Source organism: Lissotriton vulgaris, chromosome 3_1 (assembly GCF_964263255.1).
Source record: "Lissotriton vulgaris chromosome 3_1, aLisVul1.2, whole genome shotgun sequence".
Classification (NCBI taxonomy): Eukaryota; Metazoa; Chordata; class Amphibia; order Caudata; family Salamandridae; genus Lissotriton; species Lissotriton vulgaris.
Window position 1 is genome coordinate 713,061,028 of NC_141689.1, and position 288,358 is coordinate 713,349,385.

The following is a 288,358-nucleotide window of genomic DNA, read 5'->3' on the forward strand; positions in this document are numbered from 1 at the left end:
GATGTTGGTCTTTAGGATAGACTCCCCCTTGCAGGCGAGCTGGAAAGGGGCACTAATTTACCGCCCCCCAGGACCTCTATTGAACTTCTCCCTACAGCTGGTTGAATCTTTAGCTCATCACATGAATGTAGGTAATAACTTCTTATTACTAGGAGATTTCAATGTCCATAGTGAATGCCACTCCAATCCAGATGTTCAGACTCTTCTGGCTGATCTATCTCTCTTAGGTTTATTGCAGCTCAATGAGGGACCGACTCATATAGCTTGCCATACATTGGACATCCTATTCTCTAACTCTTCTAAGATCAAGTGCAACCCCCCCAACAACTCACTTGGTCAGATCATTCAGTTATTGAATTCGATATCCAGGACCTTACAAATCCCAAAATTCCTAACCCAGCTGTATCTTATTTACGTAGACAGTGGCAGAAAGTGTCTGCGGAAAACTTCCAAAATGTGTTTACGAAGCCCCAATATTCTACGTCTGACCACATTGAGGAAGCACTGTCTAAATTCAATTTGGCGGTTATAACAGCTATTGACCATATTGCACTGCTAAAATCCTCTTTGAGTCAACCTAATCTTCAGCAAGCCGCCTGGTTCACGCCCCTTTTACGAAGTCAGAAACAACTATACAGGAAACTGGAAAGAACATGGCGCTCCTCACATAACGAGGTGGATAGGGATAAGTATTATGTCTCTCTGACCAGCTATCATAAAAACATGAAGGCAGCTATTAAAACGTACATAATGTCCCAGTGAATTCAGGCTGGTAATTCCTCAAAAACTCAAATTCTTCATTCTTTCACCAATCCTAAGGCATGCGAAAGCTTGGAGACCCCCTCCCAAAAACTGTGTGATGACATTGCTCTATATTTTGCTCAAAAGATAGAACTCATCTACGGTAAAATCGCAGCAGCTGATAATACGCTGCAGATTTCTGTGGCCCGGACCATCTGGAAACGGCTAATCTGCAACTGTTAGAGTCTTTTCCCACCATTACCTTAGTCAAGGTTGGAATTTTGATTCACAGGAAAAAATCGGGATCTCCCACTGCTCATATCCCAGCCAAAATCATTCCATCTCTGGATAATCAGCTCTCTCCCGTGGTACAATCTCTTATTAATCTCTCTCTTTCAGAGGGCTGTGTACCACGGGAATGGAAGGCTGCCCAGATCAGACCCATCCGCAAGAAATCTAATATTCAGTGGACTGACATCTCTAGCCTCCGTCCCATCTCACTTCTTCCATTCTGGAGAAAAATAATGGAGAAACATGTTAATGCCCATCTTTCCAACTATTTTGAACTGACTGGATGTTTAGATCATTCCCAGTTCAGTTTTAGGCCCAAATACAGCACCGAATCTGCATTACTTACAGTAACAGATAACATCAGAATGACCCTAGATAAGGGCCATTCTATGGTTCTGGTGATGTTGGACCTATCCGGGGTGCTCAACACAGTTTCCCATGGTGTTTTGATCAGAAGATTGGAGCAAGTTGGGTTAAAAGATTCTGCCCTACCATGGATGAAGAGTTTCTTGTGGGATCGCTCTCAGACTGTCAATCTGGGCTCAGATCAGTCGGCTCTGGTGGTATTGACCAAGGGAGTACCCCAGGGCTCATGTTTGAACTCAACACTATTTAACATCTATATTGCTCCCTTGACCAACCTCATGAGGACGTATGGGTTCATCCCCATATCATATGCCGACGATACCCAGCTTCTATTCCCATTTAACACATTTTCATCTACGGTGCAATTGGCCTTCTCTAATGGGATGAGGGCCATATCGCACTGGATGCGGAATAACTTCCTCCAGTGTAATGTAGGAAAGACTGAGATCATGCTCTTTGGAGAGGCCCCCGTTTTGTGGACTCCGGATTGGTGGCCAATTGACCTGGGCCCCCATCCCTCTCCTAAGCTCACAGTCAAAGACCTGGGAATCCGCTTAGACCATGCCCTCAGCCTGAAAGAACAGGTTGCCCAAACAGCTGGTTCCTGCTTTCATGTAATCGGTCTGTTCCGTCGAGTCTTCCCCTTGCTTCCGGATTCTGCCTGCAAAACTTTAGTCCAGGCGATGGTATTAAGTCGCCTGGACTACTGCAATGGTCTGCTGATTTCGGCTAATAATGCCTATCTCAGCAGATTGCAGGTGATGCAGAACACGGTGGCAAGGCTGGTCCTTAATGTTCCACCTCGGACCCCTTCCCTTCCTCTCCTGTGAAACTGCAGTGGCTCCCCATCCGTCAACAGATTAAATTCAAAACATGCTGCATTATTCATAAGGCTCTGGTTCATCTGGGCCCTTCCTATCTTTCCGAGAAATTTTTACCCTATGTCCCTCCCAGAACCCTTCTTTCAGGTGCTAAACACCTTCTGGTGGTACCTCGAGTGAGAGGGGCCAGATTAGGAGGGAAAGCTCTTTCTTATCTCGGTCGACGCCTCTGGAATGAGCTTCCCCTCCACTTAAGTGTTCCGAACATTTGCAGGTCAGGAAGATGCTTAAGACCTTCCTGTTCTGTCCCTGCTGATCCTGCTGGAATATGTTGCCTCTCCTCACAGTTCTGCTCTAAGCGCAGAGATACCACTTTGGGGGTCGATTCTAGCGCTATACAAATAAATACAAATACACCACTGAAGAATTGGTGTAGGCCAACACCCATAAACTCCAGGACCTGCTGAGACATGTCCTTTGCGAAGCACGTAAACGAGAGGCATGGCCGAGTACTGGACAGGGCACTTATTGGAACTGGTGGTTCGTTGTTGAGTTCTGAGTGTGTGCCCTCCATACCGCCTCCTTGAGAAGCGTTTGACAGCTCAGCCTTACTGCCCAGTGTTAAGTGCTGAAAAGTTGTACTTGTTCTAGTTTGCAGAGATATAGTAGGGCAGACCCTAAGACACCAGAGCCAAAATACGCTAACCACTGCAGTTGGGGCCTAGTAGCTCATGCCTGTCCTGTGCCCCTTGCCCCAAATGAGGTTATGTCACCAGTGCGTTTTTTCCATCTGCGAAATTTTCAAGGCCAATATGCAAACGCGTTTCTGTGTGTGTTAAATATTATTATAGTACAATTGGCAAATATGCATTTGTATATTGGACTCATACTATTTTTCTAAAAACAACTCCACTGTTCCTCTGATTCAGTATAGTTTGCCATTGCTTGTCACTTAGGGACTGTTTATGACTGTGGCAGTCTTGGGACTGCGGTACCGTTTGTGGTGGTCTGATCGCTGAATCCTCGGCGGTCTGGCCGCCCGATTATGATGCATGCGGTCGTACCGCCTCCAGACAGCTGCCACCCCAAAGATAGGCGCTCCTGCAGTGGTGGCGGTGTGGACAGCGGCAGTCAGTGGCGACGGTGGCAGCATGGGTACCACTGTGGGAATTATGAGCTGCCTTTCTTCGGAGCATTTTAATTGTGGGGCCTCTGCCATGAAAAGGTCAGCGGAAAGGCAGGTAAAGGGCCACAAATAGGGGCCCAGGGCGATTTAGCCCATGGGAATTGTGGCCCGGAGCACACATTGTGCCCCCTTATGACTGCAGTGTCAGTGCTGGCTTGGTGGCATTCTTTCGACCACCACCAAGGTAGGCTGGCGGTGTGCCCAATGAACTCGTAATCGGGCCCTAAGACACTTTATGTACAAAAAATAGAAAAAAGTTATTGTATAAATGCAGCTGAAATGTATTGCTTATTTTCATCTGTAATTTTCTGACAAAAATGTATTTTTAACCATTTACATTGGAAAACGTCATCTTTTTCTATGTGCTAACATTAATGTTTTCTAAAAGATTTAACAAGAGCCTAAGATATGGGCCTCCCAGTTGAGGTTCTACGATTTCTGATTTCGTCCCGTATCTAGCCGCCATTTTGTGTTGCCCTCACTCAGGCAGCACGGCGAATGATGTGTTTTTGCGTTTCCAGCTGCTACGTGTCCTTTCAGTTAAAAAGTAACTCCATTGCCCTTGTCCACGAAACCCGATGTCAGGGTCTGGCTGAGTTCGTTAATCCATGTCTGGCTCGATTGATCCCTGTCTCGGCCGACTATTTGCCCTCTACTATTCTTTCCTTATACTATCTTATCCGACTGGCCTTCGCTATTCTTTCCTTGTATACTCCTATTACACAACTATCCTTTGAGGCACACAAATACATCCTGCCACCTGCAAGAAGGGATTGTTGACGCCATCACTGATTAATTTTTTGGGAGGGGTAGCACACGGGGTATGAGAGAGGGGCGTATTTGAGACACCTGATAGCTTGTTTTCCAACTTTTCTCATTGGTTCGTTTTGTATGTGTAAGGAGTGAGATGCTGTAAATATGTTGCTATAAAAGACTGTGCGCCACGGATTGAAGTGGCAGTCTCCTTAGAATCCACCTCGTGTGTAACTTTTGGGACAACTGTGCTCAGCTGCAGCTAATAAACCTGGCTTCCACGTCTTGTGTCTCTGTTTTATACAAGGCAGGTGAACTCGGGGATTAAGGCGTGTCCTGCACCGCCAGGCCCATAAGGCCCGGTTCTCCAACTGGCGCCCAAAGCGGGGCAGTTTCAGTGGTAGCGGTTCAGCCCGAGGGTCGTGAGAAGCCCCGCAAGAAAATTCCGGAGGATTCACGAGCCACGTCAAGGGACCCCTGTATGTCGAAGCGGACCGAAGGTCTTTTGCAGCGCGGCTACTCCTTTCCGACGGCTGCTGATGACTGCTGCCCTGACTACCGCCCTGCCTTGGACCCTTTGGTGATGATTGGTATCGCGAGACGTTAGACGGACCTCTGTTGTCGCGAGAAGACCATTTAGTTAAGTATTCGTGGGTAGCGCCCACTTCTTTGTTTTGTTTTTGACTTTTGTTATTCGACTGTTGCAATAGCCGAAGCCGAGGGGTGAGTACATTTGTACTGTGTTCTTTGCTTTCACTCCTTGAAGTTAGTAAACGGATCAGTGTGCTTAAAATGCCTGGTCTGACTGGATTTAGGAAGCTTTGTTGCTTTTGCTGTACCAGGGATTCCCGGCTCGAGGATTCATGTCCGATTCCTCCGGTTGGAACTCCCACTTATGAGCTCTATTCCAAGCATGGTGTTGGCCCCATTGCCTTAATGAGGTATGGATCCAATATACGAAGAAAGATGGTGTTTTACGGTGGCCACAAAATGGTAGCTTTGAGCCTGACATATTAGATCATTTGGAAGCAATTCAGTTTAAGAGAAAAGCCCGGCCGGCAATGTTTGACTCTTTCCGCCTTTGGCGTAAGGAAGCCAAACAGAGAGAAATTAAACAAGCGAAAAGGGATAAGAAAATGAAAGATATAACGGTCATACAGGCTGCCCAGCAGTTCAAAGACGATGAGACTGATCGAGCGATTGAGGACTCAGATACACAGCATCGGATAGCAATTGATAGGTGCTATCCTGTGTTGCCTACTTCTCCACAGCGCAAAGATCTTGATGAAGATCCCTTAATGTCCCATTTGTTGAAATTACCTCCGCCTTATGCGCCAGGTGCTAATGCACCCGTATTATTGCCACCTGTGCAGCAACCTATTGTTCAGCCAGGAGCTCCGGCTCCTCCGCAATTGCCTCTTCCTGTATTGCCGCCTGCACCTCCTTTACCACCCACTTCTGTACCTGAGTCTCCTTCCCCTTCAGTTTCTCTTGTAACGGCTAGTCCTTCTCTTCCTTTGCTTAATACTGCATCTCCGTTTTACTCTCTACTTCTTCTCCGATTCGTACTCGGTTAGTTGATACTGTCTCTGGTCTTTTATCCCCCCTCTTTGAGTCGTTTAGGACTCCTGCTTTTTCTCGAAGGCATTCCCGTAGTCAAATTCCAGATTCTGAGGAATGAGTTGTATTTGACTCTCTCGCTCATAAATGGATGATGAATGGTCCACTGTATAGTGTACCCGATATACTGAGTACCTTTCTCCAGTGGAATGCGCCTTCGCAGAGATACGTTTTTAATGCCATGTGTTACGCACTTGTTAATGGATGGGAGGATATGGAGTTGGATTTAACTCCTCAGGGTCTATTGGATATACAGGATAGGTTTGATAAAGGACTCATTGTGGGTCCTGAAGTTGAGGGTGCTATAAAGACACTTGTTACTTTTAGGTCCTTATATTCTTCCCAGACTATTCCTGAACCTGATCCTGCAGTTAGACAGAGAACGAAGAATTATCCTATGAGGGAAGTTCCTCCAGTGTGGAGAGAAGCGGTTCCACCAGGAAACAATGTTCCAGGTGTCCCTGCTCATTTCCAGCGTATATGGGTACATGTCCCTTGGAAACGAGCTGAAGTTTTGGCACTTAAGCAGTCTTTGCCGGACCCTCGTAAAAACCCAGCGGGATATTATAAAGAGCTGTCCCAAACTGTTGAAGCGTGTATTATGAATTTGGCCGATATCGACATGCTAATGGGGAATGTGGTTCCACAAGCGTTGTGGGCTCGGATTCGTAGAGAGGACCATGATCAAGCTTTAGGAGGAAATTGGGCCGCTATAGTTGCCGCAGATGCACGGCAAGTGGGTGGTGCTAAGCCAGATGATTTGATTACGCAGTTGCCTGGTAGAATCATAGTTTTAATGAAGATGATGATGCCTGCCTTACGCGTTAACTGGGATAAGTTAGCTGCGTGTAAACAGAAGAAAGATGAGAGTGTCTCTGATTTCTTTACTCGGTTTGAGGAGACATTTATTGATCATAGTGGTCAGGATTTGAGTACTGAAGGTGGACAGCGATTATTTGTGGATAAATTTGTATTTAATTTGCTTCCTGAATTGTCCCATAAGTTGAAAGATTCTGAAAGCTCTTGGGCTGTTTCTTCGTCTGCCCAAATATTAGCCACTGCTCAGTATTATGAGAATAGGGACAAGGAAGAGAAAGATAAGATGGAGAAGAAGACTAAGGAATTAAAAACAAAAGTTCTTCTTCAACAGGCTTATCCCCCTCTCTCTGGCCAGCGTCAGTTTCAACAACCTCCTCAGCTTCAGAGGTTGTTACAGAAACATGAGTCTTTTGTTCCACGACATTTGCGTGGTCCTAATCAGTGTGCCTATTGTAAAGAGGAAGGACATTTTAAGAATAGCTGTCCGGTTTTATTGCATCGTAATGGTGGATTTCAAGGGCCGCGAGGCCGTGGTGGTTTTCAATCAGTACCTAGGGATAGAGGGCGAGGTGCGTTGCCTCAAGGGCAGCGTTCCTTTCCCCCTCAGAATTCTTCGAATTATTTTGATCAGCAGAATACTCAGTCTGCGCAATATTACAGTGACGATTACTGTGTTGAAGGTGAGGTTTATGATTTTCATTCTAGTTAGGACAGACATGGACAAAGTAAGGGAGTCGTATCAGTTCCAGTGGATAAGAATGGGCCTTATGTTGAGGTAGTCGCTTTGGGTGTTGCAGAGCCATTTCTTTTGGATACTGGTGCAATGAGAAGTTCTATGATCCATTCAAAACTCCCTGGGGCACCTTTGTCTGGCTTAACGAACGTTTCTGTAGGATTTTCTGGCGCCCCAGTTGCTAACCCGATTTCTTGTCCTTTGCCTCTTTCGATTGGTCCTTAGGATTTGGAAGCTCCACTTATTTTAACGACTGGTTGTGGAGAAAACTTGTTGGGTTTGGATCTGTTGAAACGTCTCTATGCAACCTTGTATTGTTCCCCCTCTGATGTGCGTCTTACTTTGGGTGAGAAATTGGTTTCTCCTACATACCTATCAAAAGATAGCTTTCCACCTGAGTTGCAATCTCTTCCTGCTACACTTTGGGCTACAGGTCCGAAGGATGTTGGTTTATTGCAGATTCCTGATAAATGGAATAGCAGTGGGTCAGATAGGGTAGAACTATCTAAAACCTGTGTGATCAAATCAAGGATACAATCACGAAATAAATCCACAAGGAGTAATTTGTGGTGAAAAATAGTTTTTCCCATCAGATACCCGTCCTGTACCGCCCTACATCATTTGGGAACCTTCACCCGAAGGAAGTGGTAAACATCCACTGTAGATTAGGTAGACTGTAGCCTAATCTGGTGAGAGGAAACTAAGATGTAGTGGCTGATTGAATGGCATCAGGAAGTGATCTGATTAGCAGTGCAAAACTTAAATGATAATGGTGCAAAGTGCAAAGTAAGTGAATAAGATTGGGTTGTGGAAAGGGAAGGGAACAATTTTAATAGAATCCTATCCACACCCAAGGCTAAAAACAGAGCAAGGTAGTGTTTAACAAATGACTACTCAGATGGAATGTAGGTCGACATGTTTCTGCAGTTAATGTAGAGTCTAATGATCTCTTCCTGCTTCATCAGGACCTTGACATAATGCTACTGCTTAGTGTACAAAAAGGTGAGAGAAATAAAATAAAATCATATCACATGGTGTGCGTCCATGTAGATAATGCAGGTGGTCAAGTATTTACATTAGACAAACAAACAGAAAAGACACACAGTTAATGGCCATAGTCCACAAGAACAACAATTTATGTAGAAAGAATTTTTCATTTGCCAATGGTTTTTAGGTCAAAAGGTTTTTAGTCAATAAACAATCCTGTGTTTGTCATTATATTTAAATCAAGGACAACGGATATAATTATATCCACTCACCCAATTTGTGGGGAATATACTCTCCACCTCACCTGGCTGCAGCTCAGGTATAATTGGAGCACCGCTCTATAAGGGGAGAAGCAGAAGAAAAGTAAAGGAAGGACTAGCAAGCTGTTTTTAGTAACTTTATTTTGGAAGAAGAAATATGTGCCCAATGATATTGTATTAGACACAGTACATTCTACTTTGTCATATGTAGGCTAGCTTTTTAGCTGATTGAGTACTAGTTGTATGTATGTGTTACAAGGCAGCCTATACTGATCGCCGAGCATTCACAAACGCGAGCCCGATAGTGGTTAATGTCAGGCGTTTTTACTGTTGTAAATGGTATTGCATTGAATATATGCGTTTGTATATAGAATAATCAGACAGTTATAGTGAGGACTGCCATCTTTAGCTGATCTGTTAGCCATGTATGATGTTTATCATCGAGTGCCTCGCGTCAACTACACCTCAAGATCTATGCTTCGAAAAAAGAAGATCCGCCGCAGGCCATGTAGAAACATTAAGGAGGCGCTGTTAGAAGCATAGAGTATTACTGCACGTTCCCTGGCCGGCTTACCTGTCCGTCGGTACTCCTGACATCCGTCTGGGCTGTCTTCGTGGGAGGTACTTAGACGGACAGGGAGCCGCCATAAGAACGCTGCCATTACGTGCCCCAGGGTCACCTGATCACGTAAAAAACGTCTCAAGACGTCAGGGTCTGATGAGGTATGTAGTTCGTCTGGATTGTGTCAAACGCGATGTAAAATTAAAATAAAATTACAAAGCAAAGAACTACCGCCACACTGGCACAGAGCTTATATGCACATGTAATTCGTACCGTTTAGGAGCATGACGAGAAGATTCTACCGCATCGTGCCTTCAACTGACGTAATCACGTCATGAAGATGCCAGGGTATGATGGGGGATGTAGTACGGCTGCGTTTCGTATTGCAATATAAGAGACTATCGTCTTGGAAACACCAGACGTGTAATGTAAATTTGAAGCCACTTAATTAGTCTATTTTCTTAGCTAACAGTCATATGTAAACGACTCAATATTACTAGTAGTCGTTTTTTAATGCCTAGAGAATGCTGCCAATTTAATGGGAGCTCTATTGAATTCACCCAAGATAAGGAACAGTATTCACACTGTAGTGCAGAGTGTGATTTGAGGAAGATGCCCATGATATTGTTTCAATAGTCTGAAGAGGTGTAAATGACCCAAGTGTAGGATAGAATGTTGAAACAATTTTTGGAAAAATATTTGCATTTTTTTTTTTTTTGATGTAGGGCGGTACAGGACGGGTATCTGATGGGAAAAACTATTTTTCACCACAAATTACTCCTTGTGGATTTCGTGATTGTATCCTTGATTTGATCACACAGGTTTTAGATAGTTCTACCCTATCTGACCCATTGCTATTCCATTTATCAGGTTGCTATACGTTCGGGATGATAGCAATGCATGGTCATTAAATATTCCCGCTTGACCCTTCCTATGTATATATTATTGCAGATTCCTCCTTATGTGGTTACCATTAAGCCTGATGCTAAGTTGCCACGTATTCCGCAGTACAAGATTTCTAAAGATGGTGAACGAGCTTTGATGGCTATTATCTATGATCTTGTTCAGAAGGGTGTGGTTGAAGAAACGAGAGGTAATGTTTGTAACAGTCCTGTTCTCCCCGTTCTTAAACACAGCGATCCTTCTCAGCCTCCTGTGTATCGCTTTGTGATTGATCTTCGGGAGGTCAACAAGATTGTTGTCCCCCAGTTTCCTGTGGTCCCGGATATCACTGCTTTGCTTACTATGATACCCGCCTCAGGGGCATGGTTTTCTGTTATCGATCTAAAAAATGCTTTCCTTTGTATTCCTATTGCTCAGGAAAGTAGGGATATTTTTGGCTTCTCTCTTTGAGGCCGAAGCTTCCAGTTCAAGTGTGCTCCTCAGGGTTATTGCGAAAGTCCCTCCATTTACAGTCAGGCTTCGAAATCTCAGCTTGATGCTTTAATTTTACCTCCAGGTGCCACTTTGATTCAATACGTTGACGATTTGCTGATTGCTGCTGATTCGGAGGATGTCTGTAAGGATGTGACTGTTCTTTGTTGCGTCATTTGTCTGACTTGCATCATAAGGTGTCCCCCTCTAAGTTGCAATATTGCCGCTAAGAGGTTACCTATTTAGGTCATCTCTTGTCGAAGGAGGGAAGACGGTTGACCCCAGAACGAATTCAAGCGATTGTACAAATGTCTGAGCCATCCACACAAAGGGAGGTACGTGCCTTTTTGGGCTTTACTTCTTATTGTAGACAATGGATTCCAAATTTTTCTTTGCTGGCTGAACCTTTGTTGGCACTTACGTTGAAAGATACACCACAACCTCTCCCTTGGGCTGACGAATGCCAAAAGAGTTTTTTCTGATTTACTTACTGCTTTGTGTTCTGCACCTGTGTTAGGTACTCCAGATTACAGTAAGCCTTTCACACTTTACGTGCATGAAAGAGAAGGTTGCGCGTTGTCAGTTTTAACACAACAATTTGGAGACAAACAACGGCCATGTGCCTATTTTTGGGCTACGTTGGATCCAGTAGCCAAGGCGTTGCCTCGTTGTCTCAGAGCTACAGCGGCAGCAGCAATTTCCATTCGCCAATCAGCTGGATTGGTATTGGATAACACTCTTGTTGTTATGGTACCACATGCAGTAGATACTCTTTTGAATAGGACAAAAACACAACACCTCACAAGTGCTCGCTTGTCTGCATATGAGCTGACGCTCTTGGCTAGCCATATACACATCATGCGGTGTAATACTTTGAATCCAGCAACATTGTTGCCCATCCCGGATGAGAAAGGCATTCAAGAACAGCATGATTGTTTTCTCCGAACAGAGGAGAAAACGAAAGGCAGAATAGATCTAAAAGACACACCACTTGTGGATCTGGATGGGATCCCATGGGTGGATGGGTCTTGCTTCAAGCTTCCAAATGGCGAGACGACTGCAGCGTATGCTGTTACTACCTTGCATACGGTATTAGAGACAGCACGCATTGCACAGAATTCAGCCCAAGCAGCTGAATTAATTGTCTTGACGAGAGCATGTGTGTTGGCAAAGGGAAAGAGAGTGAACGTTTACACTGATAGCCAATATGCTTTCGGTGTGGCTCATAGTTTTGGTCGCCTGTGGAAGGTAAGAGGATTCTTTACTTCCCATGGGACTAAAATACAGCATGGTCAGTTGGTGACTGACCTTCTCGAATCACTTGCTTTGCCTACACAAATAGCAATAATCAAGTGTAGTGCTCATAAAAAGATTACTGATGATGTGGGTCGCGGGAATGCTTTTGCAGATGAAGTAGCAAAAGAGACAGCGAGAGATGCTACAATTCGCATGTGTGTTGCGGGCCCTGCAAGATGGGTCATAGAAGGAGGAATGTGTGAGGACACAATAGAAAGTGTGAGAATGATTCAAGAGGAGGCTACTGAGAAAGAACTGAGTAAGTGGAGAGAAAGTACGGGAATGTTGGACGTGACTGGGTGTGGAACGGAATTGTCAGAACATCAACGATGGCTGTTACCAGACGCCTATGTACTACCTGTAGTTACTATGGCGCATGGTCCAGCCCACATCAGTGCAAAAGGCATATGTAAGAGTTTGGCTCCAGTGTGGCAGAATGAAGGAATTCCTAAATGTGCAGAAAATGTGGTGAAGCATTGCATTGTTTGTTTAATGCATAATCCAGGAAAGAGAACCCCAACTCCAGCAGGTCATTTTGCTCCTCCTACGTATCCTTTTGAGGTATTACAAATCGATTATATTCATATGGATCGTTGTAATAACCTCAAGTATGTTCTGGTGGTGGTCTGTGCCTTTTCCAGATGGATAGAGGCCTACCCCTTAAAGGACAATACTGCTTTGTCTACTGCCAAAGTTCTTTTGAAGGAGTTTTTCCCAAGTTTTGGTTTGCCGCGCATTGTCTGGTCTGACAATGGGAGTGAATTCTTAGGCCAAATTATGCAGAAAGTGTGTACAGGTCTCGGTATTAAACAGAAATTCCATGCGGCAAACCACCCTCAGTCAGCAGGATTGGTAGAGTGCTATAATGGCACTCTCAAGCTCAAATTGGCAAAGATTCAGGCGAGCACAGATCTCGCTTAGCCTGATGCCCTACCATTAGCACTTCTGTCCACGAGAACTACTGTGCATTCTCGTTTAGGTCTGAGTCCGTATGAGGTCGTTTTTGGGCGCCCAGCTAATGTCTGGGGAGTCCCTCGACCTAAGTTCAAGTTCAAGTTCAAGTTCAGGGATTTGTATAGCGCACTACTCACCCAGAGGGTCTCAAGGCGCTTGGGGCAGGGGGTGCATTATTTATCGAAAAGCCAGGTTTTAAGTTCCTTTCTGAAGGAAATGTGGTTCTGCGTAAGGCTGAGGTGAGTGCGGAGAGAATTCCAGGTCTTGGCCGCCAAGTAGGAGAAGGATCTTCCTCCCATGGTGGATCTGTGGATGCACGGAACTGCGGCGAGGGCTTGATTGGAGGATCTTAGTTGGCGGGTGGGTGTGTAGAAGGACAGTCGTGTGTTAAGGCATTCGGGTCCTAGTTTGTAAAGGGCCTTGTGTGCGAGGGTGAGGAGACGGAACGTTATTCTCTTGTTGACGGGAAGCCAGTGGAGGTCTTTCAGGTGACCGGTAATGTGAGCTTGGCAAGGGATGTCCAATATGAGTCTGGCTGATGCGTTGGAGTTTTTTCTGTAATTTGGCTGTGGTTCCGGCGTAGAGGGTGTTTCCATAGTACAGTCGGCTAGTGACCAGTGCGCGAGTGACAGTCTTTCTTGTTTCGGTGGGGATCCAGCGAAAGATTTTCTTGAGCATACGAAGTACATTGAAGCAAGAGGATGAGACGGCGTTGACTTGTCTGGTCATCGAGAGGGAGGAATCTAGGATGAAGCCTAGGTTACGTGCGTGGTCTGTGGGTATAGGTGCCGTCCCCAGGGCCGATGGCCACCATGAGTCGTCCCAGGCAGAAGGGGATGATCCTAGGATGAGGACTTCCGTTTTGTCTGAGTTAAGTTTTAGGCGGCTGTTTTTCATCCATTCGGCTACTTCTTTCATGCCTTCGTGAAGATTGGTTTTGGCGGTGTTAGGGTCTTTTGTGAGGGAAAGGATCAGCTGGTGTCGTCAGCATAAGAGATGATGTTAAGGTTGTGTTGTTGTGCGATGGATGCGAGGGGACTCATGTAAATGTTGAAGAGGGTGGGACTGAGTGATGATCCTTGTGGTACTCCGCAGATGACTTCGGTGGCCTCTGATTTGAATGTGGGGAGTCGGACTCTCTGGGTTCTCCCGGCGAGGAATGAGATGATCCAGTCCAAGGCTTTTCCTTGTATGCCGATGTTGCTGAGGCATTGTATGAGGGTGCTATGGCAGACTGTGTCGAAGGCGGCGGAGAGGTCGAGTAGGATGAGGGCAGCTGTTTCTCCGTTGTCCAGAAGCATTCGGATGTCGTCTGTCGCTGCAATGAGGGCGGTTTCGGTGCTGTGTTTGGCTCGGAAGCCGGACTGTGAGGTGTCGAGTGAGTTGTTGGATTCAAGGAAGGCGGCGAGCTGGCTGTTGACGGCTTTCTCAATGACTTTGGCAGGGAATGGGAGGAGGGAGATGGGGCGGTATTTCTTAAGTTCAGAGGGGTCTGCTGTGGGTTTCTTCAGGAGGGCGCTGAGTTCGGCGTGTTTCCAGCTTTCTGGGAAGGTAGCGGAGTTGAAGGAGCAGTTGATGACATCACGGAGATGGGGTGCGATGATGGAGTCTGCTTTGTTGAAGATGTGGTGGGGACAGGGGTCGTTTGGCGAACCTGAATGGATGGAGTTCATTAGGCGGATGGTGTCTTCAGTGTTGATTGGGTTCCAGGCGCTAAGGTTATTAGAGGGCGGTTTGGGTTCGGAGGTGGGTGGAGTGGACTGTTCATTGGAAATGTTCTCAAAGCTGTTATGTATGTCGGCTATTTTGTTGTAGAAGAAAGAGGATAACGAATCACAGAGGTCTTGGGAGGGAGTTATGTCGTTTGAGGCTGCGGTGGGGTTGGTAAATTCTTTGACGATGTTGAATAGTTCCTTGCTGTTATGGGCGTTGTTGTCGAGTCGATCCTTGAATGCTTATTTCTTGGTGGATCGGATCAATTGGTGGTGTTTGCGGGTGGCTGTCTTGAAGGTGGTCAGGTTGTCAGTGGTTGGGTTTTTTCTCCATGTTTTCTCGAGAGTACGGCATAGTTTCTTGGATTTCTTAAGGTCATCGTTGAACCTTTCTTAAGGTCATCGTTGAGCCTTTTTGCTACCCTGTTTGGTTCGGTGGTTTTTCAAGGGTGCTAATTCGTCAACGTGAGTGATCCATTGTTTGAGTTTGGTGGCAGCTTGGTTTGGGTCCGATGAGAGGGCGGAAGGGTTTTGTTTGAGCGATGTGAGGAGTTGGTCGGTGGTGATTTTGTTCCAGTTCTTCGCGGAAAAGGTTGTGGGGGGTTGTGGGTCGAGGTAGTTTTGTAGCTGAAGTGAACACAGCTGTGGTCCGTCCAATGGAGAGCTGTGGTGTGATCGAAGGAGATGTGCTTGCTGGAGGTGAAGATTGGGTCGAGCGTATGTCCGGCTACATGAGTGGGGGTGTCAACAAGTTGTTTGAGTCCGAGATTGGCCAGGTTGTCCAGAAGGGTGGTGGTGTTGCTGTTGTTTTTCTTTTCCAGGTGGAAGTTGAGGTCTCCCAGTAGAATGTAGTTCTCGGAGGTGAGGGCGTGTGGGCTGATGAAGTCAGTGATGTCTTCGCTGAATTGTTGACGGGTTCCTGGTGGTCTGTAGATGAGGGTGCCTCTAAGTGTGGTCCTGGGTTCGGTGTGGATATGGAAGTGGAGGTGTTCGGCGGTTGCAAGTTTATCGTCGAAACTGGTCGTGATTCTGATGGTGTTCTTATGGACGATGGCGATGCCTCCTCCTGTTTGGTTGGTGCGGTCTTTTCGGAGTATTCTGACATTCCATACCCAATCCTGATTGACTATTTGCATGACCTCACCACTAAATTACGTGTTCTTCATCAACAGGTTCAGAACGCTTTGCCGTAGGCCTCCGCAGACCCAGGTCACTCCATCCAACCTGGCGACTGGGTCTGCGTGAAAAACTTTCAGCAGAAAAAGAATTTGGAACCTCGTTGGGGCCCACCGCGACAAGTGTTGTTGATGACACGTACGGCAGTGAAAGTCGTTGGAAAGAAAAGCTGGATCCATGGCGTACACTGTAAGAGGGTACCTTTGCCTTTGCCTTTGCCTTTTGACCAATGGATGCGTAAGGGCATAGGTGATAGCGAAAGTGAAAGAGTACCTAGATTTGTACCGTTTAGTAGTGCACACCTGGAACAAACGAACTTTGAGAAAGAAGACGACGACGTGTTACAGGAGGCCGTGCCATCACATCTGCGTTTGAACACAGCGAATCCAGAAGCTTTGTTTAAGGACCAGACAATCCCTAATAAGACTCAATATAATTTACGTCCAAGAGTGATTAAAGACAATTGAACTTTTCTTTTTCCGATTTTTCTGATTATGCTTTTAGAAAAACATTAATGTTTTTTCTTCCACTATCCATCAAGTTGCAGGGCTACGGTAGGAGTCTTAAGCTGTAACCTGAGTAGTGACATAGGTCTGCAGGACTTGCAGTGTCATAGGACGGCTAACAACCACAGCTAAGTGATCTAGGAAGATTGCAGTGAGCAACGCTTTAGAGTATGGGTGTTAAAGTGGAAATTAATGATCAGACTGTAAACATGAAAAGTAGATTTAAGAAATCTATGGTTAGTTCATGTGGCATAACCTTATGTACTCTGATATGTTTATGTACTTTATTAGCATGTGGAAGTTGGGCTGTTTATGCTATACAGCCATCACCTGTCCCAACCTCTGTCTCTTTATCTCTCCTTACTACTGCCTCTCCACATCGGTTTTATACACTTTCAGAACACGAACAGATTAGGAGAACTGAATATTTCAATAATTTGTTTATTCAGTTATTGCATCAACACCAACTGGTGATGAATACTACTAATTGTTGGGTTTGTGGGCTCATGCCTCATAATACAGAGAGAGGTATGCCGTATTTAGTCTTTCCATTCTCCTATGAAGGTTCCGCTTGGGCTTATTTGGCTATGTTCTCTAACATTTATCAGAATCAGCTACGGTATCCTTCTGGTAGTCCATATGGTGGTGGAGCAGACTTAAGTCACAGTTCCTTGGTTAAGGGAATAGTGACTATGGCTAAAATTGCTCAGATTAGTAAGATTTCCATAGATGAGAAAAGAGCATATGATGGATAGAATATAACACGATATGTTACTAGCCTCACAGAAAAGGCTAAGCGAAGGAGCTCTCCTCCAATTTGGACTGCACCTCATCCAGTTAATTTACAAATTAATGGCCAGAATGTTAAAAATCCACAGGAAAAGAGTGTCTGCTCTCATACTTATGTCTATACACCTCAGATTCCCTCACCACTAGCGCCATCACAAGGCACATATTGTATCTGTTACGACAGAGCCAATACATGGCTTCCTACATATTTCTCAGGAACCTGTTATGTGGCTTTTCTTCTTCCCCCAACGTATACTGCTTCTTCAGGTCATTTCAGGAAAAGACATGGCAGGGGAGTTATTAATCAGAAAGACACAGCAGGACAGGAGGGAGGTGACTTTATTAAAGGGTTGCTTCCTTTCTGGGCCCCAATAGCAGAGACATCAGGCAATTAGTTTGTGTTGTTGAGGCTACCATAAATGAAACTTCTGGAGCCTTGAGTAATTTGACAGCCGAACTTCAGGCGGATCGTCTTATGACGTTGCAAAATCGGATAGTTTTAGATATTATCCTTGCAGATCCTGGAGGAGTCTGTAAATTGATCGGGTCTAGTTGCTGTGTTTACATTCCTGATAATGCCCCTACAGTACACCAAGCTATCTCTAAGCTACATATCATCTTCGAGTCTATAAATCAGGACACGGGAGATTGGTCTGTGATGGGATGGTTTTGGGGACTACTGTCCACATGGGGATGGAAGATACTAACTCTCCTTGGAATGGTTTTGGCCATCATTTTCTCTTGTTGTCTCTGTGTACAGTGTGGACCTGCAATATGTGGTCTTTGTGCCACTATGTGTGTCCCGAAGCCCGTGTCACAGAAAACAAAGAATATTAGAATGATGCTACAGCAACAGCTCGATGACCTCATGGCCATTGACATCAACTCAGATTAACTTGAGTCCCTGGTGTTTTGCCTGAGTAATGGCAAAAGGAGGGTCTGAGGTTCTACGATTTCTGATTTCATCCCGTATCTAGCCGCCATTTTGTGTCCTGCCGCCATTTTGTGTTGCGACGGTGGCAGCATGGGCACCACTGTGGGAATTATGAGCTGCCTTTCTTCGGAGCATTTTAATTGTGGGGCCTCTGCCATGAAAAGGTCCGCGGAAAGGCAGGTAAAGGGCCACAAATAGGGGCCCAGGGCGATTTAGCCCATGGGAATTGTGGCCCGGAGCACACATTGTGCCCCCTTATGACTGCAGTGTCAGTGTGGCTTGGTGGCATTCTTTCGACCACCACCAAGGTAGGCTGGTGGTGTGCCCAATGAACTCGTAATCGGGCCCTAAGACACTTTATGTACAAAAAATAGAAAAAAGTTATTGTATAAATGCAGCTGAAATGTATTGCTTATTTTCATCTGTAATTTTCTGACAAAAATGTATTTTTAACCATTTACATTGGACAACGTCATCTTTTTCTATGTGCTAACATTAATATTTTCTAAAAGATTTAACAAGAGCCTAAGATATGGGCCTCCCAGTTGAGGTTCTACGATTTCTGATTTCATCCCGTATCTAGCCGCCATTTTGTGTTGCCCTCACTCAGGCAGCACGGCGAACGATGTGTTTTTGCGTTTCCAGCTGCTACGTGTCCTTTCAGTTAAAAAGTAACTTCATTGCCCTAGTTCACGAAACCCGATGTCAGGGTCTGGCTGAGTTTGTTAATCCATGTCTGGCTCGATTGATCCCTGTCTCGGCCGACTATTTGCCCTCTCCTATTCTTTCCTTATACTATCTTATCCGACTGGCCTTCGCTATTCTTTCCTTGTATACTCCTATTACACAACTATCCTTTGAGGCACACAAATATGTCCTGTCACCTGCAAGAAGGGATTGTTGACGCCATCACTGATTATTTTGTTGGGAGGGGTAGCACACGGGGTCTGAGAGAGGGGCGTATTTGAGACACCTGATAGCTTGTTTTCCAACTTTTCTCATTGGTTCGTTTTGTATGTGTAAGGAGTGAGATGCTGTAAATATGTTGCTATAAAAGACTGTGCGCCACGGATTGAAGTGGCAGTCTCCTTAGAATCCACCTCGTGTATAACTTCTGGGACAACTGTGCTCAGCTGCAGCTAATAAACCTGGCTTCCACACTCAACGGAGTGTCTCGTGTCTCTGTTTTATACAAGGCAGGTGAACTCGGGGATTAAGGCGTGCCCTGCGCCGCCAGGCCCATAAGGCCCGGTTCTCCACAGTGTTGATATACGAGTAACAGTCTCATAATAGACCGATTGTGCTTTAAAAGGTCAATAAGAGAGTAGCACAAAATATTCATTGAGTCAGTCCTTGTTCCTATATTCAAAAAAGGGGATAGAAATGATCCTGCCTGCTATCGGCCGATTTCTCTTCTAGACGGCCTTATGAAGATTTCAGGCAGGTTTCATTCTATCCCGAATTCAGGAATGGCTTGATGAGAAAGACATTCTTTCTCCACTCCTATATGGCTTTAGACGTGGGCGGGGTACCATAGAGCAGGGTTTGAATTTAGCCCTCATAACTGCTAAATATACGCACGCTAGAGCTAATAACTTGTACATTACATACGTAGATCTTAGCTCCGCTTTCGACTGCGTAAGGCACGACCTTTTATGACAAACACTTGGGGACATAGGGCTGGACATAAACATCTTAAATTTCATCAAACAACTTTACTTTGGTTCGGGGGCCCGTGTTAGATATGGAAAGAAGGGGGAATGTACAGATTTCTTTCGGATCCACAGAGGTGTTAGACAGGGTTGTATTTTGGCACCCCTGTTGTTTAATCTGTACATTAACGGTGTGGCCGCTAAATTGGTGCAGAGTTATAACGATTACCCTGTTATTAAGGGAAGACCCATACCGATATTGCTCTATGCTGACGATGCGGCTATCTTTCACAGACCAAGAGGGGACTTCAAAGGCCGTTGATACCTTTGCACTTTTTATGACTGAACGGGGCCTCAACATAAACATATCAAAAACCTTCACAATGTCCTGTGGTATAAAGAAAGTGAGAGCTCCTTGTAGCATCTTCTTAGAAAATAAACCACTGGAAGTAACAGATACTTTCTGTTACTTAGGAGTTCTCTTTGATCGTCGCAGCACCTGGAAACCAGCAGTGAAGGCCAGAGCCCTTTTGTTTAATAAAGCCATTGGAACTCTTTTAAAATTTTCCAAAAAAATAGGCTCAAGACCTCCTAGGGAGCTCCTTCAGGTATATAGAGCAAAATGTGTCTCGATAGGTACATACGGTGCTGGCCTGTGGGGATGGTTATCGGCTGAAGTAATTCAATGTACAGAAAAAAAAATGTTACGCTACCTTTTAGCATTACAGCCGAGCACGTCTACTTACGTACTTCACAAGGAACTGGCAGTAATGTATATCACTGACATCATAAGGGTGGCACCAATATTACTCTGGCATAACATCTGGACCAATCCGGCCACCTCCCTTAATAGAATGATAATAGAGGACTGTCTACAAAGTCAGGGAGTAAAAAACGTAAAGTGGTTCTCCTATATTAAGAGCTTTGTAAACGACATCGGCCACCCAGAATATTTCCAAAATCCCTCATCATTGGACCTGGTGTCGAGGTCAACCTTAAAAAAGCTCCTGATGGAGCACTTGGAAATTAAGAGATGGGGTAATGAGAGGTTAAAAATAACAGTAAAAAATCATGATGCTGTCATCCTCCATAACACTATCCAGCTCTATCTCTTAATAGTTCAGCCTCTTTATGACCGTAGACTACTAACTTATTTTAGGTTGGAAACATTTTTTAGGATAATTATGCTCCCAATATGTAAGGAATGGTCCAAGGAGAAAGTAATCTGCCCATGTGACATGTCTTCCTTCCAGTCTAACATTCATTTTACCCTTTATTTTACCTTTTACGCACATCCAAGGGGACAAATTTTAAGGCCCTTATTGCGTACTTGGGGAGTGCGAAAGTCCAGTGAGGCTTATAATAAATTGCGTTGTTTGGCCGATCACCATACAATTGTCACAGTAACGGCTTTTTTGAAAGTAGTACTAAGATTACGACGCTCTATTGTATTAGATTAACTGGCCTCCAAACCCAAAATTTTGATGTATTTTTGTGTAGTTTGATAGGTGGTTTCGCTATTTTAATTTAGATAATAAATATTTTAATGACTCACTATGTATTTTATGACTTTGTTTGCAATCATGATGAAATTCAAATAGATGTATTTTATTGTATGCTTTTATGAACTGTTTTTACAATTCGAATAAATCTTTTTCTGAACTTGAACTTGAACATTGAGAATAAACAATCAAATAAAAGTGTTCTTATCAATTCAGTAACTGAAAAATGTATGAAAAATATGTGGCCTGATACACAAAGGGAATTGAAAATTATGTAAGAGACCCCTGCTCATCAGTGCAGAATTACAACTGTTCCCTACTCAAATAACTCAGCAGTAGTTTCTCTGAAAAGCTTTGCAAGGTGCAGCTTTCCAGACATAATAAGTTGTGATTTATTTTAAACTGCTGCTAGTTCCACAAAGTGGCATTGTGCCAGGGTTTAAACACATTGGGGAAAGGCAGCTGTGCTGTGCAACTTCACATTTTTTACTTTCTATTTGTTTAATAAAATGTAATGTTATTTTTAATATCAGTTATTTTTCCATTACTTTTAAAAATCTAAATAGGTTATTACATGTTCTTTATTACATCATAAATATGTATTATTTTTATATATATTTAATAATAATTTATGTTTCTTTATTTTTGTAAACTATTTAAAAAAATTATTTAACATTATTTCTTATATGGTTTTATTTTAAGTTCCTGTTTCTATTATTTTCTATGGGAGGGTGTTTGTTGCAAATAGGTTCAGTCTATTTAATACACTAGGATTGTTTTGCTTTTTGATCACCAGGTTTTATTGTCTGTGAGTCCAACTACTTAAAACTTACTCACAGTAATTGCATGGTAATTGGACTGCGCATGTTTTGTGCAAATGTCTGCCTTTTAAAAGAAAGCGGCTGCAACACAACTCAGGTAAGGGGCATTGAGCTGTTTGCGCACACGTCTGCCGGCTGCACGTGAGAGACTACAGTTGTGTGCAGTCTAGTTGCTGCTCACGGGTAACCTGCGTGTGGCAGTTTTAATCTACAAATTCGACCTGTCAAAATACCTCTTCTGATATGCCTAAACCTTCTTTTTAAATATTAATAGGTAACCTATTGATATGATTTATTAAAGGCAGATGACATGATATTTAAAAGTAGGGCATGTAGAAATTAAGTTGAACATGTTCTTACAGTGAAATATTACCCTAAATTAATGTTTACTGTAGCAGGGCTGGCTGCTGCTATAGGGAATCTTTTGGCTACATTGTTACATTTATTAAATGCTCAATTCAAATTGGTAGCAGCAGGAGTAATATTTCAAGGGCTCATTTTAATCCTAATTTAAAATCCAATGTAATGGTCAGATTGGATTTTAAATACTATTTAGAAATGCCACTATTAGGAAGTTAGTAAACACAAAAAATGCCTATACCATTTATGATTTCAAATTGTCCGCTTTCAGGTCAAACACAAATTATTTTGGTTTGCACCTGTATTTTATTTATACCTTTTGATTTCAAGTTTTTTATATATATATATATCTCTATCGCATTTGCGTGTGAAAAGGAAAAAACATACAATCAATACAATATTTACAACAATATACAACAGTATTTACAAACGCTTATCTACATTCCACCTATTTACTGTGACATACTCCACATCATACATCCTTGATAAAGAACTTAATAGAAACAAAAATGGGTACTTATATCTTTATATTTTAACTGAAGGAATTTATGTCCAAATTAAAGACAAAGTCAGGAAGAAAGGAGCAGAACCACCAAAGGGTGACAAATTTCTTTGGCATTGGACATAAAAGTGTCATCCTCAGAACCTGATGGGAGGGCAAGACCCTGGACCTGGATGGCAACTGCGGCAGCACCATGGACTGATGGAGGGTAAGCCACTTGATGGACTAAAGATTTTGTCTGTGCTGACTCCAGGACTAGATGGATCTCATTAGGGCTAGTGATGCTGCCCATCTTACAACCCCCGAGGACCTAGCTGAGGGAAGACCAAGAGCCAGGAGAGGAGAAGGCTTGGAAGCAAAACCAGCTCCCTACAAGGTGCACCACTCTTTAGGCCTTCTAAAATGCTTCTGCTGACTAGAGCTCACCAACACGAGTAAAATGAGCCCAAGATCTTTAATTCTTTTATTCAGGGAGGGGTGTGCATGGAACCTCTTCCCAGACTTACACTGTGCCAATGGGATCCCATTTCCCAGGGCCTGATACAAGAAGATGTCTGGTGCAGTGATGTCAGGACCAGTACTCCATTTGCAGAGCTCAGAACAATCAAGCAAGATGTCAGACTGTTGGAGAGCTGTGGCGCTTTTACTGTACCTTGTGGCAGTTCCAGCCCTTCTGGCGACGCAGGAACATGTCTCCACTCCCATGCCAGTGTTTGAGGGGCAGAGGGTCGAGGCAGCAGTACCATGCCTGTGCACCAATCATGCAGGGGAAAAGAAAGAACATTGCTCTGCTACTCCCACCTGCAGGAACAAGAGCACAGGCAAGTGGAAGCTGGAGCACCAAGGAGGTAGTGCAGAACTGGCTCCCTGTGCTGCCTCTAAAAAAAATGCAAAGGCAAGGGGGCCCGAGGTGGGACCGGGGCACCCAAAAACCATAGAAAACATGGAACGTGATGCTGCTTTACTCACTACAGAAGGAACAAAAACCTGCTTATAAAATACATTTGTTCTTAGCCAGCAGCATCCCATAATGACCTGCGAGGGTATGTTTACATGTTTTCATTCTGTTTGTAGTACCCTAGTATAGGCAGGGGTACCACCAACGATGTAAAGGAGTGTTGTGGGGGGTGGACTGCAGGAGTTGCAGGAACCTCCGGGCATATTTTCTTTAAAATTACCCATAATTCTCCTGTATCATTGAATCCATAGCCCCAGGAGAGCTTTTCATTGCTTTCAAACCACACAGAACTGGAACGTTGTTCTACAACTTGCGAGTGAAGGGTCCTCTAGAGATTGATCCTAGATGGCATCGCCAGGACACCTGATGAGTAGCTGTTGCGCTTTAATAATCCCACGATAGAGGGATAGCTGCATTTTATGTGGCCTCAATGTGTAAGAGAAAGGCTCAGACACATTTTGTTTTGATCTAAAGGCTTTATTTAAAGTCCATTGTTGATAATGATTTTTGGAAAACCTTGAAATGCTTTTAATAACAACAATGATTCGATTTAAAAATGGCTGCAGATTCAAGTTATATTCCAGTGATTTTTCTTCCTATATTGTGAGACCCCTAGAAAAAGGTATTAGGCTTGCATTATACAGTGATGTGGTGGCCACTTGACAAATCCAATAAGGTTGCCTTATATATTGATGTAGTGACCCCTTAACAAAGCCAATAGCCCTATTTTATTCAACATGACGCCTTATAGTGTTATGTTCTATCTGGTATAGGTGGGAGGGGTATTGTGATTTTGTGGGCCATGACCCACTAGGGATCAATTGTGATTAGAGAATGTCACTGTGGAAATGTACTGCACATAGAATGTTGGTGAGGGACTTGATGATGTAAAAAGGAATGGGAAGTGATGAGACTTCTGGGAGAAGCGGTTGATGAGATGGCTTTTGCTGGAGGTGACTGTCATGTAAAGATATGCTTACAAATAAAGAATCTCTTTGAAGAAACCACTCTACGCCTGGTTACTTCAGATTTTGGCGACAAGCGGTTCTGCACAGGGGCAGACACTTGGGAGTAACCTCCACCCCTAGAAAAGGGCAGTTATGTGGGGACAACAGCGCTAAAGAAAGGTAGCAGCCTTGAACTGTGAGTTTTATGTACGATTGTAGACTAAATGATTTGTTGTTCTCAAGAGACATCGTGAAGAATAATGATTTTCGAACAGGTGTGACAGTTATGTTCCTGTGAAATGGTTCGGGAAATGTGAGACTTTCGTATTGAATTAAACATCGAGTGTGGAGTACTGTGAGAGGAGTGAAAAAAGATACAAATACTTAAAATTTGAATTTCTATTGGGAGACCAGCGAAGCGGCTTAAGTGCAATTCCACGTGCTACTTTTCAAGCTGCTGCTCGAGCGCCCGTGAGCATGTTACATCATGCACTACTTTCAAGCTGCTGCTGGGGCGCCCGTGAGCATATTACATTCATTCACTACTTTCAAGCTGCTGCTCAAGCGCCCGTGAGCATGTTACATTCATGCACTACTTTCAAGCTGCTGCTCGGGCGCCCGTGAGCATGTTACATTCATGCGCTACTTTTCAAGCTGCTGCTCGAGCGCCCGTGAGCATGTTTCATTCATGCACTACTTTCAAGCTGCTGCTCGGGCGCCCGTGAGCATGTTACATTCATGCGCTACTTTCCAGTTGTTGCTCGGGCGCCCGTGAGCATGTTACATTCATGCGCTACTTTTCAAGCTGCTGCTCGAGCGCCCGTGAGCATGTTACATTCATGCACTACTTTCAAGCTGCTGCTCGGGCGCCCGTGAGCATGTTACATTCCTGCGCTACTTTTCAAGCTGCTGCTCGAGGCCCGTGAGCATGTTACATTCATTCACTACTTTCAAGCTGCTGCTCGGGCGCCCGTGATCATGTTACATTCATGCACTACTTTCAAGCTGCTGCTCGGGGGCCCGTGAGCATGTTACATTCATGCACTACTTTCAAGCTGCTGCTCGGGCGCCCCTGAGCATTTTCCATTACCTTACTTATAAGATTGAGCGAGTTGCTGTTATTGTGTTCGATTCGCGGCTCCAATGCATAGGTAAGCATGTCCCCCCCGCTGCTTCGCAGTCCCTGGGCGATCCAAATCAAGGAAATGGTCGGCCTTAACCACCGCAGGGTGGCAGTATCCAACAGTGATTGAAGGAAAGACTGTGAACATGAATTTCGGTTGTTCATTGTAGTTATTTTAAATTGTTTTTTTGAGTAGTTATTTTAATTTATTATTTCAATTTGTCATGGTGGCTTGTTATTTTAGCATATTGTGTTAGTTTATTACTTCACTTTTCTTGCAGGAATGGCGGGGCAAAGTATGGCGACACTGCCCAGCTTTTTGGCAGTGCCTGGGGAGCTCATGATTCTGTGGAAAAGGTGGAAGAACATGTTTTTACATATATGTTGGCTATAGGTGGGGATAAATATGGTCCATTAAGAAGACAAGCCATATTGCTACATCATTTAGGAACCAAAGGGAGAGGAATGTATGATGATCTTCCGGACATTTCATTAGAGATGGTTAATTGTCAGCCCATGAATGTCTATGACATGTCATTGCAAATTCTGGAGAAACATTTTACACCCAAAGTAAGCGTTGTTTTTGAAAGACATACGTTTTTTGCAGAGCACACATTCATTATGAGGATATAATGTCATATGTTTCTGCATTGAGGGGTTTAAGAGTGACATGTGAATTTCGTGAATTAACTGAATCCTTGATTTGTGGTCAGATCTTTAGATGTACTAACAATAGGAAGTGAAGGCAAGACTACTATCCATTGATCCTACGTTGGACGAAACTATACAAATTGCGAGAGGCATGGAGCATACTGCTGTGTGGATGAAGGAGATGGATATGAGCAAACTTAGTGTAAGGAACTCTGAGAAAGAAGACCCTGCAGTCGCAATTCAGGAAATAAGTGTGAAGAAATCTGTCAAGATCGTGGAAAACAGAGCAAGCAAAATTGAAGAGTAAAGAATGATATTATGTTACAGGTGTGATCTGAATATTGTTTTGGATACTAATGCAAAGGAGCCTGTCTTGGTTATGGAAACTGGAAGAATGTGAGGCACCAATGCAACATGTGCATGATGTTGACACAGAGTGGGGAAGGAGATTGGTACAGAAATTTCCACATGTGCTTACAGATGAGTTGGATGTGTTAAAAAAATTCACCGATCGTATAACTCTGAAGAAAAATGCTGTTCCTTTAGTACATAAAGTGAGACACATACCGTTTATGATGAGGAGGCCACTCCAGCACAAATTAGACAAGCTACTGAAAGGAAATATCATTGAGCCAATTGAGTCTTCAGAATGGCTTGATCCCATTGTGGCTGTCCCTAAGGAAGGCAACAAAATGTGTCTGTACAATGATTTGAGAGATTTGAACAAAAATATATGGGTGGATCGCCAGCCATTGCCCAATATTGCAGAGATGTTGAGTGTGATTGGTGGGGGCAAGGTGTTCAGTGTGTTGAACATATCTACATCTGGAGTCTCGTCCTATAACATCTTTCGTTACTCCTTTGGGAGCCTTCCGATATTGCCGGGGACCATTTGGTTTGGCTTTAGCCTCGGCAGATTTTTAGGGGATCATGCACAACATCTTTCAGGGAATGCAGAGTGTACTATGTTTCCAAGATGACATCATGAATTGTGGGCAAATCGATGGAGGAACATGATGAGGTTTTGAATGAGATGTTATGTAAAATTGAAGATCATGGTTTAGATATAAAAAAGAGAAATGTCAGTTAAGGAGGGAGCAGGTGAACAATTTGGGACATGAGATTTCTGCAAAACGTATAAGGCGTAAAAGGAACATTATGAAGGCAGCCAAGGATGCACCACACCCTTGTGATAAGGAACAATTACAATTGTTTCCTGGACTTGCAGAATACTGCTCCAAGTGTGTGTCCAATTTTGCTGATATGGTGGATCCAATGAGAGTATTGTTGAAGAAAGGTGTGTTGTTTGAGTGGGGAATGCAATGTGAGGTGGCATTTAATAATGTCAAAAAGTCACTGGCACGTGCAACGACATTAGGCCACTTTGATGTCAATAAAAGAACCATGGTAACAACGGATGTGAGTAACATGGGTCTTGGTGCGGTGTTGATCCAAAGAGTGGATGATAATCAAAGGATAGTTGGACTTGTGTAACAAAGATTGAAAGGCGCATAACAGTCATACTTTGCCATCGAAAAGGAGGCATTAGCCTGCGGTTGGGGAATGAACCACTTTAGGTATTACTTGTGGGGAGTACCTTTTCTGCTTGAGACAGATCACAGCTACTGTTGCATGTTTTCAAAGGTGGAAGAGGCCTTGATGGTAGTGTGACACCTCTCATCTCTAGGTGGTTGATGTCGGTAATGGACTTCAATTTTGTGGTTGAATTTGTCAGCTAGAAGAAAAATGTGGTTGCCAATTGTTTGCCACATATACCTGTCAAGGAGGAAGATGAGGTTGCATTTCTACATGAGGTTGAACCAGTGACAGTTCCTATTGAGGGGGACTTGCTTTGAAACAAGAGGAGTGGAAGCATGCATTGGAGAGGGGGGAGTACAAAGAATTGAGAAAACTCATAAACAATGGCTGGCAACCCACTAGTGTTCTGAGTGAAAGTTTGGGACAGTATTTAAGAGTGAAGGATGAATTGAGTATTCAGGCAGTTAAGATTTTGAGGAGCAGTCGAAATGTTCCACCTAAAGTATTGAAAGGAAGTCTGGTGAAGATTGTTTATGAGGGGCATTTGGGTAGGAGTATAACGGAGAGGAGTTTGAGGCAATACTTTTGGTGGAAGCTGTTGTGACTGTTACGCTTAGAGTAACATTGATAAGAGCAGGGTTGTTACACAACCACCTATTGGGTGCATGAAGGTGCCCGCTCGGCCATGGGAGAAGCTAGCTATGGCTTTCTTGGGTCCTGTAGAGAAATTGGGCTCAAGGAATCGATTGTTGATGGTTCTGGTGGATTACCATAGGAAATGGTTTGTGGTGAGGTCCGTGGAGCATATTACTACCACAAGGGTGATTGAGATTTTGAAGGAAGTAATTTGGAGGAAGGGATTCCGAAAGTGTTGGTTACGGACAATGGGGTGCAATTGGCTTCGAGTATTGTGGAGGAATTTCTGGAATATTTTGATATTGGTCATGACAGGGTGGCGTTGCTCAGATGGCAGGCAAATGGACTAGTGGAGAGGGTCAATCGCATCATAATGGATTCAGCTGTCCTTGGTGAATGGTCTGTTGAGAAAGGAGGAGTTTAACAGAATGATGTGGGCTCACAGAGTGACCCCTAATTCCATAACTGGAGTGTCTCCCTTTGTTGCCCTTAAATGTAGGGAACTATCGGCGAAGGAATCTCCCATTTGGTTGCAGAGGAAAGATCAGATTTGGGTGGACAGTAAATGCAGGGCAAAGAGGGTGATGGAATTCTAGAACCAAAATATGTTGAGTTATGACTTGAGGATAGGTGTGAAAACTGTGGGGATTGCTTGTGGTGACTGGGTGGTTGCGAAGACAATTTGTCATGTGAGGAAAGGGGAAAGCAAATTTTCCCAGCCACTGAGGATTATTGACATAAATAGATCCGTCGTCATACTGGAAGATGGTAAAGAGTGGAGGGTGGGAAATTTGTACAAAGTGAAAAATCCTGATATCAGCAAATGATTTATGGATGTTGAATTGACTAATTTTATTGAAATGGTATATTTATTGTTTTCTTGATTCTTATAATGATTGAATTGTATATTATTGACATTGTATATTTATTGCTTTCTTATATTGGTTTGGACAATTGCCAATTAGATTGTTTAATGGAAAGGTGGGATATGTGAAAGTGTACTGCACATAGAATGTTGGTGTGGGACTTGATGATGTAAAAAAGGAATGGGAAGTGATGAGAGCTCTGGGAGGGGCTGTTGAGGAGACAGCTTTTGCTGGAGGTTAGTGGCATGTAAAGATATGCTTACAAATAAAGGATCTTGAGAAGAAACCACTCAACACATGGTTACTACAGACACCAAAGGTATTTCCATCCTCCTAATGTATATATTTACATAGTGTGTGGGTGTAATAAGTGTACTTTTCCTTTTTCAAAAGAGAAAGAACTGACTAGACAATCATTTATTGTGTGTTGTTATTGTGTGCCAGCGAATTGGATTGTTAGCCCACTCCACCTCCGCTAAGTAGTTCCCTCGACTGCTCTGCTTTGCTACCCTGAGAGTGACAAGTGTTACAACAGGGTACTTGGCGTCCAGTTAGGAGACAATTGTGGACCTATTACTTGCGCAGGGCTCACATCTTGCACAACTAATAACACAATTTCTTACAGTGTTCCAGTACCAGTGGTTTGTCATGTGTATTGCTGGACTTACTACAAAAGTATAAATTACTACAAAAGTGTAATTTAATACTGAAGTTGAACACCGAAAAGTAGGAAACTTAGTCAAAGGTGTAAGCTTCCTCAAAAGTGTAAAGTACTTTTGTGAATCAGGCCCATGGAGTGTACTGTGTGTCGCAAAAAAGTTAATTAACATTCTTATCAGCTAAATTGTTACCTAACGTAAGGTTCAGTTCCAGCAAGGAACTAGGAGATGTTTTGTGCAAGAAAATATTTTGCCAGAAACTCTGCAGCAAGAACGCATGCTAGCAGTGTTTGAGTTATGAGTTTGCCAGGTTAATGTGATAAGCAATGTTGCAATTGAAGAGATGTAGGAAAACGTGGAAGGTTTAGTTTTGACTTTGCAAAATGAAGATGAAGAATGTGGAGAAGTGTGGCTCAATGGTTAGAGCGGCAGACCCTGATGCAGAGGTCTAGCCCGGGACCAGGTTTCAATTCCTGACTCGACAGGTCTTGGGCTCAATTTCCTCGGACCGGATAATTCTCGCCTTGGTGCCTATTCTAATCATGGGTCCCACTCTGCAACTCTGGGCAATAGCTTGCTTAATCTCCACAATGGCCCAAACAACGCTAGGATGCCTGGCTTCACCTTGGGGGTGCCCAGGTGTGGGCACTTCACAGGGAAAAGCCAGTAAGGGTTCCACAGTGGTATGCGTACAAGCGCCGAGATACCCTAATGGGTCGATCTGTGCGCTATACAAGTACTACTACATTTACAATGTGGTGATCCGTATGGAGAAAGCCATCCCAGTGGAGTGTCTATTTGGTAATGACGTTGAAGCTTCTGCTTGGCCAAGTAATCCATGGAAATAACAAAGGAGACAATCCATGGTTACAATCTAGCATGGCATATATAATTATAGGATAAGGTACATCTTGGTATTCCATACTCCACTTTGCAAAAATCATCTATTTTGAGCCAATAAAAGTGGTATATACCTTTCCCAGAGGCCAGAATATATTATATTCTTCAGAAGGTCATAATTAAATCAAAAATGAATCTCACAACTTTCTGGAAAAGCTTCTCTGAGCATTGCACTCACAGTAATTTAAGCGAGCGTACCTACTTTCAAAGACGACAACCTTGATGTCTGCTATTAATATTGCAGAGAAATTACAAAGTGAAGATGGTATCTTTTAAGTGTCTCTGGGGTGCTTAAAGATTAAATTGATGCTCTAGGAAATGGGTTCTGCCTATTTAATTACCTAGGATTTTTAGCTTTTTGACTACCCTGTTTTTGGACTTTAACTTTAATCGAGTCTCACTAACTGAGAGTCACTCATAGTAAATTCAGTGAAAATGGGCTGAGAGTGCTAATCACCTGTGACCACCAACAAAGATAAAGCTTGGGTAAAAGGTTCTGCACTGGTTACACGTGAGCACACACTTGTGAGCATATGTGCTGGCTTCTTGTGTAAGACTACAGTCTTGCACAGTCCGGAATGTGCACAGAGATAGCCTGTCGCCGACTGGACCCTTCAAGATTGGTGCTGACCTGGGATATGCCTTAAAGGTGAGTGGACATTCATAGTATATGTCTGTAGTGCTTACTGAAAGTCAATGGTGCTTAACTGAATTACACATTACAGGTGAAACTTGCACCAAAGTACAGTTTCACCTCACTTAGGCATACAGGCTACTGTGAAGTATCAATATTAGGGTAAGAAATTCAGCCACTGTAGTGTAGTTCCTATTTTCCCAATAGGCCCTGCGCATTGGAAAAACATAAACAGTAGTATCGACATAGAAGTGCGGATCTTCCAGGCCTCTACTGACCATGCTAAATTTAATTGGGTTTGTTACCAACTAGCTCAGAGGTCACTGGAAACTTTCTTGACTGAATAGGAAGTGATCAGCTTCCCTGGTACAGACAAGAAGGGATTCAGTTTTCCAACAACCATGCAACATGACAACTTTGCTCCTCAGATAAGAGTCAATCTCTAGGGTCGTGTGAAACAATAGACAGGTTTTTTACTCAGTCAGTTGTTGTGCAGATTACTTTCACAATATGTAGAGAATAGAGAGACGGGCGTTTTCAATAAAGGGTAACATTTATTGAACAGTCTTTCTTCTCATACAAGAGAAATGAATTGCCACAATTGCAAGACTTGTTATTATAAAAAGTACGTACAGTTAAATGAGTATTGCGAAATAATACTGTAAAAGCATTGATATGGTTTCTTAGCCATACAATGGTTTCAAATGAATAAAACATATATACATTCATATATACATTTAGCTAACGTACTCAACTAGTGCTTCTAACTACGCCTACCCCAGTGTACCTGACCTAAGCCTAATACTTGGGAGGGGAGTAAGTAAGTAGCTTTAGTTAAGTTGGTTTTGCCAAGGTTTGCTTCAAGAATTCTCTCTAAGGGTTTAGTCAACACCATACCTCTGGGATAGAATGCTGGAGGTCTGGTATCTCCTTCAGGGAACTCGATATCCCAGTCACTCGCAAGAGTAGGCTGGAAACGCCGGAGCTGGATTTCTCGGCAGGAGAAAAGACAGCGTCTCTCTCAGCGCGTCGAGGAAGAGGAGGGGCAGCATCCACGGGCAGCTTGCATCTGCTGGGCTCTTGCAGGGGGACGGCTGTTCAGCTCCTAAGTTCACCACACCATCGTTCGCTCGTTAGCAGCGATAGCAGTAGCGATAGCAGTAGCGATAGCAGCGATGGTATCATCAGCATAACAGCAGCACCATTTGCTTAAGGCAACGTTGGTAATATTTATACCTGAAAGGTGCCTGGTTTGACGTAGGTTTTTGGACATAAGACGTCAATAAAGATGTCACTAGGAAGTGATCGTCTATCAGTGCTCATTAGAGTTCTATTACTAATCAAAACATAGCAAGCGGGGCTTTCCCAGGTTGCTGAGTTTTGATCTTGTTGAAGAACTCAGAGTGTTAATCTAGGAATCTTAGATAGTAACTTCTGCTATGTCATTGCACTAATGAGCTGCAAAGGAAGTTGCAGAGGAAGCGATTCTGAAATGTGGCTCTGTTCGTGTGAGGCCAGAGACGAGTTTCTGAATGTTGCATTTGATCGGTTATGCCAATATAGGGGAACAAATGGATTTATAGCCCTATAGGGGCATAAGGTCACAGTATCGATCAGGGTCCTAGATTAGAACGCGACATCCACTCCACGAATTCATGTCCATCAAATTACTAAAACTAGAGCAATAAGATGCATGTGTAACATTGCCCACCCCAAAATACATATATGCATTTGAAATAGGCATATTTGAAATACGTGAAAATATAGGTACTGTAAGTTTTTGAAGCATAGAAAGCATTCAAATTATAGCATATGCAATTAACGAACGATTTTGCAAAAATAATTACACATGAAATATCTCTGAATACAGAAAAGAAGGGCGAGATAATTTCATCACATATAAATGCATTGCAGTAAAATGTGCTAGACAGGCTCTCAAAGAATTGGTCTACAAAATCAGGTGACAGTTCGACCAAATTCGATAGTGCTGTAACTTGGCAGGTGTGAGAATGATTGCTGTCATCAAAGTCTGGATCAGCAATGCTCACAGGAGGTCGTACCTGGGTGATGTTGCTTTTGTCACTCGCTCCACTGTTACCACCTAGTCGTAGTACAGGAGTCTCAACGAATGCCGTCATCAGGATTGGTAGCCGCTGGGGACAACACAATGCGTGAGCCGTTATCGGACTGAGCAAAGTATCGATATCCATTGGTACTGCTGATGGAAGTGCAAGACAGATGTCCAACACGCACTCATCTCCGCATAGCATACATCGAAGTACAGGTAAGATGCAGGATTGCCATATCGGTCTGAATGAAAGGATCCAGGTCATGTTTAGATCTCTCAGCCTGGCCAATCCAAGGACTCTAGTTATTCTATCCCGGTAGCGGATTGCTAGGATCGTTTCTTCCATTCCCGTAGGAGTCATGTCTGAGCTGTGGCTTGCCATATCGAAGCAGGAGGGTCAAAAATAAAATGCCTGCTACAAGTCCCAAAAATAGGGGTATGCCGCCAAAGACTGAATGGACAAAATTAGGAATGATTCCCAGAATTGCTTTGAATGGTGTTAGCAGTCCCGTAAAAATGGTCTTAAATATGCCTGGGATGCCTGTGGCACTAGACATGTTAAGGAGTTGGCTAAGCATTTCTACGAAATGCACGGGGCAATTTGTTGATAAAAGGTCATGAACCTCCGTAGCTGTCCTTGCAACTAGGAGATCATACGTCTCTTTTGATGACGTGATGGGCACTGTTGTCTGCAAAAGCACAGATTTCATTCTGCTTAAAGTATCAATTCGTATAGAAGAGAAATTCAGACGAGGCCAGATGGGAGTCTCTATGTCTCCAGGGCCGCTCGGAAACAATGCTTGCATACAGCATTTGACCATGGAAGTTACGCCTATGAGATACGCTTTCCCTGGCAAAAGGCCACAACATCTGTGATCCGTTCTTAGAATGTAACCCCCATTCGCGAGTTGCATAAAGAAAGGCTCTATCTGCGCTGCAGGTGTGACAAGCTGGTGGCATGAATGGTTGTTAGAATTACCTTCACGGGCTCCGTGCAAATTAATACCCTGGCACAAAAGTATACCGCTTAGTGAACGTTTACAGTTTTCACCACTAAGAAATACATTTTTGTCGCTGTCACTATAGCATGAATGTGTGTATGGTAATTTGCATGTTGACTTAACGTATCCTTTACCAAATCGTTCATACTGGCCAGTAGGTATGTATTCAAGGCACTTTTTAAATTGGAAAGTTGTTATCGGAATTGTGATAATCCCGTGTATTATCCATTCAATGACAGGACTTTATGACATTGTCAAAGGTAATCTCTGAAGTTTTTCGATGTTCAGGATTGTATAGTCTGCTCCTTTCAGTGCCAAGCTGATTTGTTTATCAGTAAGATTAAAAATGGAAAACAATGACGTTGTGTTGATTAAACGCCAAGGCACATAGCCTGAATGAAGATTTTGCAGCGTCCAGCCTAATTGTACAATAGAACGTAATTGCGACTGGCCATGCTGTAACATTAGCATAGGCATATATCAAAGGCAGAGGATACAATATTGTCCAACGAATATATTCTGGAGAACAGAGTCATTTACCCATTGTCCACTACAGAAAGTGATTTTTCCAAATTAATACGATCAATTTCTCGTATTTTTTCTGCTGTTTCAATTTGTGTGACTTTCCAAACCTTGTTGTATGCAGCATAGATGCTGGCCGCTATGAAGCATTTCTGACGCTGTTTGCGTGGTCCCATAATAAAATCGCGCAAATCAGCACCATCTTTAAGTAAAGATAAGTGTTGCTTAATTTCAGCCAGTGTGGATGATCCTAGCCATTCAAGGCAGAGTTTCCCTACACTGTATGTTGTTACTATCCCTGGATGTTGTCTCTGGGAGTATCTAGGGGCTTGTCTAGTCATTTTTAACCCTTGTGTTTTATTCAGGAATCTATCTTGACAGTTGTTTGTGTCAGTAGGCCAGATTAACCACTTTTTCCAATCAGGATGTGTTCTGTTAAAATGTAAAATTTTTGTTACGTCTATCTCAATATCTGTTGTTGCATTCTCAGGTATTGGCTTTGGAATAGACGGTTTGTTTAGTTCTTTGATTTTAGCTAGGCCAAGACAGGATGTTTGATGAATTGTGTCATTTAAAAACATAATTTGTTCTGGTATCATGCAGGTTCTGAATAATTCTTCTAGGCCTTGTACCTGCCAATCTTTCGTACCCCAGATGGTTTTTGTTTCAATGTTATTTTTCCAATAATCAAAACCAAATGTCATCATTTTTTCATAAAATGCTTCTGAATATATCAATTTAGTGTTTGTCAGCATCGTTTTCATTCCTGTTTTATCTAACAGTTTGTAATAAAACGTTTCTGCATCACTGGTGTTAAACCCTGAGAAGTACTTGAATTTCTCAAAGAATGTTTTAGAACTGCTTTTAGGTGGTGTAGCACAATGTTCCCATTGATTATACTTAAAAACATTTCTAGGCTGTGCAGATTTATGCAAGTAATGGTCACCATAATGTGTGAAACAGAACATCTGTTCATAACTAGACGAACCTTGTAAATAATCATGATCTGTGAATCTAGCTGACATTACTAAATCAGACATCATATTATTAATACTGTCAAAGTCCCAATCATCAGAGAATGTACTAGGTTTTACAAAGTCACTTAAGGAAACCTTGAGTTGATGAGGATACTTCAGGATCTCGACCGGACCATAGATCTCATAGTCAGTTTTCTCCCATACTACCCCACCGGGTATTGGAATGGCTGTGACATTTACTGTTGACAGTTCTCTTTTCTTCACGTGGGATGATCTGTGTGGTTTGAGGACTAAGTTGATGTTCTGACTTGCTGTGTCCATTGTATTGTATTTTCCTTCAATTAATTTTCCCAAACAAAGTACCATGATGAGCCAAAGCAGGAGGAAAAATATACCTAAACCAAACCAGAACTCTAACCATGGAGAAATAAGGTAAATTTCCTTCAGTTGATGAAAGAGTTCCGTTGCTTTTTCTTTAAAAGTCTTTTTTGTTTCTGGCATTACTTCGGGGTTACTTTGATCCTCGGAAAAGTTACCGAAGTCGATGAAATAGCCAGAGGCAGTTCTGTCAATTGTTGGGATTGTTCTTTCAATTTGTCTTTCGGTAGCACATTCAGATGCCACATCATTGTAGACTGGTGTTTCTTGACGAACTGCTTCAATCTGTGTTTCAAGAGGCACGAGTTCCATGGCATTATTGCATAGTCCCTCTCTATGCACTGCAGGCTGATCGAATGTGATTAGTCTTTCAGTTTGAACCTCTTGGATTGTTGCAAGTTTGGGTATTCTGTTGTTTCTTGGGAGTCCACTGGGCCTACTGTTGATTATAGGCCACATGCTTGTGGTTTTACCAGGTCGATTGATACAACTCTGTTCTCCTTTTTACCAGCAAGGGGCGGTAGTACTACTGATCTTGTTCCATTGATAGCTAAGACAAGTACTGCTTTTCTGTAAGAAGGCCCAAATTCCTTCTTCACCGCTATTTTTTCTCTGACTAGATCCCCAATCTTTGGAATCCAGACAGGCCTTGTTGGGGCTGTTGCTGGTGGTGCCTCGTCAGTGGTAGCTGGCTGTTGCTTTAACTTTATGTTGCTTAAGGATTTTCTTGTTTCATTCAAGTCCTGTAAAACAGCCAAATGATCTTTGATGTCAAAGTCTGTTTCCTTATCTTGTACCACTGATACCTGACTATCTAGGTCCTGAACTCGCATTCTAGTTCCGAACAATAGTTCGTATGGGCTGAAACCTTTTAGAGAATTTCTTGGCAAATTATTAAGACTGATTTGGACATTTATTAAATGTTTGACCCACCCAGCACCCGAACCTAATACCTTCGCTGTTATAGATTGCTTTATGTCCCGGTTTTTTCTTTCTACCACACTGTTCCCTTTGGGGTGTGACGGACAAGAATACTGCAACCCAACTCCCATGCTGGCCATGGCCTCCTTATAAGCTCGAGAGCTGAAATTGCGTATGTGCCGATAAAGACTCGCAGATCTTTTATAACCGGTCTGGCGTCAGCCGAGCGCTGGAGGCCACATTTTTTAAGTGTATTTAGCCTTAATGATGTACAATGGGACGCGTTTCTCTTTTTTGATAGCGCGGATAGATTGCCTAATGCTTTCTATTAGGGATTCTGACACTACACTGGCCGGTTCTTCACTGCGATCTCTGTTGCAGTCTTCACAGTTTTTTGCAAACTCATGAATACCTTCACTCATTTCCGGCCACCAGTACTCTGATTCTAATTCTCTCAGAGAGTCCCTGATTGTTTGGTGTCTCAGACCCAACCCCATATGTGCTTCCTGTGTGAGGAAGCCCCTCCGGTCCCTGTTTGGAATTACCCTATCCCCCACTCCAGGGATTCGAGCAAAAGGAACGGAGTTTGCATCGATTACGTATGCATAATTGAGTGGATAGTTCAAGGGTAGTGCTGCCCAGTCGCCTTTTACGGTCATTTTTACTGCCAGCATGGTTTCCCCGTCTATGTATTTTTCTGCACGCTTTGTGGCTACGGAAGTCGGTTTAGTTACTTCCGCTGTGGCTGTATTAGCCAATGAATTCCCTGCAACGTGAACGCCATCACGTTGAAGACTCTGTGCGTGTATCACGTGAGTCTTTTGTAGTTCTTTCTGAAAAAGAGCTACCTGTTTCCAGAGCAATTTATGCTTTATTGTGGCACCTGTGTCATCTTTGTAATCGTTTTCAATCCAGCTTTGCAACTTATTATTGTAAGAGTTGACGCAAAAATGAGAATCGCACACGATTAGTGTCGGGAATTCACGTTCTGCATTTTCAAGCACCATCTTTAAAGATCTGATTTCAGCTCTCTGAGCCGAACAGTTTCTTACTGATTCAGTTTTTATTATTTTCGGTCTGAATTTACCGCACAGCCAACGACCTTTAACAATCGCACAGGCTGCATCGTAGGATTTGCTCTCTACGTTGAAATGCTGTACAAATCTATCCGTATAGATTATACAGGCGTACTGTGGGAGAGGCAGAAGTTCGATTGGCAGAGGATATTCTTCTTCATATTCTAAATCATTCAGTTCTTCGAATTGCGGGGCGAAGTAGTATTTCACATCTTCCACTCCTAGAGAATCTACATACTGTATCCATTTCGGATCCAGTGACACTGTAGGCAGGTTTACTGGGCTGAATAGCGCCTCGAAGGCGGATTCCGCTGTGAGGATATTAACCCCTTCCATGCTGGTGACGAACCCCAGCCGTCATGCACTACAGTGCTCGTGTGCTGATGACGGCTGGGGTTCGTCATGACCCGCCCGTGTTCTGCCGGCGGCCGCACACGGGGAAAATCGCGGCCGCACGGAAGGGGTTAATCCTTTTACCATGTGCTAATTCTCGTTCATTTGCTAATGCAATTTGCACTGCTTTCACAGTATTTTCTGTGGGACTGAATGTCTTTTCTGCTTGTGTGTACAAGTGAGATTTAATTGAAATTGGTACTTTTTCTCCCTCATTAGAGGTCAGGTACGTGAATCCGCATCTTCCTGGGATGACTCGGATTACAAGATTGCGTGTGTTGTCACGTGTATCTAATTTTGTTTTTGCTAACATGTCTGTTTGCAGTGATCTCAACATTTCTGTGTGTTTTTGAGTCCAAGTGATTTGTTTAAAATCAGGTTTAATTAGTTCGTAGAGAGGTTTACCCCTCTCTGCATAATTTAGAATATAAGTTCTACCGAAATTCAGAAAGCCTAGAATCGATTGTAAATTCTTCAGCGTTTTTGGAGCTTGGAGTACAGCGCACTTCTCTAAGAAGTTGTCCGCTAGGCTTTTACCTTCACTTGATAATTCGTATCCTAAAAATAATACTGTCAGATGGGCAATTTAGGACTTTTCAAAGTTGAATTTGTAACCCTCTGCTGCGAACCCAAGTATAATGGTGTTCACTCTTTTCAAGTGAGTCTCCAAGTCGTCATCTGTGAGATAGATATCATCTACGTAAGATAATGCCTCATCATCATATATTTGTAGTAACTCTGTTACTCTAGTTGAGAATAGTCCTGGGCTGTTCTTGAACCCCTGTGGGAGCCTACAGAAATTTTTCTGAGACCCCATTACTGAGAAAGCGGTCAAGTATCTGCTTTCTGGTGCAATGTTTTGACAAAAGAAACCATTAGATATGTCTAATGTCGTTTTATATTTTTTCATAACTATGTTGTTCATTAATGCAGCACTATGCGAATTTTGTACTGCAAATGTTTTGCAACATGCATTAAGGTGTCTGTAGTCCAAAACTAGACAATATGAATTGTCTGGCTTGGAGACAGTAAACAAAGGATTGTTCATTTGGGAGGTGCATGTTTCAATCACCCCCTGGTATTCGAGTTGATCTAAAATCTCCCTGACTTGTTTTTTAGCTTCTTGCTTAATGGGATACTGCCTTTGTGCAGTTGGTTCACTATTTAATTGGATTTTGTGGGGAGGAGAGTCCTCATCCCATCCTACATGATTTTTATATAATGCCGGTGCCTGGGCTACTGCCCATTTCCTTGCATAAGTATATTTTTGTGAATCGGAATATGATTCGAGAAGGCAGGCATAATCATTTCTTCGCCACGAGGGCACTCCCTGACAAACTCTGGGGGCCAATCTTTTTCAGCTAACAGAATATCATAGTCTTTTGAGAGTTTATCCCAAAATAGACCCCTTATTTTCCTAGTCTTATCACCCTCTATACGCAATGTTATTTCGTATATCTTATGGGGCTCGCTAAGTCTGGTGTCGGCAGTTTCAACCTGAATGTATTCATTCGTTTCCACTGTCTCCAGATGACTCATCAAGATCTTGCGGGCTATACTGATTTCTGCTGCACTGTCTAGCATTGTCTGTGCCCACTCCCCGTTTTTCAACTGTGTCCTCAGTATTCTCGGCATGGTTGATTACTCTAATACTGGCTACCTTCTTCTTTGGAAATTGAGATTTTTTACTCTGAGCAGGTTCCTTGTCTTTGGACTTGGTGTGCTCTCCTGGGTCTGACCGTCCTCTTCTTTCCGATTTCTGCGAAAAAGATCGAGAGGGACGTGTATCAATACTTTGATATCTATCAGATTTTTTCAAATTATCCCTATTTCTAAGGTTATATCTTTTCTCAGAGGGCTCCCTCTGGGGAGACTGGTGTTCTCGAGTCGGAGTTCTTTCCCTCCGTCGAGGAGACCTTCCTCTGGACTGGAAAACTTTTTCCTTGGGAGTGGATTGTTTATTTCCATCCCAGCTCTTTTTAGGAGTGTTTGAATTATTTTTAATAAATTATTTTTCAGGATTTTCGAGCAGTTGGGGCTTTACTGGTTTTCCACCCAAGCTGTCTCTGCCTAATTGTTCATAGCATTTTTCTATGATTCTGGCAAGCTCAATTGGTTGATCTGTTATATCTGTTTCCTTCAACTTCTGGCGGATCGCCACAGATGCTGCTTCGCCTTTTATGTTGGCTAATAATATAGCCGAGACCTGCTTGAAGTCTTTCAGGAATTTCATACCAAGAGTTAAAGCAGGTTCTGGACCGTATTCATTTTGAATCTGTTTTAGCACTTCTGGTATTACCGCCATTGACGGAACACCATGTGTTTTCGTGTAAATGGAAGCAAAGACTGTACCCCAAGTGTCACAGTCCTCCACGTGTGGTGCGACCCCCATAGGAAGGCAGATGGTCAAGATTCTGTGTTTCTCAATAGGGGTAGTATTCGGAAATACTGCCTCTATTTGAGTGGTTTTCTGCGCTAACCAGAAAGGAATTTGTTCCCGTTTTACGGGTGTTTTACCAAGACATGACTGTATGTTCTGTGGTGTAATTTTATTAGTGTTCCCCTGGTGAGGGGTCAGCTGTGGTACATTAACAGCTGGTTGGACTGTTGCAGTCCGCATTACATATTGGACTAATTGCCTATGTATTTCTATAAGTGTTTTTAGCTGTACTAACAGCTCATCTTTTGACATTTTTGCAATGTTCGGATGTGGTGTATAGCTGGCCAGAACCGGCCACGTTGCTCCTGGTCTACCTAGTGGACCGAGCCTGGTAATATGATCAATGTGTTTTAGGGCGCCTTTAAACCAAAGTAAGTGTTCTTGGTATTTTAATGGGATTTCAGTCTCCTCGAAAGGAGCGTACTCTTCCGGTGGAACTCCTACTACATAGTAGTGGAACTCGTGTGTTGCAGCGTTTGCCGCTGGAAATTTTATCCATGAATAGAATACCTCTGTCTGCCGATATTCATGTGCCTCTATCACGAAGACGGCTGTGCCACCTTGTGTGGTCAGTCCATTTTCTATAAGTTTTAACGTTATAGATTTTCTTAAATGTGCCGGGATGATTATTGCACCCGGTTCAGTAGTCCCGTCGGGACCCCGCTGAGTCGCATCTGCTGCTGCATCAGTTCCGTTGTTTTCTACTGACATTTTATAAATGCAGGTTTTGCAGAGCAGGTCTCCAAGGAGACAAAGATTAGGTGCACAATATTTTGGAACACTGTATCCTTCAACGTTGAATAAACCAGAGCTTTACATAGGAATCTCTTCCTACTGAGTTCGGACGGATTTTAACCTTTCACCCACTCCAGACGTCTATTGGAGTCTTTACGGGAGAAAGTGGTCTGTGTGGAATATGCACGACTGAGTTACTCCAACGTCTTGCGTTAGTTTATCGCCTTACCAAACGTTTGGGCGCCATGTAGTGTAGTTCCTATTTTCCCAATAGGCCCTGCGCATTGGAATAACATAAACAGTAGTATCGACGTAGAAGTGCGGATCTTCCAGGCCTCTACTGACCATGCTAAACTTAATTGGCTTTGTTACCAACTAGCTCAGAGGTCACTGGAAACTTTCTTGACTGAATAGGAAGTGATCAGCCTCCCTGGTACAGACAAGAAGGGATTCAGTTTTCCAACAACCGTGCAACATGACAACTTTGCTCCACAGATAAGAGTCAATCCCTAGGGTCGTGTGAAACAATAGACAGTTATTTTACTCAGTCAGTTGTTGTGCAGATTACTTTCACAATATGTAGTGAATAGAGAGACGGGCGTTTTCAATAAAGGGTAACATTTATTGAACAGTCTTTCTTCTCATACAAGAGAAATGAATTGCCACAATTGCAAGACTTGTTATTATAAAAAGTACGTACAGTAAAATGAGTATTGCGAAATAATACTGTAAAAGCATTGATATGGTTTCTTAGCCATACAATGGTTTAAAATGAATAAAACATATATACATTCATATATACATTTAGCTAACGTACTCAACTGGTGCTTCTAACTACGCCTACCCCAGTGTACCTGACCTAAGCCTAATACTTGGGAGGGGAGTAAGTAAGTAGCTTTAGTTAAGTTGGTTTTGCCAAGGTTTGCTTCAAGAATTCTCTCTAAGGGTGTAGTCAACACCATACCTCTGGGATAGAATGCTGGAGGTCTGGTATCTCCTTCAGGGAACTCGATATCCCAGTCACTCGCAAGAGTAGGCTGGAAACGCCGGAGCTGGATTTCTCGGCAGGAGAAAAGACAGCGTCTCTCTCAGCGCGTCGAGGAAGAGGAGGGGCAGCGTCCACGGGCAGCTTGCATCTGCTGGGCTCTTGCAGGGGGACGGCTGTTCAGCTCCTAAGTTCACCACACCATCGTTCGCTCGTTAGCAGCGATAGCAGTAGCGATAGCAGCGATGGTATCATCAGCATAACAGCAGCAGCATTTGCTTAAGGCAACGTTGGTAATATTTATACCTGAAAGGTGCCTGGTTTGACGTACGTTTTTGGACATAAGACGTCAATAAAGATGTCACTAGGAAGTGATCGTCTATCAGTGCTCATTAGAGTTCTATTACTAATCAAAACATAGCAAGCGGGGCTTTACCAGGTTGCTGAGTTTTTATCTTGTTGAAGAACTCAGAGTGTTAATCTAGGAATCTTAGATAGTAACTTCTGCTATGTCATTGCACTAATGAGCTGCAAAGGAAGTTGCAGAGGAAGCGATTCTGAAATGTGGCTCTGTTCATGTGAGGCCAGAGACGAGTTTTTGAATATTGCATTTGATCGGTTATGCCAATATAGGGGAACAAATGGATTTATAGCCGTATAGGGGCATAAGGTCACAGTATCGATCAGGATCCTAGATTAGAATGCAACACCACAGTTACTTTAGTAACAACTACCCTCATTATGGCACTCTGAGAATTGTCATATATCCCTAGCTCTGCCATCATACAATTACAGGACTTTGTTCCCACTCAACAGAAGTAAGTTACTGTGCGGACATCTGGAGAATCAAAGGCTTCCTCATACAATAGAGCCATTAACAGTGCTTAGTCCAGTTCCTACTGCAGCTGGCTTGGACAATCCCACTGAAACAAAGGAGGAATGCCCGCCGGAGTTCAACATAGGAGGGGCTCCCATTTGAAGATTCTGTGGGTAGGAATCAGGCAACTGTGTCAGTTGGGGACAGAGCTGAGGCTCACAGGGATGGTCTTTCCATAGACCAATTAAAATCACAATTTTAAAATGTCTTAGGATTCTGTCCAGGATGGTCGCGGCAGGGTAGAATGATGATGTGGCAGCCAAAGACTGGGCAGAGGTGTAAAAAGTATCCATCTTCACTTACAAATCACTGAATAGGGAGGCAGAGTCAGGAGTAACTGCACTGACTGCTACCTTATGAAGTTCCTGTACAGTACTGCCCACCCCAGCCTTTTTGCTGCTTGCAAGATCTTCCCGGCTTACCAGGATCAATGGTGGAACTGGCCTGGTCCCTAAGGGTGCAGGAGGGGCCCTTCCTGAACCATGGACCAACTGTGCCTGTTGTGCTAACCAAGTATGTGAATGCCAGGAGGCGGAGTTGGTGCTGGCCCCATGGTCTGAGGTCCGGCTACAGCATTGGCCACTTCTGCCCACATCGGAGGCTGGTCATTTGTGTGGCAAGGGCTGCAGAGGCGGACCACTCGCTATAGGCTCGGGGACCACATTAAGGAACTTGCGCAGTGGCCGTCATCTTGGATCATCCCCCCTGAGGAGGTCACCATGCCCTGTGGCCTTTAGACCCAGGTGCCCCTCCACAGCATGAGATTGCTGCTGCATGCTGTGGGGTGTTGAAAGCACCATGGAGGAGGGCTATGGCCTGCATCCTTTAATGCGCTGATGCCTAGTCACCTGAACCGTCAACAAAAGCCTTCCTTACATATGACTCTAAGGAAATAGTGCAAAACCTTGCTGCTTGTCAAAGTTTCAGTCATTAAACTGTTCCCTGTCTTAGATCGTGTTGTGTAAACTTTGTTTCCCTGGGCTTATTGCACTACATATACCAGAATGCCACAAGAAAGGACCAACTTATTGAGCTGGCCTCAAATGAGCTATATTGCAGAGCAGGACCCCAGAAAGCACAGTGCACTTGAGGAGCCCCTGACTCCATTTCACTGTGCCCCTTCTCCCCCCCAGGTACCTGTGCTTTTGAAGCTGTTTCTGCGTACTGGGGGATGGTTCACCTGAAATTGTGGGTATGACTGCCTGGCATCCCTGAGGTTCCACTAAGAGGGACGTGTGTCAGCATGCATCTACCATCTTCCCGCTCCATTGTGGTAGCTGAGGTCTTCCCATACCACGCAAATTAAAATTATGTTTTGTCCTCATATATGACATAAGCAGGAGACACAATTTAAACTCCTTTGACCAACCTTCTTCAATCAAATTTTGAATAGAGTTTAAGTGTTAACCACCATTATCCTCATCAACTGTTGAAGTTTGTCTTAATCCTCTGAATTTTAAAAGAAATCATTTTATTTATGCTATAAATCCACCAGGAAACACCCCCACCCTATTATAAATGGCATTGAATAGAGTTTAAGAAACAGGGGTCCCACATTTTGTCCCTTTTTGCTGACCCGGTTAAGCAATCTAGCCTACCAATGTGTCTAGTGAAGGCCACTCAGTCCAAACAAAATGGTAAGATATTAGAGATACATTTTATACAGATTTCTTTTTGTGCAACAATTATTAGTATGAAAATCAGCTGAGTTTGGAGTTTTCCTATATTTAGAGAGACTGCATTGCTAATTGGAACACAAAAATTATCAATGGAAGGCTTACCTCAAAGCTTACACCCAGGATTCCAGTCAGCACCTTATCCACTTCCTGCCAGTAAGACTGGATGGCTGAACACTGCCATATAAGATGGACATCATCCGTATTCTCCACCCATCTTTGAGAGCTTCTTGGGAGACCAGTACGCCCTGTATAATGTGAATAAATGATTCCTCCTAAGTGGTGCAGACTTCACGGTTGACCAAAGTATAGACATAGATACTTGCCATAAGTGCAGGATTTAAGAGCCTAGCAGGTCCAGCTTCTATATCTTCTCTGGTAGACCTGGCGAGCCATCTTCTCCCTGTACCAGAGACCAATACCACTTAGATACCTCTACTCTAATTCCTTTGAAGTTCTTCCTCAATTTCTGTTCCATCTCTAAATTGAGTTGAGTGTGACACCAACTTGCAAATTGGCAATATTAGAATCTGGACAATCTGTATTTTTTCATAAAGAGTCCTACGATTCCAGGGATCCTCTCTCTGTTAACTGACCCCATCGCACTATACTAGCTGATAGCAATAGAGCGACTAAGCCGTCTTGCAAACATGGGGGGTCCCTGTAGATTTCCATATCAGGGCCTTGCTACTATAGTATGGGATTCTCAAGATTCTTTTACCTGAATCCGTACTTTACATGTTGCAGTTAAGATCTTGAATGTAATCTTTTTAAAGTACTTAAGATGCCCAAATTTAAATATAAAATGCTTGCCTTCGTCTGGGAGATTTTTTCTGAGCACCTTAAGGCAATGTGGTGTATCCTGATTGTCTTCCATTAATAGCCATCTCGTATTTTTCAGGAAAAAGCTCAGGGGTTTAGTTGAAAATCTGGGAAAGCTATTCCTCCATTGACTTTTTTTCCTCCATTAATAGCTTCTAAACTCTCGATGTAACTTCTTAAATCATTCTGTTTTAAAATGCAAAGGAAGGGTGTTCAAAATAAAAGCAAATTTGGGGTGGACCATCATCCTAACGATGTTTGTTCTCCCTATAATGGAAAGCATGAGAATGGCCCACAGAAGCAAAAGTCTTTACATTTCTACAATGAGTCTATTGAAATTTATATATGCCATTTTCTCCAGATCTTTAATCACACAAATCCCCAAATATCTAATTTATGTAGTTTCTAAAGGATTATCAGTTGGTACATTCAATGTCTTGCTCTCTGTTTTATCTTCACTGCCTAAGTAGCCTGAGAGTTTCCCAAACGTATCCACTTGTTCCATTATTACAGGGAGTGAGAATCTAGAATCACTTGTATAGGTTATCAAATCGTATGCATATAAGGCTTCTTTTTTAACCTAGCCCAAATAATGAAAAGGTAAAAGTTTTCGTCTCTTATTTTCCTAGCCAATGGTTCTATATATAGATTAAATAACCAGGGTGATAGCGGACAGCCTTGCTGAGTACCTCTACTTATGTGAAAAGATGCAGTAAGTGAGCCATTGACCAAAATCCTTGCTGTAGGGGCCTTATATATAGCTTTTATTGCTCTGAGAAAATTTCCCCCTAATCCATTTTGTACAAGTACTCCATATAGATAAGGCCAGCCAACTCTATCAAACACTTTAGCGGCGTCTACAATTATGATGGATAAAGGGTTTCCAGTCACTCATTTGAACTACTCAAATCTTGAGTTAAATCAAGAAGCTTCTATCTTTCATGATTTTCATGAATAATATCCCCTAAAACCATATCCAATCTTTTAGCAAGTGTTTGTGTAAATATTTTCTAATACGTGTTAAGCAACGATATTACCTGGCGTCAAGGTCAGCGTCCTGACTGGATCCCGCCACCTAACCAGCTGTGTGGGGGCATCAAGCTCTCCATTCTGCGCCGACTGTCCCAACTGTTCTGTAAAAACTAAACATTTCATTATTGACATCCCCCCACACTCTCTTCATCATAGTCCCATAGCAATGGGCCTTCCTCCGCGTACTCCAGCCCGCACGAAAGCGCTCACTCCCCATCATTGAGTTTTGGCAAAGGGCCGCCCACCATGTACTCCAGCCTGCTCAATCCTGCACTCTCGTCATCATAGTCCTATAGCAATGGGCCGTCCTCCACGGACTCCAGCCCACACTAAACTGCTCACTCCCTATCATTGTGGATTGGCAAAGTGCCGCCCCCCGTGGACTCCAGCCCACTCAATCTCACACTCTCGTCATCATAGTCCCATAGCAATCGTCCGTCCTCCGAGGACTCCAGCCCGCACTAAAACGCGCGCTCCCCATCATTGCAGATTGGCAAAGGGTCGCCCCGTGGACTCCGGCCCGCTCAATCCCACACTCTTGTCATTATAGTCCCACCGCAATGGGCCGTCCTCCACGGACTCCAGCCACTCGGTCCCTGCAAGCATGTCACAGGTCCCCTAAAGCAATGTTCCCTTGCTGCTGCCCGGCGCGCCTGTCATGCGCATCCCGCTTTGTCATCCATGAATCCTGTGCATGCGCCCCCAGTCGCCGCATCGAACCCCCGGGGTTGTGACATCGGAGATACCTCCTGCGGGTCCCTTGTTGGAGCCCGGCAGCCCGCATGAGGCATATCCTGCCCATCCTCTCGGTGGAGTGGAGCTGAATGTAACTCTCCGAGCACCTCACCTGCCGCCCCTGTCATAGAAAAGTGGAGTCCAACATGCCAGGGTTAGTCCTTACTTCTGACCCTAACACCCCTGGACACCACTGACACAGTTCATTTGCTGCCCACCCCCAGTCGCGGATGAGTGTCCCCGCTGCCACACCCCGTCTCTCTGACCAGCCCCCATCACCTAGTCAGTCCTATCCTCCCTCCCCTTTGCCCCTCGCACCCCCCTCCTCACTATCACTCCACGCCACAGAGCACCACCGGGGCCCCCTCCAGCCAGTTCCCCCACTCCAGTGGAGGCATAGGTCCCCACAGAGGCCCACCCCCTCACCGAACTGTCACGGTGCCTCTTCTAGCCTGATGTTCCCTCTGCCCCCCAGAACCCCTCCCGTGAACCCCCCCCGAAATCCCACCCTCTACCGCTGAGTTGGCCCCCAGCCGCCCCACCTCCCCCCTGTCCGACTCCCCCTTCCTCCCCCCCGGGGAAGCAGGCTTCCCATTGGTCGGTCGCCCCCCCAAAGCCCTATTGTGAAGAACATCCCCGTAATTCACTGCTACCTTTCTATAATTCTATAGGAGAACTTTGTGCAGTACATGGGAATAGGAAAATGTTCTTGCAGGGCAGCCTAGAGTTGTGGGAGTTGGATTGCAGGGCAGTCGAGAGGTGTATGAAAAGCGTGGAGAGTTGTAATAAAAGTGTACATGGTGAAAATAAGGCACATGTATTTTAAAAGTATGGCAAACAAGGTCTTGCAAGGCTACCATGGGATACATACGCATGCTGTGTCATAAAAGGAGGTTTAACATGTGCAATGAATGCAGGAGTCATCTTGGCATGCACGGGGTGATTTCACTCTAGCACTAGCTAATGTTGCACTGCAGATATACAACTTTTATTTATTTAATCTAAAAGCTGGAATACCATTGCCATGAAAAAAAGCATAACTTTGCATTTACATTCTGCCGCCGATTGTACAGGCAAAAATGTAACCTTTCCCATTGCCCAATAAGTTTAAATGGCAATAACAGCTACTGTAACATGGATGGACACAATTGTACCAGTTTTGAAGAAGAAACTGGTGATAACTATAATGAAAGCCAATATACAATGCTACTGTCCCATTTTCTAAAGAGTCTTGCTCAACTGGAGTGCAGTAACATCACTCATTTGTTATACAGTATTTAATAAAAGCCATGTAAATGTAAAAAGCTATTTCACATTTGAATAGTCTCAAAGTGGTGGGTAAGAGGTGCACTAGCAAGGACGTTGCTATCTGCTGTCCTTGTAGCTTGGCCAATAGGCTGGGCAGCTGGAGAACTGGATGTTTCCAAAATCTTCCACAAAACCTTCGGGTGTTTATTTGTAGATATCAGGAATTACATGTGGTATCGCATTCAGAATGTTTTGATGATCTGTGTGAAGCATACTGTTTCCAAATATTTATAAGTTCAAGCATTTGAAAAGATTCAGGAGGCGTGTAGTGCCTTGTTTTTTCTGTTTGTACCTGTAAGTAAAGGTAAAAGAGTCTAGTAATAATTCATATTGAGTTACTACCTTTTGCCAGCATTTTATAGGCCACGAGGCATCCTTTTGTAGGACACAGGTAAATTTTTGGCATATCTTTCTTTTATGCTTTTTTATGGGTTCTATAATGTTAAAAGACAATGGGCTGGATGTACTAAGCCATTTTGTGGTCGCAAACTATGATTCATAAAATGATAGGGATTGTGACTCCAAAATATGTTTCTGGTATTTAGGAAAAGTATTTTGTGATTGGTAAAGGGTTGGCAAATCGCAAAATGGGTTTAAAAATAGATACCGAAATCTCAAATTGGAAGGGGTGTGTTTAGGGCATTGCTTCAAATGTATGATTCGATAAAAAATGTTTAATGGTTTGTGACCTAAAATTATTGAAAAGTTACTGACTCTTCAAAGAAGGTGGTAACTCATTTGCAAAAAGGAACGGGTCCTTCCTCTTTGTGAATGTTAAAAAACGTTTTCTGGGGAACAGGCACTGGTCCACAGTAGCACTGACAACTCTTAGATATACATTTTTAAAAGGAGTACATTTTTATTTTTGAATTCAGAACATATTTCCTTCGAGAAAAATGCTGCATTAAAAAAAAAGTTTACTTTATTCAAAAGCAATCACAGACAAGCCACCATCCCTGTTGTGGCTTCCAATTGAAATGAGTTTTAATTGGCAACATACCTCATTAATATTCATGGGGTAGGACAGATTGCAAGCAACCCATTTCAAATGGAAATTATGCAAACGGAAATACTAGTACATAGGTTGGTTCAGCAAAATCTGAATTGGCTTGCAAAAGGTCAGTGCATAATTTACGACTGCTATTTTGTGATTCAATTCTTGGTATATCTGGCCCTAAAAGCCTAATTTAGACTTTGATGAATAGTCCACCAAATGTCTGGGGCATCAAAGGTTTGGACAGATGCCTTTAGCCTGTCAGCTTTCCTGTCAAAATGGTGGGGAATTTTAACCAAAAGTGTTTTCACTGACATGACTTGTGCAATTTCAGTAAAGCTGTGTCAACTAGGTGGTTGTTTATGGAAAACAACCCCACTATTTAGCATGCTGAGATTTGTCTCCCAACACCTCGTTGACATTTTTCTTCTTTTCAACTCTTGCACTGCCTCGCTATCTCGCCCTGCATGGCAGCCCCAGGCAGGAAAAAGCAGTGAGTATAGCATCTGAGGAACTGCCCCATATCGGATGTCCATACATAGGGCAGGCCCTTCAAAGTCTTCTCACCAGCAAATTAGTTATGTTCTAAGTTTTTCCAACAGGAAAGATGGCCAAGATTCCAACATTGAAGAAACCCAGGTTTCAGACCTCTAAATGAGAAATCCCTGAGATAAGAGGTAGAGAAATCCACAGGTGTTAGTTTCTCAGTACCTCCCATCTTGAAATGTGTACCTCCCATCTTTAAATTTGTTCCTTAGTCAGCAAGTCATTATTAAGAACCGTAGAGGTCACAGTATCAGCCTCCCTAATATGACAGTAACCAAAATGGATGTCAATTGCCTCAACTTGGGAAGACAGTGTTACTTTGAAGTATTAATCATGAGTATCACATATAGGAATTGTGTTTTGAATGCGACTGAATTTCACAATGCATTTTAATAGGCATACTTGAAATGTGGTGAAGTCTGAAGGACCAGGAACTGAATCGCTGAAAGACCTGTCTTTGCTCCAAGCACAACTCTTTATTCTCTCTGCAGAGGAAATCCTGCTCCATTCAAGGGGATCTGGGTTTTGGTGGAGAAGCAGTAGACATCAACATTGTTGGATAACCAGGAGCCAGTGGCCATCAAATGCAACAGTAATAGGGGTGTATGGTGAACTCGGCTCCGCCAGTGGAGTTTGCGGGGTTTTGCCACTCTGCGCTCCACTTGGAATGCAGAGTTTGGCAAAAAGAACTCCACCAACTGCCATCGGAGTGGAGCTTCCTGGTGCGGCTTTGCCCATTACAAATGCATTACAGATTATACAGTCAAATTCATTGTTGTGTGTTTGGGCAGCATAGGAGTGGCTGCTCTTGCACTAAGCTCTGCCTACTTCAAGTCCTGTCCTTCTAATCTCCCTCCGTGGTGCTCATGTCATGTGATGGGCCATTTTAGAGTCCTCTTATCCCCTCTCAGACTCTCTCCACCCTCCTCACACAGTAGACAGGTCTTCCCCCCGTCATTGGCAGAGGAGCTGAAGCTAGAGGGGCACCAATCGAAAACGTGAGCAGCCTTGTCGTCCTCCCCTTACACTGGCTCTCTATAGAAAAAAAACTGCGCCTTCTAATCGCTCTCTTCCCAGTGATGGTGGAGGACAGTGAGTCAGCGGCTGGTCAGCAGAGCCTGGAGATGGACGACCAGGACACCTGCAGAATCGACTGGGACAATGAAGGGGATACAGAGTATGGCAAGGGGTAGGGAAAGTGCAGCGGCTCCGATGCCAGGCGCACTGGGCTGCGTAGAATATTTATTGGTGTGAACAGCAGTGAATTTTACAGGTAGGAAATGGGGGAAGGATACTGCCCTATTTCACGGGGGGTGTGGGAAATGTGAATTAGTTTCTCCATGAAGAAACATTTTCCCTGTGGAAATAGAAAAACATTCATATTGAAAATGAAATGTGCATTGGGTTATAGTTACAGATGGAGAATTCCACTTGTGTAACTTTACAGATGTAAGTAGTACTACAGTGGGAAACAGTGGGGCACTTTGCTCGCGCAACCACTGCCCCTCCCGCAAAATGGCCAGGTCAGCAACACTGGGCACAAGACCAGATCGCAGTGCAAAAAGCAGAACATGGGGTGGTGGTGCTTGGTACAATTACCACCCAGCATGCAATGTTTTTCATTGTGTGATGTGCCCATGAACACCCATTGCAGAGGCGATGTGGGCCTGTAAGCGGGTTGTGCAGTTCCTCGCTGTTGAAGAAGCGGGATCTAAACCCAGCGGTGCCAGGGGCACGCCCAAAGTCTTCGGATTCTCCTGTCTTGGCAAACAGAGACACGGGATACTTCTTGGTGACGTCAAAGATCAAATTTATTGGCTGCAGCCAGTAACAGAGGTCCTAGAAGCACAACACGGTGTAAGTTCTCAGGAGACTGCTCAATTTTACAAAGCAGGTCGTCCCTTTTTATGCCAAAAATTGTGCTTCAGGCAAACATTCCTTATTTACAGTTGACCAATCCCATGTATACATGATCAAAGCATTGCATGATGACAAACCCACATTTCAGTTTGTCCAGCCCATAATAAATCATCAAACAAACCCAAGATAAACATTCCTTTTTAGACAAGTTGGACAAAACCCATAATAAAAAGGCCCGCAGCCCACATCATAAATAGACCATAAAGATGGAAACAGAAACAGATAGGAGTAGGATAAGACATGTTTGTGTGCAGTAAAACTTTAGAATGTCCTGTGCTCTGATTCTTAATCTTGATCAGCTAAAGGGCAAGAACTGGTTTGGCAGGGTCAGCTTCAGGCAGCAGGGTCAGTTCACTCAGGTCAAACAGGAGTCAGCACAAACTCGAGCTAAGGTGCATGTGTCCTAGAGACTTGTTCAGCCATAGTCATAGGCCTATGTGAGGGCAATCCACAAAATGGCTGCCATGCACAAAATGGAACCCAAGGGTTTCAGAACGAAAACGTCAAATACACAGTGAATCCATCGGTGTAACATGACGAAAACACTCATGCTTGCTGAGCTCACTGTTTACGGTTCGCTGTTACCAAAATCGTAACGGAACCATAACCTTTATGACCCAGGTTCAGAATTCACTGAACCTCAGACCCTCCTTTTGCCCTTACATAGGCAATAACCTAAACTCACGTCAATCTGAATCCAGGTCTATATTCATCAGATCATCAAGATGTTGCTGTAGCATCATCCTAGTACTTAGTAACTCTCTCTGGACAGGTCTCCTCGAACACGAAGTAGCACAAAGGCCACATATAGCAGGAGCACACTGTACGCAAAGACAGAACAGGAAAAGAATCGCTAGAACCATCCCAATGATCATCAGAATCTTCCATCCCCAAGTGGATAACAATTCCCAAAATCATCCCATCAACGACCAATCTCCTTCGTCCATATGCAAAGACTCGGAGATCTTATGTAGCTTGGAAATGGCTTGGTAAACTGTCGGAGCATTGTCTGGAATGAAAACACAGCAGCTCGATTGAATCAATTTACATACCCCTCCTCTATCTGCAAGTATGACATCTAATGCAACTCTGTTCTGAAGAGTCATAAGGCGATTCGACTGGAGCTCAGCAGTCAAGTTACTAAGGGCACCGGCAGTTTCAACTATGGTGGACTCAACCACTCTCGTCAATTGTTCCTGCTGTTAACCATAGGTCCCCAAAATGGCAGAAAACCCTTCAGAAAATCTCACAATTCTTGTCCTGCAGTATCTTCCTTACTGAAGACACCTCTAACAACTCTCGTCTTGTGGTAATCTGCCGCAGCTGTATACGTAGGAGGCAACAGGAACGAGACAAAACATGTACCCGAGAAATCAGGGGGCAACCATGTATACGCTCTATCGTAACAGACAAAATAGGTACCCTTAGCTGCTAGAAACGATGCGGAAGTCTGGGACGCAAAAACATACGTCTCAGTGCAAACACTCTTCCCTAACTGAGCTCTCGGATTCTTGCCATTATTTTGCAGACAGTAATGACCCTGATGGGGTACAATCCAAATCGGAGAGGATCTTTTCGCTCGCTGGTTCTCACTCAGACTAACTCCATATCCAGTAACGTTCCATCCAATATATGCTAGCGTCTCATCTCTCGGGATAGTCTCATAAGAATCTATTCCTCTAATCATATCTACTATTCCCATAACTAGAGCACTATTCTTTGGACTATCCTTCACAGAACGTAGGGGGTAGACTTCACAAGCATAGATGAACATCGTTCTGTATGCCCACACAAAACCATTGTAACTAAAAGGCAGAACCAGTGAAGGAATACCTTTATCGGTAGTATGGGGCATAAGGCAACACACCCAACAAGTAGTCGTGTTCACTACTAGCTGGTGTTGGTGCAGAAGCTAAACAAAGGAGTTATTAACGAATTCCAATCTCCTAATGGACTCATGTTCAGGCAGAGGGTGAAAAGAATGCGAAGAAACAGTAGGAGGAGGCATAGGTTGTGCAGTGGGTGCAAACGTCACTTTGAAAGAGAATATAATATATCCCATCAGAAACATCATTAAGCTAAGTACCATAAAAAGACATAATATTAAAATACTCTTTCTGCTCATTACTTTACACATTTTGCTCTTAAAGATCATTCTTTCAACAGGTCTCTCCATCTCGAAAAACTCCATCCTCTAATCGTGCTGTTTGCGGCGGTAGGGTGTTCCGTGCTAAGGAATGTGTCTGTCAGTCCAGGGAACGCCCTTAGACCAACCAGAACCATCGGCCTAACGTCTTCGGCTTGCACTCCAAAGTCTTTGCACCGCGACCTTACAGCAGAACCCGGATGGCGGTACGAAAAACAAAAATCAAAATAGTTCCTCGGAGGAGAGCTTAACCTTAAAGTCAGAAAAGAAAAAATTTAATTTTTTATTAGTCCAGCGACTCTTGGTCGCAAATTATAACGCTCATTGCCAGGCAATGTCTGTTCTCGAAACAAAAGCTTAGGTTCAGAAGTATCCAAACGATTCAACGGAGGCACAGCTTCTTGCAGAAGATCGTCGCTTTCTCGTTCAGAGTTCGTTCCAATCAAACGTGCATCGCTAAAAGGCAGAAGACGAGGCACGGTTTCAGTCTCAGAGTCAGGAAGTCCGTTCTGGACCCACCGGTCATACGGCAGAGGTAAAGGGGCCCTCTTACAATGTACGCCGTGGATCCAGTTCTTTTTACCACGTACTCGCACTGCTGAACGTGTGGACAAAAGCACCAAGTAGGGTCCGTTCCAGTGGGGCTGATCGTTCTTGGTCCGCTGGAAATTTCTCACAAAGACCCAAGATCCAGGTTCGATAGCATGTCCTGGATCTTCAGATGCTTGTGGCAGTGTATCATGAACCTGTTGGTGCAAAACACGCAATTTAGCCGTCAATTCGTAAAGGTAATCAAGCAATACAGGGTGCTCTATCTCGCTAAATTTTGTCGGCCGCGGCACTCCCCAAATATTTGCCGGGTGACCAATCACCACTTCATACGGACTAAGTCCCATTCGTGAATGTATAGTCATCCTCGTTGACAGAAGTGCTAGTGGCAAAGCATCTGGCCATTGTAGGCCAGAGCTCGCCTGAATCTGGGCCAGTTTTAACTTAAGGGTGCCATTATAGCACTCAACTAGGCCAGCTGATTGGGGATGATTTGCAGCATGGAATTTTTGGCGGATTCCTAAACCATCACACACTCTCTTCATCACTTGACCCACAAATTCACTCCCATTGTCACTCCAGACCATTCTCGGCAATCCATACCTAGGGAAGAATTCCTTGACAAGGGCTTTAGCTGTAGATAAGGCAGTGTTATCTTTCAGGGGGTATGCTTCTACCCATCGCGAAAAGTCCCAAACAACAACGAGCACATACTTTAAGTTGTTGCACCTCTCCATGTGGATGAAATATAGCTGCAGAGCCTCAAACAGATACGTCGGAGGTGCAAAATGACCAGCTGGAGTTGGAGTTCCCTTACCAGGATTGTACATCAAACAAACCATACAGTTCTTGACAAAATTCTCTGCACACTTAGGAATTCCAGCATTTTGCCATACTGGAGCCAACAACTTACAAATCCCTTTCACACTGATATGAGCCATTCCATGCGCCATCGTAACCACTGGAAGCACATACGCATCGGGTAACAGCCATCGTTGATGCTCTGACAACTCAACCCAACAACCATTCGAATCCAATTTACCCTTACTTTCTCTCCATTCATTCAACTCTTACTCTGTAGCTTCATCTTGAATAGACTTCACGCTCTCTATCATATCTTCACACATACTTCTATCTGGAATCCATCTCGCCGGACCCGCAACATACATTCGACTCATCACATCTCTCGCCGTTTCTTTCGCAACTTCATCTGCAAACGCATTACCACGACCAACGTCATCAGTAACTTTCTTATGTGCACTGCATTTCACAATCGCAACCTGCAACGGCAAAGTATGTGACTCAAGGAGTTCATTCACCAACTGACCATGCTGAATCTTAGTCCCATGCAAAGTCAGGAACTTACGCTCTTTCCACAATCGTCCAAAACTATGAGCCACACCAAACGCATACTGGCTATCGGTATACACAGTCACTCGTTTCCCTTTTGATAACACACACGCTCTTGTCAATGCAATCAACTCTGCTGCTTGAGCTGAATTATGTGGGATACGTGCAGCTTCAACAATCGTATGCAAAGTCGTAACAGCATATGCCGCAGTCGTATCACCATTCGGAACCTTGAAGCACGAACCATCCACCCATAAAGTACCATCACATTCTGCAAGAGGAGTATCCCTAAGGTCTATCCTCCCTTTCGTTTCTTCCTTCTGTCCTAAGGAAGCAATCATGCTGTTCACAAACATGTCTCAACTGAAATCAGCAACAACGTAGCTGGATTCAACGTGTTGCATCTCTTTATATGCACATGACTCGCTAAAAGTGTCAATTCGTAACCTGACAACCGAGCACTAGTTAAGTGCTGTGTCTTGGCTCGATTCAATAAGGTATCCACTGCATGTGGAACCATCACAATCAACGTATTGTCCATCACCAAACCAGCAGACTGTCGAATAGAGACAGCCGCTGCTGCTGTAGCTCTCAAACAACTCGGCAACGCTCTAGCTACCGGATCCAAAGTCGATGAAAAATACGCACATGGACGTTGCTTATCGCCAAACTGTTGAGTCAAAACTGACAATGCACATCCCTCTCTCTCGTGGACATAGAGTGTAAAAGGCTTACTGTAGTCGGGAGTACCCAACACAGGAGCCGAACCCAGCGCATCACGCTATTCAGAAAAACTTTTCTGACATTCGTCAGTGCAAGGAATAGGATTTGGAGTATCCTTAACAGTAAGAGCTATCAAAGGTTTCGCAAGAAGCGAAAAATTCGGAATCCACTGTCTACAGTACGACGTAATTCCCAAGAAAGCACGCACCTCTCTCTGTGTAGTTGGCACACTCATGTTCGCAATGGCTTGAATTCTTTCTGGGGTCAAACTTCTTCCCTCCTTCGATAAGAGGTGGCCTAAGTAGGTTACTTCTTGTTGACAATATTGCAACTTCGAAAGAGACACCTTATGATGGAAATCAGACAAATGATGCAACAACGACAAAGTAGCCTCTTTACAAATCCCTTCATTGTCAGCAGCAACTAACAAATCGTCGACATACTGAATAAGGGCAGCACCATCAGGTAAAACAATCGTATCAAGTTGTATTTTCAAAGCCTGACTATAGATGGATGGACTCTCACAATAGCCTTGAGGAGCGCTCTTGAACCGGAAACTTCGGCCTCCTAAAGAGAAGCCAAAAATATCCCTACTCTCCTCGGCAATCGGGATGCTGAAGAAAGCATTCTTCAAGTCAATCACCGAAAACCAGGTAGCAGAAGCTGGAATCAGAGTCAATAAAGCAGTGATGTCTGGCACAACTGGAAATTGCGGAACTACAATCTTATTCACCTCGCGAAGATCGATCACAAACCTGTACACAGGCGGCTGAGAAGAATCAGTACGTTTCAAAACAGGCAAAACCGGACTATTGCACACATTACCTCTCGTTTCCTCAATCACACCTTTCTCAATCAGATCATAGATGATCGCCAAAAGTGCTCTTTCACCATCACTGGAAATCCGATATTGGGGAATACGTGGCAATCTAGCATTCGCTTTCAGCGTCACAACATATGGCGGAATCTCCAAAAGACCCACATCATTAGGACCTGTAGAGAATCAGGGAGAGAAGACAATTCAGCTGGAAGTTGATCTTTAGACAAATACATCGGAGAGATCACTCTCTTACCCAATGTAAGCTGTACTCCTGAAGGAGAACAATATAGCGTCGCATACAATCTTTTCAACAAGTCCAATCCCAACAAGTTCTCACCACAACCCGTCGTCAGAATGAGGGGTGCTTCAAATTCACAAGGTCCAACAGAAAGAGACAAAGGACTAGAAATCGGATTACTAACTGGGGCGCCAGAAAAACCTACTGAAACATTCGTTAAGCCAGACAAAGGTGCGCCAGGGAGTTTAGAGTGCATGATAGAACTCTTCGCAGCACCAGTATCCAACAGAAAAGGCTCCGACACACCTGATGTAATCACTTCAACATAAGGTCCACTCTGATTTACTGGAACTGAAACCACTCCCTCTCTTTGTCTATGGTTGTCCTAGCAATCATTACCATCCATATTCTCACCTTCGACATAGTAGTCGTCAGCATAGTACTGAGTCGTCCTACCAGACGCACCATTCTGCTGATCAAAACAATTCATCGAATTCTGTGGAGGCAAGGAACGCGCATTCTGGGGGAACACACCACGTCCCCTACCTCTAGGAGCTTGCTGAACACCTCAACCTCTCACACCAGAAACACCATTCGTGCGCTGTAACTGAACCGGACAAGTATTCTTGAAATGACCCTCTTCTTCGCAATACGCACATTGATTAGGGCCTACAGGAAAACGCTGTTGAGAAGACTCGAACCTTTGCGAGTTTCTCTGATATTGCTGAGGTCTCTGATAATCACGCTGATTATTACGGGGCGGATACACTTGCTGCAAAAGAACTTTCGTCTTTAATTCTTTAGTCTTCTTGTCGGCTCTATCTTTCTCGTCCTTATCTCTATTCTCGTAGTACTGGGCAGTAGCTAATATCTGCACTGACGAAGAAACAGCCCAAGAACTCTCAGAATCCTTCAACTTAGTGCACAACTCTGGAAGCAGATTATGCACAAACTTATCAATGAACAACCGTTGACCACCTTCCGTACTCATGTCCTGACCACTATGGTCGATAAACGTCTCTTCAAACCTAGTGAAGAAGTCAGACACACTTTCGTCTTTCTTCTGCTTACATGCAGACAATTTGTCCCAGTTAACACACACAGCAGGCATTAAAGTCTTCATATAATTATAATCCTACCAGGGAGTTCTGCAACTAAAGGCTCAGGTTTAGCACCACCAACTTGTCTGCCATCTGAGGCACCAATATTAGCCCACGTATCACCTAACTCTTGCGCATGATCTGTATGACGAATCAGTCCCCATAAAGGCTGTGGGACTACATTTCCAAACAACATGTCTATATCAGCTAAATTCATATTACATGAGTCTGCAGTCTGTAATAATTCCTTATAGTACCCTGCAGGATTTTTACCTGGATCAGGCAAAGTCTGCTTAAGAGCCAAAACTTCCGCTCGCTTCCATGGAACATGTACCCAGACACGCTGAAAATGAGCCGGCGCAGCTACAATACCAGCCTGAGCATTGGCCTGAACGGCCTCTTTCCACACCGGAGGAACCTCTCTCATAGGATATTGTCGCACTTTTCTCCTAACAGAAGGATCAGGCTCAAACAATGACTGAGAAGGAGACTCACTCCTAAACGACAACAATGTCGCAACTGCTCTTTCACGTCAACACCCACTATAGTTCCCTTTGCAAACTCGGACTGAACACGAAACAACTCAGGCGGAGCTTGTCCCAAATCACCATCTTCCCATTCTTCACGAAGGAAAGAACACATTGTCCCAAAAACATATCTCTGCGTCGGTGCTTTCCATTGACGGAAGACATCCATAACAGACTCAAAATTATACCTTAATGGATAAGTAACCCATGTACGCGCTAAACGATCCAATACTGACCGCTCATCAGTACCAGGCAATTGGCTACGCAATTGCTTATGCTCTTCAACAGGGGTCATACCCAAAGACCCAAAAAGAAGAGAAAAGAGACCAGTAACAGTATCGGTCATTCTCTGTCGAACAGAAAGGGGAGGTGACGAAAGAACAGGAGGAAAAACAGGATGAGACACAGTATGCATAGGAGTAGTAGTAGAAGGAGTAGACAATACAGGCGTAGGAGTTGCAGACGAAGCAGGTAGAAAAATCGGTGGCCCTGGAGAAGGCTGCACCAAAAGAGTAGGAGCCAACTGAAGAGGAGCTGGCGGTGGTACAATAACAGGAGGCACAGCAACCGGAGGTTGCGCAACTAAAGGTTGCAGAGGTGCTGTAGCACTCTGCACATAAGGGGGTGGCGAACTCAACAGATGAGACATCAAAGGATCTTTTTCAAGGTCCTTCGCTGCATGCTGCTGAGGAGGCAAATCTGGATAACATTTATCAATCACCAGTTTACGTTGCCTTTGCAACTGCTCACTTGCTTGTTCTTCTTCGTTATCTCTAAACTGTTTAGCAGCTTGTACCATTGACATACCCCTCTCTCTTTTCGCTCTCTTCGCTAACTTTATTTTTTTCTGTTTGGCTTCCTTTCGCCATAGGCGGAAAGAGTCAAACATTGCCGGCCGGGCTTTCTTCTTGAAAAGTTTAACTTCTAAATTATCTAAAATCTCCGCATCATAACTACCATATTGGGGCCATTTCAGGACACCGTCCTTCCTAGTATACCTAATCAATACTTCATTATACGTGATAGGGCCCACGCCATGTTTTAAATAGAGCTCATAGGTCGGAGTTCCAACCGGAGGCACCAGACACGAGTCCTCTAATCGGGAATCCCTATTACAACAAAAACAAAATATCTTTCCAAGTCTGTTAAGACCAGGCATCTTCGCTCACTAGTCTAGCTTCAAACTTCAAGGGAATATCGAACACGATAGTCTCGTGAATACATGAGTCCCTCGTCTTTGGAGCTTGCAAGTCCCAAATCAAAGATCCCAAGGGATACCCAAAAACTAAGGACTGGGAGACGCTCCACTCATACTTAACTGAAGTATCGATGACGTTGCCAGAAGACCCGTCTATCGTCTCGCTCTACAAATCATCAAAGGGCTCCAAGACAGGACAGTCAGGGCAGCAGTCCTTCGTAGCCGTTGGAAAGCGGGGAACCTCGCAGCAAAGACATTCGGACCACAACGACATACAGGGGTCGATAAAGTGGTAGGCCTTCCTCCAGAATTTTCACACGAAGCTCCTCACGATCTTCAGGCTTGGACCGGTACCGCTGAAGTCGCCCTACGTTGGGCGCCAACTGAAGAACCGGGATTTAAACCCAGCGGTGCCAGGGGCACGCCCAAAGTCTTCGGATTTTCCTGTCTTGGCAAACAGAGACAGGGATACTTCTTGGTGACGTCAAAGATCAAATTTATTGGCTGCAGCCAGTAACAGAGGTCCTAGAAGTACAACACGGTGTAAGTTCTCGGGAGACTGCTCAATTTTACAAAGCAGGTTGTCCCTTTTTATGCCAAAAATTGTGCTTCAGGCAAAAATTCCTTATTTACAGTTGACCAATCCCATGTATACATGATCAAAGCATTGCATGATGACAAACCCACATTTCAGTTTGTCCAGCCCATAATTAATCATCAAACAAACCCAAGATAAACATTCTTCTTTAGACAAGCTGGACAAAACCCATAATAAAAAGGCCTGCAGCCCACATCATAAATAGACCATAAAGATGGAAACAGAAACAGATAGGAGTAGGATAAGGCATGTTTGTGTGCAGTAAAACTTTACAATGTCCTGTGCTCTGATCCTTAATCTTGATCAGCTAAAGGGCAAGAACTGGTTTGGCAAGGTCAGCTTCAGGCAGCAGGGTCAGTTCACTCAGATCAAACAGGAGTCAGCACAAACTCAAGCTAAGGTGCATGTGTCCTAGAGACTTGTTCAGCCACAGTCATAGGCCTATGTGAGGGCAATCCACAAAATGGCTGCCATGCACAAAATGGAACCCAAGGGTTTCAGAACGAAAACGTCAAATACACAGTGAATCCATTGGTGTAACATGACGAAAACACTCATGCTTGCAGAGCTCACTGTTTACGGTTCGCTGTTACCAAAATCGTAACGGAACCATAACCTTTATGACCCAGGTTCAGAATTCACAGAACCTCACTGTGAGGAAGGTGAAGCACGTTGCCTAGGGTGGCCCAGCAATACTCCGCCCACAGGCGGAACTCCATGGAAGTCGGCTGATTTTTTCTGTAACTTCTCAGAATTCCATGGGATGAAACTATGCTAGCTCTGCTCAGCCATACACTGTAATCAGAAAAGCTGGCCTCACCCAGAGCTATGCAACCCCAAAGATTTCTCCGTAACAATTGATTCTATAAAGTATGTAGAATTTGAAGGCATCATAACTAGTCCCACAAAGATAAATGTAATAGCCTTGTCCAATACTTGTTCTTTAATTTACACAAACCTCTTGGCTTTGTGAATATGACAAAAATAATCTCACTGTTTCATGAGTTCTCCAATAGAGCAGGCCATGTCCTTCCAATCAGTAAAACAGCTTAGTGAGCTAATGTCCTGTGCTGGACATGGCCTTTCTTAGGGGGGGGGGAGTTCCCTAAAACCTTTAGCTTTATGTCCTCCTGTATTTTGCCACCTCTCTTTTCCTGACCTTAGGACTCTGGGTACTTTCCCACTGTACTGCAGAAGGAAAGTGTGTGGGCCCTCCCTGCACATGTCAGGATAGTGTTACGTGTCGTACCTGTCAGTGCCCTGTAGTAAGGTACACCGCATACCCAGAGTGGGTGCAACACTGACTAATAGGGGGATGCCGCACTCACCTGAATAGCCTGTCAAATGTGTCTCATACTCAAATTGGACCTGTCCCACTCTTTAGCCAAACCTGAGGGGACCCTTCACTACCACAAAATCCAAGTAATTGAGTGGCTGGGCAGGTACATCTGTGAGTGTACTGCCCGGGTAGGAATGACCCCCATGTGGGTCGCCCGTACCTAGTGAGCCAGCTCCCCCCATGGTATACTTTGCTCGGTGCAGCTGAGTCTCTGGTTAAGCAGGCTGATGTGTGCTTTGTACTGATGGTTGTTAAATTCAATAAAATAAAGATGATGGGTCCTTGTTGTAATGTTCATGTAGTATATTTATTCTTGAGATTAGATAGAAGGTACAGCATTCAGGTAGGAATGTAATATGGTAAGAAACCCCACCGGGAGCAGATAACTTCCTGCTCAGTCTCCAGGTAACTGATAAATCCCTTGAACAGCAACAGGTAGAATCCTGGATGACATCACAGAGACATGACATAGACAAGCAGACACTAACACTAAGGAGGGACAAAGAGAGAGGAAGAGCAGGATATAACACACCTCCCTCCTTTAATTGAAAAAATGAATAAGATGAAACAGAAGATGGCAGAAGCAGAAAGGCAGAAAAAAGAACATATATGCACAGGAAATAAACACCCTCTTCAACGTAATGGAAAGAAGAGGTAACATCAAAGGGGCGCAAGTACAAAGGTTGTACACGCACCGTAAGCTAACAAAAGGATGTAAGCTTAAATGAAATGAAAACTGAACATCTCAATACAAATGAGCAAAGGTACAGTATGGCTCAGTACCGTAGATAGAAAATGAAATATCAACTCCTCAAATTCGAATCTTTTTGATTCCTCTAAAATAAAGCACAATAAAAATTAACCCAACTCCTCAAAGTAAATACATGAACTCCTCTAAACATAGAGCACAGTAAAAGTGGTTCATGACAATAAAACGGCAATAAAAATGAACCCAATTCCTCACAGTAAATACATGAACGCCTCTAAAAATAGAGCACAGTAAAAGTGGTTCATGACAAAACGGCTCTCCACAGAAAATGTACAACTTCTCTATCAATAGAATAAAACTGAGACCATGCAGCTCCTCACAGTAAGTAACAGAAAATCAGCAATAAAACTGAGCCCTGTGGCTCCTGACAGTAAATAGATGAACTCCTCTAACCATAGAGCACTATAAGTGGTTCATCTGAAATGACAATAAAATTGAGCCCCTATGGCTTCTAATAGCAAGCACATGAACACCTCTAACAATAGAGCACTATAAAGTGGTTCATAACAGAAATAAACATCAAAATTGAGCATCACTCTAGCTCATCATCACTAAGAATGAAAACAAACTGGAGCCCCTCAACATAGTAGAGCACATAAATGACCCCAATAAGCATAACGCCTACAAATCATCACCAAAATGAAAGCAAATGAGCACCTCAACAAAGGTTGAGCACAAACGTGGCTCCAGTAAAGTAGGCAATAATAGAATACATTATTTCAAAATGCATCACTTGCAAATCCACACCGAAAAGAACATGTAACAGCATACATACATAACCTAGAAACAGAATTTTAAGCATTGAGCATATAAATCGATATTTAGCACACCACAGTACTGAGAAGAAATGCACCCAAGGGTAAAGTACAGCGCAAACTACACATTGCATAAATTAGGAAAAATGCAAAATTGTACACAACATCTTAAACATAACAAATCAAAATAATAAAAGTAGTCACCGTTGTCATTTGAATGAAGGGAGACACAAACAGCTCTGTAGAAATCTCCATTGGAAAATTTAAAGAAAATCAAACAGTACCTTGTTGGAGAACACCCTTTTGTTTAAGGAAAATAAATAAATAAATAAATAAATCATGAAACAGCAAACACCGGTGAGCGATCTCCCACCCGGGTTGTAGATCCAAACGTAGTGAAATGGTGTGCAAATCAAGTTCTTGAAGTCAGGAATGTAGACAGACTCCCAAATGCTGTAAAGCCAAGCGCTGGCATGTGAATTCCAGATGACAGAGCACAAATATCGAAGATTGGAAGTTAAAGAAGTAACGCCGTAGTGCTGCATGACAGAGAAATTGACAAAAGTACACACCAGAAGAACACGCAGTACTGCTGCAGAGTATGCGCAGGACGTGGTTGGCAAGAAGGCAAACTGCAATGACAGTACCAACCACAACATGGCGGTACGTTTCTTGACGACAAGCTGGGTGGCTCAAGGCACGCAGAAACATGCAGGCGTCGATAGGCAGCAGAACAGGTGTCATGGCGGAACGAGGAGAGAAAGACATAACAGAAGCACTCTGCCTCCATGCGACGCTAGAAGTAAGGTGAGTGTGCCCTTGAGCTCGAGCTACATCTTTATTTTTAATTTTTGAAAAAGACAGTTGTCAAGAAATAGGCATCAGGTCTCAGCGTAGGCCACAAGGCAAGCCAAATAACAAAGTAGAATAGCCCTCTCTTCACTCAAACTGCCAGTGCACAACCTCCAAGGTACCGAAACACGGAGTTCACACAGATTGATGCAGGCAGACTTTAATTTTAGGTGCAGGTTGTAACGGTCCCAGTAAGTAGCGCTTTTGTAAACAGGAGACCTTTAAACAGCAGGTTGGCACAAGTTGTGCAGGCAATAAACTGAAGTCACAAAGTGAGCTGACAATCTTTTAAACAGCAGATTCCAGAAATAGCACAGTGTAGTGATGAGGTCCAAACGTAGGTTAGATAGTTACAGCTTTATTTCCAGGAATGACAACTTAACATCCACAGAAAGCATAGAGCAGTTGATAGCAGGGAGGCTCACAGCAGAATGAATGCCTCACACCAAGAATTCTAGAAGACATAGTACATTCTAAAAATGACATCAAATAGGAATACAACACACCTCCCACCGAAAAACAAAAAAAAAAAAAAAAAAAAAGTTCGCCTAAATAAACAGGGGGATTGGCATTGGGATCAAGTTTAATGCCAAGTAAACGTTGATGTGGCCAACTTAAGATAGCAACACCTTTGGTGGCAACATACACTTTCCCTCTGGCGAATCTATCAGCAACCTGAATATCAGCCCAAAAGAAACCCTCCATGTTTATTTTTTTTCCAGTGTAACCACCTGGAGAAATATCAGAGGTAAGAAGTTCTCTGTCGCCCCAGAGATTTTTAAAAAGATTCAAACCAATGATGGAATACCATGAACATGAATCCATCATTAAGAGAATGGGCTGGTTATCTAGTAAAATGGTGTAAGAGGGAAACTCTTTCTGTTCACAATCATCCACAGATAGAATACAATTGAAGCTTTGTAAAACTTCCTCCTCTTCCTGTGAAATGTAATTGACCCTTTGAGAAGAACGACAAACATTTGCAAAATGTCCTTTCCTTTTACATTTAACACAAACTCTATCCCAAGCTGGACACCCTCTATAATTTCCTAAATGACTAGAGCTACCACATCTATAACAATAAACATTTCTCCTGTAGGAAAACTTGTTTTCAACAACATTCTTATTTTCAGTAATTTTCTTTTCATTGTCCTTTCTGGGAGGTAGCCTATTAATCCCAGTCGTCGCCAGAAATTATGTAGTGATGAGGTCCAAACGTAGGTTAGATAGTTACAGCTTTATTTCCAGGAATGACAACTTAACATCCACAGAAAGCATAGAGCAGTTGATAGCAGGGAGGCTCACAGCAGAATGAATGCCTCACACCAAGAATTCTAGAAGACATAGTACATTCTAAAAATGACATCAAATAGGAATACAACACACAGGCACACTTCCATTTAAACAGGAGATTGCAGAAGTAGCACAGGCACACCTAGGACAGACAGCAGCAGTAACGTTACTCACGTAAAACGCTGACTCACTAGATGAAAACAGGGAGTCCTTTAAGTTTGCTCTAGTGCCAGATGATATAGTAGTAGTATTACTTCAGCAAAGGTTATTCCAATGCTCTGGGTTGAGACTGTCCGTTGGAACCAGACACCGGTGGGGCACCCAGACGCAGGAAAGTAATTTTAAACGTTTCTCTTCTTGTCTTTGGTTGCAATGATGATCTCTTTAAATTCACTGAAGTTCCTTTTCTTTTAAATGGGTCCTTTTTTACCTCGTCGCCAGTGTTAAATTCAATAAAATAAAGATGATGGGTCCTTGTTGTAATGTTCATGTAGTATATTTATTCTTGAGATTAGATAGAAGGTACAGCATTCAGGTAGGAATGTAATATGGTAAGAAACCCCACCGGGAGCAGATAACTTCCTGCTCAGTCTCCAGGTAACTGATAAATCCCTTGAACAGCAACAGGTAGAATCCTGGATGACATCACAGAGACATGACATAGACAAGCAGACACTAACACTAAGGAGGGACAAAGAGAGAGGAAGAGCAGGATATAACAATGGTGTTCATAAATATGTGTCTGGCCTGCCATTGCAGGATGGTGTGTGCTTTGCACTGATGGTGTACTTAAACACGTGTCCACCCTGCCATTGCAGGCTAATGAGCGGAATTGCACGTTCACTCAGACTGACCTGTTAAGTCACTAGCCATCCTGAGAGGAGCTTTCCCTTGCACCCGAGTACCCAGGGGGTATGTCCTAAGAGCAAAAGTGAGTGATATGTGAAAGACAGGGCAGATTCACAAGAGTGTCCCCTGCCCCAGGTAGTGCAGAATATTTCAGAAACCCATGAGGTTTGCTGTACCCATAAGCTAATTTGAGGAAATGTCTGATATTACTTCAAGCTGCAATTGTGGATTGCAGCAGAGCAATCCATGATGTTTCCTATCATTGGATTCGCAGCAACAACTCCTTGCCAGTGGTCATGGTGGCTTTGTCACGATTTGCGTAGACATGCAACTATTAGAACGTGGGCATTTCTATGCTCTAAAACTCTTTATATGCTAAAGTGCTTGGCTCCAGTCCGCACTAGAGATTGGGGGAGCACATCTGGGCTTTCCCCAGTGACAGCTATAAAGCAATGGTATTCAATTGTTACTACAGACCTCTGCCATTTGCGGGCCTGGCTGCAGAGAATGTAGGAGGAGGTTTTGACACTTGGCCTCCAGAGCCAGATTGTGGCCCCACTAAAGATTAAGATATGCATTCCATGGACTCGTGGCATTCCAAGGCCTCCTGGCAGACAGGACTGAAATTTAGGGGGGACATCTTTGGTTCAAAGGGAGAAAATTGTCAGAGGACTCTGTTGTGCATAAGGAGGATTACTGCCATTGAAAGGGAAGGCATGCCCTTCCTCAATAGTGGCTAGCCTGGGCTGACTACCTGCTGCAGTGTGGCACCCTGAAGTGTGCTCTCCAAGGGCTTATGAAGCTTGCCCCCTGTTCTTTCAGAGGACTCAGGGACATAAAAAGATCTTATAAGAGGGAACCACACTGTCTACCTGTGACACCTGAAGTGCGGTGCCCTCTCATGTCCCAACATTGTGTTGCCAGGTATTATTGCCTGGCTAGGGCCTAGATAGTGAGAGTGACTGACTGGGCTGGAGGAGCATTTCCGGCAACGATCGGAAGTAGGTCTTGAGACTGCATGACGCCCCCTGTGCTTCATAGAACTGGACTGGTGCCGGAAGGCCTGGGGACCCCATGGGCATGGCCGTCTATTGCCCTCATCCTGTGTCTGCTCCGCATCCTGTGGGTGAACTTCTCAAGTGACTGCCAAACCCCTTTTGCTGACTGCCTCCTAACTGGCCTGGCTCCCTACCCACACCTGCTTCCTGGGACCCATACTAGGAGTGATTTAAACCATGTGTTGCCTAGTGCCCGGGGAGTGGATAAGGGATTCTCTGGTTTGTGGGTGTAGGATAGTCGGGTTAAGATGGAGGGCAGCAGGAGGCTTGGGCCACGGGGTGTAACCAATCGAACAGCTGGGTATCTGTTGCACTGCATTAGGGTTCTGAGTGCATACTTGTGCGAGTGCTTCCGTACGGACTTGTCTGATCACTGTTGCACTGCGTAACATGAGGAGTGAGTGTGGGTGTACTGGAGTAACAGTGGGTCAGTGCCAATGATTGAAAACACTGGATGGCAGTTTGCCCAATACATTGATTTCTTGCCAGAAAAGCATTACATTAGACATTGGTTCTCCCCATGCGACCTCACCCCGCGGTGCTGCTAAAAAGTTTTATAAGTGGTTGTATGTACATATTTTTGATATCGCTGTGACCCGGAGTGCACCCTATAACTGTGTGGTACTGAGTTTTAAGAATTTTTAGGGTGGCCCTGGGATGGACAACGTGTTGCACCACATGCAAGTGTTGGACGGGGGGTAAATTTGGATCTTTCTCAAGTGTGCATATTATTGATGTCATTTGAACACTGCTGGGCCTAGTACTGCTATTCATAATTCCAAATGTGATTTATTCCCAGAAATACGTGATATTCATGTTGTGTTGTTTATTATGGGTGTGGAATACAATCTTTATTTACATACATCACGTGTGAAGTCTCTTTTGGGACGCTCAAGGTATTTATCGTGAGTGAGAGCTGCGCCAATGCTTTGCACATTGCTCTGTGATAAGTCTACCTTCTCAGTGCCAGGCTACCCAAGGCTGAGCGCAGGTTATACAGTGTGTGTAATCTCCTGCCCCTGTCGAGAGTGGTAGATTCTGCCTAGCTGGGGCATCGCCTTGGCCAACCAGAAAGTGCCAGTTTCAACAGCCTGCTAAAAGAGTGGCCAGATACTGTTTCAATACAGCATGGTTGTCTCCATCTTTCATCCTTCAAATGCGTGCCAATTGGTTGAGTAATAACAATACATTTTGTTCTAGTGCCTGGAAACAATTCCGTTTGTTGTGTGTGCTACATCAATATGATTTTTTTGTTATCTAATCAGATATGAAAGACCTGTGCAGTATCAGAATGCAATTCGATCACCTGACTGGTTGCCAGTATTCTCAGAATGTAAGTATGTTGTTTGAGATTTTGAAGTATGAAGCATTAGTGACAGGGCACAAGTCCCCAAAAAAGATGGAGTGGGAGGACCAACCAAGTTAGGCATTAAGCAAGTGACATCACGGCGGGTGACATCACTGCATGTGACATCATGTGTGGCATCACAGAAAGCGACAACACAGGAAGCGGCACCATGACTTTACAGGGAGAGGCATCACAAGAAGTGGCATCAGATCTCACACATATGTTTTGCAGGTCCATAATGAGTACATTTTAGAGCATAATGAGATTTAACAAATGAAAGCTGATCGCTTGTGACCTGAGTTCCATGTCTGAAAAAATTAACATCCCAATTTGAAGTTTGATGTCTGACTAATTACAGTGGACAAGCAACTAAGTTCTACAAGCTGGGCATACTAAACTCGGCACCAAGAACCAAAAAACGTTGTGCATTGCATCAAAATGCGGTGGTTGTAATGTCACATGAGACTGCACTTAAAATTAAAGAAGTCATAGTGAATGAGCAAACAGACACAAAATGTTCAATTGCTTGCAGTGTTATGAATTTTTGAGTTCAAACATGTTTCTTTCCCCCTTTGTTTTTTTAATGTAAAGTACCAACGTCTCCATAAATTGCGATGCCAACATTTTTCCACTTTTGCTGAATGCCTTATTGAGTTTTCGTCTTTTAAGGCTTCACACCATTTTCGCCTGTAGGTTTTCGGTCGATAATAAATATGTTTCGTGAGCATTTTGCTCAAGGTGTAAATACGTTAGCGTTGAGGCGTCGTCCCATTTTAGCTTGTCTTCCTAACGAGCAGCAATAACGTAATTAGCAACTAAGGGATTACTTCCCAGAGGCACCGAAATAATTGCACCGCTCCTCCCCGAAAAGAAGCGCGGTTGCACGATGATTTCCGTGTGACAGACAGTTCTTGCAGAAACTAAACGGAGAAAAAACGTATAAAGTGCCCAATCTGAGCCGCTGACTTTTATGTTTTGGTTTCTGAGATGGGGCGGGTGACGCCGCAGCCTGGGCAGGAGTGCTCGGTTTTTTGATGCAAGAGTTGGCTCGTCCGCTGCCTTAAACCGCACTTGCTGACGCGGCCAAAATGCACTCATAAACAAATCCTTCAACTATAAACATTAACACACAGCGGGGGTTTGTTACTTAAACTCTCTCCGACTGTAGTTCACTCCTGAAATGTCCTTCAAAGGGCACAGGACGTTACGAGCTGTGACCGGATACACGGTGCGCCATTGGAACAGCTGAAACCGGAAGTGGGTCGGTAAAACTGGAGCAGTTGGCCACTCCACACAAGTATTGAGCTGTTTGCAGAAAGTAGGACAGTTAGTTATACTGAACTGGGCACAAGCCGCACATCAATGAGCGTTGTGCCAGGATGGTAAGGCAAACTATATCCTGGCACAAACAAGAAATAATAGAACTAAGTAACCTGTTATTTGATGCAGCACAATACTGTGGGAAGAGGTGAGGCTGCAACTGTGTCCCTACTGAGATTTGAAACACTAGTTTGTTCTGTGCAACACAATAACAAGCAAACACTCCTTTGGTCACCTGTGTGCAATGACTAAGAACGCTGCTACCTCCTCTCAGAGGCTTCTTAGAGAACAGCCCTTCGAGGCAGTGCCCATAACCCGAGTATCCCAAGGGTCTGCAAGCAGGGTGTGACCCATTCCCTCCAGGAGGCAACTAACATGATTCAGTTGTAGGTCTAATGAGCCAGGATCCTATTTCCACAGGATGCACAGAGTTCCAGTACTCATCCAGGATTTTGATGGGAAAGTCCAGTTCCTAGCCCCAACAAGGGTTTCATGGCACTTTGTGGTGACCCAACCCATGGATATTTTTGTTGAATAAAATATGTGGTTTTATTTGTCGGTATGTAGCCACCAATTATTATTATTATAAATTTCTTTATTCGGCTTTGCACAAAGGAAAACCATAAAAGCAACATTTGAAAATACAATTAGATATTTAAACAAATGAACATGGTAAAAGAATGTAGTAAAATTCGTACAAAGACAATTTAGTATATTTTAAAACAGAGTATCAAATTATTAATCATGTCAATAAAGGTGTTTAAAAAAAAAAAAAAAAAGAGTATCAAATTATTTCATGTCATTAACTGGAGTTAGGTCCGGGATACTTTTTACAGATTTTTCCTGTGATTCATGACACATTTTAGGAAATTAAGGACAAAATAACAGACAGATTCAGATTCTAGCATTTGAAGACGTAGCATTGCAGGACGACACTGTCTGACTCCCCAGCGCCTTAGTAATGGTAATAGCCAGATTTTCCTGTGTGGATGATGGAATTTACAGAACAGTATCGTGTGTATATTGGACTGTTTAGATTCCTCATCACAGGGACAGGGAGGGGGGTTAAGTCCCATCTGTTACTCACAGGAAATGCTACCAATCTATAAAAAAGGTCCAGTCTTAATCTTGTCATTAACATTCTCTCATGGGTACTAATCTGTAGTGTTAGGTACGGCTGGATAAAATGTGTAGCCTGAATCAGATTCGCATGAAGGACCGAGGGTTTTGACGACTCAGAAGTCAATCTCAAGGACTCTAAATGTCTAAGGGGCAGTTGTTTCAGAACTCCCTTAGAAAGGTCAATGATAGTTTCAGGTTGGGAATAGTATTTCTCTATACCAAGGTCTTTGAGGAAGTTTCTGATATAGCAAAGCCACTTCACTTTTGAGGATTGATCACTGGCCATTGTGTCTACCACGATTGCCTGTGTCAGCGCATTTTTATCTAGCATCAATGGTTGGATCTTTAGCAAATCCTCTAGGTAGGGGATTCCGAGCTCCAAATGGGATGCGTAGGTTGAAGTGCATCTCGGAAAAGCTAGAAGGAATCTAAGGAAGGTGTTTTCTGCTACCTGAAGGGTGCTAACATCTACGTATCCCCAAACGCCCGCTCCATACAAGGCAATAGCCTGACACTTGGCGCTATAGATTTTTAATAGTTCCACTGGTGACCACCTCCCCAATCTCTGGGAGAAGCTCATCAGGGCCGCTATGGATCTTTTAAACAGGTGGCACCTTGCCTCTACTGCTGGCCTCCAAGTCAGGCTTTCGTCGATCATAATTCCTAGATATGGATACTGGGCAGTTACCTCGAGTTTTTGTTTATCGAGATATATGTCTTTTGCTCGTTTTTTCCCCCTGCCTGCTATCATAACAAACGTTTTTTTAACGTTCACGTGTAGGTCCAATCCACCCATGAAAACCGTATATCTATTCAGGGATTTCTGTAATTCTTGCAGAGTACGCGCCAGGATGACAGCATAGTCTGCATAGAGCAGAGCGGGAATCAGGCGCTGTTTTTCCCGTGGGAGATCCTGGCCCCCCTTTTACCCGTGGGAGATCCTGGCCCCCCGATTATGTAAAATGTATCAAAACCTTTCTGCCAAGCCTAGGAGTCCCAACAATATGGACTTTAACTTAGTAACGTTGCAGGCATGAATCCTATAAGGTGGAATCTCATAGGACAAGAAAAAGTAGGTTCTATATTTCCACCCCAGCTGAGTCAATACTACAAGGTTACTGAAGGCCTAACCTAGGGCTCGGAGGACCAGAAGGAACACCGTAAACTGGCAGTCCTCCAAGCACACCAAGCTTGCGGAACCCCTACTCTTGTTAGGTTTTGGGGAAACATTGGGTTACCATGGCTGAAGTTTCACTGACTACTCAATGATAAGCCCTCACCTACCAGTCTGTCTACTGCAGCAACGCAGTTATCTAGCTTGCGCCTAGTGAGTGCACGGCTAATGTCACTCATTTACCCTGCCTGTGTCTAACATGCATCCTACGGCAGGCCAGGGACAACGTTAAATGGCGCCCACCACACACAGGGAGAAAACGCCCTGCGTGCCGCAACCATTTATTTTTTATAAGAAAAAACGAAAACCCACATTGTGAGTTTACTTTCTATGAACCAAAAGTAGGCATAAACATAGCGCCTGCTCGGAAAACCCTCAGTGCTTTAACAAAAGCCACTGTGGCATTGGTTCTATTTAAAGCACAGAGAACCTTATCAGAAAGGCGGGAATCTCTACATCGGATGTATAGTCTGCCACGAGGGTGGATGGACGAGGTCGCATGCCTGGGTCTAAATAAGGCCCAAAGTATTACTTGTTTACAAAAGAAATATGTCATAAATCTGATTGTGATTTCTTGCCCCCACTACTATTCACAATCATTGTGCATGCAACCTGTGAAAGACGATCAATAAATGAAAGCGGGGGCTGCAGAACCCATTACATACACAACTGAACCCCTGCAAGAAGAACAAGGCAGAGAGGCATTCGATCTGTTCTATAGTGTGCCTACCGGGTGCGAGTTGCCCCCCCCCATAAAATACATGAAGAAGGTTGTTGTTGTTCACCGAGTAGTCTTTTATTAAAACTTCAAGCAGTGTCCTTAATCCTTTATTCATCTTGATTAAGGTTTAGGGTAAATCTTTAAAAATACTTGCTTATCAACACAACAGCATTAAATAATCTCAAAGTTATAGATTGTCATTATATTTACGCCCCGCTCTCGAAGGGGCCTTTTTGCTTGTCCTTCGGGCTGTGCCAGCAGGCCACAACCAAGATAGCCTGCTCTCCTTAAGTTGACCGCCCTCCGGTCAACAGAGCCGCAGGGCGGAACCGGGAGTGACAAGCTGGATGCCCCCCCAGGGAGAAAAGGAGAGGTTGAGCCGGCGCTGTGGGGGAAAGTAGAGTCAAGGAGACGCGTTGAATGCCTGGAAGGATTGTAAGCGGAAGCGTCTACTCGGTTTATCCAGGGACCACGGGTGTCGCGTGGATAAACGCAAAACAACTGAGGAATTACCAAGAAGCTCAGATTTCTGAAGTATCCGGTATCTTCTTAGGAGAGAAAAGACCCGGCACAGGAAAGTATACGACTGGACTGAATCGGGTGAGGGGCTTGGGCGTAAGGGACGCGACGCAAGGGGCACAAACACTAGAGCGCGAAGCGTCGCTTCCTGGGGAAGTCAGGCTTTTGCCGACGGCCTGGCTTCCTCGCTCATGCGCAGAGCGAAGCGGCCATCTTCTGTGGTGCACGCAAACTGGCAGGCGTGACAGATGCAGCAGGTCCGGGGATGGGCTGGCACAGGCTTAACTTAACCAGGGACTTTATGATTGATGTGCTCAGCGCAGAATCAGCTGCAGGTTCATTTTGTTGTATTAGCTCTATGAATTATCCAGGCAAATTTAAAGGTAGGTAAACCATTAGCCAGATGACAACTTACCGAGTGCAAGATAGCGGTGATGTGATCAAAGCAGTCAACTCAGACAGGCTGCTGCATGCAAGGGGGTTTTAAGAGGGGCAGACAAGTTTCAGGAATGTCAAATAGAGTTGTGTTCCTATAATCTTACCTAGACAGAATAAATCCTTTAATAACTTTGTTGAGGTCTTGTTTTGGTTTGAAAAGCTTAGATCTCCTGAATGGGCCTAGGCTGATGATTCACATTCCTTGCCAAGGTCTTCATATGTTTTGGAAGATTGAGTCTATTGTCTAGAATGAAGCCAAGAGAATATGTGCTTTACATAATTGATGGAGAGCAGTCTATTTGTGCAGTGCAGTTTTGAACAACTGTAGATGATGTGAAATAAGTAGGAGCTATAGTTCAAGGTGATGCATCCTCATACAAGACAATGTAGTCAAGTTGAAGCCAGTGAGGGATATCAACAGGGGATTAAACTTTCTAATAGCGCTCGTTGTCATTGGCATATTGGTGATAATGTATGCCAGTCTTTTACAATATCACTGTGATGGTTGGGATAAAGTCTAGAGAAAGCAGGCGCCAAGATAGAGGCTTGAGGAACACCATGTGGTACAACAACCGGGTTAGATGATCAGCTTTGAACAGTTAAATGTGGTTAGCTTGATAACATTTTAACTAGTTAGGATCAAGTGAAATAAGAAGGTATGCATCATTATTATCCAGTGTGGGGAAAGACTCATCAATGATTTGCAAGATAGCTGTCACAGTACAGCAGTGAGCTCTGAAAGCAGATGGAATTATCATGATCTTTGTGGCATGCTATAGGTTTTGTTCAATATTGAGACAGTTTGAAACACTCCTTATGATAGAAGCTTGAGACAGTCAGAAGCACTCATTACTTGTGTCTGGGGCATTTTCCTAACATTAAATCTGTTATTCAGTTCTTTTCTTACTCAGAATTAGGCAAGTATTGTTGAGCTGAGGTTTCAGGGATGCTTCAATGGTTTTGGCCTGAGTTTAAAAAACACAGATTCTTCACGTTTGTCACATTCTTCAATTTCAAACAATTTTGTACTATTTGTGTTCAGTTGAACTATCGCAAATAGTTGTTTTTAGGTCTGTTTTTGTCGGGTTCCCCACAAGTACCTGTTTCTTGTGGAGAGTTCTCGCAGAGATGACACGATCTATCGCCCCCACACCCACCCTACCCTATTCTGGATAAGGAACAAAACCAGGATAAGGATGGGAGTGAGGATGGTAGCCAATAATTTAGGATCAGGATGGTGTTGGGTAGGTAGTAGTGAACGTCCCTCTGCTTGGATAGACCTTGGGCACCAGCTAGACAGGAAGACAAGGGAACACTGGTTACCAACAATACGCTAACCCGGAAGTCACTCACAGACATTCAGTCATGTAGGGAAACAGCTTACCTCCTATTAAGTTTTAGAAACCTTTGCTACCATCAAATGAAAAAAGGAACTGAAAGTTCTAAGCGCGCCTGCGCTATATGCCAAATGAACCCAGAAGCACACCTGCGCTATAAGCAGTCATTAGTGATGCAGTACTCATGTGCTGGATGCCAAGAAACCCAGATGCGCTCCTGTGCTTTGCATAACCAACAAGTAAGCGCTCCTACGTGAAGTACAAATGATAGGCAAGCACTCCTGCGCTACAGTACAAAGAAAAGATAACAAAAAGCGCTCCAGCGCTATAACCAAAGAAGAATGTTATCAGCGCTCTTGCGCTAAGTACCAAAGAAAGAATGTCATCAACGCTCCTGCGCTAAGCACCAAAGAAAGAATACTATCAGCGCTCCTGCGCTAAGTACCAAAGAAAGAATGTCATCAGCGCTCCTGCGTTTAGCATATGATAACCCCCACCAGCGCTCATGCGCCAAATACCTTTAGCATTCTTTCCCCTAGTTCCTAAGAAAGCACGGAGTTCAGGCAAGATAGGATCCAGAAGCAACAAGCGCTCCTGCGCTGCTGGGGCGGCTGGAACGGAAAACAGGCTACTATAGAAAGCGCTCCTGCACTGTTGGAACGGGTCTCGATAGCAAGGAATCCGAAAACAGGAAACAGGCCGAAGTTAGTACACGAAGCGCCGTAACCGGGGGAAGCCGGGTCTGATAAGCGTTCTTCCCCCGAAGCGCTGATGATGCAACAGCACTTCCGGCCATAGGCTGAAACGCTAACCTGCCGAGGCCGGAAGTGAGGAAAGCTGTGTCCCACACGAGTGACGGTACACACACACTGGCAACAGGTAAGCGGGAGGAGGGAACCCAAAAACCATGACAGCACCTCCACCCAAAACAGAACCCCCACCCGCACAGCAGACCTGCACAGGGGTGGCCGGGCGAGGACTGAGGGGGTTATGGACATGGAATGCGTACACCAAACGGGAAGCGTGGTGAACATGGGACAGGGGCTCCCAGGACCTCTCCTCGGGACCATAACCCTTCCAGTCAACCAGGTAATAGAGTCGACCCCGGGTACGATGAGAACCAAGGATGGCCCTAACCTCATACTCAACGTGATCGTCTACAGGAATCGGAGCAGGAGGGGAGGACACGTCACACCCAGGGTGAACAGGACGCAGGAGGGAGACATGGAAAACGGGGTGAACTTTCTTCGGAGGAGGATGTATGAGCTTCATGGACACACGGTTGGTCACCCTCTCGATAACATAAGGTCCCACAAAGCGGGGCAATAGCTTATTGGAACCGTGCACGTTTAGATTCCAAATAGAGAGCCACACCTTGTCCCCCTTCTTATAGGCCGGTTTCGGTTTCCTACTGTTATAAGCGTGCAGTTTATAGTACTCTTTTGCCTTGGCCAACTCAAACCAAGCCTGTTGCCAGAGCGTACACTGTCTCGCGTGGTACTCCTGAACAGTGGCTAACTGGCTGAGTCGAGGTTCCTTCCACGGCATTGTTCTGGGGTGCGTACCCTGGAGGCAATAGAAGGGAGACATGCCAATGGCAGAATGCGTGTTATTGTTATAATCGTACTCCACCATCCACAATACATCCACCCATTCTTCCTCTACTGACAGAAGCAAGCATCGTAGATATTGCTCCATGGTGTGGTTCATCCTTTCTGCTTGGCCGTCAGTCTGCGGGTGAGACGCTGATGACAAACGTATGTCCAGGTTCATGGCAGCACACACCTCGTTCCAGAAACGGGACACAAACTGAGTACCCCGGTCCGTTATCACCACCGATGGAATGCCATGTAACCTCACCACGTTCTGTAGGAAAACCGCTGCCAGTTCGACCGCCGGGACAAAATGTGCCATCTTCGTGAGGTGATCCACTATAGTGAGGATAGTAGTATGACCCGATGTTGTGGCTGGTAACTCCATGACGAAATCCATGGAGATGGTGTGCCAAGGATAAGAAGGGACGGGTATCAGATGCAACAGCTCAACCGATGGCCCGGTTATGTTCTTGCCCTGGGCACACGTCGCGCATTGCTCTATGTGATCCCTGGTGTCTTTCTCCAATGTAGGCCACCAGAAGTGTCTCTGCAAAAGGTTCACCGTTTTGTGATAACCTGGGTGATTAGACAGAACATGATCATGACACATATACGGGGCCTGCTGCTGCCGGGCTGCCAGAGGAAGGTAGTATGTGTCTCCTTTATACAAGAGTCCATCTTGTGCCTTTACACCTTTGTGGGTAGCTGTCTCTGTGAATGGATCGATCTGTGTGATATCATCATGGAGAAGGGAGAGGAACTCAGAAGTCAACACAGCACCCTGGAAACATTGTTCAGGAATGATAGGCAAGAGTTCAGTGGCACAAACTGAATCATCGTGTCCTCCAGGCAAGATAGTGCATCTGCTTTGGCGTTCTCTTTTCCTGTTCGGAAGTTGATGCGGAAGTTGTATTCATTAAAGAATAAGGTCCACGCAATTGTCTAGACGTGAGGGCAAGGTCTGAGCGAAGAAACTGAAGATTCTGATGGCATGTGTATATCATCACAGAATGTTTGGCATCTTTCAGATAATGGCGCCACTCCTCGAATGCTGTCTTTATAGCCAATAACTCCCGGTCAGAGATGGTGTAGTTGCGCTCGGCAGGCAGGAGTTTCCTGGAATAGATTGCCACTGGTTGCAGAAGACCTGTCTCAGCGTCTCTTTGCGACAACACGCACGCCTCCCAGAGCGTCTTGTGAGGCATCAGCTTCTACAGTGAATGGAAGTTCTGAGTCGGGATGCCTCAGGACTGGGGATGTCGTGAATTTCTGTTTCAGTTCCTGAAAACCGTGTTCGGCCTTGTCATCCCAGCAGAAAGGCACCCCTTTGCGTAGCAAGCGAGTTATGGGGGTGACTATCCTGGAGAAGCCCGTGATAAAGCGACGGTAATAGTTGGCAAAGCCCAAAAACCTCTGTATGTGCTTCAACAAGGTGGGAGATGGCCAGCGCAGGATGCACTCAACCTTCTTGTTATCCATCTGGATACCAGCAGGAGTGATGACATGACCCAGGAACTAAACAGATTCGGTATGAAAGATGCTTTTTTCCAGTTCAACATACAATCCATTCCGTTCTAGTTGTTGAAGGACAGCACGTACATGATGAATATGATCAGTCATTGGTCTTGGAATAGATCAATATGTCGTCGATATATACTATGCAGAATATATCGATGAAGTCCCGTAATACTTTGTCAATGAAGATTTGGAACGCCGCGGGGCGTTGCAGAGTCCGAAAGGCATGACTTGGTATTTGTAGAGACCATATTTGGTTCGGAAAGCTGTTTTCCCTTCGTCACCATTTCGGACTCTGACAAGATGATACGCTCCCCGAAGTACTGGTTGAAGCCATGTAAGGCTCTTATTCGTGGCATTCTGTATAAGGATATAATGAGCCAGAAAGTGGAGGAATTTGGCCACCAGAGGATGGGGTGGTCTTCCTGGTGCCGGGAGCCTCGCTGGGACCCTATTTGCTCTCTAACACAAAGAAGGGAGTCTGTTGGTTCGGCGCGACTACTGTCTTCATCCAGTCCTCCAGATCGGACACCATGCTGTCTCCGCTCCATTCACTCTGGTTCTGCGAGTCCTGATTCCATCTCTGTTACCTTGTCTGAACGTTTATTGTGGTCTGCTTCCAGCAGGCCCAGCCCCACAAAGATTGCACCAATCCCTTGTTGCAGAGTGCTTTTGGTGTTGGCTATGGCCGCCAATGTTCAATCAAATTGCAGATGGGGGTGGCATAGTTACTGAGTTTTTGCTCCCTTCATACGCTGTCATCAACTGGTCTGAGGCACCCACCTATGCATTAAGTTGCCAGGCCTTTAACCTTCTCATAATATTCCAGGGTGGGTGAGAGATAGCAATTATGAAGCCCAAGGCAGGGCAGACAAGCGACATTGATCAGACCTCCCTGGGGGATATATGGGCACAGAGCCCTCCATCCACTAGCTTTGCACTGCAGTCGGTAATGCCCCCTAGGATGTTGAAGGAGGTCTCAGAGAATCAAGTGCTGCCACACCCGCACTGGGACTAGGAAGCATACAATGCACTCCTGTGTAAGTGGGACATCCAGTGTTTCCAGGGTACACTCCAAACGGGATCCAGTTTCACCCCCTTCAGTCGAGGTGAATGCTTATCTCCTCTTTGCCTTAAGCATGCTGGCACACTTTCCGAGCTCCTAATAACTTAGCGCCATAACTCTATGTCCCTGACGAAGGCCGTGATTGCAACTAGGAGCTGCTTCTCTGTGTGTTTGCTCCCCCATTGCCTTGGCTTACCCTCAGCACATCCGGTTAACTGGCATTCCCTATGCAGGTCACACAGAGGTCCACGCTGGTCAGTAAAGGTGTCTGGGCATGCCAGCCCTCAGCATTCCAGAAAGGGCACTCCAAATCCCCTCAGCCTTGATGGTGGTGAGCCCCCCCTTATCTTTGTTTTGTCCTTCTTTAACCTTTTTGTCGCTTTGATTCCTTATACTCTTTTATTTCCATTTCCTTTTCACTGCTCTTTATCTCACACAGGAGCAGCAGGATTGGGTAAGTCTGGGCAGGTAAGCCAGGCATCTCCACCAACAGTAGTCCCGTTGAGGGAATGGTGCCACCCTCCACCCTCATTCCCTGGTACCATTTACAGAAAAACATACACCCAGCACATGTATATAATGCACATGCACCACCCAGCATTGTCTCATCCCTATATTATACCATTTACAGGCACACATAACACGCGCACTGCACAGTACTACACACCAATCTGATGTAGGAAAAGGGAGAGTTAAACACACAGCATTGGAACTTTGAGTGAGCCTGTAGGCCTCACTTCAGTGACACAGGTAAAAAGGCCTGTTCACTCCTACTGACCACTACACGTATACTGTGACCACGAACTTGTGCTGCTTAACTCCTGGAATTTCCTTTCCCACTAGGAGAGTAGCATTTTCGGTTCCCTTCTGGGCCAAAAAGACCACAACCTGTGAGACAGGCCTGTGTCATGAAACACACACATGATCTGTGTTCGTCTATGACAAGAAACACTTGCATCAGGCATCCAGACATCATTACAGTTGGGGCACTCAGGTCTGGAGTAGATGTCCATCACCATGTGAGGGGCTTTTCTGTCCAAAGACTTCCAAATTGAGATTTGTATTTATAACAATGGTTGCAATCCTAATTCTGGTTGTAAACAGTTGATCAGTTACTGCCTCCCAAGTAGGGGTGGTAAATGATTTTCAAAGTGCAAGGGGTCACCTTTGGACTTCTTAGTCCTCGTGAAAGTTACAAAAAGTATTTCAAGGACAGCAGGTGGTGGTCCATGAGACAACTGCCAACTCCAAGTGAAACCTTTTATAAAACAAAAAAATATATATTTTTTAAAACATTCCTGTTTCCTTAAAAAAACATGGCATTTTTTTAAAAAGGTTTTCTTTATTTAAACACAATCAGAGGCATAGTGGTCTTCTGACCTCTGCAGACCTTCATATCCTTGATTGTGGCGAGTCATAGGGGGTCATAAATTGCAACCGGCCAAATTAATATTAGTTAGGCAGGTCGTTCTGCGATCCCCTGCAATCAGGCATTTTGTGAACCGGCCTACTTGTACATAGTATATCGCAAAGTAAAACTGCATTCACAAAATGTCAGTGCACAATTTGTGACCAAATTTTGCAATGTAATCTTTGTACATCATGCCCTTTGTGCCTAAAAATTACCATATTAAGGAGAATCATTTCAATTTGATCATAAAATTACATATGAGGACCGTTTATCATTTCATCTGGGCTTTAAAAATAAGGGAATTTCCCTGAAGATTTTGTCTTACTTTCCCATTTGAGCAGGGTAGTGTTCTCCTTTATGGTGTTGGAAGACTGTCCTTGTTGTATTTCATATTTGTAGATGCTAATCTCCATGTTTGTTGAAGGGGTAAAGTAAAATCTACATTTCTACTGAGAGATGTGGATCGGTATAATGCTTGTAAGCATGTGATGACAGATCTGCAAACAAATCCTTTGTTGTATTTCCGTTCCAATCACTGATGAAGGGAATTGGAGGTAAGATAATATCCAAGGCTAAGCAAAAGGTGCGTGGAACTTGAACATTATCTGCGGACTCTCGAATTTGATATCCTAAGTCCACATAGCAGACACCATCTTGCAGCAGGGTGACTAGTATATATTTCGTTCGGACACCCCTAGGGACTCTGTGTATTGCCCTCGCTCATTCAGCATTCTGGCTGCTACATCTGGATTCTTGACATTTGGGATGTATTTTCCTGGCGCCATCCTTGTAGGAATACGATAAGCCAAATCAGTAGCTGAATTTGTGTAAATACTAACCAGACATAAGTCCGAGGTGGCTTGCATATTTTTCTTTGCTGTATATAAATTCCTCTCATCTAGCTTGTAATGGTATCTCTGGCATAGTTTCCTCAGGCTGAGTGAGGAGGAGAGAACTGCTGCACACCCAGAGTAAGCTGAAGAGCCCAAAAAGCAGCCAAATCACCACCAGAAATGGCCAGCCAGCAGGGAGAACAGGAAGCATGGCACTGCAAAAGAAACGGGTCTAGCGGGAGAAGGGTCCTTGGACACATCTGTCCCTCAATCATCACCAAGTAAGTAAGCAACGTCTACTGTGCCAACTTTTCTGCCCTTAAATCTGGTGTCTACATGCATGTAACACAACTAGACACATAGATATCTGTATTGGCCATGTACAAGTAAGAAAAACACGCATGATGCATTATGGGAATTTTAGTCATTGATATAAAGAATGTAGTCAGATATTTGTAGAATAATGTTGTACGACCAAGGAGATTGTGTCACACGTAACATTTTATTGATATTCCCATTATCCAGTTACATACACTTGTGGAAGTACTTGAAATGTTGGCAGATGAGGGAGAAGACCAAGGCCAGATTGAGGAAGACTCAAGTGGAGTACCTGGGAGTGTACCTGCCATATCACATGACCAGTCCAGCACTTTGTCTCTCCCCCCCACAGCCAGCTGCAGTAGAGAGCCAGGATACAAGACAGCCACCCACTCCTAGCCACCATCTAGTCTGCAGGGTAAGACAGCTGCGCTCCACACTACATGAGCGTAAGCGCCATCGGTAAAGGCAGGCATCTAGTTCCCAAGCAACATCTGACAACAGGCAGTGTATTGTAGACCCGAGAAGGTGATGCTGCAGGTTCAGCACCTACAGCAAAAACAAATGCGGCTGATTTAACCAGAAATTGGCACTGGGCTTCAGCAGCTTGACACAACAGTTGGCAGACAATCAAGCCCACATGGACTCCAAAATGGATGCACCAACAGGTGCTGTTAGTCAATTTTGCACTGGGATGTCAGAGGGCAGGGTCAGTAAAGACACAGGGAGCAGAGTAGAGGTGTCAGGATGGATGCCATGACACGGGCCATAGGGAGGCTTGTGCAGGCTACCACTACCCTGTTGAAGGGCATGGTGCCTCTACAGGTGGAGATGGCACATTACAGTGAGGATGTCTCACGGGGCCTAGCCCAGAACACAGCAGCCATGGATGCCATCCAAAGTGCCCATGTTGCCTGCCGGTGGGTGCTGAGGCTCCAGACAGTGAGGTGTCAGGCCACAGCAGCGTATCTGCCTCTGAGGCCCGTGTGCTGCAAAGGTGTAGCAGCCACTGGACGTGGGTCAAAGAAATTAGTGCTGGGTAACAAGCCAGCCTTGTATTTTTCTGATTTTCCCTTTCAGTTGACGGTGATGTAACCGACCAACATGTGCACTCAATGTAATTATGCTTTTGTGTGACAGACAGGGTGTCTGTCAATGCTTGTTGAACCAAGCCATAAAAGGGAGCTTAGTTCGGAACAAGGATTTATTTTTTGTGGCATTTTCTGACAGTATTGTGTATATGGATATTTCTTACCGTGCACAGTAATGTCTGGCTATGTGACCCCTGCACCTTCTCCCCTAAGCTGATCTGCTTGCCTCGGTATGCTGCTGTGCAGATGGGTCAGGTTCCTCATCCTCAGAGTCCACCCTGGTCACCTCAATGGGCAACACTCTCCTTCAGGCAATGTTGTGGAGTATGGCACAGGTTGCCGTAATCTTGCAAGCAGTCTTGGGCAAATACTGCAGGGCTCCTCCACTCTTGTGCAGGCACTTAAAGCAGATTTGAGGAGCCCGAATGTCTGCTCGATCACCAACCTTGTACATCTAGGTGCTGTGTAATGGCACCTTTCATGTGCGTTGTTGGGAGCCTGGTGTGAGGATACATGGCCTCAGAGCACTGACAACTGACAAAGCAAATATATGTGCGAGACAACATACTAGGAACAATGATTCAACATTAATTTTAAAGTGTTAACATTAAGTTCCAGTACCTAGTAGATATCTTCATCAAACTCCCCTCTTTCCAGTCGTTGGTAACCCACTGTGCCTGAAAATGTAGGAGTCATGGGTGCTCCCTGGATATTGTGCCACTATATCTGAGATGATATTGTGTGCATTGCAGACAACTTGGGTGTTCAGGGAATGGGTCTTTTTGCTGTTCCTGAATAGGTTTTCCAGGTTTGATGGGGGACATATAGACTCATGGGTCCTGTCTATACACCCTATGACCCACTGCAATCTGGTTGTCCAGTAGAATTGCAATTTCGTCCTTTGCATTTCCACATCATTCTTGGGCAGGTAAGTGTGTTGGTATGTAGAGGAGTATGGGGTTTAGGAAATGACAAACAAAACACAAATGCACACTCTGCGACACACCTCTGGCCACAGCTATCACATTTTGGTAACTGCCACTGACCAATAGGTGGAGGGACCACAACATCTGGACATGGGTGGGGATTGCATTGCATTGCTGCATACTGCTTTCAAGGTTCGGCTTTAAGATTGCTATTAGCTCCAAGATAACAGTGTTACTCAGCCTGTATTGTTCACAGATCTCTTCCTCTGTATTCTCAATCATAGTCAGCCTGACTCAGAATACCCTCTCCTGTCTTTTCCTCCTCTGCTGAGCAGCCAGTATGCGCATCCTCATCATTATCATGTACAGTGCAGCCATTGTGGAAGCCCCTGATGCATTCTGGTATATATAAAAAAACAATAATGCCACAGGACAGATAGCTGAAAGCTAGGTAGAAGAGATGATAAAATTACCTCTTCCTACTTGTATATATCTAGAGAACAAATCTAACGATTTAGAAGGCATCACGGGCCAATGTTTAATTAAGACACACATGTAGATGGATTTTGAAACACAACATGTGTATTTATTATCAATTTGTTTCCTTTTTCTTCTATTTAAGAGTAATGACTCACATGAACAATATATTTACAAATCTATGTACAAACATTTATCGCAATAGACATATATATATATATATATATATATATATATATATATATAGACATATATATATATATACAAAAAAAACTATATATACAAAAAAAATACAAAAAAGATCAACGAATCCAAACTTCACTTATGTTCTTGTAGCCCTATCATTTCAGCAGGATGCTCTATCAACACAATTTTCTACTGAGCATTCCTTGAGTAAAAGATTACTCTACAGGCGAGCATTTAAGGTTCCGAATTTCAGTCCTTATTTCTTTCAAATGCTCCTGAATTTATTTATAAGATTACATTTTTATGAGTGTCTTCCATTGTGTAGTCGACGCGTTTCAGCCCATCAATTTCCGGGCCTCATCAGGACTTGGGTTTAAGAGTAAGCACTTTTGCAATAACAACCTGTGAATGTCTATCCACAATCTCGCGAATGCCACGTAACTATTAAGGAGCAAATCTTCCAAATCTCATATGATCAAATTCTTCTTCAAACGAGACATTAATTATGTGCGGGAAAAGGGAGAACAACAACGTTACTGTATAATCAGAGAAGTCTTGTGCTTTTCGTGATGTTCGACTTACTAATCGCGTTTGTATTCCGCTGCCCAGAATCAAGAGTCCGCCATCTTCACATGCATCGCATGCATAACATCAGGTGATGAGGAAGCAGCGATATATCCACATTAGTAGAAGCGGAAGATGCATTCTGGGGCTGCTTTTATACTTTGGGCCCTGTTACCACCCGACTTGAATAGGTGGTAAATTGCATATGCAAACTTGTAATTTTGCGGCCATTCGCAATTTACGGCTCTCTTGTATATGTCGTTTGCAACTCGCAATTAGGGATTTCCTAATTATGACTTGCAAATTCTGGGTGCAAAAAAGACCGACATGTAAATCAGTCACATTGTTATTCTCACTTTGGGAATGCTTGTCGTACATCGCTGTAACAACTGGATTTTTGGACCAGATGGGATCAGCTCCTGAGAGCCCCTCTAACCCAGCCGGAACGTAACCACCTCCCTCCTTAGGGCCATCTATCCAGGCACCTGGGTACCTACCTGAGGATGGGGAACTCGCAATATACAAGCTCATATCATCAGAAACACTACTAAATCTATAGGGATACTAAGAATACTCACTGATTACTAAGGACATCCATGCCCTACACCACACTCATACCTCATAGTCTCGCGACCACATGGGTCCAGACTAATCTACCCTGGGGCAGTTCTGATTATCTACCATTACACACTGATTACCCTCAGTGCTCACTCGACACGCAATCTGGCGTGCCATACACACTGAGCTGCAGCCTCAGTGCTCACTCACTTACAATCCGATCTACAATCCGGCAGATCTAAACACTGGTCTCCTTCCCAGTGCTCTCATTTACACACGATCTACAATCCGGCAGATCTAAACACTGGTCTCCTTCCCAGTGCTCTCATTTACACACGATCTACAATCCGGCAGATCTAAACACTGACCACAATTAGTGTTCTCACTAACGCCACTTACCAATGACGACCACTTTCCTATGAATACCTTTAGCTCTCTGTCTCTCTATGTTGGGAAGTCTCTCTCACTATTCACTAAGGGTTCGCTACTACAATAATATTATGGGATGGCCGAATTACTTAGTGTCAACAATTCCCTAGCTCAAGGGCTCCTCTTTCTCCCTACTTGTTCAGACTTACCGGATCAGGGGCAACATCTGTTCTGGCTGTAACATCTGACTAGAAGAAAAGGTTACCTATGCTCCGAAATAGGAGACACTCTGCTTGCAGGAGTAAAAACGCTCTCTATCATAAAAACAACAAATACACACTAGTTCACTAAGAACTGGGGTCTCTTTTTATTATAACAATGATGAAATACACATACACAGATCTGCGGGGTCTCTATAACTAACAGGAACTTTAACACACCGCTGAAAGAAAAGGATTAGGCATACAGTACAAGGTTATCTGCGGGGACAGGAACTTTTAACACACCGCTGAAAGAAAAGGATTAGACATACAATAGCCTAGGGAATAAGGACAAGATTAAGGGGTAAGTATAAAGAACGAGGTCACCTTGGGAGTATGAAGTCTTGTTCTAGCTGTCATCTGGGCTCCCCTCTCGTCTGTGTCTTGGCTCATCTCAGACTCTCTCTCTCCTGCACTCTTGGATACACATCTGCGCTGATCACTTTGCACTGGATTTCTCTCCCCAACGGACTCTCTCCACCTTCCAACTTCAATCTAATGGTTTCTGCCGCTCTGATAACTGTTCATTCCTCTAGCTTGTTCACTCTGGGTAAAGTCTCTGTGCCAATGTCCAATTAACTCCAGCTGCTCCCACAGGTTAATCCACGATATAACTTCAGTCTCTTCTAAAAGGCATTACTTCAGACTCCAGCTATTCACAACTCCTCCTGATAAGTAACTGCTTCTGACTGCTTCCTTCAGTTTCAGCTCACTGACTGTCTGTTTGTCTTCTCTCTGTTCCAAGCATTTTCTGTCTCTTCTCCTCCTGCAATTCCACTCCTCCAACTCTACCAACATTCTCTGCTCCTCCAATTCAGCTCACTCTCTCTGCTTCTCCAACTCAACTAACTGCAACTTCAGCTCAGCTCTCTCTAGCTCGAACTCTTTCTGCAACTCCAACAACTAACTGACTCCGCCTCTGCACTTCACTAATATAGAATGCTGTCGCCTCATGGAAAGTCCCAGCCAGCAGCTTCCTCCCACCGATCCCATGCACCAGGCTCCTTGCGCTAGACGCTCCCACAGTGACCAGCTGCTTGTTTCGTCTAGAGACCTGAGCCCAGAGACACTTCCTGATTAGATTCAGCTCTGGCCGGTTCTCTCCGGTTCGCTTAGGGCGAACAACAGCTGAAAACCAAAATATTACCTTTTCCCATGAAGCCTCTCAGCTCCATCAAAATGGAGTCTGTCTAGTTCTGGACCTTGTAGGCCTAAGAAGGATGAAATAACCCTTAGCTCTGTCAGAGTACCTACATAAACCATACCAATGTGTAATATAAAGTCAGGACCACAGGATCCAACCTCTACTATAAGCAAAAATGACAGGCCAAAGCCAATAGGCAATAGATGGCCTCTTCTAGGTCTGAAAGAAAGGGCTTAAAAGGGCCAACACAAGCTAGGAATACATATCCTAGATGTGAGCAAGATTAAAGTCTATATCACTGCCAACTAGGGCCAAAAAGCCTGTCTAAACAATCGCGTATGGCCATTTTTGCATTTGCAAAAGGTTTTTGAGTCAAACTGTTTGTACATGTGGCCCAATGTGCGGTATTTTATCAAATTGATCATCTGATTCTGAACGTGGTGTTGATGGTACAGCTAGTTTATTATCAGTGATTTCAGTGTTTAGCGTTTGTTAAACTGTGCATTGACCTGGTTGCTGATTATTTTTGACTGCCAACTGGGACATATTCTGGGGCATTGTCACCTGTTGCACAGTAGTGGAGGACTGTGCCCACTTCACAGAAAATGTGTGCATGAATTAACTGTTACTAGAATATAATTACTCTTCTCTACTGACAGAAATGGACCAAGATGGTTCTGGTATTTTATTTGGAAAGGGTGCGCTCCTTTTTCTAGTGGGGTCCGTGGTGATCTCACCACTGAAAAATGCTTTATTCATTGACAAATGTTGCACAGTAAAACATACTATTTAATTTGTTGTGACAGTTACGGCCCCCAATAATGTTCTTGCAGAATGAGTAATGTAGCAAATACTCCAGCTTGTGCAAAGCCTATTCCATCAGGTGGCTTGAATTCGGTTTGGAATACTATGATCCCCTATCTTAGAAATGCTTCAGAATGGAGCCCATCTTGTCTCAGAAAGTGTTGTATTTTTGAGCACAACCAGGAGGCAGGATTTATTCATTGTGTAATGACTGGACTGTCGAGTGTACATCTGGATTGATCTTAATTCTTGACTGGTTCACTGTTGCTACTTTGAATATCCTGACCTGCACAGTAAATTTCAGATCCTGACCAGTGGCAGAATTACCTTGGTCGTGTTATCCCTCCCTCTAGTGCGCCAGTGTTTGCTGGACATCCAGCAGTGAAAGCTGTCCTTGGAAGGTAGATATCGGAGTCCAAAGCTGGTAACGTTTGTTGCACTCCTCTGTGAGACTTTGTCTTCATTGGTTTTCCAATATTTTAAATCAAATGTGTACTATGTACACATAAGAAAGAAATGTAGGACCTGACATCAGTTTCTTGCAAGGCTAAGAGGAATGCACACAATTCTGCAATTTGTGTGATTTAGGGCCAGATGTAGGTGGCCCAATACTGGTCGGTAACGGCCGAAATTACCGATTTTCGGCCGTTACCGACCGGTATTGAGCCATTGGGATGTAGGAGTCCGAAATCCCTCCGATTCGGTAAATTTACTGAATCAGTAAAGTTACCGAATCGGTAAAATACCGAATCGGAAAAATTACAGAATCAGTAAAGTTACCGAATCGGTAAAATACCGAATCGGTAAATATACCAAATCGGTATATTTACCGATTCGGAAGAGTTACCGAATCGGAAAATAAGAAGTGGTAAAAATGATCATTGAGATGTAGGTAAGCACAGAAATACCGAATTAGCCTCAAAATCGGTATTTAAGAGTCGGTATTTACCATGGATTGCAATCAGGTGGTAACCAACTGAAACCCATAAAAAAGGACCCAAAATGCAATTCTACTTGCGTAAGGGCGAAATTTTATGTCATTGCAAGACGGCTACGGCTACAGCAGGAAGGAGAGAGGGAATGGCAGAGAGAGGAGCAGGTCTACAGAGAGAGGATCACCCTGTTCATGCTCACAGAGCCAGAGATCCTCCAGAGGTACAGGTTGGACTCAGACACCATTTTGGACCTCATTAGGGACCTCCAACCACTGTTGGAGCACACCACCCCAAGGGCACACGCTATCCCACCGCACGTGCAGGTGCTATGCAACCTACACCTGCTTGCGTCTGGCAGCTACCAGAGTGTGGTTGCTGCGGTAGGTGGGGTGACCCAGAGCAGCCTGTCAAGGTTTTTCCACAAATTCCTTGGCACCATGTTACAGAGGATGGACCAATACATTTCTTTTCCTGCAACCCATGCGGAACTGGTCCAAACAAAAGCAGACTTCTACCAGATGGCATGATTCCCCCATATCATTGGCTGCATTGATGGCACGCACATTCCCATTTGTCCCCCTGCTGACACCGAATACATATACCGGAATAGGAAGTCAACGCACACCATCAATGTGCAGGTGATTTGCAATGCAAAGTGCGCCATCACTGACCTTGTGGCAAAATTCCCTGGGAGTACCCACAACTCCTATATATTGCAAAACAGCGGGATCTATGCACGGCTGACTGCAGGGGAATTTGGTGAAGGATACCTCCTAGGTAAGACACAGTGTGTGACCCCCATAATACCGATTCCAGTATGAAGTACATGTATGCATGTGAGTAATGTCTTCTCTTTTCCTTCTAGGAGACAGTGCATATGCCCTCCGCTCATTCATACTCACCCCCTACCTCAACCCCTCAACACCCAGCCAAAGGAGGTATAACCGGGCCCACAAAAGTACAAGGAATGTGGTTGGACGGACCTTTGGCATCTGGAAAAGCAGATTCAGATGCTTACACAAGAGTGGAGGTGCAAGGCAGTATACCCCCATCACCTAATGTAAGATCATTGCTGCCTGTGCCATGTTGCACAACCTTGCGGTGAAGAAGGGTACTGAGGTGGAGTTGTCAGACTACGAGGATCATGACGACGACATTGCTGTGCCTGAAACACAACCTGCTGGAGTGTCAACACCAAGTGATGGCAGATACAGACGTGAGGAGATTACACACAACTATTTCTGAGTGAGTAAAGAGACACAGACAGGTTGTGAATGTGAAGAACGAAATTTAATGTTGCCACAACGTTCATGCACTGATGTGCAACAAAACAAACTAAATAAACGTGGGGACTGTATGTCCCGGGTTTCCTCACCCACACCGGCAATGTCATTTGCGGCCGCGCTTCCCAGAGCCACTGGGATGTAGCTCACTGCCTTCTGCATGACCTGCAGGCTCAGCTGAGCGCCTGGTGCTCCTGCGTGGCTCAGCCACAGTGCTTGCCAAGCTGCTGCGGCTACTGCTGTCTTCTGCCTCTGCCACGTCCAGGGCAGGATTTACAGCAGTATGTGAAATTATCATGGCCTCCAGGGCACTGGTGATCCTGGCCATGCCCCTGGTGACCTCCGCCGTGTTCTGCGTGAGGCTGTCCTGCATATTGACGCCTCTACGGCATAGCTGGGATGTTGCAGTGGCCAGCCGATTCATGGCCCTATTGTGCACACGCGCATCCCTGCGCCTTGTGTGCTCCAGGGTATCCATTTTAGCGCAGAGCTGGGTGATGGCAGTGGTCATTTGATGCATTCCTGATGCAATGTCAGTGTTTGTCTTTGCAACCTCCCTAGTACTGTCTACTAAGTCACTGATGCCCTTGCCCATGTCTCCGATTTGTTGGTTTAGGATTCGGAATTGGCGGTGGCAGGCCTGTATTGATTTCCCCTGATTTCAGTGGGGCCACGATTCTCCTCCTGGCTGGTGAGGTTGCAGGTGCTGACAGGGACCGTGATGGGGAGTTCTCTGGTGAGAACACCAATGGGGGGGATTGAGAAAGGTGTGGTGAGTGGGGAAACACGAAGGACTGTACAGTATCATCCTCATTGAAGATGGCAGTGGTGTCTTCCTCCTTCTGCGAGGCTTGTACAGTGCTTGGCCCTGCCTCCACACTCTCCTCCCTCGCTGGTGCTGTCCCTTCTGATGCAGATGGTCCACTGCCTGATGTTGCCCCTAGGTATAAAGAAGCGTATGTCAACTGAGTGCTAATGTGTCACAGTCACTACAATAAATGCTTTGCACATTTCACTTTCATTCCTCTGATTTGCTTTCAGTGCCTTGCTGATGTCTGTGCACTTACACATGGTCCTACATTTCTTGACTACATTTCCCATAATGCATTGCTCCTGTATAGTGCTAGCAGTACTGGACTGGGGTTGGCCTGTACACAAAGGCTAAAGGGAAGCTGGTTGCTATGGGGTGTCATGCTGTGCAAGCCTCTTACCTTTTCTTGTAGCTCTGGCTGAGCTGTCCACATCTCCTACTCCCACAACACTGTCAGGCTCGATGGTTGAGGCCACCAGTTCCTCCAGGTCAGTCAGGGGCACTGGGTTCCTGCCTCCACCGGTGACACCAGCCTGCTTATGGATTTCTGCCATCTTTTTTTTGGTGAGGCTCCAGATATCATAAAATCGTTTCTTCAGGTCCTCAATGCTCCTGGATGTCACACCCACTGCATTTACCTTCTCTCCTATGGCAAGCCACAGTTTTCTTTTAGCTGACTCCGGTACAGTGAGGGACTGCCTGCCAAATAGCTGTTTGTGGACTCTCACCACTTCCTCCACCAGTACCTGCAGCTCCATGCTGCTGAACTTTATTTTTCTTTTTCTCTCAGCCTTCTGGCTCTCAGTGCTGCTTGCCATTTTTCCTGTATTTCACTCCAAACAAACTCTCCCTGCTGCTCTGTCTCTCTGCTCAGCTCTGACTGCCTCTCCAGAACCTTCTAATGAGATGCAGCTGCCTGGGTAGCCACTCCCTGATAGAGTGGGGGAGGGTGGTGGCACCTGATTGGCTGTTTTCCTAGTTTCACTTTTGCTTGCTTTCCGATTCGGAATTTACCGAATCGGTATTTACCGATTCGCTATTTCCAATGCATTCCTATGGGCCTTTTGGCCCATAGGGTTGAATGTCCATTTCCGATTCGGTAATTACCGATTCGGTAAATACCGATTAAGTAAATACCGAAAGTCCGATACCGATTTTTTCCGAATCGGTATTCAATACCGATTTTTTACCTACATCTCATTTACCGATTCTTGAATACCGATTCGGTAAAATTCGGTATTTAAGAATCGGTAAATGACTTTTACCTACATCTGGCCCTTAGTCACTTAACGGCTTCACCGACATTAGCTTAATTTTAATTTTGAATCCTCAAATGTTTCCTGCACAGAGACACGTACTACTACTGATTTGTGCCTATAGCAGACCATGTTGATCCATTAGTATGAAAAAACCATGATATTTATGCAAGAGTAGCACAGATATAGACTCTGGGAGTATCTGTTGGAACTGTAAGAATTTCTACATTTTTCATGCAAGATCATATCGAAGTTGTACATCTGAGCTGGCAGATGTCATGCCCAAACAGTGGGCACTGGGACCCCGGGGTCAAGAATGTGGGGAGGATACACCGGACACCTCATCCGGTCAAGGGGCAGGGGAGGGAACATTCCAGGGGAAGGGGACCAGAGGCAGGAAGCAAGACGAGCTGTGCCACCAAGAGAAATAAACGTACCTTAGTGAAGCAATAGTCTTGTGTAATCCTTGGGGGGCCATCACGATACTACAACGGCGACAAAGGTGAAGAACACACGTGTGTGTCGCCTGCCTCGCAACTTTCAAACCAGGAGCCCACCCTGGATCGCGTCGTGTGAAAAAAAGAGGATCGCAGCGAAGCCGGGAGCCCACCCTGTTTCGCGCCACTGTGGAAAGCAACGACGCGGGATCCCACCCCGACCGCTGCAGAAACAAGATCCTTAATATCCGGTAAGCGCCGAGCGTGAGCGCAAGATTTGAAGAAGTTTTGGCGCGAGTCTCGGCGGCCATCTTGAGGAAAGGCAGAAAGAGCCAATCAGAGCGCAAGGATAACAAGCGGCCATCTTGACACCAAGCAACGCTCGGATTGGTCCCGAAGTCTCGCGAGTGTTTCAGCGGCCATTTTGAAGTCCGGTGAAAGGACCAATAGGAAAGTGGAAAGGGCCGGTGGCCATTTTTAAACCAGGCAAAGTCGAAAAATACTGAAAAAGTGCCAGGAAAAGCACCAAAAGACTGGAAAGTGCCAGGAAGAGCACCACGAGGGTGAAAAAACAAGCCCAAACAAAAAAAGAAAAGGACAAAAGAAGTAAGGGAAGTGGTCAACGAAAAAAAAAAAAGCCAATCAAAAGAAGAAGCAACACAAAGTTGGACACAAATAACGACATTAAGAAGAAAGTACAAGTGTCACCCACAACACAGAAATAAGAAATGGAAGAGCCAAGGAGCGAAAGGCAGAGCGCCCAATAACGCAGACCTCTCCATTCAACCTCTCAGAGCCACAAGTGGGGATAAGATGGGAGCGATGGATCAAGAGATTTGAGAGATATATGGAGGCCACTGATGTAATAGAGGCCAAGCAATTAGGTCTGTTCCTCAACCTAGTGGGTTATGAAGTAGATGACCTACTAGTGACCCTACCAGAAAATGAGATATCAATATACAAAGACCTAATAAAGTGTTTGACAAACACATTTGATCCGCAAAGAAAGAAAACGAGTTACTTACCTGTAACTACGGTTATCCAGTATTGGTATCTTTCATAGATTCACATGCCTGAATCATTCCCCGTCGTCGAGGCGGGAGTCCCACGGTAAATTATATACAATAGCAGGTCCTAAAAAATTTCTTGTAGTAGGTTGGAAAAGCCCAAAGGCCTAACTAGGCCTCAAAACTTAGCAGCCTATCTACATCATTATGTAAAAAGACCTGAAATAGTAGCCTTAGCCAATCAGCAGTCCTCACCCTCTAGAACCTTCCCAGCTCAGGCAGTTCTCCTCAGATTTTCCCAGCACAACTGAGAATGAGTATCCATAGAAAGAACTGCCCTACCCGGGAGGAGGGTGGGTGCATGTGAATCTATGAAAGATACCAATACTGGATAACCGTAGTTACAGGTAAGTAACTCGTTTTCTTATCCAGTATTAGGGTATCTTTCATAGATTCACATGCCTGAATCAGAATAGCAAGCAGTAACATCATGTCTGTCGATAGAGGAAGGTGGGAGACAAAGAAAACATATATCTATCCCCAGTCAACCAGGAAGGTAATAGAGTACAAACTTGTTAACATAACACATGCATCAAAACCTTCATAAACATCACTGATTGGACAGCATTATAAATACTTAAATTGTAAAAGAAGAATGAAAAATAGCATAAGCTATCCAACCTTAGTGAAGAAGATGCTGCAGCACCGCATCACCAACAGCTGTGTCATCATGAATCGCCGACTGCAGACAGTAATGTTCGGTAAAAGTGTGTACACTTTTCCAAGTAGCAGCTCGGCAAATGTTCTCCAGCGTCACTCCAGCGAAAAGGGCCGTAGACGCCAACATTGTTCTTGTGGAATGCGCTTTGACCTTCCTTGATAAAGGTCTGTTGGCCTTGTCATGACAGAAAGTAATTGTAGAAGACAACCACCTGGCAATAGTTGCTTTTGTGACAGCTTGACCCAAGGTGGCTTTGCCATATGCAACAAAAAGTTGTTTAGACTTGCGGATGCCCTTTGTCTTCTGAAGGTAAAACTTCAGGCACCTTTTCACATCCAAAGAATGCAAGACCTTCTCCGCAGGAGTTTTCGGACCCGGGAAAAAGGTTCTGAGTTTGACCGGTTGATTAATGTGGAACTGAGTTGGTACTTTAGGAATGAATTTTGGATTGGTTCTAAGCGTAACAAAGTCTTTAGAGAATTGAAGGAAAGGGTGAGTAATAGTGAAGGCCTGTATTTCACTAACTCTGCGAGCTGAAGTAAGAGCCAGCAAGATAGCCACTTTCCACGTAAGAAACTTCAGTTCCGCTTTATGAATCGGTTCAAAAGGCCTTTTTAGAAGCTGAGAAAGAACAATATTAAGATCCCACTCAGGAGGAGGAGGGCGAACTGGTGGAAAAGCTCGGAATAGCCCCTTAAGGAATTGTTTGATCAAAGAGGATGAACATAAGGATGGTTTGTTTGAACTCTTCCTGAACCTGGATATCGCTGCCAGATGCACTTTAATGGAAGAAAAGGCTAGACCAGCCTTAGCCAACGACAGTAGGTATGGAAGGATGGTTTCAGGAGGAGCCTGAAGTGGATGAACATCATTATCTCCACACCATGAGCAGAATCTCTTCCACTTAAAACAATATGTTTTGATGGTACTTTGTGCACGTGCTTGCGACAATATCTCCCTGCAGTCCGAGGAGATGTTTAGGTCCTTGAACTCTAGGAAGTCAGGAGCCAAGCGTGCAAGTGCAGCGTTTGAGGATCCGGATGATGGATTTGACCTCCCTCCCTTGTCAACATCGACACTGTCGGTTTGAGACGAAACGGAGGTTGTTGAGAGAGCAGAAGGAGCTCCTGAAACCAAAATTGCCTTGGCCAACGGGGAGCAATGAGGATGAGAGTGCAGTGTTCCCTCTTCATCTTTTGCAGCACCTTCGGAATGAGCGGAATCGGAGGATAGGCGTACGCGAACATTCCGGTCCATCTCATCAGGGGGGCATTTCCTCTTGACCCCCATTCCGGTAACCTACTGGCATAAAACAGGCATTTGCTGTTTTGCTGTGTGGCAAACAAATCCAGCGTCGGTGCCCCCCAAAGCCGAAAGATTATCTCTACTTGATGTTGTTCGAGCTCCCATTCGTGACAGCCTGTGAATGTTCTGCTGAGACGGTCCGCTAGAGAGTACCGAACCCCTTGTACATGCTCCGCTCTGAGGGATATGCCGTGGCGCAGGGCCCATTCCCACATCTCCTGAGCTTCCAGCGACAGGGTGAGAGATTTCGTTCCTCCCTGTTTGTTTATGTAGAACATGCTGGTGGTATTGTCCGTACGCACCAGCACGGACGAATTCACAATTCTTGGCAGGAAGGCTTGTAGGGAGAGAAAAATGGCCCTTAGTTCCAAACTGTTAATGTGCTTTTGTTGGTACTGACAAGACCATCTTCCCTGGATCTGAAGGTCCTGAAGGTGACCTCCCCAACCTTCCATGGATGCGTCCGTAGTCAGGGTGAACTCCGGAATGTCTTGGAGAAAGGTGAGGCCCGGCGACAAGTTGTGTGCCTTTGACCACCAAAGAAGAGCGTGTTTCATTTTGGCAGTTACTTTGATGCGGTCGTCGAATGATCCCTCGACTTGCTTCCACTGACGAAGTAGCTCTTCTTGCAACGGTCTCATTCTGAGTCTCGCCATAGGAATGAGGCTGATCGCAGACGAACACATCCCTAGTAGGGAAACGTACATCCGAACTGAAAGTGACCTTCTTGCGGATATCTGTTTTGCAAGCTTTACGAGTTTGTTTTGTCGCTCTTGTGTCAGGTATGCTTTGCACTGGCATGTGTTCAAGATTGCACCCAGAAATGTCAATTCTTGACGAGGTTGGAGCTGAGATTTCCTCGAATTGAGGGTCAGACCTAGATTCGAGAAGAGAGAAAGCGTACTCCTGACCGCTTCTATTGTTGAGTTTCTGGTTGGACCTTTCAACAGCCAGTCGTCGAGGTATGGGAAAACTTGCATTCCCTGGGACCTCAACAGTGCTGCCACTGGAGCCAGGCATTTGGTAAAGATTCTGGAGCCAATTTTAGGCCGAATGGAAGCACTTTGAACTGGAAATGGACGCCAGCCACTTGGAACCTTAGGAATTTACGGTGGTTCGAGTGAATAGGAATGTGGAAGTAGGCGTCTTGTAGATCCAGAGAAGCCATAAAGTCCCCTTCGTTGAGACAATTCAGAATGTCCTTCAACGTTACCATGCGGAAACTCTGTTTCTTTAGATACTTGTTGAGTTTGCGCAAATCCAATATTGGACGCCACTCTTCCGAATTTTTCTCCACGAGGAAGAAGCGAGAATAAAACCCCCTCCCTTTCTGAGAAGGATGGACTCGTTCTATCGCATTCTTGTGTTGCATCTGTAAGGCTTCTTTGAAGAGTAAGTGAAGACGAGGGGGTGGGGGGGACCCCTGGGCGGCGTTGTTGGTGGTTTCTGCAAAAACTCCAGAGTGTGTCCCTTGCTGACCAAATCCAGGACCCATTGATCTGAAGTTATCTTCCGCTATTGATGGTAAAAGGCGGAGATTTTGGCGCCCACGGGAAGGGAAAGGTGAGTGGCTGACATCCGGCAAAGCTCACTGGCGCTTGTTGGAATCTCGCCCTTGATTACCTGAGCGTCGTTTCCCTCCTTGCCGAGAGAAAGAACCAGAGGCAGGCTGCCTGTAAGAAGATTGGTAGTAAGGCTTGTTGTAGGTAGATTGATACTGACGATTTTGTTGGTTGGAATAATTGCCTCTGGAGGAGTAACCTCGGCCTCTTGCTCCTCTAAAGGATCCCCTCTTGTATTGCAGGGTACCCAGAGATTTAGCTGTATCAGTATCAGTTTTAATAGCCAGTAAAGCGTCATCAATGTGCTTCCCAAACAATGATTTGCCATCGAATGCCATGTCCAAGATTTTGGTTTGGACCTCAGGGCTGAAGGTGGTAGCCCTGAGCCAACCTTGACGCCGAAGCACAGCTGCTCCAGCTAATTGTCTAAAATTGGTGTTTGAAATGTCCAGGGCGCAATCAATAATCTCTGAGGCCGCCCTTTCACCCTCTTGTACAATTCTGCGCACCTCCATCTGATGATCCTCAGGGATCAACTCAAGATATTCCGTGAGCTCGGACCACATTTGTCTGTCATAACGAGCTAGGATAGCTAATGAATTCGCAGCTTTAATGGAGGCTGCTGCGTTTCCTGAAAACTTCTTTCCAATCGCATCAAGTCTTCTGCCCTCCTTGTCAGGTGGTGTTGAAATGGGAGCAGAGGGATTTTTGGATTTCTGCTGCGCAGCTTGGGATATGACAGAATCAGGTCGAGGGTGACCTATCAAACAAGCTGGAGTATCATATGGTGCTCGATACTTTTTCTCTATCCTTGGAAGGACTGCAGGAATGGAAGCTGGAGTTTTCATTATGTTGAGGCCTTCCTTCCATATATAATCAATAATAGGGATAACCCTGGTCACTCTGCGATATCCCTCTTTAAAGTCATGTAAAAAGCAGTCCGACTGCTCAACTGTGACGGCCAATTCAAACCTATTAGCAGCTCTCTGCATAATATTGTGGAAACCGCCAATATCTTCAGGTGGAGAATCTGAAGGACGGGGCGCAGGTGGAGAAGGCATAGGAATGACATAATCCTCCCAAGGATCCACAGGTGTTTTATCCGGTAACTCTTCCTCTTCCCTGCTTTCTTCATCATCATTGGAAGAAGTGTCCGTATCATTTTGAGGAACTGGAGCAGCATTTTGCTGTGGCGACAATGAAGCCCTTGGTGACGGAGGTCTTGGCACGTCAACTGGAACAGGTGACCCAGCCGGGGCAACCTGATTTGATGGAAATCTCTGGCGGTAATCCGCCAACATAGCCTGCAAATCCTGTATTAAGGAAGATGGTAAATGTGCAGTGTCCTCAGACCGAGAAGGTCTGGTATGAGGTGACTGATATGGCGTGGAATAAACGTCATGTGTATATTGATCATGGACTTCCTCCTCATCATCCTCCTGATATTTAATATTTAATTGAGAAGGGTGACGGGCAATCCCAAAAGGACCGTCATCCTCTTCCCCTTCATCTGACTCCTCTTCCATGTATGTCTCCAAAATGTGCGATGGCAAAAGTGGAGAAATATGTGAATAATCCTGCCTTTGATACGTTTTCATCTGAAAATGAGTGTATTGTATCTTTGCTGGAGGTGAACTGTGCAACAGATGAGCAGATGTGAGTGCGGAAGCCACTGTTACCGGGATCTCCGTCGACTGTCCTGTCAATGACAAAGATCTTGCCGTCGACGAGGTCGTCAATGGTGCCTTCGTCGTCGGGACGGTCGATAGCATCTTCGTCGACGAGTCCCTCGTCGTCGGGACCGTCAATGGTGTTTTCGTCGACGAGTCCCTAGTCGTCGGGACCGGCGATGGTGTCTTCGTCAACGAGTCCCTCGTCGTCGGGACCGTCGATGGTATCTTCGTCGACGAGCCCTTCGTCGACGGGTCCGTCGTCGGTATCTTCGTCGACGAGGCCGTTGATGATGTCTTCGTCGACGAGTCTTTAGTCGACGAGGTCGTCGATGATGTCTTCGTCGACGAGCCTTTAGTCGACGCGGTCGTCGATGGTGACTTCGACGACGACGAGTCCTTTGTCGACGATGTCTTTGTCGACGATGAAGTTGGCTTCGTTGTCGTCGACGGAGCAGAAGATTTAGTCGACGGAGCCATCGTCGACGGAGACGTCGACGATGGCAACTTGGATTTAGTCAGCAATGGTTTAACAGACATCAACGGTGAGGTAATAGCTGAAGTAGTAACCGTAGAAGTAGATGAGGAGGCAGAAGTCAAAGTAGTTGTAGGTACAGACACCATAGAAACAGTCTTAGCCTGGGTTGTACTCACAGTTGAAGAAGCCGATGCACTCTTAGACGGTTCTGAAGCTTTCTGAGAGGTTTTAAGTTTTTTCTTTCTCTCAGGAGAAGCACTTTCTTTGGATCTAGCTCTCTTGCTGGAGGTAGAGGCTTTGTCCTCATCATCAGTGGAAGAAGACTTCAACCACAAAAGAACCCTTGCCTCCCTATCCCTGATTGTTTTCTGAGGGAAGGTACGGCAAATTCTACAGTCCTTCACAATGTGTGAAGGATGCAGGCAATAGATACAATCAGAGTGCTGGTCATCCACATGGACTCTCTTCTTGTAGCAGGTCCCACAAGCTTTGAAAAGAGCCTTCTTTTCAGACATTTTAAGGAATAAAGAGTAGGCACTCAGGGAGACTCCCTTACACACGAAGTGTGGTGAAAATCTGAGGAGAACTGCCTGAGCTGGGAAGGTTCTAGAGGGTGAGGACAGCTGATTGGCTAAGGCTACTATTTCAGGTCTTTTTACATAATGATGTAGATAGGCTGCTAAGTTTAAGGCCTAGTTAGGCCTTTGGGCTTTTCCAGCCTACCACAAGAAATTTTTTAGGCACTGCTATTGTATATAATTTACCGTGGGACTCCCGCCTCGATGACGGGGAATGATTCAGGCATGTGAATCTATGAAAGATACCCTAATACTGGATAACATTGATGTAGAGCGCTACACTTTCACCATAGCATTCCAACACACAGACGAGTCGCTAAATGACTTTGCGACGCGACTAAGGAAGCTAGTAACTCACTGCGAGTTCGACAAATACGACAACAAACAAGCAATTTGCCTGCGCATCATTGAAGGGTGTCATGCTTATCCCCCACAATCCTCTGAATAACAGGAATTACTCTCATTGGGAGGATGGATATCTTGCTTGGGATTTTATTAGACATATGTGTGGTCTTACTCCAAGGGTGTCTGTCACCATTGAGATAGAAACCTGAAAAGTAAATCTCCACTTCTTACTTATCTTTTCTGATTGCAAGTGGGTCTTGCGCCCATTGCCCAGCACCAACCCCATTAGGAGTACGAAGTCACAAGAACTGCAGGGTTGCAGTTACAGATATATTTTTATGTGTATATGTATGTGTGTGTATATTAGCAACTGGAGGTCGCCAGTAGGTAGTTAGATAGGACCTAGTTTCCGTAGGAAAAGCATTTTTTAACTTGCCTAAAACTTTGGCATTGTTTGACCACTATGCATGAAATTTTCCCAAACAAGTGTCAAAGTAGGTTCTGTGTGTTATGGAAAGTGGGGGTGATCTGTGCAGTGGAGACTGAGAAATAGGGGCGCAAAAGAAGGGTGCGTTTGTGATGGTAATTCCCATTAGAATGCGTTGTCGAACCTACAGCCCAAAACGCTGGATGGAATTACACCAAATTTGGCAGAAAGTTAGATGTTGTTACAATAATTATGCTTTTTGTTATTTGGTGTAAATCCGTTCAGTCGTTTTTGAGACATTTAAGCCAAAATGTATAGATATCTCTATGGCCACGAATATTTTGCGATAGTTTTGTGATGAATCGCAAATGCAGGCACCAACGGGAATGCTCTTATTGGTTGGACGCAACCTAAACAGAAAGTTGTGGCCGCCATTTTATCATCCGGGAAAGGTTCCCAGAGCTGAATATTTGTGTGTCAGGTTGGAGATACTCCGACCCCATATTTGAGAAATGGGTGTGTTACTGACACAAGTTATGTGTCCCAAATAGATTTTTTAAATTGTGCACGATATTCGTGACAACGTTGCAACTGCCAGCGCAGCCCCCCACGGTATCGTCGTGGGGGCATTGACGCTATCGTGACATCACCGCAGATATAGGAGGAAATATAAAAAGAAAAATCTGTGAATTATTAACATGCATTGTTATAGAGATATTGAGATTCTGATAAATGTTTTTGTAGAGTTATTTAAATAGTGAGCTATCTAGTGTGATGGTTAGAATTTTTTATATAGTTATCATTTTTGAATGTGGTGGTGGCTATTGAATTCCTGCTTTTGCTTTCTGCTTTCGCTACATATCTACAGGGACTCCTAATCAACGGCAACCTATCTGCTCCCTCTCCGGTCAAGGTCGGAGTCCCTCAAGGATCAACCCGGTCCCCTACCCTCTTCAACTTTTTCCTTGAACCACTTGCTGAAGTACTACGCACAGCGAATATCTCCTACCATATGTATGCTGACGACACTCTACATCAAAGCCTCCTCTCTCGAAGATATTCTCTCCCTGAATGAGGCCCTGAAATCAACCGTCCATTGGCTTACCTCCAATTAACTTAAACTTAACGCCAAGAAAACAGAATTTCTCCTAATTTCCCCTCCAAAAACCAATCCCGAGATGCAGCAATGGATCAAGGCTATCACAGCCTTAGATTGCCCAGCGACCATCGTGGACTCCGCAAAATCTCTGGGAATAACCCTTGACTGCAATTTGAACATGCAAGACCACATCAACTCGATGGCCAAATCAGCTAGATTTCACCTGAGTTTCTTCTGGAAACTGAAACGCTTCCTTGACACTACCGACCTAGAAAGCGCAGACCAAGCGCTTGTAATCGCTAGACTGGAATAAGGCTGTTCCACTCTCTCAGGCTTACCTAAGATCTACCTGGCACCGCTAAAAGCCTGCCTTAATGCCGCCGCCAGACTTCTTACAAGATTAAAAGAATTTGACCATATCTCTCCACACCTGAAAGCTTTGAACTGACTTCCTTTCAAGGCCAGAATACAACTCAAACTGGCTTGCATCACACACAAAGCTTTATACTCAAACTCTCCTGCTTACCTTGAACAGAAACTTGTGGTATCCGGCAGAAGCAGAAACTCCCGTTCCGCCAGGGACCTTTTACTCCAACATGTACGGTTCCGGAAAAAAAAAAAAAGTATAACCGGGCTTTCTCTGGATCCACTCCAAGAATATCGAACAATCTCCCGTCCGCCATCAGAAGAATCCCTTCTCTGGCACGTTTAAAAAAGGAGGCCAAAACCTTCCTTATGGGTAAACTCCTCTCCTAAATGCTGCCTCCATCCAACACACAGACATTGACCAATACACAGACTTGACCAAATACGGCCTACCGCCTCCCTTCAGAATACCAAGCTACCTCTTCAAGAAATCTGGGGCCTTATCTGGAGTTACTTATATGTAAACTGTTCATACATGTCCGCTACCCTATTGTGATTCCTTGCCTAGTGTACACTGCTATGTTCCCCTGTAAAGCGCTCTGATACACTACGGGTCAAGTTAGCGCTCTATAAAACAATAAAATAAATAGACGTAGAAAAGGTTTGTGATGATGTGCAGTTTCCTTTCTTTGGTCCAGAGCAGGATTCGAAGGAAAATTAAGAGTTGTTGCAGAACAGGACACAGATATTACAGTTGATAGTTTTGAAAAAGCTATTACAAAATGTAATACAGTGTAGTCTCAAACACCAGAGCATGTTTGTATGTGTTGTCAATGCACTCACAAGAAGATTCAAAAACAGTCTGTTGACTTGTATTTAAAAAGTGAAAAAATAAATAATGATAACTGGCAAAGGTTAGCTGTGTATTTATTTATAGAGGAATGCTTGGACTTGCCCGAATGGCAAAATATGTGTAAGTAGTGTTACAATACATTAGAAGATAATAAAATAAAGACAACATAGATATTAGATACCCTGTTGAATGCCTGCTAACTTTGAAAAACAATGAAGGGCCACAAAAAAAAAAAACATTTATGATTCTTTGCAGCATTCCAAAAGGGGTATTATGGACTGCGCTCCAGCACTCACTGCAACTCCACAATCCATGCAGTATGATGCCATTCTGGAAAACTGTGGAGACAAATCTTGAAGTTGAGATTGGACCTCTGATGGGACTCTGCCCTGGTGTTCTTGCGGTTGCTATAAAATTTGAGGGTCCTTTAGCCTTGTGTTGCCTTCTTGCTTCTTTTACACTATTGATATGGTTTGTTTTTAAATGTTAAAAGCATGGATGTAGTCCCGCAAGAATATTTTTTCCCGGTGACGTCCAGACGCGGGTAGGTCCCACGCCATGGACAACCTCAAATGGAGTGCTTCCTCCCTCGCCATATTGAGAGCACCCTAGACGTCACAATTGGGGCCAATTGACCCCCCCCCCCTCCCTTCTAGGTGTTTTCCAAAAGGTTTACCTCACTTTTCCTCGTGTTTTAACTTTTTCACTCCCACACAGCACTACCACGTGAGTCCAGACTGTAGGGGATGGGACCTTCATTACAAATACTCATACCGTCCCCTTAAGAGTAGATGAGGATCCTCTAGTCCTAAAAAATGCCAAGATCCACCTGGACGATTTAGGGCATGAATTGGGAAGAGGGGACCCCTACAACCTAGTGGCTTGCTAATCGTAGGGAATGTAACGACATGAGTTGAGAAGGAGAAAATAGCAAACCAAATGATAATATTAGTGCCCTTGTTACAACCTCATTTTACATATTCATTACATTGACAATAATAATTCGCTTAGACAGCAACGTATGCAAAATATGAATATTTTATTTTTCTTATTGTTTGTTTCATCTTTTTATCTTTTTTTCATTTCAGACAACAGAGTTTTGTGTTTCTATTTTAAAAAAATGTAAATTCACTAAATTCATAGAGTAACCATTGTAGTTCATACTAGTGAAAATAAATAACATTCAATACCTATTGTGAACAAAAACACACAACAATATACAGTTAAATACAAAAAAGGTGCTATACGATATGTTCGGTCGATGGAAAATTATATGAAGGCAAAATGCGGTAGAATAGAACACAACGCGTTTCGGCCTGAGGCCTTCATCAGGTGACCGTCATTTCGTTTTTTACACACAGACAGGTGTACAACAAGTTCTTTACTTAGTTATCCTGTGGAGTAGGTTCCAGTTATTTCGTAGACCTGAGGTTCTGATGTTTTTTAAAATTGAAGAGGGTACAGCAGGAAATATATCACTGATATTCGATTCATTTGGTTTGCGATTTAGGGCATGAAACATGTCGACTATCTTCAACCCACACACATCACCCTGAGTTCAAGCAGGTATAAATTTCCCCTTTCAGCCACAATTCTTTAGTCAGTTGTTTTTACTCGTGGCATAGGAACCCAGTGAATCAAATTGTTTTTTAAGAGTCCCATAGCTATTTTTAACCACACTTTCCTCCTCCTATCGCTACTCACTAAACATACGCCCCACCACCACCTTTCAGCTTCACGTCGGCAACCAGAGAAGGCCTCCAGCAAAGAGCTCCCCTGCCTGTCCTGTTGGGCATTGCAGCGCCAGCCCAACAAGGAGATGCCCGATGATGAAGCATGACACCCTTCGGGGTGTGTGAGGGCTATTGCTCCTAATTAGAGTTACTCCCCTTTACCTTTTCTTTTCCTTACAAACACATGTATCTTCAACTGGACCCCCCCCCCCCTTCCTTTCTCCTCCTAAGGAATTGCATACTCTTGCTTTTGTCATACCAACCTGGGGCCTGTATGCTGGACCTACCAAGCCTCTGTCCCTCTTTTGGAAGATAAATAGAAGTCTGCACCTCTGAAGGGACTTTCTATTGTAGCTACTACCACTGATGTAGATGGTCCGCCAGCTTCCCTCTAATAGTTCACCAGGTGGAGACGTTTTCTATGATAGGGTTTAAGATAATGTAAGATGGACGTTGTTCCAAATGAATCCTTTGTGTTCTCTTGAGAGAGGGTCTTGTCACACACACATTGTGCATTGAACTAGTCTTGCAGCAGTTTTTAATTCTCCATGAGTTTGGGTAACAATGGATAGTTGGATGTTTCTTTGGAAGTTATGTTGTTTTCGTGAGTTCAGATGTTAGAAGTTATTTTTTTTAAACTGTTGTTTTTTAGAAATATGGTGTTACAATAAAGTTAAACCAATATATTACTAAACAGCTAGACTCAAACTTGGTGTAAAATATGTCTATATGTCTGTTTTACACTTTGTCATTTGTATTCGTGACTACTGATGTCGTAGCAAAAATCCGGTGTTGCTGTGAAGAAGGAAAATGCAATAAAAAATTAGTAGCTTACTAAATAGCTACACTGAAACGTTATGTAAAATATGTCTATATGTGTTTTACACTTTGTCAAAAAACTCGGTATTCGCAGTGTGCCCTTGGCAATTGCACTCATATAATCACACAGGCATTACCTGTGCAATCATCAAGGACGTCTCCACCACTGTGCAAATGTGCCTCCTGGCACACTACTAGTTGGGGGATGAAGTCCCCTTAGCTGTTGAGGGTCGCTGTGGGACAACTACCCCTCCTGTTACCTCCAGCAAGTCCCACACAGTGAGTTTGCTAAGAGGTCTTTGAAGCCCACGCCCCCGTTCTCCACTACTTCGCAAACAAGTCTCCTGGCATACTACTGGTTGGGAAATGAAGTTCTCTTGGATGTTAGGGGATCTGGGGACCGAGAAGCCTGCATAGTACTTTCTGTAAGTCCTACACAGCGGGATTGCTGAGAGCTGGTCATAGGCCCTGACCCCTTTCCCCACCATCCTGAAAACACCATTCCTACTTTAAAAAACATAGAAATTCCCTGAAAAATGAAAGGTTACAGGCCGTTATAATTAGGAAATATTTTTTTAAAACCTTAAAAATTCACTGAAAAAAACAAAGGTTAAAGGGGTGTTATAGTTAGGCTGACATTTCACTCATACAAAACCAGAGAAAATCAGCTGTTATAGTTAGTTGAGCTAACTATAACTTGTGCCCCCGCAATGCATCGCTTATGACCTCACATATTACATCATTGATGAAATGGTCAGTGATATCACTGATGACATCTCAAATGACATCACTGATGACAACATCCACAGAATCTCTGACGTACCCACTCACACCCGCTATAACAGTTCATACACCCACTCCAACTTTTACACTACCATTCTCAAACCCTTTCTCACATCCGTACCAGTACTTACACAGCTAGTCACTGATTCATAGCTCAACACACACATCCACTCACTCGCCCATACAGTCACTTACACATCCACTCACTTACTAATACAGCCACTGACATATCCACTCATACAGCCATGCACACACTGAATCAATCACCCTTAGAGCTAGTCACACACGTGCTCACCCATACAGTCAACCACGCAGCCACTTACTCACCCATACTTACATACACACTCACTCGCTCATACAGATACTAACACATACTCACTCACCTATATAGTCACTGCCACACGTACACAGACACACACAGCTACTCTCACATCCACTCACTCACATACCCATTACTCACCTATACGCCTTTCAGATACCCAGTTACTTACCCATATACCACTTACACATGCCCTCACTCACCAACACAGCCATACACTCACTCACCCATACAGCCCCTCATTCACACACTCACTCACCCATAGAACCAGAAGTGGTAAAATGGAGGGGGGGGGGGGGTGGAGGTATTTCAGATTCGGTAAATACCGAATCGTTAAGATTCGGTATTTACCGATTCTGTAAATGCCGAATTGGTAAAGCCCATTGATTCCTATAGGCATTGAAGCCCATAGGAATCAATGGTCATTACCGAATCGGTATTTACTGATTCGGTAAATACCTATTTTTGCAAGGGTGCAGGGGGTGTCACTTTGACACCCTCTAGCACCCCGAATTCAGGCACGTGTGCCAAGTGGCACACAGACATGCCCTAATGGCATGTCTGTCCGTCACATGGCACAGGTGTGCATGCACACAAGTGCATGCACACCTGGATTCGGTATTTTACCACCCAATTGGATTGGGTGGTAAAATACCGATTCTGTGAGGCCTGTGGGACTCAGAAGAGTCCCACCTACATCTCCAGGTTACCGAATCGGTAAAAATACCGATTCGGTAAATTTACCGATTCGGTAAAAAAGGGCCCCTGCATCTCAAATGACCATTTACCGGTCGGTAACGGCCGAAATCGGCCGTTACCGGTCGGTAAATGGACACCTACATCGGGCCCTCAGTCACTGGATGATTTAATTTGAGATGGCATCAGTGATGTCACTGATCATGTCATGAGTGCTGCAATAGATGAGGTCATAAGCAGTGCATTGCGGCTGCGCAAGTTATAGTTAATTTAGCTAACTATTACTGTTGAATTTCTCTGGTTTTGTCTGAGTGAAACGTCAACCTAACTAGAACTCCTCCTGTGGGACTGCCCCAGCTGCGCTCACAGAAGGACCACCAACCCGGTTGTGCACCTGCATGCCATATTATGACTGTAATGCGGAACAGGCGGGTGATGTTGCACGGTCTCACGGCAGTGGTATGTGAGGCTTATTGGAGAGCCTACACCACATCCCACAGCCGTGACAGCGCCTGCAGCATGTTCCTGCATGGTGAAGCATGCACCATATGGAACAGCGGTGCGCTTTTAGTAGGCACATGTGCTCCCCCGCATACACCCTGCCATTTTGGGGCCCACATAGTTGCCTTTCTGCCACCTTTTTCATGGCGGGATCACCGCCATCAAGTTGGCAGAGGAAAAGCAACTTGGAATATGCTTGGCTGTGCCGCAGCGGCACCACTAGGATATTCCTGCCCCTTACAGTTGTATCACCGCCGCAGGATCCTGGATCCCGATGGATGCAGCGGTCCTATGAAGGTCCAACCGTCACACTCAAAATACTGCAGGCAGACCTGCAGTGGTGGCGGTGGTCTGACCACCACCGCGAGTAAGCGACATAATAAGGCCCTTAGTGCCTAACAACTTATGAGTCTTTGCCAATCATGGTAGGAAACTACATAGTATATAAGGCTTTTCTTATATGTGTAATACTGCTGTGTATACCTCACTAGAGTTAGTAGCTGTGTCACTAGTACCCATCCTTTACGCTATTTAACATCAAAGCCATGGTGTTTCAAGGTAAATTAGGAAAACTTTACCCCTGTATTGGTTGCCTGGACACCGACATCTAGTCGATTAGTGCATGAAAGAAAGAAAGTGTTTGTGTATCTCCTAGTACTTCAGTGATGCAGTACATACTGTTTTAATTATCTATGTATGTTTATGACTTCTGCTAGCATCACCATTCAATGAGAGCCAACAGCAAATCAATATAAACATAAGAACTATATATGAATGAAGGATCAATCTTTGAATAACTTGTGGATAGCTGAACTTAGTCATCAGCCTTTATTTCAATCCAAGAATAAAATATTTTAGTATTATGCACAAGGTTCATTCCGACGACTAGCATATCTTTGCAACAATTAATGGGTATCTTCTAATATGCCTAAGGGCAGTAAAAAAGGTTTGGCAAACATTTTACAGTATCTCAACCACCCCTAGTTCTCTGATCTCCAGGCATTACTCACAAACAATCACAATATGTTATTAATGCTACAGGCGTATTCTTTGTATCTGTTATGCGCTTAGCAAACCCCATAAGTAGAACGAGCACCTTTCCTATCTCTGAGAAGGATCGTAAAATGACAGATGTATCTGGTTAAAACAGGTGAACTTATTGAAGGGCCCTTATGTGTCAAGTCTTGTGATTTCGGGTGCCATAATTTGAACCTCCTTCCTTGAGGTGCATACCAAGATAGAACACCTTAGCCCTAAGAGGACATATACATATTGTACCCTCTTCTGAGAAAAGGGTGACTGATAGGTGTCTCTCTTCCTCTCCCTGAGTTATCCTCCTTCAGACTAGTCAGAAGTCAGACAAACAATACGAAAGCATTGATGTAACAGCTTTACTTCTTTCCAAGCAACTTCTGTAGTAGGCGAGATAGCACTGTTGCTGTAAATATTGCACCCACCTCAGGTTGGAAAATGCATCCCGTCTTGTTTAAGTGAACCATGTTTTTCGTTTGGAACTCCATTTTGACAAACATTTGTCAGCATTACCATTCAAATAGTTTGTTTGTTTTCTAGGCCCTGGTCCAAATACACGCATCCTTTAAAAATGCTCATGTTGGCACACAATCTGGCATGGCTTACAAACACGATATAATGCAAGAGTTTCTTATCACAATTACTGCATCACTTGCTGCAAGGGTCTTGACGGTAATTGCCTCATAAAAGGGGGTTCCTAAGCAATTTGTATCTGCTTGATCCTTCAGCATTATGTCACCATAAAGGAAGGCTACATGGGATTGATTTTGGCTAATTTGCATGTTTTTGCATCTTTTGTCCTCCACAAGAAGGATTGATTAAAGGTGTAACAAGGTCCTGAAAGGCCTAGTTGTCGTGAACGAGGAGCTGCTCACAAAAAAGTGTGATATTCTTTTTATGCCCCTTATTCACATACAGGGTACAATCATTAACAAGAGTGTGGTTCTACTCTTTTGAACACCTCTGTGGCCACTAAGGACACGTGTGAAGTGCATGCTTTATCTGATGAGGATGGGAAATGAACAACCACACTTACCACTGTATTGTGCACATAAAGGGGCTTAATACATGAATACAGCCCAAAAGAATCTGCTAGCCAAAGAGGAGCTCCAGAGGGCTATTCTGATTGACTTGCGAACATGGATGTGTCTACCACTTTGGATCCGATTTGATAAGGCCCACTAACATGTTTAGCTTTCTAAAAATTATAGCAAATTTCTTTTGTGCTTTTGGTTTAAAAATTGATAATTTAATTTTAAGCTAATTTACGTTATTTATGATCAGCATGTAAGGTAATTAATCTCGCATAGCAATTATATGTTTCATTACTTAGAATGCATGAATGTTACATGCTTCATGTAAATACAAAATGTATTTTGTTCAGTTGTAACCCACTTTGATTTGTCCTTGGTTTAAAGGGGTCAAATACTTATTTTTAAAAAGCGCATTTTCTTAGGTTTGCATCCATATATCATATTTAAACGTTTTGTAAGCATCATTAAACTTCATGCCTTATCCATTTTGGGAACCGAATTCAAATCTAAGCAGGAGTCATATCTGGTGTGGAGAACATGCGGTTTGTAATCCCTCACAGCATTACATATGATTAGTGAAAGGTTTCCCTCACTTCTTGATGGGCAGTAAAAAAAATGTACCTAATAGTTTGACGATTTGCTGCTGTGATTTTGATTGATTAGCTTTATTCGATTTCAATATGAAAAATCATAAAAGCAACAGCAGTACATAAAAATACACCAATACATTAATACATTTCATTTCATTTCATAAAAAGAATTAGATGGATTTAAAAATAAATTAAATCAATAGAATAAATCGGCTAATCAATGAACAACATGAAGAATGAAAAGGTTGATAAAAAACAGGGGAGAGGTGGCCACTCAATACAAAACCACTTCTCGCCGTCCGGGAATTGTTCTATGTTGTCTGACATTACGACGGGGCACATAATGTTCTGGGGTAGAATTCACTTATACTCCAAACGGATATAGGACCATCACCTATTTGTGGCTGCCAAGATTGGAGGTATGGGACGACATATTTATTTCTAAACTTTACGAGTACCAAGTCGCCCACAGTGTTTTTTGCGAGAGGTCCTAACCAGCCCACCCTTCTGACACTTAATATAGTCCCGTCTATATTGGGGGGCAAAGGTCTATTTTTGGTGAGCCAGTAAACTACCTTATTCCTTAGGTCCTGCTGTCTCTCAAGTTTTCCCTTTGGGAGTTCAGGTATTCCTGAGAGGACGCACACAATAGGGGCAGCCTCTGGTGGCAGATGTAGGTGGTTAGTTTTGTGCGGAAAAGTGTCATGACTAGACACTATTCTTTTATGAGATGACTTCTTTTTATTCTGCCCAGGGTAGGAAGACTGTGATGTTGTGGCGGCTTTTGGGATATTTACGAGTTTCATGTGTGGAGCAGCTGATTGGTTACAGGGGATCTTACTTTGTGTGATAGAGATTGGCGTTTCTATAGGGGCTGGATGCTGTGATTGTATGGGTCCTCCCAAGGTTTTAGTAACTATCGCCTTAACTTTTATTGCTTCCTCGACACCCCTGAGCCTGTCCCCTAGGCTAGTCATTTTATCAATCCACGGGGATAGGATTGACTTCATCATGGTTTCGAGCGCCGACAGTAGGGAGGTCTGTGTAGATGCTTTCAAAGTCGCAGTACTAGGAGTATTGAGTAAAGGTGAATTACCATGTAATTTTTGTAATTTAGCCTGACTGCCCGCTTGTTTGGCCTCATCTCTCTTCCTTTTGGCAGAGAGCACCTGGTTGGGGGCTGCCGGTAGAGAGTTTGCTGTTGGTCGTATTATGTGGGGCGTTACCTGTGGAGTGTGAGTTAATAGGGAGGAACAGCTAGACCCATGATTAGGCGTAGCTATTGGGGAAATAGGAGCCATAGCATGCACTTTTTCTGAATCCAGAGGGGCATACGAGGATTTGCACATTTGATGAAGTTCATCCAGTAATGATATAGCCGGGGCTATATCAACAGTCTGTGGTGGAGAACCCAGAGTGAAAGAACTGTCCAAGACTGGGGATCGTTCTATTCTATCCAATTCACTTGCAATGGGCAGTATAACACGCTTAAAGTACAAATCCATTGTTCCCCTATGCAGGTCACCCTGAGAGGAAGGTTTTCTAAGGCCCCCTTTGCAAGACATAGCGTGGCAGCTGTTACCAATAAGAATAATTTGTACTAAGTCAATATCGACAGCCTTAGAAGGGGCCTGTTAGAAGGACCGAAAATAGTCAGTGGGTAACAGTACCTTTGGTCAATGTTCCTGGTATATTAGCACAAGAGCTAAGGGGGGTGCCCCGACTCGGCCTCCTCTGGCCGCAGATGGCCCCGCCCTTGTCCCGGGCTTCTCCCGCGAGCGACTTGCGGGGCGAGTGGAGGGCGCGAGCTATGAAGCGCCTCCGGTCGCGCAGGTGACTCCTCCCTCGTGCGCCGGTCCGGGGCTGCCGGGTATTGTAGTTCCCCGATGGGAACTACCGCCGTTCCCCTCACGGCTTTCCTGGTCAGCGCGGCCGTTTCCCTCACGGCGCTGGTGTTAGATTGAATGCCTCCCTGTGCCCCTGCCATAGGCTGTGCAGGTAAGGCTTGGTCTCCCCAGGGGCTCGCCGGGGGCGCGAGCTATGAAGCGCCTCCGGTCGCGCAGGTGACTCCTCCCTCGTGCGCCCGTCCCGGGGCTGCTGGGTATTGTAGTTCCCCCGATGGGAACTACCGCTGTTCCCCTCACGGCATTCCTGGTCAGCGCGGCCGTTTCCCTCACGGCGCTGGTGTTAGATTGAATGCCTCCCTGTGCCCCTGCCACGGGCTGTGCAGGTAAGGCTTGGTCTCCCCCGCTGTGAAAGACCTATAAACTGTAGTTCCTGTCCTCTGTTCGTGTAATTATTGTTTTAAATATTGTAGTTCCCGAACAAAAATGAGCTCAAGTAAGAAAGATAGTTTCAGAAAAGTTATAGATAAGATGAATACAACTAGCTTTTGATTGGTAATCTGTCATGAAGTAATCCAATACTATTGAACAATATTTTATTCTTCTGCGAGGTGTGTATCCTTTTCAGTGGAATATATTTGAAATTGGCATGCTAACATAGGAATTCCATCCACATTGCAGTTCTTATTTATTTTGACAAACAAGAATTAGTTTGTTAAAACACAAATATATAGTACGTGTAATAGGGCGCTAGACGGAGCAGTGCACACCGATTAAAAAAACCACTGAAACACTTGGATGATCCCTAGAACTTGCATATTTATTGAACAAATCCTACCAAAAAAGTTAAAATACATTGGGTACTTGCAGTGCATTGTTAAAGAAACACATTGTTACAATACAAAAAGCCTGCCATTTTGGCAGCACACAACGTCAACTATACATACTTGTCACATCTATTGGATACTATTTACCGCACTACTATATACAGCCCTGTTTATATATCTAACAAAATTTAAAAAAAGGAAATCCTTAAATTGAAATTGCTACAGAAAAGCTAAGAAAAGTAAGTGCAAGAACATGCAATAGTAATTAACAGTCAGAAGCTGAAACAGTTCACTGGACAAAGGATGCCCTGAAAACGAAGACCCAAAGGAAGGAGGCCTATAAAAACACAAGGTGGGCTTCCAGAGTGCGTCCAACACAACAGCATCCCGGATGTAGATAGTATTGTGGATTGGTGGTGTTCTGTCACTGAGAGCAAGAACAAAAGTGTAACAACAATCGCTTACTGCCACAGACCTTACCCAGACCTGTTTGACCTTTTGGAGTTTTTTGTGATCACAACTTTTCAATAATATCACCTGCTTCACCCCCTAAAATAAAGTGGCTCTTTTAGGACGTTTTGATAATGGACTTTCACCTATTGAAAATATAATCTCTCAGTAAAAGACAAAGTGCTCTACAAGGTGATTTAAAAAGTATAGTTTTTGATTTGTTAGGCAGGCATTCATACAGAGATGGATGTAAGCACATTACAGTCTTGTGATTGCTCCCGCTTAAATTGCTCAGTCTCAATGCTGAGGTTTGAAGGCTAGCTTCTATTTCTTATTTGCTGTTAGCATTTACTCACTCAATGATACTGGATAGGAAAGCCACACGGCAGACACAAGGAACACAATTCAGTCCTCTCTAAAGAACAACAGTCAAGAAAACAAAAGTACCAACACCTTCTTAGAAAATGAAAATAATAAAAAAAAATAAACTCCCCTTCATAGCTACCTATCCAAGGAGCCTGTTTAGAGTCCAAAATAGCACCATTCATCAGTGTCTCAATCCCGTGGCAGCATCTCAGTCACTTACCACAAGGAAGCAATGTGTTTCATACAACTACTACTTCTATACATTGAAAGTGCGCATGGTTAAAATATAGAGCAATATACGGGTAATGGGTGAAAAGAAACTACCTTGTTGGTTACATGTAAATGAGATCAGGGGGGACTCTCAGCCTCTGCGAGGATACGGTTAAGGAGAAAGACATCAGATTGGTGCCTGTGGGGAGACGGGGGTTCACCATTTGAATGTGGGCAGTAGAGTTTAACAAATGGAAGACGTTCTTGTTGTTGTGATAGAAACTAGCCTCAAGGCCCACCTGTAATGTTTGTAAACATGGATGCACATTGTGAAATTCTGGTAGCTTTGACACTTTGCAGACTGTTCAAAATGATGTGTGATGCACATGTCTCCACTGCAATTCTCTAAAGCAAGGCTCAGAGTCCCAAAGTTTCTTAAATTTGATGATTTACAAATAAACAATTCCCAGTAAAATACACCATTTCATTGTCAACACCCATAAACTAAATGTGATAACATGGAAGAGTAATGGTTAAAAAAATGTGAGGTAATTGATTTTTGCGAAACTAAAACCATGGTCATTTCCTGGTGTCAGAGATGTGGCTTCTGTATCGTTGCTCTCCTTGTGGTTAACTTCTTTGGAGATATACAGCCGTCCCTGAATGTATGGAGAAAAGAGAACATAATTTACATTATTTAAAAGATAAACTAATGAAATGCTCAGTAGGATGCTGTTTCCTGGCATGCTGAACATGAATATCTGGGCAGTCTCATGTCGCTCTTACAATAGGTCTTAAAATATTTACGGTCTTATTTAGAATTTGGCGGACGACAAAAGGAAGCAGATGCCCTTTCTGACCTATTTAGAGTGTACACGGCCTCTATCTGCCAAACTCGAAATTAGGCCTTTCGTTCTGTGACAATGGAGATAGAAGCACAAAAAACCCTAAGCATGGACATCATGTAGTCGTGGCTGCGAACTACAAAAGTGCGCATCTGTTTCCAGCACCTTCCTTTTTAGGTCGAGGATCGTTGCATTGCGTAGCAGTGGGTGGAGCCGAAGATTTTATGTTTCTTAGAGGGGGCTTGGAACCCGCCCCTCTTCTCCATTGGCTGGCTTCCTAAACGGAGGCCAGCCATTGGAGGAGAGGGGCGTCACTCGGTTCAAACCCCCGTCTTTTTGCGATTCGGGGGCGTGTTTTTTAGGTTCTTTCTATCTGTGACGTCATCCGTCACTCAAACCTAAAAACACGCCCCGAATCTCAAAATGGCCGTGTGTTTCTCCGAGGCATTTCTGCCTCGCCTCGGAGAAAGATGGTGGTGTGCATGGCGTCCCCCGAGTCGGTAATTTTTCTTCCCTAGCTGCGCTCGTCTTTTTCTAGCCTTTTTCCCTAGTTTATTACCCTGGACACTCCTTTTTTGCCCACTTCTTCCCTTTTCCTCCGTTTCTCTTTCCTGTCGTTCGCTCTCTTCCTCTTCCTGTTCTTTTCTTCCCCTCGTCCCCTTCGCCCTGCGTGTCTCTTCTCTTGCCCCTGCACCTCCCATTAGCCCCGCTCCCCCCTTCCCTCGTGAGAAATGTTTTTTCACAGTCCTGAACTTCGGAAGCCGTTGGCATCCCGGGACTGAAGGCTGCCTGTACACACACTCCGAGCGCGCATCCCACCCAGGCACGTTTATGAATTTAGACAGTTTGAAGTCTAAATAACGGTCGTTCCCCTGACTCACTGCCTGTCCTAGAGACACTTTGCTGCTTGCTGACCACATCGCCTGCCCTGATTGAGCTCCTGGCTACCCATACATCGGCTGCAACTCAGAGCGCTTCGACTAAAACATAGCGCCTGGTATCCTGGTATCGTTCGCATTTTATTTATTCCTGCTCATTGGCCCTGCATTGCGGTGATTTGATAACAGGCTGAATATTGTGTTTTGCTGATCTGTGTGTTACTGTACCTTTGCTCTCACTCCAGCTGTGCCCCTGCTTCGATTACGCTACTGTACCGCCATTTTGTTGTGCTGTTTACCTGCGGCCCGTGTCTCCTCCCCGCTCCCGCCTCCCAGCTGCCCCTCCCACGCTCCGCCCCCTCCACTCTCCATTTAAGACAGATGAACCTTCGCGCAGCGTCCACGCTCAGCGGTCGCGCCAAAGGTGCGCCAAAGGTAAGCCAGTCTACGCCTGTCCGTGCCTGGACCGCGCCCAGCGCCAGACCCCCTGTTTCCCGCCATACCCAGCCCACTAGACTCACATATGATGCCGCTACTCTCCTTGCCCTCAACCCCTGACACACACCACAATGCTACAATGCCACCCCAGGACGTACCCACGGCCCATTCGCCTGTCACACCTGGAGGTTCTCCTGCTTCAGGACCCTCACCAAATCCACTTCCTCCAAACACAGCTCCGACTCTAACCACCTGAAGTGCATCCTGCTGAACACCCGCTCGGTCCACAGACACGCCACTGAACTCTGGGACCTACTCGACACCGCGTCAGCGGACATCGCCTTCCTTACAGAAACATGGATGAACACATCATCAGCACCCGACATCGCTATAGCCATCCTGGACGCTTACAAGATCATCCGAAAAGACCGCACCAACCAAACAGGAGGAGGCATCGCCATCATCCACAGGAACTCCATCAAAATCACGACCAGCTTCGACGTTAACCTTGCAACCGCCGAACACCTCCACTTCCAGGTCCACACAGACCCTAGAACCACACTCAGAGGTACCCTCATCTACAGGCCTCCAGGAACCCGCACTCAATTCAGCGATGACATCACTGACTTCATCAGCCCACATGCCCTCACCTCCGAGAACTACATTCTATTAGGAGACCTCAACTTCCACCTTGAAAACAAACACGACTGCAACACCAACTCCCTTCTGGACAACCTGGCCAATCTCGGACTCAAACAACTTGTCGACGCCCCCACCCATGTAGCCGGGCACACGCTCGACCCTATCTTCACCTCCAGCAAGCACATTTCCTTCGACCGTACCACAGCTCTCCATTGGACGGACCACAGCTGTGTTCACTTCAGCGACAAAACCACCTTGACCCACAACCTATTCCTGGGAGAAACTGGAACAAAATCACCTCCGACCAACTCCTCACATCACTCAACCAAAACCCTCCTACCCTTTCACTGGACCCTAACCAAGCGGCCACCAAACTCAAGCAATGGATCACCCACAGCCCTGACGCATTAGCACCCCTGAAAAAGCACCAGATCAATTCAGGCAGCAAAAAGGCTCCCTGGTTCAATGATGACCTTAAAAAATCCAAGAAGCTATGCCGCACCCTAGGAGAAACATGGAGAAAAAACCCAACCACCGACAACATGGCCACCCTCAAGGCAGCCACCCGCAAACACCACCAGTTGATTAGATCCACCAAGAAATCAGCATTCAAGGATCGTCTCGACAACAACGCCCATAACAGCAAGGAACTTTTCAACATCGTCAAAGAATTCACCAACCCCGCCGCAGCATCTAACGACATCACTCCCTCCCAAGACCTCTGCGATGCGTTATCCTCCTTCTTCTACAACAAAATTGCTGACATTCACAACAGCTTCGAGAACACTCCCTGCAAACAATCATCCCCACCCCCCTCAGACCCCACACCGCCAACTAACAACCTCAGCGCCTGGAACCCAATCACCACCGAAGACACCATCCGCCTAATGAACTCAATCCACTCTGGCTCGCCAACCGACCCCTGCCCCCACCACATCTTCAACAAAGCTGACTCCGTCATCGCACCCCATCTCCGTGATGTCATCAACTGCTCGTTCAACTCTGCCACCTTCCCGGAAAGCTGGAATCATGCCGAACTCAGCGCCCTCTTGAAGAAACCCACAGCGGACCCCTCTGAACTTAAAAGCTACCGACCCATATCCCTCCTCCCCTTCCCCGCCAAAGTCATTGAGAAAGCCGTCAACAGCCAGCTCGCCGCCTTCCTCGAATCCAACAACTCCCTCGATCCCTCTCAGTCTGGATTTCGAGCCAAACACAGCACCAAAACCGCCCTCATTGCAGCGACTGACGACATCCGAACACTACTGGACAACGGAGAAACAGTGGCCCTCATTCTACTCGACCTCTCCGCCGCTTTCGACACAGTCTGCCACAGCACCCTTATACAACGCCTCAGCAACATCGGCATACAAGGAAAAGCCTTGGACTGGATCATCTCATTCCTCGCTGGGAGAACTCAAAGAGTCCGACTTCCCCCATTCAACTCAGAGGCCACTGAAGTCATCTGCGGAGTACCACAAGGATTTTCACTCAGCCCCACCCTCTTCAACGTTTACATGAGTCCACTCGCCTCCATCGCGCGTCAACACAACCTTAACATCATCTCTTACGCCGACGACACCCAGTTAATCCTTTCCCTCACCAAAGACCCTAACACCGCCAAAACTAATCTTCACGAAGGCATGAAAGAGGTAGCCGAATGGATGAAACATAGCCGCCTAAAACTCAACTCAGACAAAACAGAGGTGCTCATCCTAGGATCTTCCCCCTCTGCCTGGGACGACTCTTGGTGGCCTTCTGCTCTGGGCACAGCACCCACACCCACAGACCACGCACGCAACCTGGGCTTCATGCTAGACTCCTCTCTCTCGATGTCCAGACAAGTCAACGCAGTCTCATCCTCCTGCTTCAACGTACTTCGTATTCTCAAAAAGATCTTCCGCTGGATCCCCCTCGAAACAAGAAAGACTGTCACCCACGCACTGGTCACGAGCCGACTGGATTATGGTAACACACTATACGCCGGAATCTCAGCAAAATTACAGAAAAAACTCCAACGCATCCAAAACGCATCAGCGAGACTAATTTTGGACATCCCTCGCCAAGATCACATCACCAGACACCTAAAAGACCTCCACTGGCTTCCCGTCAACAAGAGAATTACATTCCGTCTTCTTACCCACGCACACAAGGCCCTCTACAAACTTGGACCCGAATGCCTCAACACTCGACTGTCCTTCTACACACCCACCCGCCAACTCAGATCGTCCAATCAAGCCCTCGCCGCAATCCCGCGCATCCGAAAATCCACCGTGGGTGGCAGATCCTTCTCCTTCCTGGCGGCCAAGACCTGGAACTCACTCCCCACTCACCTCCGCCTTACTCAAAACCACATCTCCTTCAGAAAAGAACTTAAAACCTGGCTATTCGACAAAAACTGAACCCCCCTTCCCCAAGCGCCTTGAGACCCCCTGGGTGAGTAGTGCGCTATATAAATTCATGAACTTGAACTTGAACTCTGTCCGGCGCTCCCAGGGCAGTGGCTTCGCCTCCTGCTGCTCGCCGCGCTGCCCGAATGCTCTCCTATTCGCTCTCCCGACTTCTTAGCAATAACGCGCTTTTCAGCTTGAGAGCGTTCAGTGTGAGCTCAAACTACCCCGAACCAGGAGTTGAAGGAATCACCCTGTGCACAAGAGCACAGGTGGGTTTACATGAGAGAATGGGGTGCGTGGGAACTTGAGCTACAACCCGCCCCGCCGCAGCGCCAGCTTGTGCATGGCCCCTTAGAGACTGCACAGGTGCGAGGTGGGTACTGAAGGACACAGGGTAAATACCCCCTCCAAAGCTCGCACTGGGGTGCAGCCCCCACGCCAGGCCAGACTGAAAGCACTTGAGGCATCGCTAGTAGTACGCAAAGTGCTATATACCCGTAAAACAAGGGCTGCATTCCTTCCCTGAACACTGGCCTCAAAGGTAGGCCTGTAGCAACCCCAGTGAAGACGTCACAGGGACCTTCTTGAGAGTTGCACGCCCCCTAGCTGCGGAACACGGCCCAGGGTGGGTAAGTGTGGAGGGTGTCATACTGCACGGTGTGGGGGGAAGGATGGGGGTAACAGTGGTCTGTGTCACTACCCTCACACACTCAATGGATCACAAGGAGTTTAGCAAAATCTGGAAAGAGAGGGGTCTCGTTCCACAGCTTCTGCACCAGTTAAAGCCTTAAAGAGGCCATACAGTCTCAAGAGGCCATTCTGTCCACATGCCCAACTCAACCCTTGTGGGGAGTCTCGTACAAGCAGTGCAGGCCTCACACACCAGCTCTGACGCTGACCCACTGCAGCATTCTTGTAGGCCACAGAGACCATATCCCCAGCACGTGTACTGACCCCTGATGCAGCTATGCATACTTCTAGCACACCTCTGACTCCGTACCAATCTAGCTCAGGTCAGCATTGTCAGAGCACCCCAAGCTCTGACAATGAACCCCAGCACAAGTACGGGCTTCAAGTGAGGTTATACTGCAGCTCTGATACTACCCCTCACCCCAACGGTATACAGGATTCAGGGAGGTTATACAACAGCTACGACACCAGCCCCTCCCCCAGCACCAGTGCAGGGCTCAGAGGTTGTACTCCAGCTCTGACATAGAGTCCCTCCAGTACCAGCGCAGGCCTCAGCGGTTGTACTCCAGCTCTGACACAAAGCGGCTCCTGCACCAGAACAGGCCTCAGAGGTTGTACTTCAGCTCTGACATGGAGCTCCTCCAGCACCAGTGCAGGCCTCAAAGGTTGTACTCCAGCACTGACATGGAGCCCCTCCAGTACCAATGCAGCTGTGCTTGCTCCCCTGCCCTCTGGCTGTGCTTGCTCCCCTGCCTCCTGGCTGTACTGGCTTCCCTGCCCCCTGGCTGTGCTTGCTTCCCTGCCCCCTGGCTATGCTTGCTTCCCTGCCCCCTGGCTGTGCTTGCTCCCCTGCCCCCTCACTGTGCTTGCTCCCCTTCCCCCTCGCTGTGCTTGCTCCCCTGTCCCCTCGCTCTGCTTGCTCCCCTGCCCCCTGGCTGTGCTGGCTCCCCTGCCCCCTGGCTGTGCTTGCTCCCCTGCACCCTGGCTGTGCTTGCTTCCCTGCACCCTGGCTGTGCTTGCTTCCCTGCACCCTGGCTGTGCTTGCTTCCCTGCAGCCTTGCTGTGCTTGCTCCCCTGCCCCCTGGCTGTGCTTTCTCCCCTGGCTGTGCTTGCTCCACTGCCCCCTCACTGTGCTTGCTTCCCTGCCCCCTCACTGTGCTTGCTTCCCTGCCCCCCCGCTGTGCTTGCTCTCCTGTGTGTGTATGTGGCTCTGGGTGTGTATGTTGCTCTGGGTGTGTGTGTGTGGCTATGGGAGTGTGTGTGTGGCTCTGTGTGTGTGTGGGGCTCTGTGTGTGTGTGTGTGTGTGTGTGTGTGTGTGTGTGGCTCTGTGTGTGTCTCTGGGGCTCTGTGTGTGTGTGTGTCTCTGTGTGTCTCTGCGTGTGTGTGTGTCTGTGTGTGTGGGTGACTCTGTATGTGTGTGTGGGTGGCTCTGTGTAGGTGTAAATGCAATAGGTCATGCATTTGCGAGCGATTAAGCTATTGCCATTGTAAATGACAATGCTATTTATTTAACGATTAGGCTATTGGCAATGTAAATGACAATGCCATTTATTTATGATTTAAAACAAAAAAAAATGTCATGAGCTCTACCTAAAATAATGCCGAAACCATTGCATCGTAAGCTTTGTTATGCAATTTCTACTGATGTCACAGAGGTCAAAGGTTAGGTCATGCAGAAATGATCGGATGTCTCTTTCCTATACCCATTCTTATCTTGAAATGACACCACTGGTTATGAACTCTCCTGGAGCCCAAATTTAAGCTGATCTCTATACCAAAACGCCGCAGGTGCAAAAGTACAGCTACCGTCTACGCAGATTATAATTGCCCTGGCTTCTGGGGTAACTGTAGACAGAATAAACATAATTAAACGTTTAGAAGCTCACTTAGGAAATAAAAGTGCACTTGATATTCCTCTGAACATTCAACACACCATTATGGCTTTTATGTTTCTATTCTATACCGGTCTGTCATAAAACCTGCATTTTCAGAGCTATTTCAGAAACGGCAGCTGGAAGCGGAAATTAATGCAAAAATGTAATCATTTTTGTAAGCATTCGCCAAACTCCACTATAGTAACTCGATCATCGCAACAACACTGCTTTAGGCAAACGGGAAAGGATGTGAGAAGGGTAGCTGGAAGCATGGACAACCTAAAGAGAGAGCTGGACACCAATCACAGAATAGAGATAGTGGGGGGTGTGAGTGACGGAAATGGGCGTCGTCGATGTGAGGGGCACGATAGGTGTTGGGGTCATCCATCGGAGCAGTTGTGTTCTTTGGAGCCCCACCCCTCAGACGCCAGGTCGAGTTTAATTTCTCAATAAACTCGTATTTGTCATCCGTGTAGGTGGAATTCCCTCAACATGGACCTAAATTGATTGGTAAAGTGACTATTACCCTTGTAGCACCAGACTCAGGTAAGGGGGGTACTATATGAGACTGGGACAGTCAGACGTCCTGAAGAAGACCAATGTGACCCACCAATTGAGGGCACGAATAGGTTGAAACATGTTGACTGTAGCAGTAAAGGAGGGGTGTTACTGGGTCCTAATATCCTACCTTACCACCACCATCCTCAACCTAGTTTTAATCCTGACCTTGGAACCTATCAATAAAGTTATACTAGGTATCCAGGAGCCAGTTTTAACCCCACTATTTTCTACTGCAAATTGTTTGTTCTATCACTGTACCCAGTCCTGGATTGTCATTTTTTGTTGTGAACACTATTGTCACTTTCAGTTTTTGTGTTGTGCACTTGTTCTTGTATTTCATGTTTCCCCTCCCTATGCTCCGCCCGGTGCGTGGCTACGCCTGGGCGTCGCAGCAGACCCGATGATGAAGCATGTCATACACATTGTTTGTGAGTGAGGGCAGTTTTCCATAATACACAAATGTGTCACTGTTTATACGCCTCTGTATATGCTTTTCTTTCCTCTCCACCCCTTTTTGTGTATATTTGACTGAAACGGGCGCCATTTACCAATTTAGGAAGTTTCACGATCAGGGTGCATTAGTTGGAGGGTTCGTAGAAATAATGGGCATGTCAATTCTCCAAAGTCATCAGACAGGTACCAGGTGCATGCCCCCATGGTCTTGTCAAACAAGAGCAGTGAGTGGGTCACCACCGCTGTCAACTTCTCCATTCCCAACAATTCTTAGAGTTTGTGTAGCCAAGTGAGCTGTTTTGAGATCTCTTCGGAACCCCTGGAGAAAGTAAGATCTGTTTGGCAGCTCCCAGTGCTAAAGTCTTAGCATGTTCTTCGACAGACTACAGGGGAAAGATCAAGGGGCTTGGGAGACCCAGTAAAACGTAGCTGGGAATCCGGGGGATGTGTCAAACATGTAATTCACTCCAGTCAGTACCTTGTTCCAAAAACAGCATATCCTGGGCCATTGCCAAAGAAGATTGGTAAGAGGGCGTGTCTGCCCGCAGTGTCGCCAGCATTCGCATTCCACTGGGCGACCCTAGCCGGGGGAAAGTACCAATGAAGTGCAAACTTCAGGAACATTTCTTTGCTGGAAGTATTACGTGTGGAGGAACGAGTGCAGTGGAGAATGTTGCTCCATTCCTTAACAGGAAAGGTGAATTCACATTCCAACTCTCACCTGTGCTGTGCAGGTATATACAGTTTCCGCAGGGCGGTGAGGAAGGTGTAAATATCTGAAAGGATGCATTTGTCAGACGAACGAGGGGAGCCATTTCTTGAAGGGAATAAGTGGTCGGCTGGCATGAGAAAGAGCCAGGGAAGTCCATAAGGGCGTCTATATCAAATAGGTCACCTATCTGTTAGCAATTATCCTCTTGCCATTCAGCAAATATGGAGCTGCAGTGTTCAGTGGGGAAATCTGGGCTCCCTATGATCGGTGTTTAGGTGGAACAAGGGGGTGGATAGTCCCTGCAAAAGCTGCACCTTGTCCCAAACTCCCACAGGGGCTCGGTGTACCGGTGAAATGTAGACCCCAGTGGTCTGGTGTGGTTTCGGTAAACGTGGAACCTTCCAGATATGAATGCCTGCCACCTCCTGGTCAGCAAAGCACCAGTGTTTTACAGAACTAGGCTGACACCACTCTACCACATAACGCAGCTGTGCCGCCTGGTAATAACACTTTAGATTAGGAACCCCTAAGCTGCCATCTGATTGAGAAAGTTATGCCTGTGGCTTAGCCATCCTCGCCTTTCTACTTTCCCAAATAGGGTCCCGAATAAGGGTTTGCAATCTATTGAGCATCCGCAGAGGAGGTTCGAGAGGCAAGGATTGCATTACGTATAGGATTTTTGGTAGGACTGTCATCTTGACTGTTACCAAGCATCCCCACCATGAGAGGCCGTAACCCTTCCATCTGGATAAGTCTAATCGTCTGTTCATCAGGAGCTCTGCATAGTTATGTCCCAATGTATGGTCTGGTGTAGGGTGTTATCTGCAGACCCAGATAGCTTATCCCTTGTGGAATCCATGTAAATGGGAACGCAGACTCAAGCTGCACTTGGTCAGCTATGGAGACGGTGATGTTGAGCAAAAAGGACTTCTGGAGATTGGTTTGGAAACCAGAGGCTGACCCAAAGGCTGCCAGCTATCCAATCTTCGCTGGCAAGGTAGTCATGAGGGCTTGATAGCATTGGTAGGAAATCGTCAGCATAGAGCACCATTTTGTGGTCCTTGCCTTCCATGGTTAAGCCTGTTATGTTTGGGTTATTGCGCATCTGTTTAGCGAATGGCTCCATATATAATAAGGGTGACAGGAGGCAACCCTGTCGGGTGCCCCTGAAAATTTGGAAGGGCTGGGATAAGATTCCATTAACTCGCACCATTCCTGTGGGGGAGGTATAAATGCACAGGAACCACTTACAAAACCATGGTCCTAAGCCGAATCGCGTCAACACCCAGCCGAGATATGGCCAGTGGACCCGATCGAAGGTCTTTTCCGCATCAATAGACAGGAGAAGAGCCAGTGTTCAAGAACGCATTGTTTTGTTCAGGTGACAAATACGTTTCGTATTATCACTGCAGCCTCTTTCGGGTATAAATTCAGTCTCATCGGGGTCCACAAGGCCCTGCATATCGAGAGCTAGTCTATGTGCTAAAATACCCAGAAAGATCTTAGCGTCTACATTTAGTAAAGAAATGGGGCAGGAGGACGAACAGTATTTAGGGTCCTTATATGGCTTGGGAATTACCGTGATCGTGGCGAGTTGCATTGTTACTGCCAGTGTGCCGGTAGTACTATAGGGCTTGTATAACCTGGCCAATAAGTGGACCAGCAATGTGCCAAAGGCTTAATAAAAATCTGCGCTATATCCATCATGCAAGATAAGGAGTATGCAGTTCCTGAGGGGAAGCCGAGGTCCACAGGAAGGGGGGGGGGGTTCTTTTTAGGAGAAAGGGCCCTCACACACCCCATGGGGTGCCATTCTTCATCATCGGACAGCTCCTCGTTGGGCCGGTGCTGCAATGCCCAACCAGCTGCACAGGTGCTCTTTGCCGGAGTTCTTTTCTTTTTGCTGATGTGAGTTGTGGTGGGGGGGTGTAGTGGTTGAATCTGAGTAGATGTGGAAAAAGGGTATGTCAATAAAAATAACCAAAGAATCCAAAATACTCTTTATTCACTGGGTTCCTTTGTTATGATTAATAAACAAATGTCAAGGCGAGAGCAGGATATAATAAACCGCTCAAGCCCTAATTAATGTGTGTGAAAAGAATGGGGGGTCAACATATTTCATGCCTATTATTGTCCAAAGGATCATGGCATTTCATCGGGACCAAAGAATCCTTATCTACTCCTGTAGGGATGGTGGATTTGTGCATGTGGATAATACCATACCGTAAATCAGTGGCCATTGCAGCGCCAGCCCAACGAGGAGCTGCCCGATGATGAAGCATGGCACCCCTTGGAGTTTGTAAGGGCTCTTGCTCCTAAAAGGAGAACTCCTTCTTCCTGGTAGACATAGACTCTCCCATAGGAACTGCATACTCCTTGTCTTGCTAGCCTAACATAGGGGCATTTATGCAGGACCTTTTTCAAGCCCCAGTTCCCCAGTTCTTTAATCTCTCTATACCTATCATGTCCAGGGGCCTTACCCATTTGTAAATGTCGTAGATGAGTAAGGTCCTAAATATAAATCATACATGTTTGAGGCTCATAGTGGAAGAGCAAAATATATTAGTTACTGTGCCCATTGAGTGGGAATGCTATTAAATGCTATATAGGTAGACCAGTTGATGCTTCTGTGCTTTAAAACACCACTACATCAAATCTACCTTATAGTCCACATTATTGGATTCTACTAAACAGGGGAACCCCGATGGAGCCGAACAGTCTAAGTTGTGGATGTGAAGTTTACTATTTAAAATAAAAAGCAAAAAATCTCACTTATATTTACACAAGCTCCATTTTACATCTAAATAGAAAAAAACATTTAAACCACAAGCTTTTCGGAACGGGAAGCGATAGATATAATAACACTTGCCCCATTTAGAATGATTTGCCTTCACTGGTCACTTTTGCGCTGTCTTTCCAATGCAGCCTGAAGGCACCACAAACATGGGGGCAATGTTGGTCATGGGGTTATGTACAACAGGATATGTACAACAGGATGAAACTGTTAGTAATGTAGGAGCAGATTTATTAATAAACGGTTTACTTTTACTTTTGTGTGATTAAGTTAGTACAAACAAATGTACTGCGCCTGTAGTCTGGTTGCACTGAAAGCTTAAGAAACTTGGGGCCCGATGTAGGTAAATCTATATTTACCACTTCATAAATACCGAATCATACCGATTCGGTATTTATGAAGTGGTAAATTAGACGGGGGGAGATGTAGGTATTTCAGATTCGGTAAATACCGAATCTGTAAGATTCGGTATTTACCGATTCTGTAAATACCGATTCGGTATCCCCCATTGATTCCTATGGGCCTTGAAGCCCATAGGAATCAATGGGCATTACCGATTCGGTATTTACCGAATCGGTAAATACCGATTCCAGCAAGGGTGCAGGGGGTGTCACTTTGACACCCTCTAGCACCCCCAATACTGGCTTGTGTGCCATGTGGCACACAGACATGCCCTAAGGGCATGTCTGTCTGTCACATGGCATAGGTGTGCATGCACACATGTGCATGCACACCTGGATTCGGTATTTTAACACCCAATTGGATTGGGTGTTAAAATACCGAATCTGAAAGGCCTGTGGGACTCAGAAGAGTCCCACCTACATCTGGAAGATACCGAATCGGTAAAAATACCGATTCGGTATTTTACAGATTCTGTATATTTACCGATTCGGTAAATATACCGAATAGGTAAATACTGGCCCCCTACATCTCAAAGTGCCAAATACCGGTCGGAAACGGCCGATTTCGGCCGTTTCCGACCGGAATTTGCCACCTACATCGGGCCCTTGGCATTTAAAAAGTTGCATTGCATGCTGTACAAGATTTCTCGCTCTTTTTGTGTTTTTCCTTTTTCCTAAAACAGATGAAAATGCAAGCTTTTCTATTGTGTTATTTATTTTCACTGCATCAATTAATTTGCTTCCAAAGAAGCCTGTCAGAGACGTCTTTATAATGTTGCAAATATTCAAGGCTGATGCAGCCTGCTGGTTCAAATGTGCTCCTCTTCATTATTTAATAGCTCATTGTTTAGTAGTGCGATGTCATTTCCCCTTCTCTGTTGGTTAAAGGAGATACTTAGGTGGGTTCCTAGAGTGAGCCTATTTCACGTAACACAATTTTTGCAACGCTGAATGGTTTGTCTCAATGTAAGCTTATTAATACAGCCTATGGTGCCACGTCACACCATGTAAAGAGTGTGGTTTTTGCTCCTCTGAACCTATAAAAAGTTTCTTAATTGGGATGTGTGTCATACCTTTCCAGGCTTTCACACTACGTTGACTCTATGACAGTCGGTTATTTGACTATATGCTTAGAGTTTTAACTTGGCTTGTGATATATTGATGCTTGTTTGAACTGACTAACCAGTTACCTTTTTGCTTTCTGTAATTCTCAATTTTAAATACACCTTCATGGTTTTGAGTTTGAATCTTCTTTTGTGTGGGTTGCCTTTATTTGCTTTGGGCTTGTCCTTTGGGACTCAGACAGCAACAGTCCATCTTCTCTGCCCTTTGAATTTATCAGTGGAAAGCGCCAACAGTGACACCAACTCTGTAAAGTTGACAAGTCAGTCTTCCACCTTTTTGTACATCCACAAGGCACTGGGTTGGTTTCTGCAATAAGGTCCACACTTTTATAGTTTGTGTGTACCTGTATTAGACTAAAATTCTGAACAAACAAAGGTATTGGAAAACTACATCTGGCAGATAAGCCCAGTTAGACTAATACATAATCAACTTGTGGAATCAACTTTTATACTTTCCTCAGAAATGTTTTCTGTGGTGCAATAATGCAATGCTGCATCAAGCTAAAATATACAAAAAAAGTGATGGATGGAATGCCTAAATTAATCCCAGCCACTGGTAATTACTCAGGGCCGCATCCCAATCCATCATTATTTTGTGCACCATGTCACCTCAATTTAGTCCCAGCTATGAGCAAATCAGTTTTGACCCTTCCGCAATTGGAACAATCCAGCCTGAACTGCCGAGCCAGGACCCCCTGAACAAGCAACCCAGAAATGGTTTCGCCATAGCTATGGGCTCATCAGCAGGGGTGCAGCTTGGTTTAAGCGACACAGTGTGCATGGGACCCACGTCTGGGCATATCCGTCCCATTTAGGGCATAAAGTCTACAAAACAAACTGCCTGGCAGTTCGGGTCGAACTGTTCCGACTGCAGCAGGGTCAATATTGATATGCATGTAGCTGAGTCCACACTGAGATGACACGGTGAGCAGAACCAGGATGGATTGGGATGCGGCCCCAGCAATTAATTACCAATGGCTGAGAATAAGCATTCCATCCATCGCTTTTTGTATGCCTCAAACTTAAAGGCAGCTGCATGGCAAATTCGGAGAGTTTTTATCATAAACATAAGTGTACAATACATCTCTTTCAAGACTCAGCTGTTTCACTGCAGAAGAAAAGAATAGACAAAAGTCTGTTTTTTTCCAATGAAGTTCGCAGTAAAAATAGAAAACGTTTCCACTAAGTTAAAACACTGCGAACGAAAACTCGTTTTTTGGGAGTCTCTATTTATGATTTTGTGGGACTGTTTGCAGGATGTGGGAAGAAAAACAGACAAGTAAACTACATGGCCAGAAGGAAAAAAAGCACGCGCTGGGCCCGTTTCCAAAGGCATTGTGTTGGACAGTTCCCCTCAGCTGCAAAAACAATCTGGCTATTGAAAATCTGCCATGCAATCATGAGCTGCAAAACCCACGTGCCCCTCCCGGGACAGCAGAAAGGAGGGCTCTGTTACCCTTTTCCCCTTAACAGTTTATCCAGATTAAAACGTATACCAAGACCTGAGAAGAAGAGCCCGATGATAAACGATTTCGAACTGTTTGAGCACACAAGCTATACTCTAGTTAAAAACAGTATCAGCCATAATTATTTTAATTGAAAACATATTTGTAAACTTAATCGATTTTCTTAAAGTAATTTTATTGAAAATATTGCTATTTTTGTTTTAAATTCATGACTTTAATAATTCGAATTTTAAAATTAACAAACGTCATTATGTTACTGCACCAGATGGATGCGATGTTTTGCTTCGATGTTAAAATCAAAATTAAAAAACCTAGGAAGGGGAGTCTGGGCATGGTTTAGTTGGCTGGCCTTTTGCCATTCTCTGCACGCTGCATTATTCTCGCTGAGGACAGACACTATAACCTTTGTTTATGCAGATGCCCCGAGATATTCTCTCTAGGGCTCCTGATTAATTTACCTTGGCATGGCTGTGGCTTCGGGTCTGCCTGCTCCCTCGTGATGCCAGACGCTGGATAGGCAGGCTGCTGATCTCTTCTGCAAGGCAGCACACACTTACATCAAGCAATCGTGAATCCATATCACCACCTCTCCAGTAACACAAGTATGTGGGTCAAATAACCACTCGCATCAACAAAACAAAGTCCCGTCTTGTTTCCTACCATTCCAGAGCATTCTGATGCAACTAAACTATTCACACTAGAAGGCGTCTATCTAAAGAGGCAAGGAAGTAACCCTAGTCAGAGGCACTTTAGGACCGGGAAAAGCCGCAATAATTGTAATAGGAGCGGTCACGCCCACACGTGCGACGGTAATTCAGTGATGTCAACAGTCGAGCAGCTGATTAGAATATTCACGGAGAAAGGAGGTCAAGTTCCTGGGTGGAGGTTCATGCAAAGGTGAGCCAACACTAGCAAATTCTCAAGTTTGCACTTGTTCAAGTCCTCCTTGTGCAACAAAACACGTGCAAGTTGCTGTTCTCAAGGGATGGAGAAAATAATTCCGAAATGGGGAGAAAACACTCCCATAATAAAGGGGAGGGTGTAGAAGAAATGGTTTCTACACAGAGAAAAACTTTTACCTGTGCAGAAACAAAATATGTGTGGTGCAAAAGAAACCTGTATCAGCTTTTTGCAAGGCGCATTAATTATTCACCTGGTAGTAGTTCTGCATGAGTACATTTTAACATCACTCTCGAAAATATATGACTAGGAATTTTTAAGAGTACTTTCTAGAATTTTTGAAAAGTCAGGAATTTATTCAAAACAAAGTCATAATCCTACAGAGACAAATTTGGGACTTTTCTTCTTTGACCTTTATGAAACAGGCTCTCTGTTCCTCATGTATTTAATGGTAAATCAAAGGACTGCGAAATGAAGCAACCACATACACACACCGCCCATAATAAAGTTGATGTTGATAAAGCTAGGTTCCATGTAGCATTACAGGATCATTAGAATTCAGAATTTCAACTAACAAAACCTTGAGCTGCCACAACTACGGTCTATAAATCATAACCTATCAGTACCTGGACTCGCCCCACTGATCATTCTGATTACTCGAAGTATGACTCCATGATACCAATTCGGACATTATCTAACCTACCCCTCACCAAGGTCAGGAAGCAAGACGTAGATTTGATATGAAGAGGGAGAGAAGTCCAAAGCTTAGGTGCAATCACAGTCAAGATTGGCCTCACCAGCAAGATTTTTTGATTCGCTGGACCAGGAGGAGCTTTGAAGAGGAGGAGCGAAGTGTTCAAGGGCGGAAATAAGGTCGAAAGTAGGTTTTAAAATGGCTAGGGCAAGAAAGCTTTGTGGGCCAAGCATAAAACTGTGAAGGGACCCAGAAAATAAGGCATCAAGCTCAGATTTATTCACTTTACGTAATTTAATATAAATTTCATACACTTCCCTTTTGCTGGTACGCGCCACAAAAAGGTAAATGGGAGGAGTATTCTCTGCTTCTTCATTCTTAACTGCCGACTATGCAGGCTGCATCCCATAAGCTCATAAACGCCACTGGTAACTATTTGTGGCTCTTATTTATTTAGGTTTATTTAAAATCTGTTGTATTAAAGAGTTTTGACACCTATTTCCTTTCTGGTGAAATGATCCTTTTTTTTTAACAGAAATATTTCTTGGAATTGATTCGTTTTTTGCCGATATGTGTTCAATAGGTAATTCATTTTTGTAGTGAAATGATTTGTTTTCAATCAATTAAATGTCAAGATCTTTGGTACAAAATTCGCCAAATTTCCTATTGGTTGAATTATATTTATCCAGAGTACTATTCTGAAGTTGGGGGCATGGGAAAGCCTTCATCTAGGCTACCGCCTGATGGCTTACCATGGCCGCTGCCATGAAAGCCTTGTCATCAAGCAGAAGGTGTCCAGCTTTGGTCTTGGAAAGGAAAAATCACACACCAACACATAATTTTAGGTCCTTTCACATGCAGCCCCTTTCTTGCACTGGCATACTATTTTGCAATACCAGAACATAATTTTAGGATCAAAAATAGGCATTTGGATTTGTAGAAGTGTACTGTTATTATTGGGCAAATGGGATGTTCACTATGAATGAATGGCAGAACTTGTAGAGCGCAGTACTTCTCAGAGGAGTGTCCCGGCACTAGAGAACAAGCAAGAGCAAAATAAAAAGAGATTATGCAGCTACAGTACCATGCAGAGCAGGTGTCTTTATACAGCCTAATGGGTGGACCAGTCCCTGGGAACTGGTCAGCTACTCAGAACAATAGCAACAACTAAAAACAGGAGGCTTTCAGATGCTTGTAGGACACTGCAAGGATTGACACTGTTGTAGTAGTGTAGTGTAGATAGTTACAAACTAAAAGCGGTTACACACTACTGATTTGTGAGGGGGAAGCAGCACGATTAATAGCTGAACCAACAATTGCCATACTCTGCCGGACGGATTCTATTGATCAGATACTGCAGGATGACTTTTAAGACCACAATTTAAGGACAGCTTTGATCTGGACCATACTTCATTGGCAGTCACTGTAAAGATTTCCAGACGGCCCAGATATATTTCAGTTTCCTCAATTCCTCAGCCAGGTCACCCGAAGTTTCTTTGACCTCCTTCGAACCAGTGAAGGCGACAGCAGTACAGACTGGAATAAAGCCCTCTCCAATCAAAAGGCCCTCTGCTTATTTACATAGGACCTAGAAGTGTAAACCTTTTTTTAACTTGACGTGGCTGCTAAGAACAATTATGGACATAAATATTGATTGGTGGCACCGTGGTTGTGACTTGATCCAGCAGGACAGGTCTTGTTTTTAACTGTAGACTGTATAGCTGCAGAAAAGTCAAAGATACTCACTGCAACCTCACTAAAGTTGCGCTCATCCAGGTTTTAATACTGACTTGGCAAAGGGAAAGGTTTGGCAAACTGTCAGGCGATGATGATACCTTTGTTGGCATCACTTGGCTCACCATCTCAGATCGACCATATGGTCTTATATTATCCACCAATTGAGAGGACACTAGTCTTCACCAGATGTAAACATTTTTTTTTTGTTGCCGATTCATGTAGCTCGAACTCGACCCGAAGGTATTGGGGCCCTTTACATGAGCACCAGTTATGTTACACAAGGACACATTCTTTTTTTTTTTTTTTTTGGTAGGCAGAGGGGTAGGGGTGAGATAGAGTGATCTGCCCAGAATCACAGGATATGAAATCGACCCCGGCTCGAACCTTGGTTTCCCAGCTCCAAAGTCGGCAGTCTACCTTTACAGAGATCTATGGAAAAGTCTGCAGTTTTGTGAAGGCTTTACCGTTTTACTTAACCATTGTGGCTTGAAAGTCATGACTTCTGTAACAACTTATGCAACACATAACTTTATTTAACACTAACTAGTAACACTAACAAAAAGGTTTTGCGTAAGTTACAATTCGCAGGAAGAGTATTCTTCTGCAAAGAAGCCCTCCGAAAAAGATAAATGTGCAGAGAAAAATTATTGAAACGTGCCACTCCTTACAGAAACAAACGTGTAGAGACGATTCTGCAAAATATTCCTAGTTTGTCTGGGTTCAATTAGAGCAAAAATATCTTTCTGTGCGAAAACATTAAATCACAACTGAGGAAAAATATCACTTGTATAAGGCAAACCGGGAAACTGCATACAGGGCTAAAATAAAGTTTCATGGTAAACTTTATTAGCAGGGAAAAAACCCTCCCGCACCCCAAATATTGAGGGCAGGACGAGGAATAAATCATATATTCAAAACTATTTCGAAAGTGTATGCTATAGGCTGCAGCCGTGTTCTATCTTCCACCGCTCCTGAAATAAGCTCCAGACCGGCAAGGTGCACATTAACTTGGCCATATTTAAAGTTTCGCCTGAGCATGGCAAATATAAAAGAGCAACATTATTTGAAGTTGTGGGTGCCCCCTAACACTCACTGGAGGTAATACGGTACCGGAGTGGTGCGCTGCAAATAAAACAAAACCCAATGTAACACTCAACCTTCTCCAATCACTTATCACTGTTAAAAGAGCAGCCAGCACGTTGACGCAGCCACAGGAGGGCATGTGCTGCATATACTCTCCCAGCACTATCGATACGTTGTTCTCCTTGCAAAGTCTCATTTTTCGTGTCTACTCTATGTGCTGTCAGCTTCTTTCTAAACAGAAAATTGTACCATGGAGTTTCTCCTCTCCCTCCTTCATTTTACCAGCCGCAAGTTTCCATTTCTTTCAGTGCGCAGGCTCCATCTCTCTCCAAGCAGCTAACCATCTTCACTCTCATCTCAACCAAGTTCACTCTGACCCAAATGTTTGCTCATCATGCCTCTGCCAATCTCCTCTCCCTTCTTGCCACCAGCCATGGCGGTACATCTTCCCTCGTCCTAGGCATGCTTGTCAGCCTAAGCACCCCAAGGAGCTGCAGGCCAGGAGTCTCTGTGAGATCTGTGCCTCTTCTCCTGCACATCCACTCCTGCCTGTCAGCCGCCACCAGTTGTGGTCAACCCCGGTGGTGGGCGCACTGCTCGCCGGAGGGTGCGCCGTGTGTGCAAGTGCTGAAACCAGTAGGGGCAAGAAAATACGAAATATGGGCTTCATCAAAAAAGGAAAGATTGACAGAATTATAAAACAAATATTATCTCCCAGTGCATCTGTATAGTGTGAATACTAAAGAAACTGTTGGGAGAGATGAAAACCTTGTTTTTAGAGTGGCATCTGTAACCCCTAGATCTGAACTCATACATTCATGACAACGACACAGCAATTGAGCGGAGCTTTTATCAGCTGCATGGTTCCTTCAATTTCCATCTGTAGAGGGAGAAATAGTATACTCAGCTTAAATGTAATTAGGTACAGCTTGAGTTTGTTTTCTGGCTAACTGTGAAGCCAGACAGTGAGTCATTAGCAGACCCCAGGGAAACGGAGCAAAACAGTGTCTGTGGTTTTTCTTTTACTCTTTTTAAAGAAAAAAAATATGATCTCTAAATTCACGTTATAGCTGTTGCTGTTGGCCACAATGGCTACAAATGGCCCAGATTTCTTTGGAGTCAATATTGCACTGGTTTCCATTAATGATTGCCAACCACAAAAGAAAATAAATACAATTGCTTTGTTTTGCTTAGCTGCTGTTTCTAAAGGATGGCATACGATGATTTATTTCTGAACTAAGAGTACTCTACCAATCAGTGGCGACAGTGGCGTCACTAGGGTTGGTGTCACCTGGTGCGGGTAACTCATGGTGTCACCCCCTCACGACTTACTGCATGGACCTCCTCCGCTCTGAGTCCGCCAGTGGACACAGCGGCAGCTGGATGTGCACGAGACCCACCGGGCCCACAGTGATACAGCAGGCCGGGTATTTCCATTGGAGCTGGTAACTCATGCTATTGCCCTATCTTAGTAGCGCAGCATTTGGAATGGGGGCCAGAAAAGTAACTTTCAGTTAGAGTTTTAGTAAGACAAACAAAAAAGAAAATCATCTCTAGTTGCTCTCAATACATGTAAACTGTCACTATGGTGGAACGGAGACAGAAAGAAAGACGCATGCACAGGCGCCCTATCTCACAGACCGAAAAACACCAGTTCAAATGATGCTGCAAATTGCGTCCTATCATTAGCGTGAGGTAAGGTTCACATGTGATCAGCACACAGCCCCGTGATGTGTATATTTCTCATAGTCACAGTGACTTCTTAGAGCACATAGTGGCAGTGGCGTCTCCTCCAGAGCATCGCCCCATTGCTTTCAAGCAGTGCAAGAAGTAGAAACATAACATGGTAAAAACAGACTTTCAGTTATTATCATTTGATGATTCCTGCTGTTTTGCAGGTTGTTGCTCTGCTCTTGGAGCAAGGGAGGAGTGGTCTGTCCACTCCTAAGTGCACAATGACTGTTTGGTCATGACTCTCGGGCCGCCCACACAAGTCATGCACTCTTTCCCTGTGCTCCATGCAGGCTGCATTACAGCCTGCATGGAGAACATTCTCAGGCCCCCATTCCCTGTTTGAGTGTCGAACCAGGATGCTCAAAACCAATCACAATGCTGCATTGTAGTGTTGCGATTGGTCTGGGGTGCCTGTGTGCCAACCAATCACAACATTGGTCAGTGGAGCCTGGCTGTGCTTCCTGTTCCTCGAGGCGAGAAAGAACAAAGACGCGTAACCCGGCGGCGCGAGTTTTGGGGGCAGTGGCAAAAATATTCTCTAGCACCCCCCCAGCTCTTCAACGCGGCGTGTGGAGGCAAAAGGCAGGGTCCGCCACGGGTGGCAGGCAGAGTGCCTAGCTACGCGCCTGGTGCCAGGGCTCTCATCAGGAGGCCACTTCAGCGTGCACCACACATTGCCCATGCCATGCTACCAATGATAGTGACAACACACTTACTAACCATCACCCCACAACCCTACAAGTGTGACGATTTGGAATGTTCCAGGCCCCCTAAGTTATAAGAATGGCTTGGTGGGAGGGTAAGGGGGGATAGCAGTTAATTTAATGTATATTGAATAAATAATTAACTGTTGTTGTTGTCATCTCTAAATTAGCCAGACAGTGCTAACTTGTGGAATACAGTTTCAAGTGCTGGTGCTGACAATTAAGTGCCAGTGCCGAGCACCGGAAACCACCAGCTCAAATTAAACCCTGGTTTTAAATGCTATATACAATGTATGTTAAGAGGAATCATGCAACCACAATGCACAACTTTATTCAGGCCTCATTTAAAAATATTGGAATAGACACCATACATCAAAAATTATATTGAAAAAGAATATTGTCAAAGATTACCACACAACTTATTTAAGGAATGAATGTCTCACATTGCTAGAAGACACTCACCTAGAGCTTTTCTTTAGAGAAAATGAGTGACAAGAGTACAGGACCAATGCTTATTTCGGAATTGCGAGTCCAGATACATACTACATTTTGTATTATCCAAGTCTTGATTTTTAAGAAACAAAACCAACCAAATAGTTCAGCACACAAAACATAACACTTTTTGCATGTTTTGGGAGGTTACAGATGCACCAAACATGATGTGGGACTGGTGGGTATAAACACTAGGAAGAAACAGGTGATGGACAGTCATTGTCAGGGAACCTGGAGATGAAGGTACACAACCTCCTCACCAAGATCACAAATGTTTTGTGGCTAAAGTTCGGTTTACAGATTACATTATATTAAAAAGTGCAGGGGTTCAAAGTTTCCTTTGGGAGCCTGCTGCTGGCAACCCTGAAGGCTGGGGTGGTTGAATGCTGGTGTTTTCAAATACTAAAGCCTTTACCCTTTTCCCACCACACCCTGCCTTCCTTTATCTTATCTCGCGCTGGTTCCTTTTCATGTCTTTTCTCCCTTTGTTACTTTTTCCCATCTTTATCTTCCCATTATTTCGTTTGTTTCTACCTTTTGCTCTCTTGCCTAAAGTCTAATATTGAAAAATAAGTTCCAGTCGGTAAAAATGAGCGCCGGTGCCCACCAGCAGCATAAATTAAGCATATCCCCTGTCAGTGTTTGACGCAGTAAGAGGAGCTTATTTTACCTGCCCTATATACCCTGCTGTCCCTGGCTCATTCCCTAACCCTGTGGTAAAGTTGTGTTGCATCTCTTCAGAGCTTGTCTCCTCTTCCTGTCACTCCCACCCTTTGTTTTCCCAACTTTGACCTGCCTACAAATACCTTGTATTTCATTTCAGGCCAGTACCTCGCCCATCCAATGTGTGGCTCCTCATTATAACATTTTGCATAGTGCATCATACAGTGGTCTGTAAGCACTTTAAATAATATGGGATGAGACCGACAACTGGAACCAGTAATCTGATGTCAGCGATGTGTGTTAACTCTGAATCATCTTGCCAGCTACACAAATTGAAAGGCACAGCTAGCAACGCACACGTGCGCCTTATAAGTTGCAGACACATTTTACACACTCAGTATGGGAAGCAAAGCAGCAGACTCGTCACGGAAGGTCCCTGCGTCGGGAGAAGTGTTAACAGATTAGTGCTTCCAAAAGAAGGTGCACATTCAGCAGATTTATTTGCACAAACATTAACTCGTACTTGTTGTGCTCCTTTTATCAGCACATGAAACTTTAATTTTTCTAGTAGAAACAGCACTGTACTTACCACACAGCATGTTCCGTGATGAATCACTGCCTGCCTTGAATCAGGGATAGGAGTCCGTGTTAGCAACACACACACACACGGCATGAATCTTCCGATGCCTAGTGAACTGGTGATCGGTGCGTGGAAGGAGGAGGCGGCCGGGTCAAGCACTGGCTCCAAACAGGGAGGGACATCCACAGGCCCCGGCCTGCGCGCATACGATCAGACCTGGAAGAATGGCGCCGTTTTGACGCTTACGTGCGTGGAGAGGAGACACAAAATTGCAGCCCGCCTGTGTCTGCCTCTGGCCAATCAGACCATGCATGCACTCAAGGCGTCACTCCAGGGTTCACAAGGGGCCGTCAGAGTCTGCTATAATGCTATTAATGACAGAGACCGTCCTTAACTATAAATGATTGCCAGCAGGAAGAATTATTGAAAGTAAACTACGCGTTACAGTCTGCATCGGTAAATAAAACAATTAGAGCTTCACTGCGGTCTGCGTCAGTCACCGTTCATTGGTGTCACCCCCTAGTGCTGGTGTCACCCGGTGCGGTCCGCACCCCCCGCACCCCCCTAGTGACGCCACTGAGTGGCGACTCATCCTTTAGGGGGCTTTGGCACTGCCCCCCACGCCCCTGGTTTTTCTCGCTCTCACTCTGAGGGTGTACTCTGACGCTGTGCATCCCGCCTTCAGGCTCTCACAGGGACTGTAGAAAATAAGATACTCAAACTGTACATGTCTTGGCACGCGAGAAGAATTTATCTTTGCCACTTATTGTCGTTTTTAAATTACAATATAATTCTTTGTAACATGGATTCACTAATGTCATCAATTTGATGTCCTTTTAATAGAATTTTAAAATATCTGCTTTATTGATTAATAAAATTATTGTTTTTATAAGTCACCTTTTGAACTCATCTCTTGTATTGCATCTGTATTTTTGTAATTATATGCTGCCTGGGAATTAGATTTTCCACTGTGTTTGGCACGCGAGAAGACCTTGTCTGGGTTGTCATACTCAGTTTAGGTATGTAGAGCACTCAGCAGAGGTGGGCTTTCAAGCAGTCCTTACCTCTTGGTGCTCTAAGCCATTGCAAGGCAGCCCCTTCCATTTGCAGTGTGATTGCCAGCGCAGAGTAAAACGAGGCACTAGACTGCCAATCAATCAATGAGGGGAACTGTAAGCGCGCTACTCACCCACGAGGGTCTAAAGGCACTGGGAGGACATGCATGTCCAGGCCTCGTAGTGCAAGGACTTCAACTGCGAGGATTGAGGTAAAACACTTTCTGGTGGCGGGGGGTAAATAACATTTTTTAAAAGACTGTCAAATGCTGTGTTGGTGTGGGTGAGAGTGTGTATGTTTGTGCATGAGAACATGAGAGAGGTAGATTTAGTGTGTGCATGCATGAATAGATGCATGAGCCCCTGTGTGTGTGCATGTGGGCGCAGATATATACTAAGCCCTAACTCTCTCAACGATAACCAAATACTACTGCTAACAAAAGCTGTGCCATCTTCACATATTTGGGCGTCACCATAGGTTAGAAGGCAGAAGAGGAACTAATGGTTGGAATCCATGCAGTACTTCATCACCAGTTTCATCCAGTCATGTGAAGTTTCCTGTCATTAGGAACAGAGGATAGATAAAGTGTGCAGTCTCAGAGGGTTCCAAGAGTTGTTCAAGTAAGCTGCACAGGTAAAACAGATATTTAGTCTCCACAGTGCCGCTGGCACATTATTACAGTGATTGTGCCCTCATAGTTGGCTCGTGATCACAGATGGTTACTAATGTCCATCAAGAAGTAGTTAAAATCAAATATTTTTCCTTCCTATAAACAGAGTCCGAACTCAGATGTCTGACCAACTTATTGCATTCCACAGCACATTACGTGTACAGCTAATAGCAAATACGTAATGGGTGAAGCTGCAGTACAGAAAACCAATACATTAAAAACATACATACACAGGCAGCAAGTCAATCAAGAGAAGAGGCTGTGGTCTTAGACAATGGACTGCAGGCACTTGTGAATGATGCCCAGATTTGGGACCTGTCCAATATCAAAAATCACCACACTCTAATTGATAACAGCGCGACCACTCAACAACTAGGCAGTCTTTCACATGCTTGCCACACGGCCGTAACTGAGTGGTCAGAGCATCTTCTGAAGGATGATGGCTTCCTCTGCCTGGCTGCTCTTCTCACTTTTAAATGTAGCGCTGTACTTAACATGTTACCACCTTTAAAAAGATGTCAGTCTGCAAGGGTTGGCCTAATTTCATGTACTTTAAAAAAATCTACATAAAGCCTGTGCATGATACCGCGGACTCGCTGAAATTACATTACTGTACTGCAACAGGCAGCAATAATTCTGTATGTATATGATATTTCTATAGCGCGATCCTAGCCACAAAGTCAGGTGGTGCTGCTGACGGTCAAAGACAAGCATAAAGTCAATGGGTGATAGGAGTGGAAGCTGGCTTGTGGATGGTTAATGCGCTAGGATCTAGTGTTCTTTAAAAAGGTGAAACTTCAGCTTTTGCCCAAATTGAAGCAGCGTTTGGTGCTCCTGATGGATACAGGGATGATATTCCAGATCCTGGGTGCACAAATAGAAAAGGACTGCTGTCTTGTTTTTTTTCTTTTTCACACTTTTTAGTTAGCCATCAAACAGAGTCCTGGCTGCTGATGAGCTTGTCTGCAACATATGCAGGGGTGCTGGTGGTGCTGGCTTTGTAAACGATGCAGCAGGTTTTGAAGATGGTGCAGTTTACAAGAGGAACCAAAGGTGTTTCATCAGGATAGGGTGATGAGATCATATTTCTTCAGGCCCTGGATGAGACGTGCTGTGGCATGTTGGATATCCCTAAGGGGTGCAAATGTGACACCTGGGATGCTATGGACTTCGGCATTATCCACATTCAGATGCGAGAGTATGAGAGTTGCTCTCACAGGAGTTCTAAAGTCACTTTCTGGAAGAAATGGTTTGTATTTATTTAGAAGAGAGTGCTGGGACAAGGCCCTCTGTTATTTTGGCAATGTGTGATGGTGCGGTAGGTGAACAGGTTGAATTCATGTGACTAGTCATTTGGTGGACTTTGGGGTTCGAAGCGGTATAGTTTCATATCAATAAGCCAGGTTTGTTGTCCGTGACAATAACAGGAACTCTGTCTTGGTTGGGCTGAGCTTCATGTAGGCGCTGGACATTCAGCACCATAAAAACATCAAGGCAAAATCAAGAATATTTTAATAGGAAATGTTCCTGAACAGCTGTAGCTGAATCGAGAGGAATACGTTCAAATTTGCTGCCATGTATATAACCAAGGTGCACTAAAGCAATCTATCACTCAGAATGTTCATTGCCTAGGTAATAGTGCTGCAACCTAGATCAAAATCAACACTGCTAACCACAAGACATGGTTAGAAAAGTCCATTTTACAAAAAACATATGCATGGATTTTTATTTACACTTTCACCAGTCTTCCAAGCATATTTACATTTCCTCCCTAACATTTCTGACGCTCAACATCTAATGATTCTGGGCAAATCTCTTAATCTCCCTGTGCCTAACAAAAATTAATGTGTCCTTGTGTAACACAATTGGTGCTCACGTAAAGCACTCTGATACCTGATATCGTTAGGTAAAGTTAGCGCTACATAAAACTCTGAAAAAAAGAGGGCTGAGGCGATAAGCTGGACTTCAAAGGCAGGTGAACCAAGGTTACAGGGCCCAGGCCAGTCCCCACTTCCTTAATTACCAGCCAGATGGGAGCCCCCTTAATTCGATTATGAGAGGGGCTGGAAGAGTAGTGCACTCAGATGGTAGCCATACCTTTGGGTTGAGTTACACAGATACACACAGCAAGGAGAGATTTTCTCCATTTGGATTTTTGGGAAAACTATGCCACACTTCGCAGGAAGTGGTAATAGCAGAGGGAGGAAACTTTACACCTATTGGTTGGGGTGTCTTCCCCTCTTGCTTGCTCACAATGGGAAATAAATATGGGAGAGCTACAGGGGCTCCTCAGAACACAGCCTGAAACAGAGGAAGGACTGCCCTTCTGGATCCTTGAACTGCACCACAGAAGGCTTTCACTGAAAAAGACTGCTCTTGCTGCACTCCCATGGCTCCACTAAGAAAGGACTGTGCCTGACTTAAAGGAAAAGGAGTGAACTCCATGATCAGCAACATGAACAACAAAGCTGGAAGAAGTCACCTGCCCAGCCAAAGAGATTGGCAACTGGATTTGTCATGGACTGTGCAGGTGCATTGTGGGAAATAAGAGTCCTGGCCCCCAGGAGGCAACCCAGAATCTCTGAACCCTTGGACTAAGCCACTGGACACTAATTTACCGCAAAGGAACCATGACATGACAAAAGCTGCAGGAGGAGACTGGCTCGACATTGAGAGTCAAACTGCTGTTGTTAACTCGCGAATCACCCTGACCGCGCTGGGTTGCTCTGCTGAAAGCTCTGGAGCTCCTCGCCGCCGAGGACAAAGACTTCCAGAGGCTCACCAAGGCATTGTGCTGCAGCAGGCTGTCATTGTTGAATTGAACTTTGGATTCGAGAAGCCAGAGGACATTTCGACAAGAAAAAAGCTTCAAGCAAAAGACTGAAGTCCCAAGGTGAACTTTTGACTGGGACCTAGTCTCAATCTATCCAGCCAGCGCTCCATCACGCAAGGCCTAAAACTTTGACTTTTTCCTTATCCAGCACAATTAGATAGCTGTGAGTGGAGGTTTAAGCTTTTTGGCGCTAGAATGCAAAATATTTTTATTTCATCTTTAAAAATTCATATCTCCGGTTCCCTACTTTAGATTTTTGTAATTTTGGTGTTATTTTGAAGATACAAATATTCTCTATATTTAAACATTGGTGTTGGATTTGTATTGTGTTGTTCCTTTTTTGCTTTTTTTTGTGATCTTAATGCTTCTGCTGAATATTTCTCCTCTGAGCATAGCATTTACTGGTGTTTGAATTGGGATCTGTTGATTCATTGTGCCTGGCGTGTACTTTCGCTGCTGCCCCAATCCAATTTCACTTTTGGCCTGAAGCCAGCCATTTTGTTGTTGTTTTCCCTCCCTGCCCGGACTTCCTCCTACGCTACCGCCTCCCAGCTGCTCCTCCCTCGCCCCTCCCCCTCCCACTATCCTCATATGACTGATGCATTTGCGCGCAGCGTTCACACGCAGCGGACGCGCCCCATGCGCGCCGAAGGTGCGCCAAAGGTAAGCCTGTCTATGCCCGTCGGCGCCTGGACCGCGCCCCGCGCCAGACCCCCTGGTCCCCGCAAAACGCGTTCCTCTCGCATATCATATGACGTCGGCACCCTCCTAGCCCTTAACCCCGGACGAGCACCACTATGCTATGAAGCTGCCCCAGGACGTACCCACGGCCCCTTCACCTGCCACTCCTGCAAGTTCGCCTGCATCAAGACCCACACCAAATCCATGAGCTCCAAACACAACTCCGACTCTAACCACCTGAAGTGCATCCTGCTGAACACCCGCTCGGTCCACAGACACGCCACTGAACTCTGGGACCTACTCGACACTGCGTCACCAGACATCGCCTTCCTTACAGAAACATGGATGACCGCATCATCAGCACCCGACATTGCCATAGCCTTCCCGGACAACTACAAGATCATCAGAAAAGACCGCACCAACCAAACAGGAAAAGGCATCGCCATCGTCCATAACAATACCATCAGAATCACGACCAGCTTCGACGATAACCTCGCTACCGCCGAACACCTTCACTTCCAGATCCACACCGACCCCAGGACCACACTCAGAGGCACCCTCATCTACAGACCACCAGGAACCCGTAAACAATTCAACGAAGACATCACTGACTTCATCAGCCCACATGTCCAAATGACAGCAACACCTTCACCCTCCTGGACAACCTAGCTAATCTTGGACTCAAACAACTTGTTAACACCCCCACCCATGTAGCCGGACATAAGCTCGACTCCATCTTCACCTCCTGCAAACACATCTCCTTCGATCACACCACAGCTCTCCATTGGACGGACCACAGCTGTGTTCACTTCAGCTACAAAACCACAACAATCCACTACCCCCCACAACCAATTCCCCGAAGAAACTGGAACAAAATCACCACCGACCAACTCATCACATCGCTCAACCAAAATCCCCCCCACCCTCTCATGGGACCCAAACGAAGCTGCCACCAAACTCAAACAATGGATTACTCACAGCGCTGACGAATTAGCACCTCTGAAAAACCACCAAACCAAACAGGGTAGTAAAAAGGCCCCTTGGTTCAACGACGACCTTAAAAAATCCAAGAAACTTTGCCGTACTCTCGAGAAAACATGGAGAAAAAACCCAACCACTGACAACCTGGCCTCCTTCAAAGCATCCACCCGCAAACACCACCAATTGATCCGATCCACCAAGAAAGCAGCATTAATGGATCGACTCGACAACAACGCCCTTAACAGCAAGGAACTTTTCAACATTGTAAAAGAATTTACCAACCCCACCACAGCCTCAAACGACATTACTCCCTCCCAAGACCTCTGCGATTCGTTATCCTCTTTCTTCTACAAACAAATCGCCGACATACATAACAGCTTTGAGAACATTTCCAAAGAACAGTCCACTCCACCCGCCTCCAAACCTAAACCGCCCTCTAGCAACCTGAGCACCTGGAACCCAATCACCACTGATGACACCATCCGCCTAATGAACTCCATCCATTTAGGCTCGCCAACAGACCCCTGTCCTCACCACATCTTCAACAAAGCAAATTCCATAATCGCACCCCATCTCCGCGATGTCATCAACTGCTCCTTCAACTCCGCTACCTTCCCAGATAGCTGGAAACACGCCGAACTCAGTGCTCTCCTGAAGAAACCCACAGCGGACCCCTCGGAACTCAAGAACTACCGCCCCATTTCCTTCCTCCCATTCCCTGCCAAAGTCATTGAGAAAGCCGTCAATAGCCAGCTCGCCGCCTTCCTTGAATCCAACAACTCTCTCGACCCATCACAATCCGGCTTCCGAGCCAAACACAGCACCGCCCTCATTGCAGCGACAGACGACATCCGATCGCTACTGGACAACGGAGAAACGGTTGCCCTCATCCTACTAGACCTATCCGCCGCCTTTGACACAGTCTGTCATAGCACCCTCATACAGTGCCTCAACGACGTCGGAATACAAGGAAAAGCCTTGGACTGGATCATCTCGTTCCTCGCCGGGAGAACCCAGAGAGTCCGACTCCCCCCATTCAAATCAGAGGCCACCGAAGTCATCTGCGGAGTACCACAAGGATCGTCACTCAGTCCCACCCTCTTCAACGTTTACATGAGTCCTCTCGCTTCCATCGCGCGACAACACAACCTCAACATCATCTCCTACGCAGACGACACCCAGCTGATCCTCTCCCTCACCAAAGACCCCAACACCGCCAAAACCAATCTTCATGAAGGCATGAAAGAAGTAGCCGAATGGATGAAAAACAGCCGCCTAAAACTTAACTCAGACAAAACGGAAGTCCTCATCCTAGGGTCATCCCCCTCTGCCTGGGACGATTAATGGTGGCCATCGGCCCTGGGCACAGCACCCATACCCACAGACCACGCACGTAACCTAGGCTTCATCCTAGACTCCTCACTCTCGATGACCAGACAAGTCAACGCCGTCTCATCCTCCTGCTTCAACGTACTTCGTATGCTCAAGAAAATCTTCAGTTGGATCCCCACCGAAACAAGAAAGACGGTCACCCACGCACTGGTCATTAGCCGACTGGACTATGGAAACACCCTCTACGCCGGATCCACAGCCAAATTACAGAAAAAACTTCAACGCATACAAAATGCATCAGCCAGACTCATACTAGACATCCCTCGCCAAGCTCACATTACCGGCCACCTGAAAGACCTCCACTGGCTTCCAGTCAACAAGAGAATAACGTTCCGTCTCCTCACCCACGCACACAAAGCTCTCTACAAAATAGGACCCGAATGCCTCAACACGTGACTGTCCTTCTACACACCCACCCGCCAACTAAGATCCTCCAATCAAGCTCTCGCCGCAGTTCCGCGCATCCACAAATCCACCATGGGAGGAAGATCCTTCTCCTACCTGGCGGCTAAGACCTGGAATTCTCTCCCCACTCACCTCCGCCTCACACAGAACCACATTTCATTCAGAAAGGAACTTAAAACCTGGCTATTCGACAAATAATACACCCCCTCCATCAAGCGCCTTGAGACCCTCTGGGTGAGTAGTGCGCTATACAAATTCCTGAACTTGAACACATACCGGTCTCCTAAGCTATGCCTGACTGCTCGTTTGCCAAGGTACCAAGGGTGGAGCAAGGATTAATTTATTGAGACTTCACTAGGCCTATTAGTGATTGTGGTATTATTACTAGCTGAAGGTGAATACCCCACCTACTAATAATCCACGTTCCTACACCCCCCAAGCATGATAGTGCCAGGGGAGCCTGGTTAGATGTGATGTAACCCCCTCTGCAAAACTTCAACTCACACCCCCACATATCACTGGCCACATACTAGACCCCTTGGCATTTCCAAATGTTACTCACCTGTCATGAAACAGACAGGCTGACGGAGTAGTGGACATTATATCATTATCTCTGCATATATACTGTATGGCAATTTGGATGATTTGTATCAAACTTACTATATGTTCTATTAGTGCATCAATAATGCTTATGCGTATGCCATGTTTATTTGTTAAATAACAATAAAACAATGTTTGAGGGGAAAAGCCAAAGCTCTGTCTGTAATACTCATTTGAAAATGCTCAATGGCTCCTTATTGCCATGCATGATTTCTAAAAGAAAATAAGTCAAAAACAGTTCATCCTTTAGTAATAAAATTATCTTTGAAAACTACCCCTGGATGAGTTGAACATAATAGTGGATGGCAACAATGTTGGGTCTGATTTGATTACATCTGTCTGCTGCCTTCAAAATAGTCAACCACCAAATACAATTGGACTGTCTCACAATTCTACACCAAGAAGGATTGGCAGCTTGTTACTTACTGTAACTAGCTACCAATCCTTCTTGGTGTAGAATTGTGAGACGTCCCAATTGAATTTGGTGGTTGACTATTTTGAAGGCACCAGACAGAAACCATTCTGACTGAAAGAAACCAAGCTTTTCAGCTAACCTGCTGTTCATCAGAGTTGTGTCCTGTGCCAAGGGGGACCTCCAAGTCCTGGCCCTGTTCCAGCTGTTGTCTAATTTTCATATATCTCCTCTTTCTCACCAGCTATATTAAGACATGATCTTCTTCATGTAGGCTTATGATACTCAATGACTTCTGGATGTATAGATGAAAGAAATAAATTTTGGTGATGCCTCTCCCAGATATATAGAACCAAATGTATTCTGGATGACCAAACATGGCTTAATGTTAAATATCTCTAAAGTAGCGCTCTTGCTGCTTCATGATAAATTGAATTCCAGGAAAACCAACTTATGACTGTCTTCAATGGTTCCCTGCCCAGTCCCGGCTGAAATTGTCTGTACTTTTAATTGGTTAAAGAGATTGCTGCGGTATCAAAATATTAAACCCCAGTCCTGGATATTAAAAAGCACAATGAGTAGCAAAAATCTACTAGTACAAGGGACCCTGAGATCATCCAAATGTAGTTTGGAAACATGGACTGGTCAGTATGAAATGGTCTACTTTGACTAATCTTTACTTTCACACTAGAGCTTTGGTTGCAAATATTTCTCATACGTTTGAAGATAGTTGTTTGAAAATTTTAGCCATCGGCACGCTCTTCGTGGTATAGAGAAGAGCGGAGACAGAGTTACAAGTTTACAATCTACTGGTGCATAGGAACTGAAGATCCTCTGACTATACTTTGGAAATATGTATTGGTCAGTATAAACTAGTTTGCTTGGACTGAGCTTTACTTTTAGTCCACAGATTTTTTCAAACGATTTCTGGTACATGTCTAAGGATAGCTGTTTGGAAACTGCAATGCACTAGCACACTCTTGTTGGTAAGGATAGGATGGGAGACAGAGTTATAGCTTGATTAAATGTCCAATTCATGGCCTGTCCCTCAAACTTTCTAACAAATCCACCTCCTATCAAAGAATCACAATGGGATAAGCAAGCTGGCCACATCAGAAAAACCAAAGGGTTCGTATTTTAGGGCGCATTCTAAGTAATCTAGGTGTTTGGACAAATATTGAGGAAAAAATAATGTGTGGACAAAATATTGTGTCAAGAAAATCAAGGACAAAAATATTGTAAAGGTAAGTTTCTATGGCAATGGGTAAGCAAAGTGTTACTATACTTAACTCCACATCTATGCCCCTTGACGATTTATGTATCGTCAAGGTATGTCGATGTGGAGTTAAGAGTAGAAAACGTATACTTAGCGTTGTGCCCATACCATCTCGATATTTTGATCCTCAATAGTTTTAACACAATATTCTGTCCACATGATATTTTTGTCAACAATATTCTGACAGACCATTCAATATCCTGGTCTAGGTAATGTACTAAAAGTCACAGAGAGTTACATGAGCTGCTTCCTGTGTGGGATGCTTAAATTAGGTTGGTTGTATAAAAGAACTATTTTTACAATATTAGGAGTGGAAATGGAGCCCTGAGCATGGTAGGCGATGCTAGGTTTGCTACAAGGGGTTTGTGAGTCTGTTTTCAGCTCTCAAGGTGATTGGAGTCACTTCTTCCCTGTGGCATTGCCTGCCACAGAGAGTGCTGGAGTCACCAGGGTGAGGACTGGGGCTTTATTGTTCGGTGGACGTTTGAGCGTTAGGAGTCAATAACTCAAGAACATCCCCTAAAGTCTTGAATGGGTGCAGAAAAATAAACAAGCCGATTAAGGAGACCATTCAGAACAACCGTACTGGGAGAGCAAAATATTTACAAATGGAAGTACACTGCGGTGCTGAAAGATTCGATCATGCAGCAGCGTGGCATTTTATTAACTATTAAACATTTTCATATGCATATGCCAGGAAAAAAAGCAGTGTGTTTTGTGTTGACAAACACAGTGGCTAAGATAGAAGGGGCTTTTACACCCAGAGCAAATTAGAGTTTTTGTTTATTTTACAATTGCAAGCACTCCTAATCAACTAACATCTATACCACGAACAGTGCAACGGCACAAACATCATTTACTCCCTATCCTAGGGCTCTCCAAACATTCTACAGGAGTCTCTTTAAGAGAATAGAGGAGACACCCCACCGGTCATTTGATGACATGCTTCATCATGGATTCCTCCTCTCATCAAGATAGATAGGGAAGTACCAGCCTGATGGGCTCAACCAAACAGAATTCTGGAGTTTAAGATAAATTGTCCTTTCGGGAAAATACAGGGTTCCAGTTAGAGATGGTTATGGATAAACCGTATATATCTGTTTCTTCCATGGGTATTCGTGCCATTGTTAAAAAAAAATCAACCCTGGATTCATCTTAGAACTTTATGGTTTCTACATCCGAAAATGATGCCTAAGTGTTTCAGCCAAAATCATCAAGTCCTTGCAGGTCACTTGGCTTTCTTCAGGGCTAGGATTCCCTGCCTATCTCCCCATTTTACTAAAGGAATCTACATTAATTAGGAGGCATAAGACTCTCCTAACTGTCTCCTCAGTTACTTAGGAACCTAAATAGGTTGCTAGGTGAGCATCATCCGCTAAGAGGAAGTGGGCATTTTCCTGTAGTCACACTTACATCAAGGGTACGATGCCTTATTGGAACCTAAGGTACCTCTCATCTGCCACACTGGATAAGATAGAAGGGTCTCAGGCATTACTAAGGGCATTTTAATCTAATAAGTGGGACAGCATCAGGGCCTCGACCAGCACCAACGACACTCTCAGCACCGCCAAACACATGCACTTCCAGATCAACATAGACCCCAACACCACCCTCAGAGGCACCCTCGCCTACAGACCCCCCGGACCCGACCCCAGTTCAGTGACTCCATCGCCGACTTCATCAGCATGCAGACCCTGACCTCCACCGACTACATCCTCTTTGGAGACCTGAATTTTCACCTTGAGAACAACAACAACAGCAACTCCACCACCCTGATCGCCAACCTCGCCAACCTCTGACTGAGGCAGCTCGACACAGCGCCTACCCATTACGCCGGCCACACACTAAACCCCGTCTTCTCCTCAAGCTCCCACGTCTCCTTCAGCCACACCACCGAATTCCTCTGGACCGACGCCCGCTGCATCCACTTCACTTTCCAGAAACCCACCACACACCAACGCACCCAACAGATCCCCCGCTGCTGCTGGAGCAAAATCACTGAACACCAACTACACGTAAACCTCGCTCTCAGCCCACCCACCAACACCTCCAACATCGACGACGCTGCCCACAACCTTAGACGCTGGATCGATGACTGCGCCAACACCTCTCCCCGCTGAAGAAACCCACCCACAGAGACACCAGCAAGAGAGCTAGTTGGTTAACCCCAGAACTCCTGGCCTCCAAGAGAACCTGCCGGAAACTAGAGAAGAAACAGCACAATAAAAAGACACCAGACAGCCTTGCAGCCCACAAAGACGCCATCCGCAAACACCATCACCCCATCAGGTCGGCCAAGAGGACCTCCTCCAAAGACCGCCTCGACACCAACGCAAACAACAGCAAGGAGCTCTTCAACATCGTAAAGAACTCTCCAACCTCAGCTCCAACACCAACGACATCCTGCAGTCGCAAGCCCTGTGCGATTCCCTCGCCACCTTCCTCCCCCGCAAGATAGCTGACATCCACGACAGCTTCAACGCCCAAACAGCCCCAACAGACATCAACACTCCAGACTCTCTGCACACCCTCAACCACGACCCCCTGCCAGCTTGGGCCACCGTGAACATCGATGACACCATCAAGACCATGATCACAATCCCCTCCAGTTCCCCGTCAGACCCACTCCCGCACCACATCTTCAACAACGCCAGCAGCTCCATCGCACCCCACCTGCACAACGTCATCAAACTCTCCTTCGAGACCGCAACCTTCCCAGAGAGATGGAAACACGCTGAGATCAACGCTCTACTCAAAGAACCCAAGGTGGCCCGAGAGACCGCAATAACTTCAGGCCCATCTCCCTACTTCCGTTCCCAGCCACGGTCATCGAGAAGATCGTCAACAGACAGCTAACCCGATACCTCGAAGAAAACAGCATCCTGGACCCATCTCAGTCAGGGTTCCGCAGCAACCACAGCACCAAGACTGCCCTCATCGCCGCCACCAACGACATTAGGAGCCTGCTGGACAACGGTGAGACCGTGGCTCTCATCCTCCTGGACTTGTCCGCCGTCTTCGACACTGTCTGCCACCGCACACTATGCACACTACTCCACGACGCAGGGATCCGGGACAATGCCCTGGAATGGACCACCTCCTTCCTCTCCGACAGAACCCAGAGCGTTCGCCTCTCCCATTCCGATTCGAAGCCTCCAAGATCATCTGCGGCGTATCCCAGGGATCATCCCTCAGCCCGACACTGTTCAACATCTACAAGGCCCTGCTCGCACAAATCGCCCGACCTCAACATAATCTCCTATGCCGACGACACTCAACTGATCCTCTACCTAAATAAGGACGCCCTCACCGCCCAATCCAACCTCCATGAAGGAATGAAGGCCGTCGCCGACTGGATGAAGATCAGCCGACTGAAGCTGAACACGGTCAAGATGGGGGTCCTCATCCTCTGCTCCAACCCTTCAGCCTGGGACGACTCCTGGTGGCCTAAGGCACTGGGGGCAGCCCAGACACCCACAGACCAACGCACGCAACCTGGGAGTCATCCTCGACTCAACACTCTCCATGACCAAGCAAGTTAATGCAGTCTCCTCTTTCTGCTTCAACACCCTCCGCATGCTCTGCAAGATCTACAGGTGGATCCCAACAAATACAAGTAAAACAGTCACCCAGGCCCTCGTCAGTAGCAGGCTCGACTATGGAAACGCCCTCTATGCAGGAGCCCCGGCCAAGCTCATCAAACGACTGCAACACATTCAAAACGCCTCTGCAGGCCTGATCCTCGACGTACCATACCACAGCCACATCACCCCCACCTGAGAAACCTGCACTGGCTCCCCGTCAACAAGAGGATTTCCTTCAAGCTCCTCATTCACGCACACAAGGCACTCCACAAGACCGGCCCGGCCTATCTCAACAGATGACTTTTCTTTTACATCCCCAACCGCCAGCTCCGCTCCGCCGACCACGCCCTCGCCACCGTCCCTTGCACCCGAAGAACAACCACCGGCGGCAGATCCTTCTCCCACCTCGCCGTCAAGACCTGGAACACCCTCCCACTGAGCCTACAACAGGCCCAAGACCTGCTGACCTTCAGGAGGCTACTCAAGACCTGGCTGTTCGACCAGTAGCGCCCACCCTTTTTTTTCTTCCCCTAGTCCCTTAAGACCCTCACGGGAAAGTAGTGCGCTCTACAAAGTCCAGATTGATTGATTGATGTAGTTGTTGGGTCATTCAGGGGTTTATAGTGAATGTATTGCCACTGTGAATTCTGCCATGTCCTGGTACTCCAGCTTGGAGTAGGGGTACAATCTATGTCTGAGGACCTACTAATAACTGTCAGACAAATCAATACCTGAACAGTTCATAGACTGTTGTTAGAAAAAGTTATTTACCTGGGGAAATCTCCCATCTCTTTGGCTGGTTACGTACGGCTCTTGGTTTCCCCACATGTTTAACACTGGTTGATAGACCTGTAGGTTAAAAACACACACATATCAACTCAAAAACCTCTCAGATTAATATTATACCAAATGACTAAGAAATTGAAAAATATTTCAAAGCCTAGTCTTAAAAAGTATTTCATGAATATTCAAAATTCAGATATTATATGTAACACAACAGCCCACCGAAGAGACTTGTTTTGCAACAAGATTAAAGATTGAACTCTAAGGTTTGCAGGGCTTAAAATAGTGAAGCACTGTTATTAGCTTACACCCCACACTTCATTGTTTTGAGGTAATATTTTACATATAGTAGAAAGAAACATGTCAGATGAAATACAAGTACACAGCACGGAATGAAAGGAGTGGAAACTTTTAAAATAGTTAAATCAAAAATAAAACAACGCATGCACACACAAGGTACAATCCTAGTCTCTACTACTACTACTTTCTCTGTTAAGTGCGACTGTTATGTCTTTCAATCCCGACAAAATATGTGAATGTAGCAGACTTAAAACACATGAACATCTTGCAGGGGTGGGCATGTCATGGTTATATAATATGCTTTGTTACGTACTACTTAGAAGGATGCTCGAAATTATCATGTAACATCTTCTAAAAGTACTTTGTGTGCAAAGGCAATGTAAAAATGGTATAAACAATAGTAAAAAATTGCATAAACAATAGTTATGTTCAGATACACAAATGTTTCCCAAAAGGGTGTATATGCATCCTGGGATAAAGAACATTTTGTTATTTTATAATTCCCGAAAGGAATTTGTGTACACCTAAATTGCACTGCACATATGAACATTTTACGACACACACACATTTGCCCCATGGCAACATTTTTCTTCTTGGCTGGCAAAGAATAAAGCTTGTGCATGGCAGGCTAATTCACAGCAGGATGCAATAAACCCTGCACTATTCTCAGGCCGCCTTTTGCTTGAGCAAGTTCTGGGCTTGTGCAGTGTTCCCACAGAGGAAAACCCATCTACATTGTTTAACCAAGTACAACAAATTGTGCATTGCATGAACTGTGCTGTGCAGGATAACACCTAAATGAGGGTCAAGGATGGGCTCCTGACCATGTCAATTAACAACATGGTTGGAGGGGATTGATAACAAACACGCCTCTATCCTTTCCCTCTACCAACATAGATCATGGAAGTCAATGAGTACTAAGGCATAAGACAACGGCTCTATTATACTTGGAGAGCTGGCATACAATACCTTTATTAGCACACCAGCTCTGATACCTTGATAGGATATTGGGGACGGCGTACTAGAAATTCCCTGGATGATGAGACTGGATTGTCATGATTGTTTACTAGGTAAAGTGGTTACAAAATCTCAGGGTAGCATGATCAAATATGGACATGCAGTCATCTTAGTGCTCTTCCATGTTCACAAAACTCATTGTTCATCAGGACAATGCCTAGCGGCAACTGAGCCTTCCCAATGAGATGCTATTCATGTTAGCGTGTTAGTGCTTCCACCCCTTGCACATTCTCTGCACCCCTTGGCTGCCCTTCCCAAGGGTAACCCTGTTCTAGTCATACAGGAGTCAGCCCCAAAAACCACCGAAGGTCGCAGCTGTGCTTGCTAATGCAACACAAAATAGGTTTAAATTGAGGGATTTTCACAGAAGCTATTTAGTCATGTGAGCGAAAAAAAATAAACCTCGAAAAAAGAAGCTATTCTCATGGAACAAAACGGAAACAATGACTTGAAAGAGTTGAGACTGGATTCTCAAAAGCAGAGCCCTTTAGATTGAAGGAGTCCATAGTCTATGACGCGGAGGGCCTCTACTTCAAACAAGAGCTAGTTTTGCAAACTGACGCAGCCGACATTATAACTGAATCGATAACATAGAACAATGATGGGAGTTTCTCAGAGGCTTCATGCATAGCTATGTCTGGTTTGTCAAATAGATGGATGGCTCTCGTCACATCTGTCCGCCTGTGAGAGCTGATCATGCACCAAACCTCACAGCCAAGGATTCTGTATAGGGACCTGGCTTACTATTCTAGTAGCTACAAACATCCCTGGCTATGAAAAGCCTGTTCTCGCCCTTAGACATCTATAGAGTTAAACAGTATTGTTCTTACATGCTCCATGTTGAAGAGAGCTCTAGTGCCAAGGACATCACCACAATGTCCTGAAGCACTGAATTCCTCTATTCGTAGCACTTCAAGTCGTATTGAGCAGCTTTTACTAAAAATGTAAGTTTACCAATGTAATTGAAGCATATGTTCTGTTATTTTACAATGCACTACATACCCAGTTGGGTTATAATGAGCCAAGCAGTCACCTTTAGTAAACTGATGCTCCAGATGTTATAAGTGACCCCACCAGCCATCATGAGGTTGGCACAATGAGTCCAGTACTCTAGCTTTAGAGAGAACATTCAAGGTGTTACAGCAGCAACGTTTTAAAAGGTGGTGCACAATACTCCGTACACCTGCAATTCTCATGCTTTCAGAATTCCCTTATGGTCATTTCAGTGGCAACGATGGGCCTCGTCTATCGGCAAGGTGTAAGGTTCCCTGTATCTTTCACCAACAGACTGCGTCCTCTCATTGTACAGAGAATGAAACGAAGGCTGGCGACCCGGATAACTCACATAGATGAAGTCAGACAGGTGGCATTTGTAACTATATATATATATAACTATGTGATCAAGGCTGCATGTCTGGCGGCCGAAACACGTGATTTGGACATCTGATGCTGTAATTAAACATCCTTAAGCACTAAGTCTTGCCTGTGGAGTCTGTTTCCTGGTTCAGCACCGCTGTGAAGGTTGGTCGCACTGCTGGGACTTTCGTCTGTTATGTATATATATATACATACATACACACACATAAGATATTTAGTTACAAAACTCTTTCCCCATAATACCTATAGAGCATTTAGAGCAGCCAAGCAGCTTGCAGCATAGAATCAGGAGATGCATCAAGCCATTCAGGTCACTCCATCACTCAGACAAATCTGGTAGATAATTTGCTTGAGTAAAGTTTATTTGTGAATAAACACTGGCACTATTTTATGTCAGTTAAGCCAGCGCTTGGAGCAAACACCTTTTACCACTGTGTTATGAAAGTAGATTACTCGGGGTGGTAGCGTGTCAAGAATCTTTGTGCGCATTTGTTGTGTGGCATTTTGTGGTGCTGTTGTGCCAACATGTTCCTTTATAATAAAATCAGTATATTAAAAAAAGGGAGGCTACAATCGTCCCTCTAATTGCAGTCCTACACCCTAGCAAATATTTGGTAAACTACTGCTAATTCAATTCGAGTTCTGGTTGATACTCATTGTCAATTTCCGTCCTGCATTTGACTGCATCAAGTGCACCATTCCTGGAAAGCTTAGCCGTCTGATTACATGCCTGAGGGCAGCCTTATGGAAGCCTCGACCTGGATGCCATTCACCTTCTGCACAACCATCTATCTGTTCAACTCCCACACAGTGCATCTGGGTCACTTACAGCGGCAACACCTGTGCTAAGAGGCAGATACGGAACTAGATGAAGATGGGACTGCGCATACTGCATGTAACCCATCCCCACCACATGTGATCTATTTGCATGGCTTCTACTGTTTGCAACGCTTTATAAAAACATGAATTATAAATAAATAATAGTGGATAGATGCTGTGAAGCTCACCGAGGCTGTACAGCATGATAACTGCACCCAAACTCGAAGCAGAAGGAAGGGAGAAAAATTAAATAGCTCCCCCCTCAAGTCCCATGGAATTCGCCAAATATGTGTTTTGGCACCAACACTTTTTAACTTCATTACGATAAAAAGGATGATTTTAAGTCCAAACATTCTCCTAGTCCATCAGCTACTGCCCACAATGCAGTACTCTGCAAATGACACAGTCTTACCTTTTGCTAAGGAAAATGAGCTGTCATGAGTGGAGATGGCCTTTCTGGGGTTGTCTCCTGAATACAGAACTCACAACATCGAGAACAAAATATAGAGAAAAAAAATATACTGGCAGGTAAGTCTAGATATTCTATACCAAACACCACATAAAGGTACCTATGCAGTATATATATTGTCAAGGTACAGAGAGGTGGCGTCAGGAATAGTAAATCTATACTATAGAGTTATAGCCTGCCATGGTGGGCTATACCAGCCACTAAAGGCCCGCTCCAGCGTTAAAGGCTTGAGGCAAAGGCGAGGGCCTTTAACAAGGGAGCCAGACTTTAACGGCCGGTATAGCCCAGCTATGGAGGGCTATAAAGCTATTAGAACATTCTGCCACTAACAAATAAAACAAAGGCCTCATAGAGACAAACACTGGAATGTTAGAACTCCGGGCTTCTACCGGCCATTGGAAGCCCGGAGCTCTGCATTGTTTTCAATGGAGCTCCCAAAATTCCAATGTTCTAATTCCCAGTATGCACATATCTTTTAATATTTTGTCCTCGAAATTCTTATACCACGATATGATTGGTGTCTATATTTAATAGTACAATCTTTTTTTGGGTTGTGCTGCCACAAAGAAGCTTTTAATTAAGACTTCAAAGAGGGCAACTCTGATAATAGTATAAAAATATAGAGTTTGTAATTGATTTGAAAAAAAAGTCTGATGTATTGACCAGTTAGGGGATAGTTCACTTCTGTGGGCTCATACGCTTCCTAGGTAAACAGAAGCAGAAAGTACTTTGTACAAACTTTCAGGGAGATTGCTAGATTCTCGAGGGACTTGGATATATTGCAGTTACCCAGGCAGCGTACAGTGTCAGATAGTTGCTTTAGCCTTGCATGGCTCTGAATTCCAGGACATTGCACCCGATAAAATTAATGCAAAATCAGAAAGGTAAATATTGAAATTCATATAGCTTACTACAGAAAAAAATCATGAAACACGAGCAATTGAACATTCATTACAGTTTCCTAGGGTGAGAACAAGGAAGGATATAAACCAAGACTTGAGGATCCATATGGGTTGCACATACAATCTCCAATCGGCAAAAAGCAGTAAATGAGAATCAGTAGGATCTGGTAAACAGGAGAACACATCTGTGTAACAACTGTTAATAACAGAGGAGTGTGGAGTGTTGGCTGCCTTCACCATTGAAACAGACAAGTGTGCCTGCTAATCATAATAGTGAGCTCCTCTATGAAAAGAGCTTAAAAAGGAAGTTTGAATGTACCAGATGTGTTCAGGCAAAATAATTTAAAGGACAAAGATGAAGCAGAGAGAGAGAGGTAGAAGGAGTTAGGTGTATGTGTGTGTGTAATTGGCAAGAACTGCAGCAGAAGCTTTGAAGAGGTTCAATAGCATTAACAGAAAAACACACAGCTGCAAAGTGGCAGCCAGCTAATGGGGAACCAAGATCACACTGCTTTCCTCAACCACCAGAAGAAGTGGCAAAATGAAAAGCTGCTCTTCCTCGCACACTGAGCCACAGTCACTCACACCTTAACTTGGTAGCTTCCTAGTAAAGTATAAGTATCACAAGTCCTGAATGGTCTCTGTATTTATCACATGCTTCACTGCCATGTAAACATAGCCACTGCAGCTAGGATTCATTCCAAGAGTCATATGTTTAGATAAACCTTTATTAATTTAGTCCTCTTGGCTTATCTTGGAAACGTCAGACTTTCCCAGCATTTTCTCAAAAATGTCTCCTTAAGACGCATCCATGCCTGATTCCAGCTTTGAACTGTAGGTTTGGGATTTATAACATTTCACTCTGTTTTTAGGTCGAGCATCAGCGCATGCGCTGTTTGCAAGACCTGCTGTAATCACTCTATCAAGTGTGATTACAGCTGCTTTTTGCCATTGGGTAAAAATTATTTTGCGCTTGTTTTTTAATTATAATGCAGTTGTGGTGGAAGAAAAATGATGGCCCAAAATTCATGCGGAGGTCACGTTTACTTCAACTGAGGCGATGCTCACAAGGATATTGGATTTCCTGGCAGCACCATAAGCAGGAGTTTCAAGAAAAAGGAAGTTATTATAAGCCTCAAGAGTGGACATAGTCAGATTTACAAGAGTCTGCCTGAATGCCTGTCGCTCCCTACCTAAGTGTAAAAGATATGACATTGTAAACTGAAGAGGTCAAAAGGCTAGTTCCACTGTTGAGCACCAAGCAAGAACTGTTCAGATATTTGCTCTTATTACGAGCTATGGTTGTCTATTCCTCACGGTTAGACTGAGAGAATTCCAACGAGGCTAAGGCTAGTCCCGCAGATACTGTACTGTAAAGTGAAGATTCTTGCCTCTACTTTAAGCAGGCAATTTTACAATGGATGAATGTTTAAACTCCTAGTCTTTGAGTGACCCACACTATAGAAGGAGAAATGGTCAGGCCAAGAGAATTAGAATGAGGGTTCTGCCAGGCCAAGAGAATTAGAATGAGGGTTCTTTCAGATCTCCTAAACTCGCAGCATCTTCTACGCCATCAAAAGGGAAAGTTAAAAAAGGACTTCGCTAATAATCTCCGAGATATGCCCTTCCAGGCTAACAAGGCACTCTAGCAAGTAGTTACTGTTGCAACGAGGCAGACGTTTATTGTGTGAGGGCCCTGCAGAGCCTGTCATGGGGTGAATGATATAACCTGCACAAGTGATCTGCTTCCACATTTTTCTCTTCTGAATGCAAGTTGTGACATGGTCACTTCCACACGGATCACTTCTGAATACACATGGTGGTGTGCAGATTAGAGCAGATGTTAGCAGCAAGAGTTCGCTTTTCTGAGACTTGCTGATCTAGTTTTACTGCAGTCCAGGTTCATGTATCCAAGATATGGAATGGACACTTTATTTGAAGGTGATCCATACAGGACTTGTGTAACCTACTACAGAATTGCAGTTGTGCCTACGTGCTCATGATCTTTCTAAGGAGCTGACTGTTGATCCAGCCAGGTTTTCCCCCTTAGCCAAATTTAGGAACTGACCATAACATTTTGAAATGTTCCCTTAAAATGATTTGCAGCATTTTTTAATGAGTCAGGAATACATACCGTAGATTTAAAAAGAGACTAGAATTATTGATGCAAAAAAAGTGCTTCAAAAACCCCTTGACAAAACAGAATCTCACTAAAAAAGGGGGGTTTGGGGAACACGAAACATATGATGAGAGGGAGACAGGTCATATCATAGAAAATGAAGCATAGCTGGAACCCAAATCGGAAGCATGGTTTACGGGCACAGTAAAGCAGGCAGAGAAAGGGAGAGCAGTGAAAGAACAAGAGTGAAGATCACATGGATGAGGTGAAAAAGTGGCAGCCATGATTAAAAGAAGACTTATTCACATTAATAGTAGACATAACAGAGAGCGAGAAGTTGCAATAGCGCTTGAATGTTATTGGCACGGTTTAGGAACTCAATTGTGAAGTTAGGGAGTTTTTTCCCCGTCTAGAAATGAACGGCAAATAATATAAATCAAAAACGGTGCATTTGTTTTTTTTTTTTTTTTAAATGGTGGGATTATTAAGATAGGCGGTTTTTTTTTTCGGGTTCAGTAAATTAAAGCTCAATATTAGCATGAAACATTGATTTCAGTGCATATTTTAATATGTCCAATTAGTCCTGGTGGTACAGTTCACGTTGATTCTAGTGGGTACATTCTCAATTAAATTCCTCTAAAATAGAGCGCTTCTTCTAGCTGGCAGTCATACTCAACAACTGCAGCAGAGCAACGGCCATCTGGAATGAGCGGGCCAGAAGAGGCACTTGCTTACAGAGGAAAGAAGTGGGTTACCTAAAAAAAAACAAATAATAATAATAATAATAATAATAATAATAATAATAATATACTACCACGCTATTTCCCTGTAATCTATTTTTTCCTGCCCTCACTTGAAAGTGAAGAGGCATGAAGGAAGGGATAATGCACTTGAACTGCAGTTGTGTGCTTCCACAAAAAAAGTGCTTATACGCCACACAGCTGTGATCATTTTGTTTATTAAGTCAGCTGCCTAAGCTTGAACTGTCGGGGGAAGGGGGGGGGGGGCACACACATGCCATCAGACTGCTATAAAATTGTTTCAGATAACTAGATAATGTATGTTGTTATGCTGTTTTATTCCAGAAGTAGTTAAGAAGGGATGAGGGCAGTCTTTAAACTACATGGATTTTTAGGTCTACTCTAGTCTAGACATTTGTAGAGCGCATGACTGCCCTTAAGAGCCTCCCAGTGCTATGTAGCTATTATCCACAAACAAATAGCAGTGTTTTTAATTGCTTTCAGAAACTCAATTCCACCTTAGTTTTGTGTATCTGCTCAGGTAAAGCGTTCCAAAGTCTGGGGACAAGATATGCAAAAGACTGGCCCCCACTTCTCGCATTCCAGGTCTTGGAGATCTTGAGTTGCTGTGAATCAGTTGATCGCAGAGATCAATTTGGAATATAAGGTGATATCAATTGACTAAGTAGTCAAGGACCTTTATTATATAAGGCTCGGTGGGTCATGCAGAGTACTTTAAACTTAATCCTCTGTTTAAGAGGAAGAGCCGTATATTGGCATGTGTTTTGGGATCTTTAGCAGGAGACATGCAGCAACATTTTGCACCCTCAGCAACCTTTTTACCACTTACTGTGGACGTCCAAGGTAAAGAGAAAAATGAGTTCCCATAAACGAGACCCAAGAGAATTAGTGCCTGAACCACAAGTCTGCGAGACGCAAAAGATAGAAATTCTAAAAAGTTCATAAGCATTCTCAAGTTTCCAAAACAAGTAGCTGCCAAGGTCCGTACTTGTGTTTCCAAGGCGAGTCTGTTGTCCAGTCAAATGCCCAAGTTTTTTACCTTACTTTTGGGGGTTGGAAGGCTACCTAGAGTATTTGGCCAGGAAATCAGTGACCGTTGATTGAAGTCATTATCAACTACTGTAAGAGAGTGCCCCTTTGTGACATGGTCCTCCACACTTTTTGCCTGGTATCTAATGCAATTTTGACAGCAGTGAACTGGGTTCCTATCCAGGTCCCCAGTGCCAGATTTCTTTCCCTAAAACTGTACAATTGTTCCCCCAATAGGCAATACCATTAGCACCCCTTGCTAAATTATATCCCTGGTACCAAGGGCAAGGAGGCTAAAGAGGGTTCCTAATGGATGTATTCCCCTCTCAGGCTAGTAACACCCCTAAGGTGGGCTACCTGATGTGAACATGACTTTTAGAATTCTACCTTCTTTGTTTTGGCAACATTAGGCACTGAGTCAGGGTTATGCCCTCTTCCCACAGAAGGTAACCATATAGGGGTGTAGACACACTGTAAGTAAGTAGCCCCTTGGCTACTACCCGTTACTCACCTTAAAGCCATAAAAGAAGTATCTAGGTGGCTCCCCTGACACCAGGAACTCAGATTCGATGGATCAAGAGCAGAGGACAGAGAAGAGCCATGAGAAACGCAAGAACTAAAGTCTGCTGTCGACATTAGACACCAAAACCCAGCCTGCCTGCACTAGTCTCGACAATCGTGACCAGCAACTCGTCCTGCAGCAGACCAGCTTCCAAGAACCGTGGATGACTGCCAGCCCTTTACAAATTGCCAGCAATGTTCCTTCGAGTAGAGGAGTGACTCCCCTGCAGTCTGCAGGCACCGAAACCGCAATGTCTGATCTACATGGGTTGCCATTCCCCAGCCAGCCCAACTTTGCAGCCTCAGAGGAAGAGGATGTTGTGCCCCTGAAGGTCAGATTCGTCCCCCCACCAAGTGAGAGGACATCAGGACCAACTGGAACCTCACAGGACTAACAGCTGGGTTACCGGACCCAACACAGCCAGTGAAAGTCCAATCTGGATTCCCACTGCATCGAGACCGAGCAGCTGTCAAGGGATGTCAGCACCACAGAGACCCAGCAGTCCTGATTTTGCACCCTCAACCGGCGAAGACTGACAACTGTAGAGCCCTAGGATGCACAAAGCCCATTTGACCTTTCTACTCTCACCAGAGCGTCCCAGTCCGGGCACCGATGAACCAACCATGTCCCCTTGTCACCAGGACCCTTGTGACCCAAGCCCCGTTGGGAGCTCCCGACTTGTCAGCAAATTCCCTTCTGCAGGCTGTTTCTAGGTGCCCTCTCTTCTTTCCACCAGCGTAGCGCGCACATCTACCACACCGACCAGCACCTATGCACCGCATGCTCCAGGGCAGGTAACAAGTAACTGCTGGTGGTACTTTGGACCTTGGCCCTCTACAGCCCCAGGTCCTGAGTGAAACCCAAGATACCGATTGCAAATAACTGTATGCAACACATGCATTTTTCTCCCATAGGGAAGTCTACCTACGTAAAGACGCATTGAATTGAACTATTTACTTAACTGCAAAAATTAATAACTGCAAAATTACTTACTTGATAACAATGTTCTTGGTATCAAAATGTATCTAAAAATACGAGATATTTTTTTTAATTGGTCTCAGATTTATTCTTCAGTGTGTGACTCATTTATTGCCCCTGTGAGTAGAACAAATGCTTAGCACTACCCTCTGAAAAGTCTAACTGCTCGCCCACTCTACCATAAAAGAGGGCATTTGGGTTATCATGTTTGCCTCTGTAATCTATAAGGGGGATGCCTGGACTCTATACATGGTGCACCTCGTTTTGGTCCACTATATTAAGAGCCAGCTTCCTACAACTACCTTAACTTCCATTAGGTCCTCATTTAGCTTGGGACAGCTAGGTGACATCCATTCTGCAACATCTATTAAGCACAATTTAAGATGATCTGAGATAAGACTTGCATCAGCGTGAGAGAAATAACAATCTGGGCTTAATCAGCATATGACACTGTCTAGAGGCCAAGAAATTGCACAATTTCTGCCAGGATAGATGAAAATGCGTGGGTCTTAAAGCCGAGCTCTGAGGTACTCCACACTTCAGAGGATAGATCTTCAAATAAAACGGCTTCTCACAGACCTGGAAGCTCCTATCCCTTAAGAACGGAGAAAACCACCTGCCTACTTCATTCCCTGCAGTAATAGTGAGTGTGATACGGTATCAAAAGTTGCATTCAAATTCAGCAGTATTACTGCTACTGAGCCACCATGGTCAAGAATTGTTCTCAATTTTTACGCGATAGCTAATAGTGCTGTCTCTGTACCATTTCCTGGTCTAAAACCTGGCAATGTAGGATGGAAACTGCCAACATTTTCCAGAAATTATATCATTTTAAATAAGGATATTAGCCTATAATGTTCTACAAATGTAGGGTCTAGCAACTTTTTTTAATAAGGACCTTACAATCACGTTTCCAAGGAGTAGGCACTACACCACTCTGTTGTGAAAGATTCCGTAATTCTGCCAGAACAGGTAGAATTGACCCAATGCCTTGTAAAAACCCTAGGAAGTGGTGCAGGGTTCTGCAGAGAGCCACGTGTATCTGTTTTTATTAATCCTGCTAAATCTTCCTTAATAATAGAGGGAAATTCTGAGAGAGATGCACCAGGCAGGATGTCATGAGCACCAGTTATTGAGCCATATGGCCCTATTGCCTTATCTGAGGACAAAGCTTATATATCAATTACTTTTTTTAGGAAGACGTTAGCAGGTTCATCAGTAGTTCTCAGATTGCACTGGTGTAGTGTCCATCTGCGCTGGGTTTGCCAATTAATAAACTATTTTAAATACTTCTTTAGCTGAATTAGATGACACCTATTTGTGATGAATGGCCGGTTTTCTGAGTCCTAAGCAGAATATTCTTGACCACTAATTACATTTTAGAATTGTCCAACTAATATCATTCCCTAGTTTCCATTGAGTAGTTGTTTGAAGGGAAAATTCCCAGCTATTAGAGTTTAATCTCGACCAGCAACAGTCTAGCTTCCTTTTGTGAGGGTGAAACGTTTTTCCTTCTTGAGGTATGAATAATAAGGAGAAGACAGTGTGACTGTTTAGGACACATTACTGAAATACTGTGAAGATTGCTGAAAAGTGGGTCAGGTGGGTGACCTTTCTTCTGCATAGGTCTCTCAACTAATTGAACCAGCTGAATGGAAGCTAGGTCCTGTAAGAGATTCCTTGCAGCAGCACAACTAAACTCATCAAAATGTATTTTTAAATCACCCATAAATATAAAACAGGGCTTGTTTAATATCATGCCAGCCAACGCACCTGCTTTTAAAAATTGTGTGGCTGGCCCTGGAGGGCGATAGGCTGCGATCCCTGAGAAAGTTAAAGTAGGGGTAAGAGTGATGGAAAGGAAAGCACTTTCACAACCAGATATGTCAAGAAAAGTAAAACCCGGTTTAGTGTGTTTTTGTAAATTAAGGCTATTTCCCCACCAATTTTGGCCGGGCTTGATAGTGCAACTATCACATGACCTTATTACGTACACCAATATTATTCTACAGTTCATTGTTTCCACACAAATACATATCCATCCCCATGCCATTTACATGTATGGCTTCACATTACCATACAACATTCTTCAAATGTCAGCCAGACCTATTGGCATTGCCAATATTTGTTTGACTTGCGCGCTTACCAGGGGAAGCTGAAGTGTACCCTAGACCACACGCTGGTCATCCTTTTCCCTAGGGAGCAAGCACTGCTGCATTACGTGCACTCTCGCCAGTAATGAGAGGACAACCCACTCCTTACTAAATTACAGCTCCGTTGTCTTTCAGGTTTACTAGCAACCAATGGCCGGAATCACTCACAAAGGTAGCCACCACGAATGCCAGAATATCGAGATTTTAGTTCTAGTGAAAAACTTTCAAGAGAACCACCAACAGCTTGTTTTCCAGCAACCTCAAAGGTCTTTGTGACAGATGCACTTGGACAAGACAGGCAACATCAACGTGTCGCAGATAGGAGGGATGAAACGCTAGGCAGTGGCGTAAAACAGGTCCCCGCAGCCCCTGCGGTGTGGGGGGGGGGCTCAGCACAGTACCCTGACCTGAAAGCTACTGACTTGAGTACAAAGGGTGCCCCTCCACGTACCTTGCGGTGGGGTGCCCTCTCAATTTTCGTTACACCAGTGATGCAAGGTCCACAAATTAAGAGCCTGCAGGAGGTTTTCAGATGTTTCTGAAATGGCTTGTGGTGCCAGGAACATGAAACAATTTTTGATCAACACAGTGCACCAAATTTGAAAATGTTGAGGGCCAAATAGAGACTGTAAAACTTTCTCAAAGGAACTGGGAATATAACATCCTGCAGGAATATCGCCAACTTCCGGTTTTGTTCATGTAGACTTTTTACCAGGAAAACCTCATGAAATGTGTGGTGAGGGATCAGAAAAAATCTGTTGGCAATGGCGTAGTGGACCGATTGCAGAGCATATAATCCATTTACAAGTTCTAAACAATAGCCAGGTATTCCCGCATCTCAGAATTACCAACGCCGGCAGTATCGCTACTGCCAGGTGCGGAATTACTGATGCAGGACTCCTACATCACCTGTAATTGGGCCCACAGTTTTCTCGACTGAACAAGCCGACCCTTGCTTTCATTAGGAAGATGTATCTCTTAGGTATTAAAGAGAAAACTGAGCGCTAGGTTTCATTAAAAAGTACAAATCTTGTAGAGCTCTGGACATGCCCCTAGGCTTTCAACACTTTATTGAAGATATCCAGACATGATCAAACTTATCACAAAGGCCCAAAAATGGATTAAGGTTCATCATGTGGACTCTTGCACGAACCAATTCACTGTTCACTCTCATGTGCATTTCAGTGCCAGTGTTGGTGGTTAGGGTTAAAATGCCCTTACGTGATGGATGTAAATTTCCCTTACCATCTGAGATATCTGTATGGTCTTTTGCAAAATGTCCCTTATAGTCCAAATTTCTCCACGACCTCAATGGGTAGCCCGCACGTACATTACCACCTAATAATTATTAGAATTATTACATGTATTATTACACAAATTGCTATTATGAAGAGACCACCGTGATATATCCGCACGAGTATATTATCCTGTGTAACTAAAAGTTATACAAATGCAATAATGAGTGTATGTTAAGGGTGGAGAAATATTTTTAACAATTGACAAGACAAATAAAAAATACAGATTCCAAATGGTGCCAATATGTTTACTTTCTCTGCAACTACAGGCCATTTAATACGTGTTACACTACAAACATGAATACCTAAAGTATAAGCTGTACGCCGATTTGTATTTGCTGGAATATGACAGAGAAGTCTTAGCAAATACTTCACTTTTACTGTTTCTTTCTTTCTTGTTTTTTTCAGTTGTTAGAATTTACATTCCAAGAGAAAAGGGGAGGATTGGACAAGAATTGACAAGTCTGAAGTGCGCCTGGTCAACCAATCCTTGTTGCATTATGATGAATCGCAGTCCGGCTTCCACACAGTCTAGCACTAAAAAAAAAGTACTTCAATATATCGTATTAAAATGTTCTTCCAGACAGTCGCACGTTGCCAGGAATGCATCTCTGGAAGGTATCTCAGTCTACAATAAACATGGGGTGATGTTTGAACAGTTCTGGGCAAGCGAGGTACATGGGAACATGGCACTGTGTCTTATGTTTCTTTTCTTGCCAAGGTTCAAATTTAGACTGCTATGGTAACCAGCCTATTTCAGCAGCCAGTCAGAGTGCCCACCGACCAGCTGCTAGGAAAGGGCCGGACGGATGTGTGTTGTTCCTGCACACGAATTACAATTGTTTCGCATCCTGGAATGCAAATAGTGTGCCAAGACCAAGTGTTGGTAATAAATGCTGCAGTGTGTGGTTGGTCGCAGAGTTGCCAATTTTAGATTCAGAAACAAATTCTTCCGCTCTACTACAACAGCGGAAAGGTATCAGTTATAACAAACATTAGAAAACCACGTCTGGTCTCGGCAAGAGTGATTTTTTTCATTTATTTGTTTTGTGAACATTAAAAAAAACAAAAGGCAAAAATATAACAAATATAAAAATATAGGAGTGGCCTATCAGCACAGGCATACGAGCCCTGGCACTGAAATGCACAACTCTTCAGAGGGCTGTGCGCATGTGAAGAGGAGAAATTAGGACACGGACAAATGAGCCAATGGAGGCAGTGGGCTGGCCCATTGACTCCTGCTGTAGGCAGTGGTGGGGGGGGACACAAAATGAGCACGAGGCTTGAACAGTCCAATGGATGCATAGATCTCTTTTTATAATTTACTAAGGAGGAAGAAATTCCATAAAAAGAAAAGAGATGACGAGGTCTCACCAAAAACTCCTGTACGTATGTAAATGTCGATTTTTGGGGGGGGGGGGGGGGGGGGGGACATCAGGCTGGCGAGCTCGTTAAAGCTGTCTTCAGCCAATACCAAAAACAGTTCTTGAGTTTTTACTTGCTGTGCCCATTCATATGCTCTTCTGTAGCCCCCATAAACCTGGGACCTTTTGGAGCCTGAGGCAATACCATTCATTACGGCCCACTTCCCCCACATTAAAATGTATGCTTTACTGAGACTACCAGTATTTTCAATGTCATGTTCATGATGGGAGAGCGGAAAAAGAGAAATAACATGTTTGCACAGTGCAGCTACTGAGCGCTGCTTTGCACTAGATCAGTACTAACCTAATGACATGCTATACACTTGACCCCAAGTTAAGTCTGAAACCCAAAAAACATAATAATTCCACCCATGCTGGGAGAAGCCAACTTCACCCTTTCCCTTACATTCACTGATACCGACCAAGTGATGGAACCACTCCTTTTCAGACAAGCGTTAAAAGGGAAATGAATTATTTATGTGAAAACTAAGAACTGTAGGATAATATTGGTGTAGGTGAAGGGTCAGGGGTCATTTGCACTGTCAAGCAGACCTTGACAGTCTGCTGTAAGTTAGGTTAATGACTGCACTCTTCACATCTGTGCCACTGCCAGAGAAAAAACCAACATAACTTATCTAGTTATCTAAGACGCTTTAATAGCATTACAATGCCATGTGTGTGTCCCTGAAAGGTCAAGATCTGGCAGTTATGATAAATAAACAAAATGTTCACAGTTGTGTGGAAGGCAAGCACTTTTTATGTGGAAGCACACAACTTCTGCCCAATCAAAACATTTACTCCTGGCCCTCACTGGGGTGAACAGCAGAGCCTGAGGGGTCTACACATGCAGACTGTCTGCCACAAATTCACACTAAGCAGGGCAGAATTAGAGACACAAAGCAGTGTCTCTCTTTCGTGTACAGTTCTTTGATCCACAACAGAAGTGTATCCGTGACTGCTGCTCTGAGACGCTTACGTAATGTACCAATTCCCAGATCCCATTTTCTGATGGATGCTGGGCAATGAAAAGTCAAACATGCCACAAAACATTTATAAGGAGATATCCATCTCTGCACAACAGGTGACAGCGTCAAGGGTGTAAAATAGTTTGATGCCACTCTGATTGAACTCCACAAGAAGCATGAAACACTTAAACATTGACCGTGGCTCCTCGGCGCCTCACGGACCCTGACTGCTCAGCTTTGCTGAAAGATGTGATATTGTTGGGGCACAGTTGCAGTTTCTGGGGACTTGGAGTAACTTGGCCCAGGAGTCAAGCATGACTCTTTGGAGGACTCACTTTCAAGCAAATTAGCTATCATATTGCTTGTATTATGAAACTTAGCCCACAGGGGGGAAAAAGTATGACTTCGACCTAGCAACTGTGATGGCGACATAGTTAGGGAAGAATTAACTAAACTTTAAGTACCTGACATGCCTCACAGATTCCACTCAAGCGCTAAGGCATTATATTAAAATAAAGCAAGCAATAATTTTGACGATTTATAAAAGGAACTCACAATATACATTAAACTCCTACTTTAATAAATCAAAGTCAAGTTGAGACGTTGATAGTCTAGTAACTTAACGAAGTCACTGAACCTGTAGGTCTACTGGCAAAGTGTAAATTGTTCACACCCGAGATCTGCCTGGTAGTAATGTAGGGGCAGAGAGGAGTTATGTAAAACATTCCCTCTTTGCCTCGGTAGTTGAACCATTTCTATCCAGAATATCACTGAACAAACACGTAGACATATTTTGGTGGGCTTTATGGGGTCCTCTACAGAGAGGCTGCATCTGTGGGCTGCACCCTTAGGTGGATAAGTCCCCCCACACACAGACGCCTCTTACAGAGCCCTTGTGTGCCACCCCCATACATATCCCCCAGTCTAGCATCAGCAAAGACTGGCCTTTCCTGGCCAGTATGATTTGTTACCACTTATTACATAACGCCGAATCACCACAGCTGCTGTCATTGGCAGGTGGCACCTCTGATGCCTGCCAGCCCTCGACCCCCCAGGCAAATAAGTCCAGCAGGAGTCCACGTTCAGCAGCACAGCTCCCTGTGTGAGACAGCACTGCGCATCCAATGGATGCAACGCTTAGTTCTGGATGGGAGCTAATGCGCCCCCTTACATAACCTGGAACTTGGTTTCTAGATTAGCTCAAGGTTTAGAACTTGAGAATTGAAAACAAGCCCGTTTTGTTTTCAATAATAATGCTTATAAAACTGTTGTTTTGTAATGCTAACGGTCGAACAATTCTCATTAAATGCAAAAACAAGCCAATGAGGCCAAATCTGATGTCAAAATAGGATCCGAAGCCCAACAAGAAATAGGCAGACTCCTGGCTGCACATTTTAGTACAAGCCTTTGAAATGCATTTTTGCCTGTACTCTTTGTTTCAACAGCCTGATACAGTGTTAAAATGATGCTATGGCGCAGCACAGAGGTTATTCTAAATTTACATTATACAAAGTATGTGGCTAATACTTCCTCATGTAAATTCCATTAAACTATCCTCTTTTTTGCAAGTGGCTGCACTCAGTGAAACCAATTGGGGATGAAGTGCAATGAGAATGCACTTGGGGGCTTAGATTTTCGTTACTGTACGAGAATTTCGGTTTTCACTGAAGCTTGTGCACGAACGCAGGCAGCTAGTTGATTGATATATGATGTCATTTTTCATGGCATCAAAAACGAAAGCTAAATTTCAATGAGCATCTTCCTGAAATGTTCCTTCAATTACCCTTCCTAGTACATATGAAGTATACAAACGTTATTAACTCTAGAGTTTAGTGCCTCCATGGGGGGAATAAACCAGATCAACATTGGTACTGCAATCAACAGCACAAACAATGCACAATTCACAGACTCCAGATATATTGCGTGGGACAAACCCACCCTGGAGCTGTTTTATTGACTATTGAGTTGTTAGAGGCTGCTGCCTCACCCAATGAGTAGCAGATACAGCTGTGTAATTATGGCAAAAATTATGTTCCGCCACCGCCCCTTGCGGGGAGTCAGAGAAAGAAAATATATATATATATTCGAAGGGAGAGCCTTAAATTCCTTTCAATATAGCCTATTCTTGTTCTTTTAATAACCAACTACTGTAAGTGGTTTTGGGATACATAGAATAAATACCGTAGAAGGAAACAGGGCCAAACAGATCCAAGAGGACAACGGAATGCACCTTGGTACAGAATTGAGAGATCGTGGCACAAAGGACGAATTAAGTCTTCAGCTTCATCCTGCCCCAATATCAAAGGAGCCAGGAAACAGTAGTACCAGCACAGGGACACAGTAGAAACTACTTTGAGCACAGTATCGCGGAAATATCAACACAGGAGTCTTGCGTCTGGAATCCCTGTCTTAAACAAGTTTTGAATACAAAGAGGAAACCATTATTCACTATAAGACAGAATCTTTCTCTGAACTACACTTCCATGTTAAGGAATCAGAGCTGTGCTGGCTTTTCCTCCATTTGTTTGAAAGAAAGCGACTGCACGAACAGTCCTCAGACAAGTCTCAGAGTAGCAAGTTCAAACTCCAGACCAATCATCATTTCAAATCTGGTATTCTAGGAAATATCAGACATTACTTCAAAATCCTTTACATTGTGATGCATAAAAATGTACCTTTACTACGCGTTGTAATGTACCACAATGTAAAGTACCTTTACAAGTCATTATCAACGTATATTTTTATAGTGCTTTTTTTAAATGATGTATTATACATAATACATTTTTGTAATAGACTTTGTAATAAAATGTATGTATGTGTATCTGTTTATATATATTTACTACAAATTTTGACAAAAGGTGTACACACACACACACACACACATATCCTACTGGTGGTCGCCAGTAGGTAGGTATAGTCAGGACCTAGCTTCTATAGGAAAAGCATTATTTTGTTTTGCTAATAACTTTGGCGCCACTTGACGAATGAAGGACAATGTTTCCCGAGCAGATGTAAGAGCGACCTCTTTTTGAGACAATAGCGCTCCTATACGGCTCATTTGGTTGACTCTGCTTTCAAGGTCAGAATCGACGGCCAAATGGAAACATCCAGCTTCCCATGCAGAGGAGTAAACACAACTTTTTTATAGCAAACCACACGCTCAGTTACCGTAATCATGTAAGCGATGCCTGCTAACATTGCACAACAATCTGCATGATTTCAAATTAAATAACTCACAGTTACAGTAAACTGAACGTTGGTATGATAGCAGGTGTCAGAGTGCCTTTCAAAACTCAGGCCAAATTAGGCGCATCTTGATTACAAGAGCCATGCAATTGTATGCGTCTACAAATGAAGGAGTGATCTGGTGCTATTGTGCAATCCTCGCCATTCAGATAGACTTCTTTTCCCTCCCTCAGGCACCTATATGTAAATGATAATAACCAAGCTTCATGGAGATAAGCGCTGCTCAAAGATTCATATCTGCCTATAGCATAGTATTTCATGCACACCTCAAACTTAAACAGGCTAAAAGTAACTTATGATACCGTGGATAAGCCACACAGCTTAATCGGATCTCCAATGAGTGACCACTTCTAATCATTCTCATAGCGCGCCCTGTGCTCTGATTTGACAGTGAGAGAGTGATCGCACCACAGTTTGTACTGCTAATCATTCTCAGCATACGCTACGAATATGCTTTCACGTTACGCGTCGCATCAAAGCTTCCGTGTGACGTCATGTATGGCTCTCCGTACACTAAGACGCGAATGTTTTTAATTGTTTAAAAACATATGTTTATGTATTTAATGAACATACTAACAGAAGACATTATCTAGGATAATTATGAAAACTTTTTTTTAAGTTCCAATAATCCTATAGTACTTTTAAAAGCAATTACACAAATCCTGGTGGAACGTCATGCGTACTTGCATCGTAAGAGTACCGTAAGCACAGCGTAAGCAGAGCCATGTGACTTTAAAAGAAGAGGATTTGATTGGTTCACAACACTTCCTATTACAACTGTTGAAACTTCCATCCCATTTTAATAATTCTACTTTGACTTTCCAAGAAGAAGCATCTCTTCTGAGAATCTTTTCAAATAGACGAAGTTTACCATAATAATAGCAATGGACTCCTCTTCCAGCCATTCTTCAGAGTAACATTTAATTCCTGAAGAACCTCCAAAAAAGAGGAAAGAAGCTCTAATTTGGCAGTTTTTTACTTTTCCAGAAGGGCAAAAAAAGGTTAATTCTCCAAAAGTAACCTGTAAAATTTTCCAAACTCTTTCAAGGGGTGATCCATCTCAAAAATACTCATTTGGCACAGCAAATATGGAGCGACACGTGAAGAACTTACGCTGCAACATGGAGGTTGAAGGACAACCCACCTGCTACTGCACCAAGCACATCAACTGCTGCACCAGCATTTTCAGCAAGCAGTCCACACCCACAAATTGATCCTGATTTTGCTAAAGTTAAAATTCTATGCATTTATTGCAATAAACTTTTGTGTTATGGGGAACAGTCTATTGACCTGATAAAACGCAGGAAGCAGGAGCATCGCTGTCCTCGATATTAGTTTTTTTTCCCATTCTTTTGTTCCTGTTAAACACTTCAAAGCCCCCCATTATAGAAAAAAAATTCCCCCAGGATTTGGCCACCCCGGGAGGTAATTAAGAATAAAACGGACTTCTACTTTTTTTTTCCTTTTCCCCCGCGTACAAGTACCATACGCGTAACCAGCGTTTTTTTTATTTTAAAAAAAAATAAATGTTGGCGCCTAAAGATCCATGTGGGACCCCCTGAGCAGGCCTAGAGGGTCAACATGTTTCTACCCTGCCCCCTTTCCTTATTTTTCAACTATGTTTTACTGTTTTCTTGTGGCTCGGTACTACCGAGGTACAAGATGGTTGCCAACACTTCCAGGTTTGGAGTGTTGACAGACAGTTGACATCCAATCAGCATGCAGCTTGTGCACGTAATTGTACGGATTTTGGTACGCGTGCCTTACTTCATCTCTAGATATCACTATGATTTTACTTTTGATTTTCTCAGGAACTACTGAAAGGATTTACACCATTTAACAAAAGGCACAATCTGCGAACCGAACTCTACCTCTCTGCCAAATTTGGTGTAATTCTGTTCAGCCGTTCGGGCTGTAGCCCTGGCTAAAGGTCCCTATGGAAAATTGCATGGGGAAAACATGTTTTGGAACCCCCCTTTTTTCTCGGCCCCCACTTGACGAATCACCCCCAAACTTTCAGGGAAGGAGCGAGCGGGAAGGAGCGGAGCAGGCCATTTTCTTGGAGAAAATCGCGAAGATTCATCCACCAGTGTCAAAGTTATTCCAAATAGAATGTTCTGGATTTCCTATGGAAACTAGGTCCTAACTATAACTACCTACCGGCGACCGCCAGTAGGTAATATATATATATATATATGTACACACACAGTAGGTAATATATATATATATACATACACACACACACGTCTTTTTTCTTACTTTTGACCTCTACCCTCCCCTTAACCACAAAAAGTCCTTACCTCCTTTTATCACAACCCACCAAGAGCAGGACTGCAAGAGAGCGCCTAGGGTGAAAAAGGTGACAATCAAAGAGTCACAGTACAGCCAGAGGAGCCACCCTAAGGCAAAGCATCATGATAACCAACACGCCTAAAGTTGACTAAGGGAGGGTGGTGGGACAAAGGAAGTAGCACATATGGTGTCAAAGGGTTGGCGTCAAGGAGATGAACCAGTCTGTGCTGACCACATACAGAAAACGATCTAGGCCAGCAATGTGTTCAGAGAGCACTGCTAAAACAAGGCAAAAGAAACAAATCTGAGGGAACAGAAACCCCAGCTCCCCAGGAGACAAACCAACATGGCAGGTAGGAAGTATCCAGACTACGATAGTCAGAATCTCCTCAGCAAGGACCCGCTGACCACAAGATAAAGATGAAGGGCTGACTGTGGGGCCCAGAACATGGAAAAATGTGGGAACAATGCAGCTAGAGCCTTGCTACCAGAGGGTGGATGCCCACACCAAAGCACTGAGAGCAAGCCACAGGTGAACAGGTGGTGCCATCCCAGATCTGACACAGGAACCAGCTAATCCACACAGAAGCTATCACTGATTCACGGACCACAGAGCAGAGGATGAAATGTCTGCAAACTGATAATCCAAGTGTGGCCACAAGCCACGAGTTGCAAAACCAAGAGAATGACACACCCTGTGCCTGCATGGGATACCCGTAACTACTGATCCGGGAGCCAGAAACCTGAATTACTTGTACACAAAAGATGTGTCCTCTCTTTTCCGAAAGGAAAAACATGCAGCAACTCGGAAAAAAGGAAGAGACTTTCTGACCATGACAGAAAGTTGGAAACAATAGAAAAACATTACGCGTGATCCAAAACCTCAGGGATGCAGAGTACCAGCAACAGTGGGACGTAATCCCCCAAAAGCAAGGGCAAATTCACAAGAGGAGGAATACAGAAGTGGAGCCATCAGGAGCCAAAAATCACTATAATGAGTGCCTCAGCATCAAAGAGAACAAGAACTGTACCTGATGGAAGGAGTTGTTCATCCTTCACAGACCAGCCTGGCGCTCCCTGATCCTGTGAACCCATTTACCTTACAGGGGATTCGTGGGCAGGAAAACTGCACATGCTTTAGTTGCCCAGCTAGTTCCACGACAAAGTAAGGGAAAAACAGACTAAGGCTGATGGTTGCGAAGGAGCCAGGTCTCCACCTCCATGCACCCATGGAAAAGTCCTAAACTGGGAGAAAAAAAGATCAGACATGGGGGATGGCACCAGAGGAACAGAAGTGCACAAAGGGCACAAAACAAAAGGCAAAGAGAGATTGCAGCAGAGGATGCTGAGCAAGACTTCAAGAGTGTAGGAAGTGTGTCAATTAAGCAAAGAAATGCTGTGATCTCTGAGAGAGGAGAGAACTTACACCCAAGTGAGAAAAGCAAACAGTGCATTTCATACTCACAGGGAACGATAAGTGTGAAGTTTCAGAAATTTGTATTGAAGTGCTCTGGATGGATTTGAACCCAGATCCCCAGATACCAAAACCAGAAGTGCAGCTACTGGACACATTTAGGGCGTACTCCCAGGGGAATGGTGGCAACACCAGAGTAAAAAGCATTCTTCAGGTCAACTGCGGGAGGATAAAAGTATGGGTGACAACAGTGGGACAAAAGAAAAAACTGTACTCTTATTTTTAGTACTCAATCAATCAATCAAGAAATTTATATAGCGCGCTACTCACCCGGAGGGTCTCAAGGCGCTTGGGGAAGGGGGGTCTGCTACTGCTCGAACAGCCAGGTCTTGAGTTGCTTCCTGAAGGAGAGGTGGTCTTGGGTCTGACGGAGGTGGATGGGGAGGGAGTTCCATGTCTTGGCTGCCAGGTAGGAGAAGGATCTTCCTCCCATGGTGGCTCTTCGGATGCGTGGAACGGCGGCGAGGGCATGGCTGGTCGATCGAAGCTGGCGGGTGGGAGTGTAGAAGGTCAGGCAGTGGTTGAGGTACCTGGGACCCAGGTGGTGGAGAGCCTTGTGTGCGTGGGTGAGGAGTCGGAACATGATTCTCTGGTTGACGAGGAGCCAGTGCAGGTCTCTCAGGTGTCCAGAGATGTGGCTGTGCCGGGGATGTCCAGAATGAGTCGTGCGGAGGCCTTCTGGATGCGTTGGAGTCTCTTCTGTAGTTTGGCTGTGGTAGCGGTGTAGAGGGTGTTCCCGTAGTCCAGTCGGCTGGTGACAAGTGCCTGGGTGACCGTCTTCCTGGTATCAGTGGGGATCCATCGGAAGATCTTACGGAGCATGCGTAGGATGTTGAAGCATGAAGATGAGACGGCGTTGACTTGTCTGGTCATCGAGAGGGAGGAGTCCAGGATGAAGCCCAGGTTGCGTGCGTGGTCCGTTGGTTTGGGTGCGCTGCCCAGGGCAGGGTGCCACCAGGAGTCGTCCCAGGCAGAGGGGGATGGTCCCAGGATGAGGACTTCCGTCTTGTCTGAGTTGAGTTTCAGGCGGCTGTTCTTCATCCACTCGTACTGGCACTTACCTACAACATAATGTCCCATGTGAAGTAGGGACTCCCGATATAAATGCAGTAACTTACCTGCGATATCCTAACTCTAAAAAGTACTTACCGTGAAGTAATAGTAGTACACCATGCAAGCAGCTGTGGACCTCGGTCGAGACCGAAAGCAGAACCCTCAGATGCATGCAGGGCTAGAGTCGGGGTACCACGCGGGTGGATGGCGTTGCCCCACTTATTTTACTGGGTGGACGCTGTGCCCCCTGCCCAAAAGCTGCACTTTAATTTATGGCGTTCCTTGCCCGCACGGCCGCCCTGTCAATCTCCCAAGCACAAATCAGTTCGATTTTACCACTAAAGATCCTTGCGCGTTTGGTGTATGCGCCTAAGGCCTTTGCTGTGATACTGTGAAGCCCCCTCGCCTCACCTTACCAGAGAGCTCAGGGGAGTCACTACATGAAGAGCAGCGCTGTGTCTCATCCCCACTGATGTGTAGCACGCCCTGTAATGAGAGGTGACTACCTTTTGTGACGTCACTTCCGGTGATACCACTTAACTTTGAGCGTCCCCCCACTTCTTTTTTAGGACTTGTGCTCTGGATGCATGTAATATTGAAGACCAAAAACATTATTTAATCCTCAGAAAGGGACTACTGCAAAGCTGGGTAAAGAGTTTTCAGAGCGTTCAAACATGAGTAGGTAATCTCCACATTAGCAGAACCGTGCATGCAGGGCTTTAAGTGGGCCTGGAAGCTTTTTAAGTATTATGTACAACAATCCATAGTTGCTGCTTATTTATCTAATGCAACAACCATTGAGAAAGCCAATAGTCCTGACTTGTTGTAGGCATGATGTTACTTGTATCATATATCTAGATGCAATGACAGAAACAGCAAAATACAAGTCGGGCGGCACTCTATGCTCAGCACAGATTTTAGATTAAGTGTTTTAAGCCACGCCTGTAATTACGTTGGCCACGCGCCTTCGCAAGACCCTCCAGTTTTTTCATCCCACTGAAAGCCCAGCGTGCATGTCTAGATAGGAACACAACTTTAACCCCTTCAATGCTGATGATGAGCTCAGCTAGTCATCAGCCGCGGGGGGCGTTTGCGGATGACGAGCTGAGCTCGTCATCTAACGCGGCTTTTGCAAAAAAGCCGCGTAGCGCAAAAATCACTGCAGCAGCGATGCGGTTAATAAAGAAGCCCTAAAAACCTGCTGCTGGCCTCGTCGTTCTATGTGAGAGCCCTGACAGAACAAACGCTGAACATGCCTCCCTTTACCAGACTAGTTACCAGGCACAGACCTGCTGCGTCATTCTTAACCCACCACAGCATACACCAGAGCAGAGGCCATGGCACACTTCACTGAAAGGGATACTTAACTGCGCCACACATAACTGTGCAGTAAAATCCGTTCTAAAGTCTGACTTGAGTGCTTGCGATGCTACTGGAATACCTCTAATCGTACTTTGATTTCTCTTGTAACCTGCACACTTGTCACTTTTTCCTCCTGTGCACTGTTTGCTACCTCATGTATTACGTTTGCTCACAATTGTCACTTTTACCTCATGTAACTTAACGTCTGCTTTTGTAATCTGTTCACGTGTAATGTTCTCTTAATGTATCAATTCTGTTCCTATTGTGAAGCGCTCTGACGCCTTCAGTAAAGTCCGCGCTATATAAAAACGCATAAATAAATAAATAAATAAAAATAAATACTGCATGGGGGATAGATACACGGCATGACAACTTTCACAGAGATTTGGGGTACTCATTGTCACCAAAACCATCAGTTAGCGATGAATGAGAATCCAGAACTTTCTCGATAGGAGGCCCAGATATAGCTATCAGCTCAGCCAGCGCGTTTCTGCTGAATCTCCTTTGATTTGCGAAATGGAGACCCGCAGTGGAAGGGCGGAGGGAAGGAATGTAGAATCCGCCCCACTTCTGCTTGGCCACAGGCCACCAGGCCAAGAAGGCCTCGCAAGAGGCAGGCGCCGAATGAATAACCGCACACCGCTCGCTTAATAAAACTTTTCCTCGAAGAACCAATTAATCACTGGGAGCGGGCGGGGCGCAGCGCTCGAGTTCACCAGGGATGACGGAGCAGGAGCCGAGAAGCCCCCGCTCCCTCCGTCAACAATAGCGTGCCAGCAGCACGGTGACCTGTGGACACCTAACTGTTTCTGGTTTATGATGACTGGTAAGCTCTCTAGGCCTTGCCTCGGCAGTGACCTGCACGGACCACTGTTCCTCGGCGGGTGGGCTCTGCACGAGTGCTACACGCGTCAGCAGCAGCCACGGAGTTCACGCACATGCTGGCTGCATGCCCCGCGGCCTAGAGCTGGTGAGTGAGGGCCAGGGCAGGACAGTGGTCTCCGCTTCTGGCCCGTGGTGTGAAAGGAGCGGAAGAGAGAGGTGGGCGCTGGACTGCAGGGACTGACATCCAACACACACTGCTGTTTGGCCATATGGACCCGAAGTGGAAAACCCAGCCCCCCTCGTCACAGTGAGATAAGGAGGAGAGCGTGGGAGAGAAAGACTTAGAGAGCTCTCTCGAGGCACCTCAGGAAGCTGCTCTACTACAACAGGTACGAGGGAAGCACCCACATGTGGGCCGTTCACTGGTGCAAGACTGCACCATGGATCCAGTGGCGTAACGAAACTTGAGGAGGCCCCTCTGCAAAAGTACATGGAGGGGCCTCCTTGCCCCTAAACCAGTCAAGTGCTCTCAGGCCTGGGGCTGCCACCCGCACAGTGTCCCTGGAGTTCAGGGCCCCACATTCTGGGGCTAATTTTAGGCCACTGGTACAGATCACATAACTGCATTTTATGTATATAGCTCTGTGGGTTACTGTTTTTGTCACAGAGAACCTAATGTCATAGACGTTCATGATTAATAATCCTAATATAGAACAGCGACTTATGAACTATCATCAAAGAGGGTGCAAGTGAAGTGCATGGTCTATGTTAGGATGTTATAGATTCTTTTTATCCACGTATTTCCTTCTCTATTCCTAATGTTGCTAAATAGGGTTTGTGTGGGTGGATATACATTCTTATTACTAAAGCCAACCCCAACCAGCGCGTTAAAACAAGTAAAATGCATGTGGGAGAGGGGCTATGGAGAGATGGGGGCACTGTTGGGGGGTGGAAGTGAGCAATCCATTGAGAAGGTGGTCATTGGGGGGCACCAAAATATAATTGGCCCACCGGTTGCCACCATCATTATAGCATCAGCTTGTGTGAGATCAGGTCCGTGCAGCTATAAATGAAGAAAATACACATTCAACTTTGAGAGGTGTAAATAAAGCGGCGGGATTAGCAACTTCCAAACAGAGATGCTAAAGCCAAAGTAGAGCTGTGTGGTCTGAGCCATGCGAGTCCTGCCACCTGGACCTGGGGGAAGCCGGGGCAGGCACGAGACAGACATGCGGGAGGAAAGGGGGCTGCAGGGGAGAGAAAGAAAGGGTTGCACGAGGCAGGGAGGAATGTAAGAAAGATGGGTGACGACAAGAGACTGGGGAAGCAGGAATCAGGGAAAAATGCAGAAATTATATGGGAATCTGCGAAAGATAAAGGAATGGAAGAAAAGTCCGGATTGCAGGAGGGGGCATGGAAATAAATGGATGAGAGAAGGCCGGATATTGAAGGGAAGTCGAAATGCATTAAAAATAAAGTGGGGGAATCAGGCGAGAACTGCAGGAGGGAGTTGGAAGTAGTCACGCGAGAGAGTTGCAGAAAAGCCCAGGAGAGGGAGATATAAAGGAAAGGAGAAAGGAACGCGACAGAGGGAGGGGGACGACGACATGAGATCAAATGAAGAAAATAGAAAAGAGCACCGAATAGCGAGTGCAATGTCGGAGAAAGGGAACGTTTAATGAGGTAGAATGAAGAGCGTGCAAAGTTGATCACACAGTTGAAAAAAAGCCTACTTGAAGAAAAGCTTTGAACTACCTGCCATGGAGAAATCAGCAATAAGGCTGCTTCCTGGCTGTAGGAGGGGGTCAGCAAGGCCTGGCCTGCAGCTTCAGTGGTAGGCTCCAGCGAGCGGCAGAAGACCGGGCAAGCTGAGCCAGGAGCTGGCAATAATTAAATTAAGGCCGCACGGTCCAGCTCATCTGCCTCTAAGTGCGCAAAGTGGCATGCGCAGGAGAATGAGCAGCCACACCCTAACAGTGAAGACTGCGCAGACGCAGCCGAGCACCATTTACTAGGAGGCTGCCGCGAGGTGGAACTACGGCGAGGGTAATGTTAGTTACCTAACTCACATCCCAGACGGATGTATGTAGTGCTAACTGGCTGCTCAGCCACGGAGGGGGCCCCTGGTGGAGTGCCCCCCCCCCCCCGCACTGCGGTGCCTGCGGGACCTGTGTTACGGCACTGCATGGATCATCGTGACCAAGCCTTGCTTCGGGACCCTTGATATCAGTTTGAGAGAGGCACTCAGCATGAACCCCAAAAACCCAGTTTAGGAGAGGATCGTATTCAAATATCCCTGCATGGCTCTCCACGCGTTCTATTTTCAAGTCAAACAGTGGCAATCTCCACCTTTCAAAACTGTACAATCACAGGCACTGCTCTCAATTCTGCAGTTTTGCAAAAATCCTTCACGTTTCTATAATTTGCTGCTGGTCGCCCCATCTCATCTTTCATACTCTTTGAAAACTCTTCTCTTCTCACAGTAACTCTCTCATTCTCCTGGAGCTACTTGAAGCCGAGCTGTGTCTCAGCACCAGGAACCCTCCCTCGGGTATCTGTGCACTCCACATGCTAAAATTAATAAAACTACCCACCTCGTATGTCAAGTCCTTCTCATCATAACTGAGGCAGCCTCTGGGGTACGCAGCAGTAGTTATGGTCCAATATGGTTCAATAATGCCCACTATGAACTCCAGGGCATTTCTGTGATGAAATGGAGCGGGCGGGAGTCAGGCTCTACCAGAAACCCTGCCAGCCATTGATGCATTTCCCAGACCATGAGACCTGGCAACGCTCACAGCATTCAGCACTTGGCTGCAAGTAACTCACGAGGAGAGGATGAGCAGCCTTTCTGGACAGGGGCCATGAGGAGGCTGACAGTTTATGCAGACTGGTCTGATGGATCAGGTGAGCTGCTCAAGCGGTCTCAGGCAGAGTGCTCCAGTAGGAAATAAATGGCCATTCCATAAGCTGCTGATGGGTGACTGTGCCTCAGCACAGGGACACTTCTGTCAAATGTACTTGCATTCATGCCTCTCGTGAGGGGTCAGCAGAGAGGCAGGCATGAGGTACGCTGCTAAATTACTTAATGAATGCCCAGGTAATCCATCCTATTGGCATACACTGCTTTTCAACAGACTTCACCTGCTCCCAGAGGATCAACACCAGACCTTCCAAGGACGCCGATGACATTCTAAACATGCCTTGTGGCATGGAACAGCAGTACAGCCCAATATAAACAGCGTATCAGTCACCATAACAAGGAGAGGGGCTGCCCAGGCCGAGCAACACACCCACCTATCGTAGAAGTGCAAAACACCAGGTTTGAGTTTGAACCCAAAAACACCATCTTCTAGATCATCAAGTGATGATTGATGACTTATCCATTTGTATTTCATCAATTATGCAAATAAATTATCATGAATCATTTATCTTGATAATTTAATGTGAGCATGGTCAGAAGGTTGATTTCATAACACGAACCACAATTGTCAGAATTTAGTTATGCATTTAATACTTACCACAATCTGCTGTCATCGGAGATGTTCTCAAAGCCATGCTTTCTTACTGTCATAGGTCTACAAAAGGCTGCTAAGAAAGAATTGCTCTAAGAGGGAGAAGGGGTGAATGTGAACTGCCCAAAAGCAGCAGAAGGGGATTACAGAGCCCACCATCCACATTTCGGTTGAACTGCGTCACAGCGCCTTACGGAGCAATACTGAAGGTTCGGCCAGGGGCCCAGGAGATGGGACTATCTTTGGAGGTATGGTCAGACTCACGCTTAACACTAGACACACTTATCAACCACCTGCAAAAATATTTTTCATTGAATCTTGATACTGTACCTTTCCCTCATTCAATTAAAACGTGGCTTTTAGTCTCTCTTACCTCACCCTCTTTGCCTGTAACAACCCCATGACACAGTTTACACCTGAAACTAAGTTTAAAGTAGATCTGAAAGAAAGCTGCTTTTGACTTCTTGCTTGTGTAAAGCCTGGGCCCAGCTTGTCGTTAAGCCTGCATTTAGAAACCTACGTCACAACCAGTCATTGGAGAACGTTGGATTATGAACAACTATATCATGATTCAGTAATTGCTATCAGGAATTTAGAACTGGAAGCGGATAAACAGCGATTCTGCAAAATTTCAAAATTTATAGGTGCAAACCTAGCACCATCTTTTCCTTAACAGCCAAAGCACTTCTGGACTGGTAAGTAGTATTATTGTCCTTTGATGCAGTGATGCCACATCACTTAAAAGAGCAAAATTGTATTAACTGCGCAAAAATCCACTTACCCACATTAAGCACTTTTCTTTGCACTATAAAACCTTTTGGAAACGAGGACTTTGAAGCTCCCCATAATAGTTACAATATGAGACATGTCTTTCAACTTTGAAGTGTTAAGTGAAAGTAATATATCGTGTTATGTTGCAATGTTTTGTAAACCACTTACGTTCTGCCAACAAACGACAAGTGCTAAATGCGGCTCTATAGAAATGGCCACATTTAAATCACCCCTCCCGTTCTCAAGCTAAAGCAAAAAACATTGTGCCAGTGTTGGGCGCTAGTTAGTATTGTATCACACTACGAGGATGAACACCTTTTGTTACAATTCCAACAGAAATTGATTTGTAAAGATACTGGGCCAGATAACGGGCGTACAGCAAAGGAAACAAGCATTGACAAAGCCAACAGATTCGCCAATGCAAGATCTATTGGCTCCGTCCATTTTTTAAAGACATGTTGCACAGCAGCATAGGCTTCTGTTCAACATAGCTTAAATAAAAAAAATAATAATATTAATTTTAAAAGCACTATGACGCTGTCAGCCCCTTAAAGAAAAAAAAGATGCTGGCTGTATAATATTTTTTTCCCTTTACTGCTGTGCAATATGTCTAAAACCACACTGACAAAGCCAAATAGCTCTTGCGTATGTTTATTGTGGCAGACAGGAAGGTTGGATGGGGCGGAGGGACTGTGGAGGGTGCAGCAACATAATGGACAGTGGGAGAAGGGTGGGGGCAAGCAACACGCCGGAGGTGCGGCGAAGGTGGGAGCAGCAACTCAACAAACACCAGGAAGCAGGGTCAAGCAAACAGAAAAAAAGTACTAGCAGGAGCGCATGGCCAGTGGAAGAAAATACGATTCAGAAAAGGGGGTGGTGGTGATGAACAGAGTGTCTGAATTAAGCAGACCACTCTTACCCAGTCCAAAGATCAGGGCTTGATCCATCACCGTTATTTATCTCACTGCACCATCCCAACCGGCTTGCTTGAATCCTGATGGTGCAGTGAGAAAGGGACTCATGTCTGAGTATACCCTGCCACACCTATAGTGGCCAAAAACGATTCAGAAAAGGGGGTGGTGATGAACAGAGTGTCTGAATTAAGCAGACCACTCTTACCCAGTCGAAAGATCAGGGCTTGATCCATCACCGTTATTTATCTCACTGCACCATCCCATGGAAGAAAATAGGCTGCACGTGGGAAGCTGTACTTGGTCCATGCTCCATGGGCAGGGACAAACACTTGAAACCTCAGGCGGAAGCAAGAGGTGCTGAAAATAAAAAGCAAGGGAACAAGAGTAAAGTCGAAGCCAACCAATGGTAAGTAATAGTGAGTAATTGGTGGGTTCAAAGCTCATTTTAAGCTTTTCTTTTGCTTATAAAAGATTTCGCTGACAGCGCACGTGCTGTCTTAGGCGGAATAAAAAACAAATTGTGGAATATCTTGAGGAGTAATATGTTTAAACATCAACAACTCAAACTAGTCATTACCTTGACCTGCTATTAGTTTTACTTGCCAGTAACAATTCTCACTCCAATCCTTAAAATTTAGATACTAGAGCCTAGTCAAGAACATTGCCTATAGTTGATGTAATGGTGCGGTGGTAATGGTGCTTTTTGATGTTACATTCGAATGATGACAAAACTGGATGTTCTTGGGTGTATGTAAGAAAAAATATATACAAACGTGGCTGCATCACATTATGGTTAGATTTTGTTAATCAGTGAGGAAGTTACAACCAGCATTACAAAAAAATGGCACACGTTCTAAAAACATAATTCCCTCAACAGAACAGGTCTTCCCGGACTAAGACAGCCCTGCTGCTGACAATTTAGGGTGCTCTGCTAGCCAAGTTTTTAGCTTCAGCAACACAAGGGTGTCCGAAGATGGTGCCACATAGGCAGTTGTACATTTCATGATGTAGAATTAACGTCAATATGCCATGCAAGCCATCATAGATCATTCACAAAAGCCCAAATGCAGATTAGTCTAACAAAAGTTTTTGTCAATATTACCTTGGATGTTTTTATAATTTTTCTGCTGCAAGCAAAATTCGTAACGAAATCACCTGATAGTGGCACATTTGTAAAGAGGTGTTAGCTTGGTATTTATTTATTTTAATTTTAAAGGTTTTATATAGCGCTGGCTAGACCCGGAGGTATCAGAGTGCTTTGCATGAGTATCAGATCATAGTTACAGGTTAAATTGTTACAAAGTTATTAGAGCATGGCAACATAGTTACTTGTAAGGGCGAGATAAACAATAAGCACAAATACGTAAGGGGAAAAACAGGCAAGGGGAGAGATTCAGGGAAGTGGGGTAGGAGCAGGGGAAGTAGACAGATAATGAAGACGGGAAAGAGGAGGGGAGGGTGAGAGACACCGCATGGAGAGAGGAGGGGAAGGGCGATGGGGACACAAACCAGTAGACGAGTCAAAGCAAAGTCCAGTAAGCTGTGATCCCAGGGGAAGTGGTATCACTTCCCTATCTCTGTTGGAAGAGGCTCTCTTTACGCAGTGGACTCTCTCAGAGGGGTCTCTGAGAATCCAAGGCCTACATACTGGATCCTTCCCCAAAAAGGGGAGAGGGAGTGCTTTGGCAAGGGGTGCCATACCATACCTCAGCAGAGTGGCTCCCTTGGCGCAGTGGACTCTCTCAGCGGGTTTGCGGAGACTCCAGAGTATAAATATTGGAACTTTCCCAAACAAGGGGAGAAGGAGTGCTTAGTCAAAGGGCACAAAGGACAGGGGGCTAGGCAGAGTAGCAGGCAAGGGGAGAGATTCGGGGGAGAGGGGATGGGAGCTAGGGAAGTAGACAAAGAGAGAAAGAGTATTAAATGGGAACATATTTAATTAATGAGTTATTATATAGCGCTGGCTAGACCCGAAGGAATCAGAGCGCTTTACATGAGAACTATAATGTTGAAATTAACACCAGTTAAAAGTTACATAAGTATCAAGAAAAGCATTTAAAGAACATAGGGGACAATGTGAATGGAGCAAGGAAGGGTAAGGGGATAGGGTAAAGGGGTAGGAGGAAGATAAGAACTAGAGACGAGGGGAAAATCTGTCCAAGGTCCAGCTGGGTAGGTGACAGCGAGGGGGGGGACAAGGGGGGGGGGTGCACAACCCATCTCCTCTTTAGCTATCTGGTAGCTCCACCGGGCATGAGGAGACTGCAGAGGAGTGAATTCCCAGCCCTTCTCTTCAATAGCTATTGGGATAGCTCCACCGGTCATCAGTCAGAATAGCTAGGTCTCAGTTGAGGGAGGGTTCCTAGAGTAAATGTCCTTGAGCAGAGGAGTGTGAAAGGCTTCCCTCATAAGCAGCAGGTGTTCGGTAAAGGCAATAAAGTACTCCTAGATGGAACTCCATATTCTCTTGGGCAGCTCTAGTAGGGCAACTTGTCTCTTGCCTCCTGTTGTGCTCCCCATTTCCTATGCACTGCCTGGTGGCGAAGGGTGCCATCTTAGGGTCAGGTGTCCAGGTTCTGGGCATGGGGGGCCTGGGTGGAGGGAAGTAACATGGATGGTTGGGGTGTTGAAGCAACACAGAGGGCACACCGGATAGTTAGCCAGAAATCCACAGCAATTCAGTTTAAAACCCCCAATCTCCCCCTCTGGGAGCACATTGTCTGAAGGGACACTAGAGCGCTGAATCTTCGCCAAAGTACGTAGCCGATCCCATGTACGCACTACAGTGTTGGTAGTATAGGCTGCGCTCCAGATCAGCCGTAGCTGGCAATCCCAATAGTAAGCAGGCAGGTAGAGTCCGAATGAGGCCTATCACACGGCTCAAATATGCGAGCACACAGGAGCTAATCACAGCAGTTTTAAGGTGCTCGCAAACGCTATCCTCTTTTACACTGCCTGGGTACTCACAGCAGATGAGGTGGATTCCATGTAGCTCCAGATGTATGCCTCCGCCGGTAGCACGCATGGCCTCTATGTCCGCAGGCGCCCAGCTGAGTCTCAGGAGTCGCAGCATGAAGGTCCGCCAGCCGGCAGAAGAAGCGGCGCAGCCCTGCAGCGCTCGCACCATCGCTGCCGCAGCAGAGGCAAGGTGGGCCGCAGTCTGCGGCGCGATGTCCGGGGAGAGCTCAGAAAGAGCGTGTGGAGGGAAAATCGAGGGATGTTCCAGAGAGGCGGGCGTCCATTTTAGAGCTTTCAGTATTGCCGGATTTCAGTATTGTGGGAGACTGGGACCTGACATCAATCATGGGGCACTTACACCAAAATCAGTATTTGGAGATTGGAGTATGAGGCCATTCATCAACGATCCTCTGAGTGAGAGCCCGACAGCTCTCGTCGACGGGATCCTTGATCTCCTCAGCAGCAGGGGGCGGGTGCGATCGATCGTGGGCATCAGAGTCACAGTGCCCAAGCCCAGGGCCAAACGGCACGTCTCTGAAACGGCCGGGGGAATGCCAGTCGGCTTAGTGCTCAGAGAGCGTGTCAATACCGGCGTGGGTGCAGCAGTGGGCTGGGACATCGGTGGAGACAGTGCTGTCCTTGCGTCTCACAGATTAACAGGGGAAGGGTCTGGTGGCTCAGAGACCCGACCGCACAGCTCGGCCGAGGGAACACAGGGGGTAGAGCGTTGCGGTGATGTATAGGCGATGTCCCACCATTGGGCAAAGCGAGCACCATCGACCTTTGCTCGGCGAGGGTCAAATTAAATAGTAGAGACCAAACGCGGTCTCCGATGAGAAGTGGAGATCCCGACCGCATCAGGCCAGACGCGGAGCGATCCTCGGACTCAGCCTGCACGTAGTTTCTGCTTTGTGAGAAATCCTGAAGTGAAATGGCTACACAAGTGAACTGGTCTGCATCCCTACTGCACCCCTGATGCGTCCACAGCCCTTGTAAGACATAGCTCTATTTCAACACAGCCAGCTGGAGGCTCTCCATAGTGGTCACACTGTTAATCAAGAGCCCTGGCTGTCTAGGTCATGCAAGCATATTACAGAGTGCACCTTAATGTTCCGCCACTCAAGTTATCGCCCTCAAATCTTGATGCCTCTATTCTGTCAGAAGTCTGAGCTCTCAGGGACATGAAACACCCTAGCACTCCCTCCTTTCAACCTTCTCAAATCCTAAGCCATGCAGGCTAATGTATGGACTAAGTACAAACAGCTGGAAATGCCTACCCATACTTCTACTTTTCTAAAGCAGAGTTCTGGAATTCTACAACACCAAACAGGGATCAGTCTGGCATCCGGTTATAGAGATGTGCTACATGTCACAAACATTTAGTACAATACCATCCAAACAATGCCAGTGAGAAGGGAACAAACAAACAATCTCGAGCATGAAGCTGCAGAGGTCTTGCAACATGACTGTGCAACACAATGCATTGGGGATCCAGGTGTATTAGAATGCACAATACAAACCAAGCGCAAAGCAAAAAGCATGACACGCATTTCTCATCTCTGTATTCTCGCAGGCTGGCAGAAAGCCACAAGAATAGACTGGTTCCCACCAAGCTCTTTGTGATGACAACGTTCAACGAGAAGTGAAGAGATGGAGCAGAGATGGAATGACGGTGACACAACAAGGAGCAAAAATGCTGAATAGATAATGGGGCATAACCTTTCAGGTTAGACAGTATATTTAAAATAGGGCTGAAAAATAAAAGCTACTTTTTGAGGTCAACCATAATTAGGCTATAAACAACAAACCATGATGGTCCACTATAACAACAAGCTGTTTACACATCTAACTTATTACTGAAGAATAGTACATAGCTTGTAAAATACGTTGGCAGGGTGTTGTGTGAAAATAAACTGTATAAAAAACGAGAATTTCACACTACAACTTAGAAGAAAGTGTCTCTTTAAGGATTTCTCAAAAGTGCTCCAAGACATATTTAAAATTGAAGAAATGGTGGAATGTCCCAGTCTTTATGAATCAAGTAACAGTGGCCTGATGAGATGAACATATGTATTTATTTACTGTAATAGTCACGTATCGTATCTCCCACTTCCTTCAGTAAAACCAGAGCCAATTTCAGAGGCTGAATGGAAAATTCCACTTGATACATGAGTATGAATAGAATATCGCGGAGTTCGCCACAAAGCACGTCTCCCCATCAGATCGCAGAATAAAGAAAAGCAACAAAACATGAGCAGCCTGTATGGAAGAATGGAGTTGTGTGCTTCCTTTGAAACTCTTGAGATGCGGCCGGGGCAATGTTGTCGAGTTGTGCACTGCAAACCCGCAGCTCGGCCAGTTTCTGTTGTCTACCTCACACCGGCAGCAGTTTGCTGTCTCTGAACTGCTCCGTTCAATAGGAAATATACTATTTTGCGTGTTGAAACAGCTCCTGAAAAAAAGGCCCAGGACATGACCCTTTACAGTACATGCACCAGGCCAGATATGTATCCAATAAAGACCAAGCTATGGTCTATACTTTACAGGCCCATCCGAGATGGGGACTTTCAGAGGAGGCAATAATAGTCCCACCACTCCACTCCAACCTGGAGTTCAATGGATCAGCATCAAAGTCTTTAAGGAAGCCTCTGTTGCACCACTGGGGTAGGTGCAGGCAAGGACTCGGCTATATAAAGCCCAGACTTCAAAGATCGGGGATCCCTGCACACCCTGAAGGAGCAGTGGATGCGTCTACATTCGCTCCAGGTGCAGAGGCCATTCTTACAAGCAGGTGCCCAGAGAATCCCTTCTAGCTGAGAGGAAGCCATAAGAGAGGGCTCAGTACACACTGAATCACAGGTCCCGGTACAGAATAGGACAAGATAGCTGCAAGAGCAACAAAAAGTAGGTTTTACCTAATTCACAGAAACATCTGACACTCAAGACATTGGTGTCTCTAGTTGGAGACGGTTCAAAGTTATAGGAGTTGACCTACAAAAGATCAGGCTAACAGCCTTGGATGTATAGAAATCAGCCGATTGTCCCTGGCCCCCTGAAACCCAGAGAATGAGCACAAACTCTTTAAAGTGATCCACTTTCTCCGTTGAAAATCACTAGCTATATATTCTTCGTTGGTGGAAGTGGGAGCAAGGCTTGGAGTTTTATCTTGCAAATGGATAGTGTTGATACAAATGAAAGGACTAACGAATGATGTCACGCAAAGCAAAAACTCATGGTGCAATCACAGGCAATGAATCACCCCCAAGATCTCAGTATTCTCGATAGGAATGTTCTTTGCACTACTGACAACCTAATCATTGCTTCTGTGCTTTATTCAAAATTCTGACGTGTCCTGTATAAAAAGTTTTTGGGATTCTGTAGATGAATTCAAAATGTGAGATATTCCGTTTAGCATGTTAAGAGGCAGATAACTGCATATCTGGGGCAGCGGAGTTTGAAAAACCAGCAACAACATTGAGTAACCTTGATGCAGAGCGCCTAAAGGAGAACCTGTTTCTTCGATTTAAAGGGCCTACTCGGGATGTGTGTGATCACCAGATCAAACAGAACGACCAGGTTATCCTCCTACTGTTCCAAAGCACCAGACAAAGTATCTTAAACTAGATGCTTGACTTGCCCAATGGCAAAGACTGCTGAGCTGCAGAAACATGATCAAACCCGAAGAGCCTACATGCTCGTTGTCTGCAGAATTCTGGCGCCCGTAATACCATAATTCTTTGGCAGAAATTCGGTTTAACACTGATTTGCATTATATTTAAATTCACATTTGCTTTGCGCTGTCTGCTATAGTCAAATGAATGGCATTGTGCTTGAAAATTGCATCTGAACATTATGTGTAATTGGAAAAGAAACTATTAATAATTCCACATATTCAACTAGGCAAACGAGTGTGAGTAACCTAGGAAATTGTGAAATACACATGCCTTCCTGATTGATGAAAAAGGCACATTCAAACACTCCTGAGTAAAGAACAGGTGCTTTGACAATTACAGTAATCCGCTCAACAGCTTTACTATGGTTAGGAGGCATACTGGCAAATAATGTCTGCTTACCGCCTAAGTGCGTCAGCGGGCACACAAAAAATGATTTATTGAAATGTCAAAAGGATTTATTTGGATGGGGCACAAGATGCACTTGAAAAATTCTGCTGCGGTAATACCAAGCCTATAGACTGCTTAGGGGATGTGGTCCTGGTGAACAACTGGCAGCATGGTCAGAGACATTTTAAGGCATGGGCAAAGTGGGTGCTGGCCCTGGGCCCCATACTTTTAGGGGGCCCTCTAAGACAGCCCACTCTGTTCAGCTGGTACTCCTGTCCCGATGGCCTTTAATGATTCTTCACCATATGTTGTTTTAAATACAGTTTTCCTTTAATGTGTATTTAATGCGGTTAATGTGTGGGAGTTTGAAGACATTTTGCAGAAAATGTTGTTTGTTTTTTTCAACACCATGCATCATCAATAAAAAAGTTTCTTTAAGATCGAAACAGGAACTCACATATGAGAAATAGGAGAGGGTCCCAGACATCATGAGCTGCTGGTGTATTACTCTTTCGAAAGCACATTACAATCCCTGAATATTGGATGGAAACATTTCGAATTTTGACCATTAGTGGCTACTCTGTGGGCGGAGTTGGGCTAGGTGGGGGTTGACGCCGGACGAGGGAAGGGAAAAACAGACAACGGATCGAACATTAAAAAAAAAAATAGGAGAAAAAGAACTTACCTGCCACCAAACGCTCCTCTGCTCCTGGTTCTCGATGCAACAATGGCTCCCAGTGTCCCCTGGGGTCAGTCCTGATGCTGCTCCATGCTTGAAAGCAGCGTAAGGATTGCCTCAGCGCTGGGAATTTGACTCCCAGGTAGACTGGGCACCTGTGCTTTGCTGTCTCCAACTCAGCAATGCAGCTGGTTTGGAGACAGCTCGATGTGCATGTCAGTTTGGCCGTCCTGAGATGGCTGGCCAAACCGACATGCGCACTGAGTGCAGTGCCCACCACTCCTCTCGTCACTGCACTGCCCTCATGATGGCTCTGCCCCCAAGACTGCAGGCTCTTAGAACCTAAAATAAAACGCTAATAAACACATTTTATTATCATTTTATTTTACAAGTTTTGAGGCTGGCGGAGCTGCCACTGATTTGGGCCAGTGTGCCTGCGCACTGTCAGTGACCTGGCCAAAAAGGGCATGAAAGATCTGATATTGGATGAGAAATTCAAAGCTGTTTCGACCACTTACTTATGTGTACGAGACTTAGTACAGCGAGCACATCACTGGTAAAGTAAATTCATAGCATTCAGTGCACAGAATAAAAATAAAACTTAGGTTAGTTCATTTTGAAGAATAAGGATTATAAGAGGTCATGAACTTTCAGTCTATTTTTAGGTCTGGTGATAGCCAAGAACTTCCCATTTTATTAGAATGAATATATAGTTAATGGTGTATACACAAGCAGATACATATACCAGTGAAAAGACGTGGACCCATAAAACGTGTTATAAGAAGCAAATGTAGCAATGATGGCAGTTTCACACATTTATTATTACATTGCAACGGTCAAATTCTATTTTATGACCATAGTGGAGCTCCATATCATTGACAAGAGTTACACTATGGGCCTATCCAATAAGTTTCTGCTCTGGATCTACTTAAATGCCTATTTTTATAACTCATGTACCTGAAAACAGAGCATAAACCATATGAGCAGATGTGCAGACAGTAATGTGCTATACGTTACCATTGTTGAGGGAGGGGGCCGCATGGCCCACTTGGGTTCTCATTTTAGGATTTTCTTGCTGATGCCTACAACAAAAACTACTGCCTACCAAAAGTGTCATAAAACCAGGTCTTTACTTTAAAATTTGCTGTTGTTGGTTTGATGAAAATACATTCAGTAGGTTTTGAGAAAATAGTGTTTGAAAAAGATGCTGGGTGGATGTTAAAGAGTTAACAATTTTGCCATTTAAAGCCGTGAGTCATTGATTCACAAATCCAGATAGTCACATTTGAATTTGATGAAGGGCTCTGTACATTTTTTTCTGCCATCTTGAAATTCATGAATGGATTACAAACAATTCGTGACTTTTGTGCTGTTGAAAAAACTTTCCGCAGGAAATAGAAGGCATTACAGCAAGTTCCTGACCCCAAGACACTGGTATGGGGTACCAAGAGGTCTGGAAAAGTCGAGCAGTAGACCAGAAAAAGACATAGCAAACTGTTGTGAATGGGGAATCAAAATACACTCGCAATTTCAACAGCCTCCATTTTAAGTAGCGGATCTGAGTGCTGTTTTGTCAATTGAATTCGATTTGTGACTTTCAGAAGAAGTTAAAAAAAAGACAGAAGGGGTCTCAATCAGAGAGATAGGGTACAAGAGAGTAGCTGAGGAACACAAGCATCTGCAATGCTATAGTCCTCGCATTTACGCGAGTTTGAGCTATTGGCATTGTAAATCACAATGCCTGTTTGTGTTTTGGTTTTTAAAACATAAATAAAAGGCATTGTCAGCTATGCGAAATTTAGTCTTTAATCCTTCCTAAAGTGGCAAAGCGACTGCCATGGAATTTTTGTAAAAGTAATAATTATTAGTCGCAGTGCAAACAAATGGTAAAAGTGCAGTATGCAGCACTATATCTAAAACAAAGTATTACTATTATTCAAATGACTGAAAAAAATATTGAATCATATGGGGCTATTATATATTCAAAATGTGAGATTTTTTTCAACTGAAGACTCATCTTTAAACGAATGTATTTGTTTTTAAATTACATGTTTTTCTAAATAGGGTTTTATTCATACTGTTTTACAGACGTAGGGGCTGTTTTTCCCTTTATGTTGATACAAGACAAGACAACCAGCCCTAAATGCTGTTCCCCACCGGCCCACTTCGATCTCTGCATTATGGAATATTTTGGACCCTGTATACACTTGTGGTGTGCAAAGCCGATGCATGCAGTTCAAACATCAACACATTTTCTAGCTCACAATTCCTGCACTGTGCAGCACTAGTGAATGGTTGGGTTATACCTTTCTGGTAATGCCATTGGATTGTACAGGGACCCACAATTGCCAACAATGCAAAGATCGGTTTCATGGGATGTAGCTCAGGAGTTGCACTTTGAGAGTAAGGTGAAGTCAGTGATACATACCAGCGTGTGTGGAAAAGACTGCTGTTGGGCGCTAGGTGCACATGACCCATGCAGAGTGCCATTCAATTGTTATTTCAATATATTACTTGATTTCTGCAGTTTTCTTTCTGGATATGTCTCTTTAAGTAAGAAGCTTAGCATCCACTGTACATCATTCTAACATGCCTGAGCCAGGTGTGCACTATATACAGTTGCACACACAAATAACTAAATAAACAGCTTTGGTTTCCAGATTGCTTCGCCTTACAGGCTATCCTCATGATCAGGTTAATACCAATTTAACTCCTAGCCCACCCTCCTTTACTAACTAAAGGCTTCCTTTTTGGACCTACCCACCACCCTTTCTAGGCAAAAACGTCCGGTTTCTAAGCTCTCCTTGACCTCTAAGTTGCCGGGTCTGGTGGCTCAGTGGACTAATGCATCCACTGCAGGGGCTTGTGTTCGACCTCATAGTCACACGTTGAAATCCCAGTGGGTCCACTCAGCCTTTCATCCATCTGAGGTCGATAAAATGAGTACCAATGAGTTGGGTAACAATAAACATCTGTACTGGCTGTTGACTCCGCAGGTGGGGCCCGGCTGGGAGCGTCTGCAGCTGAGGTGGGAAGGGAACCTTCTGAGCTGGGAGTGTCTGTAGGCTGAATGTGCACTGATGCTTTGTGAAGACGCACGGTTCTTGGCGAGCCTTGGAGAAGGGGAGAAGGTTCTTTTGTTAAGTTGTTCCTCTCCAAGATATACTGCAGTATGGATGGAGACCTCACACTCCACCTATTAAGCCAAGGGAATAGCTTGGTCAGTAACATTGGGGATGTGTGAGCTTCCGATCACACTGCATTTCCCGGTCCAGGAAGGACCGCAACGACCAGCCTGCCCCTCTCTCTGGCACCACTCACCGCGTCACGCCGCAGCATCTGGAGGCGCTTGAAACCTGGGCGCGGGTTCCCGCAGCATGGGTCTAGTCCATTGCAGCATTTCCCAGTCCAGGAAGGAACGCAACAACCAGCCTGCCCATGCAACATAACTGAAAATCAAGACCCAGTTCTATTTTCCCCCCGAGACTGATGTGTAATTAACTGCCTGTTTAGAGGAAATCATAGCAAAAAACTTTCTTCCCATACTTACTAGACTTGAGAAATTGGAGTCAACTGTGGCATTACGTTATAATCTAGTATCGGACAATCCCTTAGGGGCAAGGGTCAAAATGAAAGAGAGGGGTGGAGACACATGCGAGGGGGTAGATGGAGGTAGGGACCTCCAGGGGGGCCTGAATATGGGGATTTTGACTCTGGGTGCTGATCAACTTTCCCGTGTAGCAGGCAAAGGCCAACGAAAAAGTGCCACTAGAGCAGAACAACAGAAACAAGTAGGGCCTACGCATATTAATCATGCAGGGAATCTAAGTTTGCTTCCTGGAATTGCAAGGCTAAGAATACCACATGCAACTTCTGTGGGGGGGGTTAGCAGATTGCAATACCACAATGCCCATCATAACACAATCAAATATGCGGCCCAAAATTAATTCACTCAGCCGAGATGATACGGTGACCTTGCACTTTTCACCGGAGTGTTGCCCTTATGTGGCAATTCTCACTAGTGTTCCCCCGCTGCAGGATGGTCAAAAAGAATCACAGACTGAGCTGAAAAACAAAGTTTGTTATTGGTTAACACAGAATACCAATTTGTCTAACATCTATTATCGGGATATTCTCTTCCTAAAGCAGGTAGGCTAGGTTGGTCCGCTGGCAAAGTCCCTCGATGGAGGCTGTATTGTTATAAATTGCAGATCCCCATCTTTGGCAGGACATCTGGTTGGTAGGGGGACACAACCAGTAAGCCAGAAGCTGGGTCCGGAGATCAAAATTCTACCACTTGGGTTCTTTTACAGACATCTTGACTGCAGAGGAGTGGGTATCCTAGCTAACAGGCCTACCACACAGATGACTGCTACACATAGGGAGGCTCCCTTTCTGGAACTTAGCAACAGATATCAAGTATTGTCTGATTTAGATTTCCAAGATTGGTTACACCATCAATAATTCGTGAGGAGCCACATGCTACGCAGCTAGAGGTAACCCCAGAATATCCTAGTAATAATGTTGTTTCATCAGGGGACCAACTTAGAAAGAATAGACATCACTAACATCAAGCTGAATCCAAGGAACACATTAACAGGGGTCAAGTACAGGCACCCTCATTCAATTCTCAAGATATGAAAATCCTATCATGGAATGTGGCAGGTATAAAAACTAAGCTAATTGATCCTGACTGGTGCAGTCTAGTAGATGATTTTCACATACGCCTACTGCAGGAGACTTGGGCTGTAGGGCAAGTGCACAGGGTGGGGTTTACCACATATAGTATCCAAGCCAAGCAGTCAACAGTTGGTCGCCCTGCCGGCGCTCTTTTGATATGGGTCAAAAATACATTGGCATGCAAAATTAAGATGTTAAACATCCTCTCAGAAGAAATACTTGGGCTTGAACTGTGCTCACTGAAAGGGAACACTCAAGTTAGGTTATTTAATATTTATAACCACTTTAGTAGTGCCCACAAGCCTTCCGGGACTATTACAACACTTACCAATTATCTTGACACCCTCAAGGGGAACCACCGACTGATAGTTGCAGGTGATTTTAATATAACATATGAACCTGTTGGCTACATACATGACTTACTAGCTGAAGGAGACGAAGCCAGAGGGATCGCAAAGCTCCAGATACAACCGGTCAAGAAGCGTACTAGGGTTGGACAACAGATTCTTTCATTTACTATTGACTATGGGATACGAGCCTGCAATGGTAGGACATGCTCTGATAAAGAAGCATGTCATACCTTCAAGAGGTGTGACAGAAAAAGCATAATTGATTATATTCTTGTTGACCTCGAATTATGGGCAAATGTCAATGACATGGACATACCAAACCGGGAAGACAGCAACCATAACGCTTTGGTACTCCCACTGTCTGGTTTATCACTATTACATGGTCAGCCTCAGTACAACAGCACCCCATTAATTACTAGTAATAATGATAAAAGGGTCAAATGGCCAATGATACTCGCCGATCAAACAGCTCTGCCAAAAATGTATTCAGACGTAGAGCAGGTCCTCCCTGGCTTAAGTAATATTGACAATAGCAAAGATGACATTCTGGCCATTTCCTTACAATTAAATGCCACACTCAGACCCTTCTTTTACAGACAGTGTAGTAAAGCCCAACCAGCTCGGATCACTGCTCCATGGTTTAAAGAGGCTTGTAAAACAGCAAGGGATGATCTATTCACAGCAGTGAAGTCAAGACTCCTATCAGATATTAGTGATTATAGGAAGCTCTAAAATTGCTCACAATAAGGACAAAAGAGACTGGGAATCTGAAAATTGGCAAATGTTTGTGGAGGCATCAAGACAGAAGAGAAGCCAATTGTTTTGGCATCTTCTGTCAAAAGGGTCACCTAGATTAGAAGAAGCAAATGATTTCAAGATACAGGCCCATGTGTGGGAAGAGTACTTTGAATACTTCTATGCAGGACAGGGTGAGGCCTCTGATCTGGGTCTACAAAATAGATCTTTAAACCTTTAAACCCAACATCAACTGAGGAGACTGTCATTACCCTAGAGGAAAAGATAACAGCAATAAAATCACTACAGCAAGGGAAAGCCCCGGGACTGGAATAGCTTCCGGGAAACTTGTATAGGGCTGAGCCGAAAATATGGGGACCTCTACTACAAGTGGTTTTTAATACCATTTTGAGTGGAGGAGAGATACCGTTGTCCTGGAGAGGTGCCTAAATCATCCCCATGTGCAAAAAAGGGGACAAAGGCTCTCCTGAAAATTAGAGGCCTATCAGCCTTAGAGATGTCTCCCAAAAACCTTTCTTCAAAATCGTCCTGAATAGGATCCAACATTGGATTGAGGACAGTAATGTCTTGACAGATCTACAGGTAGGCTTTAGGGCATCCACCAGCACAATTGATCAAGTCTTCAGATTTCTTATGCTCATATGTAAGGAAGTGGACTGTGGGCAGAGGTCATCTGTACGTTGTGTTTGTGGACTTAAAAACAGCTTTCGATTCGATTGATCGCACCCAACTGTGGTCCACTCTGAAAGATATTGGCCTCCCATCGTACTTACTTAATATTTGATTCGATTGCATCATAATACCTTTGCAACGGTTAGGTGGAATTTGGATGGAAGTCTCTCCAAGGATATAAGGGTAAATAAAGGCGTACGTGAAGGCTGTGTTCTGGCCCCAGCATTGCTCACTCTTTTTATTAATGGGTTAATAGGGGAGCTGTTTAATTGTGGTGGTGATCCCCCAAAATTAACATGCAGTGTATTGCCCTGTCTGCTTTTTGCGGATGATACCCTACTTTTAGCCAGGACACCCATAGGGATTCAGAACCTCCTGAACAAATTTGATAAAGCCCGCAAAGAGGGGGGTTTAGTCATAAATTGTTCAGAGACCAAATATAAGACACTTAACCCATACAAATCACATAAAGGTAAAATAATGCTACATAGTCAAACCCTGGAGCAGGTTAGGGTGTTTGATTACCTAGGTGTATGCATCAGTGTTAAGCTGGCTTGGTCACCACGAATCGAAAAAAGCACCTTGACCCTCCAACATGCCGATTGTGCTATAGTTCGAAGGGCTAGAGCTTCCCCGTTTCGGCCACTTTCTCCCATTTTAGAACTTCATAGGGCAAAAGGTTTAGGTGCAGCCCTTTATGGGGCGGAGCTATGGGGGCTGGAACATTTTAAAGACTTTGCTGAAAACAAATTCATTAGGGCAATACTGAATCTCCCTGTAAATACTCCCCTCCTGCCACTTCGGCTCGATCTTGGTCTTAGACCTATCAGCCATTTTGCTATTCTCAGGGCGCTTCTGTTCTCGGTTAGGATCTGGACTAGTGACACTCAGGTCCCGCTGAGGAAGGCCCTGGCAGATTTAATTGCTCTGCAAAGACAAACAGGTCACATTAAATGGCTTAATATGATTAAGGATTGGTTTTTAAGGCTAGGTTTGGGGCCCCTATGGGAGGACCCAGGGCCTATAGGAAAATCAATGGTTCCCCTACTTAAAAAAAAATTCTGGAAGTTCACAGACTGGCAAATTATAGAAAGTCACACGCATGGCACTTTAACCTCTAGTTTTCTAGATTTTTAAAGGATGTGTTGGTTTTGAACCATTTATGATGCCATTGAACCACCCCAGGCAAGAGCCCTATATATCCAATTCAGGTATGGTTCATTGCCTTTAAATTCAAGAAGAAGTACATGGGAAAATGCATCTGTACTGCCAGTATGCCCCACATGGCAAGCTTCCCCTGAGACCCTTGTACATTTTCTATTTCTTTGTCCGACCTATGTTGATCATCGGAAAAAAATGGATTTTGCCTGTATGTCGTTTATTATGCTTCACATGTCCAAATGATGCATTAAGAATTTTTATGTCTGATACTACCAGATGGCTGGTTTTTGCTATCTCAAGATACTTACTGTTTGCTTGGTGGAAGAGATCAAAACTAACCAAAAATGCACCGGTGACCAACTCATAATAATGAGTAACAAACAAACTCTATGGAACTGTGCCATGAATTGTTTTTAATAAGCCAAAATATTGATTGTTCCTAAAACCTATAATGCTGCTATTTATGCTATGGGACGTTTTAAAGCAATTTTATTTTAAAATGATGTATTGTACTGTAATTTTAACTGTTTTACTTATATGATGTGTTTTGATATTTATGATGTAAATTATCATAAATTTGATCGAAATAAAATATATATATATCTGTTATTTAGCGCCAAGAAACCTCTGGATGAACGTGCGCCTTACAAATACACGTTATGTTATGTTGAATTAGAACCCCGCACTCCGATTGGCCACAGTCCGAGAATTCTGAAGCTATTACTAAGTGGTATTGGCAGGCACCATAAATGCTAAATGTTTATTTGTCAGGAGATCACGTCTATAACAGCAACAATCTCCCATGGAGAAGGTACTACTTGGGAGAGAATCTTGGACACAAGCGGGACTTTTATAATATGTCCGGAGAGCGAGGATCAGTGCTGTCTCGCCCAACTGGTGCTACCTTTCCCGAATGGTATGAGAGTATAGGGCAAGAGCAAGACCCTCCATCCGAAGTGATGTCAGTCAAGGTAGAAGAGCATGACAGGAGGAGACGATGTCTGCACGGGCGTCAGGGAGACAGCAACTTAAGAGCTGCTATCTACTCTATACACCCCCACAGGGGCGGCCTTAGGCATGTGCAAGCTGTGCACCTGCACAGGGCCTCCAAACCCCAGGGGCCACCACATCAATATATATCCTTAATATAATAATCCTCTGAGGATGGATACATATTTGCCTGGCGGCCCCTGGCAGGGATTTGGCGGCCTCCTGCTCTGTTCCACTTCCAAACAACCTGACCCTCCTCCCCCATCTTCACTGGCCTCTGCACTCTGCCCCACCGGACCCACTCTCCGGGGCCTCCTACCTACGCTCCCTGCCCAGGGCCACCATGAGCCTAGAGCCGCCCCTGACCCCCAGTTCATGACACGTCCCAGTGGGGTCATGGGGACGGTATACGGATTGCCCCCTTGTGGCATCGGAGGGGCCAAGGGTTTTCTGGGTAAGTAAAACACTGCCATAACTAGGGTTTACTGCAGTAGCTCGTAACCCCACTGATCCCCAAAGAGTTCCTCATTAAGGGACTTCAGCTGCACCGTAGTCCCTTGGTAATGCGCATTCAGTGATCATAGCATATTCTGGAAATTAGGGGGCTCCGAAGTTAGGTGGAACTCTTAAAAAGTGGCCTGAGTGCAGCCTACCTTCACCCGCCTGTAACTAACATAAATGCGGTCGTCCTCCCAGCTGCGCGTGCCTTCTGATCTTGTGCAAATCATACCATCTGCAAGCAGAGCAGTGTCTGCGTACTGCTTTGTGAGCTGAGTCTGGGAAGCACAAGTAAATCACTACGTTTTGAGCTGATGGCATTGTAAATGACAATGACTTTTATTTATGTTTTCGTTTTTTAAAACATAAATAAAAGGCATTGTCATTTACAATGCCAGTAGCTTAAACTCTTGTTGATGCAAGATCTATTGCATTCCAATTGCTTGAAGCGAAGGCATCGCTGATTTGCCCCCTTCTGTATCCCATGGCTCCTGAATAGGCTTTAAAACCATTCGAAGATCGCCACCTATGAAAATGTATGAGTTGTCCATTTCAGAATATTTAAATCCTAGGAAGGGGATATTTAGGGCCCGATCTATGGGTTGTTTTGAAAACCCTTGCGACACTTAGGTCCACAGATACATTCATTAAATTAGAAGTGCAAGTCATCTTTGATTCAGAATTTGAATTTGCGTTGTTCAATGGATTTAATTAAGCAAAAAAATCCACAAAGAATATTTGTTAACATTCCAGAGTGTGGTGCAGTTTAATAAAGAGAAAACGAATATGTTAAATGTGGGCCAAGTCATAAACAGCTGAATTAACAACTGGTGGCCTAAAAATGTAGGACCTACACCCAAATCCTCACACACAATGAAAAATCTAGGGGCAATTGTTGATTCTAAACGCTAGCTCTTCTGACCTCCAAGGTCACTGCTTCCTGGTTTGTGATCCTAAAACATTGAGAGCATTTACTGCTTCTTCTGCCTACTGGAGGAAAACAGTGGTTCAAGCTGCCATCCTTTCCAAAGTAAGTATGTGGGATTTCAAAAGGTCTGCCATCCAAACTCCAAATGCTTCAGGATATGGCTGCCGGACTTATTTTAGGCCTTAACAGACGAGAGTCAGCAGCTTCCGAAGCCGCATTGGCTCCAAAATACGCAAACATAATATTTTCAAATGCCTATGTCTGGATCATCATGGTAAATGTACATTTTTTTTGCAGAACAGATTAAAAAAATATCCCTCTCTCGAATATGAGATAAAAGGCGATGCCGCTGTTTGAAACAGAAACCCAAACGATCTGCTCTTGTGATAAGGCCATCTCTCTCTATACAGAGAAACACTAGAACCATCTTTCTTTACAGAACAAAAAACTTGGTTATTCGACCTAGCTTTATAAGGTTTCTTGCTAGAACTAGCAGAATGTTGTTTCTTTTCCCCTCTACTTTTCTTATATGTTCACTAGCTCAGGGGTACATTTTGGAGTCACCGCTGCCCCAGTGCATTTAATTCGCATAACTTGTGGCAGGCCATTTCCCACTTTTAATGCATGAAGGGGAGGAGTAAGTCTGTTTTCTGAGGGGGAAAGAGTAAAAAAATATACAGGGATTGGTTGAGGTGCAAAAGAAAATGTTTATCCGTGGGACAAGTAGTATTCACTTTAGAGAGTCAACAAAAAAGGTTTTGTTGTGCAAATTCACTTCAAAGCAACATTGCCATTTGTGTAATTTTTTGTACACCTACATTTTTGTAACCAAAAAATATTTAGGCTTGTAATTACTCCTGGGAGGCTGCAAGTTTACAGCAGTGCTTCTGTAACTCTTTGTGAATTAGAAAATGCTGGACATGTACTCAATATGTAGGTATATGTCCATGTAAATACTTTATGGGTCCAAATCGGGAATATGCAGTGTTTGAAAAAATGGCTGGATGAGAGAAAAAAATACTTTCAAACACCCTGAAAACACAAATAGGACCAAAAAAGGGAGTAAAGCTGGCGTCGAACAAGACAAAAACCCACTTTAGGTTTACACTTATATACGGTTGAATTACTGCAGTGAGATACTTGCATTCCCATACTTGCACAATATGGTAAGACTGAATCCTTTAGACCGCCCATTCGTTAGCTACTAGTAACAAGCATTTGCAATGCGATAGGTCTTGCATTTATGCGAGTTTGAGCTATTAGCATTGTAAATGGCAATGCCTTTTATTTATGTTTTGGTTTTTGAAACATAAATAAAACGCATTGTCATTTTCAATGCCAATAGCTTAAACTGGCGTAAATGCGAGACCTTTTGCATTGCAAATGCTTGTTATTTTAGTCCTTGGGCAATGAAGTAATTTGCCCAGAACTACAGGATGTTGAGCTGAGGTAGGTCTCAAACCCATTGCATAGTTCCCAATTCGGCAGCTCTGACCCTAACATTACATCCTCTCAAATGTCATCCCTTAATTTATTTATTTATTTATTTTTGGTATTTATAGAGCGCAGCATATACCCTTAGGCGTCTTGGCGCTGATAAAACCAGTTATTTGTGATAATTGAAATGAGAATGGAGCACTTATTGGTTAAAAAGCCACGTTTTTAGAAGCTTGCGGAATTGGAAGAGGGAGGAACTCTCCCTGATGTTTAGGGGTAGCGTGTTCCAGAGCTTTGGGGCTGCGACCAAAAAGCGACGGTCGCCCCAGGATGCTGTTTTAGTGCGAGGAACGACCAGTAGACTGAGAGTAGTTGAGCGTAGAACTCTGCTGGGTTTGTAACGTTGTAGCTGTTCCTTCAGGAAGTGTGGGCCTTGGTTGTTAAGTGCCTTGAATACAATACAGAGGGACTTGAAATTAATTCTGTTCCGAATGGTGAGCCAGTGATACTCCTTTATACTTTTGGATATGGATTCATATTTAGTTTTGCCAGAGAGCACAGCGAGGCCTATGCAAACATACCCCTCCCCCCCACACACAGGGATCCCCGACCTGGTGATGTTCAAATGTCCCCCTTGATTGTTGGGTTGGTGGTTTAGTGGGCGTGTTTTGGCTGTGCCAGGGCAGCTGAGATGGTGAGAACCAAAGGCCCTGGGACTGCTGTGGAGAAGACAGGGCACAGGAGCGAAAAAGCTCTGAGGCCAAGGAGGGTGCCGGCGTAACTGTCCCTGTCTGCCTTGCTCACATCATTCGGCAGGAGCGAAGGCAATCGGTTGCAGAGGGGGCCGGAGGCTTTCCCTGGCTGGAGGTGAACCTCGGCTCCGCTGGGGCGGGTGAGCTGTGATGGCCTCCCGGGAAGTCGGACAGACGGTGAGGGACCCCACTAGAGGCCGGTGAGAGGCTTGGAGGAGGCTTTGATTTTATCAGCCACGATCCTGCAGGGCGGCACTAAGGGAGGCCACCTGCTGCAGACTTAAGATTCCCTGGGAAAGGTTTGTTTATGGGGAGGGTTTTCAACACCACAAAATCAACCCAGCTCGCATCGTTCATCGCCCCCTGACACGCCAGGAGACTGTTCTCCATGCATTTTCTAAGTGTGGTGCTTCCTTAAAAGGCGTAATTGAAATGTCTGGGAGTCGCAGAACCATCGGAGCCTCGTGTGACTTGTTCCACGTTATTACCCTTCCCTCGCCCTTTGCCGCTTGTCTGTCCCCCCAGGCAGCTCTCTATGACCCCCGCTGGGCTTGAGCCCCTCACAATGTTCACGGCCGCTCGGATTGAAATGGCACACGCCTCTTGCTTCCTGCAGTGGGCAGAGCGTTGCCAGAGCGGAAGCTGCGTGTTCCTTTGAGCCCGGCTCTTCTGCTGCAAAGTTGGGGATCCTGCTCCAGCAGAGTGACCCGCCCAGTCTTCTATTCCGCTTCAGGCAGCGGGGAAGCGCAGCTGCCGCCTGCTGCCTGCCTCCTCGATGCTCGGAGACCGTCTAACGCAGGAACAGGAGCCAGTGCCCTTCTGCCATCCCAGGGCGCACCGCCGAGGCTGTCCTGCAACACACCTTGCCCGCAGTGTGTAAAACCCTGGTGTGTCATTAAATAACATGCAGCCCCCATTATCCAGGCTCAGTAAAGAAAAAGTTCACCTACTGGGTAACAAGCAAGTAAAGGGGCCAGTAGACATGGGAGGATACAAATTACATCATGGCTGTAATAAGGAGGGACTAACAAGCCTATAAACGAATCCAAAGGCAGCATTTCCGAAGTACAGAGACATAAGCCAATGAAAAATATGGGCGGGGCTGCCCTCACGTACTGAACTACAGCAGATCTTCACCAGAGCAGCGCCTTCGTGCTGACTTTAGGCTCGACCTATAAAGTGTAGAGTCTGCAGTATTACAGCTGCAGTAATTCCACACAAGGGCTGTAATAGCGCAGGTGTTTCAGTTAAAACCCCAAATGAGTCCAAACACAACTACACTCTTCTTGAGCAAATGAACAGTGTGCAAAACCCACCTCAGTCTCCTTTGCTTTCTGAAACAATAAATGAACGCACAGGAGATTAATTTCCCCATGCAACCACTGTTTCAATCTCCCTAGACATGAAATCCAAGACTTGTCTTCGAGCCAATACAGAAGCAGACAGCTGCCCCTCGCATATTGTGCAAATGCAGCCTGCAGTTCGATTTTCCACACCATGAAACAAAAATGGTGCAAATTCTGGAATTCCCGCACACCACGGAAAATATAAGAGGACGAATGCCATATCCTCTTCAATTAGGTTATCAAAGACCTTGGCAATTGCTTGGGCAGCTCATGGTGTCAACCTTGCTATCTACATGAACTGTAACACAGTACAATAAATGGTGGGAAATTGGAGACTTTACAACAAAAACAAATTAATTACCTCCAGAGACAGGTGAGGTCCTTTCCGAGAGGGCATCCCCAAGAAACTAAAATGTTCCGAGGCAGGTAGTGCAAAATGACTACAGTTTTGCAGATCTTCTAAGGTGTGTGGATAGGGAACCCTCCACAGATGTATAAGCATAAAATCTGAATTTCAAAAGCCTAAATGCACAGTCAGTGGTTTTGTGCGAAAGTTTGGGATCTGTTGCTACTGGCTCTCTTGCATTGTTTCAGACTGACACAGGGACTAAGAAAGTCAATAACCACGACTGGAGTTGGCTGCCAGTCGCCTTTCAGACACCCCAGTGCATGCATGTAATAATTTTTTTCATTGGCTTTTCCTCATCAGCAGACACCTACGTGTTAATGCATGCTGTTTGATAGAACATAAGAAGAGGGAGCAAATTAAGTGATGAAAGTGACAGCACATGTTTTTGTTTGCTTGTATAAATACCACAGTAGTGAGCTCCTGTATCCGGTATATAATCGGCAAGCGCCAACTGAGCTGCATCAGTGGATGGTAGACAAGTGTCGTATGTTTCTTGGCTACATCTTTTGACAACAAAATGTGTACCATGGGGTGGACTAATGTGTGATGCAAGTCAAACTAACCAAGTGAGCAAATCCTAGATCAGTGGTACCTCATCCTGATGTTCAGCATGGGGCTGTTACCGAGGATTACAAAGTCAGCCAATACACTTTGTACACCTATGATTGAAGTGAGGAGGAGGTCAGCAGCACAAGTGATCTGCATGTTGATGGGACAAAACATGCGCCTGGTCTGAAAACCATTCTACATGTTCTTTGTGGCACTGCCTAGCGTGGAAGCAATCAATGACACCAAACCCATATGGCAATGGATCAGTGGCACAGAGACACCCTTTCACAACACTGAAGATTGTATGCTAAGGCCGCAGTATGTTGCTAGGTGCCTTTGGTCAATCTATACAGGTCTGTTTGCAGCAAGTAAATCGTGGTGTTTCTGTCGGATGTATGACGGTACGACGTGGGCTATTACCACGCGTACCGTTACAACGCGTATTTTACAACGTAAGTCGTTACCATGACTTGCGCTGTAGGGTGCGGACTTAGGAATAGTTTAATTTACTATTCCAACACCAGTCCCCATGGATAGTAGGGAAGGTGTTGGAATAGTAAATTAACTATTCCTTGTCCTTGAGCGCCCTCCAGCGCAAGTCGTGGTTACGACTTGCGTTGTAAGAGACGCGTCGAAATGGTAGCGCGGGGTAACATCCGCGTCGTAAAGGATGTTCCCAGTTTCTGTCTGGTGCGGATGTTTGGCAGGTTGCCACCCTCTATGAGAACCCATATGATGAGTATACGCGCCCTATAAAAATAACAGGTCAAAATGTCCTGCTCTGTGAGCCTTGGGTGGTTTACATTCATAGCCCTCTGCTGCTGCTAAGGCTTTGGTTCCTCCTGCTTGAAATGCGGGAGTATTAGGAATATTTCCTGCCTGCTCATAAAGAATGATGCTGGAGGATTGTCTCTGTCTGAGTGGAGCTTTTCAACTCTTTTTTTTCAAGCTACCTTCCAGGGCTGGCAATTTTTGGAGCTAATGTCAGTGCCATAGTTTTTGCGATGGCCACATTACATATTCAATGCTGGAGGGAACAGTTCTTCAGCAGACAGCTGAGGATTCACAGCGTCTACATGCAGCATTTCAGCACTTCTCTATTTGAACGCAGTAAAAGTTGGCAATAATCTGAAACAAGCATTTACAATGCAATGGTTTCGCCTTTGGAAAAGTTAGAGCTATTGGCATTGTAAATGACAAAATGTGTATTTATGTGTTGGTTTTGAAAACAGATAAATAAATGGCATTGTCATTTACATTGCCATTAGCTTAATCTCTCGCAAATGTGAAACCTATTGTACCCTACAGACGAGCTCAGCAGACAGCAATTAGTACCACACACACACACACACACCGAGAGCCACACACGCAAACCCAGAGCCAGCCACACACACCCAGAGCCAGCCACACACACACCCAGAGCCAGCCACACACACACCCAGAGCCAGCCACACACACCCAGAGCCACACACACACACACCCACCCAGAGCACCACACACACACATCCAGAGCCACACACACACACCCAGAGCCACACACACACACCCAGAGCCACACACACACAGAGCCACACACACACACCCAGAGCCACACACACACCCAGAGCCACACACACCCAGAGACTGCCATGGTGTACGAGCTATTACGCCTGCAGAACGCAATGTGGTCTGCCTGTATCTTGCTGCCTATATCTTGTCTGACTTTTTTTTAATCTTCACATATTTTGTGTGCTATGAAAATCGAGAATTTAGCTGAGCAATTAGCATTTCGGTCACTTTAAGGTGGCAACAGGGCACCCTCGCTCTGTCCCATCAGCCCAGCCACTTCTAGAAAGTTATCCCAAGTATTTTTATTTCCTGCACCCCTGTTGCGCCGCCCCTGGCACCCTCTGGTCTCCGCTCCTTCCAGAAAGGTCGAGCTGCATGTCAACAATAAAGACACGTCCCAGGCCTGCCAGTCCGACCAATGCTTCGCCCCTGGACGCCTTTAAATCAATATTTGCGCATCAACAGGCCCCTGCACGGCGCCACTGCACGAGCACCGACCCTTGGCGCAGATTCTGCCTGTGCACCCCAGTGCCGCACTTTTATCCACCTCGAAAGGATGAAAGGCTGCGCTGACTGCAAGCTAAAGACCAACCCCTCACTCATCAGAGAAAATGGTCCTCACACTGACATTTAAAGGGGGACCCATCTGGAAGTGCCAGGCTGTCAGAAAGGCTAGTCCAACACAGGGTATTGTTTCTTTTTTCATTCCAGCTCATTCCTCCACCCTACACTTCCTCTCTTTCTAGTTCACCTTGGCAGGTGTTCAAAGTGGGCAGGGGCCCGTCTAACGATTGGAAGGGGTTAGAAGGATAAAGAGATCCTTGCAGAAAGGCTGCTCATGGGGCATGCTGAGCGAGTACTGTAAGAATATTCCACAGGGCGGCGCTACAACTGTGATGCTGTAGGCAGTTCACAGCCAGGTCTTAATGTTCATAAAAACATTACCAAAGGGTAGAACAACAAACAAGGATCATAGACCGAGTGAATACACAACTGCAGACGGGATCCGCACTTTAGTTTTTTGGGCACCGCATCATAAGTCAAAACCCCTGAGCATGGGCCTGTGCGCCCTCCTCTGCACCCGTGTGCGCAGGCTGCACTGGCACGGTCCTTACGGTGCTGTGTTGGTTTTTAATAAATAAGTGCACTCGCCACACAAATGAATGGACAAAGATGGCAGGCGCTAGAGTGTAATGTCCTCATCAGAAGCCTGTGGCGTCACTGTAGAGGGAGGGGCCAGATGGGGCCTGTGCCCAGCTCGGTTTGTCCTGGCTCCCCATTGTGTCCCACCTCTCAGCTGCAACCTGTACCAGGAGGAGCCCCAGAAAAACGCAAACAGATGATGCACCATGTCCAATACAACAATTTGTCCGCTGCCTTTCACTGCAAAGCAGTGTTTGCTTAAAGTCTTCAAACTTGACTTGGTATGCCAGTTCATATCCACCACTTTCATCTGTGGCCCAATGTGTGCCACCCCCTAAAATTCACTTTTGGAGACGCCACTACTGCGCTTAGGCAGAAAATCCGCTCCGCGAAACCACGTGCTTTGTAAAGAAGAGATGCAAAACCGTGTTCTGCTAAGAGATTTGTACGACGGGTAATGATACATTTTAGAAGCGATGAGGGCAGGCATCGCTTTCTATATGTCGGCGCCGTGCTGCTGCATGTCGCTGATCACTTGAGGTGAAAGCCCCACACGACACGTGACCATCAAGTTAACAGACACCCAGCGCGAGGCCATATTTATGTACACTGCGAATGTGCTCACACAGGGAAATAAACAAATGTGCGAAAACAGGTTTAGTCACTTTGAAAGCTTAAAGATGCTGTTTACCTTACCAGTGTACACAGACTAATGGCGGCTGGCGACCCTGAATGAAGTTCACATTCCATTGGGTTTGCAAGGAAAAAATCTGTTGGGTGACACTCACCACCCATGATAAATATTTGAAAGGAAAGCAAAACGTTCCTCTTGAATTGGCAGCAATCTCCAAAGGAAGTACTGGGGTTTAACGAGGTCTCTGGATTTGCCATCAGCTGTCGCCAACGGCAACCAGTTTTCAAGGGTGATGAGATCTTGGGCAAATCCTCAGTATTTGCGGGCATGGTATGGAATCCAGAATGCTGCTGCCTTCTAAATGAAGGAAGGAACAGAATCTCTGCTCACAAAGTGGAATTTTTTAAGACAAATGAAGACTCCAATTAAAACGCACTTGTGGAAGAAAGGAGCAGATGCACAAACTGCTGCCTTCAGCACTTTGAGCGCATGCAAGGCAGGGCGGCATGGGGTTTAAACTGCTTAAAGCATTCCAAGGTCCTCCTTGTGAGGGCTGATGGATAGTCAAGATATTACGAGAATGCCAAATGATAGCATCCGGGAGAATTGGAATTGCACAATGTTTGTATATTTTAGTCGACACGTAAAAACAGAAGATGAATGGATTGAGAGGGTAGATCGAACAAGCATTAAGCACGGGCACACGGACAGCGGGAGGGGGGGGGGGGGCGGGAAGGCTAACGAAGAGCAATGGGTCGCTTAGAGTAAGGAGACAAAAACAACAACAAACAAGCATTAAGCACGGGCACACGGACAGCGGGAGGGGGGGCGGGAACGGGCAAACGGACAGCGGGAGGGGGGCCGATTAACGGCACGAACATAATAATGTCCTGACCTGTACAAACAAGCTACTGCCCGGCCGCCATCGTCAGAGAAACGACGAGAACAAACCTTGACGACCAAAAAAAAAAAACCCCGCCCACGCATGACGATTTCGAAAGGGGCGGAAAGCCTAAAATTTGCAGGAACGCCCCTGAATCTGCTCTCAGAATGACGAGCAGATGTCTGTTCCAATGGCTAGCCTCCATTTATGGAGCTAGCCAATGGAAACAGACGCGGGGACCAAAGCCACTCTACTCTTCTCATAAGGTTTTCCCTGCAGCTGCGCCGTGCGCAGCTCGCTAGTTGAAACCTAAAAAGTGCAGTATTGAGATTTACAGCCGAACTCTAAAGGAGAGCTTCAGTGGGAATCCAGGTACCACTCCAAGTAGAAGAATGGGCAATCTAGATTGATTTTATTTTATTCTAATGCCACTAGTTTTAAAAATAAAGGTACGGTTCTCTTGTCAGCATCCTTCCGAAACAAGACGGAGAACATGGTTTATTTATTTTATTTTATTTATTTTATTTAAAGAGTTTTATATAGCGCTGGCTAGACCCGAAGGTATCAGAGCGCTTTACATGAGAATCAACAACGTAACAGAAAAAGACAATTACACAATACATCAAAAAATAGGCAATACAATTAGGAGAGGAGAGAAAAGAGAGAGAAGTAGTGGAGGGGGCAGGGGAGATGAGAAAGGGGGGGATAAGGGAAGAGACAACAAGGAGAGACGAAAGGAAGTCTGTCTAAAGACCGACTGGGTAGGTGACGACCAAGGAGGGAATCCACGGCCCATCAAATTTTGCATTTGAACAGTTAATGAGACCTGTACTTGTTACGCTCTGAATACTCACAAATACTTCCCAATACACTTAAGCGACCCATTATCTTCTATTGTAAGTCTACAAAACAAGGCGAATCTGTGAGCACAATCATGACATCAGTCATGACATCTTCTATGGCAATATTGATAATATCACTGCAACTGCAGTGAAATTATCGATAAGAAAACTATGCATGGCAGAGGCGAGAGTATTGGTTACCTTGAGATAACTATAACTGCTGAATTCCTATGGTTTTGTTGGTGTAAAACCTTAATCTAACTGGTTGAAAACATGCTGTACTGCATTGCTCATATGTTATTCTTTTTAACTTTTAGTTTCCTTGCTTAGCTTAACGCCGAAGTTACCCATGAGCCCAGGTTTGTGCTTTATCAATAAATATTTACATCCAGCATCAAATGTGTCGGTGTGAAAAGGAAGGAAGGCAACGGGGTCCAAATCAAGGTAGGGCTCTATAGAGAACAGTTCCATTGCAATCTTCAATTTTATTATTACAGACTTGAAAACGGTTTCATAAATTGTAGCCTACAAATACAATGTCATTGAGAAATACGATGTCATTCAAGGCTCCCTCATGCTCACAAATGGGCTTTCAAAATTGTATCTGGTTTGCTCTGGGAAACTTAAATGAGCTAATATAAAATGCATAAATGGGCAATGCATTGGTGAGTGTGCAGTACCCAGGACATTGAATGTACTCCTGTATTTTCATTACATTTTGCGACTGTGGTTATGCAGTCTATCATTCAATCCTTAATGAGCATGCCAGGGGGAAGCTCTTGTTGAGATGGAAGGCAGCCTGCCAGTTGGGGATGGTTTGTCTTACTGGAGCAGGTCCAAGACGGATTTGCATGTTGGTCACAGACTGTAGTGACAAAGTGAGCAACACAATGATGGACTAGAATGTGACCCAAAGTAATTAATTACGGAGGCTGAGATAATTCAAATATTGCACTCATCACATTTTGCTTTCCTCAGGGAGACGCCCTAGGATGAACATGCTCAGACACGAGTCCTCATCACTGTGCACAGGGCTCAAGATTTCCCTCATTACTGGGGTTAAACACTGCTGAAACAGGTTGGGGGCTCCTTTTCTTTCCTTTCAGAGAGGACGTGGCTTGGCAATCTAAGATGAACTGTTCCAGCTGGAGCAGGACCAAGTCTGATTCGCATAACGTCGGTCCATAGGTGGAAATCTAGGGTGAGCAAAATAAATGGCAGGCCTGAACGATGCCCAGAATGAATAGAAGCGACTCTGATAAATTCAAGGTAGGCACCCATCAGGTTTATGCTTTCCTCAGAAAGAAGTTACAAGCTGTGTTGTGCTTAACAAAAACCCTACATACATTAATGAGGTACCTCACTTGGCATGGTGGTGGCACTGACCTTCTTGAAATCACTAATTTCGTATGCAGCAGGGTGCCTTCCTTTATAGAAAGGCCGCATTACAGATGCGCACCTGCATCAAATACCTTGATGAGTATCCTTGATCCTCTACGTCCAACCTTAATCTTTTTTGCCAATTCGGTTATGCTGTTCATGGTAGGCTAGTGATAAAATAAAAATATTAAACAAACTTGAACACGTACAAACTATACACACACAGACAGAGGATGAGAGTGTTAGGCTGAAACTTGTTGTGCCTTTTTCCTTTTATCCTGAAACAAACCTGTCCGTTGTTGTCATCAGCTGCAGGCTACACATTCGGGTTTTTCAAGTTGAGTTACTGTTTTTCCTTTGTTTGTAGAAGTGGCCTTCATGGTTTGGATGAGGTCCTTTTAACATTCGTGGATTTAATGTTTGATCAAAGCCGGTAAAATGTGCCCGCACTTTACTCTCTTGTGCTCACTATCAGAAGCCGTGGTACATTTTGAATGTAGGGTCTAATTGAATGCTCCGCCTATTAGACTTGTACCTTCTAACCCAAAGATAAATTCACGGTTGGGCAGGTGGGAATGAAGAAGTGGTAACTATAGGAGGAAGAGACCTTGGGGAGGATGGGAAAGAAATTAGGTCGGAGTACAACTCAATACACATCCAGACTATTTACTGTGCAAAAAAAAATCAAACATGAAAAAGTAACACACTGAAAAAGAGACCTCATTTAACTGAAACGTGTGACGAGTCTCCACACCCGTGTTACCTCGAGATACTTGCCAGCTTGAAAGCATGAGTGCCGTGAGAAAGAGGAACTGCTCCCATTAAGTCTATTTTTGTAAATAGATACTTTTTGGAAAAGGGATGTTCAAGTACATTGCTTAATAAATACCACTGATGTGCCAATTCTTTTCGCCATATTCTTTACTTGCTGAAAGTTCAAAACCATGAACATAAAGCAAAACAAAAAATTTGCAGAACTTGTGGTTTGCATTGTGTGATCTTTTGTAACGTGACAATCCATGAACAACATCTTTCATTTTCAAATACTGTACCTTTCGATTGGAAATGGTTACAAAGGTTATTCAAGGACTAGTTTTAATATTTAGTAAAAATCCAATGTAATGGTAAAGTCACATTTTTATGAATATTTAGGAAAATCAACTTTTAAAAAGTTATCTTTTACCTGATTGAACCTCTAGGAGACTAATAAGCATTAGACTACTGACAACTGGTCGGCCAGTTCTCAGTCTTAATGATGTGTGAAAACTGCTCCCAGAGTAGAACAATGGCTACGGTTTTGATTACAGGATGTACCCGGTGTGTGGTATTTGATCCCTATCAGCCTAGGAAGGACATTTGGGGTGGAGCCAGGAAGCTCATGAACTTGAAAGGGACACATGTGACTTGTCGAGTCATAGTTTAGTGTACAGAGAAACCTGAAGAAGGGAAAATCTTTGTCCCCAAGTACTACACTAGCCAGACTGGCTCCGGACACAGTGGGAGGAAAAAATATCCCAGAACAGGTTTGGAGAATGCACATGGGAGGGGACTACTCTCTTCCCGTGCCACACCTCTGGGTGAACACAAAGGTTCTGTAAAAGAGAAGGAGGATTTCCCTATTTTGGGTTTTAAGAGTGAGGGGTACGGTGGGATTGTTTGCAAAATGACAAACAGGAACTGCTGAAAAGGTGGATATAATCAGAACTGGGCGGAATTTTGCTACACGGAACTCCGCGAAGTGACAGAAAAACTCTGCGGAGTTCGCAAGTGGCAGAGTGCAGTGCGGACTGCTGTTCGCGCTGGTTTTCCTGCCGCTCGGGTAGAAAATCTACCTGAGCGGTAGCACGCGCTTGCGAACTTACCGAGCGCGAGCGGAGAAAAAACTCTGCTGCACTACGCAAAGCGTAGTTTTCTGCACTCTGTGAGCTCCGCGGAGCGAGAAGTGCAGAAAACTCTGCAAACTCCGCGAACGGAGCGGAGTTCACTGCCCAGGCCTAGATATAATTGCCTTGAAAATAATTCCTGTATCTCTGGAAGATCATCAGTGATCTATATCCTGCTTGCTGTAATGTGAGAGGAGCCCCAAAGGACTGGACTTGCCTCATCTTGTACCCAGTACAAAGTAGTGTACATCATGTGCCAGTGGGTGACCTCCTTTGTGACCACAGAGCCACAGCAAGCTGCAAGAGGCGTTTTACCTAAAGTGACAAGTAGATCAGTGCCAACTAGACCTGGACTAGACTTTGCTGGTGGCCTCGGATGGAGTGCGTCCTGGCCCCCTTAGTGCTGTCCTTGAAGTCTTGGGAGCATTAAAAAGTGAGCGAGAGGAGCAGGTCCTGAAACCATGTAAATTTGTAATGTAGACATTTTTTGTAGTTCGAGGACCTTTAAAGCAGTCAGATGGTCCTTGCAGCAAATGTGTCCGATTTCGATGCACCTTCCTCAGATACAGCTTCAGGCTTGCCCGGCTAAAGCATTTTGTGCTCCATTCAAAAAACAGACTTAACTCAGAAGGCAAAATCTTTGACCAGGATGAACCTGCTTGGTGTACCTGTCCTGCGCTCCATTGCACTCAGCCTCAAATCACACCTAGGTCTAGGTCTACCTCTTTCATTGACTAAAATTGCCATGTAGTTCTTTTTGGAGCTCTTTTTATTAAAAACTGTAAGAATTCATACCTCCAGTTCCCCAGGTTGGGTTTTTGTCGTTTTGGTGTAAATTTTCCCTATTAAATTTTACTCTATATTTTTTATTCAGTTTGTATTTTTTATTGTTTGGTGTTTTGGCTTTATTACTGTTTTTATAGCAAAAATACTTTAAACACTGCCCTAAATTAAGCCTGCCCGCTCTGTGCCATAGCCACCACGGGGTTGACCTCACGTTAATTTACTGACTTTAGGGTTCACCGTGACAAGTTAGTGTCATTATTCCTGCCCAACCCAAATAACAAACCACTTTCTTCTGCCATAAACAAATGAACCAATAGGATTCCTTTAAACACTGCTCCCCCCAATACCAGACCATCTTACCTTTACCTCCCTGGTGAGGGTCATGTGTACCAGAAGAAATAACAGGAACGTGATAGGGAGCTGTGGAAGAAATATATGTCCTCTAATAGCACCGGTGCTCATGCAGCTCACTGGGTTGAGCGCCAATGCAGGGACCTGGGTATAAACGGCAATTATTACATTGTCTCGCTTACACAGACCATTCGACCACCAGTGAGGTCCCGAAACGTAGTCATGGATTCGACCTATCCGCACCACTGCATAGCGTCACAATAAAACCCGTCACTCAAGAAACAGGGTGCAATTCACATATATCCAAACACAGTCACTGCATGTCATGCTTACTTTTTTACATTAACCAGACAATTCTGTTACATATGAAATGTCAGATTTACGTTAGTAAGTTTCTCAATTCGTATAGAGTTCCGCCATAGAAAAAACTAAATGCTACTCACCACGCTGATGTGCTCATAACATTTGTTGAACTTCATACTCGCCAGGGGTGCAGGTTGGACGAGCGCCCTGCAAGAGAAGCGTGGAGAATTATTGAAGTGGTTGTGAGGACTGAAGGGGCGTCACGCAGGAAGGGGCCAGCGGGCACACGGTGCGCATGCCGGTGGCTGGATGCGCAGGGCTGCAGGAAGCCTGCAAGGTGCTGCGCCGGGATCCCGGCTACCTGTCTGAACGAAGCTGGGGCTAAGAATAGCTCTGAAGTCATCGCTGCCCAGGGCTTCACCAGCCGCATCAGAAGGGGAGGAACCGAAAATAGCACCCTGCCTAGACGCCTCCATCACTGCAATAACCAATTCCAGCCTGCACGTCCAGAACCAGGGGGAGAAGCCGGCAGAACAAAGAGCCCTCTCCCCCCTCCCACAAGGACTGCAAAATCAGCTCTGCATTACATAATGCGACTGCAAAAAGACTGCTTCTCAAAAAAGGAAATCCCCACCATAGCTGTCTGTCCCAGACGGACCTGGAATGTTGAGCAAACAGTGAGGGTGCATTCAGATCACGGCTGGGGGGGCACCGGAGGCGCAGGATTTCGTAAACTGGCATTCTAAGAAAATACCCGCAGAATACTTTTGTAACAAAATGGACGTTTCCCCGAATTACTGCTCCACACCGATCCGGAATGCTTCTGTCGTGACGAAAAAAAATCTTTAGCTTAAAACCAAAATCAAAGAATTTGTGCATTTCGAGTACACTGGGTCCAATTGCTTTCTGCATTTTGTTAAGAAAGATCTGCTCATTTGTACGAGGGAGCCATTCATTCCATGACACAGGGAAATGATGGCCACTCAATACCTGTGCTTTCCACAAGGGAAAAAGATACATTTCCACAAGTAAAAAACACATGCATGTGAACACCCCCAATTGAGTATTTAAGAGTGCACTTACAAGAAATATTATCTATGCATCTGCACGCATACTGCTTGCAAGAGGGCAGCCGCCGGTGTCCTCAAATACACTCTGCCAGCCTCTGAGGACAGAGGGATCTCCGCTCAGAGCTGCACAGAGCATTGGGTGCACAGAGAAAGAATCTCGCTGAGCGGTGCAGACCCAGCGCTCGGGCAATGCAACCCCCGGCTGGATGACTAGGTGCCGGTGCATCCCTGCAGAACAGGGGTCGGGAGGGGGTGCTGCCCCGGGAATCAGCGAAACCCGGCGCAGGATGGTGCACCTGGAAGAAGAGTAGGACATTCAGGGGCTGTGCATACTCACGGCAGAGAGGAACTCTCATGGCCTTCCCATGGTGCCGGGGACGCACTGCCGCTTCTCGGCGGACAGCGGTGGAGGGGACCCCGGGGTCGGCGCGCCGCACACTGCCTCCAGAGGCAGCCTGCTCCGCACACGGAGAAACAAAGAGATAATTCTGCCTGCTGGCCGCTGCAGAGGCAGACTGCTTACTCGGCAGCAGCAGCTCAGGGTGCCCCCCACCCTATATTCACGTCTGGGAGCCCAGCCAATCACGAGCCCAGCCGAGCCTGCTGCTTCCCGCCCCAGCCCCGCCTTCTCAGCGCGTGCGTCCTCGGATGCACCCGGCATTTCCTAATTTAGCTTGGTGCTAGGCTCCGTCCCCATCTGGTCCTTCCCCGCCCTTATACTCGCATCGTAGACTGCACTTTACTCAAGTCCTTGCAAAATGCGAAAAAAAGCCGGCTCTGAGGCAGCCCATGGCTAATGTGGTGCCCGCCAGTTACGAGACAGCACTGGAAGGGGGCGCTGTAATAACCTACCGACAGTAAAGGTCGTCTGAGGAGAGCGGAGCAGGCGCGCCGGCTTTTTTCCCTTTTTTGTGCATGTCCATGGAAAGAAAATGCTGCTCACGTTTACTTGTGTGCTGTTTTTCTCGATTGTTAGACTGTCATTGTCTCTTTCTTTGCCACTAGTCTCTGACAGTGCAGATTATGTTTTAGATAGGCATATATCACGGCTGCAATACCGTATTTCTTTACATCAAAGTGTGGTTTATCGTTCAGGACTTGTTTTCATCGTGATATGAGCTAAACCATCCAGAGATCGGTGCACCATGAAAAATAATACTAGGGGTTGTATTGTATTGTATTGAGCACACCAAATATACTATCTAACTTTTCAGAAATATATTGTCTGATTTGCCCGACTATAGTCTATTAAATCGATGCATGGTAGGAATACAGCATTTGGGTGTAGTGAGCCATCCGGCCACTACGGTATATTGTAACGGCATTCCCCAGAGGGGCCGTGCTCGGCCCAGAGGAAATAAATAAAGGAGCGAAGATCGCTCGTGGTCCAAGCACGTAACTCCACTAGAGCCCTGTGTGTATGTGTGCTGCGCCTTTTACCAAATAGCAGATTAGCGAGGGGCCTAGCGAGATGTTCGCGATCTCTACAGTGGCGACGAGGAGCACTTACCTCACGGCATAAGTGCAGTGCTACTGGGGTGTCGAGCCAGTGCAGGACAAGCTGGGTAGTGTTGCACGGCCCTGATGGCGGCGGTTCCCAGTAGGGGAAAGGCAGTGGCAGAAGGAGCGTTGCTGAGGCCTGCATTGCAAAGTGCTGCGGAGTGGCACCCACAATACAAAGGGTGGCTGCATGGAGAAGCTCTGGTTTATTGCCACTGAGGACATGCTGAGGGGCAGGCGCGCACGCCTATTGGGCTCTAAGGGCTTCAGTCCTTCCCGTCATGTGTGTCAGCCCGGCTGAGACACCTTCCCGGGCACACACACTGCAGCACCTGAGTACTTCACAGGTCTTTAACCCCTATTGGCCGACGGAGCCCCGCCCACCCTTTAGAGCGCCCGCACCGCAGCGGAAAAACCGCAGCGGTTAAGACGTTAAAAGGCCATTTACTTGCTAACGAGTCTTTGTTGTGTTTTCACCCTTTCTTGGAGCCCCTGCATCTCCATTCTGCATATTGCTGGAAGAATCAGCCCCCCCGAAATTTTTTGTAGCCCCCCCCTGAAATTTGTCTCTAGTTGCACCTCTGCCGAGGGGTGTGGTCGAGGTTCGGTATAAGCTGAGGTGAGCCGGGAGTGGCCGTGTGCGGCTGACTGTGCAGAGGCGAGAGAAGGCCGGTACCACGTAGCCTGTCAAGCAGACACTCGCCATGGTGAAATAAGGAGTGAAGAAAAGGAAGGTGGAGGCCCCAGGATAGCTGTGTGAGGGCTGAAAATAAAATAATAAAAAGAAGAAAAGTCAGGGCATGTGTCTTGTAGCTGATGGCACTACATGTGTAACTGAGAGAAGAAGTGCCTGGAAAAAAAATGAAAGTAGAATAAAACAAAGAAAGTAAAGACACTGAGAGAAAAGTGGGAACACTGGAAGGCGGAGAAACACAAAAGTAGTATCAGAATGTTGGTGCAGGCCCCATATGACCAAGAACCTACTATTGGGTGATGTGCTCATTTATCACTTGCCACACTACCACCTTTTAGCCAACAACCTGACTGTGACAGCGGCGCCGAGATGGAGGAAGTGGATAGGAAGGCTAGAACACTACTTTTGAGCCTTGCACGAAATGGACAGCGACGTAAAAAGGTCAACCATGCTAAACATGGGAGGTGATGAGCTGGATGAATGATTACTCGATCTACCGAAAATTAGCAATAATAATGACTATGATGCAGAGGTGGCCACTTTGAACAGATACTTTGATCCACAATTAAATCCGGATTATGAACACTTTAAATTAAGGCAGGCTCGTCAAAAAGTAGGGGAGTTGGTAGACATGTTTTTTGTGTGCTTACGAAAATTGGCCAGCACATGTACCGGCATCGACAAGCATGTGAAAATAAGAGAGCAACTAATTCAATTATGCTGTCCTTCCAACTTAAGGAAACTAATCCTCTGCCAGCCACGCGTATTGCTTGATGAAATCCTCATAATGGGTAGATCCCACAAACTGGCCGATGCAAAGGCCGGGAGAAGAAATCGGCACTAGTCCGCACCGCAGTAGCGCCGGCGCAATAGTCCCCGGTGAAGATCTAGGAAGAACGTATTGACACCATATGGAAATGGTCTGGCAGAGGAAGAGGAAGGACGAGGAAGGACAGCAGAAAAATCGAGTAGGAGCTGTGGTTTTCCCAGTCATCCCCTGAGAGGTTGTTCAGCAAAAGGGAAAACGTGTTTAAACAGTGGGAAACCAGACCATTTCGCAAAAGCATGCCTGGTGCACGTGGCAAACCAGTGGTGGGGGAAAATTTAAGAAATTCAGAAAGGTCAAGTTTGTCTCTGAAGGAGAGGAAAAACAGAGTGCGACGAGAATGGTGTGCCAACAAATACAAAGTCTGGAAGAGGAAGAGGACCATCAGGGTGCAGTGTTCACAGGACACAGCAACCAAAAGAAGAGACCTCTGCCAATATGTAGTGTGAGCATAGAGGGTACACCAATAGCAACTCTTATTGACCCTGGTGCATCAGTGAATATTCTGGATGCTGAGCAGTATCTTCAACTAGAACCGCAACCCCCGTTGGTGAGAACCAAGACGAAGATAAACAACTATGGAGGTGCTCCTCTGATACGTCTCCAAGGAGTCATAGAGGTGGAAGTGTGTCATGGGAAGGTGGCGCTGTGGATCAAGTTTCACGTCATGAAGGAGACTGCTGAGGGTATCGCCCTTAGTGATATCCCTAAAACCAAAATAGCTTAAGGCAATAAGATTGTGTGTGGTCATGCTGTTACGGAATAAGGCAATCAGGAGAGAAAGGCACATCACCTTGATGATAGACAAGTTTATGACCGACATCAATGGAGCCAAATGGTTCTCTAGGGTGGAACTCAACTCGGGGTATAATCAACTCATACTGGATGAGGCCAGTCAATACATTACCGCATTTTCATCCATCTGAGATGAGGAGTTATAAGAGGCTCAGCTTCGGGATACCATCCGCAGCAGAGGTTTTCCAGAACACGATAAGAGAAGCGCTGTCAGGACTAGTGGGCGTGATCAACCTGAGTGACAACATTCTGATCTTTTCAAATACCTTGGAGGAGCATCACGCCCGGCTGAGGGCCACTCTGCAGCGACTCGTTGACCAAGGACTCACACTCCACAAGAGTAAAAACTCTTTTTACACCAACGAGGTCGACATTTTGGTTATAGATTCTCAAAGGAGAGTCTTCAAATTGACCCCACCAAAGTAGAGGCTATCTGAGAGGCAGCAATTCCCCAGAACCCAATAGAGATGCAGAGTTTCTTGGGAATGGTCAATTACTTGCGGAGGTTCATTCCCCAGCTGGCTACCATCTCTGAACCATTAAGGGCGTTAACCGAAAAGAACACACAGTGGGAGGGGACAAGCACAGCTGCCCAGGCACTCAGAGAGGTAAAAGGAGCACTGCTTCGAGGAGCCACGGAAGCCTACTTCAGATCCGGAGGCCGGATTAAACTCATCGTGCACAACAGTCCAGTGGGGCTGGGGGCTGTCCTCTTACAACAAAACACTGCCAGGGAGTGGATGCTCATCGCATATGCCAGTCGGGCACTGACTGCTGTGGAAACCCGGTATGCCCAAATCAAAAGGGAAGCCCTTGCTATTCGGTGTGCATGTCAACATTTTTGCATTTACCTTTGTGGAAACCAATTTCAAGTGATCACGGATCATAAAGCCCCAGTGCCTTTGTTCAGTGGAATGGCGAGGAATGGACCGACATGAATTGAGAAATGGGTGGTACAGCTATGCAATTTTAACATTTCATACCGGCCAGGTGTGAATAATCCGGCTGATTACCTTTCAAGACACCCTCTAACAGAGAATCCCCGGCTGCAAAAGGAAACTGTTGGTGGGGTTGAAGATTTCAAACAGTTAATAACTGAGAGTGCCTGCTCCTGTGCAGTGTCAATAGAGGCGATGGTGGAAGCAACTCAAGAGTACAAGTGCATCAGAAGAGGGAGAGGGGTGGTCAAGGCACACAAGTGGAAGGATTTCTTGACAGGAGTGAGCAGTCTCATTGAATAGGAGAGAGAAGTCAGAACGAGTATGTGGCGATGCCGTTATGAACTTAGTGAGAGCTCAGAAGACCTCCTGCTGAGGAGACAACACATCGTAGTGACTCTGAGTCTGTGGAAACGCACAGTGGAGCTGGCTCACCAAGGACATCAGGAGCTGGCCAAGATCAAGGCACAGTTACGCTCTAAAGTCTGGTTTCCCGGCATGGATCAAATAGTTTGAGGAGATCATGCATGGATGCCATTCCTGCTTAATCACTGGGGCAGAGGCAGCGACAGCCCCAGTCATCACTGAAGAACCATGTGACAAACCAAGGTTAAAGGTAAAGATGGATTTCTGGAGTTTACTGGTTGGACAGATAACTTTTGTGATGATCGACAACGCCACCAATTTCCCAGCGATGGAACTCATCCGATGCACGGTTTTGAGTGCGTCAAGCCAGCTTCAGAAAAAATATTTGCCATGTTGGGGCTGCCAGACGAGGTGAAAACAGATAACAGGCCACCATTTCCTGGTAGGAATTTAAGGAGTACCTCCAACAGACACAGAAAAAATCACTCCCCAATGGCCCTAGGCGAATGGGTAAGTGAAAAGATTTATGAGGACATTGAACAAGGCCCTTAGGATAGGTGTGGATCAAGGAGTGGAGTTGAAGGTGTGCATACAACAATTCCTGAGAGTGTATCGCCAAAGGCCTATTCTACTATTGGATGTGCTCTGAGTGAACTCCTCATGTAGAGGTCTGTAAGAGACCTAGTGCCGGTGAGCTCAGAGTGGGCACTGGCAAATTTGGACAAGGAAGCAGCCCAAAGCAAGAGAAAGACAAACATCGAGTGGGCGAGTAAAATAAGAACTACGAAGGAGCCTGCCACAGGACTAGGAGATAAAGTTGTAATCAAAGACTTACACACTGGTTGGAAATTCAGGACTCCTTTTGAAAAAGAGGTATAGGATGTAGTTGGAATTAAAGGAACCATGGTCACAGCCCAGAGAGGGGGTCTGGTGATATTGCAAAATATGTCATGGTTCAAGAGAGCAATGAGTGAGACTGATTCATGTGAAAACCCTGAACATGATACATCGCTAGTCATAAATCATGGGTGACTGGGAGCCCGAGGCCAGTTGCGAGGATGACAATAGCCGTGATCAGAGTCAAGGTCATGTATCCACCTGGGATGTCACTACTGCCCTGGAGAGCTAATTATCCAAGTTGAATGTTCCTGAAACTCAACGAGGTCATCCATATTGTCTGAGAAAAAACCAACGGCTGAGCGGCTTTGTCTGCTGAGGAAGAAAATCAGTGACTAAGGAAAATCCTGGTTTCTGAACCATCTAGAACAGGTTTTTTTTCATTTCATGGTTTGTAATTTTTAGTTTGGCTGCCGTAAAAGTTACGAAGGGTCGTAGTGAGCCTTCCAGGCACTACAATATATTGCAACAGCATGCACCAGAGGGCTGGACTCGACCCGAGGATATAAAAAAAGTGCAAGGATCACTCGTGGTCCAGGCACACAACTGCACTAGATTTCTGTATGAATGTGTGCTGCGCCTTTTACCAAATGGCTGATTAGCGAGAGGCCTAGCGAGATGTTCACAACATCTACATTGGAATCCACCAAACCGCGGGTTAAACGGCTGAGCGAATATATCAACAGCATGTCTCCACTTTAGAATCAAACGTTTTTAGGTCTCGTAGCGATACAGCGCGTAAGCGCTGTACTCGCCGAGATCTATTGTTACTGACTCTGCTTCCCAGGAGACAGCACCTGGCCGCGCGCATCTCGCTAAAGGCAATCGGCGCTGGCCACGCGCGCGTGAACGCGCTCGCCGTGGCTGTCTCCTGGGAAGCGCAAACATATACAGGCACACCTCCCCCTGCATGCATGCGCACACACATACACAAGCACACATACACGCACGGAGAGACAAAGCCCCCCCCTCCGCCCCCCACCCCTCCGCCGTCGCGCACACAGACACACACACATGCACACATACAGGCATCCCCCCCTTCCCCGCTCACCGACACTCCGGACTTGTGCAGCCTCCGACCCCGGGCATGGGAGCCCCACGTCACCACTGCTCCTCCAGGCACTCCGTGGGCGCGGGCTTCACAAAACGGAAGTCCCGCCCCCACCAGAGGTTTCGTTTTTAGGAGTGCGCGCGCCGTAGTGTCCTCCTCCGTGGATCCAATAGGTCACAGAGACTCCCCGCACAGAAGCAGGCCCGACAACACCAGGCACAAAGGGGGAAACCAACGCACCCAGAGTGGTAAAAAATCAACCGCAAACCTCCCAGAAAGCAGCAGGCAAATACAGACAAAACCTGTTGCCTGAAGCCCCTCTAGGAATAGACCAACCCACACCCACAGTACGGCGCACCAACAGAAGCCAGACCCATAGCACAGCAACCGGAGACAGTGACGCTGCAGGATAACCACGTGGGGTGCATGCATGAGCAAGTCCACCAAAACCGGAACAGTGGAGGCTACGAGCTGTAAGGCGACAGAACCAACGCACCCAGAACCATAATGCACACCGCACCATGTACAAGAAAGTCAGAGCGAATCCCAAAAAGAGGAACACACAAGCCGCACACCGTCAGCCAGAGGGAAGGGAGAGCATGCGGAAACATCCAGGACCGGGACCCCCTGAGGCAAAGGCAGCAGCCCACAACCCAAGCCGGGCAAGCAAGGTAAATCCCCCCAGCCGAGCCCGCCTGCGCAGGGCTGCAACAGGAGAAATCCCCATACACCATAGCCCACAAAGGCAGGGCAAAGCGCCCAAGACGCGAGCAACTCGGGGCTTCTCCCGTCTCGTGGCCCCCTCGGAGCTTGGTGCATGCTGGGTCGGTGTTATATATCATGACAATAACTGATTTATGCTATGCCCTTTGAATTGTGTTTTGCTGAATTCAAATGAAAATGAAATGATGATTGTGATATAATGATGGGTGCTAGACAAAATTAGTGGGTTTGTTGTTGAAGGGTTTCTCATCCTAGGGGGTTTAGGGGTATTGAACCTCCGGTCCTGTGCACCATAGTCTGGCTTACATTATTCCAATAATTACATTGGTGCAGTCCCAGTTGCCTTAATCCCCGTGAATTGTTTGAATTTTACGTCATCTCGACGTGGACTTCTCAGCAGGAGCTTCGGGCACCGGCACTCTTTCATTTACAAATTAAGCACTGCCGGTTGTACTACTGTGCCCCCCTGTTGCACAGTGCCCACGTGCTGCTGGTGCACAGCCCAGGTCAAACCAGAGTCCACGAGACCGAGCGCTCCCTTGAACCCCGACTTCCTCTCTCTCTCTCTCGAGTCGAGACATCTGTGTTTTGAAGGCTCGCTCCGGCTGAGGGGATGCGTTCGCCAGCTGTGCGCTGCTCGTTTCCTCTTCGAATAACTGTGCTATGATGTCAGTCTGTAAAATACAATTCCGGAGATATCCAATGTTGCTGTGATGGCCCGCCTGGGCTTTGTGAATAATAACTGCGTCAGCCCTGTGGTGAGGTGCATCATTAGAGCTGTGTGAATGATAACAGCTGTGAGCAACAGCATACTCTTGCACACACTCAAACTGCTCACCAATTCAAAGTTTACTAAAAAATGTATGCAACGCATTGTCATACACAATGCCAATAACTCAAACTCTAATGCTGCGAGACCTATTGCATTGAAAATGCTTGTTTATTAAGCAGTGACATATCATTGAACACAGCTGGGCTGCCTACATCCACCGGCCGGCAGAGCATAGTCTGACAACATTGAAACACAGGCATGGGGTCTACATCCTGGAGGGCGACCTGGCGAGGATAAACTGACGGCCAGATGGCGCAACCAATTCTCGTGGTTGTACTGCATTTTATAAAAAAGGAAAAACAAACACTAACAAGAAAACAGAAACCTACCCACCCCCTCCAACTCCCCCACCATGAACCCCCCTTCCCCCCCAACCCCCCACTCCGCATCAGCCTTGCCTGTGCCTCCGCCTCTGCCCCCCACCGTATCTCCGCCCTCATAAAGCCTTTCCAATCCCCTTATGAGCTCGCCCTCGCCGGTTCCAACGGGATAAGCTGCAGAATTTGCAGGAACTTGGGGCATGTTACCTCCTGCAGATCTCGCGACAGCAAATGTATAAATGGTTCCCTTAGCTCCGCATACATCTCCCTCTTGCCATCCACACAGAGGGAAAGCCTCTCCATACCTAACAACAACCACAGCCGTCTAATCCAATCTCTCGGGTCGGGGGCAGCAGGGGAGCGCCACTGCGCAAGGATGACTAGGCGTGCGGCCAATAGAGCTAGGGCTATCTGCCTACCCCGCAGGGAGCGCAAGGGGAACGCTTTAGGGTGAGATAGACCTAGCAGCACATACTCCAGGGCCCTGGGAAATGTAATACCAAATGCGTTGTCTATGTCATCCAGAACCACCTGCCAGTAGCGCACTAGCTTGGGGCAGTGCCAGAGCAGATGTGTCAGGGTGCCCGGCACACCGCAGCCCCGCAAACAAAGACTCGGACATTTGGGATCCCACGCGTGGATCCTAGCCGGTGTATGATACCAGTAGGACATCATTTTGTAGGCTGATTCGGCCCCAGCCACATTAGTAGCGGTGTGGTGTGCGCGATAGTGCACCTTGTCCCATTCTTTGCTGTCAGTGGGCAGCCCAACTCCGTCTCCCATCGTACCTGTGCCTTGGTGCGCTGTGTATGTGGACGCGTTATAATTAGGGCGTAGGGTTCGGAAATAAGTCTACGGTCATCTTCCTTAAAGACAACCCAACACTCTAGTTTCGTCATGGGGCGGGACATGTCCGCCACGCCAGAAGGCAGTGTGACCCAGTGAGCGACCTGTGAGTAATGGAAGGAACCTGACTCGCGCAGTGCAAAGTATTCTCGACGGAGAGAGGAGAACGGGATCAGCCCCTCCGGCTGGAAGAGGTGGCCCACCCTCTTACAGCCCAGCTCCCTCCAGCGCTGAAACACCGGTGAGGCGCAGCCCAGGGGAAACTCCGGGTTGTCCACTATAGGCGTCAGAGATGACGGGAAGGTGGTCCAACCCCGCCTGCATGCCAGCCGATCCCAAGCATCCATCGTTGGAGAGGTGACCGGCGATGAGTATAAGCCCCATGCCCTGTGTTTACGTGGGAGCCACAGTTCACGCCAAAGGTTGCGGCCCGCCACCGTCTGGTCCATAAATAGCCAGTGTTTGCTGGACATTGGTCTGTTCCATTCAAGGATAAAGCGCAGGCAAGAGGCCTGATAGTATGCCTCTACGCAAGGGAAGCCCAGGCCACCCTCATCTCGGGGGGCCGTAGCCCGGGCGAATGAACCCGGGGACGCTTATGATTCCACAAAAATGTGGTGAGCAATCTCTGCAATTTCTTCAGTGTTCCCGGTGGGGGGTGCGGGAGGATCGTCATCTTTATCGCTGCCAGTCGGCCGAACCAGGCCAGCTGCAACCGGGACCAATCCGAGACAGATTTGGCCGTCTGTTCAAGCAGGAGCCTGTAATTGAGGAAAACAGTATGCGGAATCGTGGGTGCTAAACGAATTCCCAGGTAGGGAATGTCCGTGTGGACCCACTGGAAGTCAAAGTCCCTCTGAAGGTCTCGAACATCCTCCGCCGGCACTGAGAGGTTGAGGATTTGGGATTTGAGGAAGTTGACCTTGAAGCCGGCCACCGCCCCGAACTCCTGGAGCTCGCGGGAGAGGTGCCACAAAGAAGAATGAGGTTGGGTGAGCGACAGGATCACGTCGTCAGCGTAAAGGCTCACTTTGTGATCTTCAGCACCAAAGCGGATCCCATGTATGGCCGCATTGTCCCGGAGGCGTTGAGCAAATGGCTCCATGTAGAGCGCGAAGAGCAAGGGCGACAGTGGGCAACCCTGTCGCGTCCCGCGCGTGATGGAAAAATGCTCCGATCGGTATCCATTGACCCTCACAGCCGCTCTAGGGGAGTCGTAGAGGCAGCGCTCCCAGTTGACATAGGTGTCTCCCAGCCCAAACGTTTTCAGGACTGCGAACAGGTATGACCAGTCGACTCGGTCAAACGCCTTCTCGGCGTCTATAGAGAGGAAGAAGGCCTGCGTACGGGAACGGTGCACCGAGCCCATCAGGTGTAGGAGCCTCTTGGTGTTCTCACCCCCCTGTCGCGCGGGACGAATCCCACCTGATCAGGCTCAATGATTCCGTCCATGAACGGCTAAGGCGCGCAGCCAGGATACCGGAGAACAATTTCATGTCAATATTGAGGAGCGAGATGGGGCGGTACGAGCTGCACTCCTTGGCATCCTTTCCTGCCTTGGGGATGACCGTGATGACAGCCTCGGCCATGGAGGGAGTCACCCTCCCTGTCTCCCTGAAGGAATTGAAGAGGCGCGTCAAGAAGGGTGCAAGCACCCCACAAAACTTCTTGTAAAAAGTGGCCGAGAAGCCATCGGGCCCCGGCGACTTGGCCGTCTTCAAGCGCGAAATAGCAGAGATAACCTCTTCAATGCGTATCTCCGCGTCGAGAGACTCTGCCGAGCTCTCGGAGAGGGGCGTGATTCCGCAGATTGCCAGGTAGGCCTGGACCTGACCGGGTTCGGGGGGCTCACATGTATACAGCGTGTGATAAAAGCGCTGAAAGATCGCTGCTATGTGGCCATCCGCCGTCCGTTCTACTGCATGTGCGTCCCTAATAGCCGGGATGGCCGCCTGCTGCGTGCGGGCCCTCAAGCGGTGCGCCAGCATCCTGCCCCCTTTATCGCCACTAAGATAGAACTTGTGGCGCAAGCGCAAGAGTGCGTATTCCGCGCGGTCAAGGTCTAGATGCTTAAGCATGCGCCTTTTTGTCTCAAGCTCTCTCCAGACCCGTTGCGCCCCGGTTCGCTTGTGGATTGCCTCCAACCCCTGCACATCACGCTCAAGCTCCTCCTGTTTCTCCTTTAGCTAGCGACGCCGAGACCGCTATACAGTCGCCCCTCACCACTAATTTAAGCACTTCCCATACCGAGCTTAGTGACATGCCGTCCACATCGTTAGTGGCGAGGTAATGTGTGATCGTGTCTCGCAGGCGCTCCACCACTGAGGCGGAATTGAGGAGAGAGTCGCGCAGACGCCAGCCCCCGGGCGATCGCAAGCCGCCGCCCCTCGCCACCCTCACAGAGATAAGAGCGTGATCTGATAAAGAGCGGGGGGCAATCTCCACCGAAGAGAGCTGGGGCATTAGGGAAGCAGAAGCAAGGAAGTGGTCCAGGCGCACGTAGGTCTTATGGGCCACAGAGTAATAGGTGTAATCGCGCTCTAACGGGTGGAGGGTACGCCAAACATCATGGAGCCCCCGTTCCTGTAGCCACAGCAGACCCCCTTTGGATATGGCCCCAGTTTGGTGCGAGCGTGCTTCTGACCTATCGAGGGACGAGTCCATAACCATATTCAAATCACCCCCTATCAGTACCCAGGGGTCAGGAGATGCTAGAGCATCCGCAAGAACTGAGGTCAGGAAGGGTTCCTGCTGTACATTGGGAGCATAGAGGGAGCCCACTGTAAGGCGTGTGTCGCCCCATTGGATCCTGACAGCTAGAAATCAGCCCTTGCTATCCACCACCTGAGATAGTATTTTACAGTGCGCTTTCGCACTGATCAGTATCGCTACTCCCTGTTTCTTCGTAGTGCAGGAGGACCACATTTGAATTGGAAAACGTCTATCTCTCATCCTCTTGGTATCCTTGGAAAGGAGATGCGTTTCTTGCAACAAACAGATATCACTCTCCGCTCCCTCCAATAGTGACAAAATTGCTGCACGCTTAACTGGGATATTAAGGCCCCGTACATTCAAACGAACAATTTTCAGATCCTTCCCCATCGTAAAAGCAAAATACAGATAGCTCCTCTAAGGCTGGGCACACCACAACTGGACAGCAGATCATTCAATTTCAAAATGGAGGCATTTAACGGCTGATGCGAAGTCCCCCCCCTCCTAAGCCCCCCCGACCCGACTTCCCACCACCCCCGCAGGAACCACCCCAGAAACAAAACCCCCAACAGTCTGACAGCACCCTCCCACATAGTAGACAAGAGGAGGGAACAATAGTCTGTCACAGAAGTCCAAAGGGCTGGGGGCATGGACTTAACCCCACCAGCCACCCAGATCCTGATACCAGCTCTGTATTTTCGGGGAACATGGCACTACATTACCCATCAAGGTCCATACTTCAGGTCCCTCCGACGCCAGCAATCATCCTGCAGAGATCAAGCGTTCAAAGGCAGAGATCAGGACCCCTCCGGAGTCTCCGTCACCCTCGCCACAGAGGCCACTGCCGCCTCTCTCTCCTTTAGGCTAATGGATAAATCCGGACCTGAGGGTTTCGCTGGTTTGCCCAATGTCTCCACTCCGTGGAGCGCCGCCGCCGCCTCGATGGGGAGGATGAGGCCTCCGTCTGGGCCTCAATAAACAACAAAAACGCCAAAATCTGGAATGAAATTCTACAACCGTGAATTACGGAAAAAGTTGCTTAGATTGAAGCAAAAACAACTCGTTTGCCATTAACACCATGAAGGTTTTATTCCTATTTATAACATGATCATTTGATGTATTTCGCACATTATTTGTCGTGCTTGGGAAATAACATATACAAAATGCAGAACTGTTATTATGTACAATATTTACAAGAAATATACAATATCAAACATACTTGACCATTCACACTTACACATTCCATACAACAGTGAAAACAAAAACAAAAAGAAGGGTTTGTCCAAACATCGGTGAATAAGTCAGTCCTAAATATTACTTTTCATATTTTGACGTTTTGTTATAGTTCGTATTTTTGACGAGTATTCTCGTAGAACAAAATCAAATACAAAACAAGATTAGGCGTAGCCAGACGTTGGACAAAAAGGTGGTCGACGCGTTTCAAACCCCTATCATTAGGGTGGGGTTCTCCTCAGGACCGGAGTGGTTCTGGTTAAAAAATCACAGCGCATTCAATGGCAGGCCGTAAGATATCCCATAGGGATGTATTCCCCAACAAACGTGACTTCAGCCGCTCGAGGAATCTAGCGGTTTCTAGCAGCCATACCGGCTTAGGAGAAGGATTCATACCTTCAACCGAATCGGAGCAGACACTTAACCAAAACAATCTGCGAGCATCCAGCAGCCAGCTGCACTTCAGCGGCGGCTGAAGTCACGTTTGTTGGGGAATACATCCCTATGGGATATCTTACGGCCTGCCATTGAATGCGCTGTGATTTTTTAACCAGAACCACTCCGGTCCTGAGGAGAACCCCACCCTAATGATAGGGGTTTGAAACGCGTCGACCACCTTTTTGTCCAACGTCTGGCTACGCCTAATCTTGTTTTGTATTTGATTTTGTTCTACGAGAATACTCGTCAAAAATACGAACTATAACAAAACGTCAAAATATGAAAAGTAATATTTAGGACTGACTTATTCACCGATGTTTGGACAAACCCTTCTTTTTGTTTTTGTTTTCACTGTTGTATGGAATGTGTAAGTGTGAATGGTCAAGTATGTTTGATATTGTATATTTCTTGTAAATATTGTACATAATAACAGTTCTGCATTTTGTATATGTTATTTCCCAAGCACGACAAATAATGTGCGAAATACATCAAATGATCATGTTATAAATAGGAATAAAACCTTCATGGTGTTAATGGCAAACGAGTTGTTTTTGCTTCAATCTAAGCAACTTTTTCCGTAATTCACGGTTGTAGAATTTCATTCCAGATTTTGGCGTTTTTGTTGTTTATTCAGTCTAGTTGGACTCAGCCTTTCTGAGGAAAGAGTCAAGGCCCTTTTTGATTCTCCGTCTGGGCCTCAGCACCCTCCAGTCCCAACAGTTCACGAGCCGCCTCCAGGGATTGCACTTGGATCAACTTGCCTTCCACTTGAAGACCAGTCGGAAAGGATGCCCCCAGGAGTAGGGGACCCCTTGTTCACGTAGGAAGGTGGTGATCAGCCGAAAGTCTCTCCGCTTGGCCAGGGTGGATGCCGCAAGGTCTTGGTATAGTACTGGGCGATGATCACAGAACAGAAGAGGAGTGTGCTCGCGTGCTTTCTTCAGAATCCGTTCCTTAAGCTGAAAATCGTGGACACAAACCAAGATATCAGGGGGAGGTGCATTGGATCCACGTGGGAGGCCGACTCTATGGACTCTGTCCAACTGAATCAAACGGAGGTCTTCCTCCTGCAGGACGTGGCGAAAGAGGCTATCGACAAATTCCCGCAGGTCTGTCCCCTCACCTTTCCATGGGACAGCTATGATCCTGACGTTGTTGCGCCGAGATCTATTCTCTAAATCCTCCGCATGCGCCTGCAGGTCTAGGTTCTGCTCCGTGAGGCGTATGACATCCTGTTGAAGCTGATGAATGTCCTCGGCCGTCCCCAGGTCATGCTCCTCCAGAGTTGCGACTCTGTCTCCAATGGCGTCAACGTCCCTCCTCACCTCCCTTAGATCTGAGGCCAGCTGAGTCCGCAACTCCTGGATATCCTCCTTTATGGCCGTGAAGAGCTCTCGCATAAAGGCTTTGGTGGCAGGGTGTTGGACAGGCCTCGTGAAGGGCTCGCTCCCTCCCCGCATGACAGAGCCTGGACACCGGCTCTCCCGGTGCCACCGGAAGAACAACCCCGACGACCCACAGAAGCAACCCGCAACCCGTCCCCTATGGGACGCCTGCTCCCGGACATCTCTGTATCACTGGCCCGGGCCACCGCCAGCACCATTGCCCGGCCCAGCAGCCATCTTGGACAAGGCACCACGAGGCCGCGTGGCCTCAGCTCGACCCCAACCCTGGGCCTGGCCAGGCCCCGACATCCCGGCACCACCATCCACCCAGGAGGTGAACGGACCACTTGGCAGGTCAATGGGAGAGAGGAGTGTCGATGGTTCTCCCCCGCCAGGTGCCGATCGCCCCCAGCCTCCCCGGGCGCTGGCTCCACCCCCCTGCTGGGTGTCTGGACTCTCTCATCCCGGACCTCCCGACCTCCAAGAGCGAGGGTCCGGACATCAAAGGAGGCCAGACCTATAACTGGGGCAGCTCCAGAGCAGGAAGGCAGTTGTATCCTGGAGTCGAGAGACACCTAGAAGAACTCATCCTTGACGGACTGCAGGCGCTGCCGCAGCCCTGCCTTGTGAACCATCGTCCTGCCTGCTGGCGCTGCCGCGGCATTCTGCAACCTTCCTCCTCGTCGGGACCTGCTGGCGCTGCCGCGGCCCTCTGCAACCTACATCGTCTTCGGGACCTGCTGGCGCTGCCGCGGCCCTCTGCAACCTACATCGTCCTCGGGACCTGCTGGCGCTGCCGCGGCCCTTTGCAACCTACATCGTCCTCGGGACCTGCTGGTGCTGCCACGGCCCTTTGCAACCTACATCATCGTCGGGACCTGCTGGCGCTGCCGCGGCCCTCCTCAAGTGAGACTTGCCATCCGAGCCTGCTGGCGCTGCCGCGGCCCGACCTTCCAGAACTCCGAGCTCGAGGATTGTGAGCTATCCAGCAGACCACCTCAATACCAGAAAGATATCAAGACTGTCCCGCTACCCCCTTTCCCTTCCAGAGACTAGAATTGAGTGGACCCTCGTGTCCCGATCTCCCTGTACCGTGATATTTGGCTTCGTGAACTGCATATAAAAAGCCTTATCCTTATCTCTGTGTGGTGTCCATCTGTGGGGGGGAAGTTACTTGTCTGTACGATCGCTGGAGATGGCCCTCACCGGAGGCCTCTCCCCTTGTCCTCGGCCGACCCTCCAGGTCCCCGTCTAACATTGGTGGCCAGCGGCGCGATCCGAACCGACGCGTAATCGTACAGAGAGTAACTCACCCCACGACTCAACCACAATGACAACAAAAGAGAGCAGATCCGCAGAGAAATTCCAGATGGAGAAACTAGAAGAGTACAACCATCGAGAGCTAAAGCAATTTTGCATGGAACTAGGCATTGCTACCACCGGGCTGAGCACGAAAGAGGACTTCAAACACGCCCTAGAATCTTGGGCAGAAACGGGTACGGCTGTACCCCGGAACCAAAACAGCGAGGCACCAGAAACAAACACCACTCCGACGGAAGAAAGGAGAGTGGGTCTCTCCCCGGAAGAGATCCAAGAACGAGAGAAAAGCAGACTCCATGAATTGGAGTTGGCACGGCTCCGGTTGGACGGAGAGCTGAAACTGGCGGAACAAAAGATAAACTTAGAACACTTACGGCTCCGAGAGGAGCGGGAAGAGAAACAAAGGCAGAGAGAACTCGAAGAGAAAAAACTGGCATACGAACACGAGCGCAAGCTAGCAGAAATAGAAATGCGGAAACAGAATAAAGATCTAGGGGTGCCCGAGCGCCCGCACACCCCGGGCACTACCGAACCAAAGGTCCACATCCCCAAGGATGTCGTCAGAGAATATTTTCGGAACGACGACATACAGCAGTGGTTCAAGGCCTACGAGATCGCAATGACCTCCCACCGGATTGATCGAAATGACTGGGGAGCCGGGCTATGGGGGAGGTTCGCCAATGAAGGCCGCAATGCCCTGCTACAGCTCCCGGACCATCAGATGACCTCTTATGACCACATGAAGGCCGCCCTCCTAACTCGATACGGACTCACGCCCGAGATGTACCGTCAGAGGTTCCGCGACTGCAAACGGATCCCGGGTACAACTTGGGTAGAGTATGTGAACTATTTCAGCCGAGCCTTCGAGGGGTGGATCAAGGGCAGCCACGTAACCACCTACGAGCAACTCTTTAACCTCATGGTGTGGGAGCACCTCTCCAACAATTGCTTCGTCGAGCTCAGGCAGCACCTTCTCGACAGTAAATTGACTGAACCTCGGCAGCTCGCCGCTGAAGCTGACCGATGGGAAAGCACTCGAGTGGCCCGGAGTGGGCCGAGTGAACAAAACAGAAACAACCAAGGTCTCCATCGCCCCCGAGGAGGAGCAGGAGGCCAGGGCCGGGGCAGAGATGCCGTCCCGGCAACTCCCGCCAGCAACACCCCGCCCCTGGCCGGTCGGGGAAACCCCCCGATGCGCCCAGGGTTCTGAGCCAACGTTACTTGCCACCGGTGCCAGCGAATTGGACACTATGCCAGCGACCCGAGCTGCCCGAAGAACCAGACTCCCGTGTCCCGCCAGGTCGCTGCCGCCGCGCTAGGAGAGGAGCAAACCTCCGAAGAATATGAAGAGTACGAGTAGGAGCAACCCGAGTGGGAACCTGCCGCCATGACCCTGGCCTGCCTGGGGGAAAGAGACATGATCCCGCGGGCTCCCCTACCCGCCAACACCAGAAAATACAGCCAGTGGGTGAACATAAATGGGCGCAAGGCCGAAGCCCTGCGCGACACCGGGGCCAGTGTGACGGCGGTCCGCTGTCACCTGGTGACCCCGGAATCCTGCCAAACGTTCTTTGCCCCGTCCGATCAGCCGACAATTCAGAGAGCCTGTGTCGGATGGCCTGCGTCCCCTTCGAATGGGGAGGAGTGTCCGGTATGCTAAAAGTGACTGTCCGCGATGATGCCCCCGTGGACTGCCTCCTGGGAAACGACCTCGAGAGTTCCCCGTGGGCGGCCGTTGAGAGAAGAGAGCACCTGGGGATGTTGGGCCTCCTGGACTGGGTGTGCGTAACAACCCGGTCCATGGCCGCCCGTGCCATCCCCAGACCCGAAGAACCCGAATGGCCAGCGCCTCCTCCCCCGATCACCCCAGAGGAAGACGCCCTCAGTACTGATCCTCCAGAGCAAACCCAAGAAGGGCCCACTCCGCTCCAAGATCTTCCAGAACTGGCTCAGCGGCGTCAAGAGGGTGGACCCACCCAGGAACAATTCCGGCAGGAGCAGAAGACCTGTCCCTCCCTCGAGGGACTCCGACAGCAAGCACTCGCCCAGAGCGCGGGAGACACCGCAGGGGCCCACTGGATCTATTGGGACAATGACCTACTATACAGCGAGCAAAGAATTGCCGAATTGGGGGCCAGTCGAGTGCTGGTGGTGCCCCTCCGCTTCAGAGACTTCCTTTTGAACTTGGCACACGATGTCCCCCTTGCTGGGCACTTGGGGCAAGACAAAATGTATAACCGCCTGGTAACCCACTTTTACTGGCCCAAAATGCGAAATGACGTCTCCAACCACTGCCGGGCCTGCCCCACCTGCCAGGCAAGCGGGAAGAGCGGCCGAAAAATCAAAGCACCCTTGCAACCATTCCCCGTCGTAACCACCCCGTTCGAACGGGTGGGGATAGACATTGTGGGGCCCCTGGAACCCCGAACAGCACAAGGGCATCGATTCATCCTGGTCCTGGTGGACCACGCCACCCGCTATCCCGAGGCCATTCCTCTTCGGACTGTAACAGCACCAGTGGTAGGCCGAGCCCTAATGGGGATCTTCTCTCGAGTAGGATTCCCCCGGGAAGTCGTCAGCGACAGAGGCACGAACTTTATCTCCAAATATATGAAATCCCTCTGGCAGCAGTGCGGGGTTACGTACCGGTTCACGACCCCTTATCACCCGCAAGGAAACGGACTGCTCGAACGGTTTAACCGCACTCTCAAGGGGATGATCATGGGCCTGGAGGAACCCCTAAGTCGCCAGTGGGACGTGCTGCTCCCGTGCCTCCTCTTCGCCTACCGAGAAGTCCCCCAGAAATCCCTCGGTTTCAGCCCCTTCGAGCTCCTGTACGGACACCCTGTCCGGGGGCCTCTCAGCCTGGTTAAAGAAGAATGGGAAATGGCCTCCCAGAAGACCCCTCCGGACGTGTATAAGTACCTCCTGACCCTCCGCAACCAGACCCGGCGATTCAGGGAACTCGCCAAAGCCAATCTCGAGGCCAGTCAGGAGGACATGAAGAAATGGTACGATCAACATGCCTCCTCCATCGAGTTCGAGCCTGGTCAGCAAGTATGGGTAATGTCTCCCATCGAGCCTTGTGCCTTGCAGGACAAATGGACAGGACCCTTCAAGGTGGTCGAGCGCAAGGGCCCTGTCGCCTATCTAATCGACATGGAGTCCCCCCGGAAACCCCTCCGGGTCCTTCACGCCAACAGACTCAAACCACACTTCGTACGCTCGGACCTCAGCCTACTGATGGCCACAGATAGTGGGGCAGAGGAAGACTCCGAGCCCCTCCCTGACCTACTGAGGACCTGTGAGAAAGATGGCTCGGTGGACGGGGTCCGACTCTCCGATGCCCTGACCCCGGAGCAACGCCAAGACTGTCGGGCCCTCCTGCTGCAATTTGCAAACCTGTTCTCCCTCTTCCCCGGGGTCACCCCCTGGTGCCTTCACGACGTGGACACTGGGGAGTCCCCCTATCCGACACCGGGCGTACCGAGTACCAGATCGGGTGCGCGCCTGCATCCAAGACGAAGTCTCCAAAATGCTCACACTCGGAGTCACGAGCCATCCGACAGCCCCTGGGCAGCCCAGTCGTACTGGTCCCCAAAGCTGCTGCCCCGGGCACCACCCCCGAGCTCCGATTCTGCGTCGACTATCGGGGCCTGATCGCTGTCACCCGAACCGACGCTCACCCCATTCCCCGAGCAGACGAACTGGTTGACCGCATGGGGGCTGCCCGCTACCTGAGCATCTTCGACCTGACAGCGGGCTACTGGCAGATCGGCCTCACCCCCAGAGCCCAAGAACGATCCGCCTTCTCTACCCCGGATGGTCACTACCATTTCAGAGTGATGCCATTCAGCATGAAAAACGCCCCCGCCACTTTCCAACGACTTGTGAACCAGGTACTGGCGGGCCTCGAAGAATTCAGTGCCGCCTACCTGGACGATATCGCTGTGTACAGCCGCCACTGGACAGACCACCTCCACCACCTCCGAGAAGTCCTGCACGCCCTCCAACAGGCCGGCCTCACCATCAAGGCCAGCAAGTGCCAAATTGGCCAGGGGTCCGTGACCTTTCTCGGGCACCAAGTGGGGAGCGGTCTGGTGGCCCCTCTCCAGCTCAAGATCGCTGCCATCCAGTCCTGGCAGCCACCCGTCACCCAAACCGAGGTCCGATCCTTCTTGGGGCTCACTGGATACTACAGACGGTTTGTGAAGGACTATGGCAGCATTGTGGGGCCCCTCATGGAACTCACATCCAAGAAACACCCCAAAACCGTCAACTGGACCCCAGACTGTCAAGCGGCCTTCGAGAAACTGAAGGCCGCCATGTGCACCGCCCCTGTGCTCCAGGCCCCCGACTACAGCCGTGAGTTCATCGTCCAGACGGATGCCTCAGACCATGGCATTGGGGCAGTCCTCTCCCAGCTAAACACCGAGGGAGTCGACCAGCCAGTGGCCTTCATCAGCCGACGCCTGCTGGCCCAAGAGCAGCGCTGGAGCACCATCGAACGGGAGGTCTTTGCAGTGGTGTGGGCCCTCAAGAAGCTCCGGCCCTACCTCTTCGGTACCCGCTTCCGGGTACAAACAGATCATCGACCCCTGCAATGGTTGATGCAGATGCGGGGGGAGAATCCCAAACTGTTGCGATGGTCCATCTCTCTGCAGGGGATGGACTTCACTGTGGAGCATCGTCCAGGCCAGGACCACGCCAACGCGGACGGCCTGTCACGCTTTTTCCGCCTCGACGAGGAGAGTCCCCAAGAGGATGGGTGACTCTCCCCGCCTTCAGCTGGGGGGGACGCATGTTGGACAGGCCTCGTGAAGGGCTCGCTCCCTCCCCGCATGACAGAGCCTGGACACCGGCTCTCCCGGTGCCACCGGAAGAACAACCCCGACGACCCACAGAAGCAACCCGCAACCCGTCCCCTATGGGACGCCTGCTCCCGGACATCTCTGTATCACTGGCCCGGGCCACCGCCAGCACCATTGCCCGGCCCAGCAGCCATCTTGGACACGGCAACACGAGGCCGCGTGGCCTCAGCTCGACCCCAACCCTGGGCCTGGCCAGGCCCCGACATCCCGGCACCACCATCCACCCAGGAGGTGAACGGACCACTTGGCAGGTCAATGGGAGAGAGGAGTGTCGATGGTTCTCCCCCGCCAGGTGCCGATCGCCCCCAGCCTCCCCGGGCGCTGGCTCCACCCCCCTGCTGGGTGTCTGGACTCTCTCATCCCGGATCTCCCGACCTCCAAGAGCGAGGGTCCGGACATCAAAGGAGGCCAGACCTATAACTGGGGCAGCTCCAGAGCAGGAAGGCAGTTGTATCCTGGAGTCGAGAGACACCTAGAAGAACTCATCCTTGACGGACTGCTGGCGCTGCCGCAGCCCTGCCTTGTGAACCATCGTTCTGCCTGCTGGCGCTGCCGCGGCATTCTGCAACCTTCCTCCTCGTCGGGACCTGCTGGCGCTGCCGCGGCCCTCTGCAACCTACATCGTCTTCGGGACCTGCTGGCGCTGCCGCGGCCCTCTGCAACCTACATCGTCCTCGGGACCTGCTGGCGCTGCCGCGGCCCTTTGCAACCTACATCGTCCTCGGGACCTGCTGGCGCTGCAGCGGCCCTTTGCAACCTACATCATCGTCGGGACCTGCTGGCGCTGCCGCGGCCCTCCTCAAGTGAGACTTTCCATCCGAGCCTGCTGGCGCTGCCGCGGCCCGACCTTCCAGAACTCCGAGCTCGAGGATTGTGAGCTATCCAGCAGACCACCTCAATACCAGAAAGACCCCCTTTCCCTTCCAGAGACTAGAATTGAGTGGACCCTCGTGTCCCGATCTCCCTGTACCGTGATATTTGGCTTCGAGAACTGCATATAAAAAGCCTTATCCTTATCTCTGTGTGGTGTCCATCTGTGGGGGGGAAGTTACTTGTCTGTACGATCGCTGGAGACGGCCCTCACCGGAGGCCTCTCCCCTTGTCCTCGGCCGACCCTCCAGGTCCCCGTCTAACACAGGGGCTTCATTGTCGTCCGGACTGTGGTGCTTATCGGCCACTGGCACAGGCCGCAGCGGCGAGCTCTTCGGAACCCTATCCTTTGTGGGTTTATCCTTCTTAGGCCTGGTCAACGCCATGATGCTTCCTCGCCTCCGTTGCCCCTAGGCGATAGTCGGTGCGCCGTCACCTCCTCCCGTCCAGCGCACCAAGGTCGCGGTTGAGTCACGGCACCCGGGGGTTGCTTCGTGTGGCGGTCCCCTCTGTGCGAACAACACAGTCACAGGGCCCAACTCGTATGGGGCTTCTCGCCAATGGTTCCGCGCCGAATCTTCAGGCCCGCCATCTCCTCGTCTCCGCCGTTAGGCCGGGGCGTCTCGGCGCAAGCCCTGGCGGGAGGGGCTCAACTGTGGGCCCAGGGCCCTCTTTGGTAGGCCGGGCCCGGGGTAGCACGCTGTCCAGGGGTCCACCAAGTTTGTGGCGCGCTGTGGTCGCAGGCTACTCTCACCGCATGGCCGCCCACCAGGGTCACCTCGCCGGCATTTTAGGCGCCAGTCGCTCTCTCTTCGTGGGTCTCGGGGGCAGGCATGTCTTTCTTTCGGGGCCGAGCCCTGACCCCCAGGTTCATGGGGCTGCGGACATGCAGTGCGGGGCCCCCTGAGCTCGTCCCGCTCCCCACGCGGTGGTCCGCTTACCCGGCTCCTCGGGATCTGTTCGATATCCCCCGGTGTTAATCCGGGCAGCACCGCCTGGCCGCACCACTCGCGGACCGGGAAAACGTGAGTGCACTAGCACTCTCAGCACCCCCGGCAGCAGCCCGCTAGCTTCCAGAGCGGCATCGCGTTGTCTGTCAGCTCTCAGCACGGGCCTTCTTGATTCCGGCCTTTCGCGCCGGGGACTCCAGCAGCAGCCCGCCGGAAGCAGGCTCTGGCAACACAAGGCGCAACACCCCGGTCGCGCGCCGATGGAAGGCCGCGCCCAGTAAGCCGAACTCGTTGCCTTCAAACAGCCGCTCGCTTCGCGGAGAACCTCCAGGCAGTGTCCGGGCGCCCGGCAACGGCCGCGGACCTCGGACAGGGAGCTCTGCAGGGCTAAAAACAATGCTGTAGATAAAGCGGCGACGGAGGGACCGAGCAAGAAGTCTTACTCCGCCGCCATCTTGGCCACGCCCCCCCATGTCTCCACTTTAAAGCATGTAATTCCAGACTTTAGTTGATGTCTTCTACCGCAGGGAGACTGGCTGTCAAGTAGACGCCTTCCCTGATTGCACAGTAGTACTCTGCAGAGCAGTCCCATTTTTTGTCATAGCGGACTTGGAACTGGAACTGGGGTGGTTTGGGTCCCACTTTTATATACAGCTTCCGGACAGAGCCGGTTGATCCACCGTCTGAAACTTTACAGCTGGTTTGAGGCGGTTCTTCTCTCTCTTTTAAGGTTTCGACCTGGCCGTAGCACCTGGGAAGCAGGTGCTCTTCCCAGGGCGAAATCTTATGATCCTACACTATGGGGCTTAGTCCCGCCTCTGTCTTCCATTGGCTAGCTCCATAAATGGAGGCTAGCCATTGGAAGAGATTGGCTGTCAATCATGCTTTCCCCCTGAAAACGCGATTCGGGGGCGTTTCTGGGTCTTTTTTTAAGCCCCGCCCCTTGTTGCTGTGTGTCCCGGGCCGCGCTGTGATTGGCTGCCGGCCGGGACACCCCTGTGACGTCATTCCCCGGGCCGCGCTGTGATTGGCTGCCGGCCCGGGACCTGACTTGTCTTATATTCAACTAATTTGTGCCGCGAAGGCTTGTTTTTTTTCTCAGCAATGCGGCCGCCATTTTTTCGTGGAGCTGGGGCTGAGCGGATGCTCGAGATGTTCCGTTCTCCCCAGGAAACGCGGTGAGTCTGCACCCCCCCTCGCGCTTTGTTCCCCCCGTGAAAGGAGGGATGCTGGATCTCCCGCCCCCCACCCGCTGTCCGTGTGCCCGTTCCGCCCCCCCTCCCGCTGTCCGTTTGTCCGCCTCCCTACGCTCAGCATTACGGGGGCAGCCAGGGTGGCTCGCCCTTGCAGTGGGTTCTTTCTTTCACGCTACGGCAAATTCAACAACAGCCAATTTCTCAGGTAGAAACTCCAGCCCTTCAGGCCAGCCGTCCCTCGGTGACAGTCACACTATTCAGCTCACCAGAGAGGCACGAGCAGCCCAACAGTACCGCTTATGGGCAGACTCTAAGTTGAGCGTTTCTTTGGACATGAAGCTTGCAAGGCCATGACAGAAACAGTCTCTTCAGCTGTGAAAGGCGCTATGCAAGCCCCTCCCTGGCGCAGGAGGGGGTTTGTCTGTATCCCCCATGTGCCATCAATGTCTTACATCCAATCAGTGCTGTATTTCGTGCGACTGGGCCAGCAGGGCACATGAAGCACCAGCCAATAATTAATTAAGGGGCCCGAGGGGCAATCCCCTATCTTCAGTAGTCCTGGTTTAGCTTGTGTGCGTCTTCCGTGGCCTTCCTCCTATCAGGGCGACGTACCGGTCCCCAGTCGCGTCAATAAACTCTGCATCCTCCCACTAGCCAGCCACAACCCAATCGAAAGCTTCTGCCTCTCTTTGCAGAGGTTGGGGGTATTCCTAAAAACAGTGGGCCAGGCAGCACTGCAGCCTCCTTGTCTTAGGCCGTCTGATGGGAATCAGGCAACTGCCACGCAGCCCAAACAGCTCTGTTGCAACCCTCCCACCCCCGAGTGGCACCCTTACTCACCACTCTCTCTTAGCATGTGAGGGGGGGTCCTTTAGGACTCCCCAGGGCCCCTCAGTGAGCAGACGCAAGCACTTTGTCGATCTGGCCCTATTGGCCTCTCTCGGTGTGGCCAGGGCCTACCAGTCCCTTAGCCACCAATTTACCTCTCCTCCAGCTGCTGTCGCCGCCAAAGTGCCGCTGCCTACCTTGTGGATTAGTTGGCGGAGGCAGATGGTGTTTCTGGCTGCAGAGAGCTCCAAGCAGCAGAGCTTCAGCCAAATGCATCTGCCATCTGGTGGAGCCATGCCTAGCCCCAACCAGGGCAATACTTGAGGCCTGAGGTTTTTGGATCAGCCTGAGATCTTCATCTTTGGGACTACGTAAGTTAGAGAGATCAAATTAACAACCTTATATGCCAGGCATCCTGTTTTAATCTCAGGGGGGGGGGCACCAGCACCAGCACAGCGCCTGGAAGGCCCTCTCGCACCCCACGTCCACGCCAGGATCATGTGCACACGGAGCCCGACCGCGGGGGGCATGTGACGCCCCGGATTGCTGTGCAGCCACTTTTATTTTCTTTGCCATTTTCACTATTTTTTTTATCCCGTTCCCGCCCCCCCTCCCGCTGTCCGTGTGCCCGTTAACCCGCCCCCCTCCCGCTGTCCGTTTGCCCATTCCCGCCCCCCCGCTGTCCGTGTGCCCGTGCTTAATGCTTGTTTAGCCATTATTGTTTGAATTAGCGAAATGTTGCTATCTTTTTGATCACAATGCAGCCTCTTTCATTTGATGCCCCAATCTACATAGTTGCACTTATTTGTACCTAATATCTCCAGAACATGTTCTATCAATGCTACTTCCTATAATGTCTTTATGCTTGTGCCATTTATTGTCTTTGGCGCTTTACAGCGCTCGGCTGGATAAGTAGAATTTCCGCACCTCCATTCATGAATGCAGAGCTACTCATCCTCTGTCCATCAACTAGCACTAATACCTGCAATTACCCATCTCATCCACACGGACAGCCCACGCACTACCCCTCATCTCACGGCATCTCCTTCATGACGGGAGTTTAAACACCCAACTTCCCCATCCGCTTTCTGCTGTCACCATCCCCTGCAGTTTGGCTTCTGCTGTATTATGTGTTAGGAGGTTGTCTACCATCACGGGCGTGTCTGCAGCGTGGATTTATTTATCTGCGAGAGGTGTCTTTTTTCTTTCACAGATTATTTCCGCAGGATCGGGGCACTTCTTTGCAGCATGGCATGTGTTTGAGATAATTAAATTGGTGTCGCCATCACTAGTACACTAGTATGCAAATGCAGTGTAATAAGAATGAGGTCACAGGTGAGTGAGAGGTCCATTGCCCCCCCACAATAGAGTCTTTTAAATACTCCACGGAGTCCTACTGGGTTATGTTACCTTGCTTAGGGCTCTTGCACTATTATTATGCCTCTGGATGGCTGTATCTGTGTGAATATGCATGGTTATGTATGCGTGTGTATCCAGCAAGGAGACTATTCATGTTGGGAGCTCAGGCAGTGTATATAGGGTATTTCTCTGAATGCATGTATGTGTGTGTCGTGCAGGATGAATGTGTGGCTGTTGTGGGTATGTTTGCGCCTGAAGAATGTGTGCAATAAACTCCAGAACACAGCGGCACGGAAGGTTACACACCAGGAGGACACAGGGGATACGCTGGAATCCAGACCATGGAGTAAATGCTAGAATCCATAATCCGGAACATACACCAGAGCACACTATATATATACACACCTAAACAGAGAGGTGCAGACTCCGGAAGAAACTAAGCACAGAGTTTTTATATTTAGTGCATTTTTATATAGCGAGGACGTTACCCAAAGGTGTCAGAGCGCTGTACTATAGGACTAGTTACTTTACATGAGAATCGTGTTACTCAATAGAACGTTAAAAAAAATAAACAGGAGACTAAAAAAGGTAGGGTACTCGCAGTGTGGGGGGGCTTGCAGTGTGGGGGGGGCTTGCAGTATGTGTGGGGGGGCTCGCAGTGTGTGTGGGGGGGCTCGCAGTGTGTGGGGGAGGCTCAGTGTGTGTGGGGGGCTCTGTGTGGGTGTGTGGGGGGGCTCGCAGTGTGTTGGGGGGCTCTGTGTGGGTGTGTGGGGGGGCTCTGTGTGGGTGTGTGGGGGGCTCTGTGTGGGTGTGTGTGGGGGGCTCTGTGTGGGTGTGTGTGGGGGGACTCTGTGTGGGTGTGTGTGGGGGGCTCTGTGTGGGTGTGTGTGGGGGGGGCTCTGTGTGTGTGTGGGGGGCTCTGTGTGGGGGGGCTCTCTGTGGGTGTGTGTGTGTGGCATTTGAGAGAGATTAAGCTATTGACATTGTAAATGACAAACCATTTATTTATCTGTTTTCAAAACCAACACATAAATAAAAACTTTGTCATTTACAATGCCAATAGCTCTAACTTTTGTAAAGGCGAAACCGTTGCATTGTAAATGCTTGTTTATTTATTTTTATTATGTAGATTCACAGGGTAATCAATAATACATTGAGAAACTAATCACTAATTGATCAACAATGTACATCATTAATTGAGGCATTGGGTTCATATGGACATTGATCTAGATTTTTACTCCAGACATACATATAAATGCATCTTAAAAGAACAATGTTAAACCATTTCAACAGATTGCAGATATGCCTAAAAATAAGTATCTTAGGGACGTGGCCAAGATGGGGGAGAGCTGAGACATGGTTTGTCTTCGCTCCTGCACCCGCCGACTTTCAGCACCAGCCATCGGCCTTGATCAGCACTAGGAACAGCTGTTGTGCTTCCTACCGCACCCAGGAACAACAGACGACCTACCAGGCGATCACCGGGATCCCTCGATCATGTTTGCGGCTGCAAGCCCGGGCCCGTCTTAGGCCTCGGGAGTGGTGTCGACGGCGGCCAGCGCCTCTCAAGGGACGAGACCGCGGCCCTGAGCTCCAGCTGGAGGAGCACTCTGCCCCGCCCGAGACGTCCACAGAAGCAGCAGCACTCCCTCTACGCCAATTGGAGATCCCGGCGAGCTGGCACGGAGGCCCTTCAGCGAGCCTGACAGACGTTGTCGGTCTCCAAGGGAGCTGTGGTGCTACTGTCGTGCGAGGGGGCTCATTGGGAGGTGCTCGAAGCTTTAACACTGCAGGAAGACCCTTCGGAGCTTGGGTGGTGAGTACTGGCGATATCCTGCACCCTGTCATCCAGGACCAGGCCCAGCCCAGGGGGCTGGCTGGCCCTCAACATGACGCAGCGAGTGAAAGCGGATTGATCACGCACTGGGCGCCATCTTAGACGACACCTCACCCACTTGTAGGATTGCTATGCAAGGCATCCTCCGTGAAGAGGTGTAGATGGCGCAAATTGGGACGGTCGATCGGGAGGCATTTCGGCCTCCGGCCCTGTAGTCCTCGTCAGCGGCCTACCTTGGTGAGCTGTGCTGCATCCTTGTGGCTCCCACATTGGACTAGGCCTTGAGGCTGACAACCACAAAACTCTGTTACCCCAGGTGAAATTGGCACGGCGCCTCGGAGGGACGTAGCTGAGGCCGGCCCCTGCGGCCACTACAGGTGGGACTTTTTCATAGTGGGCTACCTAGGAGGTACCAGCTAGACCGACTGCAACGATGCAGCTCCTGAGCGACGTTGGTGCAAGTTCGCTAATTGCCCAGTATAGTTTGGACACTGTCCACCTGCTTGTGCGACCTAGGCCTCATTTCAACAACGAGACAGCGGTTCTGCCTCTTTCTCACTTTTGTCCTTACACGCTGAATCTCCTCCCGGTGCATGCACTTGGGCGGCCCTCAAGATTTCTTCCTGGTTGCCCCGGGACACCCCCAGCACCATTTGGCGAGGACCCTTGCCAGCCGTCACGGTCTGTGCACGGGGGACAGGTCTGATTTACCGGACCGCTTGACATGACATTTAATGGGCCCTTTTCCTCCCCTCTTGCGGCCGTCACAGTTAGAGCAGCCGAGACCCTGAATATGACATTGGCCAGGGGTAGGAAGGATAAGTCTACTACTAGAGAAAAAATCTAGCTGAAAGACCTGTTCGCCAAAGCACAAGTTGGGGGCCCGGCGATTCGGATCGACTGAGCCCAACATCGCAGATGGCGGCCTCGACGGAGGCACCAGTGACGCAGGCGTTTCTGGAATCTCTTTTTGCCAAACTGCGGCAGGACCTCCAAACTTTGAAGCGCGATCTCACAGCGGAACTTAAAGATATCCACAAGGATGTGGATGACATAGGGGAAAGAGTGGCGACCCTGGCGGACAAGAGTGACTCCCGAGACACTGAGATGGCGGCACTACAACAGAACGTACTCCGCATTCACGAACAACAGGTGGATGCGCAGTCTCACTTAGGGGCCCTAGAGAACCGCTCCCGACGCCATAACATCAGGATCCGAGGAGTGGACACCAATGAGGAAGCAGGGGACATTTTTGCCGAAGTGCGAGAACTCTTCAACCACATCCTAGGCAACCCCTTGGACACTCCCCTGAAGTTAGACCGCCTCACAGGGTGGGTCCACCCAGGGCAGTGACAGCACACCCGCTGACATACTGGTGTGTGTCCAGGACTTCCACACTAAGGAAGAGATCTTGTGCAAAGCTTGCTCACTACAACAAATCACCTTTCGCAACCAGACGCCCAGTCTGTACCAGGATCTTTCAGCAATATCAAGAAACACAGAAACTTCAGGCCTGTTAGACGGGGACCTGGAGGGTCGGCCGAAGACAAGGGGAGAGGTCTCCGGGGAGAGCCGTCTCCTAGCGATAGTACAGACGAGTAACTTCCCCCCCACAGATGGACACCACACAAGGATGAGGTTAACGTTTTTATATATAGTTTCTTGAAGCAAGGTATTACGATACAACGAGATCAGGACACGAGGATCCTCTCAATTCTAGTCTCTGTAAGGGAAAGGGGGTAGCGGGACAGTCTTGTTACCAATCTGGTATTGAGATGGAGTGATGGGTAGCTCACAATCCTCGAGCTCGGCGTTCTAGATGGTCGGGCCGCGGCAGCGCCAGCAGGTCCCGAGGAGGTCGTAGGTGGTAATGGGCCACGGCAGCGCCAGCAGGTCCCGACGAGGATGAAGGTTGCAACGGGCCGCGGCAGCGCCAGCAGGTCCCGACGAAGATGGAGGTTGCAAAGGGGGCCGCGGCAGCGCCAGCAGGTCCCGACGACGAGGAAGGTTGCAGAAGTCCGCGGCAGTGCCAGCAGGCAGGACGATGGTTCACAAGGCAGGGCTGCGGCAGCGCCAGCAGTCCGTCAAGGATGAGTTCTTCACGGTGTCTCTCGACTCCAGGATACAACTGCCTTCCTGCTCTGGAGCTGCCCCAGTTATAGGTCTGGCGCCCTTTGATGTCCGGACCCTCGCACTTGGAGGTCGGGAGGTCCGGGATGAGGGAGTCCAGACACCCAGCAGGGGGGTGGAGCCAGCACCCGGGGAGGCTGGGGCGATCGGCACCTGGCGGGGGAGAGCCATCAACTCTCCTCTCTCCCATTGACCTGCCAAGTGGTCCGTTCACCTCCTGGGTGGATGGTGGTGCCGGGCTGTCGGGGCCTGGCCAGGCCCAGGGTTGGGGTCGAGCTGAGGCCATGCGGCCTCGTGGTGCAGTGTCCAAGATGGCGGCTGGGCCCGGGCAATGGTGCTGACGACGGCCCCGGCCAGTGATACAGAGATGTCCGGGAGCAGGCGTCCCATAGGGGACGGGTTACGGGTTGCTTCTGTGGGTCGTTGCGGTTTTCCTTCGGGTAGCACCTGGAGGGCCGGTGTCCGGGCTCTGTTATGGGGGGAGGAAGCGAGCCCTTCCTGGGGCCTGTCCAACATGCGTCCCCCCAGCTGAAGGCGGGGAGAGTCACCCATCCTCTTGGGGACTCTCCTCGTCGAGGCGGAAGAAGCGGGACAGGCCATCTGCGTTGGCGTGGTCCTGGCCAGGGCGATGCTCCACAGTGAAGTCCATCCCCTGCAGGGAGATGGACCATCGCAACAGTTTGGGATTCTCCCCCCGCATCTGCATCAACCATTGCAGGGGGCGATGATCGGTCTGTACCCGAAAGTGGGTACCGAAGAGGTAGGGCCGGAGCTTCTTGAGGGCCCACACTACTGCAAAGGCCTCCCGCTCGATGGTACTCCAGCGCTGTTCTCGGGCTAGCAGGCGTCGGCTGATGAAGGCCACTGGCTGGTGGACTCCCTCGGAGTTTAGTTGGGAGAGGACGGCCCCAATGCCATGGTCGAGGCATCAGTCTGGACGATGAACTCACGGCTGTAGTCGGGGGCCTGGAGCACAGGGGCTGTGCACATGGCGGCCTTCAGTTTCTCGAAGGCCGCTTGACAGTCTGGGGTCCAGTTGATTGTTTTTGGGTGTTTCTTGGATGTGAGTTCCGTGAGGGGCCCCACAATGCTGCCATAGTCCTTCACAAACAGCCGGTAGTATCCGGTGAGCCCCAAGAAGGCTCGGACCTCGGTTTGGGTGATGGGGGGTTGCCAGGACTGGATGGCAGCGATCTTGAGCTGGAGAGGGGCCACCAGACCGCTCCCCACTTGGTGTCCGAGGTAGGTCACGGACCCCTGGCCGATTTGGCACTTGCTGGCCGTGATTGTGAGGCCGGCCCGTTGGAGGGCCTGCAGGACCTCTCGGAGGTGGTGGAGGTGGTCTGACCAGTGGCGGCTGTATACCGCTATATCGTCCAGGTAGGCGGCGCTGAAGTCTTCGAGGCCCGCCAATACCTGGTTCACCAGTCGTTGGAAAGTGGCTGGAGCGTTTTTCATGCCGAATGGCATCACTTTGAAATGGTAGTGTCCATCCGGGGTGGAGAAAGCGGATCGTTCTTGGGCCCTGGGGGTGAGGCCGATCTGCCAGTAGCCCGCTGTCAGGTCGAAGATGCTCAGGTAGCGGGCAGCCCCCATGCGGTCAACCAGTTCATCTGCTCGTGGAATGGGATGAGCGTCGGTTCGGGTGACAGCGTTCAGACCCCGATAGTCGACGCAGAATCGGAGCTCGGGGGTGGTGCCCGGGGCAGCAGCTTTGGGGACCAGTACGACTGGACTGGCCCAGGGGCTGTCTGAGGGCTCGATGACTCCGAGTGTGAGCATTTTGGAGACTTCGTCTTGGATGCAGGTGCGCACCCGATCTGGCACTCGGTAGGCTCGGTGTCGGATAGGGGGACTGTCCCCGGTGTCCACGTCGTGAAGACACCAGGGGGTGACCCCGGGGGTGAGGGAGAACAGATTTTCGAAGCGTAGCAGGAGGGCCCGACAGTCTTGGCGCTGCTCCGGGCTCAGGGCATCGAAGAATCGGACCCCGTCCACCGAACCATCTTTCTCACGGGTCCTCAGTAGGTCAGGGAGGGGCTCAGAGTCTTCTTCCGCCCCACTGTCGGTAGCCATCAGGAGGCTGAGCTCCGAGCGCACGAAGTGTGGTTTGAGTCTATTGGCGTGGAGGACCCGGACGGGGTTCCGGGGGGATTCCATGTCGATGAGATAGGTGACGGGGCCCTTGCGCTCGACCACCTTGAAGGGTCCTGTCCATTTGTCCTGCAAGGCACAAGGCTCGAGGGGGGACATCACCCATACCTGCTGACCAGACTCGAACTCGATGGAGGAGGCATGTTGATCGTACCATTTCTTCATGCCCTCCTGACTGGCCTCAAGATTGGCTTTAGCGATCTCCCTGAATCGCCTGGTCTGATTGCGGAGGGTCAGGAGGTACTTATAAGCGTCTGGCGGGGTCTTCAGAGGGGCCATTTCCCATTCTTCTTTAACCAGGCTGAGGGGCCCTCGGACCGGGTGTCCATACAGGAGCTCGAAGGGGCTGAAGCCGAGGGACTTCTGGGGGACTTCTCGGTAGGCGAAGAGGAGGCACTGGAGTAGCACGTCCCACTGGCGGCGTAGGGGTTCCTCCAGCCCCATGATCATCCCCTTGAGAGTGCGGTTAAACCGCTCGACCAGTCCGTTTCCTTGCGGGTGATAGGGGGTTGTGAATCGGTACGTGACTCCGCACTGCTGCCAGAGGGATTTCATATATTTGGAAATAAAGTTCGTGCCCCTGTCGCTGACGACTTCCCGGGGGAAGCCCACTCGAGAGAAGATCCCCATTAAGGCTCGGCCTACCACTGGTGCTGTCACCGTTCGAAGGGGGATGGCCTCGGGATAGCGGGTGGCGTGGTCCACCAGGACCAGGATGAATCGATGCCCTTGTGCTGTTCTGGGGTCCAGGGGCCCCACAATGTCTATTCCCACCCTCTCGAACGGGGTGGTGACGACGGGGAAGGGTTGCAGGGGGGCCTTGATTTTTCGACCGCTCTTCCCGCTGGCCTGGCAGGTGGGGCAGGCCCGGCAGTGGTTGGAGACATCATTTCGCATTTTGGGCCAGTAAAAGTGGGTTACCAGGCGGTTGTACGTTTTGTCTTGCCCCAAGTGCCCAGCCAGGGGGACATCGTGTGCCAAGTTCAAAAGGAAGTCTCTGAAGCGGAGGGGCACCACCAGCACCCGACTGGCCCCCAATTCTGCGATTCTTTGTTCGCTGTACAGTAGGTCATTGTCCCAATAGATCCAGTGGGCCCCTACGGTGTCTCCCGCGCTCTGGGCGAGTGCTTGCTGTCGGAGTCCCTCGAGGGAAGGACAGGTCTTTTGCTCCTGCCGGAATTGTTCCTGGGTGGGTCCCCCCTCTTGACGCCACTGAGCCAGTTCTGGAAGGTCTTGCGGCTGAGCGGGCCCTTCTTGGGTTTGTTCTGGGGGATCAGTACGGACGGTGTCCTCCTCTGGAGTGATCGGGGGAGGAGGTACTGGCCATTTCGGGTTCTTCGGGTCTGGGGATGGCGCGGGCGGCCATGGACCGGGTTGTTACGCACGCCCAGTCCGGGAGGCCCAACATCCCCAGGTGCTCTCTTCTTTCAACGGCCGCCCACGGGGAACTCTCGAGATCGTTTCCCAGGAGGCAGTCCACGGGGGCATCATCGCGGACAGTCACTTTTAGCATGCCGGACACTCCTCCCCATTCGAAGGGGACGCAGGCCATCCGACACAGGCTCTCGGAATTGTCGGCCGATCGGACGGGGCAAAGGACGTTTGGCAGGATTTGTTCCGGGGTCACCAGATGACAGCGGACGGCCGTCACACTGGCCCCAGTGTCACGCAGGGCTTCGGCCTTGCGCCCATTTATGTTCACCCACTGGATGTACTTTCTGGTGTTGGCGGGTAGGGGAGCCCGCGGAATCATGTCTCTTCCCCCTAGGCAGGCCAAGACCATGGCGGCGGGTTCCCACTCGGGCTGCTCCTGCTCGTACTCTTCATGCTCTTCGGAGATTTGCTCCTCCCCTAGGGCGGCGGCCGCGACCTGGCGGAGCCCGGGAGTCTTGTTTCTTGGGGCAGTTCGGGTCGCTGGCATAGTGGCCGACTCGCTGGCACCGGTGGCAAGTAACGTTGGCCCGGAAACCTGGGCGCATCGGTGGGTTCCCCCGACCGGCCGGGGGCGGGGTGTTGTTGGCGGGAGCTGCCGGGACGGCCTCTCTGCCCCGGCCCTGGCCTCCTCCTCCTCGGGGACGATGGTGACCTTGGTTGGTTCTGTTCTGCTCGTTTGGCCCACTCCGGGCCACTCGGGTGCTTTCCCATCGGTCAGCTTCAGCGGCGAGCTGCCGAGGTTCAGTCAATTTACTGTCGAGGAGGTGCTGCCTGAGCTCGACGAAGCAGTTGTTGGAGAGGTGCTCCCACACAATGAGGTTAAAGAGTTGTTCGTAGGTGGTTACGTGGCTACCCTTGATCCATCCCTCGAAGGCTCGGCTGAAATAGTTCACATACTCTACCCAAGTTGTACCCGGGATCCGTGTGCAGTCGCGGAACCTCTGGCGGTACATCTCGGGCGTGAGCTCATATCGAGTGAGGAGGGCAGCCTTCATGTGGTCATAGGACGTCATCTGATGGTCCGGGAGCTGTAGCAGGGCATCTCGGCCTTCATTGACGAACCTCCCCCATAGACCGGCTCCCCAGTCACTTCGATCGATCCGGTGGGAGGTCATGGCGATCTCGTAGGCCTTGAACCACTGTTGTATGTCGTCGTTCCGAAAATATTCTCGGACGACATCCTTGGGGATGTGGACCTTTTGTTCTGTAGTGCCTGGGGTGCGCGGTTGCTCGGGCACCCCCAGTTCTTTGTTCTGTTTCCGCATTTCTATCTCTGCTAGCTTGCGCTCCTGTTCGTATGCCAGTCTTTTTTCTTCGAGTTCTCTCTGTCTTTGCCTTTCTTCCCGCTCTTCCCGGAGCCGTAAGTGTTCTAAGGTTATCTTTTGTTTCGCCAGTTTCAGCTCTCCTCCAACCGGAGCCGTGCCAACTCTAATTTGTGTAGTCTGCTTTTTTCTCGTTCTTGGATCTCTTCCCGGGAGATACCCGTTCTCCTTTCTTCGGTCGGGGTGGAGTTTGTCTCTGGTGCTTCGACGTTTTGGTTCCGGGGTTCGGCTGCACCTGTTTCTGCCCAAGATTCTAGGGCGTGTTTGAAGTCCTCTTTCGTGCTCAGGCTGGTGGTAGCAATGCCTAGTTCTATGCAAAATTGTTTTAGCTCTCGATGGCTGTACTCTTCTAATTTCTCCATCGGGAATTTATCTGTGGATCCGCTCTCTTTGGTTGTCATCGTGGTTTAGTCATGGGGTGAGTAACTCTCTGTACGATTACGCGTTGATTCAGATCACGCCGCTGGCCACCAATGTTAGACGGGGACCTGGAGGGTCGGCCGAGGACAAGGGGAGAGGTCTCCGGGGAGAGCCGTCTCCTAGCAATCGTACAGACGAGTAACTTCCCCCCCACAGATGGACACCACACAAGGATGAGGTTAACGTTTTTATATATAGTTTCTTGAAGCAAGGTATTACGATACAACGAGATCAGGACACGAGGATCCTCTCAATTCTAGTCTCTGTAAGGGAAAGGGGGTAGCGGGACAGTCTTGTTACCAATCTGGTATTGAGATGGAGTGATGGGTAGCTCACAATCCTCGAGCTCGGCGTTCTAGATGGTCGGGTCGCGGCAGCGCCAGCAGGTCCCGAGGAGGTCGTAGGTGGTAATGGGCCGCGGCAGCGCCAGCAGGTCCCGACAAGGATGAAGGTTGCAACGGGCCGCGGCAGCGCCAGCAGGTCCCGACGAAGATGGAGGTTGCAAAGGGGGCCGCGGCAGCGCCAGCAGGTCCCGACGACGAGGAAGGTTGCAGAAGTCCGCGGCAGCGCCACCAGGCAGGACGATGGTTCACAAGGCAGGGCTGCGGCAGCGCCAGCAGTCCGTCAAGGATGAGTTCTTCACGGTGTCTCTCGACTCCAGGATACAACTGCCTTCCTGCTCTGGAGCTGCCCCAGTTATAGGTCTGGTGCCCTTTGATGTCCGGACCCTCGCACTTGGAGGTCGGGAGGTCCGGGATGAGGGAGTCCAGATACCCAGCAGGGGGGTGGAGCCAGCGCCCGGGGAGGCTGGGGCGATCGGCACCTGGTGGGGGAGAGCCATCAACGCTCCTCTCTCCCATTGACCTGCCAAGTGGTCCGTTCACCTCCTGGGTGGATGGTGGTGCCGGGCTGTCGGGGCCTGGCCAGGCCCAGGGTTGTGGTCGAGCTGAGGCCATGCGGCCTCGTGGTGCAATGTCCAAGATGGCGGCTGGGCCCGGGCAATGGTGCTGACGACGGCCCGGGCCAGTGATACAGAGATGTCCAGGAGCAGGCATCCCGTAGGGGACGGGTTACGGGTCGCTTCTGTGGGTCGTTGGGGTTTTCCTTCGGGTAGCACCTGGAGGGCCGGTGTCCGGGCTCTGTTATGCGGGGAGGGAGCGAGCCCTTCCTGGGGCCTGTCCAACAAGGCCCATCACAGAAGTCCTCCATCAACGCAACATCCCCTACTCCTGGGGATACCCGTCCTGCCTAGTGTTCTAACACAATGGCAAACTTTTCCAACTCTACTCTTTGTCTGAAGCCAGCAAGCTCCTGGGGATCACTCTCCCGGAGGATACGGATGATATGGGTCACTTAGACCAAGGATCCAATGACGGCAGACCGCAGTGGAGACAGCAGAGAAGATGGCGTTGTGACCGTCGACCGGACCCTACAGTGATCAAGATGGAGCAACAAGCTGCTCTGGAGGCCTTGCCGGGCATTGGCCAAGGCATCCACTGAATGACCTATCCTGGTTATTTTGATGTATCCTTTCTTTAACATACTTGGGGTGGAGGGGGAAGGAAGAAGAGCTGATAATGGCTACCTGATCGCCCAACAGACTTCTCTGTTCATCCCTGGACGATGGTCTATGTTCGAACACTGAACTATTTGTTGCGCCTATTTTTTATTTTTCCTTTTTTAAAGTCAGGGTTTTCTTCCATTCTTTGCACTCTTTACCCTCTTTCCTTTCTTTTCAGCACAGTTTCCTTTGGCCCATAGGGCGCTCCTGCCTCTTAGTCGAATGGCCGCTACTCTGTATAACTATTTCCCAGCTAGCCCGGGGTCCTGGCAATGCAGGGACTCTTGAGTGGTGCCCTTACCATTCCCAGGTCTGAATGCTGCCTCCCTCAATTAAGATACTGTAATGGCAGAGTTTTTGGCTTTATTTAGCAGTGATATAGATCATTAATCTTGCTCGCATCTAGTATAGGTATTCTTAGCCTGTGTTGGCCCTTTTAAGCCCTTTTTCCAGACCTAGAAGAGGATAGCTGCTTAATATGCCTTTATTCTTGACTTTAACCTGTCTATTGCCTATTGGCTTTGACATATTAGACACATTGGTATGGTTTATGTAGGTATTCTGCATCCCTTTCAGGCCTACAGGCCTAGAGCTAGAGGGACTCCATCTTGATGAAGCTGAGAGGCTTTTCAGGGCAAAGGCAAAGTTTATAGTTATAACTGTTGTTCGCCCTAAGCGGACCGGAGAGAACCGGCCAGAGCTGAATCTAATCAGGAATTGTTCCCGGGCTCAGGTCTCTAGACGAAACAAGCAGACTGGTCACTGTGGGAGCGTCTAGCGCAAGGAGCCTGGTGCATGGGATTGGTGGGAGGAAGCTGCTGGCTGGAACTTTCCATGAGGAAACAGCATTCTATATCAGTGAAGTGCAGAGGCGGAGTCAGTCAGTCAAGCAGAGAGGGAGTCGAGTAGAGTTGCAGTCGAGTGAAGGTGGCGAAGCCAGAGGGTCGTGTTAAGGTGGAGGAGTGGAAAGCAGTGGAGTGGAGTTGGCAGAGAGAGAGGGTTCAAGCTGGAGAAGAGCTGAGTTGAATAGTGAGCTGGAACTGAAGGAAGCAGTCAGAAGCAGTTGCTTATCAGGAGGAGGTGTGAATAGCTGGAGTCTGAAGTAATGCCTTTTAGAAGAGACGGAGGAGAGATCGTGGACTAACCTATGGGAGCAGATGGAGTTAATTGGACATTGGCGCAGAGACAGAGTGAATAAGCTAGTGGAATGAACGGTGATCAGAGCGGCAGGAACCATTAAGATTGAAGCTGGAAGGTGGAGACAGTTCGCGTGGGGGAGAGGAGTCCAGAGACAGAGTGATCAGCGCAGAGGTGTACCCAAGAGTGCAGGAGAGAGAGAGGGAGTCTGAGATGAGCCAAAGCACAGACGAGAGAGGAACCCAGATGACAGCTAGAACAAGACTACACACTAATAAGGGGAAGGCGTTCCTGTTATATTAATTTACTTCACACTTGCATCTTAATCTTATCTTTATTCCCTAGGCTTTTGCATTGCTAATCTTTTCTCTTTCAGCGGTGTGTTCTACCTATAGTCTTTGTCAGATCTGTGTAGATGTTTATATTGTTGTAATAAAATAACCCCCCAGTTTGTAACAAACTGGCGTGTATCTCTTGTATTCTTGTTCAATCCAGGTAAATGCATATCCTAGGTGGTTACTAGGTACATGAATGGATGAGTAACCCCAATCAGGTAAGTGGTGATCACATAAATAGGGAGTGAGTGGACCTATGATGCCAAGAATAGGAGACATATAATATTAATTGGCTAACTCCTAATATTGTAGTAGCAGACCCTTAGTGAAGAGACTTCCCAATATATATATATTTATAGGTGTTCATAGGAATGTGGTCGTCGTTGATATGCGGCGTTAGTGAGAACGCTGGGTGGGAGACCAGCGCTTATACCCACAAGATTGTGGCTTGAATAAGTGAGAGCGCTAGGAGGTTGAACTAGCGTGGAGATCGACAGGATTGTTGATCGTTTGGAAAAGGGAGCATTGGGTTCTGCAGGCCCATGTGTAGTCGCACCGGATTGTGCGCAATATCTGCCCTAGGGTAGACCGGTCTGGGTCTGAGTGGCCGCGAGACCAACTGATGTGAATATAAGTGTGGTGTAGGGTATGGATATCCCTAGTAATTAGTGAGTATTCTTAGTATCCCTATAGATTTAGTGGTGTTTTTAATAATATGAGCTTGTATATTGCGAGTTCCCCATCCTCAGGTAGGTACCAGGTGCCTGGATAGTTGGTCCTGAGGAGGGATGTGATTACGTTCTGGCTGGGTTGGAGGGGCCCCTAGGGGCTGATCCCACCTACTCAGAAAATCCAGCCATAACATCTGGCGTCACGAACTGTTTACCTATCCTGTGTGTCCTGGCCATGTGCTTAGAGAGGTTCCCATGTGTTGTGAGTGAGTGCCATGAACGCCATAACATCTGGCGTCACGAACTGTTTACCTATCCTGTGTGTCCTGGCCATGTGCTTAGAGAGGTTCCCATGTGTTCTGAGGGAGTGCCCTGAACGCCGGTTCCATCTGGCGTAATGTTGCAGTTTATGTAGCATGTGTGACCTATGGGCTTGAACAGTTGCAGCGTGAGGAGATTGCATTACATCATGGCATTTGGCTTATTCAGGGTGGATGGAATGGTTTTCATCTTGGTGTTTAAACTGTCAGAGTTGAAGGATGGCATTACATGAGGGAGCCAGTTACATCTTTGTGATGGTCCAATTGTATAAATGTGTGTCAAAAATGCTTTTAAATTGCCCATTAAATTGCTTGCTGCATCTGCTTATGCTGTGCAATGTGAAATGTGTTCATTGTAATATGATCTGTGGAGTTCTTTGAATATAGCTCCTTGTAAATATGACTTGTGAATAGTGCCATATTATTGTGGCTTATGAGGTGCATGTTCTCATGTTGATCTGCTGTGTTGCTTGTGAATGGTGCTTTGGATATATTACTTGTGAAAAGCGTGTCATTTTTTGAGTTTGTTTACTGTCTTGTAAATATGGCTTGTGAATAGCGCCATATTATTGTGGCTTATGAGGTGCATGTTCTTATGTTGATTTGCTGTGTTCCTTGTGCATTGCGCCTTGGATTTATTGTTTGTGAAAAGCTTGTCTTGTAAATATGGCTTGTGAATAGCGCCATGTGGTCATGGCTTGGATGGAGCATGTTATCATTACGTTAGGCAGGGGAGAGCTGGATCTCTCTCGGGTGCTTGGGGATAACGTTTTGAAAATATGTGTACGTGTTAGCTGTAAACGTGAAGAAATGTGCTCATGATTTTCCCATGTATCTGCAGACGTTGGGGAATGATTCTGCTTGAGCTGCCAAAGGGTTAATATCTTGAGTTGAGATGGCAGTCTTTATTTTTAACATGCTGTCAACATGCATGGTTATTTGACCTGACTATAAAAGTCAGTGGATTATTTTAAGGATTATTTGATGGTTTGATTTTGACTTTTTTTTTGGTTCCTTGGCCTGCCTATGTGCTTTGTCAGTTTCTTGACTGAAAGGTACCATCTTGTGCTGTGCGAAGGGTTCTGTTCATTTCACATTCTTTTTGGAATGCGTCTACGAATTTGTGTGGGTTTGCCTTGGAACTGTAAGTTATAAATCACCCAGTCGGATTGATAAAGGGTTTGCACGGAGAGAGAAAATGAGTGAAATGTTAAGGAGGTGGCCCGTTAGAATGCATGCTGCGGGCTGTTTTCATTAATTATTTCTTTGAGGGTTTTCCATCTAGATAGGAATGTGCTGGTTGCAATGATCACAGGTTGAGAATAATCAATCTTGCCCGATAGTGCATGGTAACATGTGCTTTTAATTAGTGTAAGGCAACCGTGTGCCTTTGAAAAAAATGTTAAAACGTAACATTATTATTTTCCCAAATGTAAATTAAAATGTATTCTTTTATAAATGTGTCAGCAAAACTTTTTTTTAATAAGTTCACCAACTCCGTTAGAAAATAATACGCTGTTTATTAGTGTATGAATGTGGCCCTTTTATTAGGTTGGCTTGGATGGTTTACATGTTAAATTACATTGTAATGTACAATTATGTTGTTTTAAAATTATTTCTCTTTCAGCAGCTGACAATGGACCATGTTAATTCGTTTTTTTTTCAAATTCAGAATGTATAATCTTGTGTGCAAAACTTAGTTGCCACTTTCTAAATAAGTGCCCATATTTTAAATGTCTTGCCTTTAGCTGAATTAGTTAGACAAAAGTCTTTTTAGAAACTGGAGCTTTTAATTAGCAGTACACTGTAACAGAATTGTTTTTTTTTGGTTACCACAATCAGGCCTGGGAACAGGCAATGAATTTGTTTGTCGACCTTGGCAGACCAGCTGGTTTGTGCAGACGAGTTTTTTTTTTCTTCCCTCTGCAGGTTCCGATCATGTCCCTGTTTGTTATGATTGGCTACAATTCAATTTTCTTCCGCGGATGGCTTGTTTATTTAAGGGTGGGGCTCATTCGCTCTTCTTGGCTGTTGACGCAGGCGGCTTCATTGCCTGCTGATAAGGGACTCTTGCAGACTCTTGCCCTTGGAGTTAGTTAGTCGCAGTGGGCCTGGGCGGGCTTCTCTGACCAGGGAAATGGGAGGCTTGCAGTGCCCTGCTGATGCTGTGAGCTCATCACTTGGCGGTATTTCAAATTACTTCATACTGTAGCCTGGCTCCTGCTCTGAAGGGAGGGGCTGGCTTAGAGAGGATTAGGGTATGTTAGGCCCTGCTAAATGTTATTAAAAATTAAATTTTGAATGTTTTTAATTAATTAGGATATTTTCTTTTCAATAATGAAAGGCACCCGGGGTGCTTTTTAAATGGAAAATTTTATTTTGCAAGATTAATGATACTTGTTTTCTTGTCTCTAGGATTGCTGGGTTGTGGTTGTGCGTGGCCCCTCCCCCTTCCACTTCCTTTCTTGTTTTAGTTTTTTACTTTCATGTTTTTATTTTAGTTTATTATTTTTGGAAGATGGAATCAGACCAGACCAGACCAGACCAGACCAGACCGGAAGGGTGATGGATGGCCGCATCGGAGGAAGTGTCCGGATACCGAAGATGCAGGGTGGTGGCCTACACTGAATCAACAAATGACTTTTTTGTTTCCAAATGGACTTGGTCACATAATTCCTTGGCCTGCATTTTTTTTGTTGACATCACTACGAGCAGGCCCCACTTTAAAAAAAAAAAACACAAACATGTTTTATTTGTGACAGTATGACACATGGATTTGGTTATGCAATCCCTTGGCCTGCATTATTCCCATGTTCCCAATCATTACAAGCAGGCCCCACTTTTAAAGCAAAAAACATGTCACCTATTATAGTTTTTCTGTTTTCTTCAAAACAGTTTTTGCCAATGAAGGACTTTTTTTTTTTGTTGAATGGTGGTGCACACATGTGTTCCACAGTATGATGTAAAATGGATGTTTTAGGCTTGATGTTACACCAGCTATCTTGTAGAAATGGGGTTGTTTTTTTTTTACTGTTCTTACATTTTCACCTTGATTGATCAAAGGGTGGTTACCTTAGACTTTGGATTGTTCTGGGAGGTGTGTCTTTTAGTATAATTATGTATTAATGTTTGCCCAGACCTTGAAACAGTTTGTCATGTTTACTTCTGAGATTTCACCAAAAAGTTTCTTTAAATTCACAAATGTCAGTAGGGCTCATTTAGGCCCATTGTTATTTTCATCCCCCAAACAAGCCCCTACACCAATAGATTTTATAAGTCATCATTAGCTTAAGTTGCCTATAGTAGGTAGGGCTCATTTAGGCCCTTTGTTGTTTTCTCATTAGGAGTTGAAACACATTTAGTTCTTAAATTGACAATAGTAGGTAGGCCTCATTTAGGCTTAAGTTGTCCGAAGTAGGCCCCATTTAGGCCCCTTGCTGTTTTCATTCAACACATAAGTCCCTACATCACTAGAGTTCACCAGTTATCATTAGAAATTGAGGCACATTTAGTTTGAGGATGCTTTGGTTAGTTTCTGTTGTTATCAGATCCAATCTCAGATATGTTTCAGCATTCGAGTCAAGGGTGCTTTGATTTGTTTTCGGTTGATTGTTAGGTTTCTATTCCCTACAATTGAGTTTCAGGTGGAATTTCCTTGAGTTGTCATTGTTTTTAGGGAGTTTTTTAGGTTTTGATTTGTTGATAGATTGTGTTGATGTTTGTTTATTTGGATGTTATTGTTTATAAGATGTTCGCAAGATAAGGATCTAAGGGTGGATGGCAGAGTTTTGGGCTCTATTTAGCAGTGATATAGATCTTAATCTTGCTCACATCTAGGATAGGTATTCTTAGTCTATGTTGGATAGATTATGTTGATGTTTGTTTAGATGGATGTTGTTGTTTACTGATGCTCGCAAGATAAGGATCTAAGGGTGGAGTGTAATGGCAGAGTTTTTGGCTTTATTTAGCAGTGATATAGATCATTAATCTTGCTCGCATCTAGTATAGGTATTCTTAGCCTGTGTTGGCCCTTTTAAGCCCTTTTTCCAGACCTAGAAGAGGATAGCTGCTTAATATGCCTTTATTCTTGACTTTAACCTGTCTATTGCCTATTGGCTTTGACATATTAGACACATTGGTATGGTTTATGTAGGTATTCTGCATCCCTTTCAGGCCTACAGGCCTAGAGCTAGAGGGACTCCATCTTGATGAAGCTGAGAGGCTTTTCAGGGCAAAGGCAAAGTTTATAGTTATAACTGTTGTTCGCCCTAAGCGGACCGGAGAGAACCGGCCAGAGCTGAATCTAATCAGGAATTGTTCCCGGGCTCAGGTCTCTAGACGAAACAAGCAGACTGGTCACTGTGGGAGCGTCTAGCGCAAGGAGCCTGGTGCATGGGATTGGTGGGAGGAAGCTGCTGGCTGGAACTTTCCATGAGGAAACAGCATTCTATATCAGTGAAGTGCAGAGGCGGAGTCAGTCAGTCAAGCAGAGAGGGAGTCGAGTAGAGTTGCAGTCGAGTGAAGGTGGCGAAGCCAGAGGGTCGTGTTAAGGTGGAGGAGTGGAAAGCAGTGGAGTGGAGTTGGCAGAGAGAGAGGGTTCAAGCTGGAGAAGAGCTGAGTTGAATAGTGAGCTGGAACTGAAGGAAGCAGTCAGAAGCAGTTGCTTATCAGGAGGAGGTGTGAATAGCTGGAGTCTGAAGTAATGCCTTTTAGAAGAGACGGAGGAGAGATCGTGGACTAACCTATGGGAGCAGATGGAGTTAATTGGACATTGGCGCAGAGACAGAGTGAATAAGCTAGTGGAATGAACGGTGATCAGAGCGGCAGGAACCATTAAGATTGAAGCTGGAAGGTGGAGACAGTTCGCGTGGGGGAGAGGAGTCCAGAGACAGAGTGATCAGCGCAGAGGTGTACCCAAGAGTGCAGGAGAGAGAGAGGGAGTCTGAGATGAGCCAAGGCACAGACGAGAGAGGAACCCAGATGACAGCTAGAACAAGACTACACACTAATAAGGTGAAGGCGTTCCTGTTATATTAATTTACTTCACACTTGCATCTTAATCTTATCTTTATTCCCTAGGCTTTTGCATTGCTAATCTTTTCTCTTTCAGCGGTGTGTTCTACCTATAGTCTTTGTCAGATCTGTGTAGATGTTTATATTGTTGTAATAAAATAACCCCCCAGTTTGTAACAAACTGGCGTGTATCTCTTGTATTCTTGTTCAATCCAGGTAAATGCATATCCTAGGTGGTTACTAGGTACATGAATGGATGAGTAACCCCAATCAGGTAAGTGGTGATCACATAAATAGGGAGTGAGTGGACCTATGATGCCAAGAATAGGAGACATATAATATTAATTGGCTAACTCCTAATATTGTAGTAGCAGACCCTTAGTGAAGAGACTTCCCAATATATATATATTTATAGGTGTTCATAGGAATGTGGTCGTCGTTGATATGCGGCGTTAGTGAGAACGCTGGGTGGGAGACCAGCGCTTATACCCACAAGATTGTGGCTTGAATAAGTGAGAGCGCTAGGAGGTTGAACTAGCGTGGAGATCGACAGGATTGTTGATCGTTTGGAAAAGGGAGCATTGGGTTCTGCAGGCCCATGTGTAGTCGCACCGGATTGTGCGCAATATCTGCCCTAGGGTAGACCGGTCTGGGTCTGAGTGGCCGCGAGACCAACTGATGTGAATATAAGTGTGGTGTAGGGTATGGATATCCCTAGTAATTAGTGAGTATTCTTAGTATCCCTATAGATTTAGTGGTGTTTTTAATAATATGAGCTTGTATATTGCGAGTTCCCCATCCTCAGGTAGGTACCAGGTGCCTGGATAGTTGGTCCTGAGGAGGGATGTGATTACGTTCTGGCTGGGTTGGAGGGGCCCCTAGGGGCTGATCCCACCTACTCAGAAAATCCAGCCATAACAGATACTCACTCTCAATGTGAGTGGCCTTAATAACCCTGTTAAGCGGAGGGTACTCCTCTCTTATCTTGAAAACATAGGGGCGGATATCTGTCTCCTCCAGGAAACACATCTGCTCTCTAAGGACTGTCACAGACTCTGGTCTCGCGCCTTCCCAACCCAATTTCACTCCTCTGGACCCACGAAGAAAGCTCGGGTTGCCATTTTATTTTTGAAGAGTTTTCAAGGGAGGGTGGCGCAAAAAGGGGCTGAAATCCGGGTAGGCTCCTCACATACCAATTCACCGCAGAGGGACTCACTGTCACAGTAGGATCTATTTACGCACCCAATGAAGGCCAGGAACATTTTCTAGATGAGGCACTGGTAGAAGCAATGGTCATGCAGGACCACCACATATTGATTGGGGGTGACTTCAACTTGGTGTTTGATAATGACATTGACCGCTCTGCGCAGCGCACTACTCAGGTTGGTGCACTTGCCCCGACCGGACACGGCAAATTACATCACCTAGGCCTCACAGACCTGTGGCAACACCTTCACCCCGGCACAAGAGACTTTTCATTTTACTCCAACGCATATAAAACCTACCTTATATTAGATTACCTTCTGGGCACCAAACCTATTCTAGATACCACACTCTCAGCTGACAAACTGGTGGCGACCCTGTCCGACCATTCCCCGGTGGTGATCACCTTAGCCTTCCCGCAGGTGCAGCCCCTGATCAGACACTGGTGATTCAGGGATGCCCTCCTACCCCGGCTGGACACAGTCACACGGCTACAGCGTGCCCTAGATGATTATTTGCTACACAACAATAACTCAGATACAGTCCTCTCTACTAGGTGGGAGGCCCTCAAGGCGGTACTTAGGGGTGAAGTTATAGCTATATCCACGGCTGATAACATAGAGCGTAAATGGAAGAGGGAGGACTGACCCTTAAAGTGCGAGAACTGGAGCAGATGCACCAATGCACCAGGGCTCCACGGGCTTGGAGACAATTAACAGCGGCCAGGATGCAGTTGGCTGCCCTGGATCGTGACAGGGTAGAATACGCTTCGATGCGCTTGCGACATTCCTTCTATTTCGATGGGGATAAGTGTGGGTGGCTACTTGCGCACAAGCTGAGGGACGTTCGTCAGAGAGAAGGGGTCCACGAGATTACGGATTGCTAGGAATACTTTGTACAGACGGCACAGCCATAGCCAAGACATTCAGCGAGTGGTATGCGCAGCTGTATGATGAACAGCCCTTAGAGGCAGCGGACATCGATATTTACCTAGCTCAAGCTCACTTCCCCCGCTTAACGCCCGACCAGGCAGCCCACATAGAGAGAGAGATCAGGGTGGAAGAGGTCATAGCTGCTATAGCTCGCCTGAAACTGGGTAAATTGCCTGGCCCCAATGGTTACACCGAAGCCTTTTATAAGCAATTCTGTGCAACGCTGGCCCCCCTACTCACCCCACTTTTGAACTCCTTTGGAGAGTCCGGGGCAATCCCTGCGCCTATGCTACAGGTGGCAGTAGCTGTTGTCCCAAAGCCTTGGTAAGATAAAACATCCTGTGGATCCCACCGGCCTATTTCGCTTCTAAATATTGACCTGAAGTTATATACCAGGATCCGGGCCGCTCGACTGAGCCCTTACATGCAGGGGATGGTAGACCCTGACGAGGTAGGGTTCATACCGCAGCGGCAGACGAGCGATAACACCAAACGAGTCACATATCCGATAGAAAAGGCTTTCCACATTCCTGGAGAATACATGCTTTGAACAGTATATGCAGAGAAAGCCTTTGACCGCGTCCATTGGCCATATCTCGAACAGGCAGTGATAAGCGCTGGTATCCGTGACAAAATGCAGATGAACATTTTTAATTGCCATCGCTCTCCTACCGCCACTGCCTGTATTAATGGCCTCACATCTGCGCCATTCCCTATCTGTAGAGACACTAGACAGGGGTGCACTCTGTCACCCCTGCTCTTTGCACTCCACATGGAGCCCTTGGCTCAGCGGGTTCGGGACCATCCCCTGATTACCGGTATCTGCTTCGGAGGGGATACGCATACAATAAGCCTCTATGCAGATGACATGCTGGCCACTCTCACGAACCCCAGAACCGCCTTGGGGCTCTTCTTGGAGGAGCTAGAGGCTTTTGGGAGAGCCTCCGGTTTCAAAGTCAACCTGCCAAAATCCATGCCACTAAACCTGTCTCTGCTGCTGGCAATGCTAGCGGACCTTCAAGCCCGACACCCCCTGCACTGGTCCGATGAGACGGTTCCCTATCTGGGCATTTAGTTGGTCCCGACTCTGCAGGCTATGAGACAAGTTAATTACTCTCTCCTGCAGGCACACGTCTGCTCTGCATTGCAAAAATTTAAATACTACCCAATATCGTGGCTGGGGTGAGTCGCAGCCATTAAAATGACAATCCTCCCCAAGATTCTGTACCTCTTCCAGACCCTACCCCCTCCACCCCCCACCGGATGGCTACAAAGGGTCCAGTTTGACTTCTCTTCCTGTATCTGGCAGGGACGTAAACAGAGAATGAAGCCCTTGGTGAGCTTCCTCCCACCTCACGAAGGAGGCTTTGGAGTCCCAGACCTCACGCTCTATTATAACGCCACGCAACTCCGGTACCTGGTCGAATGGAGCAGAGCAGATTCTGATAAGCATTGGCTCTTTTAAGACCAGGCAGTTGCTGGAACGTCTCTTATGAAGATTCCGTTTCACCCAACACCCAACTTGTATGCTTCTCAGGTGACGCACTCCATCCTTAAGTTCTGGGACCAGACTAACATACAGCATGTCTTCACCACTTTCCCCTCCCCATTCATCTCCCTTTTTGATAACCCAGATTTCAATCCCTGCATGGGTCCACAGGCCTTCCCGCTGTGTAAAGAAGCAGGTTGCCGCGCCATAGGTCAACTATTCCAAAAAGGAGAGATTGTTACCTTCTCGCAACTCTGGACCAACGATGTCCTACCTTAATCGGAATGCATATGCTACCTTCAGGTCTGACACTGGGCCATGCACCCCGATAACTGGGTGCAGGCCTTGTGGCTCCTCACCCATTATGAGCGGTGGCTCATCACGTGGCCCTCGCATAAGAAACTGACCTTGGACTTATACATATTGCTTCTATCTAGATATACCCACACTTATCACGTCGGGTGGGCACAATGGGAGAGGGACCTGGGGCGTGAACTTATCTCGAAGAAGAATGGGAAGGTGCATGTTATAGGGCACGCCACACAGCAACACATGTAGGCCTGACCGAAACCTTCACCAAACTCGTATACCACTGGTACTACACCCCAGAGAGACTGCACCAGGCCGACCCCACACATAGTCCTGACTGTTGGAGGGGGTGTGGACAGAGGGGCACGTTGGTTCACCTTCTATATGACTGCACACACATGCTGACATTCTGGTCACATGTTCTTGATGAGATTGATAAATATATGGACATAGAATCCCCCAGGTTCCTCGCATACGTACTGCTGGGAGTGCCAACTCCGCTCACCTACCCCCTGAAATCAAAAAGGGGGGAAACAGATAGCCATCGCCCAGGGCATGGCCGCCCAGAACAAACTCATACATTGGAAGACAATCCGGGTTCCCACACACACAGGGTGGTACCAGCGTCTGTGGCACGTGTTGGGCATGGAAAAGATCTCTCTCACCTTGACCGGCAAGGACTCCTCCTTTAGTGACCTTTGGCAACCCTTTTTAGCCCTGCTAGCTCCAGAATTTAGGAAACTGCGCTGCCCCAAGTATCTACGACTCCTGCACCTTACTACTCTTGACACCCATACATTAGTCCCCTCAATCTTCTTTAGGACGAGCTGCTCTTTTTTGCGCTATTCAGAGGCAATGAACCTTGGAAGGTTGAAGGGTGGTTTTCTTTTTCTGGATTCCCTTCTTTTAGTTTCCTTTCTTCTTTTCTATTTGGGTGGGTGGTGGGAACGTATTTTTAAAATGGAGCTCTCGTACTTTAACACCTTTATCATTGGATCTACTGGGCGCTGCGAGGCTCGATCTTATTGCACCTTTTCTTTGTTTTGCTCCATAATAAAACGATGTAAACCTAAAAATAAGCATCTTCTAAAATTCCTAGTAACCATGCAATTCAAAACTCAAGTAAAGTGCAATACATTAATATATTTTTAGTGCAAATGTGCCTAGAATATGCATATTTTCATATTCTTGTAAACAATATTTTTTAGCAGCTATCTGTTTGTGAAAACCTTCCAAAAAGTGCATAACATGCCTGAAATATATCAACAATATACATCATTAATTAAGGCATTGGGTTGATATGAATATTAATCTAGATTTTTACTACAGACATACACATAAATTCATCATACCGAAACAATATTAGAGCATTTATGACAAAGTGCAGCCGTGCCTGAAAACACACATATTCTAATATTCCTAGTAACCATGTTATTCAATACTTAAGTGAAGTGCGATACGTTCATCTATTTTTGATAAAGTGCAAATGCGCCTAGGATGCATATTTTAATATTCCTGTAAACAATATTTTTCAGCAGCTAAATAAGGTGCATCATTCTGAATTCCATTCTCTGCCTTCTACAAACTGCATCACATGCCTGAAATTCAGATATTATTAAGTTCAAGACTGACCTTATTAACAAGCATTAGAAATGCAATAGGTCTCGCAGCATTAGAGTTAGTGCTTTTAGAATTGTTAATGGGTTTTTTTTGTAAATCTTTAGCATGAGGTTGAGGGTGAGTGAGGGTGAGTGAGGGTGAGTGAGTGAGGGTGAGTGAGGGTGAGGGTGAGTGAGGGTGAGGGTGAGGGTGAGTGAGGGTGGGTGAGTGTGAGTGAGGGTGAGTGGGGGTGAGTGTGAGTGGGGGTGAGTGTGGGTGAGTGTGGGTGAGGGTGAGGGATTGAGGGTGAGGGGTTGAGGGTGAGTGAGGGTGAGGGGTTGAGGGTGAGTGAGGGTGAGGGGTTGAGGGTGAGTGAGGGTGAGGGAGGGTGAGGGGTTGAGGGGTTGAGGGTGAGTGGGGGTGAGTGAGGGTGAGGGGTTGAAGGTGAGTGAGGGTGAAGGTGAGTGAGGGTGAAGGTGAGTGTGGGTGGGTGTGGGTGAGTGTGGGTGAGTGTGGGTGGGTGTGGGTGAGTGTGGGTGGGTGTGGGTGAGTGTGGGTGGGTGTGGGTGAGTGAGGGTGAGTGATTGAGGGTGAGGGATTGAGGGTGAGGGATTGAGGGTGAGGGATTGAGGGTGAGGGATTGAGGGTGAGGGATTGAGGGTGAGGGATTGAGGGTGGGTGAGGGGTTGAGGGTGAGTGAGGGTGAGGGGTTGAGGGTGAGGGGGTAGGTATTTTGGGATGCGAGGTGACACCGCCACGAGACCTTGTCATAAATGCATAAAAACATATCCCTATAAAAAGAAAACAAAACACGAGATAAACAACATCCCTTAAGGAAAGTTACGTGCTGTGAGCCGCGGGGAGGGCTGTCGGAAACACCTACGGAACTGACATTTTAGAAACGCGTGGGCTGCAGGAAGGTCCCCCGGCACCTTGCAGAACAGAGCCTGCTTGTGATTGTGAACAGTGTGTGGTCGAATCTGCCCTCCAGCGGAAGGAACGCATCACATTGTAAATGCACGCAGCAGGGGGCGTCATGATTACCAGAGTGGGCACAAGTTGGTTGTGGGGGTCGAGTGCGGGGGGATGGCGGTTGGGCGGTACGGATAGAGGACTGGCATTTCTCATAGGGCTGCAGTGGGTCGGAAGGAAATGGAGGGGGGGGGTGCTGGCCCAGTGGTTAGTGGAGTTGGGAGTGTGCCGTGGGACGGTGGGGGCTTGCAGTGGGTGTTTGGCGCCCCCTCCCCCTGGGTGGGGGAAGGATGGGTTTGGACCGGCAAAGCGGGCCCTAGTGTGCTAATTGCTGCGGTGTTGACGGTGCAAGTAATACCTGGAAAGACAGCCCCTGCTGCTCCCCTCCGGTGCGAGAAAGGCTGAGCAGACGGTCTGTATCCCAACTTGAAAGAAAGCGAGCCCCAGTCTGCGTTCCCGCCCAAAGTCATTGAACACGAGGAGAGTGGGAGGGTGTAAAGGACTTTACAGGAGACGCCGGAAAGTTGCCTGGAGGCTGCGGCTGCCCTTGATTCTAAGTCACTCACATGCGCTTGCACCACCCTGTTGTCCTTATGCTCTCCGCATGCCAGTCAGCCCAAATGCCACCAGTCATGCGCTCCACCATTTCTTCATCATGCTGGCTGGAGAGGAACGTTAGAGCTGTAGGTTGACTTGCGCCCGATCGGCTGGCAAATTTCGGACCACGGGAGATTTTGACGGCGCCTGCCTTTTGTCAAGGGCAGTTGAGTTTGGGGGGGGGGGGGGGTTATTGGTGTCCTTTGGGTTAATCTAGTTGCGGGGGCAGGAGACCAGTCTCCCGCCAGCGATACTTTGTAGGCCGCGTTCAAAACTGGTGTGGCAGAGGGGCGTGTCTTGGGGATTTCTCGGCAGGCGGTGTGCAGAGCATGAAGCATCGCAAGTTATGCCAGGATCGGAGCCCGCGGGGTGCCAGGTGGCTGTGCTCTGGGGTGGGGGGGGGGGGGGGGGGATACGGGCTTCGTTCCCGACCGTGCAGGCATGGCATGTATGAGGCCCGTCCCCCACACCCGAGCAGGGCTTCGTCATAAACAAACGTGCAACTTTAGCCCACGCAGCTTGTTTGTTTTACGTTCACACAAATGCAAAGCATGACTTTGTCCTAAAAATTAATAAGAGATATAATCGCAAACCAAATTTCTAGCCAATTGCATAATGTCTTGTGATTTTGAACAATATTCACAAAATTTTATGAGAAAATTCTGTGATTCGACTGCTGGGAGGCAAGTTCTATTTCGACTATCCATTCCATAAAGTGTGACAGTCCATCTGGGCCATTTAATGCCATATTTCTCCCAAGCGAACGTACCTGAATCGAGATGAAGATTGTCACCACTTCTGCCACCAACATGAAGTCAGACTCCCCAAGAAACAGGAAGAAGAAAGTAGTCGCAAACGTGATTCTGATGATCCATTAGAAAAGGTTTGTAGTAGGAGCAATGAGGGGGAGGAGAAATGCGCTGGGGTCAGGCGGGGGAGGGCGGGTTTGGAATGACGAGCTCGCGAGGCGGTGTTGGCGGGGAGGGGGCGGAGCGGGGAGAGGGTGTGGATACTTTGTAGGCCGGGTTCAAAACTGGTGTGGCAGAGGGGCGTGTCTTGGGGATTTCTCGGCAGGCGGTGTGCAGAGCATGAAGCATCGCAAGTTATGCCAGGATCGGAGCCCGCGGGGTGCCAGGTGGCTGTGCTCTGGGGTGGGGGGGGTGGGGGGGGGGGGATACGGGCTTCGTTCCCGACCGTGCAGGCATGGCATGTATGAGGCCCGTCCCCCACACCCGAGCAGGGCTTCGTCATAAACAAACGTGCAACTTTAGCCCACGCAGCTTGTTTGTTTTACGTTCACACAAATGCAAAGCATGACTTTGTCCTAAAAATTAATAAGAGATATAATCGCAAACCAAATTTCTAGCCAATTGCATAATGTCTTGTGATTTTGAACAATATTCACAAAATTTTATGAGAAAATTCTGTGATTCGACTGCTGGGAGGCAAGTTCTATTTCGACTATCCATTCCATAAAGTGTGACAGTCCATCTGGGCCATTTAATGCCATATTTCTCCCAAGCGAACGTACCTGAATCGAGATGAAGATTGTCACCACTTCTGCCACCAACATGAAGTCAGACTCCCCAAGAAACAGGAAGAAGAAAGTAGTCGCAAACGTGATTCTGATGATCCATTAGAAAAGGCTTGTAGTAGGAGCAATGAGGGGGAGGAGAAATGCGCTGGGGTCAGGCGGGGGAGGGCGGGTTTGGAATGACGAGCTCGCGAGGCGGTGTTGGCGGGGAGGGGGCGGAGCGGGGGAGAGGGTGTGTGTGAAACGAGACGGAGGGGAGAGAGGGGAGGGGGAGGAGAAATGCGGCAGGCAGGCAGGGGAGGAGAGGAGGGGGGAGGAGAGTAGGGGGGCACGGCCTAGCGGCCGTGCAATCAAGTAGTGAGGGGGCGGAGCTGGGGGAGGCTGTGAGAGAGAGTAGGCAGCTGGGGGCATGTGCACGCGCATTTAAGCTCAATGCGCATGCGCATTGAGCTTAAATTTCGCGTGCACTGCAAGGAATCGCCACGATTCCTTGCAAGTTAGATAAAGAGTAGATGAGCCCCTATAGTCTTGCTTGCTCGATGCGCATGCGCATCGACAGGCGAGACCTAAAAACTGGTATTCATTATTATTAACTTGATCTTATGCTGCTGCATTTTCTATTCCCTCCACGAACTGCCATGTAGCATTGATTCTTTTGATTCCCCCTACCGTTTTTGCAAAGGCCTCCTCAAACTTCTTAGTTCAACTCATCTCATTATGCCACTCGATACGTTGGTGCTCTGATTATGTTATGTTATTAAGTTTATTTAAAGCGCACAGCTTACTTCAACTGGATCATCCCAGTGCTAGGACTGTTCACATGACAGAGACAGAGGAGACCCAGAGATGATCAGAGATTAAAAGTGTAGAAGGGAAGAGAAATATCATATGGAGAAGGGATGTGCTGATGGAAAAGTTCTAATGAGACTAGAAAAGGTATCTTTGCCTGTACATCCAGTTCTTAAGATCTTTCTCAAAGATTGGAATAGTGGTCCCAGTAAACAATTTATGAACACACAAACTACAATAATTACAAACATTACAAAAATGAAATGGAAGAAACGTGGTATACTTAATAAAAGTTTATTTAAATCACACTGAACATACATTGGAGGAAAAAAGAGGGGGGGGTGCGGGTATTGTGGTTGAAGTGAGGATAAAAGGGTGAATAAAACACAGTGCAAATCACAAAATCTGTCCCTTAAAAAGCAAAAGGGCTCATCCGAGTCGGGCAAAAAAGCTCAGTTGATTACAGTCTTGCTGCTCAAAGGTAATAATTGTGGTAATGCAGTTACGTTCTAGTGTTCCGCCAGGCGGAACAGGAAAGGGAATCAGCGGAAACGGAAGGTGGCCATGTTGTATCATTGGCGCCGACCGTTCCAACGCTGATGGTTGTGTCCCGGCGCTCCGCAATAAAGTATTCAATTAAACTTCACCAACTGGTCCTGAATAGTATTTTAACCTCCACAATGGCGACGAGTGTTCAGGCGTGACGCCCAACCCACGCGCAGCGTGCCACGAGGTGGAAGCTGGATTGACAGGGACGAATTGGTCCGATTTTGCGGAGCGTGGCAGAGGACCGAGTAGGGCATTGCACAGAGCACCCGGCAGACTACAGACCACAGCTGAAACTCTGCAAGCAAAGGTAGGCCTGCAGACGCCCAACCCCGAGCCTCATTAACTGCCGGCTGGCAGCCAGATCAAGCGAGCATAGCAATAGTGCCCGAGCAGCGAGGGGAGGACCAAGTGCTTGAGGGGATCCCCACCAAAGCGAGGCGCAGCCGCGCTCAGCAAGCTGGCGGACCTAGCATGAGGCGGAGGAGAGCAGTCCGTCGTTCGCCCTAAAGGGGAGGCAGGTTCCCGAGCAGGAAGGGAAGACGACGCACAGACACTGCCGGCTCCCGTGCGTGACCGGCAAGAAGGGGACAGCGACAGCGACCTTGAGGCGAGGGACCAGGCCGGGCAAAACGCGCCAGAAAGCCCCCAAGGGAGAGCCGTCAACGCCCAGCCCGCCAGACGTAGAACCAACAACATGGCGGTACAGTCGTCGACCCTCACGCAGCTCGTACCATTCCTGACCAACCCCGGAGAGCCCGAAAGGTTGTGGGAAGACTGGAAGAGATATTTCCTCAACTACCTCGACGCGTTAGAAGAGGAAGCAGGCGCACCATACTCCAGTAAAAGAAGAAAAAAAATCTTGTTACATAATCTGGGCCCGGAAGGGATTAGAGTCTACGACACCATCGTAAAAGTGGAAAGGGGCGCCGCAGACACTGATGTATTCAGCCACGCTATTGCTGACCTAGACGCACACTTCAGACCAGTTGTGTGTGTTGCGATTGACCGCTACAATTTTTTCCAAAGAAAGCAAAAGAGCAACGAAACAGTAGATGAATACGTGGTGGCCCTGCAAAAACTCGCACTCACGTGCAAATTTGGTACTCTTCACGACGACCTAATCAGGGACCAGATTATCATGCACACTTCAAGCACCCACGTCCAGGAGAAACTATGGGTGAATGGGGATGCCCCGCTCAAAGAAATCTGGGCAATGGTAAAGAAAGTTGAACTATCCAAACGCTGCACCAAAGCCGCAAAACAGGAAGCAGGGGGTACACAGTCGGTGTGCCAGATAACGACGCACCAAAGAGGAGAGCGTCCCAGGCAAAGAGAACCGCAGAAAAATCTGGAAAACAGAAGGCAGAAGTCCACCAATCCGTCAGATCTGAGAGGGAACAAGGGAGGACGTCAGAGCTGCTACAGGTGCGGGAGTACTACACATCTAGGAAATGACAAAGTGTGCCCTGCGTTCCGAGCAAAATGTTCGTATTGTGGAATATTCGGTCACTACGAAAAAGTATGCCGCCGCAAACCTAGAGGGACAACAGTCAAGTACGTCGACCGAGAACAACAGGATGAGGCCGCTGAATCGGAGGACACGGAAGATTTGGAGGAAATCTTGTACATAGATGTCCAAGTACTAGAGATGGAAGGGTCGGGATCGGACAAACCCAGATTGGACATGCACATCGGAGGGATTCCGTTGGAGATGATAGCAGACAGTGGAGCTCCCATCTCAATAATCCAAAGAAAAGTATGGGAAGACAAGTTCGTGTCAATACACGGAGAGAAGCTACACCCCATGGATTTGCGACCCGTCACATACACCGGCCAAAAGATCCCGATGCTGGGGTACTGTCCCTTATCGTTCGAGTTCAGAGACCGCCAAGCCATGTGCAAACTATACATAGCGGAGAAAGGCCCCTCGGTGTTGAGCTGGAGAGACCAGGGCGCTTTAGGGATTCAACTCAATCCGGGAGGAATCGAGAAGATCCTACTCATGGATATGGAGAAAAGAGACGACGTTGAGTCGTGGAAACGGGCATACCCAAGAGTATTCAACGGCCAAATAGGGGAGCTGACTAGATACAAACACCTCATCAAGCTAAAAGAAGGAGCGACTCCGGTAGTGCACAAAGTGAGGAACATTCCATTCAGGAGCAGGGAGGCGGTGCAACAGGAGCTGGACAGACTCGAAGAGGAAGGGGTGATCAGAGCCATAGAGAGTGCAGAGTGGCTTTCTCCCTTGGTGGTGGCTCAAAAACCGAACGGCAAGGTCGGTTGTGTGTGGACCTGAGAGAATTAAACAAAAATATACTCATAGACAAGTTTCCGCTACCACGCATAAACGATATGTTATCCAAGACCAAGAACATCAAATGGTTTTCTACGGTAGACCTGTCGTCGGCCTATCACCAAGTAAAGCTACACCCCTCGTGCACACATCTCACGTCGTTCATCACACCGTTTGGCTGTTATGAATTCGTAAGGATGCCGTTTGGCCTGGCTTCGGCGGCGGCAGTCTTCCAGAAGATGATGCACAAGTTGCTGAGAGGAGTCGACGATGTCCAGTTCTTTCAAGGTGATATCTTGGTGATGGGAAAGTCCATGCACGACCACAATGAAAAACTCCATAAGGTATTCAAAATCTTACAAGACAACGGGTTGACTGCGGAATGGTCGAAGTGCAGGCTGGGTGTACAGTCAGTCACGTATCTGGGCCACGAAGTAAGTGAAGAGGGGATCAAGCCCAAAACCGCAAATATGAAGGCAATTCAAGATGCACCCACCCCGAGCAAGAAGGAAGATGTTCGGTCATTCTTGGGAATGGCCGAATACTACAGCAAGTTTGTACCCCATTTTTCATCCAAGACGCACCACCTGCGACAACTGCTCAAGGAGAGGAACAGATTCCTGTGGGGCAAGGAGGAACAAGAGGAATTCGAATCACTGAAGAAAGAGATGAGTGCCACCATTCCTCTCAAAGGATTCGATCCAAGTGCGGAGTCAATCCTCACCACTGACGCCAGTGACCGAGGACTGGGGGCAGTTCTAATGCAGCGAACAGAGACTGGAGAGATACATACTGTCAGCTTCGCATCCAGGTCCTTAGCCCCCAATGAAGAGAAGTTTAGCGTGGTCGAGAAGGAGATGCTGGCAGTGGTGTGGGCCATGGAGAGATTCCGCCAGTACCTGTGGGGAGCACGATTCTTGGTAAAAACGGACCACAAGCCCTTAGTCCGAGTGTTGACCTCGAGTGGTCACGCGCACGCTACGCCCAGGATTGCGAAAATGACCCTGCGTCTGTTGGACATTTTGTATGATGTGGAACACATCCCAGGGCCACAGAACAAGGTGGCAGACTTTCTTAGCAGAGCAGCAGCTATGGAAGACGCGAGCGGCCAAGAAGAACAGAAGTGGGAAGGTTATGTGGTCGCCACGATCCAAGAAGCGGAAAGGGTGATAAGTATGCAAGAGTGGGAGGAAGCATACAAGGAGGATGTTGATCTAGAAGCCATCAAGGGATATGTTGTCCATGGATGGCCGGAAAAGAGACACCTAAAGGAAGAACTCCGGAGGTTCTGGGAGGTAAGAGAGGAATTGTCGTTGGCAGAGAATCCCACATTCCTGTTGAGAGGGAACAAAGTGGTACCACCCCAAGGCATACTAGAACATCTATTGATCCTACTACACGAAGGGCACCAAGGCATCACAAAGACCAAGGCCCTAGCCAGACAAGCTTACTGGTGGCCGGCCATCGATGTGCAAGTCGAACGACACGTGAGACAATGCGAGTCATGTGCCAAAGCAGACAAGTCGCAAAGCCTAATTAGACCTCCTCTGGGAAAGTTCCCAGTACCTGACGGACCCTGGGAGATGCTGTCGGTGGACATATTGGGACCAGTCCTGAATACGGAAGGAACACCTAAATATGTGGTAGCCCTCATCGACAAGTTCTCCAAGTGGCCGGAAATTGAAATAAGGGAAAACATGGACACGGAAGCAGTAGTGAACTTCCTGCAAACCACTTTCATAAGGGAGGGAATCCCGAAGGTCATCATCAGTGACAATGGGCCTCAATTCACCTCGGCCAAGTGGACGGCCTTCACAGAAAGAAATGGAATAGAAGTGAAGCGCACGCCAATCTATCATCCCTCTGGAAATGGCCAAGTGGAGCGATTTAATCGCGTGATTATGGGCACCATCCAAGCTGCCATAAATGATGGTTTAGACTGGGAGAAAGAACTGGAAAAGATGATCTGGGCATACAGAATCACGCCGGGGAGCACAGGTTATAGCCCCTTTAAATTCTTGAGAGGAAGAGAAGCCTTTACCAAGGACAACATGGCATGGAGGAAGTTGGTGGTACAGAGCAGATGGTCTCCAGCGGTAGTAAAAAGAAACTTGGAAAGAGCACAAGAAGTGTACACGACTCATTTCAACAGAAGTCACAACGTGAAGGAAGCTGAACTGGAGAAGGGAGACTGGGTGAGAGTCAAGCTGGCAGTACTCAAGAAAAAAGGCGAGAGCAAATTCTCACCACCATTACAAGTACTAGAACCCTACGCCCGTTCGGCCTTGCTCAGTGATGGGAAGGTATGGTCACAGGATAGGATGGCCAAATGCAGCAAGATCATCAAGTGGGAGAACGAAGTGGAAGCAGGAGCAGAGGATGTCGTGGAAGACGGAGAAGAAGAAAGTAGCGGAAAGAGAAATGAGGAAGTAGAAGAAGGTGTGCAGAAGGTGGAAGAGAGCGAAGGCGAAGCAAGTGAGAGAGAAAGGAAGAGGAGTAGCAACAAAGAAGAAGAGAACGAGAAAGTGATGAGTGAAGGTGGCGAAAGAGCTGGGGAGCTATGGGGAAAGAAGGAGCAGGTTAGCAGTGAGAGAATGGAGAGAGTAAAGACCAGAGCTGGTAGAGAAGTCAAGACGCCCGAAAGATTTAAAGACTATAACATGGACTAGAAGTAAGACTTTTGTTGATTGTCATCACAGTGATTAAAGGGGGGAGATATGTGGTAATGCAGTTACGTTCTAGTGTTCCGCCAGGCGGAACAGGAAAGGGAATCAGCGGAAACGGAAGGTGGCCATGTTGTATCATTGGCGCCGACCGTTCCAACGCTGATGGTTGTGTCCCGGCGCTCCGCAATACAGTATTCAATTAAACTTCACCAACTGGTCCTGAATAGTATTTTAACCTCCACAATAATGATGTTCACTTCCTGGGACAACAAAACCCATAATGCCTTGTAACTACAGATTTCACTAAGAAAGCCCACTAGGGGGGTTTCTATCAATTAAAGCGCACTGTTAAGGTAATAGACTGTGAATGCCTGTTTTTTATTCAAGCCCATGAAGAAGAAGCGTTCTTTGCCTCGAAATGCGTCAGCATGATGATTGACACCGTATGGCACATGAGCGGCAGGCTGTAATGAGGCTGTTAGATGCCAGAGGGCAAGGGGTGCTGTTGAGTGCCTTTTCAATGCTAGGCGATTCAGAAAAGGGGGTGGTGCTGAACAGAGTGTCTGAATTAAGTAGACCACTCTTACCCAGTCCAAAGATCAGGGCTTGATCCATCACCGTTATTTAGCTCACTGCACCATCCCAGCTCAGAACCCGGCTATATGCAAATCAGTCTGTCCCTGGCCCAGTGCATCATGGGAACAGACTAATTTGCATGTAGCCAGGTTCTGAGCTGGGATGGTGCAGTGAGCTAAAAAACGGTGATGGATCAAGCCCTGATCTCTTGACTGGGTAGGAGTATTCTGTTTAATTCAGAAACTCTGTCCATCACCACCCCCTTTTCTGAATCGTTTTGTCCACCATAAGCGTGGAAGGGTACACTCAGATGTGAGTCCCTTGCTCATTGCACCATCAGGATTCAAGCAAGCCGGGCCGATGACGGCTGTAATGCCAGAAACCGGTCCCGGGAAGCTTGTTTCCTTCCCAGTAAAAGAATTGGCTTGGTAGTTTGGTTTGCCCTGTTCCCATGATGCACTGGGACAGGGACAGACTAATTTGCATGTAGCCAGGTTCTGAGCTGGGATGGTGCAGTGAGCTAAAAAACGGTGATGGATCAAGCCCTGATCTCTTGACTGGGTAGGAGTATTCTGCTTAATTCAGAAACTCTGTCCATCACCACCCCCTTTTCTGAATCGTTTTGTCCACCATAAGCGTGGAAGGGTATACTCAGATGTGAGTCCCTTGCTCATTGCACCATCAGGATTCAAGCAAGCCGGGCCGATGACGGCTGTAATGCCAGAAACCGGTCCCCGGAAGCTTGTTTCCTTCCCAGTAAAAGAATTGGCTTGGTAGTTTGGTTTGCCCTGTTCCCATGATGCACTGGGACAGGGACAGACTAATTTGCATGTAGCCAGGTTCTGAGCTGGGATGGTGCAGTGAGCTAAAAAACGGTGATGGATCAAGCCCTGATCTCTTGACTGGGTAGGAGTATTCTGCTTAATTCAGAAACTCTGTCCATCACCACCCCCTTTTCTGAATCGTTTTGTCCACCATAAGCGTGGAAGGGTATACTCAGATGTGAGTCCCTTGCTCATTGCACCATCAGGATTCAAGCAAGCCGGGCCGATGACGGCTGTAATGCCAGAAACCGGTCCCCGGAAGCTTGTTTCCTTCCCAGTAAAAGAATTGGCTTGGTAGTTTGGTTTGCCCTGTTCCCATGATGCACTGGGACAGGGACAGACTAATTTGCATGTAGCCAGGTTCTGAGCTGGGATGGTGCAGTGAGCTAAAAAACAGTGATGGATCAAGCCCTGATCTCTTGACTGGGTAGGAGTATTCTGCTTAATTCAGAAACTCTGTCCATCACCACCCCCTTTTCTGAATCGTTTTGTCCACCATAAGCGTGGAAGGGTATACTCAGATGTGAGTCCCTTGCTCATTGCACCATCAGGATTCAAGCAAGCCGGGCCGATGACGGCTGTAATGCCATAAACCGGTCCCCGGAAGCTTGTTTCCTTCCCAGTAAAAGAATTGGCTTGGTAGTTTGGTTTGCCCTGTTCCCATGATGCACTGGGACAGGGACAGACTAATTTGCATGTAGCCAGGTTCTGAGCTGGGATGGTGCAGTGAGCTAAAAAACGGTGATGGATCAAGCCCTGATCTCTTGACTGGGTAGGAGTATTCTGATTAATTCAGAAACTCTGTCCATCACCACCCCCTTTTCTGAATCGTTTTGTCCACCATAAGCGTGGAAGGGTATACTCAGATGTGAGTCCCTTGCTCATTGCACCATCAGGATTCAAGCAAGCCGGGCCAATGACGGCTGTAATGCCAGAAACCGGTCCCCGGAAGCTTGTTTCCTTCCCAGTAAAAGAATTGGCTTGGTAGTTTGGTTTGCCCTGTTCCCATGATGCACTGGGACAGGGACAGACTAATTTGCATGTAGCCAGGTTCTGAGCTGGGATGGTGCAGTGAGCTAAAAAACGGTGATGGATCAAGCCCTGATCTCTTGACTGGGTAGGAGTATTCTGATTAATTCAGAAACTCTGTCCATCACCACCCCCTTTTCTGAATCGTTTTGTCCACCATAAGCGTGGAAGGGTATACTCAGATGTGAGTCCCTTGCTCATTGCACCATCAGGATTCAAGCAAGCCGGGCCGATGCCGGCTGTAATGCCAGAAACCGGTCCCCGGAAGCTTGTTTCCTTCCCAGTAAAAGAATTGGCTTGGTAGTTTGGTTTGCCCTGTTCCCATGATGCACTGGGACAGGGACAGACTAATTTGCATGTAGCCAGGTTCGGAGCTGGGATGGTGCAGTGAGCTAAAAAACGGTGATGGATCAAGCCCTGATCTCTTGACTGGGTAGGAGTATTCTGCTTAATTCAGAAACTCTGTCCATCACCACCCCCTTTTCTGAATCGTTTTCAATGCTAGGGCAGATTGTTTAACACCTTGGCTGCTAGAGGTTTTCCCGCCCGGTGCTGAACTCACAGAGTTCCCATTGTTCATGACGAGCTCAGCTCCACACGGTGGCCCGCCGTGGAAAGGAGCACCATTTCAGGATGAGTGAAAGGCTGGGGAAAGAAACATGTTCGACCTATGAAGCACAGCGCCCCATCTATCAACAGAAGCCTGTTTTGACAGTGTCTACCTACTACAGGATATAAAAATGCTTTCAATTTTAAAAACGTGACTTTCAACCTACGAAGGTAATATGGCACATGAGAGGCAGGTTGTAACGAGGCTGTAAGATGCCAGAGGGCAAGGGGTGCTGTTGAGTGCCTTTTCAATGCTGGGGCAGATATTGGAAATAAATAAAAAATATGCAATTTGAACAGCCAGCAACGTTTCTCAAATATAAAGGTGACCCACCTATTCCATGGATGTGTTGGAAAGAATTCCTGACTTATATGAAAGCAATAGATGATGATGATATGTCCCAAGAACGGAAAAAGAGCATATCACTACATTGTATGGGGTCAGAGGGGCAAGTAGTGTTTTGTACTTTACCTCAAGTATTAACTCAGAACGACCAGGAACATGGTGTAGACGTATTTCAAGAAGCGTAAATGAGGATTGAGAAGAGGTTCCAACCTACATCTAGTGTGGCTCTTAATAGGTTCAAGTTTTACACAAAGCACAGAAGAGTGATGAAACATTTGATGATTTTCTCCCTGCGCTGCAAGGTCTCTCTTTACATTATAATTTTGGAGAGATGACTGATAAAATAATCAGGGATTAAATAATTTTTCATGTGAAGAGTAGGAAGATTCAGGAGCAGTTATGGGTAATGGGGGATCCGAAGTTGTGGGATGCCATCACTACGGCCAACGCTCTTGAGCAATCCAAAAAATGGATGAAATCTGTACATGATGCTGATGAGGGAAACACGGATGAAAGTGAGAATGTATGTTCTGTAGCAAGTAGCAGTTCACGTGGTAATTCTCATGGCAGGCACAATGAGAAGCACTCATGTTACCATTGTGGTAGTACCAGTCATTTTGCTTCATCACCACATTGTCCTGCTATTGGAAGAGCGTGTAAAAAATGTGGCAGGTTTGGGCATTTTGCTCGTGTTTGTAGCGATATGAGGAGTAGTGGTTCTAATATGAAAGCAAAGGTGTCATATGTAAGCGACATGAGACATTCTGAGAAAGGGAATGGTGAATGTGATTGTGGTATGAATAATGACAGTCGGAAAGGGGTCGTTTTATCTCCTAAATGTGTGGTAAGTGTGAAAGATAAGTGTGAAGTTAAGGGTTCACCAAAGTGTAAAGTGGAGAATGGGTGAATAATTGGAACTTATGGCTGACTCTGGGTCTCCGCCGACTATCATTACCTGTGAATATTTTCTAGGAAAGTTTGAGATGGTGTGGAGTGTAGATGATTTGATGGTATCTGATATCATAGCTGAGGGTTTTGATGGTACTGTGATAAACATTGTGTGGTTTGTTGAGGTGGACATAACGTTTAAAGAGCAGAACGTTAGAATAAAGCTATATGTTGCACCTAAAGGTGTGAATGTGCTGGCCTGGAGGGACCAGTGAAAACTGGGAATAATATTCAAGCCCAGAAGTTCGGAGTAAGAGCCCTGATGGTGGAAAATTGTGGAAAGTAGTGGATTGTGTGTCATTTCCCAGAAGTGTTATCAGAAAAACATGGGGAATTAGAAGGGTACTCTCATAAAATCAAAGTAAAAAGGAATGCCAGACTATTTGTACAGAAACGAAGGAATGTACCCATCAATGTTAGAGAAGAACGTAAAGAGATGTTGTTGGAGATGATAAAGGATGAGGTCATAGAGGAGGTAGAGTCATCTGAGTGGACATATCCCATTGTTTTGGACCGCAAGCCTGATAATTCGTTGAGGTTCTGTGTGGACCTCAGGGCTGTAAATTCCAATATTGTGGTAGATTGTCATCCTCCACCCAATATAAATGAGGTAGTTTGTATGCTTGATGAAGATTGTCTCCACCTCGGACTTGAAGGTCGGCATATCATCAAAATAATTTTCCGAAGTTATTTTAACATATTTTAGTAACGTTTTGTGAATTTAAAATTAATGTAACATTTCCAATACTATGCATGGAAATCTGTGACTGATACAGCTTTTGCAGTTGTACTACTGGGTAATGTATGTGACTAGCCAAAACATGTCAATCTACATCTGTACAGAGAAGTAAGGGTGTAGATTTACATGCAATTGTGAATTGGGCTCTATATGTTTCCATGGCTAATGGTCTCATTTAGAGCAGTGATGGGCAGCCCACAATCCAACGGGGTGGTGGAGGTCCTTACCTTTGCTACCGTGGCAGATTAGTTCCCTCCATATTTAGAGATGTCCACCTGCCTGATGGATATCTCATGCGCTGTAAATTTGCTTAGCAATCTCCACGTTTTATACAACCATTCAGAAAATGTTTTTGTTTTTCAAAAATGAACTTCTAAAATATGAGTTTGTTTTTGAAAAACGAAAACAAAAAACAAAATGACTTTGATGACAACTGTGGAGTTATTCTCCATGTTATGGGGAACATTTTTACTTTTTTAAAGTTTGGAATGCTTTCTTTTCCTAGTGGGCCTGAACAGAAAAAAAGTAATTCAGACCGGGCTGGATAGTCTTACATACTTGTGCCAATGGCCTCCAATTCTTTGGGCTTTCAAAGTAAGGTTTCCACTGAAGGACTCACTTGGGGCACGTCCGGGGGAAGCATGAACTCATGTCCTACCCTAAAACAATCATTGGCAAAGCCAATTGGTCTCACCTTCAAAACTATTGCCTCTAGCTTTTCCTTCTGTTCCTGTGGAGAGGAATTATTCGTTGTGGAGTGGAAATATGTGGTGCGGTGTGGAATTATGTGGAGTTGAGTGAAATTAAGTGGTGTGATGTCACTGGTTTGCATGGAATTGTGTGGCGTGGAATTGTGTGGCATGGAATTGTATGGCATTGAATGGACTTATGTGGAGTGGAATTATGTAGCATGGAGGGGAAAGAAATTATGTGGAATGTAATTATGTGACATGAAGTAGAATTGTGTGGAGTTGCATTGTGGTGTGGAGTGGCATGGATTGGAATGATATGTTGTGGGGTTGAATTATGTTTTTTAGAGTGGTGTTATTAGACGTGGGGTGGAAATATGCATTGTGTTGTGAAATTATGTGATGTGGTGTCTTATTGAGCAGCATAGATTTGTGTGGCATTGAGTAGAATTTTGGATTGTGAAATTGTGTGGCATTAAGTGGAATTATGTTCAGTGGAATTATTTGGCATGGAGCGGAGTTGAATTTTGTGGAGTGTTATTATATGTTGTGGTCTGGAAATATGTGGATAGAAATTGTGTGGCATGGTCAAGAGTTGAATTTTGTGTAGTTGAATTATGTGGTTAGGAGGGGAGGGGAATAATGTGTTATGAAGTTGAGTTGATGTATGTGTTGTGGAGTTAAAATATGTGGCATGGTGCAGAGTGTAATTGTGTGGAGTGTACTTATGTAGGATGATGAGGAGTTAAGTTTTGTTGAGTGTAATTATGTGTTTTGGACCGAAGTGGATATATGTGGAGTACAATTATGTGGCGTGGAGTGGAATTATTTGTAGTGGAATTGTGCTGCATGTAGTGGAATTAGCTCGAGCTGAATTGTGTTCTTTGGAGTGTAATTATGTGGATTGGACATAGAGTGGAATTATGTTGTGTGGAGTGGTATTATGTGCAATGGAATTATGTGGCATGGTGTGGAGTGGAAATAAATGGATGGAATTTGTTGGATTGCAATTATGTGGCATGGAGTGGAATGATGTGGAGTGGAATTGTGTTGAGTTAAATTGTGTGGTGTGGAATTGTGAGATGTTGAAATGTGTTATGTGGAGTGGAATTGCGAGGTATACAATTGTATGGTATTGTGTTGAATTATGTGGGGTTGAAATGTGTGGAATGTAATTATGTGCCAGGCAGTGAGGTTGAATTATGTGGAGTGGCAGTGTGTGGCATGAAGGGGAATTATGCGGAGTGGACGGGGACGCGGGTGGGAAAAGGAGAGGGATGAGACAGGAGGGGATGGCCTTAAATACAAGCTTTCCTCTGCAAAAATAAATAACTGCAGAAGGGCCTCTGCCCCGCCCATACCTTTGCTGCGCCCCTTCATACGATGCACCAGCATGAGCTGGTCTCCTTTGGTCTAGAGGGCACTTTTGGGTGTGAGGAGTGCCAGGTACTCAGAGCATAGAGTGATGCACAGACGCTCTGTGCATCACACGTCCCCTCTGTAACCTCCCAGCCTCCTTTCTAGCTCCAGAGAGATGGTAGTGGAAATTATGGTTTGATCACAGTCTGCTGACTACAAAATACTTCCTCCTGGATGTGGCAGCCAGTCACACATGATACCTTGCCATGTTTAATTTGTCAGACTAGCTATTGAAATATTGGTAGGATTGGGAAAAAGCCAGTCACAAGTTAGACCATGAAAGAATGTCAAAGCTTGGGCACATTCACACCTTCTTTGCAATGTCGGTATGGCTAAAGGTACTGCCAGTCGAATTGTCCAATGCTTCTGGAAGTGCGTAGGCGCTAGGGAAATTAACTTGATACAAAATAAAGTAAAGAGATGATTGAAACGGTTCAAAAAATGTGTTTTTTTGACATGTTATGTTATGTTATTTGCTCTTTTATAGCGCACAAATCACCCTGGGGCATCTCGGCGCTGCCTAGAGAAACGTCACTGGTAGCGGGGTCCCGGGCTGTAGTAATCTAGTACAGGAATGCCTTTAAATGTTTCCTGAAGGTTCCGTAAGACGGAATATCCCTCAGGGCCTTAGGCAGGCTGTTCCAGTACTTCGGCGCCAGGTAGGAAAAAGCTCTTCCTCCTGTACGATTCAAACGGATACGACGGGTCTGGAGCAATTGCAGGGTGCCAGATCTCAGATTTCGGACTGGAAGATGTTTTCTTAATTTCTTTTGTAAATAGTGCGGGCCTCGGCCATTTAAGGCGTTGAATGACAAACAGCAGATTTTAAAAATGGGTCGTTTTTTTATCGTGGGCCAGTGCAGGTCTTTTGGCAGAGGTAGGAAGGGGGAGCCTGCTGGCATCTTTAAGATAATTCTGGCACGAGTATTTTGAATGACCTGTAATTTATTTAAGAATGTCACACCCACCTCGGCCAGCAAGGCGTTTCCGTAGTCCAAACGGCTGATCACCATCGCTTGGACCAGCGTTCTACGATGGACAGTCGGCATATAAGGAAGTAGTTTACAAAGTAGTCGTAAACTATAATAGCTGGAACTCGTAGCTGCTACGTGATCTTTCATTGA

The 288,358-nt window shown here is 46.4% G+C and overlaps 1 protein-coding gene across 1 annotated transcript; it reads right to left on the minus strand.

Moving 5' to 3' along the window:
• Positions 1 to 115,579: 115,579 nt before the first annotated feature.
• NREP (neuronal regeneration related protein) lies at positions 115,580 to 220,453 on the minus strand. The gene is made up of 4 exons (XM_086961014.1): positions 220,174 to 220,453; positions 218,907 to 218,973; positions 155,154 to 155,231; positions 115,580 to 117,292 (listed from the first exon to the last, which is right to left on the minus strand). The coding sequence occupies exons 2-4, from the start codon at positions 218,940 to 218,942 to the stop codon at positions 117,167 to 117,169; spliced, it is 240 nt and encodes a 79-aa protein (XP_086817140.1). The 5' UTR covers positions 218,943 to 218,973; positions 220,174 to 220,453; the 3' UTR covers positions 115,580 to 117,166.
• Between the last annotated feature and the right edge of the window lie 67,905 nt (positions 220,454 to 288,358).

Excerpts from the sequence above, each read along its gene's own strand:
- NREP (XM_086961014.1), bottom strand. The coding sequence starts at position 218,942 with ATGAAGTTCAACAAATGTTATGAGCACATCAGCGTG. Across the intron at positions 155,232-218,906 it reads GTTATGAGCACATCAGCGTG|GTCTATCAACCAGTGTTAAA; the intron begins GTGAGTAGCATT and ends TTTAACCTACAG. Across the intron at positions 117,293-155,153 it reads GAGATGGGAGATTTCCCCAG|GGACGGCTGTATATCTCCAA; the intron begins GTAAATAACTTT and ends CCATACATTCAG.